This window comes from Equus caballus, chromosome 18 (genome assembly GCF_041296265.1).
Source record: "Equus caballus isolate H_3958 breed thoroughbred chromosome 18, TB-T2T, whole genome shotgun sequence".
NCBI lineage: Eukaryota > Metazoa > Chordata > Mammalia > Perissodactyla > Equidae > Equus > Equus caballus.
The window spans coordinates 2,998,444-3,215,794 of NC_091701.1; the positions used below are offsets into that span (position 1 = coordinate 2,998,444).

Consider the following 217,351-nt stretch of genomic DNA (forward strand, 5'->3'; position numbering starts at 1 on the left):
TCTTTTCTCTGCCTTTTAGAGTCTAGACAGATAGATAGATGATAGATAGATAGAGAGATAGATATAATATATATGTTACATATAATATGTATGACAGATAGATATCGATAGATGAATATATAACATGTACTATACGTAGGTCTATACAACATCCAGGGTTTTGAGCTTGGCTTAGCAGGAGGAGTGTGTGGGTCTGCTCCTCGCTCCCGGAAGCAGAAGCTCCCCATCTAGAGTTGGATTTTAACCACGCTGCCTTTGGACAGGGTTGTTCCCGACCCAGGACAGGCATCAGCATGTCCTTTGAGCGCCTGACCGAGGCTCCGTGCAGAAGGACGTCAGGCCCAGTGGCTGAGAAATTTGATGTGAGGCCAGAACAATGACCACTGCAAGTCCTTGCTACTCCCCTTCTACCAACAAACTCTACCTGGGACGGCGCCCGCGGCAAGCCCTGGCCCAGGCCCTCCTGACACACCTTCTTGGGATCCCCTCCTTATAGGGAGGAAGGGGGAAGCTTTCTTGGGGTCCCCTCCTTAGCACACCATTTGCAATGGAATCCTTGCTCTGGGTCTGCTTCCCGGGACACAAACATGGAGACCTTGATTCCAGGGCGGCCACCGGAAGTCATCTCCCCACGCTGCTTCCCCTCGAGCGAGCCACAGTGGAATGCGGGCAGGGAAGCCGGTACCCTCACTCTCAGCCTGGGGCAGGCCTGCAGGCAGCCAGAGGACTGGCACTGCCAAAAGTGACCATCTCACATGGCTCCGGGGGCTGGTACCGAAAAGAGCCTCCTGGGCCGTTCTCTGCTCGTGGCCCCATTACAAAAGGCCCCCTTCCTCATCCCAGCTATTCAGGCCAGGCCCCGGGACGGAAATAAAGGCTAGAGGGGGAGGGGTGGGGCAAAACAAGCCTGGTGAGACCCACTGGAAAAAGCTACTCCCACCTTAGGCCAGCCCACCCAGGGGAGATGTGCCTCATGGAAGGGTACACCACAGCCATGGGGTCCATGCTGTGCACATTACATGCCATATGCATGCACGTGCTGTGTCAGTTACATGCTGTGCGTGGTATATGCCATGTGCTTCATGCTCTATGCTACATGCTGTACATAGTATGTGCTCTGTTACATGCTATACATCATAGATGCTGTTACATGCTATCTGTGGTGTACGTTGCATAGTGTGTTAGTCACTATGCATGTTAGACACTGTGTATTATGTAGCATGTACTGTATTATGTGTTACATGCTATATGTGTTATGAATTACATGCTGTATGTTACACACAATACATATTATGTGCTGTGTGTGTTACATGCCATAATACCCATGGTGACACATGCTATATATTACATGGTATACATGTTATACACCGTGTTGACACATGTGTGTTATGTGCCATACATGCACACATGCTATATATTGCATGTTGTGCGTGGCTTACACCATGTGTTACATGCTATACGTGTTATACACCATATGTGTTCCATGCGACTCCGCACAAACACTGACCAGTTGAGTCCAGTCTCCCTGGAGGAGGTGCCCCTGGCTGCTGCCGCCTGTGCCCCTCCAACTCTGCATTCGCTTCACTCCAGCCCTGCCCGCGGAGGCGCTGCTGCAGGCTTGCACGCCAGGCCCCCGAGCCTCAGAGAGGGGCCGCGTGTGTGACGAGCTGGGCCTGGCGAGAGCACGGCCCACAGAGAGGAGCTTTGCCCATTCTCATATCTGCGTCATATGAATTCACCGTAATTTCTTTGTCCATTCTGTCATTGTTGGACATTGGTTTGTTCCGAATTTTGAGCCACTTATGAATACAGTTGCTATTAACTTATTTATGTGGACATATGTTTTTACTTCTCTTGGGTAAATACCAAAGAGTGGAATTTCCGGGCCATATAAAAGTATGTTTTAGCTTTATAACAAACTTCCAGTTTTTCAAAGTCTTTGAACTCATTTCCCCCCCAGGCAGTGGTGACAGTGTCCACGGCTCCACATCCTTGCCAACCTTTGTTGATGTCAGTCTTTCCAACTTCACTCTTCTAGCAGTTGGACAGTGGTGTCCGTGACTTTTCACTTGTCTTACTCAGATAAGTAATGACGTTGAGTATCTGGCATATGCTTATGGGCTATTTGAATTTCCTCTTTCATGAAATGTGTCTTTCACTCATTTTTTTTTTTAATTGGGTTGTCTTTTTCTTATTGACTTGTGGCAATTCTTTAAGTATTCTTGACAGGAACCCTTTGTCAAATGTGTGTATTCTGAATATCTTCTCCCAGTCTTTGGTTTACTGTTCACTCTCCTAATGAGCTCTTTTGATGAAGACAAGTTCTCAATTTTGATAAAGTCTATTAGTGTTTTTCGTGTCTTTTTGGCCAAATAAATGTAAGCAGAAATGTTATATAAGACTTCCAGGAAGCCTCCTTAAAAAGGATAGGACGTGCGCTTCACCCCGCCTTCCTCTATCCTGCTGCCTAGAACACACCTGTGATGGCTGGCGTGCTGGCAACCCATCTTAGACAATGAGGTGATCTTGGGAATGGAAGCCACAAGATGGAAGGAGGCTGAGCCATCATGAGAACACCTTACTGGCCCTAAAACTGTCTCCTTCCAGACTTCTTTTACACGAGACCGAAGTAAACTTCTGTCTTGTATAAGCCCGTTGTTCAGGACTTTGTTCCTTGTAGCTGAACCTAATCACAATGATATATGAAGAAAGAGCAAGTGGCAAACTCACCAATTACCTGCTGTTTTCGCTTCAGCATCAAACCCTCTCTAAAGCAGCAGGCCTCGCTTCCCACTGTCCAGCAGAGTCTCCCAGTGAGCTTATAAAAGGGGGATGCCCGGCCAGGCTGCGCCTGAGTGGGAGCCCAGCACCCAGGCTTCAGCCAGGAAGTAGCCCCCACGCCACTCCCCACGGGCTGCCGAGGTCGAGACCCGGTGCTTCAAATCAGCAATTACACAGGCATAACAGTCTAGGCGACTGAGCTTTGGCGTCTGGTGAGAAGCGGACCGATGCAAAGAGACTTACCAGATACAAATAGAGTTCTAACTCATGCCTTGAAACGTACGCAGAACCCGCCAGCCAGCAAAACAAACAAGTTAGCTTATTTGGAGCGCACGTGCAGTGCAGAACATGGAGCAGCAGGATCAGGAGCCAGAGGGTCTTGGCTCCGGGGGAATGACCCTGGGCCAATTCTATTTCTGTGAGCTGCAGTTTTCGCCTCTGAAATATGAGTTGATTAGATGTAACGCCTGCCTGGCCCCCAATTGTTGTGAGGATCAAATAAGATAATGGATTTCCCACGGCCTTGTATGTCACATTCAGGCAAATTTCTGCCATCTCTGCACCACGGGCGTGAGGAGATTCTGTCCAGCCACACCGCCTTCTGAAGGACCACTGCACAGCCTCGCTCCCTCCAGAGCTTTGCACGGAGCCACTGGACCAAGGCCCAGGCCCCCAGCCACCTGGAGCAAGGGTCGGTCCTTATCGTCCTTTGGACCTCGATGCCTCAGGGGATGAAGTGAAAGTTGTTTATCTTCTCCATGGAAAATGCAAAAGGCACAGACACACAACCCACAACATACACACACAACCTCAGGGTCCACTGTCACCAGGAAGCCCACTGTGAACTTAAATTGAGAACACCTGTCCACAGCGTGTCACCTCTGCTCAGGACCAGAGAGAGCAGCCACTCCAGACAGTGGGACTATGACGGTTAAGTAGGATGTGGCAGGGAACAGCCCAGTGAGTGATAAGCCCTCCAACTGAGATTACTCCTGGACACCTTGGGACAGTGTCCCCAACCCTCCCCTCTAACAGGAGGCAGCTCTCCACCCTTGGTGCCTGTTACAGACTGAATCGTGTCCCCCCTGAAATCCATATGTTGAAACCCTAACCCCCAAAGTGACCGTATTTGGAAATAGGGCCTTTAAGGAGGTACTTTATGTTAAATGAGGTCATGAGGATGGGGCCCTGACCCAATAGGATTGGTGTCCTTATAAGAAGAGGAGGTGACACGGGGGATGTGCACCCACGTGAGGACGCAGTGAGAAGACGGCCCTCTACAAGCCACAGAGAGAGGCCTCGAGGGAAACGAACCCTGCCGACACTTTGGTCTTGGCCGTCCAGCCCCCAGAGCTGTGAGAAATAATGTCTGTTGTGTAAGCCGCCCAGTCTGTGGCATTTTGTTATGGCGGCCCGTGCCGACTGAGAGAGTGCCCGCGGCCTGAGGTCGGCCCTGGGCGGCAGGCGGGGCTGGAATGCAGTGAGCGGCTTGTCCCAGAGCTGCCTCCTTCACGCGGCTCCACGCTCCTCACGGCCGGGCCGTCCCTCCTGCCCGCTGGCCTGGCAGAGTGGGGTCCCTCCAGCACTGCCAGCCCCAGTCAAGTCCCTTTCCCCCCACACCACCCACAGCATCTGCTCCTCTTCCAGGCCCTGGGGCCAATTTGGGGACCACTGTTTCTTCTCTGGTTTTAAAAGGTAAATTTACTTAATAAATTTCACCCAGAAGGAAACTACAATCCTACTGTGGAAATAAGCGAAGACCAGGCCACTATTATGGACTCAGAGGGAGCCGGCCGCCGGGGGCTTTCCGGTGGAGGCTCAGAGGCAGACGAGGAGGCAGAGAGCTTGATGGTGGAGACAGGGCGGCTGCAGGTATGTCCCGGTTGGAGCACAAGCTAAGTGTTGAAGCTAGGTAGTGAGTGCATGGGTGGCAGTTTAACCACTTTTTCAACTTTTGTACATATTAGAAAAATTTCAGAAAAAGTTGGGGAAAAAAATGCCAGATCTGCAGTTTTGTTTAAACTCTGACCAACACTTGCAGAACGTGAATCACTAGTTTGAGTCAAAAAACCCACAACTTCATTTTTATTTATGTGTTTACATGTTTCTTTTTACAGAACAGAGCCCAAAGGTCAGGGATCGGCCCGTCGTGGCCCATGCACGCTGGACAGCCCTGCCGCTGTGCTCTGGCCCTGCACGCAGGCCGCTCCACATCCAGGACCCCAGTGTTTCCACACACTTCCCGTGAGGCGGCTTCCGGGGGCCGTCCCCAGCGCTCAGGCTCCCAAGCCGGGCCCTCCCGCACACGTTCACTGCTGCGTGGGCAGCACTGGCCCCCACTCCTGCGGAGGCACTCCATCTCCAGCCACTGCCGCCCCGTCACCCTCCAGAGTGGCCAGCTCCACCCTCAGCCCCCAAGCTCCCTGGCCATCAGCCCGAGCTCAGGACAGCCACACACGGCCGGGTGCCAATAAGCGTCTGATTTGTGTTTCTTTCTATGTAAGTAAATTAACCAATCAGCCGATCTGTGTCTGGCTTCAGAGCACATCCAGGACCCAACCCCACTCCCTGTCACCACCACCCTGACCCCTGGACCACGGGGAGCCTGCTCCCTGGAGGCCAACCTCCCTGGGGACCCTTCATGTGTCCTCTACACAGCAGCCAGAGTGGCCCTGTCAAAACTGAGCCATGCCAGGTGAGTTCTCTGCTCGAGACCCTCAGAGGCTCCAGTCTCTCAAGGGAAAAGCCACAGCATTAAGCATGGCCTACCAGGCCGTGGGTCAGGGGCTGGCAAACTACAGCCCAGGGGCTAAATCTGGCCCACAGCCTGTTTTCCTAAAGACAGTTTGTTGGAACACAGACACACACATCCGTTCACTCTTCTCTCTGGCTGCTCTCCTGCTACTGCGGTTCTCCTGGGACTGCCCTGGAGGTCGCCGTGAAGACACTCAAGGAGGCCCCTGGAGACGCCCACTCAGAAAGCAGCCAAGGCCCCAGCCACCAGGCAGCGCTGCACGGCCAGCCAGCAGCCCTACGGGCGCACTGCCCCGGGGGGGCCCTCCAGCCCACCGAGCCTTCAGATGACAGTGGCCCCTGCTGACAGCCAACACCACGTGGACACTGAGCTGAGCCCTTCCCAAGTGCCCAGCCCGCAGACTGAGAGCATAGTATGTGGCGGTTTCATGCGCTATGTCTGCAACAGACCGGCTTATCAGCCCACTCGGCCTAGGCGTTCCTAGGCAAACACACCTTTAATGACATAAAAGCATGCATATATGTGTGTGCACAAACGTACACGTCTAACCCTCCGCAGAAATGCGTAAGAAGGGGTTTGTTGTAGCCCATTGTAATCCTTTTTCTTGTCCTTCTTCGCTTCGCTCCACACCTGCCCACCCCCGCCCACATCTTGTCTCCAGTGTCCTGTACTAACACCCTGACTCGCATTCCCTGTGATCTCCACGTCTCCCTCCGTCCTCACACGCAGTGACGGTCAGCATGTTAGTGCACATGCACACCTATGGACAGAGGGCTTTGGTTTGTTCACGTTACAAAGTGGGGTCCTGTTTCACACACTTTTCCGCATCTTCATTTTCTCAAGGCATCTCGTAAGAATCCCTGTGAGGTCTGTTAGGCATCCCCGGGTCTTTCTCACGGCTGCCGAATGGTCCCCACGTGGATGACCGTGATGTACTCAGCCATGCCCCAGAGACGGCCATCACTTTGCTCCCACTGTGGGGCAGTGGTGCCTTCCCTGTGCGCACAGCTTCACCTGCTGTCCTTGCCCTGCGGGGCTGCTGCACCCGAGGGTAAACATGGTTTGAGTATTAACAGATGCTGCCAGATTGCCTTCCAAGCCACCAGATGTCCAACCCCAGGAAGACCTGACTTTTTCTTGCTGTGGACACAGGGTCCCCAGGTGTGCAGGGCTGTCACCAGCTGCCCCAGAACCAGCATGCTCCAGCTCCCCATGTGCTAACACGCCTCTGTGCCAAGCCTTCGACAAACCCACGGCAGCTGTTTCTCCCACTGTTCTCTAAACTTCAGCTGATCGGGCCAGCTGGGTGTAGATGAAACCACACCTGAATTCCTCTTCAGAGTTTTGCTTTCAGAGAAGAAACACTGCCGGTCAGTGGTGCAGGGGACAGGGCAGCTTGGGCCTCCACCCCTGCCCTTCCCCCTGATATCCAGGCCCTTCTGGTGTCCTGCTTGTCCAGAGGGAACTGCCAAACCACACACCTGCCGCCGCCCCTCCTGAGGGCGATGGCGATTTCCGGAGGCCCAGCTCTTCAAACCAGAGGTTCCCCAACTCCGGGATCCCAAGGCCCCGGCGTCTCAGAAACGCCGAGGAGGCCCGTTTATTAAGCAGTTAGGTCCAAACGCTTAACGAGCATGTATACGCTAATAACTCAGGAGCCGTCTGAAAGCATTGCATGTAAATTGAAAGAGAACAGTTTTTATTCTCATTCTCAAATACCTGCCATCAGTTACCACCGGGCTATGCGGGCTCGCGGGCGCCGCCCGGCTTCCCGGACCTCGCCGCCTGCCCGCGCCGGCTCCTCGTGGCACCGAAACCCACCTTGGCGAGGGGACGGGCGTGAGCAGAGCAGCAGTGTCGCCTGGAGCCGCCGCCCCGGCGTCCAGCAGAGGGCTCTGCAACCCTCGGATCTGAGCCCCGCAGCTCCGCGCTCCTGGCCCGGCACCCAAGCCCGGGGCCCGCAAGAATCAGGAAAGGTCTGGAAGCAGGGCCGGCCCCGGCGCCAGGGTCGTCGCCCGCATGGAGCACTGGCGCGGCTCGGTGCTCCCGGGCCCCGCTTGTGCGCGGGGATGTCACCGGGCACTCGCAGGCCACCACCCCGCAGGAGAGTGCGCGGGCCGGGTGGGGCCCGACGGTGGGGCGCGGCTGGCTGTCCTGGGCCTCTTGACACGGAAACCGAGACCGGACTCGGGCCAGCGATGGGCCGTCATGCGGTCCCCACGAGCCGGGGCTGGGCCCCTGGCCTGCGCGGCTTCCGCAGTCCGGGAGCCCTCCAGGGCTGGGGCCCGGGCCGCGAGCCCAGCTACGCGAAGGCGTTTAAAAGAACGGACTACACAGAAAAGGACAAGAAAAAATACACAGTAGTCACAGAATTTATTTTTTAAATGAAAATATAGGCTATTTTTCTTGTTTTTCTGCACTTTTCAGATTTTCCAAACCATATAGGTATCACCAGAATAAACTTTTTAAAGCAATGATTGACTCACAAAGCCCTGCATTCCTCTCCATCTAATAAGACTAAAGTCTGAAAAAGGAGGGCTCAAACTCAAATGCCTCTGAGTGCCCGGCGAGTTGAGTACAGGAGGGAGCAGAGCTGAGCACGCGGCAATAGGGAGTGGCGGGGACTGCAGAGAAGGCTTTGCGAAGGAAGCAGGCCCCTCCCAACTCCAAGATGATCTCATCGTCATGAGAGCCCGAGACCAGGCCCTTTGGAAGCTAGGAACGGGGGGCGGAGCCCACGACGACGCAGGAGGAAGCAGCCGCAGGGCGCTCTCGGGCCGCGGCGGGCAGTGCAGGAGCGCGGGCCGCGGGCGCCACCTGCCGGCCGCCGCGGTCCCCTCCCTGCCGGCGCCCGGCAGCTGCGGTTGCGCCTCCGCACGCCCCGCCCTCTCGGCCCCCCGGAGCCTGAGGTCCGAGCTCACCCGGAGTGAGCTTGGGGCGCGAACGCTTGGAGGGTGTGAGCATCTCGGAGCATCCATATAGGAGGCACACCGGGAAACGAACGGGCGTACAAAGGGGGATCTTTAGGGCCTTGGGGTAGGGCAAGATCTTTTATTTTTGAAGTACTATTGACATACAACAGCGTATTAGTTTCAGGTGTACATCGTAGCGATCTGATATTTGTATACATTACAAAACGATCGCCGTGACAAGTGTAGTCACCGTCTGTCACCAGACAAAGTTAGGACAACATCACTGATGTCCTCCCTGTGATGTGCGTTACATCCGCGGGCCTCAGCGACTTTACGCTGGACGTTCGTGCCTCCTCGTCCCGGTCACCTATTTCTCGCTCCCAACCCCTCCCTTCTCTGGGAACCGCCAGTGCGTTTCCTGCATCTATAAATCTGTTTCTGTTTTCTTTTGTTTGTTCCACTTGATTTCTACATTCCACATAGAAATGAAATCACAACGTATTCTGCTTTCTCTGACCTTTCACTCAGCATCATGCCCTCTAAGTACATCCATGTGGTCACAAGCGGCAAGATTTCATTCTTTCGGGAAAGATTTTTTTCTTCTCCCCCCAGTACACAGCTGTATATCGTAGTCGTAGGTGCTTCCGGCTCTGCCGTGTGGGAGCCACCTCAGCGCGGCCTGGCCTTGGGGGCTGGGGCCACAGCAGGGTCTGGACTGGAAACCAGGGCAGCATAATGGGAACCACAGACTTAACCACTCGGCCGCAGGGCTGGCCCTGGGAAAGATTCCTTAAGACAAAAAAAGAGCATAAACCAAAAGGGAAAAGATTGATATTTAAAAATTGTGTACGTTAAAATTAAGAAGTTCTGGTCTTTAAAGGACACCATAAAGAAAATGAAAAGAAAGCAACAAACTCGGGGAGTAAAAAGATGTTTGTATACATATGGTTGAAGAATGATTCATAGCCAGAATATATTTTTTAAAAAAACAAGTCTGTGAACCAAGAAGAGAAAGACACAACTCAACGGCTTAAAACCTAGACTTCCTGCTTCCTAGGAAAGGACCCAGGAGGGCCAGTGCACATGTGAGGAGATGCCCAACCTCATTTCTGTCCAAGGAAACATAAACTAAAACAATGAGATGCAATTCCACACTCACTAGATTAGCAAAAATTAAAATCTCTGTCAATATAGACTATTAGGAAAGACTTAGGAAGTAAGAGCTCCCATACACAGCTGGTGGGAATACGAAATGGAGCGATCACTTTGGAACACAGCCTGGCATCTTCTAAAGGTGGACATCTGACAAAGGAGCCTGGCTGTGGCCCAGGGTCCCGCTCCTTCGTGTATACTCTCAGAGAATCGTGAGCACCTGGCGCCAGGCCCATGTACAAGACTGTTTGTAGCAGTGTTGTTTGCAGCCGTGTTGTTTGCAGCGGTGTTGTTTGCAGTAGTCGTGTTGTAACAAAAACCCTGACCACGGTCCGATGGTCGCTGGCAGAGAAGCCAGCGGGTGAGCAGACGGGCATGTTCCCACAGCAGCCAGGAGGCAGCAGGGCGGAGGGATGGGCCGCACGCACATGCATGAACCCAAACCTAGCGTCTACACCCCTGACGTGCACATGGAATCCCATTTATACAGCATTCAAAGCCAGGGAAACTAGATCATGTTAGGCTAAACCAGTGTTTCTCAACTTATTTTTCATGATCACCTCCCAAAAGAGCCTTTTTAGATTTTTTTCCCTAAAATGCCACCCTCCTATGAGATTTTAACTCCACAGTTACCCTGTGTATCTGTCATAGATTGTGGCTCTTTGGGTCACCACAAACCACAGTAATATCCAAGTTTTTTCCACTTCCCCCCAGACAAGAACTACTTTTCACCTCCTTTGGGACACTATTGTCCCCATTGAAAATGCAAGGGTTAAACCACGTGAAATCACCTGTATTCAGTTTCTCACCGCTCAACCTAGTATGTTGCTTTAAATTACATACCCAGGAGCGAAACCTCTGATGAAAAGTAAGGGAATGATTATTACAAATTTTAGGAACACGATACCCTCTGGCAGGGGGAGGGGGCGGGGGCAGGGGCCTCCACAGCACCTGCCCTGTCCTCCTGCTCACCCCTGGTGGGCATATTGTTGTATTATGAACCTCTAAACCGAACAGATGCGTTTTACACGCCCTTCTTTGTATAAAACCTGTGTAAACCTTAAGAAGAATGTAGTATGGGTACCTTGGGTATGGTATTCACAGTACAGATGGGTACTATGGCACATTTTCTATGTGTTTGGCCCATGTTTTTATTCATATCCAGGTGCAACAAACATGTGTTAAACACCTGCTACCTACTAGTTGTGTAATTGTGAGCCAGCTCCTTAATCTCTGCAACTCAGATTCTCCATCTGTCAAAGATGGGGATAGAAAAGCATCTACCTCAGAGAGTTGTCACGAAGATTAAAGGAGTTAACAGCTGTGAGGTGCCTGGCACAGTCCTCCCGCACTGAGCGGGGCTAGCATCTCTAATAACGCAAATAACCCATAACCCAGCTATGAATCAAAATTGGGGTGAGTTTACTATGAGCCATACCTGAGGACCATATAGCCCGGGAGAGTCCTTTCACAGAGGATTGGAGCACTCCAAAGAAGCAGGGTGGACAGAGGGGGCACATGTGTATCAAAGGGCATGTATCACGGACGACTGGAATGTCCCTTTTACAAAATTCAGGAGACTGCTTTGCTGGCACAGCAATTCTGTGAACACAGCAGGTCAGTGGTCTCAAGGTGGGTGGTCACAAGGTGAGCGCAGCAGGTCAGCAATCAATCCTTAGTCTAGGGAGATGCTTATCCTTAAGGAAATGCCGATATGCAGGAAGATACATCCTTGTCTTTAAGGGCGTTGTTTCTGTCTTTGGGACATAGCGAATACTTAAAGAAGATACACAATGCATGCTGAACGGCCAGTCAGGCCCCTTTGGAAAAACAAGTTCAGGCCAAAGTAGTTTTACACCAAATGGATTCCTCATATACTCCAATATATCCTATTGCTTGTTGTTTATTTGTCATGCCCTAGAAAGGTGACTTCCCTGGGGAGTTCACAGCCCCAGCCTGGGAGTCAGGAAGGAGGATCTCTGTGATCTCACTGAGCTCGAAGCTCCCAGTCACTAACAATCACTATGTAGATGGATTGACCCCCCGGAGGGCAGCTGGATATTGTTCTATTAATCCAAACTAAAGGGGTCATCAGACACAGACTTGTGAACCTTGGCCCCAGAAATGCTGTCATCTGTTCATTCTTTCGTTCCTTCAGCCATCCAGCCTTTCCCTCGTGACTGTTGCTGTGCCTGGGCTAGACCAGAGAGGGAAAGAATCTTTACAGCCTAAACCTCCGTCCTCAGTGGCTCTCTGGCCTTGGCTCTTTGGTGTCTCCAGTCCCTACTGACATGACAAAAGATGTGCAAGACCCATACACTATAAACTACAAAACATTGCTGAGATAAATTAAAGACGTAAATAAATAGAGAGAGAAACTGTGTTCGTTGGTTGGGACACTCAATATTGTTAGGATGTCAGTTCTCCCAAGGTGGATCAAAGATTAACGTAATCCCAATGAAAATCCCAGCAAGCTTTTTGTAGACGTTGACAAGTTGATTCTAAAATTTATATGGAAGTGTGAATATCCTAAAATAGCCAAAATAATTCTGAAAAAGGACTCACAGTACTTGATTTCAAGACTTATTAGAAAGCCACAGAAATAAACACAGTGTGATATGGATGTGAATATAGACATGTAGATAAATGGAACAAAATAGAATGCACAAAGAGACACATATATGTATATGGTTGATTAATGATCAACAAAGGTGTGAAGGCAGTTCAATGCAGAAAAGGTCATCTTTTCAACAAATAGCCAAATGCAAAAAAAAAAAAAAAAAACCTCCTCAATGCTTACCTCACACCACATATAACGATCAACTTGGAATAGATCATGGTGTTAGTATAAGAGCTAAAAGTATAAAACTTCTAGAAGAAAACATAGGAGGAAAATTTAGTGACTGTGGTGGTTTTAAGGAGATGGTTGCAAATTCTCTGATATTCCTTCTTTCAAGATGTGGGGCTTAATTTCACTCCCCCTGAATGTGGGACAGACTTAGTGACTCATCTCTAGCAAACAGAATATGGCAGAAGAGATGGGATGAAACTTGCAAGATTAGGCTATTAAAAGACGGCTGCTTCCGTTTGGAGTTCTCTCCCTCTCTCAGTACTCACTCTGAGGGAAGCCGGCTGCCGGGCCCCGAGGCAGCCCTGGGAGAGGGCAGCCCGCTTCCACATGGTGAGGAGAGGCTCACGCGGCGAGGCAGGGAAGGCCTGCCATCAGTCGCGTGAGTGAGCTTACCTCAAGCCTCAGGAGGACCGCAGCCTCAGGGGAAACTGAGCCACAGCAGCCCAGCCAGCTGATCCCAAATTCCTGACGCATGTGAAAATAAGCAAGGTTTGCTGTTTTAAGCTGCTGAGTTGGGGGGTAATTTATTATGCAGCAATAGATAACTAATACAGTAATCTTGGGGTTGGCAAAAAGCCTTAAATATGACACAAAGACCATGAACTATAACAGGAAAAAAATCTATAAATCAGATTTTGTAAAAATCAAAAGCTTCTGCTTTTTCAAACAAGCTGCAACAGGGTTCCAGACAAGATGATGTAGATGCCATTCCTCCCTGTTCCTTCCACTAAGTACAACCAAAACCCTGGACCTCGTACAACCAACAGCCCTAAGAGGACATGGTGGGCTCGGGCTGCAGTAACAGAATGCCAGAGACAGGGGCTTAAACAGCGGACATTTACTTCTCACAGTTCTGGAGGCTGGAGGTCCAAGATGACGGTGCTGGCAGATTCAGTGTCTGGTGAGAACCTGCTTCCTGATTTGCAGACAGCTGCCTTCTTGATGTGTACTCGCACAGTCTCTCCTTGGCGCATGCTCATGGAGAGAGAGTGAGCTCTGGAGTCTCTTCCTGGTCTTCCAAGGGCACTAATCCCATCATGGGGGCTCCACCCTCATGACCTCATCGAAATCTTATCACCTCCCAAAAGCCCCACCTCCAAATACCATCACATTGGGGAGGACACAAACTTTCAGCCCAAAACAAGGACTGTGACAGATGGAAGGCAGACTGGCTACTCAATGGTGGCAGACAGCCTAGGGCAGCGCTTGCCTGCCCTGCCAACATGCAGTCAGTGAAGAATGAATAGAGACACGTCCCCCACCCGGCAGCAGCAAGTAGCCCGGGTGAAGCCTTCCTCCCTACAGGCGTAGGCCCAGCAGAGACCAGTGTGACTCGGGACTGTAGCCTCCCACGCACTGGTAGCAGACAGCCTGTGGCAACACAGCAAAAGCAGATGACCTGGGGGCACTTTCTTCCCCCATGCCAGCCATGTTAGCCAAGAAGGGAGTCTGGACTTCCGCCCACAGCCCAGCAGCTTTCCTTCCTGTGGGTAGCATCCGTTGAGAACAAGTGGGAAGTCTGGACTTCTCCCCACCCAGCCGTGGCAGGCAGTGCCCCTCACCCTCCAAACGACGGAATGGTGGGAGGATTTTGGAGAGAAGAGAGCTGGAGAGAGGAATTCTCTAAGCCTGCATAGGATATTCTGGGCAGACAGCTGATTGACCCACATGAGAAACTGGCCAGAATGAATACACCAAAAGGTTTGAGACCCAGATTTTCAGAGTAGACTTTGAATAGCACACAAACAAAGCAGACCAGAATAGCACTGCAAGGACTCAGAAACGAAATTATCATTAGAACCACAGCCCACAAAAGTAGGCTAGGACCAGCATACTAACTTAAAAGGCATGGCTGTTTGCTAAAATAGACTACTTAAATGGTTTCCAGAGTCTCAAACATAATAGCCACAATGTCCAGGAGACAATAAAAAATCACTCATCATACCAAGAATCAGGAAAATCACAACTGGAAGGGGAAGAGACAATTGACAAGTGGCAACACTGGCTTGACTCAGGTGTTGGAATTATCTGACAGGGATTTTGAAGCAGCCATCACAAGAATGCCTCAATGAGCAATTACAAATACTCTTGAAACAGATAAAAGAAGAAAATCTCAGCAAAGAAATAGAAGATATAAAAGGAACTAAATAGAAATTATAGAATTAAAAAATTAGGGGCTGGCCCGGTGGCACAGCGGTTAAGTTCACACGTTCAGCTTCGGTGGCCCAGGGTTCACTGGTTCGGATCCTGGGTGCAGACCTACGCACTGTGTATCAAGCCATGCTGTGGTAGGCGTCCCATGTATAAAGTAGAGGAAGACGGGCACAGATGCTAGCTCAGGGCCAGTCTTCCTTAGCAAAAAGAGGAGGATTGGTGGCAGATGTTAGCTCAGGGCTAATCTTCCTAAAAATAAAAAAAGAATTAAAAAATTAAATAATCAAAATTAAATTAAAAACTCACTGGATAGGCTCAATAGATTGGAGATGAGACATGAAAGACTAGTGAAGACAAATCAATAAAATTTATCCAATCTGACCAACAAAGAGAAAACAGATGGGGGGCAAAGTGAACAGAGCCTCAGAGACCTGTGGGACAATAGCAAAAGATCTAAAATTTGTATTATTGAAGTCCCAGAAGGAGAGGAGAAAATATGGAACAGAAAAAATTTTGAAGAAATAATGGCTGAATATTGCCAAAATTTGGTGAAAAGCATAAACCTATTCATTTAAGAAGGTGAGTGAACCACAAACAGGGTAAACCTAAAGAAATTCACTCCAAGATATATCAATCAAACTTCGTAAAACTAAAGACAAAAAAATCGTGAAAGCAGCTAGAAAGAAATAACACATTACCTGTGGGAAACAACTCAAGTGACAGCAAATTTCTTACCTGAATCCCAAGAGACGAAAGGAAATGGCACAACATTTCTCAAGTGCTGAAGGAAAAGAACTGTCAATGCCAAACTATATTTAGTGAAAGTGTCCTCTAGAAATGAGGAGAAATCAGGTAAGTCTCAGGCAGAGAAACACTAAGAGAATTTGTCATGAGCAGATCTACTCCTGAAAAATGGCTAAAGACAGTCTCCAAACAGAAAGGAAATAACAGAAGGAGTCTTGGGACATAAGAAAAAGAAAGAAAGGGGACCGGCCCTGGGCTGAGTGGTTAAATTCATGTGCTCTACTTTGGCGGCCCAGGGTTTCACTGGTTCAGATCCTGGGTGTGGACATGGCACTGCTCGCCAGGCCACGGTGAGGCAGCGTCCCATGTGCCACAACCAGAAGGACCCACAACCAAAGTATGTACATCTATGTACTGGGGGGATTTGGGGAGGGAAAACAGGGGAAAAAAAGGAAGGAAAGAAAGGAGGAAGGCAGGAAAGGAAGAAAGGAAGGAAGAAAGAAAGAGAAAAGAAAGAAAAGTGAAATGGGTAAAAAAAAATAGGAGTAAATATAATGTTATCCGTCTTCTCATAAGTTTGTAAAATTGGGTTTGACGGTTGAAGTAAAAATTATAATATAGTGCAATGTGATGCTCAAGACGTGTAGAGGAAATACTTAAGACAAGCATATTTTAAAAGTGGGGAAGGTAAACGGACCCAAGTGGAAGTAAGGTTTCTATACTTTTCTTGTAGGAGTGAAATGTCGGTACCAGCTGTCTGTGATAAGTTGTGTATGTATACTGTCACACCTAGAAATGCTGCAAAAGCATACATAGGGACATGCTAAAAAAAAAAGCATAGAGAAATCATAATGCAGGCCCCCCAAAATGTTCTAGTAACCAGAGGAAAGCATGAAAAAAGGAACAGAGGAACAAGAAACATCAGAAAAATATTGGCAATATTGAAATATTGGAAATACTGATGATCACTAAATCTCTTATTTGAATATGTACATAATAATCACCTCCTTTAAGCCAAACCTCTTGACTATAAACTAAGCTTTAAAATCATATGCATGCAAAGAAATCAAGATGGAATCCTAAAAAATGCTCAGATAATCCACAGAAAGTCAAGAAAACAGAAACACAGGAGACAAACACAAAACAAACAACAGCATGGCAGACTTAAGCCCCAATAAGTCAATAATTATTTTAAATGTAATTATTGTAGTGTAAGTTAAACTACACCAGTTAAAAGACAGAGATTAGCAAAGTGGATTGGCAAACATAACAACGTAGGTAAGTTGAAAGTTAAAGGATGGAAAAAGACACAAACATTAATTTTTTAAAAAGCAAGCATGGCTCTATGTTAATATCACATCAAGTAAACTTCAGAGAAAAAAAATTACCAGAGGCAAAGAGGAATCTTTCATATGATGAAAGAATCAATCCACCAGGAAGACATAATGATCCTAAACATGTGTGCACCAAACAACGAAATCAACATCGAAATACATGCAGCAAAAACCGATGGACCTGAAAGAAGCAGACAAACCCACAAACGCAGTCAAGGACTTCGACAGCCCACTCTCAGAATGGACAGAACAACTAGACAGAAAATCAGTAAAGATATGAAAGAACTGAGCAACACTGTCAAACAAGATTTCATTGACATTTATAGAACATTCCAGCCAAGATAATCCACCAAGATAGTCCACATCCTGGGACATAAAGCAAACCTTCACAAATTTAAAAGAATTGAAATCATACAGAGTATATTCCCTGACCATGATGGAATTAAACTAGCAATCAATAACTAAAGACAACACGAAAAGTTCCAAACACTTGGGAACTAAACAACACACTTCTAAATAATCCATGAGTCAAAAAAGAAGCCTCAAATAAAACAAAAAACACAGAACTGAATGAAAATGAAAACACAACATATCAAAATTGGTGGGATACAGCTAAAGCAGTGCTGAGAGGAAAATTTATAGTTCTAAACACTTACCTTAGAAAAGAGGAAAGGTTCATATTCATTATGTAAGTTCCCATCTCAAGAAACTAGGAAAAGAAAAGCAAAATACACCAAAGGCAAGAATAAGGAAGGAAATAATAAAAAATAAGAGCAGAAATCAATGAAATTGAAAATAGGGGGAAAAAATAGAGAAAATCAATGAAATAAAAGGCTGGCCTTGAAAAGATCAGTAAAACTCATAAATCTTGAATAAAATTGATAAATATAAAAAGAAAAAAGATACAAGTTATCAATGTCAGGAATAAAAGAGGGGCTATAAGATACTGCAGCCATTAAAAGGATGCAAAGGGACTTACAAAAAAACTCTATGCACATAAATTCAACAACCTAGATGAAATGTGACAATTCCTAGAAAGTCACAAACTATCAAAACACACCCAAGATGAACTAGATAACCTGAATAAATCTATATCTATTGAAGAACTTGAATATATAATTTAAAATCTTGCCAGGGCCGGCCCAGTGGCACAGCAGTTAAGTTCACAAGTTCTGCTTCTCAGCAGCCTGGGGTTTGCCAGTTTGGATCCTGGGTGCAGACATGGCACCACTTGGCACGCCATCCTGTGGTAGGCATCCCACATACAAAGTAGAGGAAGATGGGCACGGATGTTAGCTCAGGGCCAGGCTTCCTCAGCAAAAAGAGGAGGATTGGTGGCAGTAGTTAGCTCAGGGCTAATCTTCCTCAAAAAATAAAAAGACAAATTAAAGTCTAAATAAGTGGAAAGACATCCCATGTTCGTGGATTGAAAGAACTAATATTGTCAAGATAGCAATATCCCAGAAATTAATCTACAGATTCAACACTATCCCTATCAGAATTCCAGCCCCTTTTTCCCCCTAGAAACTGACAAGCTAATTCTAAAATTCGTATTGACTTTCATGGGACCCAGAATACCCAAAACAATCTTGAAAAAGGACAAAGTAGGAGGACTCACACTTCTTTTCAGAACTTACTATACAGCTACAGTAATCAAAAGAGTGTGGTACTGCCATAAAGACAGACATATAGATCAATGGAATAGAATAGAGTCCAGATATAAACCTTCACATATATAGTCAACTGATCTTAAACAAAGGTGTCAAGACTATTCAATGGGGGAATGAACAGTCTTCTCAACAAATGGGGCTGGGACGATTGGAAAGCCACATGCAAAATAATGAAGTTAAACCCTTACCTCACACCATAAATAAAAATTAACTCAAAATGGATAAAAGACCTAAAAGTAAGAGCTACAAACTATAAAACTCCTAGAGCAAAGTATAGAAGTAAATTTCCGTGTCCTTGGGTTTGGCAATGGATTCTTAGGTATGACAAAATCTGTGAGCAACAAAAGAAAAAATAGATAAATTTGACATCATCAAAATCAAACATTTTTTGCTTCGAAAAACACTGTCAAAAGTGAAGGAACAAGCCACAGAATGGGAGAAAATATTTTCAAATCATACATCTGATGAGAGCCTTGTATCTAGATTACATAAAGAACACTTTAAATTCAATAATTTAAAAACCACACAATTTAAAAAATAGGCAAGAGTGACGTCAGCATCACGATGGAATGAACTTGCCTGGGACTCTCTCCCCTCCAACATACAATGAAAAGGAGCATCCCTACTCCAACAGAGGACAGCCTAACACAACACAAAAATGTTGGAGAGACACGTGCAGCCATACGACAGAGGACGGAGAGGCTGGAGCCCCCCTCAGAGGAGCTGGAATGGGGTAAGAGAGAACTTCGCTCCCTCCCCTAAAGACTGGGATCCACGACCGTGGGAGGCTCTGTGAGGGAAGGAAAAAGGGAGGGGATGTTCATTCATGGGAACATCAAGGACTCTGAGGGCCCATGAAGCCTAGAGGGAAGATCTCTACCAGGGGGAGAGCTTTCATGGGGGGTGACCTCATCAAGCCAACATCCCAGGAGACCAGATAGCGAGAACAGAGCAAGAAAGCCCAGAGAGCATGAAGGAGAAAGTGCCATCCTCCAACCTGCCCCATGCCCACTCCACTGCCTGGGATCTTGGCTGAAGGGTGAGGGCTCAGAATACATGGCTCCCAACCAACACCTAGTGTTGAAAGGCGGTAACTGCAACCAAATAATACCAGAATGCGTAAGAGCTGACACACCTCCTCTAGCAATATCAGACACTACATCAAATCTTCAGACCAGATAGAAAACAACAAGCACCCAGAATTCAGTTCTGAGGACACAGAAGTATGTAATCTAAATGACAATGAATTCAAAATAGCTATCATCAAAACACTCAACAAGGTAAAAGAGAATGCAGAGAAACAATTCAACGAGTTCAGGAGCTACTTCACAGAAGAGATTGAAACTATAAAGAAGAATCAATCAGAAATATTAAAGAAGAAAGACACAATGGAAGAGATAACACAAAATAAGATTCCCTGAATGCTCAAGTGGACATCGTAGAGGAGCGTATCAACATAATCGAAGATAGACATGTTGAAATGCTCCTGATAGAGGAGGAGAGAGAACTGAGACTAAAAAGAAATGAAGAAAGTCTCCGAGAAATATCTGACTCAATTAGGAAATGCAACATAAGAATTATAGGTATTCAAGAAGGAAAAGAGAAGGAGAATGGAGCAGAAAGCATGTTCAAAGAAATAATAGCAGGGGCTGGCCCCGTGGCCGAGTGGTTAAGTTCGCGCGCTCCGCTGCAGGAGGCCCAGTGTTTCATCAGTTCGAATCCTGGGCGTGGACATGGCACTGTTTGTCAGACCACGCTGAGGCAGCGTCCCACATGCCACAACTAGAGGAACCCACAACGAAGAATACACAACTATGTACCGGGGGGCTTTGGGGAGAAAAAGGAAAAAATAAAAAAAAAAAATCTTTAAAAAAAAAAAAAAAAGAAATAATAGCAGAGAACTTCCCAAACCTAGGAAAAGAGAGGGAAATCTGTGTGGAAGAAGTTTCCAGATCTCCTAGATATGTCAATGCAAAAGTAAAACTGGCAAAAACAAATGACAAAGAAAGAATACTCAGGGCAGCAAGGCAGAAGAAAATAAGCTTCAAAGGAACCCTTATCAGGCTTTCAGCAGATTTCTCTTTAAAATACAAAAATCTTCAGCGAAGAATACTCTACCCTGCAAAAATATCCTTCAGATAGCAGGAAGAAATAAAAACTTTCCCAGGCAAACAGAAGCTAAGGGACTTTGTAGCCAAAAGACCCTCCCTCATCCTCAAGAAGGTCTCATACCTGAGGATAAAAACGGGGAAAGAGGAGTCACAAAACACAGAATAAGGAGATAAATAGGTAGACAGACTCAGAATAGGATAGCAAATATTCAAGTATCGCATTAAGCTAAAGGGAAGGAAAACATCAAAAATAAAAGATAATCCTATCATTTTAACCACAAACTCACAATAAAAGATGGAATAAGATGTGAGAAAAACAACTTAGGGGAGGAGGAGGAAAGGGACTGAATCAGTTTAGACTAAGGAAATAGACCATCAGAAAATGGACTATCTTATACACAAGATTCTGAATACAAACCACAGGGTAACCACTAAACAAAAAAGCAGGACAGAGACACAAATAATAAATAAGGAGAAAACAAAGAAACACATCATAAAAAACTACATAAATCAATGGGTAGACCAAAACACACAGGACAAGAAACAAAGGAAATTCAGGAAAACTGGAAAATGAGTGATAAAATGACAGCATTAAGCCCTCATACATCAATAATCACCCTCAATGTAAATGGACTGAACTCTCCAATAAAAAGACACAGAGTGGTGAGATGGATTAAAGAACAAGATGCAGCAATATGCTGCCTGCAAGAAACACATCTCAGCTCCAAGGACGAACACAGGCTCAGAGAGAAGGGATGGAAGAGGATACTCCAAGCTAATGGCAAACAAAAGAAAGCAGATGTTGCAATACTTCTATCAGACAAAGTAGACTTCAAGATAAGCCAGGTAAATAGAGACAAAGAGGGGCAGTATACAATGATCAAAGGGACACTCCATCAAGAAGAAATAACGCTTATAAATATCTATGCACCCAACACAGGAGCATCAAAGTTCATAAAGCAAGTATTAACAAACCTAAAAGAAGATATTAATAACAACACAATAATAGTAGGGGACCTCAACACCCCATTCACATCATTGGACAGATCATCCAGACAGAAAACCAACAAGGAAACAGTAGAATTAAATGAAAAGCTAAACCAGTTGGACTTAATAGACATATATAGAACACTCTATCCAAAAATAGCAGAACATACATTCTTCTCAAGTGTGCATGGAACATTCTCAAGGATAGACCATATGTTGGGAAACAAGGCAAGCCTCAATAAATTTAAGAAAATTGAAATAACAACAAGCATCATTTCTGATCACAATGATATAAAGCTAGAAATTAATTACAAGAAAAGAGCTGAGAAAGGGACAAAGATGTGGAGACTAAACAACATGCTATTGAACAAGCTATGGGTCCTTGAAGAAATTAAATGAGAAATCAAAAAGTATCTGGAGGCAAATGAAAATGATAACATACCATACCAACTCATATGGGATGCAGCAAAAGCCGTATTAAGAGGGAAATTCATCACAATACAGGCACACCTTAACAAACAAGAAAAATCCCAAATAAGCAATCTCAAATTACACCTAACTGAATTAGAGAAAGAAGAAAAAACAAAGCCAAAAGTCAGTAGAAGGAGAGAAATAATAAAAATCAGAGCAGAAATAAATGCCATTGAAACAAAAAAGGCAGTAGAAAGGATCAATGAAACAAAGAGCTGGTTCTTTGAGAAGATAAATAAAATTGACAAACCCCTAGCCTGACTTACAAAGAAAAAAAGGGAGAAAGCTCAGATAAACAAAATTAGAAATGAAAGAGGAGAAATAACAACAGACACCACAGAAATATAACCGATTATAAGAGAATACTACAAAAAACTGTATGCCACAAAATGGATAATCTAGAGGAAATGGATAAATTCTTAGACTCTTACAACCTCCCAAAACTGAATCAAGAAGAAGCAGACAATTTGAACAGACCAATCACAAGGAAAGAGATTGAAAGAGCAATCAAAAGCATCCCAAAGAATAAAACCCCAGAACCTGACAGCTTCCCTGGGGAATTCTACCAAACTTTCAGAGAAGATTTAATACCTATCCATCTCAAGCTATTCCAAAAAATTAAGGAAGATAGAACACTTCCTAATGCATTCTATGAGGCCAACATCACTCTGATACCAAAGCCTGACAAGCACAACACAAAAAAGGAAAACTTGAGGCCAATATCACTGAGGAACATAGATGCAGAAATCCTCAACACAATTTTGGCAACCTGAATTCAGCAATACATCAAAAGGATCATACATCATGATCAAGTGGGATTTATACCAGGGACACAGGGATGGTTCAACGTCCGCAAATCAATCAATGATTTGACAAAATGAGGAATAAAAAACACATGATCATCTTAATAGATAGAGAGAAAGCATTTGATAAGATCCAACAGCCATTTATGATAAAAACTCTTGATGAAATGGGGATAGAAGGAAATTATCTTAATATAATAAAGGCCATATATGACAAACCCACAACCAACATCGTACTCAGTGGGCAAAAACTGAACACCATCCCCCTGAAAACAGGAACGAGACAAGGATGCCCTCTATCACCACTCTTACTGGAGGTTTTGCCCAGAGCAATTAGGCAAGAGAAAGGAATAAAAGGAATCCAAATAGGGAGTGAAGAAGTGAAACTCTCACTGTTTGCAGATGACATGATCTTATATATAGAAAACCCCAAAGAATCCATCGGAAAACTAATAAGAAATAATTAACAACTACAGTAAAATTTCAGGGTACAAAATCAGCTTACAAAAATCAGTTGCTTTTCTGTACTCTGATAATGAACTTACTCAAGGACACAATCCCATTTATAATCGCAACTAAAAGAATAAAGTACCTAGGAATAAATTTTTTTTAAAGATTGGCACCTGAGCTAACAATTGCTGCCAATCTTTTTTTTTTCTTTCTGCTTTTTCTCCCCAAATCCCCCCAGTACACAGTTGTATATTTTAGTTGTGGGTCCTTCTATTTGTGGCACATGGGATGCCACCTCACTGTGGTCTAACAAGTGATGTCATGTCTGCACCCAGGATCCAAACCAGTAAAACCCTGGGCTGCCACAGTGGCGTGCACCAACCTAACCACTTAGCCACTGGGCCGGCCCCCCTAGGAATAAATTTAACCAAGGAGGTGAAGGACTTATACAATGAAAACTCCAAGACATTACTGAAAGACATTGATAATGACATAAAGAGATGGAAACAGATTCCATGCACATGGGTTCGAAGAATAAACATAGTTAAAATGTCCAGACTACCCAAAGCAATCTACAGATTCAATGCAACCCTAATCAGAATCCCAATGACATTCTTCACGGAAATAGAGCAAAGAATCCTAAAATTCATATGGGGCAACCAAAGACCCCAAATTGCTAAAGCAATCCTGAGAAAAAAGAACAAAGCTGGAGGTATCACAATCCCTGACTCCAAAATGAACTACAAAGCCATAGTGATCAAAACGGCATGGTACTGGTACAAAAACAGGTGCACAGATCAATGGAACAGAACTGAAAGCCCAGAAATAAAACTTCACGTCTATGGACAGCTAATCTTCGACAAAGGTGCCAAGAACATACAATGGAGAAAAGAAACTCTCTTCAATAAATGGTGTTGGGAAAACTGGACAGCCCCATGCAAAAGAATGAAGGGAGACCATTATCTCACGCCATACACAAAAATAAACTCAAAATGGATCAAAGACTTGAAGATAATTCCTGAAACCATAAAACTTGTGGAAGATAATATAGGTAGTACATTTTTTGACATCATTACACATTTTGACACTTTACTTAAAGGATCTTCTCAAATATCATGTCTTTTCAGACAAGAGAAACAAAAGAAAAAATAAGCAAGTGGGAGTTCATCAGACTAAAGAGCTTCTGCAAGGCAAAAAAACTAGAATCAAAATAGAGACAACCCACAAATTGGGAGAAAATATTTGCAAATCATATATCTGACAAGGGGTTAATCTCCATAATATATAAGGAGCTCACACAACTGAACAATAAAAAACAAACAACCCAATCAAAAAATAGGCAGAGGAGATGAACAGATATTTTTCCAAAGAAGATATACAGATGGCCAATAAACACATGAAAAGATGCTCAACATCACTAATCATCAGGGAAATGCAAATCAAAACTACACTAAGATACCACCTTACGCTTGTTAAAATGGCTATAATCATTAAGGCTAAAAATAATAAATGTTGGAGAGGGTGTGGAGAGGAGGGAACCCTCATACACTGCTGGGTGGAATGCAAACTGGTGCAGCCACTATGGAAAACAGTATGGAGATTCCTCAAAAAACTAAAAGTAGAAATACCATACGACCCAGCCATCCCACTACTGGGTATCTACCCAAACAACTTGAAATCAACAATCCAAAGTAACATATGCACCCCCATGTTCATCGCAGCACTATTCACAATAGCCAAGACATGGAAACTATTCAAGCGCCCAGCAAGTGATGACTGGATAAAGAAGATGTGGTATATACATACAATGGAATACTGCTCAGCGGGAAAAAAGGAGAAATTCATCCCATTTGCAACAACATGGAAGGAGCTGGAGGGAATTATGCTAAGTGAAATAAGCCAGACAAAGACAAACACCATATGATTTCACTCATATGTGGAATATGAACAAACACATGGACAAAGAAAACAGTTCAGTGGTTACCAGGGGAAGGGGGTGGGGAGTGGGCACAGGGGGTGAAGGGGAGCACTTATGTGGTGACAGTCAAGAAATAATGTACAGCTGAAATCTCACATTGATGTAAACTATTATGAACTCAATTTAAAAAAATGAAAAAAAATAGGCAAAGGCATTTTTCCAAGGAAGATATTCAAATGGTCAATAAGTACATGAACAGATGCTCAAAATCACTCATCATTAGGGAAATACAAATCAGAACCACAATGAGATACCACTTCACATCCATTAGGATGGTTATTTTTAAAAAAGGAAAATAAGCATTGGTGAAGATGTGGAGAAACTGGAACCCTTGTACATTGCTAGTGGGAATGTAAAATGGTGCATCTCCTGTGGAAAATAGTATGGCAGTTCTTTAAAAAGTTAAACATAGATTGACTATATGATCCAGCAATTCCACTCCTGGATATTTACTCAAAACAACTGAAAGCAGGCACTCAGCCAGGTACTTGTATTCCAATGTTCCTAGCAGCACAATTCATAACAGCCAAAAGACAGAGACAATCAAAAACTGTATTGGCAGATGAATGGATAAACAAAATGTTGTATATACATAAAATGGAACATTATGCAGCTTTCAAAGGAAATTTAATTCAGATCCATGCTATGCTGTGGGCTGAATTGTGTCCCCACCTTCTAAATACAAATGTTGAAGGCCTACCCACACTGTGGTGGATTTGGAGAAAGGGCCTTTGGGAGATAATTAAGTTTAGATGAGGCCATGAGGGTGGGGACCTCATCATGGGATTAGTGCCCTTATAATAGAAAGAGACACGAGAGCTCTCTCTCTGCCATGTGAGGATACAACAAGACGGTGGCCATCTGCAAGCCAAGAAGAGGTCCCTCGCCAGACCTTGACCATGCTGGCACTCTGATCTCAAGACTTTTAGCCTCCAGAGCTGTGAGAAATAAATTTCTGTTGTTTAAGACATCCAATCTATGGTATTTAGTTTATGGCAGCTTGAGATGACTCAGACATGCTACAACATGGACGAACATTGAGGACATTATGCTAAGTGAAAGAGGTCATACAAAAAAGGATGAATACTGTGTGATTCCACTTGTATGAGATATCTAAAAGAGTCAAAATGGTAGAGACAGAAAGCAGAATGGAGGTTACCAGGAGCTGGGGGGAGGGGCAATGGGGAAATGTTTACTGGGGAGCAGAATGGAATGATGAAAAAGTTCTGGAAATGAATAGTGGTGATGGTTGCACAATACTGTGAATGTACTTAATGCTACTGAATTTTACACTTAAAAATGGTTAAAATGGTAAATTTTATGTTATGTCCATCTTACTACAATAAACAATGCAACAAAAATACATGGAGCAATAATTGACAACTCCCAGTAGAAATAGGTTACTATAGAATTATAGTTGGAGATTTTTAAATTGAGGACTTGATTTGCATTTTCCTAATGATTAATTAGGATATTTGAGGATATTTTCATGTGCTTATTGACCATTTGTATATCTTATTTGGAGAAATGTGTATTCAAGAATTTTGGGGCCAGACCCGTGATCGAGTGGTTAAGTCTGTGCGCTCCACTTTGGTGGCCCAGGGTTTCGCTGGTTTGGATCCTGGGTGCGGACATGGCACTGCTCATTAGGCCACGCTGAGGTGGCATCCCACATGCCACAACTAGAAGGACCCACAACTAAAATATACAACTATGTACTGGGGGGTTTTGGGGAGAAAAAGCAGGAAAAAAAATGAAGATTGGCAACAGTTGTTAGTTCAGGTGCCAATCTTTAAAAAAAACAAAAAAAAAGAATTTTGACCAGTTTTTAATTGAGTGGTTTTTTTGTTTGTTTGTTTGTTTTACAATTTTTAATCATTTGCTTGTTTTTTTCTGTTGAGTTGTAGGAGTCTCTATATATTCTGGATATTAATCCCTTAGCAGATGTATGATTTACAAATACTATTCCTGTTCTGTGCCTCGTCTTTTCACTCTCTTGATAGTGTTCTTTGATGCACAAACTTGTAAAATTTTGATGAAGTCCAATTTATTTATTTTTTCTTTTGTTATCTGTGCTTTTGGTGTCATAATTGAGAAGACATTGCTAACTTGGTTGGGCTCAACTTCATTCTTTTGCAAGGCTACAGAGTTGTCTCAGCACCATTTTTTGGAAACAATGCCTTTATCCCATTGAATTGTTTTGGCACTCTTGTCAAAAATCAACTAACTTGGGGGGGCTGGCCCTGTGGCTTAGTGGTTAAGTTCGCACACTCCGCTGCAGGCGGCCCAGTGTTTCATTGGTTCGAATCCTGGGCATGGACATGGCACTGCTTATCAAACCACGTTGAGGCAGCATCCCACATGCCACAACTAGAAGGACCCACAATGAAGAATATACAACTATGTACTGGGGGGGCTTTGGGGAGAAAAAGGAAAAAAATAAAATCTTAAAAAAAAAAATCAAGAGGGGGCAGAGCAAAATGGCGAGGTGAGCTGACCCGGGATTCTCTCCCCTCCAAAATACAACAAAAGATTGGCAGAACTGAATTTCAGAGAATAAACATAATGCCAGCTCGTTAGAGACCTACAATACCAAGAAGGCGGAGATCATAACCTTGCTTACACCCTCGGAGGCGCTGGAATGGTAGGAGAGAACATCGCTCCCTCCCCTAGAGTCTGCGATCACTGTGGTGCAGGTCGGGAAGGAGCGGGAGAGGGGCCGCGCGACCAGGGGATCATCCAGGACTCCTGCCGCTGATTCAGTGGAGACCCGCTGACCGGGGGGGGGGAAAGCTTCCGTCCGCGGGGACCCTATAAATCAATGGCCTTGGGAGACCAGAGAACAGAACTGATCTGAACCCAGACTGGTGCGTGTGAGTAACAGCCCCTCCCCCCCGGCAAAGCCAGTGGGCGCAGCCATCTTGCCCCGAAGGCGGAGAGCTAACACGCCGCTCTCAACCCCCATCTAGTGGCGGCAGGTTGTAACTGCAACTGAATTCTACCACCATGTGAAAAAACCACTCCTCTACCATCCAGCAATTTACAAAAGCCCCAGACCAGAAGGAAAACAATAAAAACATAGAATTAAGTCCTGAGGACTTGGAATTAGGTAACCTAAGTGATAATGAATTCAGAGCAGCTATAATCAAAAAACTCAATGAGGTAGAGAGAAAGATAGAGAAACAAGCCGAGTTCTGGAGTTACTTCACAAAAGAGATTGAAATCATAAAGAAGAATCAAACAGAATTACTTGAGATGAAAAACACAATGGACCAGATAAAACAGAATACAGATTCCCTGAATGCCCATGTAGACAACATAGAGGAGAAAATTAGCATAATCGAAGATAGACAGTCTGAATGGCGCCAGACAGAGGAAGAAAGAGAACTAAGAATTTTAAAAAATGAGGAAAATCTCCGAGAGATAATGGATTCAATGAGGAGTAAGAACATAAGGATCATAGGAATTCCCGAGAATATGGAAAAGGAAAATGGAGCAGAAAGTGTGCTTAACGAAATTATTGAAGAGAACTTCCCAAATCTAAGGATCAACGGAGAAATCTGTGTAGAGGAGGGTTTTAGATCTCCTAGATTTGTCAATGTAAAAAGACCTACTGCAAGGCACATAGTAGTAAAGTTGGCAAAAAGGAACGATAAGGAAAGAATACTCAGGGAAGTAAGAAAAAAAAAGAGAATAACCTATAAAGGAGCCCCTATCAGACTTTCAGCAGATTTCTCTACAGAAACCCTACAAGCTAGGAGAGAATGGAGTGACATATTCAAAGCTTTAAAGGATAAAAATCTTCAGCCAAGAATACTCTATCCAGCAAGAATTTCCATCAGATATGAGGGAGAAATTAAATCTTTTCCAGACAAACAAAAGTTAAGGGAATTTGTAACCAAAAGCCCTCCATTACAAGAAATCCTCAAGAAGGCTCTCATACCTGAAAAAAGAAAAAAGGGAGAAAGGGAACACAATCCACAGACTAGGGAGACCGATGGATAGAACCAGAACAGGATAGGAAATATTCAATTATAGCATTAGGGTAAAGGTAAGGAAACTACCAAAACAAGGACGATCTTAGCACTCTAACTACCAATTAATAAGAAGAGTTGGAATAAAAAAATGAAAATAATTATTTAGGAGGGGAAGAGCAAAGGGTCTGAATCAGTATTGGTCAAGTAAGTAAGAGACCACCAGAGAATAGACTATATTATACACGAGATTCTAAATACAAACTTCAGAAGATGGCGCCGTGAGTAGTCCTCTTTGTCTCTCGCCCTTCGAGTCTACAATTATTTGGACACTTATCGCTTGACAAAGGATATCCAGACAGCATCTCAGGACGTCTGAGACACCCAAGCGACTATACATCGGAAGGCGGACGGACTTTCCTCCGGGAGGATGTGGAAATAGGTGAAAACTCTCCGACCCCGACGGGCAGCCTAGTACCCGCAAGCGGCTTTCTTCCAACGGACGCCCCCAGAGGATCCACACACATCTAGGGCAGGAGCGAGAACACAACAGAGGAGCGACGGTGGAAACAGGTGACCAGAACCCTACTTAAACCCCCTGCAATTACTCCTAAACGCAGAGGGAAACTTTGGAGTTGCACACCTGAGCCCGCGGGGAGAGTCTCTCCCCGCCATTGGCGGGGAGACCCAGCCTGGTGCTCGGGGCGCCCGGAGGGTCCCAGAGAGACGCCCGCCCCGGGGGACTAGGGATTGCCGGAGATCTCGGAGAGGACCGGGGCGGGGGAACTTTCAAAGGCGCATCCGGCGACCCGGTGGGGAAGCGCCGGAGCTCCGCCAGGCAGCAGACAAAACTCTCTGTCTGCCAGTAGCAGAGGGGCCACGCTGAGCACTCAGGGCTCCCGGCAGAGGCCCGGAGAGAAGCCCAGAGGGCGGGGCGACCCCCAGCTGCCGTTGCCCGCCCCGGGGGACTAGGGATTGCCGGAGATCTCGGAGAGGACCGGGGCGGGGGAACTTTCAAAGGCGCATCCGGCGACCCGGTGGGGAAGCGCCGGAGCTCCGCCAGGCAGCAGACAAAACTCTCTGTCTGCCAGTAGCAGAGGGGCCACGCTGAGCACTCAGGGCTCCCGGCAGAGGCCCGGAGAGAAGCCCAGAGGGCGGGGCGACCCCCAGCTGCCATTGCCCGCCCCGGGGGACTAGGGATTGCCGGAGATCTCGGAGAGGACCGGGGCGGGGGAACTTTCAAAGGCGCATCCGGCGACCCGGTGGGGAAGCGCCGGAGCTCCGCCAGGCAGCAGACAAAACCCTCTGTCTGCCGGTAGCAGAGGGGCCACGCTGAGCACTCAGGGCTCCCGGCAGAGGCCCGGAGAGAAGCCCAGAGGGCGGGGCGACCCCCAGCTGCCGTTGCCCGCCCCGCGGGACTAGGGATTGCCGGAGATCTCGGAGAGGACCGGGGCGGGGGAACTTTCAAAGGCGGGTCCGGCGACCCGGAGGGGAAGCGCCGGAGCTCCGCCAGGCAGCAGACAAAACTCTCTGTCTGCCGGTAGCAGAGGGGCCACGCTGAGCATTCAGAGCTCCCGGCAGAGGCCCGGAGAGAAGCCCAGAGGATGGGGCGACCCCCAGCTGCCGTTGCCCACCCGGTGAGGCTAGGGATTGCCGGAGATCTCGGAGAGGACTGGGGCTGGAGAGAGTTCCAGAGACCCAGCTTAGTAGCCTAGGGGGAAACCCTACAGGCTCACAGAAGCCTTAGGGAAAGCCTCTGCACAGCACCAGTAGAAGGCACCCAGCCGCCAGCCACAAGGCTGGAAGACCCCAGGGCAAAAGCAGCATAGCTAGGTGTACTAACCACAGACCGTAGAAGATGCCAATAGCTCTCCTGCGACCCATAGAGGACAAGTGAGATTTGGTGGGTGCCGACAGCAACGGAGCGACAAATATAAGTGATCCCACCCCTGGCCGCTGGAAAAGCCCATAACACCGTTGCAGACCCCAAGGAGAGAGCGCATCTAGGTGGGCAACAACAGTAGGCCCCTGCAGCCTGAAGCCCCCCGTGACGGCCCCCACGGCAGAGGAGGGAATCCAAAGGGCCACTGTGGCTACGAAGAGGGGCCCAGGCCCAGTTAGCAACTACGGACAGGGTTCCTGGTTGGTGAAGTATAAACAGCTGCTCCCCCCACCGCAGCAGCTGAAACAAGTGAAAGGAGCAACTAAACTCTATCTCCATGCGGAGGCACAAATCAACATCATCAAGCAATATGAAAAAATACATTAAATCTCCAGAACAGAAAGAAAGTAACAAATACACAGAAAACAATCCCAAAGAAAATGAGATATATAACCTAAATGATGATGACTTCAAAACAGCCATCATTAAAATACTCACTGAGTTAAGAGAGAATTCTGACCGACAACTCAACGAGTTCAGGAGCTATGTCACAAAAGAGTTTGATACGATAAAGAAGAACCAAACAGAAATATTGGAAATGAAGAACACAATAGAGGAGATTAAGAAAAATCTAGATGCTCTGAACAGTAGGGCCGATAATATGGAGGAAAGAATTAGCAATTTGGAAGATGGCAATATAGAATTGTTGCAGGCAGAGGAGGAGAGAGAAGCAAGACTTAAAAGAAATGAAGAAACTCTCCGAGAATTATCAGACACAATTAGGAGATGCAACGTAAGGATTATAGGTATACCAGAGGGAGAAGAGAAGGAGAAAGGGGCAGAAAACCTATTCAAAGAAATAATGGCTGAGAACTTCCCAAATCTGGTGAGGGAGATGGATCTTCAGGTGACAGAAGCCAATAGATCTCCAAACTTTATTAATGCAAGAAGACCAACTCCACGGCATATAGTAGTGAAGCTAGCAAAAGTCAACGACAAGGAGAAAATATTAAGGACAGCCAGGCAAAAGAAACTAACCTACAAAGGAACCCCCATCAGGCTATCAGCAGATTTATCAGCAGAAACTTTACAGGCTAGAAGAGAGTGGAATGATATATTCAAAAATCTGAAGGACAAAAACCTACAGCCGAGAATTCTCTACCCAGCGAAAATATCCTTCAAATACGATGGAGAAATAAAAACTTTCCCAGATAAACAAAAATTAAGGGAGTTCATTGCCACAAAACCTCCTCTTCAGGAAATCCTCAGGAAAACCCTCATTCCTGAAAAATCCAAAAAAGGAAAGGGGCTACAAAACCAAGAGCAGAGGAGATAAGTAGAAGGACAACAACAGAGAGTAGCAGCTCTACATCAGAACAGATTAAACCATGGGACGAGAAACAAAGGAAACTGAAGAAAACCGGAAAACAAGACACAAAATGGTAGTGGTAGGTCCCCACGTCTCAATAATCACTCTAAATGTAAATGGATTGAACTCCCCAATCAAAAGACACAGAGTGGCAGGATGGATCAAAGAACAAGATCCAACAATATGCTGCCTCCAGGAAACACACCTCAGCCCCAAAGACAAACACAGACTCAGAGTGAAGGGATGGAGAACAATACTCCAAGCTAATAATGAACAAAAGAAAGCAGGTGTCGCTATACTAATATCAGACAAGGTAGATTTCAAAGCAAAACAGATAAAGAAAGACAAAGAGGGACAGTATATAATGATAAAAGGGACTCTCCACCAAGAAGACATAACACTTATAAATATATACGCTCCCAACACAGGAGCACCAAAATTTGTAAAGCAACTCTTAATAGAACTAAAAGAAGACATCAACAACAATACAATAATAGTAGGGGACCTCAACACACCATTAACACCAATGGACAGAACATCCAGACAGAAAATCAACAAGGAAATAATAGAATTAAATGAAAAATTAGACCAGATGGACTTAATAGATATATATAGAACACTTCATCCAAAAACAGCAGGTTACACATTCTTCTCAAGTGCACATGGAACATTCTCAAGGATTGACCATATTTTGGGAACCAAAGCAAACATCAATAAATACAAGAGAGTTGAAATAATATCAAGCATCTTTTCTGATCATAACGCTATTAAACTAGAAATCAACTACAAGAAAAAAGCAGAGAAAGGTGCAAAAATGTGGAGACTTAACAACACGCTTCTCAACAAACAATGGATCATTGAAGAAATTAAAGAAGAAATCAAATATTATCTGGAGACAAATGAAAATGAGAACACGACATACCAAATCATTTGGGATGCAGCAAAAGCAGTCCTAAGAGGGAAATTCATCGCAATACAGGCTCACCTCACTAAACAAGAAAAAGCTCACGTAAGCAACCTCAAACGACACCTAACAGAACTAGAAAAAGAAGAACAAACAAGGCCCAGAGTCAGTAGAAGGAGGGAAATAATAAAAATAAGAGCAGAAATAAACGATATTGAAACAAAAAAGACAATAGAAAGGATCAATGAAACAAAGAGTTGGTTCTTCGAAAGAATTAACAAAATTGACAAACCCCTAGCCAGACTCACCAAGAAAAGAAGAGAGAAATCGCAAATTAATAAAATCAGGAATGACAGAGGAGAAATCACAACAGATACCAATGAAATACAAGAGATCATAAGAGAATACTATGAAAAACTATATGCCAACAAATTGAACAACCTGGAAGAAATGGACAAATTCCTGGACTCCTACAATCTCCCCAAACTGAATCAGGAAGAAATGGAGAATCTGAATAGACCAATCACAAGTAAGGAAATAGAAACGGTAATCAAAAACCTCCCCAAAAACAAGAGTCCAGGACCAGACGGCTTCTCTGGAGAATTCTACCAAACATTCAAAGAAGACTTAATACCTATTCTCCTCAAACTGTTCCAGAAAATTGAGAAAGATGGAGAACTCCCTAACACATTCTATGAAGCCAACATCACTCTGATCCCCAAACCTGACAAGGACAACACAAAGAAGGAGAACTACAGGCCGATATCACTGATGAACATAGATGCAAAAATCCTCAACAAAATTTTGGCTAACCGATTACAGCAATACATCAAAAAGATTATACACCATGATCAAGTGGGATTTATACCAGGGACACAGGGATGGTTCAACATCCGCAAGTCAATCAACGTGATACACTACATCAACAAAATGAAAACCAAAAACCACATGATCATCTCAATAGATGCAGAGAAAGCATTCGACAAGATCCAACACCCATTTATGATAAAAACCCTCAGTAAAATGGGTATAGAAGGAAAGTACCTCAACATAATAAAGGCCATATATGATAGACCCACAGCCAACATCATACTCAATGGACAAAAGCTGAAAGCCATCCCTCTGAGGACAGGAACAAGACAAGGGTGCCCACTTTCACCACTCCTATTCAACATAGTTCTGGAGGTGCTGGCCAGAGCAATTCGGCAGGAAAAAGAAATAAAAGGAATCCAAATAGGTAACGAAGAAGTAAAACTCTCGTTGTTTGCAGACGACATGATCTTATACATAGAAAACCCCAAAGAATCCACAGAAAAACTATTAGAAATAATCAACAACTACAGCAAAGTAGCAGGGTATAAAATTAACGTGCATAAATCAGTAGCATTTCTATACACTAACAATAAACTAACAGAAAAAGAACTCAAGAACTCTATCCCATTCACAATCGCAACGAAAAGAATAAAATACCTTGGGATAAACTTAACCAAGGAAGTGAAGGATCTATACAATGAAAACTACAAGACTTTCTTGAAAGAAATAGGCGATGACATAAAGAGATGGAAAAACATTCCTTGCACATGGATTGGAAGAATAAACATAGTTAAAATGTCCATACTACCTAAAGCAATATACAGGTTCAATGCTATCCCAATCAGAATCCCAAGAACATTCTTCACAGAAATTGAACAAACAATCCTAAAATTCATATGGGGCAACAAAAGACCGCGAATTGCTAAAGCAATCCTGAGCAAGAAAAACAAAGCCGGCGGAATCACAATCCCCGATTTCAAAACATACTACAAAGCTACAGTGATCAAAACAGCATGGTACTGGTACAAAAACAGGTCCACAGATCAATGGAACAGAATTGAAAGCCCAGAGATAAAACCACACATCTATGGACAGCTAATCTTCGACAAAGGAGCAGAGGGCCTACAATGGAGAAAAGAAAGTCTCTTCAACAAATGGTGCTGGGAAAACTGGACAGCCACATGCAAAAGATTGAAAATTGACCATTCTTTTTCACCACACACCAAAATAAACTCAAAATGGATCAAAGACCTAAAGATTAGGCCTGAGACAATAAGTCTTTTGGAAGAGAATATAGGCAGTACACTCTTTGACATCAGTTTCAAAAGAATCTTTTCGGACACTGTAACTCCTCAGTTGAGGGAAACAATAGAAAGAATAAACAAATGGGACTTCATCAGACTAAAGAGCTTCTTCAAGGCAAGGGAAAACAGGATTGAAACAAAAAAACAGCTCACTAATTGGGAAAAAATATTTACAAGCCACTTATCCGACAAAGGGTTAATCTCCATAATATACAAAGAACTCACACTGCTTAACAACAAAAAAACAAACAACCCGATCAAAAAATGGGCAGAGGACATGAACAGACATTTCTCAAAAGAAGATATGAATATGGCCAATAGACACATGAAAAGATGTTCATCATCGCTAATCATCAGGGAAATGCAAATCAAAACTACACTAAGATATCACCTTACCCCCGTTAGATTGGCAAAAACATCCAAAACCAAGAACGACAAATGTTGGAGAGGTTGTGGAGAAAGAGGAACCCTCATACACTGTTGGTGGGAATGCAAACTGGTACAGCCACTATGGAAAACAGTATGGAGATTTCTCAAAAAGTTAAAAATAGAAATACCCTATGACCCAGCCATCCCATTACTGGGTATCTATCCTAAGAACCTGATATCAGATATCTCAAGAGTCCGTTGCACCCCTATGTTCATCGCAGCATTATTTACAATAGCCAAGACGTGGAACCAGCCTACATGCCCAGAAACTGATGATTGGATAAAGAAGATGTGGTATATATACACAATGGAATACTACTCAGCCATAAAAAAAGACGAAATTGGCCCATTCACAACAATGTGGATGGACCTCGAGGGCATTATGTTAAGCGAAATAAGTCAGTCAGAGAAAGACGAACTCTATATGACTCCACTCATAGGTGGAAATTAGCATATTGATAAGGAGATCTGATCGGTGGTTACCAGGGAAAAGGGGGGGTGGGGGGAGGGTACAGAGGGGGAAGTGGTGTACCCACAACATGACTAACAAAAATGTACAACTGAAATCTCACAAGGTTGTAATCTATCATAACATTAATAAAAAAAAAAAAAAAAAGAAAGGGAAGGAAAAAAATAAATAAATAAATAAATACAAACTTCAAGGTAGACACTAAAATAAAGTACAGAACAGAGTCACAAATCATAAATAAGGAAAAATCTAAGAAACCCAGCATAAGAAATTGCAGTATTAAATGGGTAGTCTAAAGCACACAGGAAAAGAAACGCAGGAAAACAAGATAATGAGCGACAGATTAACAGCACTAAGTCCACATGCATCCATAATCACTCTCAATGTGAACGGATTGAACTCTCCAATAAAAAGACACAGAGTGGCAAAATGGATTAAAGAACACGATCCAACAATTTGCTGCCTCCAGGAAACACACCTCAGCCCCAAGGAGAAACACAGACTCAGGGTGAAGGGGTGGAGGACAATACTTCAAGCAAATAGCAAGGAAAACAAGGCAGGTGTTGCAATTCTCATATAAGACCAAGTGGATTTCAAAATAAGACAAGTAAAGAGAGACACAGAGGGACAATATATAATGATCAAAGGGACACTTTATCAAGAAGAAATAATGCTTATAAATATCTATGCACCCAACACAGGAGCACCAAGATTCATAAAGCAACTATTAACAGACCTAAAGGAAGATGTTAAAAAAAAACACAATAATAGGAGGGGACCTCAACACCCCACTCACATCAATGGACAGATCATCCAGACAGAAAATAAGCAAGGAAATAGTGGAGCTAAATGAAAAACTAAAACAATTGGACTTAATAGACATATATAGATCACTTCACCATGAAAGAGCTGAATACACATTCTTCTCAAGTGCACATGGAACATTCTCTAGGATAGACCATATGTTGGGAAACAAGGCAAGCCTCTACAAATTTAAAAAAATTGAAATAATAACAAGCATCTTCTCAGATCATAGTGCTATAAGGCTAGAAATTAATTACAAGAAAAAAGCTGAGAAAGGCACAAAGATGTGGAGACTAAACAACACACTACTGAACAAGCAATGGATCATTGAAGAAATTAAAGAAGAAATAAAAAACTACCTGGAAACAAGTGAAAATGATAGCATGCCGTACCAACTCATATGGGATACAGCAAAAGCTGTATTAAGAGGAAAATTCATCGCAATACAGGCACATCTTAACAAACAAGAAAAATCCCAAATAAGCAACCTTAAAGCACACCTAACTGAACTAGAGAAAAAAGAACAAATGAAGCCCAAATTCAGCAGAAGGAGAGAAATAATAAAAATCAGAGCAGAAATAAATGCTATTGAAACGAAAAAGGCAGTAGAAAGGATCAATGAGACAAAGAGCTGGTTTTTTGAGAAGATAAATAAAATTGACAAACCACTAGCCGCACTTACAAAGAAAAAAAGGGAGAAAGCTCAAATAAACAAAAATCAGAAATGAGCGAGGAGAAATAGCAACAGACTCTGCAGAAATACAACAGATTATAAGAGAATACTATGAAAAACTATATGCCAACAGAATGGATAACCTAGAGGAAATGGATAAATTCTTGGACTCCTACAATCTCCCAAAGCTCACTCAAGAAGAGGCAGACAATTTGAACAGACCAATCACAAGGAAAGAGATTGAAAGAGCAATCAAAACATCCCAAAGAATAAAACCCCAGGACCTGACAGCTTCCCTGGGGAATTCTACCAAACTTTCAGAGAGGATTTAATACCTATCCTTTTCAAGCTATTCCAAAAAATTAGGGAGGATGGAACACTTCCTAACACAGTCTATGAGGCCAACATCACGCTGATACCAAAACCTGACAAGGACACCACGAAAAAAGAGAACTACAGGCCAATATCACTGATGAACACAGATGCAAAAATTCTAAACAAAAATTTGGCAACCAGAATTCAGCAATTCATCAAAAGAATCATACATCAGGATCAGGTGGGATTCATACCAGGGACACAGGGATGGTTCAACATCCGCAAATCAATCAACGTGATCCACCACATCAACAAACTGAGGAATAAAAACCACGTGATCATCTCAATAGATGCAGAGAAGGCATTTGACAAGATCCAACAGCCATTTATGATAAAAACTCTGAACAAAATAGGCATAGAAGGAAACTACCTCAACATAATAAAGGCCGTATACGACAAACCCATAGCCAACATCATACTCAATGGGCAAAAACTGAACACAATCCCCCTGAAAACAGGAACGAGACAAGGATGCCCTCTATCACCACTCTTATTTAACATAGTACTGGAGGTCCTGGCCAGAGCAATCAGGCAAGAAAAAGGAATAAAAGGAATCCAAATAGGGAGGGAAGAAGTGAAACTCTCGCTGTTTGCAGACAACATGATCTTATATATAGAAAACCCCAAAGAATCCATTAGAAAACTGTTAGAAGTAATCAACAACTACAGCAAAGTTGCAGGGTATAAAATCAATTTGCATAAATCAGTAGCATTTCTATACTCCAGTAATGAACCAACAGAAAAAGAACTCAAGAATACAATACCATTCACAATCGCAACAAAAAGAATAAAATACCTCGGGGTAAATTTAACTAAGGAAGTGAAGGACCTATATAATGAAAATTACAAGGCCTTTCTGAGAGAATTGGATGATGACATAAGGAGATGGAAAGACATTCCATGTACATGGATTGGAAGAATAAACATAGTTAAAATGTCCATTCTACCTAAAGCAATCTACAGATTCAACGCCATCCCAATCAGAATCCCAATGACATTCTTTACAGAAATAGAACAAAGAATCCTAAAATTCATATGGGGCAACAAAAGACCCCGAATTGCTAAAGCAATCCTGAGAAAAAAGAACAAAAAGGGAGGCATCACAATCCCTGACTTCAAAACATACTACAAAGCTACAGTAATCAAAACAGCATGGTACTGGTACAAAAACAGGTGCACAGATCAATGGAACAGAATTGAAAGCCCAGAAATAAAACCACACATCTATGGACAGCTTATCTTTGACAAAGGAGCTGAGGGCATACAATGGAGAAAAGAAAGTCTTTTCAACAAATGGTGCTGGGAAAACTGGGAAGCCACATGTAAAAGAATGAAAATTGACCATTCTTTTTCACCATTCACCAAAATAAACTCAAAATGGATCAAAGACCTAAAGGTGAGACCTGAAACCATAAGGCTTCTGGAAGAAAACGTAGGCAGTACACTCTTTGACATCAGTATTAAAAGGATCTTTTCGGACACCATGCCTTCTCAGAGAAGGGAAACAATAGAAAGAATAAACAAATGGGACTTCATCAGATTAAAGAGCTTCTTCAAGGCAAATGAAAACAGGATTGAAACAAAAAAACAACCCACTAACTGGGAAAAAATATTTGCAAGTCATATATCTGACAAGGGCTTAATATCCATAATATATAAAGAACTCTCGCAACTCAACCACAAAACATCAAACAACCCAATCAAAAAATGGGCTGGAGACATGAACAGACATTTCTCCAAAGAAGATATACTGATGGCCAATAGGCACATGAAAAGATGCTCATCATCACTGATCATCAGGGAAATGCAAATCAAAACTACACTAAGATATCACCTTACACCCGTTAGAATGACAAAAATATCTAAAACTAATAGCAACAAATGTTGGAGAGGTTGCGGAGAAAAAGGAACCCTCATACACTGCTGGTGGGAATGCAAACTGGTGCAGCCACTATGGAAAACAGTATGGAGAGTCCTCAAAAAATTAAAAATAGAACTACCATACGATCCAGCCATCCCACTACTGGGTATTTATCCAAAGAGCCTGAAGTCAGCAATCCTAAAAGTCCTATGCACCCCAATGTTTATTGCAGCACTGTTTACAATAGCCAAGACGTGGAAGCAACCTAAGTGCCCAGCAACAGACGAATGGATAAAGAAGATGTGGTACATATATACAATGGAATACTACTCAGCTGCAAAACAGAACAAAATCATTCCATTTGCAATAACATGGATGGACCTTGAGAGAATTATGTTGAGTGAAATAAGCCAGCGAGAGAAGGATAATCTGTGTATGACTCCACTCATATGACGAATTTAAAATTATGGACTAAGAACAGTTTAGTGGATGCCAGGGGAAAGGTGGGGTGGGAGGTGGGCACAAAGGGTGAAGTGGTGCACCTACAACATGACTGACGAACATTAATGTACAACTGAAATTTCACAAGATTGTAACCTATCAATAACTCAATAAAAAAAAAATCAAGTAACTTGGGGCCAGCCTGTGGCCGAGTGGTTGGGTTCACCCACTCCACTTTGGCAGCCCAGGGTTTCCCCGGTTCAGATCCTGGGCGCGGACACGGCACCTTTCATGGGCCCATGCCGAGGCGACATCCCACATGCCACAACTAGAAGGACCCACAACTGAAATATACAACCATGTACTGGGGGGATTTGGGAAGAAAAAGCAGAAAAAAACCAAAAAGATTGGTGACAGTTGTTAGCTCAGGTGCCAATCTTCACACACACACACACAAAATTGACTAACCATACATGAGAGGGTTTATTTCTAGGCTCTCTATTCTATTCCATCAGTCTCTCTCTCTATCCTCACGCTAGTGCCACAGTTTTGATAACTGCAGCTTTGCAGTAACTTTTAAAATTGGGAAAGGTGAGTTCTCCAACTTTGTTTTTCTTTATCAAGACTGCTTTGGCTTTTCAGGGTTCCTTGACATTCTGCATGAATGTCAGGTTGTTTTTCTACTTCTGCAGAAAATGCCAATGGGATTTTGATAGGGATTTCATTGAATCTGTAGATGAATTTGGGAACCACTGTCGTTTTAACAATATTGTCTTCCAATCCATGAAGGCAGTCTGTCCTTACATTTATTTAGGTTTTCCTTAATTTCTATCAGCAACGTTTTGTAGTTTTCGGTGTACAGTTTTTCTCCTTGGTCAAGTTTATTCCTGAGAATTTTATTATTTTTGATGCCATGTAAATGAAATTGTTTTCTTAATTTATTTTTTCAATTTTTCATTGCTAATGTATAGAAATACTACTGATTTTTGTGTGTCAATTTTGTATCCTGCAACATTGTTAAATTCAACTTTTTTGTGGATTCCTTGGGGTTTTCTACACATTATGTCATCCGCAAACAGTGATAACTCTCCCTTCTTTTTCAGTTTGGATAACTGATACTTTTCGTGCCTCATTGTGCTGGCTAGAACTGCAGTACTATGTTGAACAAGGGTAAAGACAGGCATCCTCATCTTGCTTCTGATCTTAGGGGGAACACTTTGAATTTTTTGCCATTGAGTGTGATAGCATCTGTGGGTTTTTCATATAAGGGCTTTATCGTGGAGAGAACATGCTCTTCTATTCCTAGTTTATTGAGTGTTTCTATCATGAAAAGCTGTTGGATTTTATCAAATGCTCTTTTTTTTGGATCAATTGAGGTGATGATGCGGCATTTTTTCCTTCATTCTATTATGGTGGTATATTACAAGGAGTAATTTTCATACATCTAACCACACTTGCTCTGGGGATAAATCCCACTTGCTCATGGTATATAATCCTTTTAATATGCTGTAATTCTATTTGGTAGTATTTTGCTGAGGACTTTTGCGTCTATATTCATGAGGGTTATTGGCCTCTAGTCTTCTTGTAGTGTCTTTGTCTGGCTTTGCTGCCAGGGTAATGCTAGTCTCGTAGAATGAGTTAGGAAGCATTCCCTCCTCTTCATCTTTTGGGAAGAGCTTGAGAAGAATTGGTTTTAATTCATCTTAAATGTTTGGTAGAGTTGATCAGAGAAGCTGTCTGGTCCTGGGCTTTTCTTTGTTGGGACATTTTTGATTACCGATTCAATCTCCTTACTTGTCTGGTCTGATTTTCTATTTCTTCTTGAGTCAATTTTGGTAATTTGTTTGCTTACAGGAATTTGTCCTTTCAGTCTAGGTTATTCAACTTGTTGGCATACGATTGTTCATAGTATTCTCTCATAATCCACTTTATTTCTGTAAAATCAGTAGTAATGTCCCCACTTTCATTTCTGATTTTGATTGAGACCTCCCCCCCCCACCCTTTATCAATCTATCTAGGGGCTCGTCAACTTTGTTGATATTTCCAAAGAACCAACTTTTGGTGTCATTAATTTCCTCTGTCACTTTTCTACTCCCTAATTCATTTATCTTTGCTTTAATTTTTATTATTTCCTTCCCTCTGCTTGCTTGGGCTTAGTGTGCTCTTCTCTTTCTCATTTCTTGAGATTTACAGTTAGGTTGCTAATTTGAGATTTTCTTCCTTTCTAATGTAGGCATTTACTGCTATAAATTCTCTCTTAGCACTGCATCCTATAACTTTTGGAATGTTTGTTCTTGTTTTTATCCCATTTCAAGATTTAAAAAAAAAATTCCCTTGTGATTTTTTTCTTTGACCCATTGGTTGTTTAAGAGTGTGTTGTTTAATTTTTGTGACTTTTATTATTGTGAAATTTCTAGTTTCCCTTCTATTATTGACATCTAGTTTCATTCCACTGTGATCAGAAGACATCATATGGTTTCAATCTTTTAAAATTCATTAAGAATTGTTTTGTAGCCTAACATATCATGTGTCCCACAGAGTGTTCCATGTGCACTTGATAGGAATACATATTCTACTGTTGCATGAAGCGTTCTGTTTATGTCTGTTAGGTCTCATTGGTTTATAGTGTTGTTCAAGACCTCTGTACTCTTATGAATCTTCTGTCTCTTTGATTTATCCATTTTTGAAAATGGGTATTGAAGTGTCCAACTATTATTGTAGAACTATATTTCTCCCTTCAGTTCTGTCCATTTTTGCTTCATATATTTCGGGGCTCTGTTGTTAGGTGCATACAAATTTATCATTGTTGTATCTTGTTGGATTGAACTTTTATCAATATATAATGTCCTTCTTTGTCTCTTGAATATTTTTTTGAATTGAAGTCTATTTTATTTTATTATCATTATTATTTTTGCTGAGGGAGATTTGCCCTGAGCTAACATCTGTTGCCAATCTTCCTCTTTTTGTATGTGAGCCCCCAGCACAGCATGGCCACTGATGAGTGGTGTAGGTCTGTGCCCGGGAGTCAAACTTAACCACTAGGCCACTTGGGCTGGCCTATAAGTCTATTTTATCAGACAAAAACATAGTCACTCCAGCTTTCTTTCAGTTCTATTTTCATGGAATATCTTTGTCTATCCTTTTATTTTAAATTTCTTTGTGTCTTTTTATCTACAATGAGTCTCTTGTTGACAACATTGTGTTTTTCCCCCCATCTGCCCATCTCTGCCTTTTAACAGAAGAGTTTAAATCATTTACATTGGAAGTCAATACTGATAAGGAATGATTCACTTCTGCCATTTGGCTATTTGTTTTCTGCATGTCATACATTTTGGTCCTCAATTTCTCAATTACTGAATTTTTTGGGTATTCATTGGAATTTTTGAAGTGTACCAGTTTGATTCCCAATTTCTTTCCTTTTCTATATATTTTAAAATTATTTTCCTAGTGGTTACCTTGGGGATTACAATTTATGCAGTTTCCTTCACCAGTGTTTCTTCTTATGGCTTTGAGTCACCATCTAGTGTCTTTTCATTTCAGCCCAAATATTCCCTTTAGCATTTCTTGTAGGGCAGGGCTACTAGTAATGAACTGCTTTGGCTTTTTAAATCTATAAATATCTTAATTTCTCTTTCATTCTTTAAAGATAGTTTTGCCAGATGTGAAATTCTTGGTCAAGAGTTGTTTTCTTTTATTTTTTTTAAGGACATAAATGTGTCCTCTCACTGCCTTCTGGCTTCCATGGTTTCTGATGAGAACTTAGCTGTTAATCTTATGAGGAGCCCTTGTATGTGATGAGTTGCTTCTCTCTTGCCGCTTTCAAAATTCTGTCTTTGGGGGGCTGGCCCCGTGGCCGAGTGGTTAAGTTCGCGCGCTCCGCTGCAGGCGGCCCAGTGTTTCATTAGTTCGAATCCTGGGCGCGGACATGGCACTGCTCGTCAGACCACGCTGAGGCAGCGTCCCACATGCCACAACTAGAAGAACCCACAACGAAGAATACACAACTATGTACCGGGGGGCTTTGGGGAGAAAAAGGAAAAAATAAAATCTTTAAAAAAAAAATCTGTCTTTGGGTTTCAAAAATCTGACAATGTGTCTTGGTGTGGATATCTTTGAATTTACCCTGCTTTGAGTTCATTAAGCTTCTTGGATATGTAGATTCACGTCCTTCAACAGATTTGGGAAGTTTGGGCCATTATTTCCTCAAATACTTCTTCTGCAGTTCTCTCTCTGCTCCTTCTAGGACTCCTCTGATGCATAGGCTGGTACACTTGATGATGTGCATAGGGCCCTCAGACTCTGTTCGTTTTTCTTTCTGCTCCTCAGACTGCATTATTTCAATTGTCTTAATCTTCGATTCTCTGATCCTTTTCTTCTGCTCGCTCAAATTTGCTGTTGAACCCTTCTAGTGAACGTTTCATGTGTTTATCTTTCAGCTCCAGAATATGATTCATTTTTATAATTTCTCTTTTTAAATATTTTTAATTTTGTTCATATGTCATTTTCCTGATTTCCATTAGTTCGTTGTCCAAGGCTTCTTTAGCTCACTGAGCACATTAAATCAGTTGATTCAATGATTTTGTCTAATAATTCCAATGTCTTGGCTTTCCAGGGAATAGTTTCTGTCAAATTATTTTTCCCTGTGACTGGGCCCTGCTTTCCTGTTTGCTTGTGAGTTTTAACTTTTTGTTGAGAAACGGACATTCTGGGTATTTAACATGTTAATTCTGGAAATCTAATTCTCATAGTTCTCAGGGATTGAGGATTTTTGCTTGTTGAGGGTGGAACCATCTGCTTGTGACTTTTCCAGACTGTTTTTACAAAGTCTGCATTCTTCTTGTGGTGTGGTCCCTGAAGTTTCTGTTCCATTATCTCTGCAGTCCAGCAGTGACCTGAGAACAATTTATTTCAATGTCTGTCTCCAACAAGGAGAACAAACGGTCCTGGCTCTTTAACTCTTCTGATAAATGACACCAGCGTAAGCCATTGCTACCGAGAGCCAAACCAAGGCAAGCATCTGTGCCAGTTCCTCAGGCATCACTAGACCAGTCCAAATGCACAAATCTAAATATTTCAAGGACAAGGTCACCACTGCCCAGCCTGGCACCTGCCAGCTGCTCCACGAATGCAGGCTGCTGTCCCCACGGCCAAGATGGTGCTGAGGAACAGGGAGTGGTAGCTGGTTCACGTATGGCACTCACTTACAAAAGATCAGAAGCCTCTTCCTTCTTGAAGTGCTCCTCTGGTTGCTTTAAGTGTCCAAACGTGTTCCAGAGTTCCAAAATAGTTGATTCCAGTTGCTTTTTCCAGCTTAGTGGTTGATTCGGTGGAGTGGCTGACCCCAGATCTGTATAGTTTGCCGTTTTGCATGCTGTCACTCCTGCTCCATGTATTTCTAAGTAATGTCATTAGGTGCATACATATTTTGGATTGTTAATATCTTCTTGATTAATTGACTTTGATCATTATAGAATGTTCTTCTTTTTCCTCTGGTAATATGCATTGTCTTAAAGTTCACTCTGTCTGATATTAACATAGCCACACCAGTTTTCTTATTATTAAATGTTTGTGTGGTATGTTTCTTAATTTCAACCTATTTCTATTTAATGCACATCTCTTGTAAACTGCTTTTTAAAATACAATCTGAAAATCTCAGCCTTTTATTTAGAGTGTTTAAAATCAGTAATATATAATGCAAATATCAAAACTTTTTTCCATTTAAATTCTACTATTTAGCCATTTGTTTACTATTTATCTTCTCTGTACTTGTTCCTTTGTTCCTCCTTTCCTGCCTCTACAGGGTTGATCAAGTTTTATGGGTTTTTTTTTTTAATTAAAAAATTTTAACCATTCCATTCTATCTTTTAATTTTTTTATTTTGGGCTATAATTAATTTTTTTAAATGGTTGTTCCAATATGTATGTAAACAATATGCTTCCTCAGCTTATCAGTTTATTTTGCAGTACTATCATACCAATTCACATATAATGTAAGAACCTTATAACTCCCTTGCTTTGTGCAACTGTCATATATTTTACTTCTACATATTATAAACTCCACAATATAGAGCTATCATTTTTGCTTTAAGTAATCAAAAGTTTCTTAGAGAAAAAAACAGTATATTTACTTACATATTTACTATTTCCAGTGCTCTTTGTTCCTTTCTGTAGATCTGAATTTCTCCCTGGCATCATTTCCCTTTCAGCCTGGAGAACTTTTACCATTTTTTACAGTCCAGGTCTATTGGCAATGAATTCTTTCAGCATTGTTACTCTGAAATGATTTTATTTCATCTTCATTTTTGAAGACTATCTCCCTTGCATACAGAATGTTAAGACAGCTTTTCCATCTTTCAGCACTTTAAAATGGTATTCCACTGTCATCTGTTCCCTTTCTTCCTGATGAAAAGTCAGCTATTATTCTTATTGTTCCTGTGTATCACGTGTCTTTTTTTGTTTTCCTGGCTACTTTTTAAAAGATTTTATCTTTGGTTTTCACCATTTGACTATGATGTGCCAAGGTGTGGCCTTCTTTATATTTATCCTCCCTTTTGGGGGTAGGGTGACACATGGTGAGGTCAGACACAGGTTGAGAGAGAGAAACCGAATTCAACAGTTCAAGTTTTACAGTTTTGTTATACTCATACGTCACCTGACCACTCAGGGGAAGCACTAGAGTTGGTCACAAGGAAGAAGGTGATGTAGGAACTGTGGGCAAAAGCCTTTATTGTGGTTTGGCCAGGAATGAATGAGTTAGGCAGGGTAATAAGGCTTAAAACTAGTAAGAGTAGTTAATTTGAATATTTTCAGTGGGTTCTTGGGCACAGGATCCATCCCTGGTGTCTGCTATCTGGGCTCAGGTGATTAGGGTGGTTGCATAGTGCCCAGAATGCTAGAGTCCTAGAAGGGTGGTTCAAGGTGTAGGCTTAATGGGCTGCTCAAGATAACTGACTGGTCTCTAGAGCCAGGGCCTCAAAACCGGATCCAGACAGCATTTTTTAGAAACTATATTACAGGGAGTCTCTGAGCTCCTTGAATCCATGAGTTGATATTTTAATCACACTTTGAAAATTTTTGGCCAACATTTCTCCAAATATGTTTTTTTCTCCAAGTACTTTCTCCTCTTCTTCTACAACTCCACTTAACATATTTGATATACTGCCTGATACTGCCTCACAGGTTATTGCATCTCTGTTCATTTATTTTTTAATCTTTCCCTCTTTGCTCTTCAATTTGGGTAATTTCTATTAACCTGCCTTCAAGTTCACTGATCCTTTCTCCTGCAGTGTTTGATCTTCTTTTGAGCCCATACATTAGTTTTTAAAAATGTCATCTCTCTCCTAAAATTCCCCTCTTCATCCTTTGTATCTATCCTTTTCTATAGATTCTTTAACATATTTATCATGATTTTTAAATTTTTATTCAATAATTTCAACATCTTGGTTGTCTGTGGTTGTTTCTCTCTTTTTTTTTTTTCTTGGTTATGTGTCATATATTTGTTTTTCTTATGTCTCCTGATTTGTGATTGTTTACTGGACATTCTGAACAATATACTGTAGAAACTCTGGATTGTTATTTTTTCCATGAAAACTGTTGAGTTTTGTTTTAGGAGACAGTTAAGTGACTAGCAGATCACTTCAATTTTTTGAAGACTTGATTTTAGGCTTTAGGTAGAGTTGAGTCTATTCTAGTTCTGCTTTAGTCCAAGGCCCAGACCTGCATTCTGAAAAGTGGTTCTAACCCTAAACTATGACCCTCTAGGTTTTGAATGGAAAGTTTTGGTGAGATATAAATCTCAGACTTTCCCCAGCACCAGACATCTGCTCAATCTCTGCTGAGCCTTCCAGCCTCCCAGCTGCTGCTTTCCATCGGGCCTCTTGGAATCCTGCCTGTTCATGCACAATTTAAGAGTCGGCCAAGGACTTGAGAGGAATACGTAAAGCAAATTCAAGGCTCTGTGGTTTCCCCCTTTCTGGAAGTTCCCCCTTCAATTTCCAGCTGCTCAGGCAGTCCCAAACTCTGACTTGCCTCTTCACCCTAGTAAAACTCCACTTTTTGTTTTATTCCCTGTGGGCCACATAAGGAATAGTCACTTAAATGTGGATCTCATCCCATGTGCCTCTCTTCTTTCAGTGGTTGAGTCCCTTCCAGTTTTTGCCTGTCTCTAGTCACTTTCCAGTGCATTTCAACAGTGTGTATAATTATCAGTAGGAGGGTTAGTCTGATGCTCTTGCCATAACTGGAAGCCAGACTGTAATCAAATGCTTCAATGTTACTTAAAATAAAACCCAACTTCCTTTTATGCCTCTGTCTGGGTGATGGTTACACAAGTATGTTCACTTTGAAAATCTATCAAGGTGTATGTTTGTGTACTTGTGTCTACATGTGCTACACATCAATAAAAAGTTCATGACAAGAGAAACCCAATTTCATGTCAGCACCAAGCTTAAAACCCCTCAGGGGCTTTCTTGTGGCCCCAGGATCAAACTCAGACCCTCTCTCTGGAACCTCTCTCCTGGCTATGACTGTGATCACCCAGATTCACTTGCAACTGTCTAAATGAGAGGTCCTGGCTCCTGTCCTCCCTCTGTCCCCACCTCCCTCAGCCGACATGGATAACTCCTACTTGCCCTCAGGCTTCAGTCATCTCCTGTGGAAGCTTTCCCCGACCAACAAATCCCTCTTCTCCTCCACCCTCGGTGCCCTCTGCTGTGTTCTCAGCCACGAGGTCCCCTTCCCCAACCTCCACCTCAGCAAGAGCACTCACTACACTAGCCTGCAGCGTCCAATGAGCACCTGAACAGCAGGAACCATATCTTCAACTTCAAATCTAGCTCAGAGAATTTGCAACACGAACAAAGCACTCACCACCCTTCCTGTTGGGGTTAGCCCTTCTGGGGCAGCTTGCCTGCCAGATCCCGCCTGGGGCAGTTCTCCAAGGTTAGGGACCTAGAAGAGGCATGGGTGCTGTCCTGAGAATCCAGAGAACTGGCTGCATCTGGACCCCGACCCATCACCAGACCAGATGTTCAGGCAAAGCTCTTCTTCCTGTCCAGGCCTGACTGTTCTGTCAGGTGAAGGAGTGGAACTTTGAGCTCTAGCAATCCACCCTTCCTAAACATAAAAGCTGAATGACTGGCCAGACAGTTTAAAGAAGAGAAGAAAAAGTTTATTTGTTGACCAGACCTTGTTTTCATTACAGTACCCAGAAATTCATTCTCAGTTCACTTCAGGTGCAGAGGGCTCTATGGACATTAAGAGCCCCAAAGCTTGTTTCCAAGCGAGAGGCAGCACCTGGACCTAGGCTGCATTGAATGGAGAAGGACTGAAGTAAAACAGAACAGTTATAAAGAAGGTGTTCTTGTTTTTAAGTACATAGTTTCCTTAAAAATTCGAACATTTTCCCGTTATTACCAAGGATAACTGGTTGGAAAACATGGTATTTGATAATCTTTTTCTCAAATTGTTGACCTTAGGTTAATGTATTTTCTTTTATTTTGGAAAGGAATCATGCCCATTTCTCTGGAAATCTAACTGGTGACAAGTAAGGCAATGTATAAGTTACAGTGGGACGAAGGCCTTAGCTCCTGCCCTAACTTGTGTCCTAGCAAATCTTCCACGTTTGGCCTCTGTGTTGCTAGGTAACTGGGAAAGTCTCAGATGGCCTCTTGCTTGCAAAATCATTACCATGGAGTTGAAACTTTATGCACTACTTCTGGGGAGAATGCAGCTTCCTGAAACCGATTTTGCGGTTTGTTTTTATAAATTATCAGTACTCAGTGAGACCCTAAGGGGGAGAGAGCCTCTACTCAGTGCACTGACTCAATGCCACTCAGAAGTGTCGTTTCTGTATTAAATTGAGAAATCAAAGACCAAATAATGAAAGAGAAATTGAAATCCTCCAGATACTTTGAAATATCAGTAAGGACCCGAGTTAATGAAGTCTACTTTGCTTGAATTCAATCAGGTAATTACCAAAGTCCTGATTAAGATCTTTCCTCACTACATCAAGGCAGGGAAAACATGAGCTTAAATAAAAAATGTTATCCCACCCAACTAGACACATGACAGCTATATTTAAGTTGATTTACCATCCCACAAAAGTGTCCCCATAAAATCAAATACTTAAAAAACCTAATTATTAAAATTACACAATGGAATATATATTAAATAATTTTGCACACAATGCACCCTCCATTTGTTGTTACCAAGACAAAGTTTCCATTAGGTGGCTTTACCAAAACATTTCCATTTCCATGAAATTTGATACCATAGTAATAACATTTTATTCAGAAAATGTAGTAGATATTTCCTGTAACTCTTAAGTTGAATTATTTCTTTTAATCATTCATGGCAATTTTAGGAAAGGACTGCTTTCAAGTACCCAAATTGACTCACACAGGAGATGTGGGGGAAGCGGAATCATTTACACTCACTGCTATGAGGGTGGTGTCTGACCTCTTCCAATTATGGTGCCAGTAAAGGATAATTCCCAGCAAAAGGAAACTGGGATTCCTTTGCTCCCTATCCCCTGGGCCAGTCCCTCTCTTCTGAAAACTGCACTGCCACCTCTAGCTTTCAGCCCTTCACTCAGGGACTCTCGGTCCTGCAACCAGATAAAAGTTGTTCATTCACGCAGTTCATAATATGAGGACTTAAGGACAGCAGAGTAAATTAAGCTCCATTCTTGGAAACTATTTCTTAATAGATGTACAATCTTTGCTCTTCCAACAGCTGAGCTCACCCCACACGTGGGCCCTCCAGGATGCACATGCACTTGGCAGGCAGCGAACATCTGCATGTTTCCATTGGAAATGCAGCGTCTGACAGTCGGCACATCCTTCTCAGTGCGGCGAGTATTGAGGACAATTTTAAAACAAAACACAGGCATGCTCCACACGCCCAGCAGCAGGCTCTGTGCTTGGGTTTTGAGCTCAATCAAATACCACTGTTCACAGAACACAACAACTTACACTGTGGCGTGTCATTCTGACATGTCACATTATTTCATATCACTCTGGCACTGATTCAGAAAGAAAATTTTCCAGTAGGGCATATTGAGAGAGAAAAATCCATTACACAGTTAAAAACAACTCACTGTGAAGTTTCCAGAAGCTTGAACATTTCATGCAACTAATTCTTATTCCTTGGAAAAAACTCTCTCCTACCTATCTTTTCAGTCACAATCTGCTCTCACACAGTGGAGGCAAAAGACAGTGCTAACCAAGACCAGATTTTTGTGGAAACAGCATTCCCTCGGGCACCAGAGGCTCACGGTGAAAGGTGCTTGCGTCTCATGAACCACAGTCACTGGCAGGAGAGGCGGGCTCTAGGCCACTTCAGGAGCAAGCTGGGCCTTGCATATTTAGATTCAATATTAATAAGACTGATGTTTAGGGTGGGACGAACAAGGGGAAATGAGGATAAACACTACACAGAGAAGAGGTTTCACACTGCACTTTCTCATACGGAATATGCCTAAGAGACCTGATGGAAAGACACAGAGGAAGTGGCTTGTTCCATGTCCCAAGGAACCAGCATTTTAAAAGCATATCCCATGACTTTAGTATTTCCTGCTCAACCTCTCAGAGAATAAACTAGAAAAATGCACCACTCTGCCTGCAGCTGCAGACAGCAAACACGGGTCTCTCAGCAGGCTCCGTGAACCCTCAGAGGAAGCCGAACCACTCTTTTTACTGCCACTGATCCACCCCTGCCGCTGCTCTGAGCAGGGGACTCCTGCTACAGCCTTTGTCAACAGCAATGACTCGGAGGGATCTTCCAGTCTTGGATCAATTTTCTAAAAATCTTTTGGGCTGCCCCCTTCCCCAATTTTTAACGGAATTATAAAAACAAACTCAAAAGCTCCTTCCGAATGCCTGAGAGACTCCTGAGCAAATCTGTGCAGGTGGATACAGCAAAAATAAATTACTTGATGTTTGTTAAGACTTTGATTTTTAAGAGACTGCAAGTCAATACGTGACCTGGCTGAGAAGAGTCAGGACTTAGCTCTCCATTTGCGCCCCCTCCTCCTATTTTTAAAAAGCAGGCAAAACATGAGAGACAAAAGCTGCTTGCAGTGGGGGGGACGGACCTGGAGCGGCACCCCCACGAGGCCAGCAGCACTCTGGAAGCCTCCTGTGGGGGGCCTCCCAGCACGGCCCACTCACCAGCAAAGGTTGCTCTGGAAGGGCCATGCTGGGCTGCCGAAGGAAAGACACAAAAAGCAACGCTGCTTCCAGATCAACTATGTGGAGTCAGAATGGGCAGAGTGCTGGCAGTTTCTGCAACCCACAGCCTTAAACTAAAAGCAATACGCAAGGGTGTACAGAAAAACAGGACTCACACAGCCAAATCTCTCCTGGTCTCAGACCTGGGGGCCTTTTGCGGAGAAAAGTCAAAGCCAACTGCCCTGGTCTGAGGGAGAAACATCCTCCAGAGGAGAGGGGGAGGACGTGTGCCTGTCCTGAGGGAGCCCAGAGCCCCAGCACGGCTCCCAGAGACTCGCTATGGCTGTATCCAGTAAGGAAGTCAGTAAGAGACAGTATCTTTAGAAAGCGGGAAGAAAAAGCAAAGACTTTCACAAATACAAAAATTGTTTATAAAACAATTAGCTAAAAAGTTCACCGGGGTTGGTGGAGAATAAGAATAACGTTTTCATTTCAAATTAGTCACAATGGTACTGATGGTTTATAAAAGAGAACAGCCAATTTCTGGTCTTCCTCACCTCCCCACAACCCCCGGAGCCTGCTTCTCCTGATATTTTCCCTACCCTCACCCCCACCCACCCCCAGCCTGTCCCAAAATTAATTTGCCCTGTGCCAACCCTGAAGACACATGATTGCTGGTTGGGTTTCAATTCAATAATGACCCTGATGTCGGGGAAGAGAAGGCCGGAAGGGCACAGGAGCACACTGGCATAAACCTCGAGCCGTGTGGACCTCGGACAAAACTTCTGCCGATGCGGCTCCGGACGGGACCTGCCCCACAGCGCAGGCTGCAGACTGGGCTCCACTGCAGGGAAACTGAGGTAAGGAAGGACACGGCGGCCCTGGCTGGTTGGCTTCCCGTGACAGTGCGGCACACTTGTGCTCTTGGTGGCACACCCCAGCACTTGTTTCCGTCCAATTCCCTTCACCATTCTCCCCTCTGGTTAGAAGACTGCCCCCCACAGAGTTCCAAAGCATCAGCCCTTGTCTTCCTCTGAGGGACAAATCCAAGAGAGCCTTGACTCCAAAGATCCAGAGCCCACCGACGTGCAGAAGTCAAAATCAACGCTCAGAATCAAAAGGCGTGGCACACCTGCCCGGCCAGTTCATCAGCAGTTGTATAGACAGATCAGAAAAAACTAGCATTTAATATAAAAAGTGTTTTTCAAATGGTGTAATTTCCTATCGTCCTCTGGAGATCATAATTCTTCACGTTTCTGAGGTCCTATAGAAAAGGAGAACAACGAAAAATAAAATGAATTATCCTCCAGTTATACAAATACAGACTGGGCATTTTCTGGTACTGTAATGTATTATTTGTGCACCCACCTCCATTTTCTCTTTTACAATTTTTAAGAGTTTCGGTTTGATATGTTTGTATTATATTTTGAAAGCAAAAACGAAATTTTTATTTTCAAAACCACAAACTACCTGCACATCCCTACTCCATCTGCATCATTTTCACAGGCACAATATTTACTCTAAGGAAAAATGCACACATTTTTAGTCAAGATGCTTCGTTTCTCACTTAATAACATATAAACATTTTCCTATGGAGCAGTGTAGCTCATTTACTATTCTCTAGTTTTGGATGTTTAAGCTGTTTTTAATGCTTTGATTTATAAATAATAGCAAAAGAAATTTCTCTATGTAGATAACTTTTTTGTTGTGTTGAATTAATTCTTTAAGGTAAATTCTCAAGGGAGGAATTATTGAGGGCACAAATATTTTAATGGCTCCCAATGCCTGATTTACTGCTTTTTAACAAGGAATATTCTAATACAAAAGGCTTCAGCAAGGCAGATCCAGAGCAGCCCCCTCACCATCTCCCCCACAAATGGCATTAGCAACGTTTATTTTTCCTATGTCGTATGTATTGATGAGAGTCCTTCGAGTTGATTACCGTTTCCTCGAATTCATTTATCATCTGCGTTTTCCTCTTATGGGAACAGTATGTCTACACTCTGCCCATTTATCTATGGAAGTTCTTGAGGATGTGCTCATCAATGTGAATTACTTCTACGGTAAATATCCAGCCTCTAGCTGTGACGTTTCATATCATGGTATAGCCTTCAGGATGTTTAGCTGAGTCACTCAAGATCTATGTTCTGTAACTGCTTTTTTAGAATTGGTTTTGAGCTGAATAAATGGTAAAAGGCAGAGTGCATCTCGTTAATAGTTTACAAAAGGTCATTTTCCTATTCTAATGACCATGTTCAACTGGCCACCTCTCCTTCACAGGACAGGAAAACCATCAGATGAAGACTTTGTATTTAAATCCAAACACTCCACCACACCCCGATGTGCTTGATGGAAAGAGTATGTTTTTCCCAATCAACATGGACTTTGTCTTGACCCTAAATGTGTTCATTCTCTAGTGCCCGGACAGAGTTAACGAAAAACCAAGGAATCTGACAAGAGATCCCCCAAACAATGTCAGGTTTCACTTATGTATCACAAAACTCATGAACCTAAACAATAATAATCACAATTAAAACCAAAAAAAAAAAAACCACCCCTGAAAAAAAGATCAGCAATTGCATTAATAAATACTATCTAGGGGGCTGGCCTGTTGGTGAAGTTTGCATGCTCTTTCAGCAAACCAGCATTCATGGGTTTGGATCCCAGGCACAGACCCACAGCACTCATCAGCCATGCTGTGGCGGCGCCCCATATACAACATAGAGGAAGATGGGCGCAGATGTCAGTTCAGGGACAACCTTCTTCAGTAAAGATCAAATAAATAAATGCTGTTTAGAAGGCCAACTGAAAAAGGAAAGTGAGAAATAAACAGTGGCTCAGGTCAGGATGGAAGGACTGACAAGTGATTCTTCTTTCCCTTTTATGCATTATCCTGTCATTTTGCAACAAACAGAGATGAGGAACGGGAAGAAGAACTGACCGAAAGGCAGGTGTCTGCACTCACCCTCGCGGCTGGGCTCTGGTACCGTCTTCTCCTTATGCAGTGCTCCCGTCTCCTTCTCCTTCTGGAAGCGCATCTGCAGCTGCTTGATCTCCTGGTCGTAGTCCTGCCACTCGGGGACAATTCGAACAGCTGCTTCCAGCTTGGGCTCTTTGGTCATTGGATTATTACACTGTGAAAACCAAAATAACATACTTTAGCTGAGCTGAAGAAAGGGTCCATTATACAGAATTCAAAGGAGTTTCTGCACTTGGGTTACAAGTCCTAACTGGACAAAAAGAACAACACTAAGGAACCAAATGACAGATTAGCAGAAGGAACATGGTTAAAGAAGTTGCAGGGAGCTACTGGAAAGCAGGACAGAGAGTCCACTTGGGAAAGGCACAGAGATGAGCTGGAAGACAAGGAGTGCTGCAGTGGATGAGAACAGCCCCAGCAGACGCTAGACGGTCTGGCTTCCTGCTGTAGCTGAGAAGAGATCTGCTGGAGTTACTGTCAGACGTTCTGCAGGCCCCATGCTGCACGACTGCAGAGAAAGCCCGAATGAGCATCTGTGCACCGATGACCAACCAGTCACACAGCACACTGGACACGAGGCAGGAAAGAACCACAGACGGCTTACCAGGTCAATTGTTTTTGCCCTTTTCTTAGAGGCATCATCACACCATGTTTCACACCAAAGCCATTCTTGAGGGAGTGATTTAATTGGCACTTGATGGATCATGTTATTGGGCAAATCCTGTTTGATAAAGAAAATAAAACACAACAATCAAAAGTTCTGGAGGAAATTTAAATAAACACGAAGCAAATTAGTGATGTTCACTGCATATTACATATCACACGCCAATCTCAAATTCTTAGATCTGAAAAGGTCTTTGCCAAAAGCCTTATTAGAGAAGCTAAAATACATATTTATGGTGTTCTTACAAACCACAAAGTTTAGAGGAACCATAAAACATCTAGGAATAATAGGCACCTGAAAAACTTTAGCTTAAAACTCACAAATAGCTTGCACTTGGACTTCCCTCATGAGGGCAAATCTAAGAAAAATACCTTTTCAAAGCCAAGCTAAGCATAGAGTGTGCTTCTTATACTTCACAGTTTTGCGTAAAGTACGCTCTGAATCCCCCTTGTCCACTGAGGCTTGATCCCAAGTAATGAAGCCCACATGTTTTCTAGCCAACTGCACTCTATGCCTTGAAGTTTTTTTCTCAGGAAAACTTTTGAGTTTCACACAATAAAACGTTCCATTGTCCTAAGACACAAACAACCAGTATGATGTAGCAATTCCACTTCTGGGTATGTACACAAAAGAACTGAGAGAAGGATCTCAAACAGATACTTGCACACCATTGTTCATAGAGGCACTGCTCACAATACTCAAAAGATGGGAATAAGCCAAACGTCCATCAAGAGATGAATGGATAAACAAAATATGGTATATACATACAATGGAATAATGGAATATAATTCAATTTAATAGGAAGGAAATTCTGATACATACTGTAACTTGGATGAACCCTGAAAACATTATGCTAAGTGAAATAAGCCAGACACAAAAGGAAAAATACTGCATGGTTCTAAAAGTAACTAGAATAGGTAAACTCATACAGACAGAAAATAGTATAAAGGTTAACAATGGCTAGGGGAGGAGAGAAGGGGAAGTTATTGTTTAATGGGTAAAGAGTTTCACTTTGAAATGATGAAAAAGTTCTGGAGATAAACAGTTGCACAACATTGTGAATATACTTAATGCCATTGAACTGTACACTTAAAAGTGGTTAAAGTGGTGAATTTTATGTTATGTATATTTTATCACAATAAAAAATAACAATAAAGATAAAATAAAGACACTTTCAGACAACAAAAACTGAAAATTTGTTCCCAGTGATCTCATTAAGGAAAACTAAAGGATATTCTTCAGGCAGAAGGAAACTGATCCTCTATGGAAGCCCAGAAATACAAGAAAGAATGCAGAGTAACTGAAAGGGTAACTATGTCAGAAAATCTAAATCTAAACAGATACCGACTGTATTACACAAGAATAATAACTTCTTCTGGGATTAAAAGAGAGAGAGATCTAAAATACAGGGCAACAAGGCATTTAGGTTGAGGACAAATGCAGTTAACAAGTTCTATGGCAGTGCTACCAGAATGTGGTATGCAGACTTGCAGCAAAGAGGTTATTGGGAACGCAGATTCTTAGGCCCAACTGTATACCTACTAACTCAGGCTGTGGGGATGGGGCCCAGGAACTAATGCTTTAGTAAGTTCTCCCGGTGATTCTTTCATGTATGCCCAAATTTGAGAAGCACTGTTCCGATGTTTTTGCACTGTCTGGTAGGTGGGTAAAATATACTGATTAATAGTAGCCTTCGCAAAGTAAGAAATTCATACTGTAATCTCTGCAATGATCATTAAAAGAACTGTGAAAAAGTATATAGTTTAAGCTAATAGAAAATGGAATTATAAAAAACTCTGAATCTGAAAGAAACTGACTAAGGAGAAAAAAAGAAACAAAGAACACATGGAATAAAAAGAGGAATTCTGTAGAAAAGCTAAGCTCACTAGTGATTACATTAACCACAAATGGACCAATGTTCTAATTAAATGACTGTCACACCAAATGAAAAAACAAACAGATATAATCTATTTATAAGAAACAGAAGTAAAACATAACGACAGAGAAAGAGTGAAATATAGAAGGATACAAGAAATATACCATGTAACAAGTGAAAGGAACACTGGCGTATTTGCACTAAGATAAGATGAAGCACACTTTAAGGCCCAAAAAGAAAGTAAAAAGACATTACCAGATATAGTAAAAGGTTAATTTGTCAGAAATATATAGAACTTCTAAGGTTTTTTTGGCATTTAACGATAACAGTCTGAAAATACATAAAGCAAAACTTGACAAAACCAAAGACAGGAAAGATTTCACAACATGGAAAGAAAGATTTTAAACACAATACTCTAAGTAACTAACAGAAAAAATAGACAAGAAACACATAAGAACACATTGCTAAACTTGACCTAATAGACATACGTAAAAAAATATTATACGTAGCAATTGCCAAATATAAAACCAGGTAAAATGTTTACCAAAACTAATCATATTTGGGTCAAAAAATAAATCTCAACAAACTTCAAATACCTGAAATCGCACAGAATACATTCTCAGACCACAGAACTACTAACCTAGAAATAACAAAAAATGTAACTGGAAAATCCCCATGTATTTGGAATCACTTGGAAATAACTTATGAGTCAACAAAAAAATCACAATGGAAACTAGAAATATATTGAACCAAAGGGTAAGGAAAATGCTACACATAAAACATGTGGAATGTAGACAAAATCTTCCTGAATTTGATAATTTTAAATGCATACGTTAGAAAAGACTAAAAATCATGAACTAAACGCCTATCTCAAGAAATTACAAAAGTATCAACAAATTAAATTTAAAAAGTGAAAGGTAAGAAATAATAAAAAACATAAGTTGGTAAAATAGAAAAGAAACACACATAGACAGTACAAAAAAATGCTAAAAGCTGCTTCTTTGAAAAGACTAATAAAACTGATTAATTCCTGGTGAGCTGAACAATGGGAAAAAGAGAAAGCACAAATACACACTGTCAGGAATTCAAATTAAAGAAGAAGAGAGAGAGAGAAGACCCCACTACAGGTCCTACCATGGACTTTAAAAAGATAACTGGTGTGATGAAAACACTCCAGCTCTGGATATACATTTCTCAATAACATCTAAACATATCACAGTATATAAAGTATATCTTCAAACTGAAAAGAAAATGAAAGGATAACACAACGATAATACGTTAGGAAATATAGATACAAGTGAACAAAACTATTGATAAAAGAAGTTACAGAAAATGTCAACAGTCCCACAACTATTAAAGAAATTGGAGTCATAATTTAAATGCAAAGAAAACATTGTGCGACATCATGAGCGAATTCAACCAAACATTTAAGAAAAGAAAGAAGGTCCATCTTACACAAACCAATTACAGGTAAATGAAAAAGAACAAAACCAAACTCATTTTATTAAGTCAACACAGCCTTGATGTCAAAACCTGACAGACATATTATAAGACAATGTCACACAAAAACATAAATGCAGAATTCTTAAATACTAGCACAAAGAATCCAGGAATACATTAAAAAGGATAATGAATCATGACCAAGTTGGGATATATTACATGGTGCAATTCAGAAATTATATTTAGATATATAATTAAATTTACAGAATAAAAGAGAAAAACCGTACCTCAGCAGACGTAAAAAATGTGTAAAATTTAACACAAAAGATTTTTTTTTAAAGTAGCAAACCAGGAATAAAATGAACTTCTTTAATCTGAATGAGGTATCTACAAAACATCTACAGCAAACATCACACTTAGTGGTGAAATGTTGAAAACCTTCCTTTGAATCAAGAATGTCTACTATCAACATTTCTTTTCAACAATATGGAACGCCTAGCAAGTAGACAAAGCAAGAAACAGATTTAAAAATGTAAAATTGGAAAAGAAGTAAAATCGTTTTTATTTGTAGATGATATGATGATGTATATAGAAAATCCAACAGTGTATATAGATTAGCAAGGTAGCTGAGTGCAACAATGAACAAAATTAATTGCAATGCTAGTGGCTGGGGAAGCGCAGGCGAAAGAAAGCAACCCTCCCCCTGCCCAGTGCTCCAGATCTGCCATCAGTCAGAGCATTGCACAGTGAGAAAAGGAGTCAGCGGGTGGAGTTACGGAGGCCCTGACTGTGCTGGGCCCAGAATACACAGTGCCTGATCCCCACCCAGTGATGGCAGGTGGAAGCTGCAACCAGATAATAACACTATGAGGAGGCAAAAATCCACACCATAAAGCAGTATGAAAAAGCAAATTAAATCTCCAGACCAGAAGGAAAGTGAGAAGTATCCAGAAACCAATCCTGAAAAAAAGAAATTCATAACCTAAATGACAAAGAATTCAAAATGGACATCATAAAGAAACTCAGCGAGTTACTAGAAAACACAGAAAGACAAATCAACAAATTCAGGAGCTTCTTCACAAAAGAGACTGAAACTATAAAGAAAAACCAATCAGAATTGTTGGAGACGAAAAACACAGTGGGCAAGATAAAGAAAATTCTGGATTCCCTAAACAACAGAGCTGACATTATGGAGGCCAGAATTAGCCAGTAATATAGACCTGCTTCCGACAGAGAAGAGAGAACTGAGACTCAAAAGAAATGAAGAAACTCTCAGAGAAATATCTGAATCAATTAGGAAATGCAACATAAGGATTACAGGTATTTCAGAGGGGGGAAGAGAAGGAGAACGGAGCAGAAAGTTTGTTCAAAGAAATAATAGCTGAGAACTTCCCAAACCTGGGTAAAGAGCTGGAAATACAAGTGAATGAGGCCAGCAGTTCTCCTAATTATATCAATGTAAAAGGACCTTCTCCAAAGCATATAGTAGTAAAGGTGGCAAAAGTCAATGACAAAGAAAAAACACTAAGGGCAGCAAGGCAGAAAAAAATAACCTAAGGAACCCCTAATGGGCTTTCAGCAGATTTTTCAGCAGAAACCTTACAGGCTAGGAGAGAGTGGAATGATATATTCAAAATCCTGAAAGACAAAAACTTTCAGCCAAGAATACTCTATCTGGCGAAGATATCCTTCAGATATAACAGAGAAATAAAAACTTTCCCAGATAAACAAAAGCTAAGGGAGTTGATTGCCACAAGATCCCCCCCAAAAGAAATCCTCAAGAAGGCCCTTATAAGTTGAAAAAAAAAAAAAAAAAAGGAAATAGGAAAAGGGCTACCAAGCCCTGAGCAAGGAGATGAATAGGTAGGCAATAGTCAGAAAATGGTGGTTCTGTATCAGATCAGGTTAGTAAACGCTTAACTTTAACATTAAGGATAAAGAGAAGGAAAACACCAAAATAAAAATAATCATTTTAATGATAAATTCACAACACAAGATGGAATAAGATATGATAAATAACTTAGAAGGGAAGAGGAAAGGGATGGAATTAGCATAGTCTAAGGAAATAAGAGGCTAACAGAAAATGGACTATCACATCTGTCAGGTTTTTTATACAAACCTAATGGTAACCAGTAAACAAATAATTAGAACAGGGACATATAGGATAAACAAGGAGAATATGAAGAAAACCATCATAAAAAAACTACCTAATCAAATTGGTAGTCCAAATAAACAGTATGAGAAACAAAGGAAATGCAGAAGAACCAGAAAACAGGCAACGAGATGGCAGCAGTAAGCACTCATATACCAATAATCACTCTGAATGTAATTGGATTGAATTCTCCAATCAAAAGACACAGAGTGGCAGGATGGATTAAAACTCAAGAACCAAAAATACGCCACCTCCAAGAAACACATCTCAGCTCCAAAGACAAACACAGGCTTAGAGTGAAGGGATGGACGACAATACTCCAAGCTAATGGGAAACAAAAGAAAGCAGGTGTTGCCATACTTATAACAGACAAAGTAGACTTCAAGATAAAACAGGTAAAGAAAGACATAGAGGGGTAGTATATAATGGTAAAAGGGACACTCCACCAAAGCCATTACACTTATAAACATATATGTACCCAACACAGGAGCACCAAAGTATATAAAGCAACTATTAAACCTAAAAGGAGATATTAACAACACACTAATAGTAGGGAACCTCAACATTCCAATCACATCAATGGATAGATCAACCAGACAGAAAATCAACAAACAGTGGAATTAAATGAAAAATTAGACCAGATGGACTGAATAGATATATATATAACACTCAATCCAAAAACAGCAGAATATACGTTCTTCTCAAGTGCACATGGAACATTCTCAAGGAGAGACCATATGTTGGGAAACAAGGCAAGCCTCAATAAATTTAAGAAGATAGAAATCATATCTAGTATCTTTTCCAACCATAACACAATGAAACTAGAAATTAACTACAAGAAAAAAGCTGGCAAAGGAACAAAAATGTGGAGACTAACAACATGCTACTGAACAACCAACAGATCATCGAAGAAACAAAAGGAGAAATCAAAACATATCTGGAGACAAATGAGAACGAAAATACATCATACTAACTCATATGGGATGCAGCAAAAGTGGTCCTAAGAGGGAAATTTATAGCAATACGGGCCCATGTTAACAAACAAGAAAAAGCTCAAATAAGCAATCTTAAACTACACCTAACAGAATTAGAAAAAGAAGAACAAATAAAGCCCAAACTCAGCAGGAGGGAAATAATAAAAATTAAAGCAGAAATAAATGAAATTGAAACAAAAAAGAATGCAGAAAGAATCAAGGAGCTTGTTCTTTGAGAAGACAAAAAAAATTGACAAACTCTTAGCCAGACTAAGAGAAAAAGAGAGAAGGCTCGAATAAATAAAATCAGAAATGAAAGAGGAGAAATTACAACAAATACCACAGAAATAAAAGACTAAGAGAATATTATGAAAAAACTATATGCCAACAAACTGGACAGTCTAGAAGAAACAGATAAATTCTTGACTCTTACAACCTCCCAAAAGTGAATCAAGAATAGAGAATCTGAATAGATCAATTACAAGTAAAGAGATTGAAACAGTAATCAAAAACCTCTAAAAAATCAAAGTCCAGGACCAGACAGCTTCTCTGAAGAATTCTACCAACCTTTCAAAGAAGATTTATTACCTATCCTTCTCAAACTATTCCAAAAAATTGAGGAAGACAGAAAAATTCCTAACACAAAATTGAGGAAGACAGAAAAATTCCTAACACATTCTACAAGGCCAACATCACCCTGATACCAAAGTCAGACAAGGACAACACAAAGAAGGAAAATTACAGGCCAATACAGCTCATGAAAATAAATGCAAAAATCCTCAACAAAATATTGGCAAACCAAATACAGCAATACATCAGAGATCATACACCATGACCTAGTGAAGGTAATACCAGGGACACAGGGATGGCTCAACATCCGAAAATCAATCAATGCGATATACCACATTAATAAAATGAGGGGGAAAAAACCCACATGATTATCTCAATAGACACAGAGAAAGCATTTGACAAGATCCAACATCCATTTGATAAAAACTCTCAATAAAATGGGTATAGAAGGAAAGTACCTCACCACGATAAAGGCCATATGTAACAAACCCACAGCCAACATCATACTCAATGGTGAAAAACTGAAAGCCATCCTTCTGAGAAGAGGAACAAGACAAGGGTGCCCACTCTCATCACTCTTATTCAACACAGTACTGGAGGTTTTGGCAAAAGCAATTAGGAAAGAAAAAGAAATAAAAAGAATCCAAATAGGCAATGAAGAAGTGAAACTCTTGCTGTTTGCAGAAGACATGATTTTATATATAGAAAACCTTCAAGAATCAATCAGAAAACGATTAGAAATAATCAACAACTACAGCAAAGTTGCAGGGTACAAAGTCAACTTACAAAAAATCAGTGGCATTTCTATACTCTAATAACGAACTAACAGAAAGAGAACTCAAGAATACAACCCCATTTACAATTGTAACAAAAAGAATAAAACATCCAGGAATAAATTTAAACAAGGAGGTGAAAGACCTATACAAGGAAAACTATAAGACATTACTGAAAGAAATTGATAATGACATAAAAAAATGAAGGGCTGGCCCCGTGGCTGAGTGGTTAAGTTTGGACATTCCGCTGCAGGCAGCCCAGTGTTTCGTCGGTTCAAATCCTGGACGCGGACATGGCACTGCTCATCAAACCATGCTGAGGTGCCATCTGACATGCCACAACTAGAAGGACCCACAACAAAGAATATACAACTATGTACCGGGGGGGTTGGGGGAGAAAAAGGAAAAAAATAAAATCTTAAAAAAAAAAAGGAAAAATATTCCATGCACACACATTGGAAGAATAAACATAGTTAAAATGTGCATACTACCTAAAGCACTCTACAGATTCAGTGCAATCCCAATCAGAATCCCAATGACATTCTTCACTGAAATAGAACAAAGAATCTTAAAATTCATATGGGGCAACAAAAGACCTCAAACAGCTAAAGCAATCCTGAGAAACAAGAACAAAGCTGGTGGCATCACAATCCCTGACTTCAAAATATACAAGGAAGTTATAGCAATCAAAACAGCTGGTACTGGCACAAAAACAGACACATAGATCAATGGAACAGAACTTAAAGCCCAAAAATAAAACCACACATCTATGAACAGCTAATCTTTGACAAAGGAGCCAAGAATATACAATGAAGAAAGGAGACTCTTCTATAAATGGTGCTGGGAAAACTGGACGGCCACATGCAAATGAATGAAAGTAGACCATTATTTTTCACCATGCACAAAAATAGACTCAGAATGGACCAAAGACTTGAAGGTAAGACCTGAATCCAGAAAACTTCTGGAAGAAAATATAGGCAGTACACTCTTTGACATCAGCCTTGAAAAGATCTTTTTGAATATCATGTCTTCACAGACAAGGGAAACAAAAGAAAAAATAAACAATGGGACTCCATCAGACTAAAGAGCTTCTGGAAGGCAAGGGAAACCAGGATCAAAACAAAAAAACAACCCACCAACTTGGAGAAAATCTTTGAAAATCATATATCCAACAAGGGGTTAATCTCCATAACATATAAAGAACTCACACAACTGAACTACAAAGAAACAAACAATCCAATCAAAAAGTGGGCAGAGGATATGCACAGACATTTTTCCAAAGATATATAAATGGCCAATAGGCAAATGAAAAGATGCTCAACATCACTAATCACCAGGGAAACACAAATCAAAACTACACTTAGATATCATCTTATGCCTGTCAGAACGGCTATAATTACCAAGACAAAAAATAACAAATATTGGAGAGGTTGTGGAGCAAAGGGGAGCCTCATACACTGCTGGTGGGAATGCAAACTGGTGCAACCACTATGGAAAACAGTATGGAAATTTCTCAAAAAATTAAAAATAGAAATACCCTATGATCCAGCCATCCCACTACTGGGTATCTATCCAAAGAACTTGAGATCAGCAATTCAAAGAGGCTTATGCACCCCTATGTTCATTGCAGCATTATTCACAATAGCCAAGACAGGAAGCAACCAAAGAGACCATTGACTGACGATGAGATAAAGAAGATACGGTATATATATACAATGGAATACTACTCAGCCATAAAAAAGACAAAATCGTCCCATTCACAACCACATGGATGGACCTTGAGGGTATTATGTTAAGTGAAATAAGCCAGACAAGGAAAGACAAACACCATATGGTTTGACTTATTTGTGGACCAAAAACAAACTTACGGACAAAGAGAACAGTTTAGTGGTTACCAGGGGGAATGGGGTGGGGGGTGGGCACAAGGGGTGAAGGGGTATACTTATATGGTGTCTGACAAATAATAATGTACAACTGAATTTTCACAATGTTATAAACTATTATGACCACAATGAAAAAAATTAGAGAATATTAATAAAGAGATAGAAAGTATACAAAAGAATCAAATAGCAAATCTGGAGTTAAAAAATATAACTGAAATGAAAATTTACTAGAAGGATTCAACCACAGATTTCAGCAGGCAGAAAACAGAATCAGGTCAAGTGAAGATAAGTCAGTTCACATTAACTAGTCTGTGGAACAGAAAGAAAAATGAAGAAAAATAAACAATCTCAGAGACTTGTGGGACACCATCAAAAATACCAACATACACATAATGGTTGTCCCAAGAGGGGAGAGAGAAAGAAAGGGATAGCAACAGTACCTGAAGAAATAAAGAAAACTTCCCAAATTTGATGAAAAACATTAACGTACACATCCAAGAAACTCAATGAACTCTAAGTAGGATAAACTCAAAAGAGATCCACACCCAGATATACCATAAGCAAACTGTGAAAAGATAAAGAACCTTGAAACCAGCAAAAGAGATAGTGACTTGTCACAAAGGATTCTCAAGATTAACAGTTGATTTCTATCAGAAACCACAGAGACCAGAAGGTGCTTTCCAAACGAAAGCCACGTGGATGCCAGCTCACACCTACCAAATTAATAGATTGACAACAAGTACTGGCCAAAACGTGAAACAACAAGAATTCTTACACTGTTGATGGGAGTATGAATTAGAACTACTTTAGACAACGGTTTGGAATTATCTAGTAAAGATAAAGATATACAAATCTGATGATCCAGCAATTCCACTTGTGGTTGTACACACAATTGAAATATGTGTACATGTGCACAAAGACATGCGCATGATCAATCACAGCAGCATTATCCACAGGAGACAAAAACGGAAAACAACCCAAACGTAGAAGAGATCAACGGAATGTAGGACCACCACACACAACACGGATGAACCCTGCAAACAAGATTGAGCAAAAGAAGTTAGACTCAAAAGAGTGCATCTTTATGATCCCACTGAGATAGGGAGAAAAAAACAGGCAAAACTAAACCATAGCGTTTAAGGATACATGGTTAATTAGTAATTCTACAAAGAAAAGCAAGGGGGTGATTACCAGGAAAGTCAGGTGCTTCTGTTGGAGATGAAGTGCGGCTGCTGGGATGCTAGTTGTGTTCTAGTTCTTGAACTGGGTGGTGGTAAATGGGCATTGGCTTTGTGGAATTCATTGATGCATGTGAATATATACATATTTGTATATTTTTATGTTGTACATTTCTCTTTACAGGTGCTATATATCACAATAAAGGTTTTAAAATGTTTAAGGTAGACTTAAGCCAAACAAAATACGTGAATCTATGTATTTAAAACACTTAAACTACAATCTTACCTCTGAAAACTGTTTAGCATTAATAAACCGTTATTCAGCTAAACTTCTTTAAAAACACCATGGTTTCCCATAGGAAAAAGGGCAATTGTGATACTATATTCTCTACTGTGAGTCCTGAGTTAGTTCCTAAAGAAGAGAAACAAACTGACCCTAGCAGGCAAAGAAACAAATTTATCAGATTAGCTTGGGTACCAAATTAGAAGATACAGTAAAGATTCAAATAGGCAGCATCCTCCTTTCATCTCCCTCCTCAAACGAACATCAGACCTAGAAGGCTTTTCACTACTAAGTCTTCTCTTGAGAGAAAAATATCATATACACACATACGCAAAATTCCTTTCCATGAACAAGACACTGTCCCAACAAAGGAGAGAACTGAAAGCTAAATACTACTTTGCTTTCTAACAACATTGTATACCCATCCCTGAAAGTGTTAACCAAACTTACTTGATCAAGATTTGAAAGGCTGTTAGGATCCTGACTCAGACCTTGATACTGTCCTCTGAGTCTGTCACCAGCAGCTATTTTCCTAAACTTCTTCAGATCCACGACATACAATGCACTGGAGAGAGGAGATCCATTTGTTATAACCAGGGATTATGGCAGAAAAAGCGACCCCAATGAATAAGGGAACAGGTCACTAGGCAAACATTCTGGATGCTCTTTGAAAAGTTGAGGCCTTATGGTGGAGCTCAGGGTCAGTATGTGCTAATTCTAAGACGGCTAAGGAAATTATTTCAAAACCCAGATTCTGCCACCACAAGCTCACTTTGTCACTCTTCCTTCTTTAACTGCCTTCCAAAGGAAATAATCTCTGACAAAAGAAGATTTCTAACAAATGTCAACAGATTAGGTGATAAAATCTATAGTAACTGATAAATAACTATTAGTCAAAGACATCTTGATGATGTCTTAAATGTTGCAGGGAAAAAAAATCCCACAGCATTAAGAGTTCTTTTGGACCAAGAAGAGAGTGTAATACTGCCATCACCGTAGCCCAACGTTTACCTCTGCTGGTGCTGCTTTCTACAGCCCCCCACCCTCCACATCTGCCAAACCACACTTTGCCTGGAGAAGATAATATTGTTCACCAGAAAAGCAACAAACACATATACTGTTTAACCTAGGAGTTCTACTTCTAGGAATTCATTCTACACATATACTTGAAATATACAAAATAATCATTCACTGAAACATTTAATGTCATAGCAAAAGACCATAAATAACACATATATTGGAATAATATGGAGACATAAAAAAAATAAGCTCTCTCTACATATTGATAAGATCTACTAGCGACATTAAGTAAAAAAACCAAGGCACAAAACTGTAAATAGCACAGTATATTTTGTATAAAAAAGAAGTCATAGTTGTTTATGTAAGAATTAAACTCTGGAAGGACATACAGTAAATTAACAGAGGATGTTATCTGTAGTGGGAGTGGGAACTGGGGAGAAGAGAGACAAGATTGGGAAGATTTTTTTTTCACTGTGTATTTCTTATAATTTTTATTTTTGAACCATATTAATGTATTACTTATTCACAATTTTAAATACACAAAATTAATTTTAATGAAAACAAAACCAAATAGCAGCATTAGGAGTGTCCCTTTTTTGATACCTGATATGATACTTTCGCCCAGCTAAATGACTGGCCCAGTATCCTGATTTCCAGAACCTGTAGCCATCCATTTCTCGTCGGCTATCACAGAAAGGAGTATAACCATAAGGGGCACCGTCCAAATTGAAATCTCTTAACTCTTTCAGATCTGTTCGTACAATCTGGAGGAAAGAAGACCACAAGCCACTGTGTGAACAACCATGCAGACGGAGCATCCTTTAAATAGAGTGCCACACTAGGCCTCACGGAGGCTCTAGCAGCAGACTGAGTCTGAGCCTGGATTCCCCACTCATTAGATGACTGCCCTCACTAACAGGTAAGACACTTAGCCTGGCCCTTGGCACATAGTATTCTAAGTATTTAAAGAGGAAAATAAAGCAAATTTACATTGCTTAGCCTCTCTGTGACTCAGTTTTCACATCTGTAAAATGGAGATGATGCTAGTATCTATCTCAGGGTTGTTGGGAGGATTATGTGAATTAATATATGGATGGACGTGGAAGGATGCCCAGCACAAGGATTAAGTGTGGTGGTGGTAGAATCAGGAAAGCAGGCTTCAGCTTGAGCCAGCTGCCACCTAAGCGAGCCAGATGAGGCAGGGAGGCCCAAAGAGGGGGAGGAAGCCTTTGTTCGAATGACTTCTGCACACATTCCATCACTCCCACTCAGATGATTAACTCAGGTTTCAGGGAGCTCAGGGTCAAGGGCAAGGCTGTAGGGTAGAAGTGTATTCACACTTTTTGAGTTAGTACGCTCTAAAATCACAGTATGTTCCCTTTAATTAAGTCACATCCTGACGGGAGGAAGAATATCTGAAGAGTTCCATATTAGCAAAGTTGGGGATCCATCTACTTAAGCTCCCTCTCTCTCATCCATGTTAGTAACTCCTAGCTTTTGGACAAATAATTGGAGAGGATGGCAAGTACTGTTCAACCTCGGTTTTCCAATTTTTAGTTTGTACATTAAATGAATTAAATAAGATACAAAACCGCATAGATGCTGTAATCACAACGATGTAAAAAAGGCCTAGAAAAAAAGATGAAAATGAAATACATCAAATGCAAATTTTAAACGTGATCACATCTGGGTGATGCCTTTCCACATTTTCTAAATAACATAAAATAAGCAAGCATTTTTCCATAACTGAAAAAACCAAAATCATATACAAAGGAATAGCAAGCCTAACGTCTTTAAGACAAACTGTTTAAATCTGGCCTTTAAGAGCTCACCTGATCAGCATCCACAAACAGGAACTTGTCGACAACCAGCGGGAAGAGCACGTCCAGAAAGAGGATCTTGTAACCCCAGATGATGCGCTGCTTCTCAGTCTGCTGATGGAGCCACCGGGGCCATTTGTACTGAACAAGCTCATACTGGAAACTGTACTCGTTTGCCATGTAAGGTATAAACTCCTATTTTTAGACACAGGGAACAACAATCAATCATCTATTTTGATTAAAGAAACCGACTTCATAATGTAAGTCGACTGTTGTGACTATGGCACAAGTAAAGCACAAAGGCCGTGACAGGGTCTGTAAGGAAACACGGCACTGACGCACGCGTGACTACGTAAAAGAACGCGTGCCAACTTCTGTCATGTCCCCACTTCCTACGACTTCTGATCACTGCGTGAAGTGACAGAAATCTTTAACTGAAGGCTTTTAGATAACTAACTTACATTTGTGTGTTCGTGTGTGTATGTGTTTAAGGAAATGAACTTTATTTTTCTAAATGTGACATCAGTAAAACATTTTTTGAGCTTGAGTTTTTTTAAAGATTGGCCCTGAGCTAACATCTGTTGCCAATCTTTTTTTTTTCCTTCTCCTTCTCCCCAAAGCCCCCGTACATAGCTGTATATGCTAGTTGTAGGTCCTTCAGGTTGTGCTATGTGGGACGCCACCTCAGCATGGCCTGATGAGCGGTGCCCTGTCTGTGCCTGGGATCCAAACCGGGGAAATCCTGGGCTGCCAAAGCGGAGCGCATGAATCTAACCACTTGGCCACAGGGGCAGCCCCTGAGCTTGATTTTAAGCCTTTCTCACGGCTAGGTCTAACCCAGGGAATGACATTGCAAATCCAAATACTCTGAACAAATTTGTTGCCAATAAGTCTTTCAGATTTGAAATACAGATGCCTTCAGGGAACCAGGAGCGAATTTCTTATCCAAGGGAGATATCACTGAATACATCGAAAGTTGTTTAGTAAATTCTACAGAACAACAGCAAAAACGATGCAAATAAATTGATTTAGATGTCAAATACTGACACAAATAAAGGAGAACACCGTCAAGCGTGTTGTGCGTTTTGCAGATGAAGCCTTCCTTCCTTGGATTACCGGGTAGCTGTTCGGGACAGAACTAAGCCTCCTCCTCACTGGAACTGTGTTCTACACTACACTAGGACATGCATGCTCGGAGGAAGAAAACAGCATTTCATCAGAACAAGAGACACACACTCTCCTCCCATGTCACCCAAGCTTCCAACAGGCCACCGTTTTGTGTTTGGTTTCAGAACAACTGTTCCCCCCAAAACAGGCCAGTGTGAAAGAATGATCAACACAGAAATATGCAACTGAATTAGGACAAACTAATAAAAGGAAAACTTAAAAATTATACAGATAAAATAGAGGTAGTAGAAAGTATACTATACTGCACATATCTCCTTGGTAAGAGGTCTTCCTTTTCCCTGAGGAACAAACCTTAAATGTGGGGGACAAATAATTCTTCAAGAACCAGAATTTCACAGGAGTCTTGGTGTTCTTCAGTACTGAGAGCATCATTATGCTGCCAAACAAAAGCAAATAATCATCATCTTCCAATGCCTTTTAATCTCAGGAAAATCAAGTCAAGTCAATCATGAGACCATGAAATGTTCTTCATGGCAGAGCTAACCAGTGGTTCAATTAGACAAAGAAAGATGCTTAGTGACGGAAAATTCACTTATTCCTTCCCATAAAGTGATCACTGAACGGGAAAGAAGGACGGTTTCTCACCTATAAACATGTACCTAATTGATAAAGGCAAATGTTTTAATCATGTAACATATTTAAATAAACTGCTTCACGAACTGATATATTAATTAGGGTACAAATGAATAGGAGAGGTTATGGTTGACTGACTACATCACTCTAAAAAGAAAACTTGTAAAGCCATGGCAGCTGTGTGTGCCTGCACCGCCTCCCACAGCCTGGACCCGAGGCCCTGCCAGGAGGAGAGCAGGGAGAGGCTAAGGGGGGCAAACGGCTACAGCTGCCTACAGGATTTCCTACTCTGAAAACAAACAAAAACAAATTTTGAGTCAAGGAACTTAATTAAATTCAGTTATTACTAACACCTGACACTATTTTAGTGAGATACTACTTCTAAGGAACAGGAGGGCTAAACAGGAGTAACATGATATTTGGATTATTTGCCATACAGTCACACAATGCTCACCGCCGGAGACACGTTCTGAGAAACGCGTCATTAGGTGATTCTGTTGTTGTGGGAACAGCACAGCGTGCACTCACACAGACCAAGACGGTCTAGCCTATACACACCCAGGCTGCACAGTACTAGTCTTACGGGACCTCCGTCGTCCATGCGGCGCAGCAGCTATGGAAACGTCGTTATGCATGGTTGACTAGACTTGTAGTGGATAATTGGAAGTAAAAAGAACTCGGGCGTTAGCAAAGTCACTCTCAGGCAGAGGCACATCGTCATGGCCTTCCTGATCTCTGGCCACAAGGCATTCCTGAGGCCCTGCCCATGGTGACCACTGTGTCAACCAGCCCAAGCCTGTGGCCTCTCCTGGCCCTGGCCGGGTGACCTCAGGTGAGTCCCTCACCTCTGAGTCTCAGTCTGTCTATGCAACACAGGTGTTCTTTTGTGAGAACTAAGATCCCTCCTAGCTCTAAAATCCTATAGATTTCTAGAAGGTAGGTCCATGGCTCTGTTACACTTCTATTCTCTATTTTAACTTCCTAATTTCTGATTTAAGCAATGCTTGATAGCCAATTATACACCATTATTATAATGTGTGCACAGTGATATTAAAGGTTTATAGCCTTATAATACCTATAAGATGCATTTACTACATAGCTCAACTTCCTGAGGTTAACCAGATCAAAACAAATACAATTATATAGAATAATCTATTCACAATCTTCAGAACTGCTTCAAATACACAGAAGTACAACGTACAGAATCCCATAAAACTTTTCCTCTCTAAACAAGAATAACGTGATAAATTCATTCACATATACTAAAATGATCAACATGACTAACCGAAGAAATCTCTCATAGAGGTGACCAGATGCAACAGAGAAAATATTAATTATGTCATCTTTATCTTGTTTCACTTCTTCAGTCTTCTGTCCTCCCGTAAAGCCCCTATAATGATAAAGGTAAAAACAAGAACACTTGAAATGCTGGTACAGATTCCTCTTCCTTCTCTGGAGGGCAATGCAGAGGGAGTAGACATGAGGGAGAGAGCACGAGGCCAGCAAAACCACCCCACAGGATAGATAGTGAGAAGGATGCTGCCTACAAGGCATCGCGTAGCTTCAGGAACAGACTGAACACAGGCTCTTCCACAGAATGCAATCCATACAATGGGAAGTAAACTGAGCAATTATCAATCAACTCTCCAAAAAGCAGGCACAACCCAACAAGAGTCAAGAAGCATGGAAGAGAAGTCACTTCACCATGAGAGGACATTAACCTCTTTCAGTCAAGAGGCAAGTACTCATCTACTCTAAATATAAGTGCCTGATTTGGCTGTAAAGAGCTGAATCTGAAAGGCACAGACAGCATTATTCTACTCAACAAAGGGAGGGATGGTGCTTTCATCTCAGTTTTTCCTTTAAACTATTACTTTTCCTATGATGCCAATTTACCATTTGAAGGAGTCCCAAAATCCAGATTCGTTCTCATTGGTTCCATCACTCAGCAGGTCTTCATTCACCATGTCTGCCTTCTTCTGAACCTGCAATCATAGGTGATGACTCATTCAACCTATTGGGTTTAACAGGCATTAAACTGATTTTCACTGGGTGTACACTGAGAGTATTGTCAACATTAGGGAATTAATTCTCCCACAAGCAGGTACAACCCACCCCGAGTCTAGACGAATTCAACAGAAGTATTGTCACGTCTCATGTTAAAACCTTAAGTGAGGAGACAGCAACCTCTTTTAATTAGACAATAAGTGTTTCCAGCTTGAAAAACAGGCAAAGAAACTCAGATTCAACTGTGTAGGAAATACAGCCTGAGTAAAAACAGAAACACAATGCTCCAAGCTCTCCGCACGTTCTGGGGAAGAGCGCCGCCGCACGAGTTCTGACTGTCAGCAGCCATTTCCCGCCCCAGCCTTCTCTCGGGATTTACTCGCACAAGGACAGGCTGAACTGGCCCTCCAGCACTGGGACCATGTTTCTGCTCAATCATGTGTGTGTGGCCTGCTTTAAATTTTACTGTGTGCAATCATTATTTATCCTCTAACACTTTTTACTTGAACTTAAGGCATTAAGAACCTCAAAATTCTGAGAATACAAAGTAGAAGTAAGAAGAAATTAAATGAAGCTGCCATATATTACTGTTGAAATTTTCACTGGCATTCTCCCCAATTTTCTGAGAATAACATCATCACTAATAATGTGAATTATAGCTATGTAAGCCACACAGTATCCATGAAAACATTTTATGACAGATGAGACTTGCATTGCTCACTGAGATTACCCAAAAGGTGCAGCCTCGCAGTTGAGGAAAGCCACACACTCATTTACAAAAGACGTGCTGCATTTGAAGTAGCATTCCTGTAACACTACCGAAAATTCCAAAGGTGAACTAAAGTCTGGGGCGGGTTTCCTTTTTCCCCCTCAGATTTACCGAAATATAAGCGACAAATAACACTGTAAATTTAAGGTGTGCAACATGACGATCTGGTAAAGGCACATACTGAGACATTATTACCACAATAATAGCATCATTACTGGAGTTAACACATTCACGCCCCCTCAGAGTTTGGGGCTGGTTTCCAGATACCTATTTTTACATAACAGTTACTGAGTACCAGATTACTGCTGCTTTCACCAACTATAATAGAGTGCCTGCCTTAACATACTGCTCACCTTCACTTTAATAATTTTGCTCCTGAAGTTGTTGAGGACGACAACAACTTCATCGGCATCAGGCGGAGAATCTGTACCGTCGTGGCTTAGAAAAGACAGGAGAACGTAAGATAGAGATTACAAATCACAACCTTCAAAACACAGTAAATGGTCCGACATCAATCCCCCATATTAGTCCATCATCTTTATCATAAAGAAGTTCTCAGAACAAAGTATTTTCTCACAACCTGCAGGAAGCCCTTTAAGGTCCACAGCAACGCTTGTCGAAATCTATCCTTCACAGTGAGCAAGCCACTCAGTCACAGCCCAAACTCCGTTCCTGAGTCCCCCTCAAATTACCTTGCATAGAGAAGCTCCCAGTGCTGGCAAGCTTGTGACGAGATCTTAACCACCGTCTGTATGCACAAGGTCTGAGCCAAGTACAGTGCTTTCAATAAAAGAGTGCCTGGGGGCACGGGCCACGCTGCCCAGTCACCAGACCCATCGCCTCTACTCGTTAACGGGCAAGCAGCAACACATGGCCCCGCTGCAGCTTTGGAAAGGCATCTCCCCTCCCCTTCATCGGGAGGCACACAACCCGCCAAGCCTAGGCCCCGTGTTCAGCCTGGTGCCCGCGCTCCGCAGGAAGAACTACAACAAACTCTATCTGCAGGCGGACGGGGCGGAAGAGGAAGAATTTTAAATAACATTTCCCTACTAACCAGCCATAATGCCGAAAATTTCCAGTCATCAATTTTCAAGGTGTTAACTGTGAAAGCCAAGATAAAACAGGAATTCCCTGGAATCACTGCCATCCAGCAGAGTTCTCAGGTAAAGGTAAGATTCTGATGCGGGCAGGAGACACTAGACACTGGGAATGCCCAATGGGAAGCACGGAAGGAAGAGGGCCCAGATTCCAGGAGGAGACGGGTCGGGGGAAAGAGTGGCCAAGAAAGGGCACGCAAAAGAGACAGGGTTTAGAAGGACAACAGATAAACTTTTTATGACAGACTAAAATTTGGTAAAACCATATTTGGCAAAAATATTATTGGGAGGGAAATCTACTACTTATAATGAAGATGTTATTAGAATACAAAAGTCTTCTATTTCCTAGGTAAGAAATATGCAGAAATCCACATTGCTTTCCACGTGTCAGGTAGGACGCCATGGAGCTCAGATGAGGACACAAGCAGGAGGATGATTTCAATAAACGCTAATGGAAATCATTCCCTAAATACATGGACATAAAGTCTTTTCACATAGCTTAAAACTAATTTAAATTGTGTTAAGCAGAATTTAGAACACAGTTTTTTAAAAGGCAGTTTAATTTTCTTAAACTAATAGTCAGTTGCAGCAAACCTTAAAGCAAAACCCTGGCTGCTGACAGAACGCTCTGGGACTATTTCCATACGACCTCAGACAGAAAAGACCAGTGCCAGCACCAAGGGTCCAAGGCCAAAGTGACATGCACTGTGACTCTGCAACTCACTCAGCGGCCAGCAGACTATCTGGGTAGAAAAGCCTGACTGCTCTTCATGTCTTTTCTCCTTTCTTGAAATGACTCAATTTCTCACCTGCCTAGGTTTTCATCACAATGACAGAATGATTTGATTCTGGGATACCATTAGCACAAAGGAATGACTGAAGAGTGAAATTTGACTACACTTATTAGTATTTATACCACTTATTATCCAACTATACCTTGACAATTCTTCTATATTTAATTTCCTGGAAAAGCATTGTTTCATCACACATACAAGTCTAAATTAAATTCTTTTCGCCTGGCTAACTGCCGGTGTAGTATTCAATTCGAGCTGATTCTCATTGCAAAATGTTCTGAAAAACGCCTCTGCACCACTGAAGCCTACCTGTAGACCCTATAGATATCCTCCGAGCGCCCCTTCCTTAGCCTGAGGATCCAAGCGCCCGGGTTGGCTTTTAACTGGAAGTAGCCCTAGGACAAGAAGAAAAGACAAATTTTAGTTCTCTCTGAAATATCAAATGTTGTTTCTGAGGGACAGTTATTTCTTTTTCTAAATTAGAAATTAGATAATTTACCTACATTCTAAATTAGATAGTTAACAAATCAGTGCAATTCTTAAAAAAAAATCTACACATTAGAACCACCAGCGAGTACAGGCCACTCAGGCCGAGAAGCCTGCCTCTAGCCGCACTTCAGGGAAGCATCAACATGCGACGTGCCAACAGCTAGCTGCAAACTCCACACGAGAGAAAAACGCTGTCAGCTCATAAGCAACGCATTTCCAGGGGCCCATCTGGGCAGAGCAGAATATTGTAGCATGTTGTCTTCTGACACGTAATTCCAGTCTACGAGTTTAACTAATTTTTATATTGACCAAATTCAGTCAGCCATGAATTTTAATCTCATGTTCAGAACGCTAATTGCCCATCATAAATAATAGTGCCCAAATGAATGTGACTCAGTATCCCCTCCTGATGGACTGGTGATTTACCAGATTGGCCATCACGATGGTGTCCACGATGACTGGGCTGGCTGAAGTTCCCAGAGTGAACTGCAGTCCTCTCGGGGGCTGGCCTGTGGTGATGTCATAGCAGTGACCTTCCAGTAAGAGGTACTCCAGCTCATATTCAGCAGCCACCACGCTGTCCACCTGCAATTTCAAAATCAAATCACTTGAAGACTACGCAGCAACAAAAAGAAACCAACTACGATATATGCAACAACATGGATGAATTGCAAATGCATTACACAAAGTGAAGGAAGCCAGACATAAAGGGCTACATACTGTATGATCACATTTATAAGATATTCAAGAAAAGGCAAAACTATAGTGACAGAAAACAGACCAGCCACTGCGCTGGGCTGGGGCAGGGGGCACTGCCTGCAAAGAGGAATGAGAGAACTTTCTGGAGTGATGGAAATGCTCTACATCTTGATTGTGCTGGCGGTTAACAATTGCATATAATTTTAAAAACTCAGGTGGGTTGGAAAGAGAGTCAGGAAAAAGGACACAGAAAAAACAATAAGGAGGTTATTCCAAAAGTACAGACAAGAAGATAAGACTCCGATCCGGGAAGGTGATACGGGGAAAAGCACACCCAATAAACTGCTGAAAGAATGTATGGATCTAAAAGCTAAATAGTGGAGAAGACAGATAAAGACAACCCCACAAGGATTAACTTATATGAGAAACAGAGAAACAATGAGAAAGAGCAGAAAAACATCAGAGAAAAAAATGCAAATTCATCTTGGCCTTTAGAATATAGCTGAAAATATTGCCATTCTAAATGCAAATCCCCAAAATGTAATGGCTACATAATGGCATAAACCATTCATGTTCTGCACCAACTGCCTAAATTATTGCTAATTCCTTGCAGAAAAGACAATAGAACCATAGGGTCTCAGGACAGCTTGGCTTCAGCTAATTAAAGAGTTTCTATCCCAGGCTTGTTCAGACTTGGTTTGGAACCCTATCTACTGCTAATAATGTACTATTTGAAGCTGAACATGTTACTGCAACACTAAATTCTGAAAGTCCAATAATAAGAGCTTAGAAGTAAACCTCCATATGCCCACAAAGTCCTGGGCTCTGTATTTTCAGTGGAGTGCAGAGAAACTGGAGGAAGCCTAAGAAAGAGCAGCAAAAACACTGAAGATATGGAAGAAACCTGGTTTGCATTCGATTCTATACTTCCTTGAACTGTTCTTTAGTGCTTTTCAGGGCCATTTTATAATCCCTTCAACAAAAGCTGGTTCCTCAAGGGTACAGACTGTATTTCCTACTTATTAAAAATATGATGGATAGGACTAGGGTAGGAACAAGGCCAGTGTATGTACACACTCTCTCTCTCTCCCCCTGCCCCCTAACTTAGCACCTAAGGGATTATTCTTAAAGAAACTATTTCACCTAATGAAAAAAAGGCTGAGAAGTCCTTTGGTAACTATAGTCAAGATTCCTGTCTCCCACTTCCCAAGAAGACAGAACCAGGAAACAGGCTTCAATTGAAGCAGGAAATATTTGGGGCAGATAGAGAGACAAATGTCTTAAAAAGGAAGGAGGCTCTGAGACATTATAAACTCCTTGAAAGTAAAGACAATGTCTTTTTTTATTTATTTTTTGGGGGGAAGATTAGCCCCGAGCTAACATCTGCTGCCAATCTTCCTCTTTTTGCTGATAAGCCTGGCCCTGAGCTAACATCTGTGCCCATTTTCCTCTATTTTATATGTGGAACACCTACCATAGCATGACGTGCCAAGTGGTGCCACGTCCACACCCGGGATCCGAACCGGCGAACCCAGGGCCACCGAAGCAGAACGTGCGCACTTACCCACTGCGCCACCGGGCCGGCCCCAAGACAATGTCTTTTACTTCCTCTGTTAACACACTCTGAGCTAGGCACAGAGAGTGAGGACTAAGGAGAGGGATGAGTGAAATTACACTTATGAGCTCTCCATCTTGGAAGACAGATTAGGGGAAAAGGACCTTAGAGACTCAAAACACAATTACATGGAAATAAATGAAATCGAGAACAGAAAAACAATAGAGCAAAAGCAATGAAACCAAAAGCTGGTTCTTCGAAAATATCAACAACTGACAAACTTTCAGTTAGACTGATGAGGAAAAAGAGAGAAGAGCCAACTTACTGAAATCAACAAGGAAAAGGAGACATCACCACTAAACTTAAGTATAAAAGACTCTAAGAAAACGCCATGAATAACTGTATACCAACAAGGCGGAGAAGCTAGATAGAAAGGATAATTCCTAAGAGATACAAACTCCAGAAACTGACTTGAGATGAGAGAGAAAATTGAAATAGATCTATAACAAGAGAGTGAATTAATAATTTTAAAATTTCCCAATTAGGCAAGAAAATTAAACAAAAGGCATCCCGATTGTAAAAAAAGAAGTAAAGCTACCTCTATTTGTAGATGATGTGATCTTATACAGGCTTGTATACTAAGAACTACAAAACGCTTTTGAAAGAAAGACAAGACATAAATAAATGGAAAGACATCCCATATTAGTGGATCAGAACACTTAATACCACTAAGATGGTAACACTCTCCAAATTGACCTAGGGATTTAATACAATCCCTACCAAAATCCCAACAGCCTTTTCTGCAGATATTAACAAGCTGATTCCAAACTGCAAAGAATCCAGAATAGCCTAAACTATCTTGAAAGAGAAGAACAAAATTGGAAAACTCACTTACCAACTTCAAAACTTACTACAAAGTTATAGTAAACAAGACAGTGGGTCTGGACAGACACATAGATCAACGAAATAGAATTGAAAGTACAGAATTAAACCTTCACATTTAGGGTTTTAGGGTTTTTTTCTTTTTTTTGCTGCTGCTGCTTCTCCTCCCCAAAGCCCCCCAGTGCATAGCTGTATATTCTAATTGTGAGTGCCTCTGGGTGTGCTATGTGGGACACTGCCTCAGCATGGCCTGCTAAGTGGTGCCCAGGATCCAAACTGGCAAAATCCCAGGAGGGTGAAGTGGAGCGCACGAACTTAACCACTCAGCCATGGGACCGGCCCCCACATTTAGGCTTAACTGAACAGCGACAAGGACACCAAGACCATTCAACTGGGAAAGAACAGTCTTCTCAACAAATGGTGCTGGGACAACTACATACCCACACTCAAAGAATAAAGCTGAACCCCACCTCACACCATACACAAAGATTAACTCAAAATGAATCAAAGGCCTAAATCTGAGTTTAAAATTTTGAAAAGTCTTAGAAGAAAACATTGGAGTAAAACCTTTGTGACCTGGGATTAAACAATGGTTTCTTAGATGTAACACAAAAAGCACAAACAACAAAAGAAAAAAATAGGTAAATTAGACTTCATCAAGATTAGAAACTTTTGTGCTTCAAACAACATTATCCAGAAAGTAAAAAGACAGCTCACGGAATGCAAGAAACTATTTGCCAATCATATATCTGATAAGGGACTAATATCCAGAATATATAAAGAGCTCTTCCAATTCAACAAAAAAAGACAAACCAATTTTAAAAAATAGGCAAAGGATTTGAACAAACATCTCTCCAAAGAAGATATACAAATGGCCGATAAACACATGAAAAAATGCTCAACATCATTTGTCATTAGCGCAGGAATGGAAAATGGTGAGGTCACTTTGGAAAACAGCTTGGCAATACCTCAAAAGGTTAAACACAGAATTACCATATGATCCAGCAGTTCTACACCCAAGTATGTACCCAAGAGCAATAAAAGCATTTCCACAAAAACTTGTACACGAATGCTCATAGCAGCATTATTCATAACAGCCAAAAAGTAGGAACAACCCAAATGTCTACTGATGAATGGAGAAATAAATGGTGGTACAGCCACACAATGGAAAATTACCTGGCATTAAGAAGGAATGAAGTACTAACATATGCTACAACATGGATGAACTTTGAAAATAATTTAAGTGAAAGAAGCTAATCACAAAAATACATGATTCTATTTAGATGAAATGTCAGAATAGGCAAATCCATAGAGACAGAAAATAGATTAGTGGTAGCCATGGGCCAAGGAGAATGGGGAGTGACTGCTAATGGGTATGAAGTTTCTTTCGGGGGTGATGAAAACATTCTAAAATTAGGTAGTGGTGATGGTTACACAACTCTGTGAATATACTAAAACTACTGAACTGTATACTTTAAAACAATGATTATAGTATGTGAATTAGATCTCAATGAAGCTATTTTTTTAAAATACAATTATACCTGAGAACTACTGTCTCAGAAGCACAGCCAGACTGCAATCCAGCCTGCTCAGTCACAGACTACCACCACTACATCTTTAACAGGTTTTACACACGATTTGATACTTGGTAGCAATGATATTCTTACCTCTTCTAAATAAATATTATCAAGATCATATGGTGTCCTGACAGACTCTACCATCCAACTCTCAGGTGTGTTCAAATTCAGAGTGAACAGAGGAGACTGTGGCATATCCAAAAATTTTGCTATTGGACCCTTGGCAAAGCTATTGTCTGAAGTGAAAGAAATCTCTGGTTCCAAGACATAACGGTAAAAGCTGAAATTGAAAAGGAAAATGTTAGTTTTTTTTAATGCAACCACAGTCCTTGAGTTTACAGTGATCCACACAGGTAAACAACTGGCTTAAGACAACCTAGATTTGGAGGGGTAGCCTTCCAGACTGAGAAAAGTGTTTCCAAAACCATCTCTTGATCTAATTATACCTTCTGTGGTTGTTGCAGATGCAAGAGAAGAGCACGAGGGACAGGATTGAGAGGGGAGGCCATTCTTTCCTGTACTGCTGTGGGTGGCTGCTCTTGCGGTCGCGAGCATTTCCTGACCGCATGTCTCCCTTTGGTGAGAAAAATTAGTTTTTCTCTTAAAAACAAAGTCCTAAATGGTGACTGGGTTCTCAAGCGAGCCCTGAAACCACTATACGTCATAATTGAAACCTTTCTCCTATACAAAGACAACGGTGAGAGCTGTCACTTTCAAACACTATTTCAATTCACAGAACACAGTACATTTGCAAGTGAGGAACCTCTCATAGCCCCAACACGTGCTACACTATTACTATTAACTGCTTTTTATCTAACTTTTTCATAAATGACCACTCCAAAGCTAAGCCTGCTCAACTTCTCAAGAAACATGCAAATGAGCCTCAGCAGGCTTCTGGTGACATAGTCCACTAGAAATGACTGTTCTTCTAAGATGAAAAAGGAGAGACAAGTGTCTTTCTGTACCAAAACACGTTTTAACTAGATAAATTAATAGTTACATTGATTCAAATGTTTGAAAACTAGAAAATAATATAATCCTGCCCAGAAAAAACAAAAAGACAGACAAGCACAAAAGCAAGTAGCCTGAGTTCATGCCACCTAATCGCGCCCGGGCCACACTAAGTTCTTAGAACTTCTGATTAGAGCAGAAACTTAGCAAAACTGCACATTCAGTAAATGATTTTTTCAGACATGACATCCCTCTGTAAACACATTTGATCCTTAACGCTCAACATCAGCTTTCAGGTTTATCATTTTTTCAATTGGTGACTTCTTAAACAGTTTGTTTTACCTTTTTAGAGGCATGTCGGAAAGCTTAGATTGGCAGTTCATAAATACTCTTAGATTCATGTTGATCAGCTGAGTTAAAACCTAAAAGAGCAAACCAGACGACAAAACATAAAATTTTTCCTATAGAGAAAGTGACTAATATTTGAGGCAAAATATTTACATTTTCTCTTCAGAAATTTATCACTTAACCCTGAGTTAAGAGAGAGAACATTTCTTAATATCTCAAGAAAAGATGCTAAGATAACAAACGCCACAACGTCTGCAGTGGAAAAATTTCTGGAAAACACAACTCTAGCGCACGGTCTAATCACAAGTCCATATCACTTGGACAAACACCTGAGAAGGGGGCTATTGCAAATCACTGCTCCCAGGAAAGCAACAGATGGAGAATGGACAGCTGTCTACACAAGGAAAACTCGAAAGGTTCCTCAGGGCAGCTTACGTACTAGAGTAAGAAGAAAACATATACATATACCCACAAAAAAGGTTCGTTAATTATACTTTGATAAAACTTTACCCTTAAACAAACACTACTCAAAAAAAATGTTGAGGCAACTGTGTTTTGGCAGAGCTCTTCTAAATTTTTACAAATTTTCTTAAAATTGTAATATCTTATACATAGTTAAAGGACATACTACAAAAAAATGCTACTTAGAAAAAAGGAAAATGATAAAGCAGAATTCTTTTACCATTTTACCTCCTCACCAGTATAAATTAAAATATGGCATAAATCAATTTAATTCAAAGACATTTTGCTCTGATAAGGACGATAACTGTTTTTCTTAATTACATGAAATAACCAACCAAAGGTTCTGAAGTTGTTTTCAGAGCCACCACCCATCTTTAGGAAGGCCTTTGCTCTGCCCAAGGTGCCCTGCAGCATTTCCAGGGCCCTTTGAAGATGACGAAGAGAACAACGACACTCAGAGTCACAGGGCCTGCGACCACCTGCAGCCGTCCCTACCAAAAGCAAGGGGGCGAGTCTCTGTGCTTCCCTGGTGACGGGGTCAATGACAGCCACGACATCAAAGTACGTCTCCCCTTCCTTTGGCCTCAGCTTAATTGCACTGCAGAGATCAAAAAGATAAAACATGAATCTGGAGAAAAACAGGAAACAGATTTTTGGGTTTTTTTTGATCCAACATAACCTATCAGCCCTCTTAGCATTTCAGGAAAAATTTGAGATCTAGAACAAAAGGCTACATGGTGATCAACTGTGATCACGTCTTCCTCAAAGTCTGCAAAACCCTCTAAAGACTCAGGTTAACTCAAAATGGATTGAAAGATTTGTGCTAAGAGAAGAAAACTAGCTTGAAATTGCATTTAACCAAAAAGTGCAAAAAGCTTCTGACATTTGTTTTTGACAGTTACAGAAAATTATGACAATTTTTATTACTTGGCAACAAGGCTATGAAGAGAGAAGAAACACACTGATTTTTTTAAATAATAAAATAAACATTAGAACATTATAGAAAACTTGAAAAAGAGAGAAAAAGGAGAAAATAATCATAAAATCTCACCATCCCAACTCAACCACTTTGTGGCATATTTTTATGTAGTCCTTCTTAAATGCCTATCTAAAGATCAGCTGTATCTACAGAATATTTGCAATTTTGTAACAATTTCCTTCCTTCTCCCACCACCTTGTCGTAAAGATTTTTCCATATTGTTACATATCAAATACCCTGAATAAGAAATAATCTTCTATTTATGAAGTGACTTTGCCACAGTTTACTTAAGCTATTTCTGATTGCTGGACATTTCGATGGCTTTCAACCTGTAAATAACCTTGCACAGCCAGCTTTTTTCAGACCTGTAAATTTCTTTAGCGTCAACAAAGTCCTAGATAGGAGATTACTGATTTTTTGTGGCTAATATATATTATCAGTCACTTTTCCTGAAGAACTAAACAAATTTACCAGGCAAAGAAACGAACTTCACCACATCCTGTCAGCATTAAGTTATACGTATTTCGCCTGTTCTGAATAAGCGAAAACCAACAGCTAGTCAGGTTTCAGTTTGTACCTCTAGGATTTCTGGGGAGAACTGCATTTTCCCATAGGTGAGGTTCCAGTTGCATGGCCTCCTTCTGAAGTCACATTGACTTAGGTGACTTAAGAAGAGCAGGAGCCTCTGATACATTTTTAAAAGGAATAAACTTGCAAGGACTTAAAAATACACCCAATTTTCCAAAAATATTAATTGCTTAAATCAATGCTTATCCTTGTTTGCTCTGAACAATATTTTAATGGAATTTCAATGTTTATGCAAGAACATTTACCCAGTGGGATGAAAACAGAAGTGCAAAATAGAACATAACTAATAAAACTGGGTAACTATAATTTAAATGGTGATAAAGGCTGTTTCCAATCTTAACTGCTTTAGAAATAACCATTGGAACAGCTTTGACTGCGTGCAGCAGATGCTTTCAATTTTTCTTATTAACATTTCCAGGCATCAATAATTACTCCAATACAACAAAAGTTTTTTTACTCTAATACAGCTGTTCTCAAAGTATAGCTCCAGACCAGCAGTATCAGCTTCACCTGGGAATTTGCTGGAAACAAACTGGCAAGCCCCACCGCAGACCTACTGAATCAGAAACCGTGCGGTACATCCAAGCAATCTGCATTTTAACAAACTCTCTAAGCAGAAGGCAAAGCAGGAGAGCTACCGTCCTTGGATAACATGGACCTCTGTGCTATTCTAGAATTCCAAAAGGAAAAGCTCCTAAGAGAATAGCATCATACAAACTCTCACAAAGGGAACAAGGAGAGGAGATCCAACAGTCCTCTAGAGAGAAGAGCATCTCATCAGGCCTGCCCAGGGCAAAACCTGTAAACCTGGCAGGTTTGGGACAGAGTTCTGTACGACACGTTCATATTTGGAGCCAGTGTTCTAGGTGATCCAGAACAAGCATACCCAGAAACTAACTCTGTGAGGTCTTTTAACCACCTCAATATCTTTATAACAAAAAAGAGGGCAGGACAAAAACCAAAAAAAGAGCAATACAGTCACGTGTTGCTTAACAATGGGGATACATTCAGAGAAATGCGTTGTCAGGCGATTTTGTCATTGTGCGAACATCATGGAGGGCACTTACACAAATCTAGATGGTATAGCTACACACACCAAGGCTCCAGGGCACTAATCTTATGGGACCACCATTGTAGATGCAGTCTGTGACGGACTGAAACATCGTTTCACGTGCACGTTATGTGGTATTGGTGAGGAAATTGAGAACAATATAAACGAACAACATCATGTTTACGTATCCTCACTGTATTGTCAGAGAAAAGACCAGGATAAGGCCAAAAGCGACAGACATAGGAACAAAATTTGGGGATCAGGCACACTTCCGAGAAGCGAGCAGAGCAAATGTCAAAGGACACAGTGCTGCACCAATCCCAGGAGTCACCTGGGGGCGTCTTGTAACGATGCAGGCGCTGACTCAGCAGGTCTGGGCTGGGGCCAGAGACCCAGCATTCCCACAAGCTCCCAGATGATGCCCTGCTGCTGTTCCATGGACCACATTCTTAGGGCAAGCGTATATATAACCAATAATTCAGACCGTTTTGCTTCTTGGATAAATAAGAAACTTCTGATTTAAACATAACAAACACTCATTTTACTAACACAACCCCAATGAGAAGAATTTCTCTAAGTATAATTTGTAACATAATAGAACTTGTAATTAGGGTATTTTAATTACATAAAACTCCTGGGGAAAATATGTTCTGAAAAGGGAAGAGTTCGTGCTCAGTACTCACTACCCTGGCTATGAAAGGCAAACAACATGGCAGGTCAGTTAGGAAATATGTTTGCTGCAGTAGTAACCAGATGATGAGTTACTTCCTGAAAGTACACAGAGTGATGAGAAGATGGGTGCTAATGGGCAAAATCCAACTAGGGGTATTAGCAGGGAGCCACAGAAGTCTTCACCCTCTGCCAACAGAAGAAATTAGGACACGCAGCCAGGGAGAAAGAAGAGGGTCTCCACTCCAGCCTGGATTTGATCCCCAGGACCAGCTGTGAGAAAGCACAGGTCAGCTAAACCAAAGTCGAACCTTACAGACCAATTGAATCAGAATGACCGAGGAGCAGGGTGCAGGCTTCCCTGTCGAAAGCCGCCCTGGTGACTCCAGGGCGCAATCTGGATATACTCCTGCTTCATAAGGCGGGGCCACATCTATCAACTGCAGGCTTCTTCCTAAAAACAAGTCAGTCTTAAGTCTAATCATCAGGAAACAATCCAGACTGTGGGACATTCCATAAGACAACTGGCCTGGACTCTTAAAAAAGCAACTGTCATAAAAGACAACAACAACAACAACAACAAAAAGCACGGAACTGTGGCTAAAAAGACACAACAGTTAACTGCAATGTGTGATCGGAACCAAAACAAAAACAAATCAGTTGTAAAGGGCCATTACTGGGGCACGGGGGAGATTTGAACCTGGATTGTGCATTACTTAATATTACTGTGTCAAGGTTAAACTGCTGAGGTATGCTCACAGCACTGTGGAGGAGCTCCCAGTACTCAGGAGACACATGCTGAAGGATTCAGGCATGACGTGTAACGACGTCTGCAATGCACCTTCGAATGGTTCAGAAAAAATGTGAGTGCGGGTATGTTTGTACAAAAACATAGATATACATCATACACACTCTACAGACACATACACGTTCATACACACACACACATACAGACGACAGATAGACGTGGCATAGCACTCCCAATTGGGAAGCTAGCTTAAAGATATTTGAGTGTTCAGTGAAATAGTCTTTCAACTATTATCTAGGTTTGAAAATTTTCAAAATAAAAAAACTGGAAAACAAAAGGCAAGGACTTTCTCATAATGCTAAACTTATTTTTATTTTATTGAAAACAAAGCAGTTTTCAATAAAAGATGAAGGAGACAAGTGCTCTAACAACTTCCGTTTATTCTTGACTGGCAGAAAATTACAACTAACTTGCTTCATTAAATGCTGTTTTCTAAAAGGGTGCATTCAGAACTAGTGCAGATTTATTTAGAAATAAATGTCAACTTTTATGCAACTGAAATCAGTATATGAATTTTACATATGAATATATCTAAAACTGCACATGAGACAAATTTTCCTTCCTATAAGAACTTATATACACATTTTATATGGAAAAATAAAGGAGCCCAGGTAAAGCCAACCTTGAGTTTAATGTCCAAGAATATGCACAAATTCAACGTTAATTCTATACCTGTGTCTGTCTTCAAAAAACTGGTACTCGATTCTTGCATCTCCTTTTGGTTGAGCTGACAGGAGAGCATCCACCTTCATTACCAAGTCACTTGCCCTGAAAGATGAAGGTGAAAATTTAGCATCTCTTTAACTGAAGGTTTTTCCAATAATTGCTGAACATAACGTAATCAGCCTAAGTACTGAACGCCGAACAAGATGGTTTAAAGAAAGCATGAACTTTGTACTAATAGGCATGAGAAAAAGTACTGATTTTGTAACTGATTAGTTTCATAACCTTGGGGAAGGTACTGGCTTTTCCATATGTGAAACGGAGATCACCCTACTTCGCGCGGCTCTTGTAAAGCCTGCACTGGCTCAACAGGGGAAGCACCTGGCTCAGGGCCTGGCCCACACACACTGTCGCTGAGTGCTATTTACATTCTCCCTCATCCTCTTCTGAAGAACTTTATTACTTCTTATGAGTACTGGAGTAACAACTCACCGGAAAAAAAATTCAAAGAGAAAACAGAGATACACCCAATACCGTTATTAAGAAATAAGCACTGATAACATTTTGGTTCATGATTCTTCTATATTTTAAATATATATATATATATACACAACACACATATATATATATAAAAGTAGGATTATATTATTTGGTAACCTGATTTTTCATTTAACAGTGTATTATAAACATCTTTTTGTTGGCTAATAAATATGGGGTCCTTCAATATTTGCAACGACTACATAATATTATATTATGGATATACATTGAACATCTAGATTGTCTCCTATTTCACTGTTACAATCAACACTGCAGTGAACAACTTAGAAAAGCAATTCTGCTTTCCCCCCCTCTTCTGGATTTCTAACTGAAGAAGATCTTGAACTAAATCATAAGACTGAAAAAAACGCACTAATCCGTTGAACCGAGGACTAAATTCTAAGAATTCTCAAAGAGCACTTGTGGACTTATTTGACCTGGAATCAAGCCTATACTTTTTCTCACTGAAGGAAACGACTATATCAAATCGCCTCTTTTGGTACTTCTCAATACTAACTCTGAATACATGTGATACAGGCCATTTCCTGTGATGTGTCAACACTGCCACAAAACCTGGCCGTGTGGACTGGGGAGAAGAGGCAAACAAGGAACTCCCTACAGGCTCCTGAAGCACCAGGAACCAAGAGCCTGCAGCTGAGCTGCAGAAAGCTGAGGATGGCCTCCTGGCTGCAGGTATGGGGCATGAATCGAAGCTGTGGCTGTCACAGGGGGGCCTCCCCAAGGTGGAGCCGCGCTGGCACTAATGAAAACCCTAGGCAGGCAAGGTAACTCTAAGAAGCCTAACAGTTTTACCATCAATCTTTTGACAGCCCCATGACTACCATATTTCCCTCAATTCACCCAGGACAGACCCAGAGCCATCTCTGGTTGTTGAAAGGCAAGTCTTTTGTGCATAATCTGGCAATTGTATAGTCCACAAAGACTCCAAGGGGCTCCCCACAAAGCCTCCAGAGAGAGGAGTGATCCAAGGGCACACCACACCAAGTCTATGCCCATGACATGGTGGCTTCAAGGCATGGAGGACCTCCTGGCCTGCATCAGGGAAGTGTTTGATAGGCCGGAACAAGGGGCACCACTCAAGAGTCACTGAGGTAGGAGGGAACCTCTGTATTGGTAGCCCTAGTATTGGCTGAGAGCAAAAAAGATTCCTTCCCATATCACACAAGACTTCGGCAGCTATCAAAGTCAACACTCCACTAAGACCTGCATCTTGAACCCTGCAGCAGGATGGTATATGAAAAAGATGGAGAAACTCAGAACATTAAAATTTTATATCCTCCAACTATGCATGAAAGATGACAGTATCAAGAGAGTGAAAAGGCAATCCACAAAGTGGGAAAATATCTGCATATCATATATCTGGTAAGGGATTGATAACCAGAATATATAAGGAACTCCTACAACTCAACAGCAAAAAAATAAACAAACAATTCAAAATGAGCAAAGGACTTGGATATTCTTCCAAAGATATACAAATGATCAATAAGCTCATGAAAAGATGCTCAACATCACTAATCATTAGGGAAGTACAACTCAAACCAGAAGGAGAAACTACTTCATACCAATTAGAATGGGTATTTTCAAAAAACAGAAAACGGCAAGTGTTAAGGGTGTGGAGAAATCAGGACCCTTACTCACTACTGGCAGGAAAGTAAAATGGTACAACCTCTGTGGAAAAAGATATGGATGGTTCCTCAAAAACCTAAACACAAAAATACATCCTCCAACCACATATTCATTTGATATTCAATGCAGAAACCATGTGTATATGACTATGGGCTCCAGTTACACAGCAGGTATATGGACCAGCCAAATAATTTATTTTCTTCCATTGAGAAATAACTTACTAAAATATATTAGCTAATAATAACACTGAAAGAATAAAAATAAAAAACCAACGATAACTAACTCATCATCACCTTTGGAGATGCAAGGGAAACAACTCACTATTCCAAACTAGTAAATAAAGGAAAAGAAGCATTTGACCTGCCTTTCCTTCCCTGAACAAAATAAAACTGAAGGGTAATTAAAGAGATAATGAGGTTACTTAAGTATTCCAACTCACCCCTCTACTTTTGCATATGTTTGAAATTTTCCACAATCAAAAGTTAAAAAAAAAAATGGAGAGAACTAATTAAGTTCTTTAAATAGTTGGCTACAAAATAAATTAACTTGTTTCAACAGAAGCATAAACAAATACTTGAAGAGCATTATTATATTTTACAGCTGGAAATAAAACATCTTGGAGTAGGCTGCATGAGGAAAGTCCAATTAATATAGCCCCTATGACATGGACTCTGACATAATTAATTTCTTGTGTGGCAAAACTTACACATCTTCTTCCACCCGAAGCTGTTGAATATGAGATTTGATTTTCTGTCCCGAAGTTTTTAAGATGATATTTTCTAGGAGGTGGAAATCATCCTGATTAAAGAGCTCACTATCCTCCAGTGGCCCAATGATCTGCGAAGAAGAGCAGGGTGGTCAGTGCTGGATCAGCAGGCCAGAACAGCCTCTGCTGTCCTCAGGCCATCTTATAAACCAGTCACTTCAAAGACTCAACCTGTTCATGTCTACACAAAATTAATGAAGAGAGTAAAAATAAAACCCACATCAATTCATAGTTACTTATTTACTTATGAATTCCTTGACGACACAGAGTGTAGACTTATATACTTTATAATATTTTTACAGTAAGCAGACTCTGAAGTAAACAAAATAGCAACACAGTTTTCATTATTCTCACTGAATATAAATAATAAAGCCAAAATAGAGACGTAGGGATAGATATCAGAGATTTTACTCTAAACGCTAAGAGTTTAAACTTTGGTGTGTCCACCAAGTCTCATTTCAGCGGCTGCAGATATTTACGAAATAGTCTACGTCTGAACCCATTAAATTCATGTAGACTGCACAAATTATAACACGGTCGCCACGGGGGATGAACACTTCATGTATCAAAGGCCTTATTGATCCACATTCCAAGAGCCACCACATTCTCACCACCTAACGCAGTGGCAGGACAAAGTTAAACAGCAGGAAGGTCTCACACAGGACATTTATGTCAAATGAGTAAACTTCCTTTGAAATAGGAGAGTAGAAATGATCATCAGCACTGCAGAAGCCCTAATCACCTTTGGAGACAGAGCGGCTCTGTCTGAAGAGCGTGCTAGCTCCAGGAGAACGCTGTCAGACTGCTCACTGATCTAACTGGAAGGCAAGCTTGTCTCAGGACAAAATCCTCACCCTTCCATTGCTGATCACCGCCCTCTGTCCCTTCTTCAGCTTCAGAACATCCCTGCAGTACATGGCATGAGACAAAATGAAATCCATTTTGGAAGACTCAAAGACCTCTTTAAAAAGACTGAAATCCATGCCCTAGGAAAGTAATTGTTATTAAGGAAAAGTAATTGTTATTAAGTAAACCAGAAAAACGTATAATCATAATGAATAAATCATAAAATCCTCTTTTAGTGGAAAGTAGTAACTAATTTTAATAATTAACATTACGATGTCTCCATTCTCTACTCTCCCTCCCATTTTCCCCCACCATCCCACTTATCAAATAATGCTTATTTCCTTGAACAAGTCTTTTATGTGATTGTTCAATTGCCGAACTACTGTTCATGATACCTTCATTCTGCATTTTAAAGTCTTGCTCACTTCAAGTGAGAGCCTTTTTTCTAACTGAAACATCAAGTATATTCATCATTTTATAAGAAATTTTAAAACTACAAAACACTTAGTCAAAAGTACATAGTATATAAATGAATCAACATTAAAAACACATCAAGAACACAGAAGCGTCCAACTCATTGAGTGACTTAAATCTCAGTTTTCTGCTCCATAAATAAATCAAATATTGTCTATTCTTTAAAAACTATACAAAATAAATGGCTTTGTGCTTAAAATATACATAAACTCATATCACGCACATCTTGAAACCTACCAAGTTTAAAAGTAATAAAGGGAATGTGGCAGAATTATTTCTTCTTAGAGAGATTCTTCCAACTTAAAAATAAATTCTGAGACTCAGAACTAGAATCACAAATCCTGATCAGGGACAGGACACGGCAGGCCCTGGGGGCGAACTTCTGTTGTAAATAACAGAAGGAGGCAGCGTCACGCAACGCACAGAGACTTACCCCAACAGAGAACTCCCCAATGTCAGCTCCTGCAGCCAGGGCCTCTGCAGTCTCCTCCTTGGCCATTTTTGTGATGAAGTTCTTAGCAGAGTTGGAGGTCTGCGTTTGCAGAGCTGTCCAGATTGCTCTGGAGATCTGAGTGTTCTCATAAGTTACATCGTCGCTAGGATTATTGATCATGCTTATTCTAACATTGTTACTGGATTTCTATTTACAAAATGGGAAATAAGAGTTATATGGTAGATATTTTGAACTTGAAAAGTGGCATTAACACCAGTCATATTCCATAAGCAGCAAATGATACTTCTCTTAAAAGTCTTTGGTAGTTCTCCTCTGCATAGAGAAAAAATTAAAATGCTGCAGTCAGGCATTGGAACCCCCCCATGAACTGGCCCCTAGCCTACCTTTCCAACTCCATTCTCACCATCCCTGTAAACAGAGCATCCATCCAATACACAGCCCTGTGTCTCCCCGGTGCATTCTGTATTCTTCTAGTACTTGTCATGCCTCACGTTGGCATGCGAGCCCCACTACAACCCATCTTCCCTTCCCTAAGTCTCAACCACTCTTCAGGTCTTTGCTCAAACCTTTCTTTTGTTCACATGGCCTTTCCAGATTTCTAGTAAAAATTAATCTCTCCCTGGGTAAAAAGATAAGAATCCACATGGGAGAAGATATCTGGGACCCACAAACCCAAAAAACTGCTTATACCAAGAACATAAGCAAGAGAAATTCATATTTATGTGTATCCAAAGACACATACAGGAATATTCATAGCAGCATTCTTCAGAAGCCCCAAAGCAGAAACAATGCGATTGTCCGTCCATCAAACAGATTAAATAACCAAGCAAACAAAACTTTGTGGTACAGCCATGATACAATACCACACAATAAAAAGAACTACCACTACCTGTAATAGCATGGATAAATCTCAAAAATGTTGAGTAAAGAAACTACACACAAGAAATACATATTATAAGATTCCATTTAAATAAAGTAAAAACAGGCAAACCTATTCTACAGTGTGAGAAGGGGGAACAGAAGGGGGTAGTGATGGGGCCACATGCAGGGGAGGGCTTTCAAGAATCTGATCGTTCTCTGTTTCTTGACCTGAATGGTGGTCACACAGGTGTGTTCATTTTGTGACACTGTGTTATCCTGTGATTCACGCACTTCTTCTGAACCTGTACTTCCCTTAAATTAAAATAATTATTTAAAAAATTCAATTCTCCCTCCCTGTTCTCCCACTCTCCCACCACTCGGATCATTTATAAATCTGACTGCCGCATATCTATCCACTTTCCTTCACCTTGATTTAACTTGGAATTGACCAACGCATCTAGTCTGTTTCCTTAGACAATAAAGGCACTCAGAAATCACCTATTTCAGTATCTCAGTAAGCCTCTTTGGGACACAGGGTGGCAAGGGGACATAAGAGGGGTGTAAAATGTGGATGAAGATCCAATCGAAAATTGCACAAGAAAAGGAATTGTAACATCTCATTTTCTGACAACGACACTCTCCAGAAGAGTCAATTTCTTCTCAACCATTCGCCAGGGCCATTCACGCAAGTTCTACGATTTCTGTGTTGCATCTTTCAGACCATCTGTGTGTGTGCCCCTCTGTGTGCCTAGATCTACTTCTATTATATGCACACTAACGTGTCTGCAGGGTATTTCCCCCGCATCTGGGCCTCTTTCAATGTAAAGACCCTGCCTCTCCCATAAATACACAACGTGATCTTTGTAGCATCTCTGCAGCAAGAACACAAACAGTCATGCAATAAAAATTTGTCTGTGATGAGGATCTCACTAATTTTTTCTCTAAAAGAATCTATTCCCTTAAATAAAGCCAGAATATAGCAGTCTTCTTTCTTTTCTCACTAGGTGGCAGACCTCTGTAGAAACAATGCTCCTTTCCCTCAAGTGCTAAGAAAGCAGGACTCCCACCTCCCCGCCCAGAAGAGTACTATCAGCACACAGATGCCCATGAGGACAACGGCAGCCTCGAACAAAGTACAGAATAAGCTGTGATACTTGCCTGATGTTTAATAGCATCATACAATAATTGCCTTCCAGAAGGGCTATCAAAATCCCCAACAATCCAAAAAGTTACTGGCCTAATAAAAGAATCATCTGTAGAAAACAAAAACAACTTAAGGAGTTGGAAGGAAAAAAATCACATTCTATGTTTCAATATTGTTGTTAAGCCAAATAATTTCTGAAAACCATGCAAAAAATAAGAAAATAGTTTAATAAAGATACAAAGCAAAAGTAGTAAAACTTCTCTACTAGAAAGGAAGCAGTGCAACTTCCCATGTGGCTTAATTACAAACTAGGAGCATGCACTTATCAATTCTACTATGGTTTGAGCATCTGCCAGTATGTAAAATGAAAAAGAGCCTTTGAACATGTGGGTAACGTTACAGTCTTTACTCACATTAACTTGTAACTTTCTGAAATACAATTCTTTGCAAACACTTATACAAAGTTTATTTGAACTGGTAAATTATCCACTGTTACCCACATGTTCCAGAAACATCAAAATAAAGTGTCAATAAATTCTGAATCACAATGGTGCCTAAAACCACATAAGATAATTAAGAAAAGGAATAGAACATTCTGAAGTTTCAAGTTACCATAGATTTCCTTGGAGGACATTCCTGGACAAAGGTAAAGGAAAAAGAGTAGAAGAAAAGAAAATGTCATTTCCATAGTTCATGCCTACTATAAGAGTCAAAATTTTAAGTAATGCCTAACATGCTCTCTGCTCCTCTGTCTCATGAGTGATAGAGCAATGGTCCAGTGCCCCTCAGAAGCAATCTCTTTGAGGAACCAAATGGAGCAACTGCCTGTACTTACATACATCTGGGAAAACAGAAATTCTCTCTGAGAGAAGACTACAGTGGGATAAAATGTACAGCTGCCTAAAATGACACTCAGTGCTTTGACACACTTACTATGTGACCAGAGGGGAAAAGCTTCTGTCTGCCATTAAAAGGATATCATTTCACACAACTTTAACTTAAATAAATAACTCTACATAAAATTCAGTTTAAAAACTTAAAGGATTCCTAGAACCAAGTTTATCTTATAAACCCTAAAAAAAATTAACCCAATGTTGTCACTGAAGAGGCAAATCAAATCAATTTTCAATCCATTAACCCATTTTTACATCATAAATGCTTTTCCATTTTGAACCATGACAATTTTTTTCTGTTGATTTTAATATTTAATATAAAATATAAAGATAACATTTGAATTTTCAAAAATATATCAAGAATTAAATTTTAAACCAGTGTTTTCTCGATTCAAATCATTATAAGAAATAATTAATAAAGGAAATGATGGAATCTTTCCCAACAGACACTAAAGATTGAATTATTTTTGCAAATACTAAAAAAAAAATTGCTGAATCCGAAATAAGCCTAAAATGGATTACCTTTCTTTGTCAGATAGTTCATACTATTGGCTATAGCAGCAGTCTTTCCTTGAGAATCCAAGACAGTAAACCTAGCATAATCATCCACAAAAAAATTATCTGAAAAAAAAAGAAACAGTTTTATAATTAACATGCCTAAGTTCAATCTAATATTAAGATTCAACTGATAATCTGATTTGACCATAATACAAGATTTACAAAAATGCATGAGTGAAAAAATGCATGAGTTTCATGTTTGTTGAACAAGTTCACAGCATAACCCCTACCCCACTAATCACATTTTAAGACACAAAGTTAATAAAAAATGGACATGGCTCACATAACTCTCATATATGTACATGTCAGTTTAATGGTTTAAATTTATTCTATCCCCACTCCAGTCACTTCACAACTGGAGAATGAGCTCTCAAAGAGAACCCCGACTCCATTTCTACCTTCCTTAGTTCACCCACCATGGTAAGCTCTTCCCTATCCTATTGGGGGAGGGATAAGTGGGAGAGAAAATATAAGAAAACTCTATTTTAATTTTTTCATGTCTAACAAAACATTTTTTTTTAAAGATTTTATTTTTTTCCTTTTTTTTTTCTCCCCAAAGCCCCCGGTACACAGTTGTATATTCTTCGTTGTGGGTCCTTCTAGTTGTGGCATGTGGGACGCTGCCTCAGCGTGGTTCGATGAGCAGTGCCATGTCCGCGCCCAGGATTCGAACCAACGAAACACCGGGCCGCCTGCAGCGGAGCATGCGAACTTAACCACTCGGCCACGGGGCCAGCCCCAAAACAATACATTTTTAACCTTAACAAAAACAAAAGGTCATTTCCAGAATCATGTTCTCCAATTAGCGCCCTCGGGCAATGCTCTTATTAATCATTTCCCCCTCAGATCATTCTTGTTACAACTCCAGCGTCATCAAGGCACTCCTCTGCTCTAAACTACCCAGTAATTTCTTCCTCCCTACAAAACGGTCTCCAGCCTGGTATCATAAACCTTCTATCTCCAGCAATCTCGCCAATCTTCTGCATTATTACACCCCAATACAAATGCCATTCTTCTCTCACTGTCCTCCAAGCACAGCCTGCTTGCCCACCCTCCCGCCTATTCACCTGTCCACCCACTCATCCACCTATCCTTTTATACAACACAGCACACTGAGGGCCTACTGTCCTTTCAGTCAATATTCCAGTGAAGGAGAGCAATGGTAAACAAGACAGACATCGCCACGACATCATGTAGGGGATGAGAGAAAGCACGTAGTGTCCTTCTAAAAAGGCCACAGGACAGCAAAGGCCAAGAGCAGCGAAGATGACAGAGCTTTGACCACTAGGTCAGGAGGATGACAGCTGCTCCTTCACTGACAGCTCCAACTGCTCACCAAGCAGACTGCACCTTTGCCGCCGTGGACTAGCACTGCTTCAGAGCTGATGACGACAACACGCAGCGAAGAAAGACAGCCAGAAACAGGAACTATTTTTATGCTCCTTACTCATGAGTACTCCAAAGATAACTCTTTATAGTTTAATTTAAAATGACGCAAGCGATAAAAACTCAGGACAAAGACTTGCCCTGCTCTACTAAAACTTCTGCTAAGAAGCTAAAACCTAGCTGTGAATAAACAATTTAGCTCACTTTCTGACTACTTTCTCTCTCAAATGCAAGCATATATATACATTCTCCTCTGCCTAAAAGAAAAGGAATTCAGTCTTGAGTAGATTAGAGATAGGTGCCATAAAGGAACAACCATAAATAGATCTATACATTCATTATGTTCAACTACAATAACAAATATATACATGGTTTTGACTTCACCATTGCATGTCTTTCCCTCCCCAGTGACCTTCCCTGGGCGCTTAATGACAGCTCCATCTTATTTCCAGCTGTTAGCTAAAGTGGCCTTCGGAGTCTCAAGGGAAGGCAAAAGGAGCAAATTACACCTGGGCTTAACACAGCTGCCTCTTAAAAGGTATAATCGACAAGCAAAGTGTTTACTACTTATACAATGGAATATTAATCAGCCATAAAAAGGAATGAGGCACTGAGAGAGGCTACAATATGGATGAACCTTAAAAATATCATACTAAATGAAAGAAGCCAGTTACAAAGAATTTCCAATTAAATGAAATATCCAGAATAGACAAATCCATAGAAACAGAAACCAGATTAGTGCTTGCTAGAGGACAGAAGGGGGAAATAGAGAGTGACTACTAACAGGTACACCATTTCTTTTTGGGGTGATGATAATGTTCTAAACTAGATAGTAGCGATGATTGCATAACTTTGACAATACACTAAAAATTGTACACTTTACAAGGTGGAGTTTTATGGTATGTACACTATTTCTCAATGAAACTTTATTTTTTTAAAAGGCATTCTTATGTTCTCAAGTGTAAAACTCTGAGATATTTGTCGACATTACTGCTGATTCCAGAAGGAGGATGACGAAAAGACAGCTGCTTAAGAGTTTTATGACTGTAAGAAAGTCAAGAATACAGGTCTATTCTTATTATCTAATGCCTGTTTAGTTGACATTTAAAAGGCACTGAATATTTTCCAAAGTTTTTAAAAAGGATTTTCCAGGAAGAATTTCTCTCCTTTTGGAGGAAACCCCTGTGAATTTAGGAGGTCATATTATGAACTTTAGGTGCAATGAGTTTAAACATAAAATTGTGTCACAATCGTGGGTTATCTTCTGAACACTACAATTCAGTAAATGCAAAGATTCTGAAGAACAAATCAAAAAAAGCCCAAAGTTGCTCCGGAAATGCTCCTTACTGGTTGCCGTTAAATCCAGGTACTGTCGCTCGGCCGTGAGAATCCTCGAATTGATTCGTGGAACGACATTTGGCTGATTCATGATGTACTCTACCACATCCTGATCGTGCGACAGTTCACCCTGCAGGAGATAAGACACAGGGTGGGGGCAGGATGAGTGTTAAACAAATCTGATCACTAATAATTTATTAGGAACTAAAAAATCATTAACTTTATAATATCTTCTTATGTACTGGTAACAGATAAAAACACAAGTTACCAGCATGTCATAGGTCCCCATCATTGCCAAGCACAGCTTGGCACGTTATGTACAGTATCTCTAACTCTTTCAACAATGTGAGGCAGACATTACTGACATCCATTTTAAAGATGAGGAAGCTGTCACAGAGAAAGGTTAAGTAACTTACCCAAAGTCACAGAGCTAATGAGAAGTAAATATGAAATGCACACCACCGTGCTTTCCCAGAAATAAGTAAGCTCTACAAATTAGTTAAGAGTTAACAGAAGCAGAAATCCATTCTGAGATCCGCTCAAAGGGAGCTTCTCTCTAAAGAAGAAAGCGAAATGCCTTTTCTCAAACAGTTAATACACTTTGTAATAAAATCCACCTGTGGGGCCGGCCCCGTGGCCGAGTGGTTAAGTTCATGCGCTCCGCTTCGGTGGCCCAGGGTTTCGCTGGTGTCCCACATGCCACAACTAGAAGGACCCACAACTAAAATATACAACTATGTACTGGGGGGCTTTGGGAAGAAAAAGGAAAAATAAAATCTTGGAAAAAAAAAAATCCATCCAAAGCTTTTTTCAATCTCAGGCATCTAAGTAACCCTACATTTCCCAGTCTCAGTTGTTAGCGGGAGGGGAAATCACTTACCGTTTATTCTTCTCTTTTATACCTCTCATATCATAGAAATACTCGTACTTCATAAAGGCGATCTCAGAGCCAAGTGTAAATATGGAAACTTTCAAGATTTTCACACTTAAAATATTTCATACAAAGCCATATTATAAAGCGATTTTCAGGAGGGATAGATGTGAATCAAATATACACAGTCAAGTCTACAAACTTCCAGTTAGACATCGACTGTGGCTACTTACCTCAAGAGAGAGAACTCACACGCAAATTCTCAGACTATAAGCTAATCATGAGCATATGAGCCGACCACCTCAGAAGACTTAGAGGACTCGACCGCTCAGTGCAGGTGTAAGCCCACGCACACAACTTGGTCTCTGTCACAAATCTGAACTGGCCCCAGTCAAAAGCTGAACTAGCTCAAGGAGGGCAATTTAGCAACATCTATCAAAATTTTAAATGTACATGTCTTGATGCAGCTCATCTACACGCGCGCACGCACACAGACAGACACAGACACACACACACACACATACGCACACACAGAGTCATTGTTTCCAGAAAGCAAAGAAGAGTGACAGGGGAACAGGAGAGAATGGGTGAAAGTTTCTCTTCATTTACACCTTTATACACATTTTCAATTTCACATCACCTGCATATCATATCTTTATATGAAATTTATAATGAATTCAGTTCAAAATTTCAAATGTACATTACTCTTGGACACAATTTCAATAACTTGTATTTCTCAGAAAAAAAAGTACAAAGATATACATATTAGAATATTCACTGAGCACTATTTATAAGAGAGAAAATCTACAAGCAATGTCCAACATGACAGGATTAAGTCATTGCTCATTCATTTTTTTTTTTTAAAGACTGGCATCTGAGCTAACATCTGTTGCCAATCTTCTTCTCTCTCTTTTGTCTTTCTTTCTTTCTTCTTCTCCCCAAAGCCCCCCAATACATAGTTGTATATTCTAATTGTGAGTGCCTCTGGTTGTTGCTATATGGAACGCCAGCTCAGCATGGCCCGACAAGCAGTACTAGGTCTGTGCCAAAGATTTGAACGGGTGAAGCCCTGGGCCACTGAAGAGGAGCATGCAAACTTAACCACTCAGCCAGAGGACCGGCCCCAATTGTTCATTCTTTAAAATAGAATACCATACGGCAATCTAAAAGTGTTGAGATAGAGTTATATGTTGAGAAATGCAAAGCTAAGATATATTCAATTAGAAAGGTAAGTTTAAAAATGCACATATAAGTACACACAAATCAGTATACAAGGAGACACAGAGAAATATTTCTCTAGGGATTGAGACAAAGGGAAGAACTTTCCTTTTTACTTTATATATTTTAATATTCCCCAAATTTAGTATTTTCTGAATATGTACAGGAGCAAATATTACTTTTGTCATAATATTTAAAATAAAAACTTTCTTATCTAGATCAAACCAAACTTCTCACTAGCAACACAAAGGGAAGTAGAGAAAACTAGCATTCAAAGAAGGAATAATATTTGAAAATGATTATTCTTTTAAACAACAGATAAGTTAGTATTTGAAAAACAAAAACTTTTTTTACATCCAAAAATGTTGAAGAAGAAATGTTTTAAATGGAGTTGGAAAGCCAAATTGTTTGAATTATCTTTTATTTTTTCACTAAACAAAGAAATAAATAATTACCATTCCTTCTAGACTATTCTTACCTTTGGAAAATAAGCCAAACTCATTCAAATATAAACTCTGTTTTCATGTTTCATTGCAGCAGTTCCATGAAGAAGAAATTCCTTAACAAAAGTACTAGGACCTATCCTTATTCATGGGGGCACAGGAAATGGAATTTGGCCAACACCATTTTTTTGTATGAATGCACTGACAATGAGCACAATAAAATAAATAACTTCTTCTAAAAACATACTTCTGATCTTTTCAACAAATGGTGCTGGGAAAACTGGATATCCACATGCAAAATAATGAAGTAGGACCCTGACCTCACACCCCACACAAAAATTCATGCCAAATAGATCAAAGACATAAACTTAAGAGCTAACATTATTAAATTCTTAGAAGAAAACACTAAGGAAAATCTTCAAGACATTGGATTTGACAATGATTTCTTCAACATGACACCAAAATCACAGGCGAAAAAATAGTTAAGTTGGACTTCATCAAAACTGAAAACGTTTGTGCATCAAAGGACACCCTCAAGAAAGAGAAAAGAAAACCAACAGAATGGATGAAAATGTTTGCAAATCATATGTCTAATAAGGGATAAATATTCAAAATATAAAAAGAATTTCTACACTTCACAACAAAAAAACCAACTCAATTCAAAAATGGGCAAAGTACTTGAACAGACACTTCTCCAAAGAAGATATACAAATGGTCATTAAGCACATGAAAAGACGCTCAGTCTCATTAGTTCTTAGGGAAATGCAAATAAAAACCACAATGGGACACCGCTTCACACCAACTAGAAGAGCTATAATCAAAATATTAGAAAGTAACAGGTGTTGGTGAGGATGTGGAGAAATTGTAATTTTTGAACATGTGCTGGTGGGAATGTAAAATGACACAGGTGCTATGGAAAACACTCTAGTAGTTCCTCAAAATGTTAAACATAGGATTACCATATGATCCAGCAATTCCACTTCTAGGTGTATACCCAAAAGAACTGAAAGCAGGCACTTGAGCAGATATTTGTAAACCAATGTTCACAGCAGCATTATCCACAATAGTCAAAAGGTGGAAACAACCCAAGTGCTCATCAACACATGAACGAATAAACAAAATGTGGTATATACACATCATTCAATCTTAACAGGAAGGACATTCTAATATATGCTATAATATGTATGAACCTTAAAATAAGCAAGACACAAAAATGACCAACACTGTATGATGCCACGTACATGACGTACCTAGAATGGGCAAACTCACAGACAGAAAGTAGAACAGTGGTTATCAGTGGCTGGGAAAAGGCACTGAGGAGTTGTGGTTTAATGGGTAGACGGTTGCTGTTTGGGATGATGAAAATGTTCTGCAGACGGACAGTGGTAACGGTTGTACAATACTGTGAGTGTACCTAATGTCGCAGATTGTGCATTTAAAAATGGTCAAAATGGTAAAAGTTTATGCTTTATATATTTTACTTCAATGAAATTTTTCTTAAGCATATATTTCTGCTTAGAGTTAATACTATATCAACATTATTTGATAATTAAAACAGTATTTGAGAGTGACATTCAACAGAAATGACAGATTTCTAAAAAGCCTTTCTTCCAAAAGAACATGAAGAACACTAGAAAAAAATGTCAAACTTTCAAAACTCCAGAAATTAACCAAAGGCTGGCAAAATTCCAAGGGACTTTTATTCAAGAAAAAGGCTGAACCTTGGTAGGAAAAGTAACCTTTGTGATTTTTCAACTTTTAATAATTTTAACTTGCCCTATTACTATCCACCCTCTCCTCAGCCACGCAGGAGCCTTGAAAACCAACAGCCCTGCAATCAAGGCGAGAAGCAGCAGCCGAGGAAAGTTCCCAGGCACTCTCTCCACTGAGATGAACCAGACCTCACTCAGTGTGGGTGGAGAGCCTTTCCTGGGGGTGGTCATCAAAAGCAATCGGGGCAATTGATTAGTGTCTCAGTTGCATGAAGTGGTGATAACAGTCGGGTTAACATGAAGCTGGCCCAAAATATAAAAGAAAAAGCTGGGGAATGAGATGTCCATAGGGGTTTTGAAGAGCTCTCACATATTCCTCGGAATCTAAAAGGTCCTATGCATGGTGCCCAGGGGGGTGTGCAGGCCCAGCAAACATCTTTGAAGGCCCAAAGCTCCCACCTCTGACTAACGCTGACACTCAGTGCAAGCAAGAACAGGAGGCTAAGGCAGAGTTGTAAAGAGCCTGGCTGAGTGTTACAGATGTGCCCCAGCATGTAAACAGACATCCTCGGGGAAAACTGGGAGACTTTTTTAGATTCACGAATTTAAGAAAATCTCTGTTTTGTCATTAGTTGACCAATAAGCTAACCAGCAGAGACTCAAGAGGCTACACATGACAAAAAACACAGACTAAAGAATCAGTACAGGAGAGTCAGTAAACAAACAACAGCTGCACAACAAACCCTGGTAGGGCGCAGCCTCTGAGGTTTAGAGTGCCACACTGTCGTAACTAACACAGCGTTAGCAACAAAAACTTAAAAGGCATGCGAAACAAACAAAAAAGTACAGCCACACTTGGGAAAAGAAGCAGTTAGTACATACTGTTCCTGAGACAGCCCAAGCATTGGACTTACTAGACAAGAGATTTTAAATCAGCTACTTAAATATATTCAAAAAACTAAAAGAAACCCTTTGAGGGGTTTGAGACCTATGTGTCACCGAATAGACAATTTCAATAAAGAGGAAAAAACTATGGAAAAGAACCAAATAAAAAAACTAGAGTTAAAAAGTACAATAATTGAAATGAAATATTAACTAGAAGGGGTTAATAGCAGATTTTGGCTGGCAGTAAAAAGAATCAGTGAACTTGAAGATACATCTATCGAGATTATCCAGTCTAAGGAACAGAAAAAAAGAGACCTGTGGAACACTATACAGTATCAATATATATATATATATCCAGAGAGGAGAGAAAGAAAGGGACAGTGTGTGACAAAGAATCTGGCTGGCTTTCTGGTTCCTGAGAGGTAACCTCTTAATCCTGGAATTTCCTGAGTGATAGCAGTGATGTCTTTGTTATTTATCAAGGGCCCCTCAGACCACACTTCATAGTTTATACTAATGAGATGACTCACGGTGAGCCCTTACATAGTTTACATTAATAAGACAACTCAGAACGGAGGCTGCCTAAGGCAGAAAGACCAACCACATGATTAAAGGGCTGGGGTTTTGAGCAGCATGCTATCAGTCCAACCTCTAGAAACAGTAGGGAGACTGGAGACTGATCACATGAGCAGTGCTTCAATCAATCACGTCTATATAACGAAGCCCCAATAAAAACTCTGGACACCAAAACTTGACTGAGCTTCCCTGGTTGACAACATCTGACATTTATCACCTATCAGTGGGCCAGGAGAGTAACGTATCCTGGCTTCATGAGAAGAAGTCCTAGAATCTTTACATTTGGAAGCTTCTTAAACCTTTGCCTGTGCATCTCACCGTTTGGCTGGTTCTGATATGTATTCTTTTACTATAATAACACTGATTGTAAGGATAGCACTGTCCTGAGTTCTATAAGCCATTCTGGCAAATTATCAAAATTGAGAGGGTTATTGGGAACCCCTGCATTTGTAGCCAATTGATGATCATAAAGGAAGGTGGCCTGGGGACCCCTGAACTTGTGACTGGTGTCTGAAGTGAAGGCAATCTTGTGGAGGACTATGTCCTTAACCTGTCAAATTTGGCCTAACTCTGAATAGTTTCGTGTTAGAAGTCATTACAGGCAGAAAGACTATTAGAAGAAATAATGACTGAAAAGTACCCAAATTTGATGGAAAAACATTAATTTACATATCTAAGAAATGTAATGAGGGTACATCCTTTTAATGCAGTTTTTTAATCTCAGCACTACTTATATTTTGGACCAGATAATTCTTTTGAAGGGGAGGGGCTGTCCCACTTCTTTGGAAGGGGAGGGACTGTCCTGTGCATTGTAAGATGTTTAGCAGCATCCCTGACTCCTACCCACCAGATGCCAAGAGCAATCCCCTCTCAAAATGTGTCCAGACATTGCCAAATGTGCCAAGTAGGGCAAAATTTCTCTTATACTAACGGAATACTGTAGAGCTATTTTTTTAAATTGAGAATTCAATTGAGATTCAATATTGTTAAGATGTCAATACTCCCCAAGTTGATCTACAGATTCAATGCAATTCCTATCAAAATCCCAATGGCCCTTTTGTTTGCAGAAACTGACAAGCTAATCTTAAGATTCATGTAGAAGTGAAAGGGACACAGAAGAGCCAAACAATCTTAAAAAAAAAAACAAATAAAAGAGAAAAACCCAAAGTTGGAAAACTCACATTTGATTACAGCAGTAATCAAGACTGTGAGGTACTTACATAAGAAAAGATGGAAAACAAGAGACAATCCAAAAATAAACCTACACATTAATGGGCAATTTATTTCTGACAAGGGTGCCATGACAATTTAATGGGAAAAGAGTATTCTTTTCAATAAGTGGTGCTGGGACAAATGAATATCCCAAAAGATAGGCAGTTGGATGTCAAATTGGATATGGAAAAAAGGGCAGACTCCTACCTCACACCACATACAAAAATTAACTGAAAATGGATCAAAGAACTAAACATTAAGAGAAAAACTATAAAATACTCAGAAGAAAACATAAGTATAAATCTTCATGACCTAGGATTAAGCACATTTCTTACTTAAATGACACAAATAGCACAAGCAACAAAGGAAAAAAAGTAAATTGGACTCAATCAAAATTAAAAACATTTGTGCTTTAAAGGACACCACTAGAAAGTGAAAAGACAAAGCATAAAATGAGAGAAAATATTTGAGAATCATACATATAATAAGGGATTAGTATCTAGAACTCTTACAACTCAACAACAAAACAAGTAACCCAATTAAACATGGGCAAATAATTTGAGTAGATATTTCTCCAAAGAAAATATAAATGGTTAATAAGCAGAGGAAACAATGATCAACATCATTCATGTTTGAGTAATGCAAATCAAAATCACAATGAGACACCCCTTCACACCCATCAGGCTATAATCAAAGAGACAGATAATACCAAGCGTTGGCTAGAATGTGGAGAAAGTGGAACCTGTATACATTGCTGGTAGAAATGTTCAACAGTGCAGCTGCTTTGGAAGACAATCTGGCAGTTCCTCAAACTGTTAAAAACAGAATTACTACATAATTCTAGAGGCAATGCCACTCCTAGGTATGTATCCAAGACAACTGAGACCACATATCTACACAAAAGCTTGAATATGATTGTTTATAGCAGCATTATTCATAGCAGCCAAAAAGTAGGAAAACCCTAAGATGCATCAGCTGATGAACGGATAAACAAAATGTGGTATATATCCATTCAAGGGAATATCATTTGGCCAAAAAAGGAATACTGACACATGCTCCAACAAGGTTAAACCTTGAAAACACTAGGCTAAGTGAAAGAAGTCAATCACAAAAGACCACATATCGTATGAATCCATTTATACAAAATGCCCCAAACAGGCAAATCCATAGAGACAGAAAACAGATTTGTGCTTGCCAAGGGGCAGGGTAGGGGAAAATGAGGAGTGCCTGCTACTGGGCAGCGGGTGTAATGTGGGGGGGTGATGACAACGTTCTGAAATCAGAGGTGACAGCTGCATAACTCTGTGTACATACTAAAAACCACTGAACACTCCACTTTAAAAGGTTAAGTTTTAGACATGTGAGTTATATCTCAAGAATAACTATGTATAGAAAATATATGAATCTTTCCAAAGTCAAAATTCCTTACAGGTAGAAAAAATATCTCTTATAATTGCTAAGTTCTTAAGAATTTTGGGGGTAAAATTTTGAAACCAATTAGCTATTTCAACACCCATGTACAGAAAGTCTCATAAATACTTGCATTACAGCAGAACTTGCTGGGAGTCTGGAAACCAATTATGAGTGGCATATAGAAAACAATGATACTTCAAGAATTTTATTGCGTACTACAAAGACTACAAAAAGGTAAGCAAACCATTCTCTTTCAAAATCAGCCTTGAAATACCACTCACCAAGTACACTGCTCTTTGGAAGAAGGTTGTGGTCTCCAGGATTTTGTGCATTGTGATGGTTTCCAGTTCATCAGGATCTAGCTGTTCCTTTTCCAAGGGCATTCCATTGAACAGAACGACAGGCAGCGGACCAACTCCAGTCTGCTCATAATAGCTTCTCGCTTCCTGAAACACAAGGGGCCACAAACAGCACACTTTTGTCCTTCATGAGACAATGAACAAAGTATATTTTTCATACATACATGTTCTAACAAAAAAAAATCAACAGAAATATGGTCACTAAAGAAATTTCTTTAAAAAAATATCAAAAGAAACATAGTTAATAACCTACCGGGTTAATGAGTTAGATTACTGAAGTTTTTATAAAACTGCAAAACCTTACAAATTAGGAAATGGTTTAGGGGTGAGGGTGGGGGCAATTTTAAGCAGCCCAGGATACCAAACCTGAATTACATATACTACAGCCAAAATTATACAACAGCCCTTTCTGCGATGACAGAACAGTCTGTCCTTGCTGTCCAATGCAGTAGCCACTAACCACATGTAGCTACTGAACACTTGAAATTAATTAATTTCCATTTTAAAAGCCACATGTGGCTGAGGCTATCCTAATGGGCAGCACAACTATAGACTGCCATAAATTATTAGTGCTCCTGGGCAGATAGCCTGAGACGAAATATTTATACTCAATTCTAAATTTAAAAGTCCATGTCACTAAAAAAGAAATTATACCTAAAGAAAACAAAACGAGGTTGGTGGGAAAACAGTGCTCAAAACTTGCTCTACAATATACTGAGCTCAATCTTTTTTCCTTCTCCAGAACAAAAGAGTTTTCTTGGCAGGGAATTGCCAGACCCACAAAATGGCAAATATATCTGAGATGGAAACTTTTCCCTGACTGTCAACAGAGGTACTTCCTCCAGATATCAACCACAGACCCAAGACTAAGTTTTCAAAGGAAAAACTATATTACTACTCAAGATGTAAAAGAATTCCTTAAAATATTCTTGTTAAACATCTCCCAATTGATATTTTCTGAAAACAGCAGAATTTTTTATACATAACCTTTTAAGATAGCACAAATAGAAAAGTAATTCAATTGGGTAACTAACATCAGTCATCAACAGACTACTCAAGATTCCACCCAGATCTAGCCACAGTAGCAGCTGACGGCACAGACTTAGCTGACGGACTTTAACACAGCACAGGCAGAAAGGCCTTCTAGGTTGATTTCTGCCATTTCTCTGTATCATTGTTTAAACTTGTAAAGTTTACATTCCCAAAATTCCTACCATGTTAATTCTGTTCCTTCCACATTAACTATTTCAGAGAAGTTCATAAAAACTCAATTTTAATATACTTTGAGCTTTGAAAACCATTACCCCAACTAAACAAAACCCACATTATAACTCTAAGTGACAATAAGAAGTAACTAAGATTGGTTTTCCCTGGAAATGGCACCTGAGTGAAAGTCAGGAGTGGAAAGGAGGTGTTTTGACTATGTACCTTTCATTTTACAACTTGTAAATAGTTCACCAGACCAAATAACAGAATGCAACCCAATCATCAAAGAGCCAAGCTTAAAAATTGCATGCGAGAATTTCTATCAAATGATCAGCAAAAATGTTAATTCAAATAACTTAAAAACATTAATTACAGGCAAAGTCTTATAAATGAGCCACTCACAAATGACAACTGAGATAAATAAAGACTCAGAGTTAATATGCCTAGTGCAAAATGTTTGCCTGTGAAAGTCAGAACTTTTCCTAAGTACCATTATCTTACTGGCTTCGAAAGAGATAAATATACACCTATTAGAGTATATTCTGTTCAGTTTAAAAGTTCTACTTTAACTGTTCTGCTGAGTTTTAGAAATAATTACTTCATTCAAATATCAGCCATAGAAGATATCACAGCTTCAGATTTATAACAAAAAGTACACATATTTATAAACGTAATAACATTTGCCAAATGCACTCATTCCTCCTTTTTTTTAAAAAAAAATGCACTCATTCTTCCTTTAAAAAAAAAAATGCACTCCTTCCTCCTTTTCAAAGAAATCTATTTCCTCGGGCTTTTTTGTGTGGGGGTACAGCTCCTGCAACTTAAAAAATCTTATTAATCATTAGATTCTTAGGACCACTGGGAATCTCACAACATCCTTCTCTTGAGAGTATGTGTCTACTCAAACAGCTGGGAAACTAAGTGACATAAATACAAACACTAGGGTCTGTTTACACGGGAAGGGCCTCTATCAGTAAAGATGCAGAAGGTGGCCAAGTCTAGGAAACTACTGAGGAGTGAAGTCTGTGCTGCTCCCATTTGATTCTTCAGCAAAATCAAGATGTCAACACATAAAAGACAACATGTAAAAACACCCTTTTCCCAATTTTTCCACTGTATTCAACATTTTTCAAGCAATTTGTGTGTGTGTGTGTGTGTGTGTGTGTGTGTGTGTGTGTGTGTCTGAGGAAGACTGGCCCTGAGCTAACATCTGTTGCCAATCTTCCTCCTCTTGCTTGAGGAAGATTGTCGTTGAGCTAACATCTGTGGCAACCTTCCTCTATTTTATGTGGGATCCTGCCACATTGTGGCTGGAGGAGCCATACGAGGTCCACACCCGGGATCCAAACCTGCAAATCCAGGGCTGCTGAAGTGAAGCACGTGAATTTAACCACTATACCACTGGGCTGGCACCCTAGCAAATATTTCCGACATAGTAATCATCCATGATAAAAAAGGCAACAGGTACTTTTTTGTCAATACGATGAGAGAAAATGAAACATTTTCCAAATGTGAAATATGAGAAAATTCCATTAATTTCCTCAAATCTTTGGTATTCCCAAAGTAGCCCCTATTTTTCTTTTATTTCACCTATTCTTTTCCACAGAATATTACTTTTGCTGTTTATGAAATGTGAAAAAAATCACCAGGTGCCTGTATCAATATTACTTTATTTAAAATACCATAAAACGTAAGTAACTGAGCAGAAGGCTGCAATACAATAATGGAAGCATTTTCAGTTTAAACTGAGTATTTCTCATGACCAGCTTCACCTCCAAACCTGACTTGATATACCTGAAAACAAGGAGATTTAACACCACAATAAGGATGATATCAGCATCATGGCTGGATAAAACGTCCCTCGTTGGTATCCCCTCCCACAACAACAATCTGGCATCCGTCTACGGACAAAAGTGCCTTTGTGGGAGCTTTGGAACCCAGCACTGCATGACAAGTGACCCAGGAGAAGTGGCACTCACCTGTGCATCAGGAAACAGGCGTACAGACTTCAACCCTGGCTCTGGACCCTGCACGGGCCCAGAACTGGGTCCAGCCCCTCTCAGCCACAGCCCGGGAACCCCTGGGAAAAACTGTCTTGAGAAATCACCCAGGGACGGGAGAGCCTTTGCGGAAGTCTAGGTTTCCAGCAGAGAAGTTCCAGGACACCGATGGAGCAAAAAAGTACGAGTCTGGACACAGTGGAGAAGGTAAGAGGAAGTCTGACTCGCCCTGCATCGTCCTTCCCCCAAGACAGCACAGCTCAGGGCAAGAGAGATCTTTTGGTCCCAGGATTTCTCCCACAGCGAGAAGTAAGAGCAAGTGAGGGGGCACTCGAGTTCCCCCGCTATGTGGGCTGCTGCCAAAGAGTCTCACTCCTCTGGCCCCATGCAGAGCACTGAACTGTGAGCTGCGTGACTGGGGATGGCAAGAGCTGCAAGGGCAGCAGACAGCGCTCTCAGAGGGCATTTCAGGGAGCAGATCCTACTCACCGCATCAAGAAGCCCATTTGTGAGCCACCCAGGAGAGCTCGTCCACAGATCTCTCCAAATGGCACCTGGCACCCCTAGTGTTCTGTGCACCTCACCCGCACACTCGCCCACCCTGTGGCCAGCTCCCAATAGTGGCAGCAACAGTAAGCTTTGCCAGATGGCTAGTGAGCACACACAGAAAGCCAGCCCAAATCTGCAGACCAGAGAGAGACAAGAAACTTCAGCTTTAGAGCCACATTGGGGAAAAGAAAAGGAGGGCTATCAGCACCCAGGCCAGAGTGTTGTAGAATCAAGGAAGTTATACAGCCTTCAGACCTCTGTACAAGAAGAAACAACAAGCCTGCAGCAGGTGCATCCATAGCCAGTCTGAGAAAGCCTCAGAATTCCCAGCAGGTCTGGAGGGAAGGTACTTCTCTCACAAAGGCAGTCAGTAAAGACTGCAGGAAGGGACTGCTACCTTAAATGCAAAGAAACCAATGCAAAACTGTAAGGAACATAAAAATCAACAAAGTATATCATCAAAAAGGATCAAACAAACTTCCAATAACTGATCCCAAAGACACGGAGATCAGCAATTTACCCAATAAAGAGTTCAAAAAGGCTGTTTTAGGGAAACTCAAGGAGCTACAAGAAAACACAGAAAGAAAATTCAACAAAATCATGAAAACAATATACAGACAAAACCAGAAGTTTAACAGAGAGAGAGAAATCATGGGAAAGAATCAAACAGAAATTCTGCAGCTGAAATGAAAAACAAAATAGCATTAACATCAGAATGGATCAAGAAAAGGAAAAAAAATCTGTGAGAAGACATAAACTTTGAAATTAGTCAGAGGAAAACAAAAAAAGAATAAAAGAAAGAAATGGTATCCGGATAATTTGTACATTATTGGAGTTTCAGAGGGAGACAGATGGAAAAGGGGGCAGAAAGCTTATTTAAAGATATAATGGCTAAAAATCTCCCAATCTGGGGAGAGATTTGGACAGCCAAGTTCATGAAGCTCATAGGTCACCAAACAAATCAACTTAAAGAGATCATCCCTAAGACACATTATAATAAAACTGTTCAGAAATCAAAGATAAAGAATCTTAAAAGCCGCAAGAGAAAAGAAGCTTGCAAGTTACCAGGAAAGACTACCAGTGAATTTCTCAGCAGGCAAGGAGAGAGTAGAATGATACACTCAAAGTGCTGAAAGGAAAAAACTGCCAATCAAGAATACTCTACCTGGCAAAGTTATCCTTTAGAAATGAAGGAGAGAGAAAAACTTTCCCAGACAACAAAAGCTGAGAGAGTTCACCACCACTAAATCTGCCTTGTAAGAAATGCTGAGAGTTCTTCAAGTTGAAATGAAAGGATGATAATTAGTAACACGAAAACATACAACACACTGGTAAAGGTAAGCATATAGTCAAAAATCAGAATATTCTAATACTATAATATGATGATGGGTTACACTTAACTCTAGTATAAAGGTTAAAGGACAAAGTATTAAAAAGAACTGGCTATAATATTTGTTAATGAATATACAATATAAAAAAGAGGTAAATTTAGACATCAAAAACAGAAAAGGGGTGAGCCAGCCCTGAGAGCCTAGTGGTTGAAGTTCCCCACACTCCACTTCAGCAGCCTAGGTTCAGTTCCTGCGCGTGGAACCACACCACTCGTCTGTCAGTGGCCATGCTGTGTCAGCGGCTCACATGGAAGAACCAGAAGGACTTATAACTAGACTATACAACTACGTACTGGGGCTTTCGGGAAGGGAAAAAAAGAAAGAGAGGAAGATTAGCAACAGATGTTAGCTCAGGGTGAATCTTTCCCAGCAAGAAAAAAAAAAGAAAGAAAAGCAAAGGGGAGGAAATCAAAGGGCAGTTTTTGGATGTGATCAAAGTTAAGTAATTAGTGTAAAACACACTGTTATATCTACAAGATGTTTTATGTAACCCTCATAGTAACCACAAAGCAAAAATCTACAGTAGATTCACAAAAGATAAAGAGAAAGGAATCAAAGCATATTATCATGGAAAATCATCAATTTACAAAGGAAGGCCACAAGAGATGAAGAAGGGAACAAGAAAAGTACAAAACAGCCAGAAAACAATAAGATGGCATTGGTATGTCCTTTACCTATAAATAATTACTCTAAATGTAACTGTATTAAATTCTCCAATCAAAAGGCTGAACGGATGAAAAAACAAGACAGAACTATATGAGCCTACAAGATGCAACCAGATAAGCCTACAAGAGGTTCGTTGCAGCTTTAAGGACACACACAGACTCAAAATTAAAAGGATGGAAAAAGATATTCTATGCAAGTAGAAACCAAAAGAGAGCAGGGGTAGCTATACTTACATCAAACAAAATAGAGTTTAAGCCAAAAACTGGAACAAGAGAGAAAAGGTCATTATATAATGATAAATGAGTCAATTTATTGAGAAGATATAACAATCATAAATATTTAAGCACCCAACATTGGGGCACCGAAATATATTAAGCAAATATTAACAGATCTCAAGGGAGAAACAGACAAAAACACAATGTTTGTAGGGGCATTCAATACCTCACTGTCAACAATGCATAAATAATCCAGTCAGAAAATCAATATGGAAACATTGGAACTGAATTATACTTTAGACCAAATGGATCGAACAGACATATATATAACATTCCATTCAACAGAAGCAGAATACACATTCTTCTCAAGCAAACATAACATTCTAGAAATCAGTAACAGGAAGAAAGCTGGAAAATTCACAGATATGTGGAAATTACAGAACACACTCCCTAACAACCAGTCAAAAAGAAATCAAAAGGGGAACCAAAAAATTATCTTGAAACAAAGGAAAATGGAAACATAACATACCAAAACTTACAGGATGCAGCAAAAGCACTTCTAACAGAGTAGTTTATAGCAATAAATGCCTATCTTAAGAAAATGGAAAGATCTCAGATAAACAGCCTTACTTGACACCATGACACACTAGAAACAAAAGAACAAATCAAGCTCAAAGTTAGCAGAAGAAAGGAAATAAAGATCAGAGCAAAAATAAAAGAAATAGAGACCAGATAAACAACAGAAAAGATCAACAAAACTAAGAGCTGGTTTTTTTGAAAAGAGAAACAAAATTGACAAACCTTTAGTTGGACTGAGAAAAAGAGAAAAAACTCAAAATCAGAAATGAAACAAAAGATATTACAACTGATAACACAGAAATACAAAGGATCACAAGAGACTACTATGAACAATTATACACCACAAAAATCAGACAACCTAGAAGAAATGGATAAATTCCTAGAAACACAATCTACCAAGAATGAATCACAAAGAAATAGAAAATCTGAACAGACCAATAATGAGTAAGGAGTTTGAATCCGTAATCAAAAACCTCCCAACAAAGTAAAGCCCAGGAGTACATGGTTTCCCTGGTAGATTCTACCCAACATTTACAGAAGAATTAATACCAATCCTTCTCAAACTCTTGCAAGAAATTGAAGACGACAGAACACTCCCAAACACATTTCATGAGGTCAGCATTACCCTGATAACAAAGAGAGATAAGGACACTAAAAGAAAACTATAGGCCAATATCCCTGATTAATATAGATGCAAAAATTCTCAACAAAATATTAATAAACTAAATTCACCAGCACATTAAAAGGATCATATACTATAATCAACTTTGATTTATCCCTGGGATGAAAGGACGGTTCAACATACACAAATCAATAAATGTGACACACCACATTAAAAGAATAAAAGATAAAAATCATATGATCATCTCAATAGATGCAGAAAAAGCATTTGACAAAATATAATATCCTTTGAGGATAAATATGCTCAACAAATTGGATACAGAAGAAACATACCTAAACATAATAAAAGCTATATATGACAAGCCCACAGCTAACACCATACTCAAAGGTAAAAGGTTGAAAGCCATGCCTCTGAGACCAGGAACAACACAAGGATGCCCACTCTCACCACTGCTATTCAACATAATACTGGAAGTCCTAGCCAGAGCCTCGAGACAAGAAAAATAAGTAAAAAGCATCCACATCAGAAAGGAAGAAGTAAGACTGCCTTTGTTTGCAAATGAAATGATCTAATATATACAAAATCCTAAAGACTCCACCAAAAAACTGTTAGAAATAATCAATGAATTCAGTAAAGCTGCAGGATGCAAAATCAACATACAGAAATCAGGTGCGTTTCCATACACTAACAACAAAATATCTGAAAAAGATAAAACAATCTCACTCACAACAGCATGAAAAACAATAAAATATTTAGGAATAAATTTAACCAAAGAGGTGAAAGATTTAGACACTGAAAACTACAAGACTTCGATGAAAAACACTGAAGATGACACAAAAAATGAAAAGATATCCTGTGCTCCATGATTCAGAAAAATTAACATTGTTAAAATGTTCCTTAGGGCTGGCCCGGTGGCATAGTGGTTAAGTTCGCGCACTCCACTTCAGCAGCCCAGGGTTCACAAGTTCGGATTCCAGGCAGAGACCTAGCACTATTCATCAAGCCACACTGTGGCGGCATCGCACATAAAATAGAGGAAGATTGGCACAGATGTGAGCTCAGCGACGATCTTCCTAAAGCAAAAAGAGGAAGACTGATAACAGACGTTAGCTCAGGGCTAATCCTCCTCACACACAAAAAACGAAATAAAAATATTCATACTACCCAAAGCCATTATAGATTCAATGCAATCCGTATAAAAATTCCAATGGCATTTTTCCCAGAAATAGAAAAAACAATCCTAAAATTTATATGAAACCAAAAAAGACCCCAAAAAGCCAAAGCAATCCTGAGAAAGAACAAAGCTGGAGGTATCACACTTCCTGATTTCAAACTACACTACAAAATTACAGTAATCAAAACAGCATGGTACTGGCACAAAAACAGACACACGGACCAAAGGAAAAGAATCAAGAACTTAGAAATAAACCCTTGCATACATGGTCAACTAACGTTTGACAAGGGATCCAAGTTCTCAATGGGGAAAAGATAGTCTCTTCAATAGCGCTGGGGAAACTGGATAATCACATGCAGAAGAAAAAAACTGGACACCTATCTTATACCACTTACAAAAATTAATTCAAAATGGATTAAAGACTGCAACATAAGACCCGAAACCATAAAACCCCTAGAAGGAAACAGAGAGAAAAAGCTCCTTGACATTGGTCTTGGCAATGACTTTTTTAGATATGACACTAAAAACATAAGCAACAAAAGCAAAAATAAGCAAGTGGGACTACGTGAAAATCAAAAGCTTCTGTACAGCAAGAGACAATCAAAAAATGAAAAGGCGATCTACAGAATGGAAGAAATATTTGCAAATCATATATCTGATAAGGGATTAATATCCAAAATATGTAAGAAACTCATAAACTCAACAGCAAAAAAACAAACAGTCCAATTAAAAAATGGGCAGAGAAAGTAAAGAGTTATTTTGCCAAAGACACACAGATGGCCAACAGGCCCATGAAAAGGGGTTCAATGTCACTAAACATCAGGGAAATGCAAATCAAAATCACAATGAGATATCACCTCACACCTGTCAGAAAGATGAGATAAGTGTTGGTGAAGATGTGGGGAAAGGTGAACACTGCATTATATACTTGAAAACTGCTATGAGACTAGACCCTAAATGTTCTCACCACAAAAAAGAAACGGTAATTATGCGAGGTGATGGAAGTGCTAACTCCCGCCAGTGCGGTAATCAGGTATCAAACCAACACACCGTATACCTCCAACTAACAGTGTTACATGTCAATCACACGTCACCAAAGCTGGGGTGAAATTCCTCATCACTGGCTACGAAAAACCACTGCAGCACGCAATCTGCGGGAAAGAGGAAGAAGGCAAACCAGCTGTCATCAGCATAGATCCGCTAGTTCCAGGTATGAATTTAGCTTTTCAAAATTATTAGTAGAGAACCAGTATTTTAATTAGTTTTGCTTTTTTTACAGAAGTAATAATTTACACATATAATAAACCTGTGGTGCTTTGTGTTTTAATCTCATATTTATCCCTCTAAAAACTTTCACTCGCAGGGCAGCAAGTGTCGCCTCTTCCAGCAAGCCCTCAGTAATCACCTTGTCCCAGACTGGCAGGGCTGCCCCTCCCTCCTGGAGACCTTCCACCTACAGGGTGCAAACTCCACCAACTTCATGATCTCCAAAGCCTTACTGTTCTTACTGTGTGTCCCCCCCACTAGGCTGTGTGATGTCCCAATGTGGGTGCCACCTCTTACTCAACTTTTTAGTATCAGGGCTGGCACAGAAAAGTTACCCAGTACTATTATATGTGTTTAAAATTAAAATTTTGTCTTTATTTCAGAAACTTCTCTAGTCGTTAAGTTCTTGTGTTTTGTTCTTACTAAAGAGTATTTTGTTAATCCCTCTGAAACCTGGATCAACTTACCGTAGCAGATCTCTTACCCAATCTCAACTGACCACGTTAATGGCAACAAATACTCGCTCTGAAAGCACACTGAGCCTTACCGTGGGGAGCTTCTCTCGAGAATGCACACACTTGCTCCCCTCATTTGAGCTATGTGTTTACCAAAGATCAACTGTGTCTGTTCCAAAAACAACTGTTTTTCTTAGTGAAAACACATAATTTAATATCATGCAAACCAACAAAATAAGAGTGCAAAAAGGAAAGGTTGGTCTCCCCAGAAAACAAAATGAATGATTAGAAACATTCAAACAAGTGAAAGGCTAAAAACACTGGATGCTGAATTAGGTGCGGGTACGACAACTGTAGAAGACTTGGGAGGGAGATTATAAAAATCTAGATGGAGTCTGTACTCAGATGACACAGAAATCACAAACAATTCTTTACGATGGTTTAAGGAATGATAGCTCGGATCTCCAAACAGAAGAACCAAAGGCCTTGTCCTTCATTCAAAAAAAAGTTGGTAAATAAATACTCTTTCATTGTTTTATATTAAAATGTTTTGGAAATGTAGTTTGATTCCTTGCCTTAACATTTATTCTCAATAAACTGACCCCTCATTCCTGCTTGCAATAGATAAAGGTCCTTTAGTGTATTTAATGTCTCACAAGAAACACTTATCTTTAAATAAAAAATTTTAAATTTTTCCCTATGTCTTCATTATCACACTTTGCCATTCTGTTTAATACATTTCCATCTTTAGCCTAAACAACTGGATAAATGACACACATGAAGCCACACATCGCATCCTGGCAAGCACGCAGCATAGACCAACAGATGTTAGCCGGAACACCTATCACACAAGCACTGCCAATGCTCTGTGAAACAGAGACTGTCGTACAACTCAATAGTTAATGTGCCAGCTATGAATCAATAGTATCTTCACAAAATTGAAATATACACTACATTGCAAACAGAAAAGTGCTAAATGTTTAAACGCTAAGTACCTAAATACTTTATCCACCACCACCTCTATTAACAACAACCCCAAAAAAGGGAGGTGAGGAAAGCACAGTGCTGCGGTCAAAGGAGAAGCACCAAAGGAGTTTTTACCTTCCGATTTTGATCATAAGCAGAGTCAATCCCCAAAATGCTGTTTACTTCTACATATGGATATTTCTTCTCCAGGACACTGACCACGTGTTCAACTTTCACTTTTTCTCCAGTTCTTACTTTGTTATATATCTGAAGAAAGAAAAACCAGGTAACCAACTACACTTTTAAATCTAGATTTCAGAGTGTTTACTATCAAAGATTTCTGAATGTAGAGGAAAACATGGCTATTTTTCTTAAAGGTCAAATGGGACAGATTAGCAATTCTCCCTTTTTCATATGACCTCCTTAAGACGTCTTCTTACATTAGAAACTACATATTCTTAAAATGACACAATCAGTTCACAATCACACTAAGTCTCAAATGCAAAAATTGATTAGTTTTTTAAAAATCTGAATACTTACAAATAATCCTTGAAATAAGAACTTATGTGCATGATGTTCAAGGGGAAAAAGTTGCAAAACATGTATGGCATACTCCCTGTTTTTAAAAAACACACATAAGTAGAGGAAGATGGGCACAGACGTTAGCTTAGGGCCAATCTTCCTCAGCAAAAATGTGAGGATTGGCAGCAGATGTTCACTCGGGGCTAATCTTCCTCAAGAAAAAAAACAAACAAACAACAAAACTGTCTGTACACATACAGCTAAACATCCAGAAGGTTTACAAGGTGACCTTTAAAGTGGCTCTATAGTGGTTACCTCTATGCAGCAGGATTAGGGAGGGGAGAGACAGAGAGATTCAAAATCAACGTACTGTAATATTATTTGAATTTCTTTTTACAATAAACATACAATGAATTTTTTTTACTTTTGCAATTAAAAATAAAAAGAAATGAAAACTCATATTTATCTTTTCCTTCATACACATAGCTACCGGGGCGGGGTGGGGGGGGGCGGGGACTTTAACAAGCAGACTTTAAAACACCATCCTCAGCCACTTCTTTTGATCTGATTGCATTCTCCACAGTCCTATTGCGAACTACCTTCACCATCACTTCGCAGAGAGATCACAGCAATGGCTCATCAACTGGCCACCCCTGCCACTGTCTTCACCCTTCATCACATCCATCTCCAAACATGCATCAGATGGTGTTTTTCACTGGAGTCTAACACTTCAATCTGGACACCTGTTACCTAGCCTAATGGCCTCAATGACCAGGTGGGCCATTCTGCTCTCATAATATTCTGCTCAAGTCATACTAACAAGCTGGAATCACTACCTGATTTGCAGCCATTGTTCAGCTAACGCAGTTTTTCCTCCTACACTCAAATGAGACAACTTCGCACTCCACAAAACGCCCGTGGCCCTCCCTAGCAGAGTGAGGTGCTGGTGCTGCCATAGGCAGCCGGGCTTCCCACATGTTTGAGACCATCCGCGTGGAGGCTTCCCCACGGGGAAGACTACAAGGTCTTGAAGGACAGAAGTGAAGTCTTCCTCTTCTTTGTATCGCTTGCAGCTAGTACCAGGCCTGGCAAATGGTGGGTCTTTAATAAATACTAGCCAATAAACAAATGAACGTTTTAACAATAAAAAAACTCCTCTGACTGAATCTCTAAATAATAAACATAACAAACATAATAAACAGAAGACTGACATGTTTACAAGTAAAAGTATTGAAAATCAACTGCTTCAAAGATGGTTTTTCAATAATTACCACTAATCTGTAAACAAAACAACTGATACAAAATTTTTATATTCAAAAATAAGGAAAAAAACAAGAAAACAAGAAGAGTTCTTTGTTTAAACTTGAGCAAGTATCTTAAAGACATATAAAAATCAGGGCACTTCAGAGTGTGCAGTTAAAATGGAAAAAACTAAGAATTTTATGACTTGAATATTAAACTGAATCTTTATCTAAACTATCATGATGGTCTTAAAGAGAAAAAAAAAAGCAAACATTTTTTAAACAAGTAGAGAACATCACATGTATCAAAAGGCATTAATCAGTGATTTGAAATCACCAAAAGGCAGAAGACAAAGATACATCATAAGGCTCCCAAGGAATCTGGTCTCAGCTAAAATCTCAGCAATCTATTACTAACAGTGGTGAATCAATAAAGTAAAGGCAACTCCTGAAATAGGAAACATATAAAGTTTGTGTGAATAATTTATCTTACTCTTTATAGAAATATAGAATCTCCCTACCACATATTATTTCTCAGAATAAGTTAGATTAAAAAAATTATTTGGCATTTGCAATGAAAACATACATGTATCAGAGTTTGGAAGGCATGATAATCATCCGCTTCTTGGGCGACATAATTATGCGCTCTCAGAACAGCCACTCCAGCATCCTGCATCCCATCAATGTCTTCAGAGTCATTAACCACAAAGATTAAACCAAGCCTGGAGAAGAGAAGGAAGGGCAGAAAGAAGAAAAGGAAACTTATCGCTTTTGTTCAATAGTTAAAATGCAACCAGTTAAAAGGAATGGCATCCTCGTACTCCCACAAATACTGCAGCTAATAGAGGAAAATGATCCTCTATTGAAAAACACAGTTCACATCATACTCCAACATGAAAGGCAAAGGCATCGATCACTTCCAGAACAGAAAAGCCATGTCCCAAAGGTGGCATAGACTTTTCAACTGTTAAAGCAAGCTGTTTCCACCTCGTGAAATGAGGCTTTTACTGACACTTTGAGAGCATTGCTATGGGTTTAGATGGAGATTGTGTTCTGTTTTTAAACAAAAATTAGGAGAAGTGAAAATTTTCAGAATGTGAAAACATACGGAAAGAGGGGATTTTGAGATTTAACATAAGCAATATGAGAATCATACGTAAGTGGAAAGCATAAAAATATTTACTATTGTTCTTCAGCAAAAAGCTACAACCAAGGTTAAAGTTTATTACATTTTAAAATTTAAAATAAAAGAACTAATCACAAAGAGATACCATCACACATCTACACACTAGCAAGAAAAACCCTTGCACTAGCCAATATAGATGCCACTAGCCTCCATATTGGAGCAAAAGCAATTCAATGGAGAAAAGGTAGTCTTTTGAACAAATGATGCTGCAACAACTGAACATCCATATGCAAAATGATGAATCTAAAGATCTTATACCCTTCACAAAAATTAACTCAAAATGGATCATAAACATAAATGTAAAACACAAAACTACAAACTTCCTAGAAAATAACATAGGAGAAAATTTAGGTGATCTTGGGTTTGGCAATGACTTATTTGATCTAATACCGAAAGTACAACTCATGACAAGAAGGACTGATAAGCTAGACTTCAGTAAAATTAAGAACTTCTGCTCTGTGAAAGAAACTGTTAAGAGAATGAAGACAAGCCAAAGACTGGCAGAAAATCTGTGTGAACACATATCTGATAAAGGACTGATATCCAAAATATACAAAGAACTCCTAAAACTCAACAATAAAAAAAAAATAGCTAAAAATGGGCAAAAGATCTGAAAAGGCACTTCACCAAACAAGACAATCCAGTTAGCAAATAGTATATAAAAAGATGCTCAACATCATATGACATTAGGAAATTTCAAATTAAAGCCACAAAGATACCACTACATACCTATTAGAATGGCTAAAATCCACAACAGCAACACCACCAAATTCTGGAGAGGAGGTGGAACAATAGGAACGCTCATTCATTGCTGGTGAGAATGCAAAATGGTACAACCACTTTGGAAGAAGTGTGGCAGTTTCTTACAAAACTAAACATACTTTTACCATAAGATAAAGAAATCACACTCCTTGGTATTTGCCCAAATGAGCTGAAAATTTATATCCATACAAAAATCTGCACACAAATGTTTACAGCTTTATTCATAATTTCCAAACTTGGAAGGAACCAAGATGTTTGTCAACAAGGCGAATGGAAAAAAAGAACTATGGTACATCCATATAGTAGAATATTATTCAATGATAAAAAAGAAATGAGCTATCAAGCCACAGAAAGACATGGCAAACCTTAAAAGCATACTGCTAAGTGAAAAGCCAATCGGAAAAAAGGCCATAAGTCTGATTCTGGAAAAGGCAAAACTATGGAGATAGTACAAAGATCAGTGGTCACCAGGGGCTGGGAGGGTTGGGTGGAGGGACAGATAAGGCTGAGCATGGGGAACATTCAGGGCAGTAAAACTAATCTGTACCATACTGTAATGGTAGAAATATGTCATTACACGTCTGTCAAAACCCAAAGAATGTACAATGCAAAACAACGAACCCTAAAGTAAATCATGGACATTAGTTAATAATAATGCATCAATACCGGTTAAACAGTCAATATTGCTCTAAAAAATACAAAGCCTATTAATTAAAATTTTAAAAGGTATAGCCTAAAAATAGAAGAAGAAAATATACACATTACATCATGCTCTTGGGAGGCATGTGTAAAATATCTGTACACATGGATGGGGGTGGCAAGAGGGTTTGTTTTTAGATGAAAATTGTCTTTGTTTTTTAAAATCCCACTTATGATAGAAATCATGAGTAGACTTAAGACAGAAATGACCTAAATATTATTCTTATAAAAAAGGGGGTACTAGAACCTAATTATCTCCTCACAAAGTAATACCCCTTCCCAAGTTTCCAATTTCTGGAAAGGGCATCAGAGTTTTTCTAATAGCTAAGCCCCAAATTCCGACTTCTCCTGTTCCCCCCAGGCCCAGTCCCCCAGCAAGTACCACTAGGGAGTCTCTCAGATTTACCCTCTCCTCTCCTTGGCCCAAAACCTTGGCGTGGCACATGAACCGCAACCAAGAGTGAAACAACAGCCAGCCCGCCTTGGGTCTCTCCAAACTGTTCACAGCACGCCTCTCTCTTGCCTGTGAGTTAAGCGCCTTCTTCTCACCTATCTTTGCAATCTGAAGACCACGCTCCCTTTTTGTGTCCGTCAATGCAACTCAGCAAATATGTCATCAGTGCCCACTGTGTACCATGAGCCAACTCCTTCTGTGTTCTTATATTTCTCTTTTAATCGAAACATAGCTCTGGCAGTAATCCAGTAGTTTATTCCTCCATCTAACCAGGTGGTATTCACACTTTACGTGAAAAATTTCATTAAACTCAAAATCTCTGCTTTACCACCAAGGAAAACCCTCTATTCTCTTCAAAGCCTATCTGAAATTCAACTTTCCCATGAAACCTTTGTCTTTCCCAAATATCTCAGTCTATAATCTTTTGTTTCTCTGAAATTCTAAAGCAATTAAAACTAGTAGGCCATAACCTAGCACTTAAACATACACCTTCTTAAAGTGTCTGAAAGTATGCAGAGTATTTTTTTCCAAGAAGATAGGAATGTGGCTCATATACCATTCACAGCATTTAGCTCAGCACTAGGTAGAGAATACACAACAACATTTGTTAGTTACAGACTTCTTTTCTTCTTTATTTTCATGTTTTCTAAGAAATTTTGTCAACATGTAAAATTACCAGATGTTATTCAGAATGTAAGTGAGAATATCTTAACAACTATATATAAAACCTTAAAACATTGTTCTTAAAAGGCACAGTGGAAACCCAGCCATTCAAGTACCCTGTTGGTAGATTTGGCAACACAAATGAAATAAACTGTCTGTTTGCATCTAAAAAAAAGGTATGTATAGGGCCAGCACAGTGGCGCAGCAGTTAAGTTTGCGCGTTCTGCTTTGGCAGCCCAGGGTTCGCCAGTTCGGATCCCGGGTGCAGACCTACGCACTGCTTGTCAAGCCATGCTGTAGCAGGTGTCCCACATATAAAGTAGAGGAAGATGGGCATGGATGTTAGCTCAGGGCCAGTCTTCCTCAGCAAAAAGAGGAGGACTGGCAGCAGATGTTAGCTCAGGGCTAATCTTCCTCAAAAAAAAAAAGGTGTGTATATATTTAGTCCTTGACAGTCTAACAGAGTTGTTGGCAAAGCTCTTTACCTCTGCTGAAAGTGGAAAAGGCTTTGTGATGTGGATACTCCCCTAGGAAAATTCCCTCTCACTGAGAAGCACATTGAGACCACAAACTATTTTTACACATGCTATTTATTAATAATTCAATGGTAGTAAGCCTATTTTCATTGGAATCAAATTCTCTGTCCCAAAAGATACCAGGTTCATACTGAGCAAAAGATAAAACCAACATTCATGATTCCCACTGTTAATTCTTCTATAATTCAGTAGCACTAGCCTTGCATTTAAGAATGACAAACCAAACCTCAGCTAAATCAGATACATCATCAAATCAATCCAACTGTTACCTTAGTGGTATATGATTACTGAGGAACATCTCAGCTGTGTTCATCAACTCCGCTGTGGTCTCATGAGCAGGATCAACTATGAAAACCTAGGGGGAAAAGGAAAGGAACACAGGAAATGACATTTATTCAAATGGCTCTGGGCCAGTAACAATGTCCTTAGTCTTTATACTTCATGGCAATCTTTTTCCAGCTACTGCTGAACCAGATAGAAGAGGAATTATACAAACAGCAGCCACCCCCCTTTATGTGCAAAGGACGTGGCACTGAAAGGCGAAGTGATCTTCTCATGGTCTTATGCTGATGACAGGGGAATTACACACTCCAGATTGCTAATACCTATGCTTTTACTACATCTAACAAAATCCAAGTTTTATTAACTCTCTCACCTTCGAAAATGGAGATCAGCTTTTGTGTATTCATGTCTAAGGATCTCTGAACTAAGAATTCATTTAGAACCCCTTTTTAGAGCACAGTCATAGCTGCAGTGTATCGCACGCTCATGATGTGCTTAGAGCGGTTTCAGGAGTGAGGAGGCAGAGAGGACAGCTCTCCCTGCGCGCTCTGAGGGGGCCGACCTGCCCTCTCTCTCTACGAGCTCTGAGGGAAGAAATGAGAGGGAAAGAGGACCAACTAAGACTGCTCCTCCTCTCTCTCCAGAGCTGTGAAATAAAGAACAACCAGAGGGGCCGGCCCGGTGGTACAGCAGTTAAGTGCACATGTTCCGCTTCGGCAGCACGGGGTTGGCCAGTTCGGATCCCGGATGCGGACATGGCACCACTTGGCACGCCATGCTGTGGTAGGCGTCTCATGTATAAAGTAGAGGAAGATGGGCACGGATGTTAGCTCAGGGCCAGTCTTCCTCAGCAAAAAGAGGAGGATTGGCAGCAGTTAGCTCAGGGCTAATCTTCCTCAAAAAAAAAAAAAAAAGAGAGAACAACAAGAGGGAGAGGAGAACAAGTAGGAGCTAATGGAAAGACTTATTTAAGGGAATAAACTGAACTATTAAATTTTAGGGCTTAAGATATTCAAGAAAAACAGCAGCAACATATTCATCTTCTGAGTGAAAAGGAGAACTATCTTAAAACTAAAACAACAGAGTCTAAACCTCCAGGTTAAGAGTGAGGAGCATTTCCTCATCCATTGACATCTCACAGCCCTACAAATGATCGATACTGTCAAAACCCTTTCAGTTTGAATTCGGGACTAGAAAAAGAGCCTATTTCATGGTGGTAATGGTGGGGAGAAGCAGCTAGCAAAGGAGAGATACGAACATTCTAGATATGACAAAAAGGTAGGGAAGAAGGCAAGGCAGAAAGAGTTCACAGCCAGACACAAGGAGTCTCACTTACCATGTTATGCAAGTTCTTCCTGATCTGCCGGATCACACCAGGAAAGGTGGGTCGAAGCAACTCCTGTAGACTAGAAGGCCATGAATTATACCTGCTATCAACCTCCAGGTTGTTGATCCACTAAGAAAAAATAACACAACATGGGGCATACACTTCAGTTACCATTAAGGAAATCTGCAGAAATAACAATAAGGCTTTAAATTTTTTAAAGAAGAATCACATGGGAAAAGGCCATTTTTAAAAATCTAAAGATCAAATAGAAAAATAAGGGACTAAAACACAAGTCACAGAATAGAAGATATTTGCAACCTACAAAACAAATAAAGGACTAGTGTGAAGAATACGTATAGCAATCTAACATATCAATAAAAAAAGACAAGCAACATATGAGAAACAGAAATGAGTCACGAATATGAATAAGAAATTTACAGAAGAAATTCAAGCAGGCAATTAACACAAGGAAAGATGTACACCTTCACTAGTAATCTGAGAAATATAAACTAAACCCACAATGAAATTTCACACTCATTAAACAAAAAAATCTTAAAAGTGTGTCAATATCCAAGAAGAGGCAAAGATATAGAGCACTGGGAACTCCCACCCAATGCAGGTGTCCGGAACAGTCACTTTAGAGAAGACGACCAAATAAAGTTGAAGACTTTACTACTACCCTACCAATGAGTACTCCAGTTCTAGACATCTACCCCATACGAATTCTCATATGTATGCACACTGACAGAGGTACAGAAAGAGCCATTATAGTACCGCTTACAGCAGCAAAAACTCAGAAAGAACTTAACCTCCATAAAGAGAGCAATGGATAAGCAAACAGTGTGTACCATTCATACAAAAAGGGCAGAGTAAGAAAGTGTGTGTATACTACCTTGCTCGTGTAAACACAGAGCCTTTCTGGAAGGATACACAAGTAACTGATAATGCCTGTGGCTTCTGGGGAGAAACAATGGACAGCTGGGTGATGAGACTTTTCAATATATCCCCTTTGTATGTCTTAAATTTTAAACTGTGAATGTATGAAAGATTTTTTAAAAGAAAGTAAAATATAAAACATGATCTGATAAACTAGATCTATATGTATCAACCTACGCAAGTCTTGAAAAAAATAAAGCAAATTGATGAAGGATACTGATATGGCATTTTTCAGATTTTTAAAACATCCAATTGGAAATAAAAAGATAAAATAAGGGACAGGAGGAATGCACAACTTCAGAAGAGGAATTATCTGCAGGGAGGAGGGGGTGGAACTGGGAAGAGATATAAAGAGGGCTTTGATCGAAACATTTTTTTCTTCCAAGAAAACAACAGATCTGACACAAAATGATTAAATGTTAACATTTAGTAAGTACAGTGATGGGTCATATGGTTGTTAATTATGTTAATCTCTTTACTCCTTGTAATTAAAAACATTTTTAACAGAAAAACAAATGACATAACAGTATTCATCAAAATAACAATTATATCACCAAGTGAGAACTCAAGTAAGGATCATCTACATTCTACATTATTTCCTTAAAAAAAATTTCCCTCAAAAACAATACACAAAATGAACAAATGAGTCTACATCAAACTAAAAAACTTCTGCACAGCAAAGGAAACCATCAACAAAACAAAAAGACAACCTAACAACTGGGAGAAGATATTTGCAAACCATATATCTGTTAATTGGTTAATATCCAAAATATATAAAAAACTCATACATCTCAACAACAACAAAACTAACAACCCAATTAAAAAACGGGCAAAAGATCTGAACAGACATTTCTCCAAAGAATATATACAGATGGCCAACAGGCACATGAAAAGATGTTCAACATCACTAACTATCAGGGAAATGTAAATCAAAACTACAGTGATATATCACCTCACACCTGTCAGAATTAACAAGACAGGAAATAACAAGTGTTGGAGAGGAGGGGGAGAGAAGGGAACTCTTGTACACTGCTGGGGGGAGTGCAAATTGGTGCAGTCACTATGGAAAACAGTATGGAGATTCCTCAGAAAATTAAGAATAGATCTACCATATGATCCAGTACTGCTGGGTATTTATCCAAAGAACAGGAAAACACGAATACATAAAGATACATGCACCCCTATGTTCATCGCAGCATTATTCACAATAGCCAAGATCTGGAAGCAACCTAGGTGCCCATCAAGGGACGAATGGATAAAGAAGATGCGGTATGTATACATAATGGAAAACTACTCAGCCATAAGAAATGATGAAATACAGCAGTTTGTGACAACATGGATAGACCTTGAGGGTATTGTGCTGAGTGAAATAAGTCAGAGGGAGAAAGTCAAATACCATATGACCTCACTCCTAAGTAAAAGATAAAAACGACGACAAACACATAGAAACAGAGATTGGATTGGTGGTTACAAGAGGGGAAAAGGGGAGGGGGGAAGACAAAAGGAGTGATTAGGAACGTGTGTGGTGATGGATTGTAATTAGTCTTTGGGTGGTGAACATGATGTAATCTACACAGAAATCGAAATATAATGATGTACACCCGAAATTTATACAATGTTATAAACCAATATAACTGCAATAAAAAAACATTCCCCTAAAATAAATGCAGTACAAAAACCAAAGAAAAAGAACTAGAGCGCCAACGGTGTGATCAGCACACCTCACACTGCTCTCACTTTTACCACCACTGCCCAAGATAGCTCTATTCCCTCCATTGTCTTTTACAGATGAGGAGACAAAGGCTCAGAGCCATCATACAGCAGATATTAATCTATATAAATCCTTCACATATAAAATGCTAAAGTCGTTTTAAAGAAGGCTACTGGCTAAAAATCGAAATTTTTAAACAAAATCCCACAAGACTTGTATGCAGTCGAGAAAATACAAACCAAACACTCTTTCCCAAGAGATGCTTAGCTGAATTCTGGGGGATAGGAAAGTGGAAAAGCATCACTGTCTTAACCACACTAAACATAATAACTCAACCTTCTGGAGCATTTGAGAGCCTACTTCATAATGTACACATAGCCACATACAAGCAATTGTTGTAAATCTTCGTTTGATGTCAACAAAAGAGTGGTAGGAATAACTTACTCTCATAAAAGACAAATGCAAAAACTGTAATAAAATACCTGGCTAGAAGGCCTCGCGGACACGCTAACGGAATACGTACTGAAATAGCAGGACTCCTGATGTCTACGGCATAGTCGGCCTCAGAGGGCTGGGTGTTCAGTTTCAAAACATTATGCAGAGAAAGGCCTTCTATTCCCAGTCTGTGCAGACCCTCCATTACCCGAGCTTCATTCTTCAAGACATCAACCAGACTGGAAAAAAAAAAAAAAAAAGGTGTTTAACAGAAAAAGCTTTAAAAAAAATCCTCACCATGAAAACAACTGATCAGTTCAAACTCAATGCCCTGTCAAACCAGTTAAGGGACCAAAAGAGGGAGCTGTTCTCCTTGCTCCATCTTGTCAAGTATGCAGAACAAAGTAGGCAGGACTTGGGTCTCGGGTCACATTTACTTACACTTGTCAACGTATTCCTATACACTGTGTGTAAAACTTCTCTAAATATAAACACACAATTTGAGGATGAAACCATCCTAAACCCGGATTTTACATTGCATGTTTTCAAAAACACTCTCTGTGTTACTCTACGGAATCGCTCTGTATTATTTCTTCCAAATGCATATGAATCTACAATTATCTCAAAATAAAGAGTTTATTAAAAACAAAGAAAAGAAATAATAGGTTATATATCTTTAATGTATGTTTCAATATCAGTATCAATTCACACAGGTACACACACATATAACCACAGGAAAGGGTCTGGAGAAATTCACAGCCCACTCAGAGGTTTGCTGGGGGAGGAGGAACAAATAAGAAGATGGGATGAAGAATTTACTTCTTATAAGGTTCCTTCATCTCTGTATTATTTAAAATTGTTTATAATGAGCAAGTACTCAAGATATACATATATATTTTAGCGAAAAATATGGGTAATCTTTTAAAATGTCCTTCACTAATTTTTCACGAGCTCTGTAAAGCGATATGTGGACATAAAAGCTCAATTAAAATAATTAACGTGAGAAACATCTTACTGTGGAAACCGCTCCTTCTGCAGCATTAGCAACAGCTTTTGTGTTTACATTTATGAAGCCAGAGTGTAAACTGTGTCCATTTCAATTCCAAGGATAAAATCTGTCCACTGCTCCCCACAAAAATTCATGAGGACAATTTAGAGCAATTTAGTCCTGAACCACATTTTAACAAAACAAAAAGGTAAGTATTTACATAATATATGTAAGACAGAACACCTTCTGAGACACCAAAGACAGTATTTCAAATAAATCTACTTCACACTGTTCCCAGAAGCAAAAAACGCTGCTCTTTTCTATTTCTATGGTTAACAGGACAACAATAGCTCTAAAAGGGCGTCCTCAAGAAACACTGGACCCTAAATGCCCAAGGCCTTAAATGTGTACATTATGATAAAAAATGGCAAAGTATCCTCCTGCCCAGCCCGGTGAGAACATCGGCCCACATGAACACAACGCACCGAGCCTGCAAGCCGTCAGGCTTCGCAACAAGCCACATCAAGGAGGAACACCAATCTGAACACATCACAAGGAGCTACACATGATACAAACTTTTCAGAGAATGAAAAACATTATCCATACCTGAATATATCTTGTGTATCTAAATCAATATGAAGTCCATTGATGAACAGCGCTGAATCTCCAGGCTGTAATCCTAAAGTTCCCTTGAAATACTGAAATGTTAAAAAAAGGAGCAGGAAGAAATGCTTAACAAAAATTTCCATGCTTCTGGCTTTATTATATGTACAAGTACTGACATCCCCTTACTTACCATAGGAGACCCTAAGGCTAGGCTCACATTTCCTTTACGTCTCTCTCCCAGAGACCCTTCCCAGCATTTACTACACTGTGATGAAACTGCCGGCTTACGGGCTACACCTCTCCTTCCTCCCCTCCTTCCAACAATGATTTATACAACCGTTTCCTATAATGTCGGGGCGGGGGGCGTTAAATAAACCAAGTACTGAGGGTCACTTTTCATAAAAGAGGACTTCTGTTACTCTTCCCTGTGTGTGATGCCAACTGAGGTTGCAGCACCAAACACAGGTGGGCCTTCTTAATGAAATCCAGGGATCTAACCTAAAAGGGCTTCAAAAGCCCACGCCTCCCTCACAGCATCAAATAAGGCATACCAAGAAACTTCTAGTTGTTGTGCTGAGGACAGCACCTACATGCAACCTAGCTCTCCAAGACCGGGCTTCTGTGGGGCCCTTCAACGACCTGGTGCTCCGAGACGGTGGCTGTCCTGGCACACACGTGGCTGTGTGGCCCTTGCAGCCCTAAAGAGCTGCCTGACCCATCAGAAACACTGCTTTGAGACCATGTTGTAGTTTCCGTTGGCTTATATCCTCTCCATTCAATTCCTCTTTCTCTCCCAGGAAACGGGGACTGTTATTCACATATTCGGGAGGTAATCCACACAGGGAGGAATTCCACACAGTAGAGAAGGGAAGAAACTAATCAGATACTAGGGACAGAATGTAACCCTGTAGTTCTCTCAGGGCTAGGGGAAGAACTGAGCTTCCCTCCTAGGAAGGAACTCCAAGGGACTGCTGAGCTCCTTTATATCCCCCCCCAGTCTGTGGACAAAGAGAAATACACTTAAGTTCTAGTATTGCATGGGGAAAACACGAAACAAAACAGTGAGGAAGCCAGGGCTTTTGCTTCTTTGCTCCGCCAGGATTAAATGGCAACCAACACAATGGAGAGTTGCATCAATGAGAATCAGAATTTCTTACACAGCAGAGAAAAATTCCATGCCCACTCACTTCCAGGCTGCGAGCACAGCACCCTTTGACTGTAAGAAAGGCTGATTCTGAGCAGCTCAGCACAGCTCCTAGGTACATCTAGATCTGGACGCTGGTAACACATATGTGTTCACTTGTGAAAAGTCATCACACTAAACATGTAGGATTTGTACGCATTTTTGTATGTGTTTTATACTTTTGTATTTTATACTTTAGTAAAATATTTTATTCAAAAAAATGAAGAATCCAGTAGGTATCAATATATAGCCTGTATAATTTAATGTTTTATCTTCCTTGGGGAGAAAAAAAATCCCATAATTAATATTTGATATTGTTATTCTGGAAATCAAAAACTAAGTAAATAAAAACTGTCAAAGTTTCTTCAATTAGTAAATATTTGAGATATTTGGTTTATTTATTCCTTAGATCTATTCAACTAATATGCATAAAGATTAAGAAAATCTGGGGTATGGGGCCGGCTCCATGGCCGAGTGGTTAAGTTTGTGCGCTCTGCTGTGGCGGCCCAGGGTTCGGATCCTGGGTGCGGACATGGCACCGCTCGTCAGGCCACATTGAGGCGGCGTCCCACATCCCACAACTAGAAGGACCTGCAACTAAGATATACAACCATGTATGGGGCGGGGGGGTTTGGGGAGATAAAGCAGGAAAAAAAAAAGAAGAAGACTGGCAACAGTTGTTAGCTCAGGTGCCAATCTTTAGGGAGAAAAAAAAAAGAAAATCTGGGGTAAAGAGAGTAGACTGAACACAATCATTCCTCCTTCTTTCCTCCTGAAACACTTTTGAAATGTCAGTTTTTTAAAAAGGGACTCTTTTAAAGCTATAAATCCATAACATCAAATAAAAAAGGCAACTAATTTTGGAAGTTGGAAAGGATATGTGTGCACAGTGACTGTCTCTGCAATCCTGAGAAAGCTGAGCGCTAGGACAACAGCAGGAGAGGCCAAGAAGAACCCCAGGTCACCTGCGGACTCCCCAAAAGGCTCAGGAACTGGCAGCTCAAAGAACACAGGTACGAGGGGTAATTATTAGTCTAAAATCTGAGTTCTGACAGAAAGCCTTCAAACATAAGAGCCCCAGACTCCCTGCGGATTTCACACAGCAGGTGACTCTTACAACTCCCTCTACTCCAAAAACACGGAGGCCCACTCGCTGGAAGGAGTAAAAGAGAAAATCTGGGAACTGTGGGAAACAAAACACAACTGAGGGCGGGGATCCCATACTGAAAACAGGGGACCCAGCTGAAGCTATCACATGCCCCTCCCTCCTGGGCTTCTGCCCTCTGGCGGCCAGACTTCGCCCTCCGGGCAGAAGATTAAAAGATCTTTTCTGGAGATTGAACAGTTCAAGAGCAAAGATTTAAAGATACCATCACTGGGGCTCCCTAGGAAACAGCCACACGGGTGTAGCCTACAGTCAAAAGCCTCATCCTTAAGGCTTCCAATCAGCTTTCCTGCCTCACTCTTCAACATGAGCAGCTAGCCACGGGTCACCAGCACCTAAGGAAAGCCTCTAACACTACAGGCAAAAGAGCAAGACAGAAAGAAAGGCAACTTAAGAGGAAACAGACTGAGCAGAGAGGAGACACACACACACGCACCACTGCTATCTTCATAAAGATACAAGAACACCATAAAAAGAAGAACCCAAGAACCACCACCACTCTTGGAAATTAAAAACTTGACAACTAAAGGAAAAGTCTCAACAAAGGGGGTTGAAAAATCCTTCATAGAAAGTTTAAAAATAAAAGACAAAAAGAGTTGGAAAAGAGGAATGAAAAGATTTTTTTAAATTAGGTCAAACTAGTCAAAAAGGTACAAAAACATCTTCAAAATAAATAAAGAGTTGTAGGAAAACAGAAAAGACAAACTAGAAGAAAGAAATAATTCAAGAAAATGTCCCAAATTGAAAGACAACGATTTTCCAGATTTAAAGAACCCACCCACCACCCAACAGTCAGGAGACTTTTCAAAAAAGCATAGCATTGTGAAATTTCAGATTACTAGGGTCAAAGAAAAGATCCTAGATGATTCCAGAAAGGAAAAACAGATCTTATACAAAGGCTTCAGACTTCTCAACAGCCACAATGGAAACCAAAATTCCTAGGAGCAATAACTTCAAACTTCGAAATGACTTCCAATCTAGAATTCTATATCCACCCAAGCTATCAATAAAAACAGAAATTGATTTCTCAGAGTCTGAAATTTACTTTGCATGCAACTTTTCTCAAGAAGCATGACTGCTGCACCAAAATAAGGGACTAAACCAAAAACAAAGACAATGTGGAATCCACAAACTAGGAGATCCAACCAAAGAGGTGAAAGGAAGCTCTCAGGATAACTGGTATGCACTAGACACAAAGAACAACGAGCCCAGAGTGGAGACCAAAAATGGATAGAAATCATGACAAAAGTTCAGGGAAGGTGGAGAGATTGGGAAAGTGCCAACATGGAGTAGTGCCAGACATGGCAGGAGGGCAATGAAAGAAAGTGAAACCTCACACGTGTGGTAGGAGGCCAATACATAAGCTCTGAAACTGAAAAAAAGTGCCAATTTAAGCTTGCTACAAGTCTGAAGACAAACACCAAAAGACCCAGCTAAGAGCTGAAAGCAGATGCTTCCAGGAAGGGGACAACAGAGAATGAGATGTTGGCGCGCCATTTTTCTAAACAAACAGGTGGGACCATTTGATACTTCGAATTATATTCATATTCAACTTTGATTAAAAATATAAAAAAGATTACAAAATGAATCAAAATACCACCATCTTTGACAAAAGAAGAGTCAAACTGTTAAATGTCACTGATTTAACTCAGATTTCCTCATTTTTAAAGCTACAATGTAAAACAGAAAGGCCACTATTTTCCAGTGGTTAATACCTTCTGATTCTCTTCCACTTCGGTTCTAAGTTCTGAACTCACAGCTGTTTTTGTTATTGCTCTAAGGAAACAAAAACATTATCAGAGCTTAGTTTAATATTTGATATAAATGTCTTCAATTTTCCTATATTTAAGTATGAAACAACACATTGCTGAATAAATTACAAAAAAAACTCTAAATGGAAAAAATCTGAAAGCTTTACAATTGATAAATATATTTCTCCTCTCAAATGTATATTTTATTATTACAAGATACAACATCAAGGAAAAGTAGCAATAATAGCAACATTTTAATGCAAGTACAGTTATTTCTAATATCTTAGTTGAATATATATAACCCTATTCCTGTACATGATCTCTATAGCTTATGGACTAAAGAATAATGTTACATAAATTAAGGCAACAGAGTGCTCATGCTCCTTAAGTGCACATAGTGGATGCAGAATCCTGCATATAGATCTTCAACAGCATGCTGGACTAAATGTACTATATGATCTGTAAGTCCTGGCTAAGAAGTATTTTCCAAGACTCATCAAATAAACAAATTTATTTACAAAGCATCTCATATCAGAAGTGAAAACAGGGCCAGGCCAGTGGCACAGTGGTTAAGTTCTTGCGCTCCACGTCAGCAGCCCAGGGTTCACAGGTTTGGATCCAGGGTGCAGACCTAGCACTGCTCATCATACCACGCTGTGGTGGCGTCCCATACAAAATAGAGGAAGACTGGCACAGATGTTTGCTCAGAGCCAATCTTCCTCACCGCCCCCCGCCCAAAAAAAAAAGTCAAAACAGCTTATTCAGGGACTCAGAAAAAGACTGACAATCATTTAAGTATTCGTTTCTAAAAATTTGGCTTCTGAAACAATTTTGCCTTGCATTTATGAGATGTGGAGGACCACTACACAACAGAAAGCAATTACCAAAAAAGATGCATTCAAAATTTTATTCTGTCACTGTAAAACAAGTCAACCTTTATAACTCATTTCATCCAGATTAATTAAGATGATATCTGTGAAGTTCTTCAGGAAGAAAAACACTGTCGTCCAGAGACCCTGCATTAGTTACGCCCACATACGTTAGATTTTGTTAACTCATTCAATCCAAAAGGTAGGCGCTGTTATTTCCATCTTACTACTGAGGAAAGTGAGGTAAAGAGAGATGGTTTATTTGCAGAGTTCACACAGCCATCAAGTGGCAGTGCCAAGAACACCACCCGGCTGGCCCCTTCAACCACACAATGCCAGGTTCTTGACGCCTTCTCAGAAAGACAGCACCATTAGCAGTGTGGTGCTGGTAGTAACAGAGCTTTAATTTTCTAAGTATTTCCGTATTTTAACTGCTTCATTTTGCACGTGAACATGAAGATAATTAGGTATATGCTAAGGAGAACGTCTCAAAGCCTGAGTACTCTCTGTTACCTGGCTTTGGTAGGAAAATTCTGACTAAGGTCCTTCATGATCACCAGAGCTAACTCAACAGGAGCAGCCAAGATGCGGGCAGCCGTCTGGAAACTGAGATCTGCAACAACGCCAAACACAGTTTGAAGTTATTAATCAAAGGTAATGAGAAACAGAACCACACTTATTTCCCGCTAGCTTCTTGGTACTGAAAAATGCTCCACGCTGCACACTTCAGAGCGTGCCCATGGTTTAATTCCAGGTTCTATTCACTTCACAGATCCCTAGAGTGCTCACTGTACCCCTTCTCTGATCCAACTGCATGCCGTTCCTCCTTCCGAATTTACAACACACCACAAAGCACAGCAGAGATTTTAGTAACTTACATTAGGAGAAAACTGATAAAGAGTTCTCTGGACCAGAAAAGCACACATAGATCCTGCTGTACAGACATGCCTTTAACATTCGACAGATACATCGTACAATAAATGTATACATATAGAAACATAAACACTAAGACAAACATGTTTCTAGTACCGCAAGCCATGTATCTGGTCACACAGAAAAAGATCTGACAGTCATTTACACACATTACTTCTGCACAGTGTTATCTGTCTACAAAATGACTTTCTTTTCTGATTAATCATAATTAACCACTATCGTAAAAATCCGTGGTACCCTCAAAATTACATGAATAAATACAACTAAATTCAAATCTGACATTTTTTAACACTATAAAATTTAGTCAAAAAGAGTAGGCCAGTGATTCCTCTGCGTGGCTATTACCTTGCAATTGCCAGACTTTTAAAGGTGCCATTTCATTGGTGCTCTCCACAAGATGCTTTCTGAGTTCTTTCAACTGCTCCTTCAGGGCAGGGTGCAGGTCTCTGAAAGAAACATAAAATCAATCCTTTTCACGCATCTTTTCTTTCTCAAAGCACACTTAGGAATTGGCTCCAACTTCATCTTCATGATTTTTCCCTTAGCCATAGGAAAACTTCTACAATATAGGAAAAAAATTAAAGTATAATTGATATTCTTAAAAAATAAGTTAATATAGAAAACTATAACTGAGTTTAAAAACCATAAAATTTACAGATTAAAAATGAATCACTACAAAAGTGATTCTCTATATCGGAGGAAGGGTGAGGAGCGGGACTAAGAGCAGGGAACAAAGGGGACTTCAATTCCACTGCTGGTGTTTTATTCACCTTGTTTCCTTTTTCAAGCAAAAGAAGACACATGTGGAGGGGAAAAACTTGATAGTTCTTTGGTACAGAAAAGCAAGTACGATAGCAACAATCAATTCTAGCTGGTGGGTACATGGGTATGTTATATTGCTCTCCATACTTTTCTGAATCTGTTTAATTTCTCAAAATAAAATTGGAAATACATTGCTGCCAGTCCCAAAATGAATTTGTGTCAGCTACATGCTCATAAATCCTTTAGTTACACGAATACAATTCACGTTAACCAAGATTATTGGGTTTTGTTTAGTTTTATCTTAAAACACAGTGCATTCTTTCTAAAGCCAGTAAGACAGAAGTCATCAGAGGCAGAGATATATCATCCAGATCAGACAGATGGATGGTTGGTAAAGAAATTCTATTCTTTTAAATGTTAGAAACTCAAAATTTCTTAAATGCAATATGCAGAAAGTAAAATATTTACTCAGGCCCTTCACCTTCCAACCAAACCATTTCTAATCAGTTACTAAAACTCTTGTCCATGATAAGAATATCAAAAAATGGTCCAATTACTTTAGATAGCTAAATAACTATTCTGAATGTCCCCCGCAAAAAAGTCTTTAATATTCCACATATTCCCTTTGTGCTGTAAATACATGAAATCATCATGCTATCCAAAAACAAACGTAAGAAACGTGAATATGAAAGGGATTCTGGAAACCTGGGCCCAATAAAAATGGAACCTGACTGCACAGGAACGAGGCCAAAACCGACGTTAAACATGAGGAAATGTATGTATGCATACAACGAACTCAACAGAGCCACAGTAATTTCACACGAACTAAGTCATCGCTGCCAACTGTTAGTCTAGTCAGTCATTTCACTCGGCCAAGGGTTAAAGCTGAAGCATCTGAAGCTGAGCCTACACACGCTCTTTCTCTGTGATCCCTGCTTAAAAAAAAAGCACACCATACATGTCCTAATTAAGATTTCCAGATGAAGCAGAATTCAGGGCTCTGAACAATTATCAAGTCATATCAGAAATAACTGCAACATTTAAAATAACTACTAAGGAAAATTTCAGCTATAAAATTCTAGGATCATATGATTTTTATTCTTCATTTTGTTAATGTGATGTATCATATTGATTGATTTGTGGAGGGTGAACCATCCTTGCATCCCTGAGAGATATCCCACTTGCTCATAGTGTACAATCCTTTTAAAACATTTGGCGAGATTCAACGGCCATTTATGATAAAAACTCTGAATAAAATGAGCATAGAAGGAAAGTATCTCAACATAATAAAGGCCACAAATGAGAAACCCACAGCCAGCATCATACTTAATAGTGAAAAACTAAAGTTATTCCTCTAAGAACAGAAATAAGACAAGGAGGCCCACTCTCACCAGTCTTATTCAACATAGTAGTCCAAGTCCCAGCCAGAGTAATGCGGTAAGAAAAAGAAATAAAAGGCACCCAAATTGGAAAGGAAGAAGTGAAACTGTCACTATTTGTGGATGACATGATTTTTTTATAAAGAAAACGCTAAAGAATCCACCAAAAAACTGTAAGAAATAATCAATGAATATAGTAAAGTTGTGCATACAAAATCAACATACAAATATCAGTTGCAGTTCTATACCCTAACAACAAATTAGCAGAAAGAGAAACGACGAAAATCTCATTTACAATTGCAACAAAATAAATAAATTATCTAGGAATAAATTTAACCAAGGAGGTGAAAGACCTGTACACCAAGAACTATAAGACATTACTGAAAGAAATCAAAGACGACACAGGAAAAGAAAAATATTCTGTGCTCATGAATTGGAAGAATTAATGTAAAATGTCCATACTATCTAAAGCAATCTATAGATTTAATGCAATCCCTATCAAAATCCCAATGACATTTTTCACAGATATAGACCAAAGGATCCTAAAATTTATATGGAACAACAAAAGACCCCAAATGGCCAAAGCAATCCTGAGAAAAACCAACCAAGCTGGAGGCATCCCACTCCGATATCAAAGAAGACTACAAAGCTACCGTAATCAAAACAGCATGGTACCGGCACAAAAACACACACAGATCAATGGAGCAGAACTGAGAGCCCAGAAATAAACCACTCATCTAGGGACAGCTAATCTCCAACAAGGGAGCCAAGAACAAACAATGGAGAAAGGAAAGTCTCTTCAACAAATGGTGTTGGGAAAATTGGACAGCCCCATGCAAAAAAGTGAAAATAGACCACCATCTTACACCATACACAAAAATTAACTCAAAATGGATTAAAGACTTGAATGTAAGACCTGAAACCATAAAATTCATAGAAGAAAACATAGGCAGTACATTCTTCGATATCAGTCTTAGCATTAGCATTTTGAACATGTCTCCTTAGACAAGGGAAACAAGAGAAAAAATAAACAAATGGGACTACATTAAACTAAAAACTTCCACATGGCAAAAATAATTAACAAAATGAAAAGACAATCTAACAACTAGGTGAAGATATCTGCAAACAATACATCCGATAAGAGGTTAATCTCCAAAATATATAAAGAACTCATACAACTCAACAACAAAAAGACAAACAACCCAATTAAAAAATGGGCAGAGGATCTGAACAGACATTTTTCCAAAGAAGATATACAGATGGCCAACAGGCAAATGAAAAGATGTTCAGCATCACTAATTATTGGAGGACTGCAAATCAAAACCACAATGAGATATCATCTCATGCCCATCAGAACGGCTACTATTAAAAACAAAAAATATCAAGTGTTGGAGAGGATGTGGAGAAAAAGGAACCCTCATACACTGCTGGTGGGAATGTAAACTGGTGCAGCCACTGTGGAAAACAGTATGGAGGGTCCTCAAAGAATTAAAATAGTGGGGCCAGCCCCAGGACTGAGAGGTTGAAGTTCCACACACTCTGGTTCATGGGTTCAGATGCTGGGCATGGTCCTACTCCACTCATCAGCCATGCTGTGGAGGCAACCCACACACAAAAAAAATAGAGGAAGACTGGCACAGATGATAGCTCAGTGCTCATCTTCCTCAAGCAGAATAACAGGAGGATTGGCAACAGATGTTAGCTCAGAGTGAATCTTCCTCACACAAACAAAAAAATGTTAAAATAGAAATACCATATGACCCAGCTACTCCACTTCTGGGTATTTATCCAAAGAATTTAAAAAACATGAATGCATAAAGATGTATGTCCCCGTATGTTCGTTGCAGCATTATTCACAACAGCCGAGACTTGGAAACAACCTAAGTGCCCATCAACAGATGAATGGATAAAGATGTGGGGCTGGCCTGGTGGCGTAGTGGTTGGGTTTGCATGCTCCGCTTCAGCGGTATGGGCTTCACATGTTTGGATCCCTTGCACAGACCTAATTACCACTCCTCAAGCCATGCTGTGGTGGCATCCCATATACAAAATAGAGGAAGATGGGCACAGATGTTAGCTCAGAGCCAATCTTCCTCAGCAAAAAGAGGAAGACTGGCAACAGATGTTAGCTCAGGGCCAATCTGCCTCCCCCCAAAAAAGAAGTGGTGTATATACACAATGGAATATTACTCAGCCATAAAAAAACAAAAACACGAAATCATGCCATTCACAACAACATGGATGCACCTTGAGGGTATTATGCTAAGTGAAGTAAGTCTCGGGGAGAAAGACAAATACCATATGATCTCACTCATATGAGGAAAATAAAGAACCACACTGACACAGAAAACAGACTGGTAGTTAGCAGAGGAGAAAGAGGGTTGGAGGAAGGCAAACTGGGTAAAGGGGATCATTTGCACAGTGACAGACGGAAACGATTTTTGGTGGGAACATGATGTAGTGTATACAGAAGTCAAACGATAACGATGTACACCTGAAACCTATACAATGTATAAACCAACATTGCCTCAACAAAAAAAGAAAAAAGAAAAATATTTTCTACGCTGCTTTAATAAAATGGTTATGAAATTTCCTTCAAAAAAATTTTCTATCCTCTGTCATATAAGACAAATTCTAAGAAAATGCATTTCAACCTAACATTTATAAAATCTACTATACCTCTTTTGCATTTTTTCAGACTATGTTTAGCATAAATAAATAGCTATGATCTTTCCAACTTATACATTGAATTTCTCCAGAAAAAAAATTGAGTGAAACAATTAGATTTCTCCTATTACGTGAATCAAAAAATGGCACGTAACCCTACGCCATGAACTGTAAGGCCCAGAGAAAGAAATCAATTTAAGCCATATGCAGGCAGCTATGGTATCACTAAGAATGTTCAGAATGACTGGAAATCAGAAACTGTACTATAAACTAAGTGGCAACCTCTTCATATCAGATTACATTTGTAAAGAACTGTTGGGAGGCCTGCAACTCAGACAGTAATGAGAAAGACAATGCTTACAATTCAAGGAAGCATGGAAGTTTAAAGAGAATAAGACCATTTCCCAAAAGGAATACACGTACCGTAATTTTCCAAAGAGAAATCCTTGAACTTCATCAATAGGATCATTTTCACCAATCACTGTGGTGTTTACCTCAGTTCCTATAAAAGCACAGCAAATACATGACTAAATTTACTCAGATCAGAAATAAAAATTTTATCAACTTCATAAAATTTGAATAATGTAAAAAAAATTAGAAACACCTGAAATTATAGTACCATTTGAAATGCTGAATACCTCAAATTAACATTTTGCCATGGTAACAAACAGACAGAATAAATTTTTTTTGTTTTGCTTTCTTTTTGGTAAGGAAGATTGGCCCTGAGCTAACATCTGTTGCCAATCTTCCTCTTGCTTGAGGAAGATTCACCCTGAGCTAACATCTGTGCCAGTCTTTCTCTATTTTTTGTATGTGAGATGCCACCACAGCATGGCTTGATGAGCAGTGTATAGGTCTATGCCCAGGATCCAAACCTGTGAACCCTAGGCTACCAAAGTGGAGCATGCAAACTTAACCACTACGTCACTGGGCTGGCCCCAGAACAAATGTTTTTAATATATCCTGTGTTCCTGGATAAGGTAAGAATACATTTTTCCCTTAGACTTTGGAAAATTTTACATGTTGAAAATTTCTAAATTAATACCTTTAAAATTGTGAACAATGGATTTTTCAATTTCAAAGTTCTGAAGAAGTTGCAAGGAGGCAACTTAACCCTAAATATAATTACTACAAACAGAATGATGAGGCATTTAGGCTACCTTCCATGTAGCCACACCAATCATTTTTAAAATGAGCTCAAAAGAAATAAAAGGACTACAGATAAAACTTGGGATAGAAATAAGAAAATTCAAAACCCTAGAGTATTACAACAGGAAGTATCCATAGTAAATTGTTCCAAGTACAAAAAATAATAGAAAACACGAAATTGTTCATTAATTATAGGATAATTTAAGATTTCAGAGTGGGTCACAAATTAATGGCTGTTTGTGACCTAGATGTCACCAATAACAACAGCTACTACTTAACGAACTTTTTCTGTGCAAACAACTATGCTAAATTCTTCACATATACATTTTATTTTCTCCTCACAAATACTTGAAGAGGCAATATATCATTATCTGTACCTTACAGAGAAAAAAATTGGGACCTGGCTAATCTGCTTAACATCACCCAACTCAGATGTAACAGAACCTGGATTCAAACACGGATTCATCATACTCCTCAGTCTATTCTTTTCCATTAAAAAAACAAATTCCCCTTTAACTCCTATTTAAAGAAAACACAGTGGTCTTAATTTACAAATTCACCTTTCACCTGAGTATCATCCTTGGCTTTGTACTCAGTGCTCTTAATGGCTAATTCCACACCATAGCCGGAGAGGTAGACAGGCTCCTTCCTGGGATTCTGGAAGCAGAACAAGTATTCCACCATCATCACCATCACCGTATAATGGTACAGAACACAGCCATGTTAATGTGGCACAGCCATCACCTAGGGTTACACACTCGAAATACACAAACTTCCACGGGAATCCTAGCCTCCCCTAGGTTTGTAGCCTGACACAAGTATGAGAACAGGAATTCCAAGGTGGAAGCAACACCGGATGAAGGAACAGTGGAAAAGGCAAAGACAACCAAACTATGGGAAGAAACAGAACAAGAGAAAAAGCTGTTCCAGAGCCTACATAGCAGGGTTGAGAACCGGTGAGGTTTCAAACCCAGAGTGCTTGGTTGGGACCATGTGTGTAAATGTGTGTGTGTGTACATTTCTATTGAATTTAAATGTCTTCAGGTAGGGTTCGGGTTAACCAAATGTCACAGACTTACCACCATCCTGAACAAGGATGGCCCTTTAGACATTTTAATCTTTAACACCAGCAACAGAGCCTGGAGGGCAGGAGGAAAGATGGCAGTTGCCCAAAACTGGATATTGGTAAATCTGTTTCTGCTCATACACATTTCCATTTAAAATTTTTACTTTATTTGCATAGACTTAGGATCCAGTATTTACTAAGCTTATGATGACACAGAAACTTTAAAGGCTAACCATATTTACACATGAATATTTTAAATGTTAAATGCTACCTAGGTTTTAAAAGCTTAATTTTACATCAATTCTGCCTCACTTTACCTCCTTAGAAATCCTCCCCCTTCCACTAAATGAAAACATTCCAAAAAGAAAAAAAGGGGTTGGAAAGGAACTGAACTCAAGACCCAGTTCCATAGAATGATGACCATACTAAATCTGGACCAAATTAAATATAATTTACATCATTCATTTTGAAATAGAATGTAAACTTTATTAAGCCATTTTTTTAAAATTGATTGTTTTAGATCTCTTCAGAAAGGCAAGCAAAGTACCTCCTATGTGCAAATAACAGATGTGATGAAAGCACTACTCTTCTCAGAAAGTAGTTCAAATAATTTTATAAGGGGGGAAATTATCAGCTTATGTGCTAGTCATGCTGGGCAAATTAATATTTAAAGCAGCTATAAATAAGTCAATACTTACAGATACATAATGTCTGAATACGTAATTGATTTTGCCTGCACTGCTTTTTGATGTAAGTTGGCGGTGGAAATTATAAAATTCCTCATAGCCAATCTCAGAGTAGAAAATCACCACTGGGCTTTCAGGGTCAGATGAGGGATATCTGTGATCGCCTTTGAACAATAAAGGTTTGGGTCTGAAAAGAAATAATAAAAGCTTAAAATGTAAACTTCAACAAGTTTTTAAACATGAAAAACAGTACAAAATGTAGCTATAGCCATGATAATTCAAGCAAAGATTGTAAGCATCTTAATATAAAGAGCATCACCATCTTAAAAAAATTTTAGTAAGAATATTGTCAGATATGGGTCTTATTTGTTCATAATTAAAAATAATAAAAGGATATTATATGAATACTAACTATAAAATACAGACTTTGATTAATAATTGTTACCCATTACTGGAGAAAGGGGAAAAAAACAGAAAAAGGATACATATCCAGATCTCATAGTACTAAAGCTTTAGTAAATTATTCTACCACAGGAATATAATATAATTATCCTTTTATCTGAAAACATAAGTACAAATAATGCCAAAAAGCAGACGATGACTAGAAGCATATAACTTGCCAATACAGCATGCCCCTCCTCTATCATTTTTACTACTATGATCTTCGTACTATTAGATTTAACATTCAAGTTTTCCTCATAAATTTTAAAACTTCCCCACCACCAAAAATTTTCTCAGAATGGCATCAAGATATGAATAGATCCTAATGCACAGACTTTATGACCTACCAACCCCTCCCACTGAGGTACACCTACACGTACTAAATGGAAGGTGCCTCTTGTAAAATAAACCTACTTGTAACCACAGAAAAAAGTCTAAAATGATATATGCCAAACCATTAAAAACACTTAACCACCTCTCAGAAGAGGAGACACTATCACTCTTTTCTTTATAAAGGTCTATATTATTGTTGTAACAGATTAAACAAACAATTCTTTAAATCAATCAATTTTGTTTTCCCCAAGGGAGCACTCCTTTACCATGCAGCCATTTTTGAATGCTCACACCTCCAGCCCGAGATGGCTGGAATGTGCACTGTGCTTTCCGGTTGTCACCCTAAGTAGGAAGCACTCATGCCATCTGGGAGCAGAGGACAAGTGCTGGGTAGACAGTCTCACTACAGAAGAAGCCCCCCACCTGAAACACCCGTCCAATCCGGGAGAGCAGCACTGAGAGACACCACCACTATCCCATTTATAACAGAGCCAGAGGTGGTACAAAGGGGTTAGTGCCCCAGGCAGACAGCAAGAGTACTGATTATATCTGTCAACCACAGGAAACCTACCTTAAGCAAAAGAGTTAGCTCATTAATTACCAATTTAATATTCAAATTAAGCTTGCAATTATCTTTTAAATAGTCTCTTTTGTCTGAAATTAATAATATCCCGAGAGATTATCATCAATATCATTACTTCAGGCACTGGCTTTAACAGTTTCCTTTACTAAGCTGATGACAAAGCCTATGTAATCTCAGATATAGTCCTTACTCAATAATAACAGCAGTATTAAGTACTCTTATTATCTCCATTTTGCAATGAGATCACAAAAGTAATCTGCTTAAGTTCACAAAACTATTTTAAGGGATGGAGCTGGGATTCAAATGTAGTCAGTCTGGTTCCAGAATCCGTACTCTAAACTACTATACCTACAGACTCCAAAACCCCTAAGAAAGATCAGAAGGTGCACTTGATACAGAAGAAAGCACGATGAGCACAAGACACTTATAAAGAAACCCACAATCCACCTTTCAGACGCTGTTGGGAGAAGGGTCTCAAGGGCATCAAAATCACAAGTCTTCTTCCCATGCACTGAAAAGAACGAATTACATCCCTCTGGTGGAGGTTCATCAGCTGCTATCTGTCATACAATACACAAGACATTTTTACAATAATTTCTAAGCAAAGGCAAGATAAATACATAAATATTCTAAATACATAATAAAATGATAAAACAGTATCAATAAAAGCAAAAATTAACATCTACTGAACACCCATTATGTGACAGAATGTGAGAGCTTTAGGTGTCACTGCTTTCCTTGTATTATTTCATCTAGTTCCTCCTAATATCACCCCATGAAGCAGGTGTTACTATCATCCCGAATACAGAACTTTAAAATTCTATCTCAGAAGATATCAAAAGATATCCAAGGAATGCAGCATGTACCTTGTAGAAAACTAAGCTCACAAATGTCAAGTTTCAGTGCCAAAGTATAAGGAAGCAGTTCTAATTAAGTACAATATGAAATTAACATGAAGCCCCTCACTGAAATAGGAAGAATGACATAGAATACAAAAAAACAACTGGGCCTAAAAAAAATAGCGTAGATGGAAAGGTAAAATTACGTAAGGAGCACAGTAAGACAATCAAGGGAAGGGCTGAATGAGACGTGAGTTTCCGTTTACAGTGAAATGCATTAACACCAAGGCGTAATGCAACGAGTCAATCTGTAGCCTGCACGAGAGGCACACTGAGAAGAGGGAGTATAATGAGATGGGAAAGAAAGGACAGAAGGATAAGCACTGGTATACGCACTCACGTCATTCACATAACATAGTCAAATTAAAGTGTCCTTTTCTAGAGATGGAATACAAATAATCAAGAAAAGAAGGGGAGAAATGGAAAGCTTGCAATGAAAAATTGATACTAAAACTTTTCACTACATTCTTCAATTTTTGGAAATTATTATAAAACTTACAAACACACAAAAAAGAAGAAATAATAGTATAATAAATCCCCACGTATCCGTGACCCAGCTTCAATAATTCCCAACTCACGGCCAATCTTATTCCATCTACCTTTCTACCACACTCTATTAGATTATTGTGACATAAATTCCAAATAACATTTCATTTCATTTGTAAAGTTTCAGTGTGTCTCAATAAAAAATAGAGCTTTTTCAAAAAACATAATAACAGTATCACACTTATAAAAAGTAATAAAATTCCACACAGATGGCAAGAGGCAGCATAGTTTTTCAATCTCCCCAAGTTCCCTATAAAAACAGAGCAACCAGACAGCAAAAACAGAAACCAATGAACCACACTGATGACAAAACTAGGTGAAAGGAAATCCCCAGGATACAAAACTTCAACAAGATCTGCAGTTATCAGAGGTCATGGAGAAGGAAGAAGAGGGAAACAACAGAAATTCTGATGATCCTAAAAACAAGAAAACCTCAAAACAGCCCAGGTATTCACTGGAAAGTATGGGGGCCAATGGGTTTTGTTCAGTCTCATACCAGGTGAGCACAAGGAATCAACAGTAGAGTTCACAGGCATTGGAGCAATCTAGCAGTCTGAACTCTCAAAGCTCATAAGCCAGACCTCCTTCTAGGACAGGGCCCCACTCTAGGGAGAAACTGCTGAGGGTGAAATAAAACTTGAGTAGGACAGAGATATCCGGAAAATGAAAGAGAAAGTCCAAATAAAAGTGCAGAAGAAAACAGTCAGGAAATCTCAAAAACCAAGCCACCACATTTTTTTTGCTGAGGAAGTTTAGCCCTGAGCTAACATCTATGCCAATCTTCTTCTACTTTATATGCAGGTCACTGCCACAGCATGGCTGGGAAAGGGTGGTAGGTCCACACCCGGGGTCCAAACCCATGAACCCGGGTCATTGAAGTGGAACACACTGAACTTAAGCACTACACCATGGGGACAGGCCCAAGCCACTGCATTTTTTAACATTACATAAAAGCAACAGAAGAAGGCGCCATGTCAACCTCTAAAAGTTAAGAAAAACAAATTTCACATCAAAATGAGCAAAATGTCTCAATGTCAAATCCTATACAAAGCTACTGGGAAAGAGGGGGCAGGGAACAGAATAACACCCTTATTCTTACAGATGCACACTGGACAAGAGAAATTTCTCCAATGAGAGAAACATTCTGTATCTGCACTGGTCAATATGGTAGCCACTTGATACAGGTGACTATCAAGCACTTGAAATGTGGCTAATCCAACAGAAGAACTAAATTTTTTATTTCATTTAATTTTAATTGGTTTAAATTTAAATAGCTACACATGGCTATTGGCTACCATATTGGACAGCACAGGTACAGTCAATAAAACCATGCCAGAAATATACAGCTAGAAGACAGATAAAAATGTAACCTGTTATTTCAAACAAACTAAAATACATTAAGGAAATTGTACAAGACATACGCAATAACCTAAGTCAGAATTAGAGAAACTCAGAAATGAGGTGATGGACTCAAGGAAAAATTAGAAGTAAAAGAAAAATACTTTAGAAATAAAGACTAAACTAGATTGAGCACAAAAGCAAACGTAATAAGGAATGACTTAGGAGAAATAGAAGGTGAAAACAAGAAACATTTAAAAATCAAAAATAAAGAAAACAGATTCAAGAGAAAGTGAGAAATAATGAAGCTAGGCAAAGAAAATTCAACATACAGGTGATATGAATTCCAAACAAGAGAAAAGAACAAATTATAATCAGTTTTTAAGAAAAGTTTCCTGAAATAAAAAATGGTTTGAAACTCTATATTAAAAGAACATACTGCATATCTGAAAATACTGACCCACAACAATCACTGCTAAACTACATTCTAGTAAATTCTGACTTTAAAGAAAAAGAAAAACTCCTTTGAGCCTCTAGACAAAAAGGGCAAGAGACTTTGAAGGGAAAGAAAATTATATTATCACACTTTCTACAGGAAGATTCATGCTGAAAGGAAATGAAATAATATGTTTAAAATAGTCAAGGAAAGAAAATACGAACCAAGGATTTTATACCCAGAATGTTAAATAAACAATCAAAAACTGAGGAAATACTGTTCCCATGAGCCCTTTCTGAGGCATCTACCAATATGCACGTGTCAAAAAAGCCCACTGACTACAGACATTTGGCAAAAGGACAAGTGGTGAGCATTATAGATATAAAGTTTTTGTAGAACTAAGACAAAATGAGGGTTAAAAGGGATATAATATAATATGAAACATCTATACTCTAGGTAGAATACACTCATTTTTTAAAATGGGGGGAGGGAGAATGGGGATCACTAGGCCAAAAGAAAACTTTTTAACTGTTTTCAATAAATACAATTGTGGCAATAGGATGACTATTGTCTTTAACGCTACTGTATATGCAACATGGATAAAACAAATGAGTAATCATGAGAGTCAATCATCCCTTATATCCTTGAGAACTAAGATTCTCAATGTGCAAGAAAAGCGATATACAGGTAACAAAGTAGTCCTTAATTTGAATTGAAAATATCAGCATGAACTCACAAAGTATTTCATCTTTACGTAGCTTTATATATTTTGTCTTTAGACATATATGTAGTCTTTTCCTATCTCTGCCTGCTTAAAAGGCATAAGAACAAAGACGAACCCATTAGCAATGAATATCCCTAGTGCCTAGATCGTGCTCTTAAAATACCATTCCCCACCAAAAAAGAAACACTTTAATGAGCCTCTTAGCAAAATAGTTGAACACAAATCTAGGGTCAGAGATGTACAAAATGAACTTGAAACTTTTTATTATACCAGATAGCAAGGAAGCAATCAAAGACTACTAGAGAGGCATCAAAAGAAGTGGACAGAAGACTCATTCTTTCTGATTTCCAAACTTAGGATAAAGCTACAGCAAGCAAAACAGTGTGGTCCTGTCACAAAGAGAGAAAGACAAACCAACAGAATAGAATAGAGAGCCCAGAAATAAATCCTCACATATATAATCAATTGATTTTGAACAAGGGTGCCAAGACCAAATGGAGAAAGGACAGTTTTTCAACAAATGGTGCTGGGAAAACTGGATATGCACACGGAAAAGAACAACGTTGGACTCTTATTCTACACTGCATTCAAACATTAATTCAAAATGATCAGAGAGCTGAACTTAAAAGCTAATATTATAACTATAGAGCTCTTGGAAGAAAACATAGGGAAAAAGCTTCATCACATCAAATTTGGCAATGATTTCTTGGATAAGACACCAAAAGGACAGGCAACAAAGGAAAACTAGATAAATGGGACTTCATCAAAATTAAAAACTTTTGTGTAGCAATGGACACTATAGGGGCCGGCCCCATGGCCAAGTGGTGAAGTTTGCATGCTCCACTTCAGCGGCCCAGGGTTTTGCTGGTTCGGATCCTGGGCGCAGACATGGCACCGCTCATCAGGCCACGTTGAGGCAGTGTCCCACATGCCACAACTAGAAGGACCAACAACTAAAATATACAACTATGTACTGGGGGGATTTAGTGAGAAAAAGCAGGAAAAAAAAAAAAAGGACGCCATAAACAGAGTGAAACGCAACCCACCGAATGGGAAAACCATTTGGAAAGCACATATCTAATAAGTGATTAATGTCTAGAGTGTATAATGAACTCCTACAACCCAACAACAAAAAAACCTAAATAATCTAATTCCAAAATGGGTAAAGGTCTTAAATAGACATATCTCTAAAGAAGATATACAGATATCCAATAAGCACATGAAAAGATGCTCCACATCATTGGTCACTAGAGAAATGAAAACCAAAACCACAAAATACACTTCCCACCCAGGAGGATAGCCATTATCTAAAAAACACAGAAAACAACAAGTGTTGGAAAGTATATGGAGAAAGTGAAGTCCTGGTGCATTACTGGTGGGAACATAAAATGGTGCAGCTGCTAGGGAAAAAGAGCTTGTCAGTTCCTCAAAATGTTACTTTTCTTTTTGGTGAGGAAGATTCTCCCTGAGCTAACATCCATGCCAATCTTCGTCTATTTTGTATATGGGACACTGCCACAGCATGGCTTGATGAGCAGTGTGTAGGTCCACGCCCAGGATCCAAACCTGTGAACCGTGAGCTGCTGAACTGGAGTGCATGAACTCAACCACTACACCATGGCACTGGCCCCTCAAAATGTTTAACACAGGATTACCAGATGATCCATACTCCTATGTAAACATGCAAAAGAATTGAAAGCAGGGATGCAACCAGATAGTAGCACACCAATGTTCCACAGCAGCATTATTCACAACAGCCAAAAGGCCGAAACAATCCAAATGTCCATCAACAGATGAATGGATAAACGAAATGTGTTAAATACAGCCAATGGAATATTATTCAACCATAAGAAGAAACAAAATCCTGATAAACCAACAACATTAATGAACCTTAAAAACATTATGCTACGTGAAATAAGCCAGACACAAGAGGATAAACATTGTATGATTCCACTTATATGAGGTATCTAGAATGGGCAAATTCATAGAGATAGAAAGTAGAATGGTAGTTGCCAGAAATTGTGGGGGAGAAGAGGAGAATGCGGAGTTATTATTTGAGGAGCAGAGTTTCAGCTTTGCAAGATGGAAGGAATTCTGAAGATAGATGGTGGCTGTGATTGCACAATATGAATGTACTTAATACCATGAACTGTACACATAAAAATGGATAAGATGATCAACTTATTTTATATATATTTACCACAATAAAAAAAAAAGTTCAAACAAAAATAAATGGTCAAAGTAAAAGGATGCTAGTGAATCAAACTCATTCAGAAACCTCTGGTAAATAAAAGGAAAGAATCAAGCATGTATTCTGCCTTCCCTATGTGAACAGTATCAGGAAACAGCATCAGATGAGGATACGTGCCTCTTATATCCATCTTCCAAGAACAGACGAAAAAGAAATGACAGAAAGAGTCACCACTTCACAACTCCCAAGAATTAATGGATTAAGCACAGAGCAGTAATGGCTGCTAAAGCAAAAAGGAGAAGAAACCGGACATGAGGTGCCTCCTCATGGAAGACTAGAATACCACCTACAGACCTGCCAAAGGGATGAAATGCAATTCTGATCAAGCCTCTAGATCCAGTCGCCAATCTGCAGGGAACGGAGGACTGAGGAAGAAGTTGAACTGCATCATGAATGTGTGATCAACAAAATACAGACTGCGAAAAAATGTATCGGGCAAACAGTTCAAGTTATTCAACAGAAAAGAAAGGGAGGGAGGGAAAACCTGTAAATTAAGAGAACCTCCCCCTGAAAAATTATCAAATTTTATAAAACTGGCAAGACTAAACTCTATTGTGTGGAGACACACTATTGGGCAATAAAATGATAAAGAAACACAGCAAGTGATTCCAACAGAAGCTGAGAAAGTGGGAGGAGGGCGGGAGGCAGCTGTGATGGGAACAGAGCACACGAAGGACTTCCTGGGCGCCTGGCTGGGCTGTTTCTTGACCTGGGTGAAAATTACAAGAGTGTTTGCTTTATAATAATTAACTATACCATATACTCCTTGTGGGTAGTTTTCTATACCTGTTTTATAATAAAAAAGTGGTTTTAAAATTAACATTCCTTTTCTCTCAAATACACAATCGCTGTACACACATCTTTGATTCTCTCACTCTTTTTCTCACAATGTAATTTTGTTCAACTCAAAATCCAACAAGATCCACATATTGCATTAAGTTGACACGTTTTAAGTCTCTCTTGAATTCCTCCTTGCCTCTCTTCTTTTCCTTTTAACTTATTTGTTGAAGAAATCAGATCATTTTACTACAAAGTTTCCCACATACTGGACTTTCCAGACTATCCCTGTGACATGGCTTCACGTTTCCCGTCCCTTGTATTTCCTGGGAACTGCCTCTAGATCTACAGGATGCCATCAGACTCATGGTGGATTGGGTTAGCGAGAGTACACCTCCCAGGCCGCAAGGCATAAATGAAGTCTCTTTTTTGTGTGGATGTCCTTTTTTTTTCTTAAATGAAAATAAATGCAAATTATATTTTGATAATCTGTGATTTGAAGATTTAACATCAATTTTGCTTATTTTTTATAAACAAACCATAAATCCTAGAACATTTCAGACAGAAAAGTTATAGCTCTGCAACACAATGCCAGGACAATGGCAACATATCCAATCATCACACTGTACAACCCTTAAAAGAGCATTATGTGTAAGCACTGAATTCACCTGCTGGAAGGCTTGAATTGTAGCTGAATAGGAACGAAGAGACAGACAAAACTTCAACAAATTCTGCTGCAGAGGTGACAGAAACTGAAATGCAGCTTCCAATATAGCTTGATAATAGGAAGAATCAGTATCTGTCAAGGAAAAACATTAACCAAAATAATCATGTACGTCTAGACACATCCAAATAAGATAAGTCATAAAGTATAAAGCTATGTGTCATCAAAGCATATGACCACAAAATTCTACCACTTTACCATCTTGAACTGTTGTCAAATGCTTAGAATTCCCTGGAGTACACAATGCAGTGGGACTCTTCCTTTCTTCTTCCCTTTGTTCACACTGTTCCCTCCCTGGACTTCTATTTTCCACTTACCTGGATGACTCTTACCTACTTCGCCAGGAAGAATTCAGCTGAGAGAACATCTACTCCAGGAGGCGCCCCCAATCCCCACGCCACGCCTTACTAGACCAAAAACATCTCTTTGTTCCCATCATATTTCTTTGCTTACCTCTTTATCACATCATTTACTAAATTATTTACTCACTATCTACTCCTCCTCTCCAAATAGCGTTTGAGCCCCCCAGGCAGAAGCTATGACATATTTAGCTCATGTTTTCTATTCAAATAACCAACAAAAGTGAGCAGTGTGAGGAGGAAGCACAAGGTATTAAAGGGTACTGATGAAACTGTAGTTTGGGGAAAGCATTTAAACCAACAATTGGAATAAATTATCTAAGGGAAAAAACACATGCATCAGTATGAAAAAATTCCCACGATACATTGTTAAATGAAAAGCACAAGGGACAAAACAATGTATAGGGTAAGCTATCTTTTTTACTCTAAGAAGGAATAAGAAATAAGAATACATATGTATTTGTAAAATAAAATTAAAAAACAATGAAGGCTAAACAAATTAATTTAAATGATTATAATAAGAAGGGGAGAAATAGAAGGAAAGAACGGGGACAGCAAGGGAACAAGATTTTTCTGTGTATAGCCTTTTATATTGCTTTGACTTTTAAATCACATATTATCTATTCAAAAAAATTTTTTTAAGAAAAATATTAACATTTTAAAAAGTAAATATAAGAGGTTCATTACGGCATTAGCATCCTTTAAGCAAAAAAGGAGATCAGAAAGAAATACCTCAAAATGTTGCCAGAATGTTAATGGTGACTATCTTTGGATGGTAGGACTATGAAAAATATTTCAAATAAAATGTTTAACATACTTTTATGACCATTTCCAAGAATTCATACTCCTTCAACTTTAACCAAGAACACATTATCATTTATACTGAAGAAATTTCATTTTAAATGAAATTAAATTTCAGAGATCAAATTTCATTTTAAAACTCATTTTGATAAATTTGTTTTATGAAATAATTAACTAAAAGTAAAATAACTTTTTTGATAAACAATGCTAAATGACTCTAAATGACATAACTAAAACTTACAGATGCTTATTCAAAACTTTAATGTACTTGTATCACAAAAAAGAGATTCAGACTTGACTTCTAAAATACGTATTATTTTAATAAAAATCAAAGATAAAAATCAATTCAGTTAAATATTAACAGTAGTCACATAATTTTCACATATTTCCTCTTCAACAAGGACTTACGCCTGTCAATCTAACATTCAAGGTTTCAGCTACTCACGTATCAGCATGTTTGCCTACTAATGTTTATACTCTACATAGCTTATATTGAATTAGAAAATGTTTGTGAAAGCATATCACAAACTGTAAACAAGTGACACAGTCTACACTGTCATTCATTTGATACATCCACACTCAAGTTGTGGGTAGCTAGAAAGCATAATGGCAAACATTTTGGATGGCACTAACAATGATAACAAACTCAGATAACAAATTAGCTGTGTAATTACTTCATAACAAAAGAAAGACTGAATCAAATCTGATGGTTATTAATACTAAATGAGTTTAAATGAATTTGACTTCCGCAAAACAGTCACATAACATTTTTCATAAAAGAACACAAAAGAACAAAAACAAGGGGGAGAAAAGAAATCAGAGTTAGTGCTTATAGCCAAAGTTATAAACTGCTTCAAAAATCATTATTAGTTTGTGTTGGCGCTGCTGGCTAATCACAACTCTAGCCATTAAAGATAAAAATGTTTTCCCTTGGGGGCCGGCCCCATGGCGCAGTGGTTAAGTTCGCACGCTCTGCTTCGGCAGCCCAGGTTTCGCCAGTTCAAATCCTGGGCGCAGACATGGCACTGCTCATCAGGCCATGCTGAGGCAGCATCCCACATGCCACAACTAAAAGGACCCACAACTAAAAATACACAACTATGTACTGGGGGGCTTTGGGAGAAAAGGGAAAAATAAAATCTTAAAAAAAAAAAGTTTTCCATTAACTGCCATGCCACACATAACTCTGCAAGAGACCATTTTTTAATATTTTCCCAGATACCAAAGTCAAAGAAGCATTTGCTTCAATTTTACCGTGATGATCTGATGATCCAATATTTTCACTGGCTTCTACAAAATTCCAAAACTTCTCTTGGCTGTCTTCTGCTAAAAACTCACTGGGAGAAAAGGGAGAAATATCAGAAACAAAATAACTTAATAAAATCCTCTAATATAAGCTATATTACCAAACAGAGTAAAAAAATAGGTTTTTAAGTTTCCAAATGTCCAGTTTGGCTTTTAATTTACAATAGATATTTTAAACAAACACGTACAATATATATTTTTTAATGATACGCAATTCTTACTAGCTTATTAGCTATAAATAATAAACTAGCTTAGTAGCTTATTCACTTAATAGCTTATCAGTTATTCCTTAAGAAACCAGGAATAATAAAAATGTTGTAACAACAGGGAAACCCCAAGATAAAGAAAGCTTATGAAATCCCACAGTGGAAGCAGAATTAGGAATTGATAGTTTTAGTACTAGCTCTGCTCACCTATTTTCTGAAAGACCTTACAAAGAGCAAATAGTATGTTTTGCCTAAGGTTCTCCCAAGGAAAACATGAACTCTAGAAAAATTTCTAGGAGACTAAAGACAGCATGTTGCAATCTTTTAACATCCATAAATCAAAAATTTCAAGATCCCCAAATTTTAGTTTAAAAAGTTAGCGCTGATCTAATAAAATCAGATCTTAGAACTTAATGCCATCTTAACTTTATTTCTTGACTTTATACCACTGATCTAAAATAATGGCTATCCTAAAGTTTCCTTCACTCAAGAGTCTAAAACCCCTAAAAGAAAACGCATGTACTCATTGAACGATTCACAGAAATGGTTTGTCTTCTCCTCCAAGTCATGATACTAACGTAGTGATCTTTCACTGTCTTAAAGCAAACTACAGAGCTGGATCTCAGCTTACCTAGCCAAAGGAAGGCTTTCCCATTACTTGCCAACACTGGGGTGTACAACTCTCACTCTACTCCACAGCTAGACACAGAAATATGGGAAAAATAAGAAACATTTCCGGGTAACACACAGCTTCTCTAAAAATAGGTTTCTGAAAACACCCATTATCATAATGTATTAAATTATTTAGTGCCTCCTTGAGTGTGGCATTTTTCTAGGCTTTCTAGTAACTGGCATAAACATCATACCAACCTTATAATAGCTTATAGTCTAAGAAAACAGGTACTAAGACATAGATTATGATATGCAAATGAACACTACATTCATGAACTAAGCTGCATTCACAAAATAAGCTAGCAGAAGTGGGGAGGACAGTCCACTCAACAGCTGCCGTGGTGAGCACAAGGATTCATGGAAGCTAAGACCCTCCTGTAAAGGCCGTACACAAATAAATATATGCTTTTCATATAATTACAGTAAAACCTCTTGTCATGATTCTTTGTCATCTCACTGCATAAATGAGTCTTACAATGTCTAAGTTCCAAACAGTTTTAAGAAAATTAATTAGTACATGAACTTCACTAATCCAGGGAAGATAAGAACAATACAAGATATCAGTAAAAGGAACGCTGCCATTTGTTTACAGTATGCTTTTTGTTTTAAATTGTTTTTTAGCTTTTTAAACCCATTCCACTGAGTAAAACGTCTACAGTTTTATAGATGAACTTATATGACGTCTTGGATTTGCTTTAAAATATTCCAGCAGGTGAAGAGAGGAGGGTGGTAGTGGCGATAGTTATTGGTCTTAAGTTGGTAATTATAAAAACTGGGTGACAGGCAGAGGGAGAGTACACTATACCATTCTCTCTGCTCATAAACGTTCTGAAATGTCATAAGAAAAGTCTTTAATCTATGGCAGAAGAAAAAACTAGAAACAACCTGAATGTCCACCAAATAGCATAAATCTGGTGGTAAAATAATTTTCTTAGATTTCCAAAGCTGTTCCAGGAAATCAGAATTGGTCTTCGTTCCATACAGAACTGGCATTTAAGGAGGGCCTACTGTGCGACAGGCACCATGCTCGGCACGGCCACCCTGGCTTATGACCACCTTTAGAATAAAGAGACTTCAATTCACAGAAATTAGTAACTTGCATAAGGGCACAGTTAATGAAAACTCTGGAATTTAAACTCAACTCAAACCTATTTGATTTATATCTCTATCATGCTGCATTCTTGGGCAATTATAATATCTAGTTCTCAATAAATGATTATCAGTTTCAATTTTAATCATAGCACTTTATTTACACAGTATTTCTGTTAGGAACTACAGCTGCTCAAAACACATTCACCGTTTTACTTCAAATAAATATATATCACTTTATGGACAACCACAAAGCCACAACCCCTCCATTAGCAACAGGCCCAATCTAACAATATACACAGGAATTTTAAGGGCTAGTCTTTAAGGGCTAGATGCAAGGAAGGCAAAAGGGCCGGACAGCCGCATGCCTCGCGGCGTGGAGAGCGATTCTGTCCCTTCTCCCTCACTGAGACGGACAGTGCTGCGATCCACCATCAGTGTCTGCCATGGACCTAGACAGGAAGAATGGCGGCCCAGACAGCTCTGGAGGCGAACATGGAATGGTTTTAAGCACAGCTCGTTTCTGAGTTGCCTGCACGTCCCATTACCTTGGCAAACTGTCTCCAAGTAGCCACAGAAGAGGACTAAAAATAGTGACCCAAAATGGCAAATGGCCAGGACGTCATTAAAAGGAGAAATGTTTATGATGGGGAAGTTGCTGAAGGAAACAGTATACAATACTCACTTCATAGAGATCAAAGAAACTGAAAAAATTGATCAAATAAGGCTGACAATTTTTAGCACACTTTCTCAACAGTCCATAGGTATGTGCCATAAGAATCTTCTAAGACAATGTACGAAAACCAAGACTCTAGTTAGCGTGAGTAATGGAATGGAATTCAGTTACGAATGTTAAGCAGAATATCATAAGACATCTGTTACAGTTAACTGTACGAAATTATTTAGGAAGTGAAAGTAAATCTCAAGGACCTAGACTGACACCAGACAAATCATCAAAAATAAGATTGGTGAAAAGGGAAAAAAAAGTTCAGTTATTAGAGTCCTGGCCCAGGAAGTCTAGGATCTCACCAAACCTTCACTCACTCACTTCCACAACCACCCTCCATCCAACAAGATTCTGACACGTCAGGGGCTCAACCCAGCCAAGTTAGTTGTTGTAACATCACTCTGAAACACATGCAATGCGTAGTGTGTTTTGCCATTTGATTGCTGAGAAAAGGGAGGCACAGAGAAGTGACAGAAGAAAAGTGTGCTCAGCGGAAAGGCCACGAGACTCCACAGCAAGTCAAGACCAGCTCCCACGTGGCCCACTTTCCCCCTGGTCCTCTTATCAATACCAAATGAGCCTTTTTCCTTAGGAGACACAAGTGTCTACTCCCACACACAATCAACATAACAAAACTCTTCATTCACATTTTCTGGGGATTAAGGGGAAAATGTTAGACGACAAAATTCCAGGTTGAAGATCACGAAGGTAGACCACAAAGTGAAGTGAAGTAACGCAACAGTTCAAATTTCTAGCACCAGCAAATTTTAAGACTTATCAAGTGCGTGCCCTTCAACTACCTAAATTTAGGCTTTAGAAAGCTTCTCTGCAAGTCTTAACTATATATTACTTGAGATACAATGAAAATAAGTTTGCATCTGTAAACATTAAAAAACTGGATCTGGTTATATTTATGTTATAAACACTAACTAAAAGTACACTTGGAATACAAAATTTCCCAAGATATCATTGACTATATCGTATTTTTTAAGACATATCATTGTTTTATGAAACTTAATTTTACATTTAAAATGCACCCTGATTTTGGAGATGTTAAAATGTAGAACAGGACCATCCGAGAAGAGATAAATCTGGTCATTTCCTCAGCTTCCTCCTGCACTCTTCTCTTGGGGTCTCCTCCAAGTTCTTAGGAGGAGCACATGCTCTTTCCCCCACCTCGCCAAGCTCTCCTCTCTTCCTTTTATTAAATACCTCTTAAACGTAATTCAAATAAATAGAAATTTCCCTTTAAGTACAATTCTCTCTTCCCTTATTATCACATTTATACTTTTCCTGGAAGATAGCATAATAATTTAACCAATTCAATCTGTGTGTCTCAAGAAGTCCCTAAGTACCTCTAGGAATCATGACAGTCGTATCCTACTGACAGATTCTGTGTTCGAACAGCTTTTTTTTTAAAGATTTTATTTTTTTCCTTTTTCTCCCCAAAGCCCCCCGGTACATAGTTGTATATTATTTGTTGTGAGGCCTTCTGGTTGAGGCATGTGGGATGCTGCCTCAGCATGGTTTGATGACCAGTGCCATGTCCGGGCCCAGGATTCGAACCAACGAAACACTGGGCCACCTGCAGCGGAGCACGTGAACTTAACCACTCGGCCACGGGGCCAGCCCCCTCGAACAGCTTTTGAATGGCACACAGCACAGTGCCACTGAAAGAGGCTCTTACGAAATACATTTGATGATCATCTCACTTCCTAAAAAGCTCCTAAATAGTCACTAGCAGAGCCTACATTTTTACTCAAACGTGAGAGAAAAACATGTCTTCTTACCTGGCTTCTAACAACAATGGAGTGGAAAACCATTTTGTCGTAAGAGAGGTTGTAATCGCTTTTGAATCTGCCTTTACTGAGGAAAATAGCCACAGTCCAGTGAGCACAATCAGAAGTCCCATTTTATAGCAAACCCCTAAAAAGGAAAAAGACAAAGTTTTGCTACAAGGAAATGTTTAAACCCAAAGCTTAATAGAGACACAAAATAACATGAATATTACAGAAAAAGAAATGCTTCCAAAATATAACAGCACCTAGATAGTTCAATAGATATTTGCTGAGTGACTGACCCATAACTAAAGGTGTACAGCTCATTACACTCTTTCCTACAAAGGCTCCACTTCATTTCCTGGGGTGTCTACACCACACAGAGGTATAAAAGTCAGCTGGTAGCACAGCAGGTTGCACACAACCATACTGTATGAAGCATGAGGGTAAATAAAACGGAGACAGACAAAAACACAAATAATGGGTGTTACAGGTTGAATAGCGTCCCCCAAAAAGATACATTGAAGTCCTAACCCCCAGTACCTCAGGACATGAACTTAACTGGAAATAGGCCTTCACGGAGGTAATCAAGTTAAAATGAGGTCACTAGGGTGGGCCCTCATCCAGTATGACAGGTGTTATAAAAAGGGGGCAACGTGGGCACAGTGACTGGCATGCACAGAGACACAGGGAGAACTCCAGGGCAAGAGGGCGGCAGAGACTGGAATTATACTGCAAGCCAAGGAACGCCTGCGGCTACCAGCAGCCAGAACAGGCAAGGACAGATCCTCCCTACACATTTCAGAGGGAACATGGTCCTGCGACACCTGGATTTAGAACTTCTGGCCTCCAAAACTCCAAGACAATAAACTGTTGTTGTAAGCCGCCTGGTTTGTGGCGCTTTCGTGCGACAGCCCCAGGAAGCTAACACGATGGGTCTTGAACGTGAACGCAAAGGCAGGTTCTGGAAAAAGTAAATACAAGAACTCACTGGGTCCCCACCTATACAATAAGGAAGCTGGGGGCACTAGTAAATCAGCATGGCCAAACAATGCGGTCTCCCGTGCTCCCGGCAGCAGCCTCCCCAAGCACGCTCAGACCCTGTGTTCAGATCAGTTCAGAAAAAGGTCTCCAGCTGCAAACTTCTTTGATCTGCTTTCTCCTCCCGGAAGTCGACCTGACAGAACTCGAATGAGACTGCCCCCGACCTACATAAAAGTCTGCATCAAGTCCCACCCGTTTGAACCGGAACCAAAGGGGATGTGAATATGGCGGTAACACCAAACCAAACTTATGCTTCTGAATGCCAGAGTCTGGGCAGGCTCGCCCAGGCAGCCCCGATTCCTCCATACTGACTATAAACCCTATTGCTGGGGGAGACAGCCCATACTGGGGGGAACCAGTCAGTATCTTCTTTTTACAAAAAGCATTATCTTCCGCACCAACATCCTGCTTCATATAAAACACAATATGTCTAAAGAACAACGGTCAAAAGCAAAATAAATTATACCAAATAGAAAAGTTAGTTTTAGAAGAGTTTTAAGTTCAGGCTCTGATAGCTTCTTTGGAAACAAAAGAAATTAATACGAACATCCCATTTATAAATAAGTATTTGAAAAATCAACATTTGCAAAGACCAAAGCTAACCAAACTAGACGTTTCACGGTGAAACCTGCCAGCAGCGTTCCCGGCCCGTGGGGGAAGGGAGGGAAGCAGATGATGTACGCCCCTTGCAGAACCCAGCAAAAGTTACTGACACTTTCTGCAGAGGAGCAAGCAAGGACTTGCACACAAGTTTTACATACAATTTCAGACCACTCAAGAACTCTCTTAGGACTATTCAGACACCCTCCCTACAGGGCCATGGACTGCAGCCTCAGAAGCCTGCTACTCACGACTGTGAACATGGTTAGTGAACAGACCTTTCAGAGTCAGGAATCAATCACAGAGTTTGCTACTTACTAGCAGTTCAACCATAAGCATGTTACCTACCAACTTCTCTGGCCCTTAGTCTCCCAGACTCTGAAATAGGATAACAGGATCTGCCACAGCGGTGACTGTGGAAACGCAGAGGCAACCTGGAAACCACTTCGTAAAGCGCCAAGTACTATACCAATTAACTCTTCTACAAAATATGTTATCATAAGAAAGAGAAACTAAAAACTATCTCCTAAATTACACAAAAATACATCATCATTATTACACGGCCTCAAAAATACGCCTTGGAAATATATCCTCTGTGGTTAGGGGGAAAAAAATCAAAAAACTCCTCCCCAAAAGTCACTAAGTTTCTAAAGTGGTGATAGAATATAATTATGTGCAAGCAGTATTACGCTATGGCCATGTTTACGATTTTTCCTAACGGGCCCAGATGTGTATTCCCCCAAAAGTGGTGATTCTGGACGAGAAACTGGACGCCACGGCACAGGGACCCCAGGCGGACTGCAGGCACAGCATGGCGTGGGAGCAGGAGTGACAAAAGGCCCTGAGGAAACCGAGCAGTCACTGGGGGCAAGCGGTGGGTCAGGCGCTCTGATACCCCACGCTAGCAGGTCCCCACACAGCAGCCGGGAGTCAGCAGCTCCTTGAGGGGGCAGCCAGGCTGCTCTGGTCACCACAGTGCAGAGCATGGGACCCGGCAAACAGCACATATTCCCTAAGCACGCTGCATGATGGACGAAACCCTATCATTCCCACTTTAAAAAGAAGGAAATCTACTAATCTATGGCAATGCTTGGAACCCACATCTGCCCCTTTTTAAGAGTTCTACAGTATCATGCTCTCTCCCCTGCTTCTCTGGCTTTACAAAGGGTGAGAAATCATACTGTGCAGACCCAGACTGAGCAAATGCTTTCTCGTGAGAACAGAGGCAAGTCCAAGGATGTTCTGGGGCAGAGTCCTTGGGACACAGGCGGCCGAGGAACAGTTTCAACCTGAAACCAAGGGTGCCGGCCTGAAGTTGGACCAGAGCAAACTGACCAAGCAGCCTGGCAGATCTGCTCTGCGGCTGGCTTTGGGGACTGAAAATGTGAGCTGTTCAAGAGCAGGGAGTTTTGTCTGTCACAGTCACATGCCTAGCATAATACCTGGGACACGGAAGGTGCTCAAAATAAAATAAACAAATACAGGCTTCACTATTAAGGTATGAATGAAAACAACTGGAAAGAAAGGAGAAGGGCAAAGGAACTACAAAAAGCCTAGGACTCAGGAAGGGTAAAAATGAAAACTCTGTGTACCAGCACTCACCCAGAGGACCCCTTGCACTGTTCTCTAAAAAGAGAGACAGAGAGGGCCGGCCCAGTGGCACAGCAGTTAAGATGGCACGTTCCGCTTCGGCAGCCCGGGGTTTGCTAGATAGGATCCTGGGGGTGGACACGCACCGCTTGGCTGGCCATGCTGTGGTAGGCGTCCCACATATAAAGTAGAGGAAGATGGGCATGAATGTTAGCTCAGGGCAGCCTTCCTCAGCAAAAAGAGGAGGATCGGCAGCAGGTGTTAGCTCAGGACTAATCTTCCTCAAAAAAAAAAAAAGAGTTCTTGGGGCAACGTATAGCACCACGAGAGGTGAGAAAGGGAGGAAAGCTGTACCTCAAAGAAGGGCTCTCCCACCCTGACTCCACATCCTTGATCCTGCAGGGAATACCAGAGAAGCAGAGGCCAGAACCTCACCACAGTGGCCTTCTGTTCAAGGATGCCTTCATTTCACGAGCTCTCGTCACTCTGACCCTAGGGGTCCTTAAGTGTTCCTTATAAGGATGAATAGTCTGAGAAATAATAGCTGTCAGAATCTGCAATGCGGCATTGCATGATCATAGGCATAATGCTTGTGGCATGGATACATAAAAAACACTCTTTAAAAAGTTCTAGGCCCAAATGTATCATCTGTAAGACCTAGTCTGTGACCCGGTTTCCTTAAATTCAAGACTATCTCTTCCTCATTGATCTACAGTAAGATACTGGAAATATTAATAAAAGTTATATTGTGGCAAATGCTTTTCACTTTACAGGAAACAGAAGAGGCATAAAATTCTAAGTCGTCACCAACTTTTTCTTCTTTCATTTTTAAACTGAAGATAACAGCTAACAAACTCTTAAAACAACTTGCACCCAGCAAGTTTACAGCCATCTGAGTTTCAACATAAATGATATTAGGAAGTACCCTTCTTGAGAAATACATTTACTCCTCAAACAATTAAATTTAATATACATTTATACCATTACAAAACCATGTGTTAACCACAGAAATCTAATTTCCAGTAAAAGTAGTAAAACTATATATCTGATATGAAAATGATCACAGGTAACTGCAGAAAAAGTCCAACAGAATTTTCTTCATAGTTCAACTTATTCCCAAGTTAAACACACTTTGTAAAAGTGCCATGCTGCCGTACAAGGCAATGTGCACTTCCTTCGATAAAAGTGAGTTTCAGCTAAGTTTATCCAAAGCAAGCCAAGAGGAAAGGCTACAATCTCCCCAAGTTTTGTGGTGTTGCTAAAGAGCTGTTAAACACATCTCCAAACACAGCACTAAAATCGGCTGGCGGCGCATGACCAATGTTTCCAAAATAGTGCAGCACAGTCAAGCATAAGACCCCAGGTCTTCCAATGAACAGAACATGCTAGTTCTCAAATCTGGAAAGAAATGCAAAACAATCTAGACATTCTGGCCAAGTTCACATCCATAACTTATTGGCGATGTACGCAGATCTGATTCTTCTGGCAGGTCCTGCAATAAAAGTCAAACCGGACCATCTAATTTCCAGCCGACAGATCCTCGAATTAAATGAAAAGGGCAACCAATATGCATCGCCCAAATTCATTTTAGGGAAAACAGCAATCTATAAAAAGATCAGGTCATTCTCCAATCAGCGTCCTGCAAACTGCTGGTTCTCAATCTACTTAGGGTCAGGCTTGGTCTACATTCATGTTAGGGCACTTCCCCCACCTCCTCTGCCCTTGGGCACGTGGGTCTCAAATCTTTTCAATGAAGGCTCAGAATGGCTAAGGAGAGCCCGCGGCCACCCTCGCAGAAACGATAATTTGCCCAGAAGACCAATGAGGGACAACTCGGGGGACTCGAAAATGGGGGCCGGGAGGGGGTGATTCGAAAATGGGGGACAGGCATGGGACGTGAAACTGAGTCAGTGAGTCAGGGAAGAGGAAGTGGAAACTCAAGGTGACCAGGACACACAGTCGTCCCGCGCCCCAAACCCTCTCCCGGTCCACGAGACCTCCCACACCATCCCAGGGGTACCTGTCACCGGCCGCGCAGCCGCGGCACACACGCCGCTCGCGTCCCCCTTCCTGCCCATGCCGGGGCCGCGCTTCCTCCGCGACAGCGCCTGAGACAACGCCGGGGCGGGGCCGGGCGGCGGCAGCGGCGGCGGCAGCGGCTGCGCCAGTGAGCGGCCGACACGCGCCTTTACCGCCGCTCAGCTCACAAGCCGGCCTGGCAAAGCAACAGCCCAGCCGCCGCCGCCCTTTACTTCCGCTTCCTGACGGAGAGGGCCGGAGGACTTCCGGCTACCGAGTCGTGGCAGCGGCAGCCCAGAGCGTCCAATGGCCGCCATCTTCTATCCGGGATGCTCCGCCTCTATCCTTGCCCCAGCCGTTCAGTGTGGGCGGGCCGGCGCGCGTCTTCCGGGTCTCGGCTGGATGTTGAGGGCGGGCAGTCGAGACCCGAAAGCGTTACCGGAAGGTGGAGAGGGGCTTTTCGGCGTTCGGACTCTGGGGAGCTTCAGAGTCGGCTTCCTTTAATCCTTTTACTAAAAGCACTGTTGCACAGTAAAGGACAAAATGACTTAATGTCTCTGAGCATCTTAGACTTTATTTTAAACCCTAAACATTGATAGCTTCCATTGCAGGGAGCGTAGAGAAAGGAAGACTTTTTAAATTTTACGACAAGATTTAGCTTATCTTGTATTGGCAGTGGCAACTTCATCTGTAAGAATTGCTTGGTCCTTTGAATTCTTTATTTTTTTGGCAAATATAAGTTAAACTAGGTAAAATTGTTCTAGAATATGTGACACTGGGCAGATCCTTTTACCCACCCAGAAATGAATACCTTTTCGGAGGGCATATTTTCAACTATTAAGTCAAACTGAACAAAAAACCACAAATACATTAAAAAGTACATAAAAAGTGTAAAATGTTGACTGACTTCTGACTTTTGATAATATGACACGAACAGTCTTTCCCCTGAGAATGCCAGAACAGGGATGCCAAACACTTCCTTAATCTAATAGCTGCACGTCTGCCCTAAGAACTTCTGTAGCTGACTATTGGGTTTTCTGTTCCTTGCAGGAACAAGTGAAGTTAACATAGTCTTAAGGAATGAAAATGAGCATTTTAAAATTCTTGAGGGAGCTTTTGTGTTAGTAGCTTTCCGTTGTGTTTTCTATACCACTTTAAATCACTTCAGGTGATGCTTCCCTAAAAAGGAATTGTTTTTTATTTCACCACATCACAAAGTTAGTTTTTTCCTTTTTTAGCTTGGTCTTCTGCTCTGTGATACACGAACACCACTAATGTTTGCTTAGTTGCAACATAGAACTAAGAGAGTGCAGAGCTTCCAAGAAGTTGAGTTTCTCTTTTTCTAAACCTTTCTCCGAAAATTCAGAGCTATTTTATTTGAACAAAAACATTTTAAAATGTTTTTAACTTTTTATTTTGAAGTAATTACAGAATCACAAGAAGTTGCAAAGATAGTACAAAGAAGTCCCATGTACCCTTTACCAGGTTGCCCCAGTGATTACATCTCAGTAACTATAGTACAATATCAAAACTGTAACCATAGGCCCTCTAGGACCAGTTCAACTGACCCCATCTTATCAACAGAGTAAGCAAGAGTGTTTTTTCAGGAACTGAGACGCCAAGGCCAGTTAAGACCACCAATCCATCAACCAGGCCTGTGCAAATGCCCAATAAGTGACCTTTTTGATGACATAGAGCTAAAAACTCCATCCTCAGATCATGCTAACACCACCATTTTGTGAACGTGTCCTATGAAGAGCCATGGAGCTTGATTACACTTGCACAGATCATCAGCTATCTTACTTCTTACCTCCAATCATCTATCTCCACGCTTCAGACTGCCCTACCCTTCATCCCATAAATTTTAGCCCAAGCCCTGAACTGGGAAGACAGATCTGAGAGCATATGCCCCTGTCTCCTTGCAGAGTGATCTAACAATAAAGCTGTTTTCTTTTACCAAAAGTTGATGTCGTAATAATTGGCTTTTTGTGTGTGTGTGTGCACCAGGCAAGAGAACCCCAATTTTGTGTTGTAACAAAACCAGAAAATTGACGTTGGTACAATGTGTGTGTATAGTTCTGTCATTTTATCACATGTGTAGAGTTGTGTAACTACCACCAAAATTAAGATACAGAACTATTCTAGCCCAACAAAGATCTCGGTTAGGTTAGAGGGAGGGAGGGATAAATAGGTGGAGCACAGCGATTTTTAGGACAGTGAAACTCTTCTGTATGATATTGCAGTGATGAATACATTTAGTTACACATTTGTCCAATCCATGGAATCTACAACACTGAGCATGAATCCTAATGTAGACTATGGACTTTGGGTAATAAGAATGTGCTAATTTAGGTTCATCGATTTGCCAAATTAATAAACAGAAACCTCATCAAAGCAGAGTCAGGAGGCCAAAAGGGGAGCTCTCGTGCCCTACTTCAGTAGCAGAGCCCAACAGGAAGAAGAAAGACTTTCTCTTCTTGACCAGCAAGAATCTCAGCCAATGAGAGCCTGTCACAGCTCAGCCAACGAAAAGCCACTACACATTGAACTCTCTGTTCCTCCAATGGACTCTTGGTTTACAGCAGCCCTCCCAACTTCCTCTTCCCCTCTGTAAAACAGCTCCTCCTCCTTTGCTGGTGGGGGGACTTGTGCATGGCCTACTATAGTTGCAGACCCCAAATTGCAATTCTTTGTGGATCCCAAATAAACCCATTTTTGCTGGAGAAGTAACTGACAGTCTATTTGCTTAAGGTAAAAAAAAAAAAGAGCCCATCGAGCCCCTGCTTCTCTCACCCACCGTGTACTTCCGGGTACATCTTCCTACCAATTCGAGCTCCCACCCCTTTTGCATTTGAGACTCTCCAGGCTTTATTCGAGATCTGTTTTAAGGCTTCATCTTCTTCTGGTTGAGGATTTGTGTGTCCACACGTGCTCAGGTAGCACTTCAGCCTGACTCTCAATCAGGCTGTTTCTTTGAACTGCACTAGCCTTCTGTTTGATTCCTTTTAGAACCAGACTTTTTCTACTCAAACTGGTTAGCCTTCAGTCTGGTTTTGGACAGTTCATTGGAAGTGTGCTGGTCCAGCCTTCAGCCGGACTCTCCTGGGAGCAGACTGTGCCCTTGACCACTGTGACTGTGATCAACTTGTTGGTCAACCTTCAGTCCAATTCCCTTGAGAACCAGGCTGTTCTGTGGAACCGCGTTGATCTGACCTTCAATTTGTCATACTGAAGTTGGAGTGTTCTATTGGAACTGGCCAGTATTAAGCCTGTAGGACGTTTGAGCTGTTCAAGATGTTTGAGTTACAAACTATTTAAGCTGTTTGAGCTGTTTAAGATATTTAAGAATTATTCTTTTGCTCTAGAGAAAAATCTCTAAGAAATGAGAGATCAGTTATCTAAATGTTTTGAGGGCACCCCTCCCATGGGACTTTGGCCAATTTTATGTTCAAAATCATGGTCATTCCTCACATGCATTTCTAACTAAATGAACCAATTTAACCAAAAGTAACTTAGAATATCAACGGCCATTATGAGGAACTTTTGAACTCTCCAAACTTACTTTTCTTAAAACCAAATTGGACAACCATAGTGATATCAGCTCAACATAATGTTGATATAAAGGAAGCCATATTGTAGAAAAGAAACTATATTGTAACACTGAATGACCTCTGATTACTAACCCAGACATGTTCTGTAGATTTCATGGTCCCTCGCAGCTGCTATAAGTTGATGACTTTGTTCCTTTGAGTTCCTTAGGAATGTGATGACCCCCTGGGCAGAGAGCCTATACCGATAGCCGTCATCAGTGACAAGTGAAAGATCAGGGTATAGGGCGCTGCTCCGGTTTCTGATGCACATCCAGTAAACAAAAGACTACCAGGAACTGGGACCAGATGTCTGCCCCACCCAGAGGCCAGCCCCCTATATAACTGTCTGTAGTCTCTGTTCTGTAAGATGGATCTTTCGGACATTAGTCAGCCATCTTCCCCCTTGCTAGCAAGCTGTAATAAAGCCTTTTCTCTCCTACCACCTTGCCTCTTGACCATTGGCATGTCTTGCTGCAAGCAGATGACTGCCCCCCCCCCCACCCCACCTTGTGTGGTAACAAATTCTCTGTAATTTCCAAAACTGAATGGAATGCTTATTTTGATTGGAATTTTGAGGCTTCCAAACATTACCAGGAGTCTAAAATTATCTCTTTGTAAAATAGAATTTTGAGATTAACTGAGGCAAAGAAAGAAAGATAAAATGGCTTCTGAAGCCGCATGTTCTCCTCCTCCAGCACCATCATTTTCCTCTCCCCTGGCTCCCCTTGCTCAGGTTCTGCCTCTGGTGCCACCTTCTCCCTCCTTTCTACACCATCTACACTTCCTCTGTACTCTCAGCTCCTTCATACTAACACTCTTGCCAAACTTGTCCTTTTTCCTGAACGTCTCCCTGCTCCCTCTTCCTCTGAACCTATGGGCACCTGTCCCCTTAAAATTAAGCCTCCTGAGGATCCAGAGGCTAAGCCCTTAATTTCTTATATTTCCTGAACTAAAGCTGAACTGTGAGCAACAGTCAAAAATTTTCCCAAAGTAACGGAAGATCCTTACAGATTTGCTGAGGAATTTAATGTAGTCATTCAAACTTATCAACCTGGTTTCTCTGACTTACAACAGCTATTCATATGCTTGTTGGTGAAGAGCAGGCCCAGCATTGGATGCAAACCGCTAATTGGGAAAATCCTGATAGATCTCTAGAGTTACAACCTAGAGACCTATGGTATGATTAGGCTTGGGCAATTGCTGGATGACCTCATCAGGCAATTCCTAGGGCTTTCCCAAAATTCAGGCAGTGCACAGAAACATGATGAACCTGTTCATAACTGTTACAATCAACTTTAGATTGTCTTTACAGAAAATTCTGGTCTTCCTTCAGACGTTGGTTCTACCTAGGTAGCTTTTAACTCTATGTTTATTAGTGGGCCGAACAGGGACCCTTCCCTTCTAGTAAAAAGGACCAGGATAAAATAGAAAACTATATCCACTCCAGATTTAGTTAATCTGGCAAACCAACTCTCTCCCACCCTAGATGAGTCACCTAAATGAAAGACCACTAAAATTCTTAATCTTCAACTCCAGCAAATGAAGGCCCTAAATGAAACCAAAAACCTCCTAGTTTCTGTTATTACTGCAAAGAGCCAGACATTGGAAAAGAGATTGTTACAAATTTAATTGCTTCAAGCACATTCAACCCTCTAACCAGCCGTTCCAATGTCCTCCGAATTCTGAGTGACAGGGCTCTGAGGAACTACAGGGCTTCTTCCTAATCCTCCCTCTTAACAGGCTTGGAGAAACATTTCTCCAGATTGGAAATGAATCTCCTTCTGTCCTAAGCGACACCAGAGCCACGCTCTTGGTGCTCAACACGCTACTGTAAAGCAGCCCCTGCCTCAAGGTACTAAAACAGTTCAAACAGTGGGAATTTCTAATAAACCTCAGCAGGTTCCTGCCTCTGAACCTATTCCCTTTTATTTAACCCCTCTGAGAGGTGCACATCCTGTTCTCCTTAGTTTCTCTGCCCCTATTCATTTATTCGGCCGAGACTTCTTCAAAAAGTATCATGCTGGGATTTCTTTTTCCCGAAAGGGGGAAATAATTCTAGAATTTGATAGTAGCTATTCAAAAAAGCCAACTACATGAATTAAATGACCCCTTGACATCTTTTCTTTGCTCCGTCTCTTGTGGTACTAGAGCTGATTCTAGAAACATTGATCATTCTTCCCCATGGACAGCAACCACCCTCAGTGGCAAAATCTCCAACTGCTATTGGTAAAATTCACATGGCATCGCCCATCAAGATTCAGATAGATCCCTCAAAACCTCTCCCCAGAATTAACCAACACCCTAAAACTAAAGAAGCCCTTCAAGGTATAAAGCCCGTAAGAGAAGCTTACAAGGCCGAGGGCCTCATTATCTCTTGTACTAGACCCTGTAATACTCCTATTTTACCTTCCAGGAAACCCAAGGGCCAAGGGTGGAGCTTTGTCTGGGGCCTCTGAGCAGTAAACAACATTGTTATCCCTCAACACCTGTTGTTCCCAGCCCTCCCATGTGACTAACGTCCATTCCCACTGGAGCGAATACCTTCCAGTAATTGATTTATGCAGTGCATTCTTTAGCACTCCAATTGATGAAGCCAGTCAACACCTTCTTGCCTTCACTTGGGAAGGAAAACATATCACCTGGACAGTAATGCCTCTGGGTTTTACTAAGAGCCCTTCTTATTTTCCAGAAATCCTGAAGGCTGATCTGGATAATATAAGTTCCCTAGGGGTTGTGCTTTGTTGCAGCATGTGGACGATTTGCTTCTTTGCTCGCCCTCCCAAGCCTCCTCCCGGGAAGACAGCCTCCACTTGCTAAAGCTTTCAGCCTTAAAAGGACATAAAGCTGCCAAGGAGAAATTGCGGTTTGCCCAAACCTAGGTTCAACATTTAGAGCATCTGCTATCAGAACAAGAGCTACATCCAGATCCAGACAGGCTTCATGATGTCCTCAGTTTCCCCAAACCTAAAACTAAGCACCAACTGCAAGGTTTTCTCATTGGTCACTGCCAAAACTGAATTCCAAATTTCTCTTATGGCCAAACCTCTGTATCTTTTACTAAAGAACAACAACCTCAACCCAATTTTATGGGAAGAATTGGATGACATAGCCTTTAAGGCCTTAAAGGAGTTTGATGAAACCACCTGCCCTTGGACATCCCAGTTGTCAGATTCCCTTTTTTCTTTTTGTATATGAAAAGAAAGGAATGCCCTTGGGATACTCACCCAAAACCATGGAGACCATCACGGACTCATCTGGTATTATAGCCAGCAACTGGATCCTGTGGCGTGGGGACACCCCGCTTGCCTTAGAGCCATTACTGCCACTGGCCTTTTAAGACCACCAAGAAAAGCATTGTGGGATTCCCTTTAACCATTTTTTAGCTCATGCAGTAGAAGCCTTCCTGAATTCTCATCACGCTCAACATATTTCAGCCAGCTGCCTCACCTCCTTTTGTTAACGGCTCCTCACATAACCTTTTTACACTGTAATAACTTTAACCCTGCTACTCTCCTCCCCTCCGTTAAGGATGAAGTCCTTCATTCCTGCCTAATGCTGACGGATCACCTCCTGACTCCTCGTGATGATCTGTAGGAAATCCTTTGGGTAACACCAACTTGGTTCCTATTTAAAAGGTGACAGTGGCAAATACTCTGCTGGGTATGCCATTGGAACTCCTTTTGATATCATTGAGGCAGCACCTTTACCTATGGCTTCTTCAGCCCAACAGGCTGAATTATATGCTCTTACATGGGCTTGTACTTTAGCCAAGGGCAAAGCTGCCAATATATATACTGATAATAGACATGCTTTCAGAGTAGCTCATGATTTTGGAATGTTGTGGAAACAATGTCACTTCCTTACTTCTAGTGGAAATAAAATTTAAAATTGCCCCTATGTTCAGGAATTATTGGGTGCTGTACTTTTACCTGCTGCTTTAGCTATTATCAAGATCCCAGGGCATTCTTAAAATTGACTCTCTAGAAGCTAAAGGAAATCACCTTGCTGATATTTCTGCAAGAAATGCAGCCCTTAAAGAAACCAACAGCAGCCAGGCCTCTGTCGTGATCCAAAGGGATCTTTTCTCAAATGATAACTTAGAAAAACTAACTAGAAAAGCCCAACAGTTGGCCTCAGAAAAGGAAAAACAAGATTTGAAATTCATCAATTGTTGGTTTGACAAAAGAGAAAGCTCTAGTTCAGACCAAATAACAAGCCAGTCCTACCAGAGTCTCCAGAATCCCCACTTCTAACCATTGTGCACGCATTTAACCACTGGTCCACCAACAAAACAATAATATTCATGAACATATTCATGAATCCATATTGGTGGGGAAATGTTAACATAGCAGCAAAAAGTGCCCACCTCACTTATCCCATTTGTCCAAAATACAGTGCAGGGAAGCCTGTTCATACTGCCGCCGGACATTTTAAACTGCCCAATGGACCGTCTGAGGTTTGGCAAGTGGATTTCATACAGCTTGCCCCGTCTCGTGGAGATAAATATGCTTTAGTCCTGGTCTGCACGTTTTCTCACTGGACTGAAGCTTCCGTTGCAGACAGGCTGCTGCCTCTCCTGTGGCTAAAGCCCTTTCAGAAAAGATTATCCCCCCTGGGGAACTCCTCTCAAGCTTCATAGTGATCGAGGAACCCATTTTACTGGTCAGGGACTTCAACAGGTCTGTGCTCTTTGGCCTGTTTTACACTTTCTCTGTGCTCACCACCCTCAGGCCTCTGGTTTAGTCGAACACACTAACAGCGTTATTAAGACTCAGTCGGCCAAATTTGTAGAGACCCTCCAAATACCTTGGCCAAAAGCATTGCCATTGGTCCTTCTAAATCTCAGATCCACCTCGCTTTGGAACTCATAAACTTTCACCCTTTGAGATAATCGCGGGATGCCCAATGCACTTGGCTCCTGTCTCATTTGACCCACAGCTGATAAAGGAGATATACTCCAATATTGGAAATATCTAATTGCTTCTATTAAAAATAACCAGGTTTTGCTAGAGCAATCTTTTCACATTGCATTCCAGGGAGACGAAGATTTTAAGCATCACACCCTGCAACCTGGAGATGTCGTCTATTGGAAAAGACACCTCTCCAGTCTCACTGGAAAGGCCTCTATTGGGTACTGTTAACTAACCCTTGTGCTGCAAAACTCCAGGGAACAGACTCTTGGATTCACATGACACACCTAAAGAAAGCACCGAACTCTAACTGGACCTCCACATCATCCGGTGACCTGAAAGTAAAGATTTCCTGAATCTGAAGCAGACAACATCTTATGAGACAGCTTTCCCAAGACGTCCAGACGAGGCCTGTTGGAAGTTTGTCTCCCAAACCTTTGATCATGACATAATGCTTCAGATGATCTCCAATGCCTATGATCTGGATAACATATGGCCTTTATTTATTTTTTTTTGAGGAAGACTGGCCCTGAGCTAACGTCTGTGCCCATCTTCCTCTATTTCTGCTCAATTTTGCTGTGAATCTAAAACTGCTCTAAAAAATAAAGTATATATATATATACTTTTTTTATTTATTTATTTTGTTGAGATCACATTGGTTTATAACATTGGATACTTCACCAGTTTTCATGTCATCCTTGCCCAGGGGCTACGCTGATCTCTGTATTGTTCCAATGTTAGTATATGTGCTGTGGAAGCAAGCACTAAAGTACATATATTTAAAAGAAGAAAATCATAAATGTTAAAGATGGAAGGAATATAAGAGATAGCTTAATCCTATCCTCATTGTAAAGTGAGGAAAAATGAGACTCAGACTTTTAAAAATAATTAATATACCTTATTGTTAGTACAGTTTTAATTTTACAGAATAATTGAGCAGGTAGTAATACAATTCCATATGTCCATCCCACCCCAACACCCAATACTGTTTCTCCTATTATTAACATCTTGCATTAGTGTGGTACATTAGGGTTATATCCATACAATGGAATAATTTCCAAACCATATTTCTGACAAAGGACTTGTAACTAAGATATATAAAGGACACTCAAAACTCAGTATTGTGGAAGTAATATTCACATATTACTATTAACTTAAGTCCATAGTTTACATCAGGGTTTGCTCTTAGCACTGGACAGTTTTATGGGTTTTCACAAATGCATAAAAACATATAACCACCATTAGAGTCTCATACAGAATGGTTTCACCATTCTGACAATCCCCTGTGCTACACCTACTCACCTCTCCCCCCAAACCCTGGCAACCACTGAACTTTTCAGTCTCTGCTATAGACTGAATGTTTGTGTTCCTCCCCCAAATTCATATGTTGAAACCTAATCCCCAGTGTAACAATATTTGGAGGTAGGGCCTTTGGCAAGTGCTTAGGTCATGAGAGAAGCTCTCATGAATGGAATTAATGCCCTTATAAAAGACCCCAGAGAGCTGCCTCACCTTCCACTGTGACGACACAGAGAGAAGACAGCCAACCAACCCCAGAGCAGGAAGCTGGCCCTCCGCAGACATCAAATCTGCCGGAATCTTGACCTTAGACTTCCGAGCCTCCAGAACTGCAAAAATAAACTTATGCTGTTTATGAGCCACCAGACTATGGTATTCTTTACAGTAGCCTGAATGGACTAAGATGCCATCTCTATAGTTTTGCCTTTTCCAAAATGTCATGTAGTTGGAATGATACAGTATGTAGCCTTCAGACTGACGCGTTTCATTAGCTTATTCATTTAAGTTTACTCCATGTCTTTTCATGGCTTGAGCACTCATTTCCTTTTATTGCTGAAGAATATTCCACGTATGGATGTAGCACAGTTTGTTCATCCTTTCCTGTTCGAAATTATTTTCTATTCATTGAGTTTGTTCTTTTTTAAATCTCCCCCTCTTCTTCTGCCATCTCTTGTTTTAAATGAGCATTTTATATGTTTCAATTTTATGTCTTCTCTTAGCATATCAATTAAACTTCTTTTTCAAAAAAATTTTAGTGGATTCCCCAGAGTTTGTAACATACATTTACAACTAATCCACATCCACTTTCAAATAACACCATGCTGCTTCAGAATACTCCTAGCTCCGCCCTCCTGTCCATTGCTGCGTGGCTGTCATTCATTTTACTTATCCATGTGCAGCAATCAACCAGAGTACTGTTGCTGCTCTGACTCTGGAGAAAGTTATTTAGTAGATCAGATCACAATAAAAATGAATAAACATTGTATTCTGCCTTCATTTATTCTTTCTCTGATGGTCTTCCTTTCTTTCTATAGATCCAAGCTTCTGAACTATATCATTTTCCTTCTCTCTAAAGAATTTCTTTGAGCACTTCTTGCAAGGCAAGTCTGCTGGAGACAAATTCCCCCAGTTTCTGTTTGTCTGAGAAACTCTATTTCTCCTTTACTTTTGAAACATGATGTCACAGTACACAAAATTCTATGTTGCTGATTGTTTTTCAAGACTGAATATTTCACTCCACTGTGATCCTGCCTGCATGATTTGTGAAAAGAAATCTGATGTAATTCTTATCTTTGTTCATCCGTAGATAGTGTTTTTTCTCTCTAGGTTCTTTCAAGATTCTCTCTTTGTTTTTGGCTTCTGCAGTTTGAATGTGATATGCCTCGGTGCAGACTTTTTCTTATTTATCCTACATGATGTTCTCTGAGCATCCCGGATTTGCTATTTGGCTTCTTTCATTAATAATGGAAAATTCATAGCCATTGTTATGTCAAATATTTCGTCTGCGTCTCTCTCTTTCTTTTTCTAGTATTCCCATTATGCATATGTTAAACCCTTTGTAATTATCCCACAGTTCTTGGATATTCTGTTCCAGTTTTTAAATTCTTTTTTCTCTTTGCATTTCGTTTTGGGAAATTTCTATTGACAAATCTTCAAGCTCGCTCATTCTTTCCTCGGCTGTCTCCTGATGACCCCCCCAAAGACATTCTTCATTTCTGTTACCATGTTTTTAACTTCTAGTTTATCTTCTCACTCTTTTCTAGAGTTTCCATCTATCTGATTACATTACCCCTTTGTTCTTGCATGTTGTCCAATTTTCTGTTAGAGCCTTTAGCACGTTAATCAAAGTTACTTTAAAATCCCAGCCTGATAATTCCAAAACCTCTGCCACATGTGAGTCTGATTCTGATGCTTTGTCTCTTCAGATTGTAATTTTTTCTTGCCTTTTAGTATGCCTGTAATTTTTGCTTGAACCTGAGACATGATGTACTGGGTAAAAGGAACTGAGGTAAATAGGCCTTGGTGTGAAGTTTTGTTTTCCTGTGTAGGAGTTAGGCTACTGTTTGCTATAGCTGTCCACGTCAGAGACCTCAATTTGTCCTAGTGTCCTTGTTTTTGTCTCCTCTTTTGTATTTGGTTTCCCTATAAATGGCTTCTTAAATAGAGTGAGAGCGTTATAATTCTTTCAGCTGTAATCTACATTATTATACAGGAGCCCTGTTGATGTGGTGGTAAGGTTGATGGGAGGGTAAGCATTCTGTAATCCTATAATTAGGACTTGGTCTTTTAATAGGCCTGCGCCCTGGGCTGGAACCTACACGAGTGCTTTTCCCGTTTATACGAGACAGGAAGACTCTCAGAGGGGAATAGAGTTGGGTAATTTCCCTCCCTCCAAGTCAGATAAAGCTATGGTTAATAGCTTCTCCTTGGTGAGAGGCCTTTGTTGTGGAGAATTCTCTGGGCTTATTTAGAAACGGTTGCTTTTCCCCTCCCCGTGGCCAAACATGAGGGGATTTTTCTAGGATATTCACTGTGAGAACCCGATGGGGTTCCTGAAGGCAAACCCCATAAAATTGTGGGAGCTCCCCTGCACCTTACTCTGGGCCTCCAGGAGTATTTAACTCTCAAATGAGTCTAGACTCAGCCTCTGGAAATCACCCAAATTATCTGTTCAGTCTTCCTACCAGCTCCCAGTTCCAGTGGCTTCTGCCTTAGGTAAACTGAACTGTGTTCTCTGCATTTGCCCATCTCTCCAGTTTTGGGGGTGGCTGTTTGTCCTCTGACCTCAATTCTCTCTCAATTTTCATTAATTCCATTTTTTCTTGTTATGAGGGCAGGAAAGATGACTTCCAAATTCTTTCCTTATAGAGCAGAAACCAGAAGTCCAAGACTCAGACCACATAAGAGCAGCACCCAGGTCTCTAGACCAATGCTGTCCAATAGAAATGAAATGTGAACCACATAACTCATTTTAAATTGCCTAACAGCCACATTTAAAAAGTACGAAGAAATAGGTGAAATTAAATAACAAATTTTATTTAACCCAATATATCTAATACACTATCATTTAAACATGTAATTACAAAAAAAGCTAAGCAGTTTTACTTTTGGGGGCAATTAAGTGTTTGAAATCTAGTATGCACTTTACATTTATAGCCTATCTCAGTTTGGTCATTTCAAGTGCTCAATAGCTACAAACGGTCTGCTAACCACTCCACCCCTCATCAAACAGTTAATAATAACAAGCTGGGGCCGGCCCGGTGGCATAGCGGTTAAGTGCGCATGTTCCGCTTGGGCGGCCTGGGGTTATGGGTTCAGATCCTGGGTGCGGACATGGCACCACTTGTCAAGCCAAGCTATGGTAGGCGTCCCACATATAAAGCAGAGGAAGATGGGCACGGATGTTAGCTCAGGGCCAGACTTCCTCATCAAAAAAGAGGAGGATTGGCAGCAGATGTTAGCTCAGGGCTGATCTTCCTAAAATAAATAAATAAATAAAATAATAATAATAATAATAACAAGCTGAGCTCACCCTCACCAGGCCTATTCCTTGAGCACACAGCCACGCCGCCGGGCTTTCCCCTCTCCTGGATTGCCCTTTCCTCTTTCCCCACAAGGTTTGCTCTTACTCTTCATTTAGGTCTCTGTCATGTCACATCTTCAGAGGACCTTTCCTGACTCCCTCATCTAAAATCCATCCCCCAAACTCTCACCTCCTCTCTCCTTCACCTACCTCATTTTTTTACATTCTATATTTGTTTATAGTCTTCATTCCCCTTCAGATGTCACTCCAGGAGGACAGGGACATTATTTAGTTCAGTGCTGCATTCTTAGCCCCAGGACAGTACTCAACCAACATGGGATGATGGGTTCCAGCCACAGCACCCCACTCATCCCTGAGGACATGCTCAGCTGAGGAGATGCCCCACCCCTGCCACTGCTCTCACTTAGTCAGCTTGTGGGTGAACGATGTGCCGTGAGATCAGTCAACACCCTTGAGCTGCTGGAGAGACACAGCATAGCATCCTCCAGGTTTTAAACTCTGTTTGTCATTCAGAAAACTAAAGCCACTGTTGACTCTGTGTGCTTTTCCCTTAATAGGGGCTCAGGAGCAGGCAGACCCAATGGGAGAGTGAAGTCCTAATGGGGTGCTGGCCCAACAGTCAGACCCAGGCCACCCGACCTTGTAAGCCAACCAGTGCCTTACCAGAGTTCCCAAAGAAGAAACTTCTGGCAAACGAAGTTGCCCAAAAGTAGCTTCATAAACGTAATAAAGACAGAGTATCTAAAAATAGCCATATGAGTTAACCACAAATATCTAACCACATATCTACAACTACATTGACACGTCTTTCCTGTGGGAGATTTAGCTATTTGCATTATTTTGTCTAATCAATTCTTGCTTTACATCTTTAGTCCAGTATCTTATTCTCTCGTCTTTCTTGATTGGCCCCATAATGGCTCCACTTATTTATAAAAAGGAACTGAAGTTCCTGGGGGCTTTCAGTTGTTCAGTTTATCACTTCAGAGAACTTCATGGGCATGGTCCGGATCTATGTTGGCCCCAACTCTGCTTTGTGATAGGCCTTTGTTGGCCCTTGTGCACCCCCCTTTCTCCGGGTGAGCATGCGCACACATTTACTGTGGTGCCCACATGCTCCCGCGGTGAGGCGCCTGTTTATTGCTGGGGAAATCTAGTCTGCATCTTTCCCCGGAACTCTCAACACTTACTGTCTCACCACTTGTTTTGCTACTACTATCCAGTGCCACGCGGCCCCGCCACCTTGCTGAATTGTTAGAGGGTGATGTAACATTGGTTAGAAAAAGAAGAAGGAATTAACATTTGAACTACCAGTGACCAAAGAAAAAGGGAGGAGGAAAAAAGACTATGCTCAGAGAAAGAGGGGAACAACATTCAGACAGCATCTTAATGCCAGAAGCCAGGCTCTGAAGGGAGCCAGAGCTTGGAAACCCAAGTCATATCAATGCGAGAAGGATTTTAAGAAGTTGGTGGTGGGGATAGTGTAGAACCTGCAAAGCAACCTGCAGAAAACAGGATTCTCTGCTCGGGGGCTCTATCTGTGCCTCTGGATAGACTTGAATGTATTATATGAAACTTGCCAGGAACTGTAAGAATCTGAGATCACCAAAGAAATTGGTTGTGGAAAGCAAAGTTGGATTTTCTTTCTTTCTTTCTTTTATTGTGGTAACACTTGTTTATAGTATTATATAAATTTCAGGTGTGCATTGTTATATTTCGAATTCTGTGTAGATTAAATCATGTTCACCACCCAAAGACTACAACCCACCACCACACACATGTGCCTAATAAACGATTTCGCTCTCCTCCCTCCCCTGTCCCCTCTGGTAGCCACCAACCCAATCTCTGTTTCTGTGTGTTTGTTTGTTCTTTTTATCTTCTACTTATGAAGGAGATCATGCAGTATTTGATTTTCTCCCTTTGATTTATTTCACTCAGCATAATACCCTCAAGGTCCGTCCATGTTGTCACAAATGGGCGGATGTCATCGTTTCTTATGTCTGGGTAGTATTCCATTGTGTGTATATACCACATCTTCTCTATCCATTCGTCCCTCCGTGGGCATTTAGGTGGCTTCCAAGTCTTGGCTATTGTGAATAATGCTGCAATGAACATAGGGGTGCATGTATCTTTATGCATTCATGTTTTCATGTTCTTGGGATAAATACCCAGCAGTGGGATAGCTGGATCATATGGTATTTCTTTCTTAATTTTTTGAGGAATCTCCATACTGTTTCCCATAGTGACTGCACCAGTTTGCACTCCCACCAGCAGTGTATGAAGGTTCCTTTATCTCCACATCCTCTCCAACACTTGTTGTTTCCTGCCTTGATAATTATAGCCATTCTGATGGGAGTGAGGTGATATCTCATTGTAGTTTTGATTTGCATTTCCCGATGGTTAATAATGTGCAACATCTTTTCATATGCCTGTTGGCCGTCCATATGTCTTCTTTGGAGAAATGTCTGTTCAGAACTTTTGCCCGTTTTTTAATTGGGTTGTTAGTTTTGTCGTTGTTGAGCTATATGAGTTCTTTGTATATTTGGGGTATTAACCCCTTATCAGATGTATGGTCTACAGACATTTTCTCCCAATTGTTAGGTTGTCTTTTCATTTTGTTAATGGTTTCTTTTGCTGTGCAGAAGCTTTTTAGTTTGGTGTAGTCCCATTTGTTTATTTTTTCTATTGTCTCTCTTGCCCGGTCAGACATGGTGGTTGAAAACATACTGCTAAGACTGATGTCAAAGAGCATACTGCCTATGTTTTCTTCTAGAAGTTTCATGATTCTAGGTCTTACATTCAAGTCTTTAATCCTTTTTGAGTTAATTTTTGTGTCTGGTATAAGATAATAATCTACTTTCATTCTTTTGCATGTGGCTGTCCGATTTTCCCAACACCGTTTATTGAAGAGACTCTCCTTTCTTCCTCATGTGTTCTTGGCTCCCTTGTTGAAAATTAGCCGTCCATAGATATGCAGGTTTATTTCTGCGCCTTTGATTCTGTGCCATTGATCTGTGTGTCTGTTTTTGTGCCAGTACCATGCTGTTTTGGTTACTGTGGCTTTGTAGGATATTTTGAAATCAGGGAGTGTGATATCTCCAGCTTTGTCCTTTTTTCTAAAGATTCCTTTGGCTAAGGATTCCTTTGGCTAAAGATTCCTGAATAGGGTCTTTTCCTATTCCATGTAAATTTTAGGATTCTTTGTTCTATTTCTGTGAAAAATGTCATTGGAACTTTGATAAGGATTGCATTGAATCTGTAGCTTGCTGTAGGAAGTATGGACATTTTAACTATAGTAAGTCGTCAAATAAAGAACATAGAATATCTTTTCATTTCTTTGTGTCTTCCTCAAGTTTTTTCAACAGTGTTTTATAGTTTTCAGTGTATAGACCTTCCCCTCTTTGGCTAAGTTTTTTCCTAGGTATTTTATTCTTTTTGTTGCCATTGTAAATGGGATTGTATTCTTAATTTCTCTTTATGCTATCTCGTTGTTAGTGTATAGAAATGCAACTGATTTTTGTATGTTGACTTTGTATCCTGCAACTTTACTGTATTCATTTATTATTTCTAAAAGTTTTTTTAATGGATTCTTTAGAGTTTTCTATATAAAAAATCATGTCATCTGCAAAAAGTGACAGTTTCACTTCTTCTTTCCAATTTGGATCCCTTTTATTTCTTTTTCTCACCTGATTGCTCTGGCTAGGACTTCCAATACTATGTTAAATAACGGTGGTGAAAGTGGGCATCCTTGCCTGGTTCCTGTTCTTAGAGGGATGGCTTTCAGTTTTTCTCCATTGAGAACGATATTAGCTGTGGGTTTGTCATATATGGCCTTTATCATGTTGAGGTACTTTCCTTCTCTACCCATTTTATTCCGAGTTTTTATCATACATGAATGCTCTATCTTGTCAAATGCTTTCTCTTCATCTATTCAGATGACCAAGTGATTTTTGTTCTTCATTTTGTTAATGAGATGTATCACATTGATTGATTTGCAGAGGTTGAACCATCCCTGCATCCCTGGAATGAATCCCACTTGATCATGGTGTATGATCTTTTTAATGTATTGTTGTATTTGATTTGCTAGTATTTTGTTGAGGATTTTTGCATCGATGCTCATCAGTGATATTGGCCTGTAATTTTCTTTTTTTGTGTTGTCCCTGTCTGGTTTTGGTATCAGGGTAATGTTGGCTTCATAGAATGAGTTAGGAAACCTCCCCTCCTCTTCAATTTTTTGGAAAAGTTTAAGAATAAGTATTATGTCTTCTTTGAATGTTTGGTAGAATTCAGCAGGGAAGCCATCTGGTCCTGGACATGTTTTAGGGGGAGGTTTTTGATTACTGTTTCAGCTCCTTACTGGTGATTCAAATTCTCTCTTTCTTCTTGATTTGGTTTTGGAAGGTTGTATGATTCTAAGAATTTATCCATTTCTTCTGGATTATCCAACTTGTTGGCATACAGTTTTTTGTAGTATTCTCTTATAATCTTTTGTATTTTTTGGAGTGTCCATTATAATCTCTCCTCTTTCATTTCTGATTTTATTTATTTGAGCCATCTCCCTTTCTTGGTGAGTGTAGCTAAAGGTTTGTCAATTATGTTTATCTTTTCAAAGAACAAACTCTTGGTTTCATTGATTTTTTCTATTGTTTTTTAGTCTCTATTTCATTTATTTCTTCTCTGATTTTTACTATTTCCTTCCTTCTGCTGATTTTGAGTTTTGTTCTTCTTTTTCCAGTTCCTTTAGGTGCACTGTTAGATTGTTTATTTGAGATTTTTCTTGTTTGTTGAGGTAGGCCTATATACGTCCCTCTTAGAACTGCTTTTGTTGTATTCCATAGATTTTGGCAGGTTGTATTCTCATTTTCATTTGTCTCCAGGAAATTTTTTATTTCTTCTTTGATTTCTTCATTGACCCAGTTGTAGTTCAGTAGCATTTTGTTTACTCTCCACATTTTTGTGGCTTTTCTGATATTCTTCTTGTAGTTGATATCTAGTTTCACACCTTTGTGGTCAGAAAAGATGTACGGTATTATTTCGATCTTCTTCAACTTATTGAGACTTGTTTTGTGGCCTAATATGTGATCAATCCTGGAGAATGTTCCATGTGCATTTGAAAGGAATGCGTACCCTTTGGTTTTGGGATGGACTGTTCTGTATATATCTGCTAAGTCCTTCTGATCTGAAGTGTCATTTAAGGCCAATGTTTCCTTATTGATCTGCTTTTGGGATGATCTATCCATTGGTGTAAGTGGAGTGTTAAAGTCCTCTACTATTATTGTGTTACTGTCTATTTCTCCTTTTATGTCTGTTAATAATTGCTTTATATATTTAGGTGCTCCTATGTTGGGTGTGTAGATATTTACAAGTGTTATACCCTCTTGTTGGATTGTTCCCTTTATCATTATGTAGTGCCCGTCTTTGTCTCTTGTTACAGTTTTTGTTTTAAAGTCTATTTTGTCTGATATAGGTATTGCTACCTCTGCTTTCTTTTCTTTGCCATTTTCATGGAATATCTTTTTCCATCCCTTCACTTTCAGTTTGTGAGTCTCTTTAGGTCTGAAGTGTGTCTCTTGTATGCGGCATATATATGGGTCCTGGTTTTTTTTTTATCCGATTGGCCACCCTATGCCTTTTGATTGGAGCATTTAGTCCATTGACATTTAAAGTAGCCATTGATAAATATGTTCTAATGCCATTTTGTTACTTTTTTTCTGAGTGTTTAGTAGTTCATCTCTGTTCCTCTTCTTCTCTTGTTCTCTTCCTTTGTGGTTTGATGGCTTTCTTTAGTATTATGTTTTGTTCCTTTCTCTTAATTATTTGTGTATTTATTATAGGTTCCTGATTTGTGATTACCATGAAGTTCGTATATAATAATCTAAATATATAGCAATCTATATTGAGTTGATAGTCTCTTTAGTTTGACCTCTTTCTAAAAGTCTTACTCTTTTACTCCTCTCCTCCCACATTTTTTAGTTTTGATATCATATCTGACTTCTTATTTTGTGTCTGTATATCTATTACTCTCTTATCATTGAAATAGGTAATTTTAGTACAAAAGTACTAAAGCCAAAAGGCTTTTGACCTTCATATTATCTTCATACATAGTTGATTTGCTACTTTTACTGTATTTTTGTGTTTACTCCGATTTTATTGCCTTTTTGTGTGTGTGATAATTTACTTATCCCTATTTGTTGTCTTCTCTTTCCCACTTAAATAAATCCCTTTAGCGTTTCTTGTAAGACTGGCTTCTTGGTAACGAACTCTAATTTTTCCTTGTGTGGGAAACTCTTTATCTCACCTTCCCTTCAGAATGATCACCTTGCCAGCTACAGCATTCTTGGCTGTGGGTTTTTTCCTTTCAGCACTTTAAATATATCATGCCACTCCCTTCTAGCCTGCAAGGATTCTGCTGAGAAGTCTGCTGATACCCTTATGGGGTTTCCTATGTGTGTTACTTGTTGCTTTGCAGCTTTTAGGATTCTCTCTTTATCTTTCATTTTTAACATTTTAATTATAATGTGTCTTGGTGTGGGCCTTTCTGGGTTTATCTTGTTTGGTGCTCTCTGTGCTTCCTGTACCTGGATGTCTGTTTCCTTCCTTAGGTTAGGAAAGTTTTCAGCTATTATTTCTTCAAATAGTTTCTGTGCCACTTTGTCTCTCTCTTCCCCTTCTGGGACACCTATAATATGAATGTTAGTGTGCTTAATGTTGTCCCAGAGTTCCCTTAGACTATTCTCATTCTTTGTAATTCTTTTTTCTTTTATCTGATCAGCTTAGGTGATTTCCTCTAGTCTTTCATCCAGCTTGCAGATCCATTCCTCTGTATCATCTACTCTGCTATTGAGTCCCTCTAGTGAATTTTTCATTTCCAGTATTTTATTCTTCATTTCTGATTGGTTCTTCTCAATTCTTTGTTGACATTCTCATTGAGTTCATTCATTCTTCTCCCAAGATCAGTGAGCATCTTTATGAGTTTTCATTTGAACTCTTTGTCAGGTATATTGTTTATTTCTGTTTCATTTAGTTCTTTTTCTGGGGTTTTTTCCTATTCTTTTGCTTGGAATGTATTCCTTTGCCTTCTCATTTTGCCTCTTTCTCTCTGCTTATGTTTATGTACTAGGTGGGTCAGCTACAGCTCCTGATCTTGGAGAAGTAGCCTTATGTAAGAGATGCCTTATGATGCCCAGCAGTGTGCTTCTCTCTCATCACCAGTTCCAAATGTTCCAAGAGTGTCCCTTGTGTGGGCTACGTCTGTCCTTCTGTTGTGTCAGGGCTGCTCTTGTTGCAGCTGTACAGGAAGGCTAGTCTGTCCCTCTGGTTGGCTGGCTGTATTGCTCACCTGTGTTTGGCTGCTATGAACCCTTCAGTCACTTTATCAAGCATGGGGAGCCCCAGCACAGTTGGCTTCAAGGTCTAATAACACATTCCTGTTGCAGTTTTTCTGTTTAGTGAGTAGGCCCCCAGCGTGGCTGGTTGCTAGGCTCAGGGGCTTACAATTGCTGTAGGCCTCTGGCCTGCAAGGCTGTTGAGCTCTCTTAGGATTGCAGCTGAGTAGTGCTGGCCCCAGGCACAGGAGCACACAATTGTTTCAGGTGTTAGAAGGTGGGGCTGATCTCCTAAGTGGCTGTTTGAGAAGAACAAGTCTTCCGAAGCTGATAAGCCCCACAGCCAATAGGACCACACAGAGCATCAACATAGGCCTGGCCCGTGCACACATCCTGACCCCCTGGAGCAGACCCAGTTGCCCCACTGTAGAGGCCCCCACACACTCCACCAATGCCCCACACTCTCCACCTGCTTCTCACACACGCCCTGCCCCATAGAGGTGGACCCACTCACCTGGCTGTAGAAGATCCAGGCACTCAGTCTGTGCAGGCTGAAAAGTTGCCCAAATGCTTGCTGTTGCTTGGGGCCAGTCCCTAGGGCAGGCTACAAGCCCTGGCTGAGCTGGATTAAATTGGTGCTCTAGTGGGTGGGGCAGACTGTGGGCTAACAGGCCAGAGGAAGAACTCCAATCACGTCTGCCAGTGTCTGTGTCAGCACACCGGTACGAGGTCACAATAATGGCTACCACCAATGTCTCTGTCCCTGGAGAGGTCTCATTTCTCACCAAGATGCACCCAGAGCCTAACAGGTGAATGTCTTTTCACCAAAGGACTGTGCCCCTTTCTTTCTGGTGATTTTAGATTGCTTTCTGAAGCCAGTGAATTTGTGCATGGGCCCTTTAATAGCTGGCTTTTTTTCACTTATGTCTGATAGCTTTTCTAGGGGTATTCCCCATTGTAGTTAATAGCCAGCAAAGCTGGATATTATGACACTTGTCTCAGTTGTGCTGATTCTGAAGGATGCTTATAGTGGTAACGCTCCCCTGCTCAGGTCCACCACTCCTCCAGGGAAGGCTGCATACCTTAGGCTTGCTCCTGGCCAGCTGTGAAGCTCTGCAGCTCATGAAGGTGGCATTTTTCTCTCCAGAAAGGAATTTCTGCCTCTTCCACCTCAGTCAGCACTGTCCCTTGTTGCAGGGGTTCTTTTTATCCAGTTTTCAGTTTTCTCTCAGGGGTAATTGTTCCAAGAATTAGTGTAACTTGCTTGTGTTCATGAGAGGAGGTGAGTTCAGATTCTGCCTACGCCACCACCACCATCTTGACACCAATTCCCAAAGTTGGATTTTAAATGTTTGTTTTCTAGATGGAAAGGAGTACAAGTCAACAAATGTTTATAGTGGCACACTACATATATGAAGAAGGTGATAAGTTAGAAGTCAGTCACACTCCAAGTTTGTGAGACAGAATAATGTAAAGGTTGCGTGGTCACTAAAATGTTACTGTCTGCAGACTGCCCGTCCCAAGGGAAACTTGTCCAAGAATGAAAAGCAGAGGCTACTCCAAAGGGGAAGATGATCCATCCAGCTGATATGTGGGGATGGAGAATCACTGAGGTCAGGACAATGGCTCTCTGAGATCTTGAGGGGTCAGATCCCTCCAATTCCTAGAATTTGGGGAAGGTGAGAGATAACTGCTGGAAAACAGGGAGTGTTACTAAAGTCAGTCCATTTAGAAGATTCGTGTGCCTTCCAGCAAATAAGATGGCCTCCTAGAAAATCTCACTCTCCTATCCCCAAGCTCTTACTCCCATTGTCAGGTGCACTGTATATTTTGTCTTGGGCTAGGGAGCAGCAACAGAGACACCTATATATGTATAAAATACAAAGACAAAAAATTAGAAGTGACTTCATTTAATATTTATTCACAAAGAAGTGTGGCCCTGTGCCTATGCACACGAGTGGCCTCCAATACACCAACCCAGGTGGACCTAGAGTTGGATGGGCAAGTGGCTCCCATGCTAGGAGTATAGGCAGCTGCTGAAAATGGTATCCTCATTACTCTGACCAGAAATAGAGAGTTGAGGGGGAGCAGTCCATGCTTGTTTCATGTGGTTTCTGAGGAATCCCTAGCCCACATGGTATCCTGAGGCTGATAGCTCGATGATGACTTGAAAACAAACTCTACTCACTGGGAATTCTTTTTTTTCCTCAATGTTTCATCTCTATCAGCAATCTTGTAGCAAAAAAAAAAAGAAAAAGTCTGACACCCCAGAGTGTTGATCATGAGATAAGCTTTATCCATAGAGCTGCATTTTAATGAAACCATCTAGAACAGCATTTAGACTATGGCACATAGTGAGTAACACATTTCACACTGTGACCTAACGGTCCTAAACATATCTATAAAACTGACAAAGGCATCATGAAACAATACTTCACACTTGCACACTTGATCATGTAAAAACATTACAAAGTTCATATCCAATATTATTCTATTCATACATATACATAATCTAGGAGAAAAAATACAAAAACAAAAAATTAGGAATAACTTTGTTTAGTGCCTGTTCACAAATTTATTCCAGCCCAGAACACTCAAGGACAAGGCTACTATGTGCATATCTGGTTGAGACATGTGTGAACATTCACAATAAAAACTCAGTGGAAAGTCTCATACTTGCTAATTGCAGATAAGATTCTCCCACATTTCACAGCTGTGCCTTATGTTAAGATTAAAATTAAACTCCACAAATCCACTGCCTCCAATTTGGCAATGGGCAAACTAATATTTACTTACCAGTGAATAAATTGACAAATAAACAAAGCTTTCGTAAGCAAAAGTTGGAAACACCACTGATAGCCAATGCACATCCCTTGCACAACACACTTATTATTCGACAGTTCCCGTAGGTCAGAAACATGGTGTCACTGGGCTCAAGTCAAGGTGCCAGCAGAACCACATTCCCCTCTAGAGGCTCTAGGGAAGGACCCACTTCCTTGCTCATTCAGTCAGGCTTCAATTCCCTGTGGGTGTTGGACTGAGGTCCCCACTTCCTTGATGGCTGTCACCTCGGGCTGCCCTTAGTTCCTAGATGTCTCTCTCTGGTCTGCGCACAAAGGCCCCTGCTGCTCAGAGCCAGCACAAGGGTGTTGAATCTTCCTCGTGCTCCCATCTCTCTGACTCTTCCGTTGTTGCACCTCTCCCACTGCAACTCAGAAAAGTTCTCCACGTTTAAGAACTTGTGATTAGATCGTGCCCGCTTGGATAATCTCCTCATCTCAAACTCCATACCCTTAATCACATCAGCAAAATCACCTTTGCCCTGTAAGGTAAAATTCACAGATCCAGGGATGAGGGTGTGGACAACTTTGGGGACTGTCACTCTGCTGACCACAGGAACAGAGCGATGCATGCTAACATATTTACATCTTATTGATAACAAAGCCTAGGACTCTGAATGAATTGTGTCTTTGTCATACTTGAGGTTGTTTTAGATGCAGGGCTTTTGGGAACAAGAGTCTCATAAGCTTCCATCTGGTGCTTTCTCCACAGACTTCAAAGAGCCATTTGCTTTTCCAGATGGTGTTTTAAGGTTTATGCACAAATCTGGGTACACACAACAGCACAGTGGACTCACATGAGGTGTAAACCCAGAAGAATACTAAAGATGAAAAAGGAGACAAATCTCAGCCAATCTGTACTTGTAATTCATTAGATGTGAAAAAGAAAACCTGAAGGTGACACACGGGGAATCTGCAGTGTAGGTCTGTCACTCAGCTGCAGTTTCTCCTTGGGTAACTGTCACTGAGCTCTGTGCAGTGTTGGTGACGTACAGTTTCTGGATCTTCTGACGGCGCAAACCCTTGGTCACACAGAGTTAAAATAATGTAGCAGTACTTTGGCCAGAGGGTCATGGAAGGGCCTCCTACCAGTTGAGTTTTCCATTCCAAGTCAGCTTTTCCATCCTCATTCTTCCACTCCAGAACTCTTATTAATCTTTCTGAGTGCAGGCACAGGTGTCCTGAATGGGAAAGTCCATTCTTTAGCTTGTACCCAAAGTATCCTCCTTGAGGCCCCAGGCCATCTTGTATCAGCTTTGCGGGTACCTACAATAGACTTTCTAGTGTCCAGGACTCAAGCCACCAAAATCCCTTGTTTTGAAGTCAAACTAGTCACGGGGCAGTTGTTGTGGGATAGGTTAAGCTTGGCTTGGACATTGTCTCTGGCCTCTGGGACTCCCACACCTCTGGTTCCTATTCCAAAGCCTTTGTCTCACAAAATTCCCCATACGTTTCCTGTCTCTTGATGTAAGAGGGATGGCATATCCAGTCAACGTTCTTACATTCATTCAGCAAACTAATACTCACTCTGTGCCAGAAACGCTCCTCCCCTGCACGGAGCCCGGGCTGTGGAGAGAGAGAAACAGGCACAGATGATTATAAAACAGGTGAAAGGCTAAGAGAGGGGCCCCAGAGAAAGGGCACTCAGCCAGCTAGGAGAGTCAGCGAAGGTTTCCTGAAAACTGCTAACAAGTTCTCTGATTACCTCTCTTGAAATAATAATGCTTTTCATTGTTAAAAAATATAACCCATCAGATAAAGAAAAGTTGGAAAAACTCTGACATAGAAAAATTAGCCTATATGTCTATCATACAAACATACTTCATTTTAAAATTTCCATCTATTTCTTTCTATTATTTTTTCTATGCATAGATTTTTTGCTTTGGGAGATTTTATTTTAACATGTAAACTTTTACATGCAAACACCATCTTCTAAGCCTTGAAAACTGAGTTGATCACTATTACATAGATTTGGAAATGCATTTGGCATTACTACTTCACTCAAATTCCTTGACTAATTTAATTTCCAAATATTTGGGGATTTTCCACACATCTTTCTGTTATTGATTGAAAATTTAATTCTGGTGTGGTCAGAAAACATACTTTGCATGATTTCAAATTACTAAAATTCATCATGACTTGTTTCATAGACAAGAATATGTTCCACCATGGTGAACGTTCTGTGTGCACTTGGGAGGAATGTGCATTCTGCTCATGTTAGACAGAATGCTTTAAAGTCAATTGAGTCAATTTGGTGATGGTGTTATTCAAGACTTCTGTATTCTTACTTATTTTCGGTCTTATTTTCCTTTCTTTGTTATCCAAAAGGTAACATATTTTAGATATTCTTTTGCACTTTTCTTTTTTAAATACTTAAAACTATATCCCAGAAATCCTCTACATGTTCATGAAGAACTTCCTCGCACATTTTTTATTGTTATAATTTATATTTGATAGAATTCACACTTTTTAGTGAAGAGTTCTGTGTGTGTTGACAAACACATTCACTTGTGTAATGACCACTACAGTCACAAAGTAGAGCAGTTCCATCACCTCCCAAAACTCTCCCATGCCCCACTGCCAAACAATCCCTCCCGCCATCGCTAGCCTCTGGCAGCTACTGCTCTGTTTCTATCCCTATAATTTTGCCTTTTTCAGAATATCACAGAAATGAAATCAGGCCATATGTAGCCTTTTGAATCCGGCATCTTTCACTTAGTATAATCTATGTGACATTCATACATGTTGCATGAAACAGTAGTCCATTCCTTTTTATTACTGAGTAGTATTCCATTGAATGGATGTGCCAGCATTTGTTTATCTCTTCACCAGCTTTTCAACATTTGATTTGCTTTGGTGATTATGAATAGAGCTACTATAAACATTTATACGTACATTTAGTGTGAGCATTTGATTTTGTTTATTTGGGTAAATATATAGGAGTAATATTGCTGAATAATATTGTAAATATATATTTAACTCTATAAGAAATTGACAAACTGTTATCAGAGTGGCACAAAATTTAAGGAGCTTTTACTTTCTTGAATTAGGTAGATCCTGAAAGGAAGTAGCTCCTTAAACTTCGCACTCTCACTTTGCCTCACTGGCCTCACCAAGCCCCAGCCCTATTCCCTAATACATACAGGGCTATTTAGGTAATCTATTTCTTCTCCTGTGAACATTGGTAATTTGTATCTTTCAAAGAATTTGTCTATTTCATCTAAGGTATCAGGAGACTTTTCTACAAAAGACCAAATAGTAAACATTTATAGGTTTTGCAAGTCAAATATATTCTCTGCAACATATTCTTTTCTTCTTCTTCCTCTCCTCCTCCTTCTCCTCCTTCTTCTTCCTCTTCCAATCTTTTAACATGTAAAAAACCATACTTAGTTCCTGGGCTCAGTTGGTCCATGGGCCATAATATGCTGACCCTGTGCTAAGTTACCAAATTCGGGGGCATAAAATGCATCATATGTCTTTTTTCTCCTTTTCATAACTGCAGCATGTGTGAAGATGTCACCTTTCTTATTCTTGGTGTTAGTAGTTTGTGTAGACTCTCTTTTATTCATAATCCATCTAGTTTGAGATTTACCCATTTTAATTCCTCTTCTTGAAGAACCACCTTTTGCCTTCTTTGGCTTTCTCTACTGATTTTCTGTTTTGATTCTCACTGATATCTGCTCTTGTCTTTATTTCCTTCTTTCTGCATGATTTGGTGTGATTTGCTTCTCTTTTTCTAGTTTTTTAAGGAGGAAGCCTAGAGCATTGATTTGAGACCTTTCTTCTTTCTTTCTTTTCTTTCTTTCTTTTTTATTTATTTCTTTTTATTGCAGTAACGTTGGATTATAATATTATATAGATTTCAGGTGTACATTGTAATATATTTTGAATTCTGTGTAGATTACATTATGTTCACCACCCAAAAACTAATTATAGTCCATCCCCCCACATGTGAGCTTAATCCCCCCTTTTGTCCTCCCCCCTCTTGCCCTCTGGTAACCACCAATCCAATCTCTGCCGCTATGGATTTGTTTGTCGTTGTTTTTATCTTCTACTTAGGAGTGAGATCGTATGGTATTTGACTTTCTCCCTCTGACTTATTTCACTTGGCGTAATACCCTCAAGGTCCATCCATGCTGTCACAAATAGCCGGATGTCATCTTTTCTTATGGCTGAGTAGTATTCCATTGTGTATATATGCCACATCTTCTCTATCCACTCGTCCCTTGATCGGCACCTAGCTTGCTTCCAAGTCTTGGCTATTGGGAATAACGCTGCAATGAACATAGGGGTGAATGTATCTTTATGTCTTTGCGTTTTCAAGTTCTTTGGATAAATACCCAGCAGTAGAATAGCTGGATCATATAGGAGATACATTTTAATTTCCTGAGGATACTCCATACTGTTTTCCACAGTGGCTGCACAAGTTTGCACTCCCACCAGCAGTGTACGAGGGTTCCCTTCTCTCCATATCCTCTCCAACACTTGTTGTTTCCTGTCTTGTTAATTATAGCCATTCTGACCTGAGTGAGGTGATATCTCACTGTAGTTTTGATTTTCATTCCCCTGATAGCTAATGACATTGAACATCTTTTCATGTGCCTGTTGGCCATCCATATATCTTCTTTGGAGAAATCCCTGTTCAGATCTTTTGCCCATTTTCTAATTGAGTTGTTGGTTTTTTTGTTGTTGAGCTATATGAGTTCTTTGTGTATTTTGGATATTAACCCCTTATCTGATATATGGTTTGCAAATATCTTCTCCCAATTGGTAGGTTGTCTTTTCGTTTTGTTGATGGTTTCCTTTGCTGTGCAGAAGCATTTTAGTTTGATGTAGTCCCATTTGTTCATTTTTTCTTTTGTTTCTCTTGCCCGGTCAGACATGGTACTTCAAAATACACTGCTAAGACTGATGTCAAAGAGCATACTGCCTATGTTTCCTTCTAGAAGTTTCATGGCTTCAGCTCATACATTCAAGCCTTTAATCCATTTTGAGCTGATTTTTGTGCATGGTGTAAGGTAATGGTTTACTTTCATTCTTTTGCATGTGGCTGTCCAGTTTTCCCACCATCATTTATTGAAGAGACTCTCCTTTCTCCATTGTATGCTCTTGGCTCCCTTGTCGAATATTAGCTCTCCGTAAATGTGTGGGTTTATTTCTGAGCTCTTGATTCTGTTCCATTGATCTGTGTGTCTGTTTTTGTGTCAGTACCATGCTGTTTTGGTTACTACGGCTCTGTAGTATATTTTGAAATCAGGGAGTGTGGGGCCGGCCGGAGGCGCAGAGGTTAAGTGTGCACATTCTGCTATAGCAGCCCAGGGTTTGCCGGTTTGCATCCTGGATGCGGACATGGTACCGCTTGGCAAGCCATGCTGTGGTAGGCGTCCCACATATAAAGTAGAGGAAAATGGGCACAGGTGTTAGCTCAGGGCCAGTCTTCTTCAGCAAAAAGAGTAGGATTGGCAGCAGGTAGCTCAGGGCTAATCTTCCTAAAAAAAAAAAGAAAGAAAGAAAGAAAAAAGAAGTCAGGGAGTGTGATATCTCAAGCTTTGTTCTTTTTTCTCAGGAATCCTTTGGCTATTCGGGGTTTTTTGCTGTTCCATATAAATTTTAGGATTCTTTTTTCTATTTCTGTGAAAAATGTTCTTGGAACTTTCATAGGGATTGCATTGAATCTATAGATTGCCTTAGGAAGTATGGACATTTTAACTATGTTAATTCTTCCAATCCAAGAGCATGGAATATCTTTCTATTTCTTTGTGTCTTCTTTGATTTCTTTCAACAATGTTTTATAGTTTTCGGTGTACAGATCTTTCACCTCTTTGGTTAAGTTTATTCCTAGGTATTTCATTCTTTTTGTGGCCATTGTAAATGGGATTGTATTCTTAATTTCTCTTTATGCTACTTCGTTGTTTTTATATAGAAACGCAACTGCTTTTTGTATGTTGATTTTGTATCCTGCGACTTGACCGTATTCGTTTATTATTTCTAAAAGTTTTTGAGTGTATTCTTTAGGGTTTTCTATGTATAAAATCATGTCATCTGCAACGAGTGACAGTTTCACTTCTTCTTTTCCAATATGGATCCCTTTTCTTTTTTTTTCTTGCCTGATTGCTCTGGCTAGGACTTCCAATACTATGTTAAATAAGAGTGGTGACAGTGGGTATCCTTGTCTGGTTCCTGTTCTTAGAGGGATAGCTTTCAGTTTTCCTCCATTGAGAATGATATTAGCTATGGGTTTGTCATATATGACCTTTATTATGTTGAGGTATTTTCCTTGTATACCCATTTTATTTAGAGTTTTATCATAAATAAATGCTCTATCTTGTCAAATGCTTTCTCTGCATCTATTCAGATGATCACGTGATTTTTATTCTTCATTTTGTTAATGCAATGTATCACGTTGACAGAGTTGCAGATGTTGAATCATCCCTGCATCCCTGGAACGAATCCCACTTGATCATGATGTTTGATCTTATTAATGTATTGTTGTATTCGATTTGCTAGTATTTTGTTGAGGATTTTTGCATCAACGTTCATCAGTGATATTGGCCTGTAATTTTCTTTTTTTGTGTTGTCCTTGTCTGGTTTTGGTATCAGGATAATGTTGGCTTCGTAGAAGGAGTTAGGAAGCCTCCCCTCCTCTTCAACTTTTTGGAAGAGTTTGAGAAGGATAGGTATTATGTCTTCTTGGAATGTTTGGTAAAATTCACCAGGGAAGCCATCTGGTCCTGGACTTTTATTTTTTGGGAGGTTTTTGATTGCTGTTTTGATCTCCTTACTGGTGATTGGTCTATTCAAATTCTCTACTTCTTCTTGGTCCAGTTTTGGAAGGTTGTATGTTTCTAAGAATTTATCCATTTCTTTTAGATTATCCAATTTGTTGGCATATAGCTTTTCATAATATTCTCTTATTATCTTTTGTATTTCTGAGGTGTCCATTGTAATTTCTCCTCCTTCATTTCTGATTTAATTTATTTGAGCCTTCTCTCTTTTTTTCTTGGTGAGTCAAGCTAAGGGTTTGTCAATTTTGTTTATCTTTTCAAAGAACCAGCTCTTGGTTTCATTAATTTTTTCTATTTTTTTTCAGTCTCTATTTCATTTATTTATGCTCTTATTTTTCTTATTTACTTCCTTCTGCTGATTTGGGGCTTTGTTTGTTCTTCTTTTTCTAGTACCTTTAGATGCTCTGTTAGATTGTTTATTTGGGATTTTTCTTCTTTGTTGAGGTGGGCGTGAATTGCTGTAAACTTCCCTCTTAGAAACACTTTTGCTGTATCCCATAGATTTTGGCATGTTGTATTTCCATTTTCATTTGTCTTTAGGAATTTTTTATTTCTCCTTTGATTTTTTCATTGACCCAATCATTGTTCAGTAGCATTTTGTTTAATCTCCACATTTTTGTGGCTTTTCTGGTTTTCTTCATGTAGTTGATTTCTAGTTTCATACCTTTGTGGTCAGAAAAGATGCATGGTATTATTTCGATCTTCTTAAATTTATTAAGACTTGTTTTGTGGCCTAATATGTGATCAATCCTGGAGAATGTTCCATGTGCGTTTGAAAGGAATGTGTATTCTGTGGGTTTTGGTTGGAATGTTCTGTATAGTCTTTCATCTAGCTTGCTGATTCATTCTTCTGTATCCTCTACTCTGCTATTGAGTCCATCTAGTGAATTTTTCATTTCCTGTATTGTATTCTTCATTTCTGATTGGTTCTTTTTTATATTTTCCAGTTCTTTGCTGATGAGCTCACTGTGTTCATCCAGTCTTCTCCCAAGATAAGTGAGCATCCTTATGAGTTTTTGTTTGAACTCTTTGTCACATAGGTTGCTTATTTCTGTTTCACTTAGTTGTTTTTCTTTGGTTTTGTCCTGTTCCCTTGCTTGGAATGTTTTCTTTTGTCTCCTCATTATGCCTCTTTCTCTGTCCTTATATCTATGTATTAGGTGAGTCAGCTATGTTTCCTGATCTTGGAGAAGTGGCCTTATGTAAGAGATGCCTTTTGAGCTCCAGCAGTGTGCTTCTCTCTCATCACCAGTTCAAATGATCCAGGAGTGACCCCTTTGTGGGATACTTGTGTCCTTCTGCTGTGGCAGGGTTGCTCTTAATGCAGGTACCCAGGGCATCTAGTCTTTCCTTCCCTGGCCAGCTGTTTGTAAATCTGGTTTGGGGAGCCTCAGCACTGTTGGCTACAAGGTCTAACAGCACACTCCTGTTGTAGTTTTCCTGTTAATTGGGTAGCTACCCAGTGTAGCAGGTTGCTAGACTCAGGGCCCTACAGTTGCCATAGGCCTGAGGCCTACAAGGCTGTTGTCAGTTCTCTTAGCAGTGCAGCTGAGTGGGGCTGACCCTAGGCACGGGAGCACTCAATTGTTTCCAGTTTTGGAATGTGGGGCTGATCCTTTTTATGGCTACTTGTGAAGCACAGGTCTTCTCCTGCTGATAAGCCTCACCTCCCCCCACCCAACAGGACCACATACAACATCAACACAGTTCTGGTCTGTGCACAATTCCCAAGCCCCTGGAGTGTACCCTGATGCCCCACTGCAGAGGCCCCCACCTCTCCACCAATGCCCCCTACAGTTCACCTGGTCCTCACATAGGCCCTGCTCTACTGAGGCAGACACACTTGCCTGCCTGTAGAGAATCAAGGCACTCAGTCAATGCAGGCCAACAAGTAGCCTGAGGGCTTGCTGTTGCATGGAGCCATACCCCAGGGTGAGCTGCCTGCCCTGGCTGAACTGGATTAAATCTTCACTCTAGTGGATGTGGCAGACCCCTGGGCTAACAGGCCAGAGGAAGAATTTCAGTGGCATCTACTGGGGTCTGCATCAGCACGCCTGGACTAGGTCACAATGGCCACCACCAATGTCTCAGTCTCTGGAGAGGTCTCTCTTCCCACCAAGATGCATCCAGAGCCCACCAGGTGAGTCCCTTTTTACCAAAGGACTGTCAGCCTTCTCTCTGGTGATTTTAGGTTGCTGAGATGGGTGAGTTTTTGCATGATCCCTTTAAGACATGGGTATTTTCAGCTTTTGTCCAATAGCTTTTCTGGAGGTATCTCCACTGCAGTTATTAACCAGTGAAGCCAGATAGTAAGACCCTCATCTCAGTTGTGCTGAGTCTGAAGGATGCTTATCACAGTCTCCACCCTGGCTCCAGACCTCACTCCTCCAGGGAGAGCTGCATACCTTAGAGTGTCTCCTGCCTGCCTGGCTGAGAAACTCTGCTGCTCCTGAAGGTGACTCTTTTTTCTCTCTAGAAGTAATTTCTGCCTCTTCCACCTTAGTCAGGACTGTCTCTTGTTGTGGGGGTTCTTTTTATCCAGTTTTCAGTTTTCTATCGAGTGAAATTTTTCCAAAAATAGTTGTAACCTGGTTGTATTTGTGGGAGGAGATGAGTTCAGAGTCTGCTTATGCCGCCATCTTGACGAGATCTCTGAGACCTTTCTTCTTAATGCTCTAAATTTCTAACTGCATCTTTAGCTGTGCACCACAAATTTTTATATTTTGCATTTTTATTTTCATTAAATTCAAAATATTTTCTAAAGTTCTTTATTTACTCTTTGACTTATGGATTATTTATAAATGTGTTGTTTAACTCCTAATTTTTTAAGGATTTTCCAAATTTCTTTCTGTTTCTCTTTAATTCCATTATGGTTTGAAAATGTAATTTGTATAATTTCAATTGTTTTAAATCTATTAAGGCCCAGAATATGCTCCAGCATGGTGAAGGTTCCACATGCAATTGGAAAGAATATGTATTCTGCTCTTGTTGGATTGAATTTTCTATAAATGTCAATTAAGTCAGCTTGGATGATGATGTTGTTCAGGCCTTCCATCTTCTTACTAATTTACCGTCCACTTTTCCTATCAATAACTGACATAGCAGTGTTAAAGTTACCAATTATAATTATGGATTTGTCTGTTTCTCCTCTTAGTTGTTTCACTTTTGCTGCATGTATTTTAAAGCTCCATTATTAGGTTCATATACATTTAGCATTGTTATATCTCCTTAGCAAATTGACCACTTTATCATAATATAATGTCCCCTTTTATCTTTGCTAATATTCTTTGTTCTGAACTACTTTTTTTTAAAGATTGGCACCTGAACTGACATCTGTTGCCAATCTTATTCTTTTTTCTTCTTCTTCTTCTCTCCAAAGCCCCCCAGTACATAGTTGTATGTTATAGCTGAAAATCCTTCTGGTTCACCTCAGCATGGCCTGATGAGTGGTGCCATTACACCCAGGATCTGAACTGGCAAAACCCTGGGCTGCCAAAGCCGAGTGCACGAATTTAACCACTCACCACATGGCCAGCCCCTGAAGTACATTTTTTTATAATAATATGGCCAATATGACTAGGTATTTTGTTTGTTTGTTAGTGTTTAGGGTTTTGATTGTATATCTTTTTCCATCATTTACTTTTAATCTATCTACTTTGCCTTTATCTTTAAAGTGGATTTCCTCTTTAAGTGACCACAGAAAAGCCTTAGTAAGTTTAAGCAGATTAAAATCATATCAAGCATCTTTTCCTTCTATGATAGCATGACACTAGAAATCAATTACCAGAAGTAAAATGGAAAATTCACAAGTATGTGGAGACTAAACCACACACTACTGAACTACCAATGGGTCAAAGAAGAAATCAAAAGAGAAGTCAAAAAATATCTTCAGAAATGTGAAAATGGAAATACAACATATCAAAACTTATAGGATACAGCAAAAGCAGTTCTGAGAGGGACGATCACAGTAATAAAGGGCTACATTAAGATACAAGAAAGATCCTGGGGCCATCCGCATGGTGTAATGATTAAATTCGCACTCCACTTCAGTGGCCCAGGCTCCTGAGTTCAGATCCCAGGTGTGGACCTACACCACTCATCAGCGGTGACCCACATATAAAGTGGAGGAAGATTGGCACAGATGTTAGCTCAGGGCTAATCTTCCTCAGCAAAAAAAGAGACAAGAAAGATCTTAAATAAAGAATCTAACTTTACACTTCAAGGAACCAGAAAAAGAATAACAAATAAAGCCCAAAGCAAGTAGAAGAATGAAGTAATAAGGATCAGAGGGGAAAGAAATGAAATAGAAACTAAAAAGACAATAGAAAAGATCAAGAAACTAAGAGCTAGTTTTTTGAAAAGATAAACAAAATAGATAAACCTGTAATTTGACTCACCAAGGAAAAAAAGGAGAAGGCTCAAATAAATAAAACCAAAGATGAAAGAAGAGACATTACAACTGATGCCACAGAAATACAAAAGATCATAAGAAACTGCTATGAACAATTATACACCAAAAAGTTGGACAACCTAGAAGGAACTGATAAATTCCATGAAACATACAACCTACTAAGACTGAATCATGAAGAAATAGAGAATCTGAACAGACCAATTACTAGTGAGGAGATTAAATAAGTAATTAAACCTCCCAAGAAACAAATGTTCAGGACCAGATAGCTTCACTGGTGAATCCGATCAAATAATTAAAGAAGAGTTAATACCAATCTTTCTCAAACTCTTCCAAAAACTAGAAGAGAAAGGAACACTTTCACTCATTTTATAAGGCCAGCATTACCCTGATACCAAAAGCAGACAAAGACACCACAAGAAAAGAAAATTACAGGTCAATATCCCTGATGAACATAGATGAAAAAATCCTCAATGAAATATTACCAAACTGAATTCAACAATACATTAAAAGGATCATACACTATGATCAAATGGGATTTATCCCTGGGTGCAAGGATGGTTCAACATCTGCAAATCAATCAACGTTATACACCACCTTAACAAAATGAAGGACAAAATTTATATGATCATCTGAATAGATGCAGAAAAAATATTTGACAAAATTCAACATCCATTTATGATAAAAACTCTCAACAAAGTGAGTATAGAGGGAACATACCTCAACATAATAAAGGTCATGTATGACAAGCCCACAGCTAACATTATACTCAGCAATGAAAAGCTGAAAGCTTTTCCTCCAAGATCAAGAACAAGACAGGGATGCCTGCTCTGACCACTTTTATTCAATACAGTATTGGAAGTTCTAGTTGGAGCAATTAGGCAAGAAAAAGAAATAGAAGACATCTGAAACAGCAAGGAAGAAGTAAAACTGTCTCTATTTGCAGATGACATGATATTATATATAGAAAACCCTAAAGACTCCACCAAAAAACTGATGTAACCAATAAACAAATTCAGTAAAGTTGCAGGATATAAAATTAGCGTTAAAAAACCACTTGTATTTCCATACACTAACAACAAACTTGCAAAAAGAGAAATTAAGAAAACAATTCCATTTACAATTGCATCCAAAAGAATAAAATACATAGGAATAAATTTGAAGAGGTGAAAGACCTATGCACTGAAAACTACAAGACATTGATGAAAGAAATCAGGAAGACACAAATAAATGGAAAGATATCCCATGCTCAAGGATTGGAAGGATTAACGTTGTTAAAATGTCCTTACTACCCAAAGTAATCTACAGATTCAGTGCAATCACTATTAAAATGTCAATGGCATTTTAAAAGAAATAGAACAAACAATCCAAAAATGTGATGCAACCACAAAAGACCCCCAAATAGCCAAAGCAATCTTGAGAAAGAAGTACAAAGCTGGAGGCATCATGCTTCTTTTTTTTCAATTTATTTTTAATTAATTAAATAATTTTTTTGCTGAGGAAGATTCACCCTGAGCTAACATTTGTGTCAATCTTCCTCTACTATGTATGTGGATCACCACCACAGCATGGCCACCAATGAGTAAGTCCAGGCCAGGGAACAGAACCCAGGCTGCCGAAGTCGAGTGTGCCAAACTTAACCACTAGGCAACAGGGCTGGCCGTGGCATCATGCTTCTTGGTTTCAAACCATATTACAAAGCTATAGTAACGAAAACAGCATGGTACTGGCATAAAAACAGATACATAGGGGCTGGCCCCATGGCTGAGTGGTTAAGTCCACATGCTCTGCTTCAGTGGCCCATGGTTTCACCAGTTCTGATCCTGGGCACCACTCATCAAGCCATGCTGAGGCAGCATCCCACATGCCACAACTAGAAGGATCCACAACTAAAAATATACAACTATGTACCAGGGGGGTTTGGGGAGAAAAAGGAAAAATAAAATCTTAAAAAAAAAAAAAACCAGATGCATAGATCAAAGGAACAGAATAGACAGACCAGAAATGAACCTGTGCATATATAGTCAATTAATTTATGACAAAGCAACCAAAAATATATGATGGGTAAAGGACAGCTGTGGTGTTGGGAAAGTAAACAGTGTTGAGAAAACTGGATAGCCACATGCAAAAGAACGAGATTGGACCTCTATCTTACACCATACACAAAAATCAACTCAAAATGGATTACAGACTTGAATGTAAGAATTGAAACCATAAAACACCTAGATGAAAACGTAAGGAGTGAGCTTTGGAAGTTCAGGGTGCTGTGGACCCTGTCTGGGTCTAGGTGTAGCCCCTGTTCTGAGATTAAGTGTCCTAAATAACAAACTTGGGTTTGAACAAACGTCAGTTTTTCCTCAGAGACTTTGTGTCCCTTTAAGTCTAAAAATGTTAACAGGTTGATGCTGTCCTCCGGTGAAGAGGCTTGGGAAGGAGAGCAGAAAAGCAATTCATCTACATATCGTAATAGGGCAGAGCCTTCAGGAAATTCTACATCATCTAAATCAGCTTTTAGGGTTTGTGAGAAGTAAGAAAGACTTTCAGTAAAACCCTGAAGCATTACTGTCCAGGTGTATTGTTGTCCTTCCCAAGTAAAGGCAAAGAGATATTGACTGGTCTTACCCACAGGGATGCTAAGAAAGGTGCTACACAAACCAATTATGGTGAAAAATTTGCTTTTGGTAGGGATGGAGGCTGGTAGAGTACGAAGTTTGTTAACGAGGGATAACAATATTGTTTATGCCTCGGAGGTTCTGGACAAATCTCCATGTGTGGCCATTGGGTTTCCTTAAATGTAAAATAGGGATATTGCAGGGACTGGTACAAGGGATTATGAGTCCCAGGACCTTATAATCCTCTATGATCAGTATGATTCCCTGTAAGACTCTTTGTTTATAAAATATTGATTAATTCTGGGGAGAGGCTTTGAGAGATCAATCTGGATCTTAATAGGAGGAGCACTATGGATTCTACCAATATTGGTTGATGATTTTGCCAACAGGGATGGTGGCAACTGATCCAATAGAGGCAAATGGTTAGAATTTTTGGTATCTACTTTAGTGTTGTCAGAGACAGTACAACTAAAGGATGTCAAAGAGGATTCATTTGATTCACTGCACTGGCTATTTTAGCTGTTACTGTCAAATTCTAAAATTATTTCTTCCTTTTGGGAGAAAGAAATCTCTGCATGATATTTTTCTAAGACGTCTCAACCCAGTAGATGGATACGGGTAGAAATAGTAGGAAAGGATGGATATTTCTCAAAGGGCCTAGACAAAAGGGGATGGCTTCAGAAAGAGGAACCTGTGGAGGTTTGTTAGAGATCCCCACTGTTTTATCCTTTTTGGTACCCCGAGGCAGGCATTGTCTAACAGCAGTGTGGTTGAGCACCGAGAGTGTAGCTCCAGTGTCAATAAAGATTGATAGAGATTTATTCCCAATCTGAAGAGTTGTTTCTCCAAGCTAGTTAAGAGGAAGGATTGGGAAAGGCCCTGGTGATTTCTCGAAGTGCCACCATTGAGAAGTGGGAGGTCATTGGAAGGATTGGTTGGGTGACTGATGATGCTGGGAACATTTTAGTTTATGGCAGTCTTTTTACCAATGTTCTGGCTTCTTACAATAATTACAGAGGCCAAGAGGATTTTGCTTAGGACCCTCCCTCTGTTGAAGTTAGAGATTAAGGATTTTCATGGTCTTTTTCGTAGACTCATCTAGAGTGTGGGCTAACCAATTTACTAAATCAACTAAGTCATATGAGACATAGTTACCCATTCTGTTCTAGTTCTCTTTACTAAAAGGGAAAGACCTCAGTTTAGCCCGTTAATGAACATAGAGCTGAAAGCTATCCATGTGGATTTGACATCCATGGGCTGACCAGAAATTTCCTTAAGAACAATCTGGGGTCAGCTATAATAGTCGTGCATAGGCTGACGAGGTTTTTGAGTGTAAGCCTGGATCTTATTCTAATCCATAGGTTGGGGGAAGACTCTGGGAATTGCCTAGGGCAGTCATTTAGCAATTCCATGAGCCTGGTCATATGATAGGGTCTCCCATCTGTAATTCTAGAGATCTTTCAGGATCATCCCCAATTGGCGGTTTTCATCCAGAGTTGAGCTTGGCCTTCACCGACAAGCATATGGACTAGTTGATATAAGTCTGAGAAATTGGGTTCGTAGGTGTAGACAACTATATTAAATTCTTTGGAAAATCTATGAGGGTCTTCAGTTACTCCGGGGAAGTCCTTGACTACAGCTCACAGTTCAGCCTTAGTCCAGGGGACGTGAAATTAAGGGCTTAGCGTTAGGATCTTTGGAAGACCCTAATTTTAAAAGGGCAGGTCCTGATAAGTTTGAATGAAGAGGAAGTGGGGAGAGGTTCAGAGACAAAGGGAAGTTAGGTGAGAGGATTAGAATGAGGAAGTGGAGGGTACAGAGCACATGGGGTTGTCACAGTAGGGAAAGAGGAAGTTAGTGTTGAGGGCAAAGGAGAAGAAGAAGCTTCTGATGTCTTTTTATCTTCTTTCAATTGCCTATTTGCCTTGGTTAATTTAGAAATGGTATTCTTTAAAGAAGCAATTTTGAAATCTTGACTATGCTTGGAAACCTCAAGGTACCAATTAAAATGGCATCCCATTCAGTTTGTTTCACTCTAGTGCCACAGTCTTCTAACCTAGTTCTGAGAAAAACAAGTTTGGGGAGATCAAATGTTCCCCATAATGGCCGCTGAAGTTCTAAATTATCTTTGGTTAGGTTGGCCCACTTAGTTAAGAACGCACATGAGGAGGGACCATAATTTCTGAACATGAAACCAGGTAGCATCCTAGAAGGAGGGCCCTCTTAAACGTGCTCAGAGAATCGGAATACCATAACTCAAAAACTGGAGTTTAGAAAACAAAAGAGTACTCATCAGGAAGGGTGGTGCATTCACAAAAATAGATCCCAAATAAAGTCAGAGAGCTCAACCGAAGAGAGGGGTCTTGAATCCAAGAGGAGACTTACTGAACCAAAAGGAAGAGGACAACGCATGGAAGGGGAGAGCACAAGGGCTCAAGTGCGTACCACACACAGTTCTGGGGACCATCAGTTTCTCTTGGGTTGTCTCCTTGGGGTCCTGCTTTTGACACCATGTAATGTCAACCTTATACAGAGCAGAGAGCAACTTTATTTAAGCAAAAATGAGTTTATCTGGGAACAGCACATGAACTGCTATTTGGGGCAAGCAAACTATGGCAAACCATAGGTAAGTCCGAGGAGACAAAGGGATGGTCAGCTTTTATTAGTTTTTAGGAGGAAATTGGGGAGGGTTGTTTTGAACAGAAGTTCGTTAGAGGAGAACAAGACAATCCAGGGTTGTGGTGGTTTCTCATTGGCTGAAGTGGCGAAGAGTTTCCTGTTACTGAGGGATGTGAAAATCTTCCTTATTCCTGCTGGTTTATGCAAATTGAAATGAGTGGTACGTGTGTGAGAGCTCTCTCTTCATGGTTTCTTAACTCCATTTTACGTCAGGTTTCCTTATCTATTTTTCATACTCTATACCCACTAAACAATAACTCCCCATCCCCTCCTCCCCCAGCCCCTGGCAGCTACCACTCTACTTTCTGTCTCTATGATTTTCATTATTCTAAGTAGTTCACGCAAGTGGAATCATACTATATTTGTCTTTTTGTGACTGGCTTATTTCACTTAGCATAAAGTTCCCAAGGTTTATCTGTGTTGTAGCATATTCCAGAATTTCCTTCCTTTTTAATGCTAATATCCTATTGTATGTATATACCATATTTTGCTCATCCATTCATCCATCAATGGACACTTAGGTTGCTTCCACATTTTAGCTATTGTGAATAACGCTCCTGTGAACATGGGCGCACAAATATCTCTTCAAGACTCCCCTTTCAAATGTTTTGGGTATAACCAAAAGTGTAATTACTGGATTATATGGTAGTTCTATTTTTGATTTTTTGAGGAACTGCCATACTGTTTTCCACATCAGCTGTACCAATTTACATTCCTACCAACAGTTCACGAGGGTTCCAATTTCTCCATATTTTCCAAGACATTGTTTATTGGTTTTTGTTTTTTGTTTTTGATAGTAGCCATCCTATTGAACATGAGGTGGTATGTCATTCTGGTTTTGATTTGCATTTCCCTAATGATTAGTGATATTGAGGCTATTTTCATCAGCTTATGGGCCATTTTTATACCTTCTTTGGAGAAATGTCTACTCAAGTCCTTTGCTCATTTTTGAATGAGATTTTTTTGTTGTTTTTGAGTTTTAGGAGTTCTGGATATTAATCCCTTATCAGATATATTATTTTCAAATATTTTCTCCTAGTCTTTGGGTTGCCTTTGTATTCTGTTGATATTGCCTTTTGATGTACAACATTTAAAAATTTCTATTTTGTTGTCATTGCCTGTGCCTTTGGTGTCTTATCCAAGAAATCATCGCCAAATCCAATGTCATGAAGCTTTGCCCTATGTTTTCTTCTAAGAGTTTTATAATTTTAGGTCTTTGATCCATTTTGAATTAATTTTTGTACGTGGTGTTAAGTAAGGGTCCAGCTTCATCATTTTGCACGTGGATATCCAGTCTTCCCAGTACCGTTTGTTGAAAAGGCAGTCTTTTCCTTCTTCTTTCTTTACTTTTCAGATTAACGGTCATGCCTTCCCCTAACCTTATTGTTATCAGGAAATAAATGCTGTGACTGGAGTGGGGGAGGGGGGTAAAATCCAGCACCCCTGGAAGGCGTCAATCTCCCACAAATCCTTCGATAATAAGATATAGGAGAAAAATTCTTCTTATTCACATTCTGCTCAGAGTATCTGGTGTTGAAACTGGCCTCAGGGAAGGCCTGAGTCTAATCCTCTAGCACCACTTAGAATTGAATGATATCAGAGGTGGAGGGTATGTCTAAGCAGCCTGGTCTGTTGGGGAAGATTATTTGAGTGCATAGAGATGGAAGCCACAGGGGTTTTATGATCTCTGCACCTTTGATTAGGCAAGAGAACAATCTCCTAGTTCACAAAAGGGATGCAGAAGCAATCCTGACAGGATGGCTGGGTTAATCATGATTCCATTGGGAAAACAGAAGCCACTCTAGATAATCCAAGAAAAAATTAGAGGTTTGTACAACTGTGCTGGGAAGACTCTAAAATGGCTCCAGTGATCCCCCTCTCCGGGTATTCACACCCTCATGTTATTCCATTTCCTTGAATGTGGACTGGCCTAGCAACTTGTTTCTAACCAACAGAATGCAACAAAGGCATGTCATGTTCTAAGGACATCAACAGAGGTCACCCTGGTGAATAGGTTACAAGGGATTATGACATCATCTTGCTAGCGGACTCTTTCTACTGCCTTCCCCGTTTGCATGTGTTGGTGATACAAGCAGCCGTGTTGGAAAGGTTTACATGGCATGGAACTGAGGGCTGCCTATTTTTGAAATTTCATATAAATGACATCATACAGTATGTGGTCTTTTGTGGGACTTCTTTCACTTAGAATGATATTTTTGAAGTTCATCCATTTGCAGCATTTCATCCGTTTGCAGCACTTCATTATAGCCAATGTAGTACTTCAATGCTTTTTATGACTGAATAAATATTCCATTGTATGAACATACCACATTTGACTTATCCATTTATCAGTTGATGGACAGTTAGATTGTTTCTATTTTGGGGCTATTATGAATAATGTTGCGAGTTCACATGCAAGTTTTGTGTGGACGTATGTTTTCATTTCTCTCGGTATATACATGAGTGGAATTTCTGTTCATATGATAACTCTGTGTTTCAGGAACTGGCAGAATTTTTACAAAGTGTCTGCACCATTTTACCTTCCCACTAGCAGGATATGAGGATTCCAATTATACTACATCCTCACCAACATTTGTTACTGCCCCTTTTACTGTAGCCATCCTAGTGGATGTGAAGTGGTATCTCATGGTGCTTTTGATTTGTATTTCCCTAATGACTAATGATATTGAGCATCTTTTCACATTCTTATTGGCCATTTGTATATCTTTTTTGGAGAAATATCTGTTCCTATCCTTGCCTATTTTTTAATTGGGTTATTTGTCTTTTTAGTATTGAGATATAAGATTCTTTATATATTCTGGGTATGAGGTCCTTAACAGATATATAATTTGAAAATATTTTCTCCCATTCTGTGGATTATCTTTTCACTCTTTTGATGGACAACTTGGAAGACTTTGCCTAACTCAAAGTCATGCGGACTTACTCTTGTTTGTCAGACTACTTCTCCTACAAGTTTTACAGTTTTAGTTCTACATTCAGGTCTATGATCCACTTGGAATTAATTTTTGTGTATGATGTAAGCAAAGGGTCCACCTTCATTCTTTAGCATGTGTATATCCAGTGTCCCAGTACCATTTGTTGAAAAGACTATTTTTTCCTTCACTGAATTATTTTGGCACTCTTCTAGGAAATCAACCGATCACACATGTGAGGGTACATTTTTAGATTCTCAATTCTGTTCCATTGATCTATATGTCTATCCTTATGCCAGTACCACACTGTTTGATTACTGTAGCTTTGTAGTAAGTTTTGAAATCAGGAAATGCAAGTCCTCCAGCTTTGTTCTTCTGAAGATGGCTTTAGCTATTCTGGTCCCTTGTATTTCCCTATAAATTTTAGCTTGTCAATTTCTGAAAAAAGCCAGCCAGGATTTGTTAGACATTGTGTTGAATCTGTAAGATACATACTCTTATAGATGGAATTAGACGCCCTGCTCTTTACTGCTCTTAACAGGAGGAAAATCTAAAGACTACTGGGGACATAGTTAAATTTCCCTTTTATGAGTAAATAAATCAAATGGTTAATTCTGGTTTTTCTGTTGTAAATGATCAGTTTACCTGATAAATCACCATGCATTTGATTCATTGACTTTGAATCTCATTCACCATTTAGTCTTGGGAGTAATTTAACTCAAGCTAGTCTAGTATTACACAGACCATTGTAATTCTCCCTTGTACTCCATCTACACAAATATATAACTTCTAGATTAACATTCACTAGAGATGTTACCATACCCTCTCTTAACTATACAAACTGCATGATTGTTTCAAAATGTAGGATTAAATATGATTCAGGAATGGTAAGACCAACAGATCAGGAAATGGTTGCCACTGAAAAGATAGTTTGTTACTCATAGTTCCCAAGAGGAGGGGGCATGCCATGCCACGAAGGGCCACATGAGGAAGCACCAGGTTGGTCAGGAGCCAGAGAGAGCAAGGGGAAAATGTGAGCAAGAGCCTTTATTGTGGCACAGGGGAAGGAGTGGGCAAGGTAGAGGAAGCAGCTAAGCAGGTTTAGGATGGGTGGGTTTGAATAACTTCAGCAGGCTCCAGGTGTAGGAGCTGCCTACTATTTCTAGTACTTTAAGTTACATATTAGAAGGGGTAACAGTCTATTTCGAGTTGATAGCAACTTAAGTTTGATGCTGTTCTAGAGCTCAACATTTTTCTCTCCCCACTCTGTTTTATGTTTTTGATGTCACATTTTACTTGTGTATATTTAACTAATTATTGTATTTTTACTACTTGTGTCTTTTAATCTTCATACTAGCTTTAGAAGTGATTAATCCACTACCTTTACTATATATATATACCTTTCCAGTGACATTTATTCTTTCAGATATTTTCTTATTACCAATTTGCCCCTTTCATTTCAGCCTAAAGAGGTCTGTCTAACATTTCTTGTAAGGTTGGTTTAGTGGTGATGAATTCCTTTAGCTTTTGCTTGTCTGGAAAACTCTTTCTCTCTCCTTCAATTCTGAATGATAACTCTGCTGGGTAGGGTATTTTTGGTTGAAAGTGTCTTTCTTCCAGCACTTTGAATATATCATCCCATTCCCTTCTGGCCTGCAAAGTTTCTGCTGATAGTCTTATGCGGGTTCCCTTGTATTAACAAGTTTTTCTCTTGCTGCTTTTAGGATTCTCTGCTTGTCTTTAACTTTTGACATTTTAATTATAATGTGTCTTGGTGTCAGGCTCTCTGAATTCATCTTCTTTGGAACTCTCTAGGCTTCCTGGAACTGGATGTCTGTTTCCTTCCCCAGGTTAGGATAGTTTTCAGCCATTATTGCTTCAAACAAGATTTCTTCCCCTTTCTCTCTCTCTTCTCCTTCTAGTTCTCCTATGTTGCAAATGTTAGTTGATTTGATGTTGTCCTATAAGCTCCTTAAGCTGTCTTCATTTTTTTTCTTTTTTTTTTGCTGCTTTGATTAGGTGAGTTCCACTGTCTTGTCTTCAAGTTGACTTATCTTTTCTTCTGCTTCTTCTAGCCTGTTGTTAAATCCCTCTAGTGTATTTTTCGGTTTAGTTATTGTATTCTTCAGCTCTATGACTTCTATTTGGTCCTTTATTATATTTTCCATCTATTTGTTGAAGTTCTCACTACGCTTATCCATTCTTCTTCTCACTTCAATGAGCATCTTTATGACAGTTACTTTGAACCCTTTATCAGGCAGATTATTTATCTCTGTTTTATTAAGGTTTTTTTCCTGAGGTTTTATCTTGTTCTTTCATTTGGAACGTATTCCTCTATTTTTTTCATTTTGCTTGGATCTCTGTGTGGTTTCTATATAGTAGATAAAACCGCCACTTCTCCCAGTCTTGAAGGAGTGGCCTCATGTAGGAGATGAACTATGTCATTCAACTCTGCCCCAGCTCTTGGCTGTCTCTAAACCTCTGTGCTCGTCCAAGCCCCCTATTATATTTTTAATGGCTCCCTGAGTAACTGAGGACGTGCCAAGTCCTGTCAGTGTCCCTAAGGCGGGGATCTCAGAACCTATATTCAGGCTGTTTGGAAGCCGGACCCTTGGGGAGCACCTCTTAAAAGTATGCAAATATATACAGTCATGCAGGACCACAATCTTAAGCCCCACTGGCCAGGTGATCTGGTGGTGTCCTTTAAGCAGCAGTCACAAAAAATCAGGGCTCCAGATGAGTGTATAAGCTCTTTTCTGGGACATACTGGTGAGCTGGAACAAGGCAGAGAGAGAGAGCACCAAAATGGCATACACAGCCTACATTCCCTTACAGCAGCTATGTAGTCTACTAGATGTGTGCCAAACCTGAAGCCTGCCCCTCAGGCTGAAGCTCGAGGACAAGCCAAGAGGCTTTCTTCACAGAAAGACCAGAGGATGAGACACAGTCTGCTGCCTGTGCAGTGCCTGGGGGCATTGTTATAGATGTAAGTGTTTATATATAAGCCTCAGGGTAATCACAAAGCAAAAAACAATAACAAACACACAAAAGAGTAGAGAAAGGAATATTAGTATTCCACTAAAGAAAGTCATCAAACCACAAAGGGAGAGAGCAGGAGAAGAAGAAAAGAACAGAGAGGAAATTCAAAAACAGCCAGTAAACAATTTACAAAATGGCAATAAGTACACATCTATCAATAAGCATTTTAAATATAAATGGATTACATCCTCCAATTAAAAGACATGGAGTTGCTGAATAGACTTAAAAAAGAAAAAGACCCATCTATATGCTGCCTACAAGAGACTCACTTTACATGTAAGGACACACACAGGCTGAAACAGAAGAGATGGAAAAAGAAATCTCATGCAAATAGAAACCAAAGGAATGCTAGAGTAGCTATACTTATATCAGATAAAACAGACTTTAAAGCAAAGACTATAAAGAGACAAAGACAGGCATTACATAATGACAGAAGGGTCAATTAAACAAGAGGATACAACATATATAATTATTTATGCATTCAACATAGGAACACATAAATGTATAAAGCAAATATTAACAGACCTAAAGGGAGAAGTAGACAGCAATACAGTAATACTATGGGATTTTAATACCCCACTAACATCAATAGGTAGTCTATCCAGACAGAAAATAAATAAGGAAATATTTGGCATCAAATGATACATTAGACCAGATGGACTTAACAGATACATACAGAATGTTCCATCCAAAAGCAAGAGAACACAGTCTTGTCAAGTGCACATGCAATGTTTTCCAGGATAGATCATATGTTAGGCCACAGATCAAGTCTTAATAAATTTAGGAAGATCGAAACCATATCAAGCATCTTTTCCAAGCACAATGGCATGAAACTAGAAATTACTTACACAAAGAAAACTGGAAAATTCACAAATATGTAGAGATTGAACAACCAATGGGTCAAATAAGAAACGAAGGCGTAATCAAAAAATACCTTGAGACAAACAAAAATGGAAACATAACATACCAAAATTTGCGGGATGCAGCAAAGTGGTTCTAAGAGGAAAGTTCATGGCAATAAATGTCTACCTTAAGAAACAAGAAAAGGGGCTGGCCGCGTGGCTGAGTGGTTAAGTTCGCTCGCTCCGCTGCAGGCGGCCCAGTGTTTCGCTGGTTCCAATCCTGGGTGCGGACATGGCACTGCTCATCAAACCACACTGAGGCAGCGTCCCACATGCCACAACTAGAAGGACCCACAATGAAGAATACACAACTATGTACCGGGGGCTTTGGGGAGAAAAAGGAAAAAAATAAAATCTTTAAAAAATAAAAAATAATAATAAAAAAAAATAAGCAAGAAAAGTCTCAAATAAACAACCTAACTTTACACCTCAAGGAACTGGAAAAAGAATAACAAAGCGCAAAATTAGTGGAAGGAAGGAAATAACAAAGATTAGAGCAGAAATAAATGAAATAGAGACTAAAAAGACAATAGAGAAGATCAATGAAACTAACAGCTAATTCTTTGAAAAGATAAACAAAATTGACAAGCCTTTAGCTAAACTCACCAAAAAACAAAAAAGAGAGGACTCAAATTTTAAAAATCAGAAATGAAAGAGGAGATGTTACAACTGATACAACAGAATCATAATTGATAATCCTTGGGATTATCAGAAACTACTATGAACAACTATACACCAATAAATTGGACAACGTAGAAGAAATGATAAACTCCCAGAAACATACAACCTACCAAGACTGAATCATGATGAAATAGAAAATCTGAACAGATCAATTGCTAGTGAGGAAATTGAACCAGTAATCAAAAAGCTCCCACAAACAAAAGTACAGGACCAGACAGCTTCACTGGTGGATTCTGCCAAACATTCAAGGAGGAATTAATACCAATCCTTCTCAAACTCTTCCAAAAAATAGAAGAAGAAGGAACTCTTCCCAAACTCATTTTATGAGGTCAGCATTCCCCTGATACCAAAACCAGACAAGGATGCCACAAGAAAAGGAAATTACAAGTCAATATCCCTGATGAATATAGATACAAAAATCCTCAACAAAATATTAGCAAACCGAATTCAACAATACATTAAACGGATCATACAACATGATTAAATGGGATTTATTCCAGGGATGCAAGCGTGGTTCAACATCCACAAATCAATCAATGTGATTCACGACATTAATAAAATGAAGGATAAAAATCATATGATCCTCTCAATAGAGGCAGAAAATGCATTGGACAACATTCAACCTCCATATATGATAAAAACTCTCAACAAAGTGGTTATAGGGGGAAGATACCTCAACATAAGAAAGGCCATATTTGACAAGCCCACAGCTGATATCATACTCAACAGTGAGAAGCTGAGAGCCTCTCCTCTCATATCAGGAACAAGACACGAATGCCCTCACCACTTCTATTCAACATATGTTGGAAGTCCTAGCCAGAACAATTAGGAAAGAAAAAGATACAAAACACATCTAAATTGGAAAGGAAGAAATAAAACTGTCAGTATTTGTAAATGACATGATATTACGTATGGAAAACCCTAAAGACTCCATCAAAAAACTGTTAGACCTAATAAGCAAATTCAGTAAAGTTGTAGGATACAAAATCAATACACAAAAATCTGCTGTATTTTTATACACTAATAACAAACTATCAGAAAGAGAAATAAAGAAAATAATCCCACTTACAACTGCATACAAAAGAATACAAGTTCTAGGAATAAATTTAACCAAGGAAGTGAAAGACTTGTATATTGAAAACTACAAGATATTTGTGAAAGAAATTGAAGAAGACAAAAATAAATGGAAAGCTATTCCATGCTCATGGGTGGGAAGACAATATTGTCAAAATGTCCATACCACCAAAGCAATCTGCAGATTCAATGCAACCCTTACCAAAACTCCAATGGCACTTTTCAAAGAAATAGAACAAATAATCCTACAATTTGCGTAGAACCACAAAAACCCTGAAAAGTCAAAGCAATCAGGAGAAAGAAGTACAAAACTGGAGGCAACACACTCCCTGATTTCAAACTATAATTACAAAGCTATCGTAATTAAAGTAGTGTCGTATTGGCATAAAAGCAGACACATAGATCAATGGAATGGAATAGAAAGCCCAAAAATAAACCCATGCATATATGATCCACTAATTTATGACAAAGGAGCCAAGAATATACAGTGGGGAAAGGACAATCTCTTCAATAAATGGTGTTGGGAAAACTGGAGAGGCACATGCAAAAGAATGAAACTGGACCTCTATCTTACACTATACGCAAAAATCAACTCAAAATGGATTATACACTTGAATGTAAGAACTGAAACTATAAAACTCCTAGATGAAAACATAAGGAGTGGGCTCCTTCGCATTGGTCTTAGCAGTGATTTTTTGGATTTGACACCAAAAGCAAAGGCAACGAAAGCAAAAATAAACAAGTGGGACTACACCAAACTAAAAAGCTTCTGCACAGCAAAGGAAACCATCAGCAAAACGAAAAGACAACCTGTTGAATGGGAGAAAATATTTACAAACCACGTATCTGACAAGGGGTTAATATCCAGAATATAAAAAGAACTCAAGAGCAAAAACCCAAACAATTTGATTTAAAAATGGGCAGAGGATCTGAATAGACATTTTTTCCAAAGAAGACATAGAGGTGACCAATGGGTACATGAAAAGATGCTCAACATCACTAATCTTCAGGAAAACACAAATCAAAACCATGATAAGACATCACTTCACAATTGTTAGAATGGCTATTATTAAAAAGACAAGAAATAATAAGTCTTGGTGAGGATGTGGAGAAAAGAGAACCATTGTGCACTGTTGGTGGGGACGTAAATTGGTGAAAGCACTATGGAAAACAGTATGGAGATTCCTGAAAAAATTAAAAATAGAACTACCATATGATCCAGTAATTCCACTTTCGGGTATTTATCCAAGGAAACGAAAACACTAACTTGAAAAGATATATGCACCCCAATGTTCATGGCAGCATTATTTAGAATAGCTAAGATATGGAAACAATCTAAGTGTTCATCACTGGATGAATGGATAAAGAAAGTGTGATATATAGACACAATGGAAAATTATTCAGCCATAAAAAGAGTGACATTTTGCCATTTGCAACAACACAGATGGACCTTGAGGGCATTGTGCTAAGTGAAATAAATCAGACAGAGAAAGACAAATACTGTATGATCTCTCTTAAATGTGGAATCTAAAAACAAACCAAGCTCTTAGATACAAAGAACAGATTGGTGGTTGCTGGAGATGGGGGTGGGAGGTGCAAGAAATGGGTGAAGGGAGTCAAAAGGTAAAAAGAAAAAAATGTAGGCGATGTTAAAAAGACAGAAATTTTGAATCATATGCAAAAAGAAAAAAAAGAAGGGTACTTGTCACTGTGGTACACATGATGCTGGAAAGAGAGAGTGTCAATATTGTAGTAGTCAGGAATATGTTTGGTACTAGTGTTACCAAGCAAAAGGGGGTCTGGTGCCTGATGTACATAAAAAGCCAATACTTATGGTACCTGCTTTTCAGAAAAGAAAAGGCTTTATTGTGAGATTGACCGGCAAGGAGACACGAGGGAAAGCGCTCAAACTGCCTCCTCAGTCCCGGGTTTGGGGCACAATTTAAGAGGTTAGGAGAGCAGGTTGGTTGCAGAGGCGCTGGGGGGCAGGTTTCCACTGGAAGACTTTGAACGTTTACGGTAAAGTGTGGAAAGGGGCTCTAACACTGGATCTTCCTAGACAGTGGACCCCTCCCTTCTGAAGAGAGTCCGGCTTTCGAGTTCCGATCGTGTCCTGGTTCTTGGGTCCTTTGGCGTGGAGAATCTTTGGTTCCCGGTGCTATTTCAGGTCAAAATTTTCTCCTCTGCCATGCTCCAGCTACACGACTTGCAGTTTTGGCTGCTGCCCCTGAAAAACAGCTTTAACGTTCTGTTGTTGATAAACTGGGGTCAGTTTAAACCGGTCCTAGAGGGCCCGGGGCTACGCCAGATAGGATTGTCTTTCGGATTAGGAGGAGTTTGGATTTCTGTTGACAGTTCTCCGCAGGGTCTCTGGGGAAACCCCTTTGTAAGAACGGAGGCTCCCTGAGCAAACATCACTTTCTGTGGCCGCCAGACTGTTTCCTAAAATAGAGGAAAGCTCTAGCCCTT

The 217,351-nt window shown here is 40.1% G+C and overlaps 1 protein-coding gene and 1 non-coding gene across 3 annotated transcripts; both read right to left on the bottom strand.

Annotated features, from left to right (window-relative positions):
* Positions 1–49,597: 49,597 nt before the first annotated feature.
* Positions 49,598–166,600, bottom strand: UGGT1 (UDP-glucose glycoprotein glucosyltransferase 1). 2 transcript variants are annotated; one of them, XM_001504931.7, is made up of 41 exons: positions 166,266–166,600; positions 161,024–161,159; positions 156,489–156,571; positions 154,019–154,149; positions 146,827–146,939; positions 145,035–145,209; positions 143,831–143,927; positions 142,545–142,623; positions 137,659–137,759; positions 136,894–136,993; positions 135,476–135,536; positions 131,413–131,504; positions 129,907–130,057; positions 126,746–126,865; positions 125,397–125,482; positions 121,414–121,549; positions 119,200–119,331; positions 107,898–108,062; positions 99,296–99,416; positions 96,527–96,625; positions 95,724–95,747; positions 95,126–95,220; positions 93,086–93,292; positions 92,187–92,318; positions 91,273–91,403; positions 88,392–88,487; positions 84,120–84,222; positions 83,157–83,236; positions 81,954–82,143; positions 77,577–77,735; positions 76,971–77,056; positions 75,124–75,208; positions 73,891–73,979; positions 73,280–73,384; positions 71,713–71,797; positions 70,246–70,428; positions 69,017–69,177; positions 67,844–67,958; positions 56,205–56,321; positions 55,586–55,754; positions 49,598–53,884 (listed from the first exon to the last, which is right to left on the bottom strand). In XM_001504931.7, exons 1-41 carry the CDS (start codon positions 166,321–166,323, stop codon positions 53,859–53,861), a joined length of 4,674 nt encoding a protein of 1,557 aa, XP_001504981.2. In that variant the 5' UTR covers positions 166,324–166,600; the 3' UTR covers positions 49,598–53,858. The 2 variants fall into 2 exon arrangements, with proteins under 2 accessions (XP_001504981.2, XP_014587843.2); XM_014732357.3 differs by lacking the exon at positions 95,724–95,747 and having other exon boundaries at positions 166,266–166,521.
* Positions 166,601–175,425: 8,825 nt separating this feature from the next.
* Positions 175,426–175,529, bottom strand: LOC111768941 (U6 spliceosomal RNA). Its single transcript, XR_002801624.1, has one exon. It is a non-coding gene; the product is annotated as a U6 spliceosomal RNA (small nuclear RNA).
* Positions 175,530–217,351: the final 41,822 nt, after the last annotated feature.

What these genes read in the sequence shown, in the direction of transcription:
- UGGT1 (XM_001504931.7), bottom strand. Translation starts at nt 166,323, where the DNA reads ATGGGCAGGAAGGGGGACGCGAGCGGCGTGTGTGCCGCGGCTGCGCGG. An exon ending in CTTATGATCAAAATCGGAAG is followed by an intron (nt 108,063 to 119,199) that starts GTAAAAACTCCT and finishes CTTGTGTTTCAG; the next exon opens with GAAGCGAGAAGCTATTATGA. An exon ending in CTCTATGAGAGATTTCTTCG is followed by an intron (nt 71,798 to 73,279) that starts GTTAGTCATGTT and finishes TTTGTTTGGCAG; the next exon opens with CATAATGATGCTCTCAGTAC.